This window comes from Mytilus edulis, chromosome 11, assembly GCF_963676685.1.
Source record: "Mytilus edulis chromosome 11, xbMytEdul2.2, whole genome shotgun sequence".
NCBI classification, from domain to species: domain Eukaryota; kingdom Metazoa; phylum Mollusca; class Bivalvia; order Mytilida; family Mytilidae; genus Mytilus; species Mytilus edulis.
In genome coordinates, this window is record NC_092354.1 from 40,593,048 (window position 1) to 40,881,405 (window position 288,358).

A 288,358-nucleotide genomic window follows, 5' to 3' on the forward strand; every position below is an offset into this window, starting at 1 on the left:
CACGCTCAAAATTTATATAAATTGAGTGTCTAATATGTACAGGTAACATTTGAGTTGCCCCAAAACACAAGTCGTGTTTTAACATATTACTAAATCAATATTCGTATATGTGTTACCGAAAGACCATTTTAAGCATTACTAACAATATTGGCATGTGATATGTAAGCAGCAGACTGCATTTTGTAGAATAGTATATTCTTAAATATTATCATAATTTCTCATCATGGATGAGTGTCCAAGTCCTGTGAAATGTGCGTCACCTCCAATGAAGCGCGGTCGCATGTCCATAAATTGGCAACGCTGTTTAATATGTCAAAATATTACACAAGAGACTCTCAGTATGACAACTGATAGAGGTTTTACAACCTTAATGAATGCTGTAAGGAAAAGACAAGATGATGTGTTTAGGTTGTTTTTCAGTTAGGTCAATACATTAGAGGCATTGTTGGTTTAACAAGGAAGAAGGCTACATTGATAAGATGGAATCTTACAAGGCATGTGCTTAGTCAGATAACATCGGCAATGAGAGCACGTTCGTGTCTTGTCCAGGATGATGACCAATGTCACGATGCAGCAAAACCAGCTGCAATGAAAAGGGATGAAAAACATGTACAAGACCTAATTGTTTATATAACAGAAAATATGACAAATCTATTTGACGTTGATAATCACCCCCGTCAGCTCATTTGCATTTCAACTGGTCTCTTTGCAAGTCACGACATTGAATATTCACTGTTAAAATCAGTTGAAACTGGAAGAACTAAAATGAAGCTATTTGTTGAGTCATCTCTATCAACAGACAATGCAGGTAGCTTTTACCATCCCATCAAAATATCAGGACTGAAGACCTTTGAAGATATGAACCCCAAAGTACAACTAAAATGCAAATCTGGGGAAGTTGTAAAAGGGCATTTGAATCCCAAGCTTGTGTTAAGACGTGCACTATCTATTACTAAATGTAGAGATGACGTATCTGTGGAAACTGACTTGTCCTATCCAATTTGTCCCATTCCCACTGCATTATTTCATGACGTTGGAACTATGAGGAAGACAAATAAGTCTGATCTTGCCCATGAATTGGAAAATTTAGTAGGATCAGTCCCTTACATTCCTCCATTCGACCACAGTGTTACCGTACTAATAATAGATGGCATGAACTTAGTTCAGTCATTTGATTTTAAAAGGATGTCCACATTCGGAGACTTGACCAAATCTTACATTATGCAGGTACAAACAAGGTAGTTGATTTCTTCGATCGCTATGACACTGAACATTACACAAAATCAGTAGAGCGACATAGACGATCGGCAACAACAACTACGCCAAAAGTTTATCAAATCGCTAAAGGCCGAACTGTTCCAGACTGGACAAAATTTCTATCAGGCAACAAAATCAATCAAGCTCTGATTACTTTCCTTGGTGATTATCTGAGCAGAAATTTGTCTCATATGTTCAAGGAGGAAAATAATTGGTTCTTGCCGGTGCATTTCCCAATCCAGAAATAGTGCAACAACTCTCCAATGAGCATGTAATCGCTCTCCCAGGCCTTTTCTGTTCGCACGAAGAAGCAGAAAAAAGAATCTTGCTTCATGTGATACACTCTGATAAAATCTTTCAGCAGTTGAATATAAGGGGACGAATCATAATCAAGTGTTCCGATACAGATGTGCTTGTGCTCTGTGTTAATTATTTCAAGGTTCTTGTGTCGACTGAACAAATGTGTTTTTGACGGGGTCAACTAATTCTCTAAGGGACTGTAGAAGGTACATACCAATCCATGAGTTAAGTAAATCTCTTTCACTTTTACAAGCTTACATTCTCCCTGTAGTTCATGCTTTACCTGGTTGTGAAACCACTACCGCCATATTTATTTTCGGCAAAAAGACTGTATTCAAGTTGATAAGAAAATCTCCGAGTAAGTTTACAAATCTCCAAAACTTTGACACGATTGATTTTTCCTCATCATTGTCAGTAGCCAGAGAGCTTATTTCAAGCTTGTATAACCCAAAAGACAAATTCGCTTCATCATATGTTGACCTAAACAAGTTATGTGTTAAACGTGCAACATGCAAAGACACAAGTTTGTTGCGATTGACACCAAGCGAACATGCATTCAAGGAACATGTTTTGCGGTCATGTCTTCAAACGAAAATGTGGATGTCCTCACATCTCGATCACCCTACTCATTTGTCTCCATATGAATACGGATGGAAGAAGAGTTCACCTGGCCCGCAAATTCGCTTCATCATATGTTGACCTAAACAAGTTATGTGTTAAACTTGCAACATGCAAAGACACAAGTTTGTTGCGATTGCAAGCACGTCATGATGACGTCCGATTTCCTGCAAGATTTACTATTTTCTTGCAAGGGGAAATATATATGTAGCACGTCATGTATTTGCCGAGAGCAGCAGATGTCTTCCTCTGAGCTTTGTCAATGTCAGGGTAGTGATACCTGCCAAAATATATATTGTAAAGAGGACACCGACCTCGAATATCAAATGAATGACGATGATGAAGATGAAAACGATACCAGTGACTTATAGCGAAAGAGCATTTGAGCAAAGGGCCAACATAAAGTTTAATTTGCCTCACTGTTATTCAATGTAAATATGTATATTATTATCAATTTTGTGTTTTTGTAATAACTCTACCAGTTGAAATAAATGGTTGTGTACTTAAATTCCGTATGCGATAAAAATGGTAGTTGAAAATTGTTTTTTAGAACAAAACAAAAAAAAAAAAGAAAGAAAAAAACTCCCTTGCTTTTGATCTGCGACCGAGACGTGGTTGGCAAGCTTATTAAGACAATTAATTCATAATGTATTTATATTTGTCGAACTAACAGGAGACCAAAATAACATAGATTTTTAACTGTCCTGTAAACATAGTAAATGTGCGCATTAAAGCAGTTTTACGTTGTGTTTTAATATAGTTTTATCAATATTTTGTCGGTATAAAAAACATGCTAGGCGAGACATTAAAACTTATAAAACTAGTTATATATGTTATTTATATAAAATCAATAGAATTTGTGTGTTTTCGGTGCAAAATAAATGTTACCGAGCGTTTTGCGTCAACACCTGTAAAAATTTTGATTTTCACAAAAATCCGAGATTTTTTCATTTTAACCACTTTTTTTTTATTTTTATTTCAGAAACAAAAATAAGTTAGACTATAGTTTATTAAATGATATATTTCATCTTATTTTGCAGATGAATTATTTTTTAAAACTGCATTTTTCGAACAATATCGTCAAATTATGACTTATATTTTCCCCCCTTTTTTGCCGTTTTTAGAAAATTGTGACCATTTCCCAATTTGACGACCAGGCAATTCTAATAGTACTATTAAAGACCTTTCAAATGATATATCATATAGCCTTGTGTTAGGTAGGTGCATTAAAAACCTCCGAATCCTTGTTTTGGCGCTCGCCTATAACCAATTATATTCTTAGAAATGTACAGGAGATAAGGTATTATAATTTCTAATACTATTTGTGCCTAACATAGAACCTTATTAACCTAAAATAGATGATACATATAGATTTATAGATTTGCATACTTGCACTCTCGAGCAAAACTGGGCGCACAATGACCACATCGGCATAGGTACCGTAAACAGCACGTGACCACTATATATTGTATCTTTTTGTTTTGTGATAACAATTATTTCACATAATGTCCATGTAAATAAGAAAGCTAACAAAAACGGTATACAGTACATATTAAGCATATTGAATTTCCAAGAAAAGTAGTATTCCCCACTTTTTCCAAAATACTTTATGTGCGTTTAATGAAGTGCCAATGCACTAACAATATCGACAAGTAAAAGTCTCTAGTATTTATTCTGTTGGCAGAGTAATGATAAATATCAGGTCGGAAAATAATGCAAATTTATGAAATAATGTTTTATAAAATTGATAAAGATAAAGACATTTAATTTTATGTAGTAATAAAAGAATAAAACGTTCCAAATTTCAAAGAAACATCATCACAGTAACACTGAAAAATTCATGAAAAAGCCACATTTGTTCAAATTGATTTTCGTCATAATTTAAAAATATTTCAATTCAACGTTCTAACGAGAAACTAGGGAATACTCGAACTACTTATTTGCCATATAAATATTATCTTGCAAACAATTAATTAATGATGTGAAATAGTTCTTTATCTGTAGTCTATCTGTTAAAGTCCATTAGAAAGAAAAAAAATTAAGCCAATTAGAATTTAGTGTCAAGGTAATATTATGATTCAAATAAAATTTCAGAAAGAGAAACAAGTTTCTAGATTTGATCCAGTAAGAAACTATCAATTAAAGAGTGAGGATAAATTATAAAAAGCCGGGTCTTCGCTCTCACCCAATGTGGAATTTACTGACCTCATATATATCGTATTGGGTTACTAGCACACTATGTAACTAAAATATCCGTTTTGGCAGATTTTTTTTATAATGTTTTGAAAAAAGTTGGCTTGTTCATTATAAAAAAAAACACATGCAAATATGTGTTAATGAGCTATGTTTTGTAAAAATTGATCATGAAAATGTGAGTACTTAATTTTCGCCTCGCATTTTAATATGTTTCCCTAATAAGGACTTTATAAACGTCTTTTCATGTTTACAACAATCTTTTTTTAAACAGTATTCATTCTGTAATTATTTGCGTCTGTAACTTATTTGTAAACGACATCTAACTGTTTGCGATAAACGTGTATAAGGAAATGCAGAAGAATCAAATTTATATTTAACTTTTCCCAAAAGAAGCCAATACTATTTTTAACTTGCATTGTCGCATTCAATTTCTGTATTGGTGTTTTTTCATGCCTTATTTTTATTAATTTGTAATGCGTGTCTTTGTATCTGTGATCTTGTGTTATCAAGTTTAAATACAATATTTATTTTAATGCCAGATATTGAACACTTTCAAATGCGATATGACACTTTTAAAAATTGGCTGGTAACAGGGAAACTATTTGATTTCATGTGAATTTACAGAAGAAAAATAAATGAAAAATACCTTTAAACTATTTAAAAATAGCCTGAACTTTGCAAACAGAATGTTTAGTTGATATGAAATTAGTAATGTTTCAGACTTAGATTTATTTACTAGACAACTCTCACGCAGCTAGGTTTATGCGGTTTGAAATCGATATTTGGTGATTGCATCGGAATCTTATCTTTTCGTCATTTTCGAAACTATGCGAATTCTGATTGGCTAAATCGGACGTTGGGAGAATTTGTTATGGAGTGGTGATTTTCTGAAGTAAGAAAATCATCAGTAACTAAGATTCATCAACGTCAATTGTTAGCTTGTCACGTCACACTCATTATCATCAGCTGTAGAGCATCTTGTCACAGAAATCGAGAATGGAAATCACAATGGAAAGATGGACATTGTGAGGTTAATACGATGTTAATTGTAACTCCTTATCAGTTGTACCCATTTCGTCTTATTGAATATGTTGAAACATTCATAATTCTTCTTTTTTTTTCGTTAAACGACGACGGAAACCGTTGATCTTATTAATAAATCAATAAATTTAGCTAAATGCAAACAATGCTAGGAAAAAGATTGTTATCATAAAAGACTTTATTTTATCCAGGCAAGCTAACTGTTAAATAATAATAAAATCCCTCCTCCCCTTAATTTCCCCTGGGTGTAGTGTATGCAATACACTCACATTATCCATTCTAGCTCCATATCTAAGGAAGTCAGGGGTACACACCCTATATATCAACCCCAGTCTGCCTTTCCTTAGTCTTAGTCATTTTTCATACACCATCCACACACATGAACAGTGTTGGTGTTTTATAAACAGAGAAAGACACTGTTTCAATTCAGAAATATTTTTTTTTCATTAATTTGAGCATGAATTTTATGAATATAAAACTTGGACTTGTTACACTAATTGTTTATATTTTCATAATTATTTTCTAAGTTTATGAGAAGATACCAGTCACACAAAGACAAAGAATTTATAAATCCATGGACAAACAAATTAGATATACTATATATTAGACTATTGATAAAATTTACATACAAAGTTGTCATTCTTCATTGATGTAAATATATAAGTTTCATACAAATAAAATAACTAATAGTATTTGATTTTTAAGACAATATCTCCTTCATTGCCTATGTCTTACATGGTTTAAAAACTATTGACGTGTTTATTGATTTAAAAGTTTTGACTATGCATTTTTATTTGTCTTTTGCAGATGTTTATTCACTCGATTTTTCTACTTCTTCTCAGTGACTTGACATGTAGGAAGTCAGCATAATGTAAGCATTCAAATATTATAATATTAGTGACAAATTACTTTATAGTCACATGTAGTGATATTAAAGCTAGTTAAAGGTTAATTGCTAATCAGTTTAGATTAAATAATTTGTCAAGAAAGTAAACAAATATGGCAATTATATATTTTCAAACAAACATGTAAGTTTACTATTGGTTTTACTAACAACTGCTTATAGGCTATTAGGCTTACTCACATTTGATAAGATTGAAGTTTTCTTTTTGTATTAGAATCAGAGTGAGAATATTTATTTTCCAAATATTAATAACAAGGACCATAAAGAACATATAAATCAAGTACAATGATTGAAGTAATAGATATTATGCATATATAGCAATGGAGCCTATGATTATAATGTATAAAATTATATTATTATTTTTGCAGAACTATAAGATGAATGAGAATAGTTACCATAAGTACCAGGATTATAATTTTAAACGCCAGACGCGCGTTTCGTCTACATAAGACCCATCAGTGACGCTCAGATCAAAATAGCTCAAAAGCCAAACAAATACAAAGTTGAAGAGCATTAAACAACGGCTACTTCAAATACAATTGCACATTACATAAAATGAATACCACACAAGGACTGCGCTTATCTTTCTTAGAAGATCAACAAATAAAAACCAAAACAAGGAAATTTCAGATTCCTTTACATGAGATATAAGAGAAAAGTAATTTTCAGGAAAAGACAACTGTTTACTTATACATATGTGTCTGTAAAAATGAATGAAATAAATACATAAGATAATGGCGGATCCTGACATGACGTTTTTACTCGGAGGTCTTTTAATGTCGAATAAAAGAATGTCATTTAAAGAGGCATCACGAAGAAAAGCGGTATGTTAAAATGGGTCGAAATTGCTTAAAGTATTAAATTGCTACTAAACACCTGTAGGCGAGTGATATGAGAGCCAAATTTACATTTTTAATGCACCTACCTAACACGCGGCTAAATTATATATCACTGGAAAGCTAAAAATGTGTACTTTCTAAATATCACGGTCGTCAAAAGAAATTATGGTGCATTTTTTTTTTAAATCGAGGTCAAAGGTCATGGGTGCAATTTCAATTCACGGATACTTCCAGTAGAAAAATCGAGTCAAAACAAATGCAAAAACGAAACATTTTTATAGGAATACTGTATTATTGTTGGGAAAATATATTTCAATCACAGTATTAATTAATTTTGGTTGATTTTAACGGTAACGCATGTTACGTAATGTTTTTTTCTCGGAGTCTTTGAAAATCAACCATTAAGTCACACAAATGTATCTGTAGTCGCCCTTGCATTATCTAAATCTTATAATACCTCCAGATCATTTGATGCACGTATTTACAAACATAACTGCAAATTTGATATAAATAATTCGAAACAAAATATTTGAAGCATGGGGAAAATATAACATATGACGTATTTTTAATTGTTCAGAAAAGTCCCATGATGAGCTGTACATTAAAATTGAGGAAGCGTATGGTCTCCTGTTAGTTTGAAAGCCTGCCAACCGCTTCAAGATCAGACAACCATAGGCAGATTTTTATATTATTGTAGTGCAATATGTTGAGTCTGGATCATACCGCAATTTCATTTACGTCACTAAATCAGATATGATAAGAGTACTAACTAACATTACTAAAATGAGTAAAGTGCTACTAGTATATTTATATCAACAAATTGACAATTTTAATATAAAACATCACAAGGAAAATATGATCACTCGTTGTACGTCAAACTGTGTTTGATTTTACTTTAGTCGGCCGCCGTGTATCTTGAGATATCTAATTAATCAAACAATACTTGACAAAGTAGTTTGTACTTTTTTTTTAGTGATGACGTTCGGCTACTATGGCACTAAGTATTACTTTTTTTATATCTTGTTTCACCGCTTCAAACGGAGGATAAGGTTATCTTAATATTGAACCTTTTATTTGGCTTTCTTATGTTTAAATACCGTTAGCGTATAACCTAAATGATCGAAACCTCGGACCAATGGGATGTTGGACCATTTAGGTGTGGGAATATTGCGATATCGGAATATTATAGTTTCATTTTAACTTGTAATCTCATCATTCTTATCGGTCAACATATCCATACAAAGACAACTTCCTTGGCATGGGCATATATCAGTACAGCATAGGTTTTGCTCAAAGCGGACACAAGATCTACTATATACAGATTGAATTAAAAATTGGGAATGGACATGAAGGATTTGTCAAAGAGACACCAACCCGTTTAAAAAGCAAGCAACGGCCGAAGACCACCAATGGGTCATCAATGCAGCAAGAAGCTCCCAAAACCGGAGGCGTTCTTCCGCTGGCCCCCTAAACAAAAATGTACTAGTTTGAAATGATAATGGACGTCATACTAAGCTTCTAAATATACTCAAGAAATTAAAATAAAAAATCATACAAAACTAAGAAAGGCCAGAGGCTCCTGACTTAGGACAGGCGCAAAATTTCGACGGGGTTTAACATGTTTTTTGGAAATCTCAACCCTCCCCCTATACCTAAACCAATGCGTAAACAGATCAAATCTTGTAGAAAGTTGGATGACATCATACCGGTCCGATGTTGCCTTTTAGCCAACCAAAGTCATACGGAGAACTTTTATTGTTTCTGTAGTTAGATCGACATTATCTTGGATAAAATTTTGACCCCCAGAAGAAAAATAATGCCATGTAGAATGTATGCCCCATTTTCAATTTTTCTTATCTCCTGATCAGTCAAACTTGTTAATAATTATCAAAGATGTCCATAAATTCGGTGCATTTGTAATGATAAGCCTAAATGAAAAAGAGTAAAATATTTATAGATAATATACAGTCTACTAAAGCCATACATCTAAGAACTTTGTCAATAGGAATATCGTATGCTTTATCAACTGCCGCAGATGCGCCATCATCCAAAAGACAATACAGAAATGTGTTTAAAGCAGGTGGCATAATTTCAATTGAATAATCCAGTGAAATGTTTTTAGATAATGGATATTCATCTGATTGGATTACAACTTTACCCTATATCTTCTTCCGTAAAATACTAGTAGCTGCATAAAGTGCTTGCAACCAGTTTCGCAGTCACTGCTCAGATCAAATTTTCAAATTTTGTAGCAAATATTTAGCGATGCAAGCTCGATACCAGTATAAATATTTAATAGTATAATTATCATGAGTTATTTTGCAAATCAGATCATTGTAGGGGATATATGTAGTAACACTCAATACAGCTTGAGTTTGCTCCTCAGAGGATACCTTATGAAGTTGTGTAACTTGCTTATAAGCTTTATACTTTATATTTGCAAAATATACAAACCGAGACAAATCAGAATGAGTTGTAGATCTTCTGCCCTCGTTGATATATTAGAAGAGACTGGTCGGTAGAATTGGTACAGTCATGTAGTACAAAGTCATTGTACAGACAAAACAGAAGATGATAGGTTGTGCTTACTTTTGAAATATTTATAGCTACTCTTATGATATTTTGTATTTTCAAATGGGATGTTTTCATTTTTTTCATATTCATCGACCAGTCTTCTGTAAACTTCATCTTTTCGTTTTCCCACTGCGTCAATACAACTGTATCTTCATTTAAGTGTTTAACTACATAGTTTCTATGTAGTAAATACATGACAGACTATACATCTGTGTCAATCAATGGATAGGTTTTGCTTTTTAGCATAGAAAGGGTTTCATTGTGAACTGGACTGTGAAAATTTGACACGACTCGGAAGATTTTCTACAATTTTCCGATACGATTCCTTATTTAGAAAGGGGTGAATTCTACAGAACTCAAAAACTATGTTTTACTTTGATTTGATCTTAATTTCGGACGATTTTATATCTATTTAAGCTACACTGAAGTTAAAGATAGAAAAAGAACCGTTTAAATATGATTTATCGTACTCTAATAGCACTATTAAGTACACGGAAATCGACTAATATATTCAGTAAAAAAACGATAACGAAATAGATAAGGGTTTCCGGAAACTATAGTGATTTTACCCAACATCATAAAATTACAGAAATTCGTGATTTTAAGAAATGTAGAGATAAAGTCTTGACTTTGAATGAAAAAACGATAACTGGTGAGTAATTGGTGTGTTCTAAAACGGATAGAGTGCAAAAGCATTTAATAAAAATTTAATTGTAGATCCGAAAAGGTCAGGATTATGAAAAATTTTCGTACAAAATGTCAAATATTTAGAAGGAATGCAAATGCATGCGGACTTACAGTTGTAAATATTGTTTTTCATTATTTTAAGAATCTATTTCACTTAATTATTCTGTCTAAAAGAAGAGATACGACTAATTTCCTTTGCTTGAAAAACATGTCGTAATTTTATAATTTTCAACTTATTTCTGAAATAAACGTTTATTTTACAAAAACTGCACCGTACGATTTTGTGACGACCGGGCAAAAATCAAAGTTAAATCATTATTCTTTCATTTAAAAAAGAAATTAGCCGTGTGTTAGGTGGGTGCATTAAAGTCCTTAACTAGACGTCTTTTTCAAATATTACACTCGCCTACTGTAATTCATACCTATCATAAGATCTCATATTAAATACAAGAAATGCATACTATAGAAAGAAAGAAAATCAAGACACTTGCCTTACATATATATTATCCTCATCTGTTTTCATCAGTTAAAAAAGGATTTACAACAGGGATAACATATTCTAATTACCTTTTAAATGACAATAGTTAATTTTTGTTGAAGTTGATTCACGTTCTTTTCTATTGGCTGATGAAAAAAAATTGAAACAAAGCTGAAGGCTACAAGCGTAAAATAAATGAATATAAATTAAACATTTTAACAATCTTACTTTTGTCTTATAAATACCAACCAAAGTGCCAAATACAAATAATTGTAGAATATTATAATAGCTATGATATCACAAGAAATATTCTAATTAAGTTGTATACGTTATTATTCAGGGGGGATAGCCTTCTATTATACAAGGGAGATAACTAAATATTATATAAGGGAGATATCTTTAAACTATACAAGGGAGGCAAAGTAATTTTAAGGTTCTGTGGTTCATTTTATTAGTTGTATTGTTTTTTAATATATCTGTGGTATTTTTTTGGTGTTCTGTTGTATTTAATGGTATTCTGTTTTGTTCTGTGGTAATTTGTGGTATTTTGTGGTATTCTGTGGTGTTCTTTGGTGTTTTGGGGTATTCTGTTGTATTATGTGGTATTCTGTGGTGTTCTGTGGTATTTTGTTGAATTATGTGGCGTTCTGTAGTATTTTGTGGTATTCTGTTGTATTCTGTGGTGTTCTGTGGTAAAACGACGCTCCGTCAGAGCTGTGGGAGCGTGAGGATCATAAATTTCACATTCTCTCAACTGTAGAAAGGACTAGATAAAATACCTTTACAATCAATTTTGTCATTTTACTAATATGATGTCGAACATCTAAGTTCTCTAGTCTAGTCGTCCTCCTTTTCGTCAGTTAGGGGCGACAAAAGATGAGGACTTTTAAGCCTGTGTCGTATCATTTTTCGATGATACACACTCCAATAAAACATACATTTGTATGTCTTCCTTTTCCCTTCACCGACATATTTTCACCCGTAAAGGTTATATTCAATCCGTACATAGGATTTGTTACCTTACAACTCAAAAAATGGTTGCTGCTGGTGAAGATAAAATATCAAATTGTGATAGTTTTTCCAGTTTTAAATTTTACATTTAGAAAGGAAACAGTTTTTATTCAGAGTTATCAAACAATATCATGGTCCAAAATGTCTAGTAATTGAATTATACGTCGACTAATGCAAATATCATAATTGCTATTACCATTTGTGCCTAATATCGAAGGAAACTTACTCACCTAAAATGGATTATACACGGTCTCTAAGAGGTTACTCTCAACCAATCATATTCCTAGAGATGTATAGGAAGTAATATATTATAATTGCTATTACTATTCGTGCCTAATATCGAACATTACTAACCTAATAATGATGATACACGGTCTTCACGAGGTTGCTCTCAACCAATCATATTCTTAGAAATATATAGAAGGTAAGATATTATAAATGCTATTACCATTTGTGCGATTATCTGACTGTGTATCTGAGATGGTGTTATTAATATCTGACGATAAAAGAACACATAATACGTCAGACGACAGCATTTTGTTTCAGAGCTTTTAATTCTTAGCGACATCAGAACCAGTATTCTTTTCATTATTTTACCATATGAAACTATGAAAAGTAAGAGGTAATAGTTATGTGCTGGACTTAGGCGTGTTAAGTAAATAACGGCTGATTTAGATAAATTTTATTGTTTACATGCAATGCATTACATACTAATTTAAGAATTATTAATGTTGTCATAATATAACGTTTATTCATGTTGTCAAGAGACACATACAAATCCATGAAAATGTTACGCATATTAGCTATATTAAATGATTTTATTCATTAGGACCTTATGCATCTAGTATAGGTTCGTTTGATTCAGTTTAGTTTTAGTTTTTTTTCGCGACATATTTCGATTTTTAAACGCAAAAATATAAAACAACATTTTTTGGCAGAACATGTATTTAGCACTGCCTGTCTGGTAAACCAACAATGTACAATAATTGAATTTTTTTTTAAGTACAAAACAAAGTTAATTATATATATACATAAACAGTGAAACAATAATATGAGGTGACTTCTTTTTTATTAAAAGCTACAAAAAAGGTTGTAAATCGCATAACAAAAAAAAACCCAAACAAACAAAAGACAAACCACAGTATACAAAACACAACATTAAAAACTAAAGACTGAGAAACACAAACCCCAACAGAAACCAGGGTTGATCTCAGCATCAAATCTTGCTCAATATCGTGCTCTTGATGTGGTGTTATAATTACAGCGATAGTTTCGGATATCTTTCATGTTTTGTTTTGTTATTTAGTAAAAGTTTAATGAAAAGTTGTAACTAATATTTAAGGGTGTTATGTATATAACATTATGGGGGATCTTGACCATCCGCTTTTTCTTGGAGGTCTTTTAATGTCATCTCTACTTTCTAAATCTTAAATTCTTTTATAAGGAGATATATTAATATGTTTTTTTTATTTGTATCCAAAAGAAAGTCGTGAACAATGTATTCGAAAAGCAGATTTAAAATAGGAAACGGTCGGTTGATGTTGAAAACTGGGTAACCTATTTCAAATTAAATAAAGAAAATCATAAAATATGTGATAATATGTCTATTTTGCAAATACCACTAAATTCTTTGTTTTTAGAAACGTTTTATGCTAATTGTCCTTGTAGACTTTAAAAGGAAAGATGAAACACCGTCATTGATAGTTTCCTTTAAACATCATTTTAGTAGACTTCAGCGAATATCGATATCCTTTCCATGTATACCATTCGATACCATCTGCAAATGATGAATGAGGTCCACCTAAATATGCTCCATTCAAATTTGCCCAATGACACATATTGTGCCACCACGCCCCCTTATACTTTTGTGCGCAGTCGTAGTCAGGATATCTATCGTTATCTCTATCTTTAGTGGAAAACATCATACCGTTTTGGTTTCTATCACCAGGTTTCATAAGACTATCTCCTGTACATGTAAAAGACAAGAAAAAAACACAAATGAATATAAATACTAATTAATTTGACATATACATAGTTTTCCAATGGCGTCACGCATGTACCCACAATTCATCAGTCGGCCATATTGTGAGACTATCTCCTGTACATGTAAAACACAAGAAAAAAACACAAATGAATATGAATACTAATTAATTTGACATAAACATAGTTTTCCAATGACGTCACGCATGTACCCAAAATTCATCAGTCGGCCATATTGTGAGACTATCTCCTGTGCATGTAAAAATACCAATGAATATAAATACTAATTAATTTGACATATTAACAAAAATCGTTTAAAATAAAGGCAATTCGAATGTACTTATCTCATATAACTGCGAGTAATTCTCATGTGTTTTTTGTTGTACACATTTAAATATATATATATGCGAAAGTACTTATTAGATTACAGAAATTTTTATCATAACCATTTTGGATTGCTAATAGCAAAGATTTTGTTGTTGTTGATAAAGTGTTTTGTATCAACAATAATAATACCAGAATCCTGTTGTTGAATTAAGTTTTGATATCGGAGTATAAGCGAACAATGATTTCTTCTTACTTTGCAAAAAAGTATGTTAAAATAATACAATATAATGATAAGTCACCGAGGTTGTAGGAAAAATAACACATTTTGTATGGATCATACAGAGAAAATCATCATTATGTGAAAGTAAACAAATTTAAATGTCACATTATTAAATATACCACGTCTTCTTTATTATATAAAAGATATAATTTTTAAACACTATATCAGAAGACAGCTCTTATAAATTGCTTCCAGAGTATAAAAAGATCATCGTGCATGTTTCCCGGCAATAAAATATCGTTTGTTGTAGAACCGGTCTATGATAAAGTGATATTTTGTTCATTTGAATGTCGTCTTGTGTAATAAAGGGTTTCAGCATCATTATTGAAGTTTTAATATTTAGAAAAACACGTCGATTGAACCTTTTTGTCTAGGAGAAAGAAAAACGTTAAAGCCATTCATACAGGATTCAATATTACATCACATTTAAGACATTCTGACCGAACGTTTTATTTAACTTGAGAGTAATGCCTTATAAAGTACAAAACGTACCCAGTATCATTAAAAAGTCGGAGGTTATCAATATTCAAAGTTCACAAATCGACCAGGAAGAGACAAAACAATAAAGAAAACAAAAGCTGAGATTATCCAATCAAATCCAAAACAAAAGCTTGAGATTATCCAATCAAATCCAAAACAAAAGCTGAGATTATCAAATCAAATCCAAAACAAAAGCTGAGATTATCAAATCAAATCCAAAACAAAAGCTGAGATTATCCAATCAACTCCAAAAGAAGCGAGACCGGGTTTGTCGACAGGGAAAGCATTTATATATACAACTATACATGCATCACCCCCTCACCCCTGCAAATACATACTTATAATTTCGGACTTCAAACACTTATAATTTAATGTTCACCTGCAGTTCCACTGTATGCGTCAACATTCAAAGTATAATTCGTTGTGGCATCTCCTATACTGAAGTCACTGTACTCTGCATATCTCGAATTTCCTTCAAAATCCTCAAGATAGATATAAAGTTTTTTCTTTCCAGTAGATGTAAGAAGGTGTATGTATTTATTTCCTGTTCGACAATGAAATACAATGCAATTAACAAAAACTGATCACGCATCTTAACATATTCCTACCAAGTGATATGAATTCTGGACTATTCTGTGAAAATATGTTCACGGAAACACATTGTGTGGCTTTATAAAGAAAACGTTAAAAGTTTAAACTAACGATCTTTTATGCATAACACAATAAATGAACAACAATTTTGGAAACAACAAAAAACGCTCACTATAACATTACGAGCTCATAATTTGGGACACGCCCATATAAATGTGGCGAAGCTAATCATATGTATGAGCACTCATCCCTGGTCTGACTTGGGACAGTGGTGTAGTAATATAACGAGATGTAAACATTAGCTGAATATAGGGGTTATGTAATGAGATCGGCGTGAAGCAAAGCAAAACGAGCTCCCCAATGTTCATTACCAATCGAAATTGTGGAATACCAACATTAGAAACGATTCAAGCACATGCAGTATACAATAGCTCTTTAAGTGAAGGATTTGATTAAAAATAAATTTTGACACTTAATACGTCGGATATTGAGATATGTTGATTTGTAAATGTTGTAGTTTGTGAATTGTGAATCAATAAACACACAATAGAGGGTCTGAATGGGGAGTCCTTCATTTCATTTTCTTTAATTTTTTAGATTCTCTATTCTTTGTGAATAAGCACCCCATTTTTCTCCATGCTTTATTTTTTGGTTTAACTTTCTTTTTTATCTGTTTTCTAGCCCATTATTTTGCACTTTTTGTTCATTATTCTCTATTCCGTCAACTCCTTCCAAATCCTCATATTAACTTTAAAATGGTACGAATTTCACTGCACCATATGATCATGTAGACAATTAATATTTCTACAGTGATTCGTGGGGCCAGAACCTGTGAAAATCTAAAACCTTATACAAACGTTGACGAGTATGAAATAACCGTATGCATTTTGTATGGTGTAACTAACAGTAACGTTTATGAATTACATAACATGTTTTAACAAATAAATAATTAAATTAAGTTTGTTTAATTCAACCGATTATGGGTAACCGTCCTGCAGCGTTATCGGCGTATATGTTCCTTGCCGTCAGACCGCGCTAGGCACTTATTTATCACCCATTAGAATATGTATACAGAAATTTTCAAAACAAAATAAAGAAAATACATCTATTTACTTCTTAGATAGTATTCAAAACTTATTTTGTAAGATACTTGTCATCCAGTAATTGTATAACGTCATATTGACAGAAACGACGTTGTCGTGTAGTTTGAAGGAATTTTCTTGTATTCCTTGGACAACGTAAATAAATTAAACTACGTACAACACGACCTTTATTTTTAAAGGGGTTAAACCATAAAATAATTATAAGAGTATCATGCTTAAAGCGTTTTGAAATTTTTACCAATTGAATCAAACTTGAGAAACATTTGAAAGAAATGTTGTTTAGGGTTACACATCTAGCTATATAATTACATAAACGGTACCAAGTGTTATGTGATAGGATGAATATGTCGACTAAGTGATGCTCGAGGCAAACATATTTGAAAATTAAAGGCAGATCAAATATATTATCTGAATTCTAAGAAAATTGGACTTTGGAAAGTTAATAAATATTGAAATGAAATAAAAGGTTAATGTTGTTTTTTAAGACTCTGCCGAAATTTCATAATTTTCTTACAAACAACGATGAATGGAAAGTTAAAAAAAACTAACTTTTAGGGAGATATTAAGAAGAAAATTACCCAACCAAAATTCTGATTCCAAATTTCCGAATCCAATCTCAAACTCATACCATCCCTGGTAAAAGTCGATCGTTCCATCTGTTCTCCTTTGGAAAACCTATTAATATGAATAAGTAGTAAATAAATTACAGCAACAGTATTTAAAGATAAGAATAATAAAACGATTTAGAAGACAAATTATAGTTACAGACAAATCTTGGGGAACCGCAGGAACTCACAAAATGCCCGAGGCTAGTCGTGTCGAAGGAGTAATCATCGCCTGGTATCCACGTAGCACCTACAATATGACACCACACTCGGCAAAAGTGTCACTATCAGGAATAGGACAAAGATGATAAATTCACAGTGTCAAATGAAAATTTGAGTAGTTATTCAACATACATCTGTTGGAGCAGTTTTGGTGTAAGGAAGTTTTTTGATTTAAGAAAATATAAGTATATTCCTGTCTGAAAAGATGTAGGATGTATCAAATATTATAAAATTGAGAATGGAAATGGGGAATGTGTCAAAGAGACAACAACCCGACCAAATAAAAAAACAACAGCAGAGGGTCACCAACAGGTCTTCAATGTAGCGAGAAATTCCCGCACCCGGAGGCGTCCTTCAGCTGGCCCCTAAACAAATATATACAAGTCCAGTGATAATGAACGCCATACTAATTTCCAAATTGTACACAAGAAACTAAAATTAAAATAATACAAGACTAACAAAGGCCAGAGGCTCCTGACTTGGGACAGGCGCAAAAATGCGGCGTTGTTAAACATGTTTGTGAGATCTCAACCCTCCCCCTATACCTCTAACCAATGAAGAAAAGTAAACGCATAACAATACGCACATTACAATTCAGTTTAAGAGAAGTCCGAGTCTGATGTCAGAAGATGTAACCAAAGAAAATAAACAAAATGACAATAATACATAAATAACAACAGACTACTAGCAGTTAACTGACATGCCAGCTCCAGACTTCAATTAAACTGACTGAAAGATTATGATTTCATCAATGAACATCAGGCACAATCCTTCCCGTTAGGGGTTTAGTATCATACCATCATAACATATATGAGAAGAACATAACCCGTGTCATGCCAACAACTGTTTTTAGAATAAATGTGTTTATTTCCAATGCAAAGACTTTATCAGTGACTCAATATTAACGCCAAAATATGCAATCTTTAATGACTTGACAACAGTATCGTAATTATATCCCTTCTTAATAAGTCTATTCAAAGGTTTTGTAAGTTTCTGAGGTGAATACTGACACCTTTGTGCTTTATAAAGAATATTTCCATAAAAAATTGGATGTGAAATACCTGAACGTATTAGAAGTCTGCATGTTGAGCTATATTTACGAATGATGTCTTTATACCGATGATAAAATTTAGTAAATGTTTTGACTAGTTTGTGATATCGAAAACCCTGGTGTAATAATTTTTCAGTAATACATAAATTTCTCTCGTTAAAATCTAAAACATTGTTACATACACGAGCGAATCGTACAAGTTGAGATATATAAACACCGTAAGATGGTGACAAGGGAACGTCACCATCTAAAAACGGATAATTAACGATAGGAAATGAAAAATCATCCCTTTTATCATAAATTTTAGTATTCAGCTTTCCATTAGTGATATAGATATCAAGATCGAGAAAAGAGCAGTGGTCATTGTTAGTATTAGCTTTATTTAAAGTAAGTTCAACAGGATAAATTTCATTAATATACATACTGAAGTCGTCATTATTGAGAGCCAAAATATCATCCAAATATCTAAAAGTATTATTAAATTTGTTTATCAGATGTTGTTTCGATGGGTCTTTGCTTATTTTTGTCATAAATTGTAACTCATAACAATACAAAAACAGGTACATGAATGGAATGGTTGTTGTTGAACTTCAAAGAACAAGCATTTACTGCAGTATTGAGATAATGAAGTAAGTACGAATAAAATGAGACACTAAGTAACACGTTTTATTTTTTGGCACACTAAACAATATGTCTCGGGCGAACATATTACAGATTATTGTGTTTCTGCACAGAATTCATATCTTATGTTACACCCCTCCGGCTAGATCCCCACCAGAGAACTTGAGTTCGGCCGAGCTTAGAGGGATTCATGTTGATAAATCCAGTTTTGTATGTGATTTTGTTTTGCACCTTTTTCATCTTTTCATTTGTATCATGGCGTTGCCAGTTTTTCGTCGATATATGAGTTTTGAATGTCCATAATGTATCTTCCATCTTTGTTTACTTAAGAATAAATGTCATAAAAGAATAAACCAGGAGCCTCTGGCCTTGGTTAATCTTGTATTATTTTTAATCTTAGTTTCTTGTCTATAATTTAGAGTTTAATTATCACTGAACTAGTATATATATTTATTTAGGAGCCAGCTGAAGGGCCTCCGAGTGCGGGAATTTCTCGCTGCATTAAAGACCTATTAGTGACCATCTATTGTTGTTTATTCTTTGGTCGGGTTGTTGTCACATTCCCCATTTCCATTCTCAATTTTAATATTTATAATTACAGTCCACCATATGGTGAACAAAACGACATCAGCCAATCAGAAGTTGCGTTACATCGTAAATTAAATTATTTAAGAATAAATATTAGTAATAATTACAGTCCATCCCGGTCCAGCTGTATCCATGTCACAGTAGACATCAAACTGTTCATCTGCTGGGTAAATAGTATATACCCCTGATAAACTTCCTGGGTGGATGTCACCGCAGTCACGTGGGCGTAGAACTATTGAAAAATATCTCATAATATTAATGATCCTAATATATGTCAGTTTTATATTTTCGTATAAAGATAACCATATGTTAATGTTTTTAACAACATGAATATTTTATTGTTTTGAAGACATCAAAAACTGAATCAAATTTTGCTGAGTCATAACTTTTCATGTGCTCTTATATTTGCATATATGTGAATATATTGTATTTACTCTGCATTTGCAATAACCATTCACATTTCAACATCTGTTTAAGGAGAAACATTACATTTGTGTACTTATGTGTACATTGACTAAGAACAGAAAACATTTTCAGGTCGCTTATCATTATTTCCGCCACTGTATATCGTTCTTTTCAATGTATTTTTTTTTATTATTGCTGGTAAAATATATCAACAATTCTTCAATTTGTGTTTTGACAAGAATAGGGGAATGTTCCTGAAATTATTCACATACAATATTTATTTATCGAAATATGCAATCATAATCGTCAAGTCAAAAGGAAGTGAATATAAAAAGCCTAAATCCTTCAAATAATGGTAGGTGAATTGTTCGGCTGTGCAAAGTTCTCTCTTGTTTTCATTTAATTATTATACCAAGGCTCTAACTATATACTACAGCAGAATTTATAGTAATAGAAGTACTAATAAAAAATAATGGAGAATGTGTCCATTCAAAACAGATGATGCCCCTGCTTGCATGTAACGTCAATAAGGGACATGACTGAAAAACGACTTGATCTTTGCTTTGTGTTGATAAGCATTGTGTATAGGTTCCATAGCAATTGGTTTTGGAAAACAAAGTTAAGGAACAGAAATTGATTTTGCGACGTTCGGACGTACGGATAAACAAAAGTAACACCTAATTCTCCCCCTTGTGCTGACGGAAACATAACCCGGAATGAAGTTTAAGTAAGATCATTGAAAGATTTTGAATGATTTTAATCGTTGGCTTATCAGAAAGACTGGCAACGCCTTGTATATGAGACAACAAAAACCAACAGTTTAACCGAAAATTATGTGTTTTTATTATGTATGTTAAATGTTTATACTGCGAGGTTGAAGTCAAGTTATGTGGGCAGATTTCTAATTTTTCCAAAATATAATTGTAAGAAAAAACATTTACAGAACTTAAACGATCATGTCACAATTCACCGTTACTAAATACCACCTAAAGAGATATTATTGTAATATATTTGAAAACACGAAATTCGGGATCTAAAATATGAGAAAGGGGTAATTATAATTTTAAATAATAAAAAAATGTTCATTTTAAAACAAACCTGAATAGTCTCTGTGTACCAGAAAGGTGTCTGTTTTTGAAACATCGATTAACGGAGAGAAACACAAGGTATACATCATACACATATCCGTTACTGTATCATAACTTGCGACACAAATGCTATCATCATTGAGAATCCGTCGGCTACATTCCACGAGAGACCTATCTTCTGTATATACTTCTGTAGGACTTCCAGATGATGAAATATTGATGTTGTTGTACGTCAGTAACTTTCCCTTTTGAATCTCAGCATATATCAAATAAAGCTGGCCGCAAATCACAAGTCTTATCAAAGACCAATATAGTGTGCTAAACATGTGTGTCGTCATACTATTAAATATTATTTAGCGATGAGTTACTTTTGATAAACGATTCACAATTATAACATTTTTTACCTGAAATAATAGAAGAAATATATTATCTAAAACATATTCCTTAGAATTCGTAAATTTTCACGAAAAATATTTGAAATTGAAATAAGTTCATGCATTAAATGCTTAAAGATGTTTCATAACATATAGTCTAAAATGTCCTGATCCACTCTGAACTGACAACAAAATACGTTCATAGGTTACAGTAGACAACAGAAAACAAGTGTTAAGTTATCTTACATGCTAGTTTGAACATATTATTACAAGTGGGAGGAGTAAAAGTTAACCAATCAGCCAATAAAACACAAAATATTACAAGTGAGAGGAGCAAATTCCGCCAATCAGCCAATAAAACACAAATTATGTTACAGGGTCTAGATTGGGGGTAAACAGAGAAGAGAATACAAGTCAAACAAATAAAGAATAGAGATAAATTGGCCCCAAAGTAACGAATACTTAATAACGGGGTCCACACATGTAAGGAATAGAGAAGAAGGAGCATAAAATATAAAACATATTGAAAAATGGAATAAAAAGATTAAAGAATATAGAAAAGAAGGGCCCCATCGCGTTATGGCTTGATTTTGATTGCAGTATACAACGTATAAGATAAACAGGACTTTTTATTAGTTACTTTTGGTAGGAAGTTGTTTTCAACCGATATTTCTTTTTTTCCATATTGTTTGAAAACAGAAACAGTGTGTACATAAATAGTGAAATATCAAAATGGAAATTTCAAGATTAGACACTAAATTAAACGTATCGAAATATTGATATTTATCAAGTTAGAAAAAAGACTGATCAAAATGAAAATAATTGATTGGTAACTCGCATACATGAGTTCATTGTAAAATGTCGCAAACAAAGAAAGTATTTCTTCACACAGTAATTTTATGATAACTATTGTATTTAAGTTGAGATCATATGTCCAATAGTTGTTTTACAGTGTAATGGGCTATTTTCTTGGAAGAAGGATTTGTTTGCTATAAAAGTGGAAGGTTAATATGTTTCTGTCACCTGAAGGTAAAAAAAACTCTTCCTGAAAGTGTAAAAGAGGAAAAAAAAGATACCAGAGGGACAGCCAAACTTATAAATCGAAAATAAACTGATAACGCCATTGCTAAAAATGAAAAAAGACATTTTGTCGGATAAGACAGGATACACTGTATGTATATTCTTTATGTTCATTTTATCGTGATTGGAAAATATAAAACTCAGCTGATATTTGAGGAGAGGCGAAAGGAGCCACAGGAATATTCAAACTCATAAGTCGAAATAATCTGACAACGTCTCGGATAGAAAGGTAAAGTCCGACAGACAAACAATAGTACACAAAATACAACATAGAAAACTTAAGCCTGAGCAATACGAACCCGATCAAAAACCGGGGGTGATACCAGGTGCCCCGAAAGTAATACCCTAGGCTCCACTTACACGTGTACATGCAATAAAGAGTTGGACAAAGTAGGCAATATTCATATTACATACCTCCAATTATAGAGATGGGACAGAAGGGATTCTGATCCCGAAATCGCGGGCGTAAAAACACGAAATTTTGAGGTCCCAAATTTAAAAAATAAATAAATCCCTACATCCCAAAATTCGAAAAATGAATTCCCGGATCCCGAAAGGTTCAATTTCGAAATCCCAAGCTTAAAAACACCCGATCCAGGAGTACCAATAAAAGTCCTATCCCCTCATTATACGTCTACCTTTAACATATATCAAATGTAGTGCACTGCTTATGTATTGACATTAGAATTAATGGGACTACGGGATAAAAGACTATATGAAGTGTATGGACGTAGATTGTTTTTGTTATCTATATCATGACAGGCCAAGTTTACAACTCCATATGAGTTCTGTCAAAATGACATGAGGAAAACGGACGGACTTTGCTTTTTAAAACGTTGAAATCTATTGTAGAAAAGGGAATCGTACTTTTATGAGGTTATGGAATTTTTTTTAAATTTGTATTTAACACTCAAACAAAATTGTCAAATTAATGTGTTATGTGAATTAAAATATTCAGGCAATCTTCTATTCCAATTCCAATTCAAGGATTTATTTATAAGTATATAAAGGTTGCAAATTCTATAGAACTTTAATGAAATTGTTAAAAAAATATCATCACAGAATCAACAGTTTATACTTTCAAACGCTATAACATATATATCAAGAATATCTTTTGTCCTAAGCCTAAGCAAAAAGTTGTTCATCTCATTTCAAACTTATGTTCAACTAATTGATCAGGAGTATATTATAACAAAAATGAAATCCAATAACATTGATCGCTGACCAGCTACATGTATATCAATATTATATTTTAAAACTATTTCACATTAGAACCAATACCCTAAAAGTTACTTATTTTTGGAAAATTTAATATGTCATAAATAAGATACCATCAACATATATTTGAAGACAGACATCTCAATTTCTAAATATTCTACATGGAAGCAGTGAAAAATAACAACTCGATCACTTGCTTTGTGAAATGCTATTGAAGAATAACATGGTATATGTTTGATGATACAAAAACAAAAACATAAAGGGGAGATAACTCATAAACGATCAGACGATAAAAATTAGTTTGAGTATGACATTAAAACTATAGCCAATGATCTATTTATAAATAGAAATAACACATCAAATGTATACTTCCATCTTACAAAACATATCAACTTACATAAGGCTTTAAGGATGGATTTGTGAGTGTAAAGTTTGTGTAATTTATGTTGCTTCTTAAACACGTAGTTAACTTTATCTTGTAATCTATATTAAATATAAATGCAAAACGAATGTTGGGTTACTACTCAAACAAATAAAGACACGAACATTTATTCAAGGCAGTAACTAACTAAAGTTTATTATAATTTGCTGATTACGGTTTTCCTACGAAAAAAGGGATATGATTGGTCAACAACTAACACGTTCATTCGTTGCTCTTTTCCCAAGGTCACTTGAAAATTTGTATGTTAGCTATATTTTCCTTCAAAGCTGATGTTGATCAAGAGTATATTATAACAGAACTGAAAACCAATAATATTCATCTTTTAACAGGTATATTAATAAATTAAATATAGTTCACATTAGAACCTTTACAAAAAATACCGACATTTTTTTAAACTTTAATATGACATGAATATGATACCATAATCTTCAATACGAAGACAGAAATCTTTGTTTCTAAATATTTAACAAAGGAGACATTAAAAAATAACAGATTGATCATTTGCTGCGTAAATAGATATCGAGGAATATTAAGATGGTATGTGTTTGATCGTACAAAAAAGAAAACACCTCTAGTAACGGAAAAATTCAGTCTTGAAACATTGATTGCTGAAAGTGTGACATTATACTAAAGCCAATGATCGATTAGATAACAAAGGACACATCAAACGTATAATTTCATCTTATAAAATCTATTGACTTACATGATGCTTTGAAGATGGATTTGGGAGTATACAGTTTGTATAAATTGTGTTGCACGCCGTTAATCTTATCTTGTAATTGTATATATGAGGCAGGCATAATTTGTGAAAGAGGACGAAGTCTGTATAATTTGTTTTTAAATCAAACATGTTAAAAAAAGAAACGGAAATACCGTAAGGTTGACGATTTCGGTTCTGTTGTTAGGGATTTTAGTTGTGACGTTATTTAAGTTATGACGTCATATGTAATGTAAACAAAAAAAAACGCTGCCATCTGGTAACTTTTTTCATTTGAAACAATTATTAAAAATGAATTGGTTCTGAGTTCCTTCCTATATTTTACTACACGGATAAATTTATGTATATTATTCAAAGTCTCATGCAAACAAAACCGGAAAAGGGAAGTAGATTTCTGCGCAATTGTGGGGAATTGAAAAAGTCTGAAAAACAGTTAACGATTTTGATTTTTTGAGTAGAATGAAAATTTCGGGAAAATTTCCCGTTTTTTTTCATTGCTTTTTCTACTGTAACAGGGGACTTAGTCCCCATATTACTCAAACAAATAAAGAGTGCAGTCATCAATGAAAGCAACAACAACTAAAAATGGAAACGATTTTTCAACAACTGACTAAAATGGAAATGATTGGTCAACAACTGACTAAAATGGAGATTGTTGGTCCTTGGCTGCTCTTTTCCCAAGGTAACATGCAAATGTCTTTATTTCTTCAAAGTCATGTTTATTGATGACAAATCTTTCGTTGAAGTCTTAAAGTAACTTATATGTTCTGACATCTTAATCTTTGTGTCTATGATGGTGAATAGAAATACGTTGATTTGGTTTAAGTGCAAATAACACAACTCTCCGTCCAAGTCGCAATGTGTAAAAAAGTAAACAAATATAGGTACGGCCTTCACCATAAAACTTTGGCTCACACCTATCATCAAGCTGTTACGTGTTTCAGAGGAGATTTATTTTGTTAAAATTATGGAGGACGGCTGACGGAGGCCAAGTGACGAGGTCTATGTGAACTTATAATTTTAGTTGCGTGTAATGATCAATTTGATTATGGATGTATATTGAAAAACAGATATTTGTAAAAAAAATAAGTAATTTAAGTAATGTGATTGGGTTTGTTTACTTCATTATCATCTACATACGTAAAAAAATCTCGAATTACAGTTAAGTATTTAATTTTCTAAAACATAAAACGTATCATATTTCAAACTATTTGGTTTCGGCTATGACTTGAAACTTTTCCTGTTGTCAGTACTGAGAGTAAGATTGGTGCAAACACGACTGTTTTTTAACCCCCTCTGATGTAGCTTAATTAATCTGTCACAGTTCTTTTAATTCATACCGTGTGATGTGAAAAGAAAACGTGGATCAGGATCTGCTTACCATTCCGAAGTACCTGAGATCACAGCAAGTTTTTGGAAGAAGTTCGTGTTACTTAGTCTTTAGTTTTTTTATGTTGCGTCGTGTGTACTATTATTTGTCTGTTTGTCTTTTCCCTTTTCAGCCATGCAGTTGTCAGTTAGTTTATGATCTATGAGTTTGACTGTCCCTCTGGAATCTTTCGTCCGTCTTCTGTATCAGTTTTATGATTTATTAATGTTGTAAAATTATACAAGTTTGCATAATTTTTTTTACCATTATTGTGTTGCAACTATATTCAACACAAGTATCAGAAGGAACAGGTGTCCTTACAGAAAAGTGACGTTCATTAAATTTGAATACGTTTTGATATTCCAAATACCAAGTTGACTGTCAAAGAAAATAACAAAATAATCAATTATGACAAACACAGACCACAATGCACAACTCACATTAAAAACTAAAGATTTAGCAAAACGAAACTCATCAAAAAGTTGTTGACATCAGGTGCTCCTGAAAGAAACGCAGTTCTGAGTAACACACATCTTGTTCCTCATATTAAAATTTGTTGATGAGTCATTATCTACGATTGTGTATCTCTCAATAACTCCGGAGATTGGCTGTGATATTTAAATATGTCATTCGTTAGATTTGTCCATTTCCAAGCAATAAGAAACCTTGCTTAAATGATGCATTCAGACCGTTCCAAATATTGAAAATAAAGTTCGATACCTCGTGTGAAATTTTATAACTTTTTCTGCACATTTCAAAACTCATTGCAACAACTCTTTCAGTTGTTTTATTTTAAGACAAAATACCTGTAATCAAACAAACACTAATTGTCCATATTTCTTTTTGAAATAAGCCTTATAAATTTCAGTTTACACACGATTGTAAATATAAAACAACAAAAGAACCTGATTTATTTATAAAATGTTTTAAAGCCATATCTCTATTGCTAACATCTAGTTAATTAAAAATACAGTCAATAGGTTTTGGCAATTTGTCCATCCTGAAAAATAAAATAAATCAGTATATATCTTAATGTTTAGTATCACCATTTGTAGATTGCAATTAATGAATGATGTTTAAGATAATTGAATTAAAAAAAAAAGAAAGTAAAAATTACAAAACTCTGAGGAAATTCTAAACCAAAAGTCTATTAGTAAATGGCAAACCCAAAAGTTTAAACACATCAAAATAAAAAATGAATAACAACTGTCCTAATTTGGTACAGGTATTTTCTTATGTGGAAAATGGTGGATTTAACCTGTTTTTATAGCTTATATTTAAAACGATGTGTGAACAAAATAAACAAATAGACTGAACACATATTTTATACAAACCCAACCTTGAAACAAGAATGTGCCCCATCCCCAGTATCATTTTCTATGTACAGTGGACCGTTATAATGGGGTAGAACTCTAATTTGGCATTACTATTAAAAGATAGTATCATAGGGGACATTTGTACTAAGTTTCAAGTTGATTGGACTCCAACTTCGTGGAAAACTACCTTAACCAAAAACTTTAACCTGAAGCGGGACAAACAAACAGACGAACGGGACAACAAACTGACGGACATACATACGAACAGACAAGAAAACGTAATGCCCATAAATGGGCATAAAAATCGGAATAATCAAGGTATGACAATTTCTTTTATAAAACGTCACAATGCAGGATACTATAAATAACTTACTCTGCCTGTTCCGGTTTTTCTAGGCGAAGACATGTGACATCAGGACACGTGAATATGCCCTTCTTTTTATTGCAATAGTAACAACAAAATCTTTTCAAATCTTCAACTCTCTCAGACTCTGCGCATAAATCAACTTCTCGGTCTAAATATGTACACATACAGTCTGGTATCGGATCCTTACAACCTGAAGAAATGTAACAAAGAGATTAAATACCGACAAGAATGATTTGGGAGGGTAAGGATCCCTTTAACATGTCGAACCCCACCACTTTCTTTATTTTGGTGCCTGTCCCAAGTCAGGAACTTGTAATTCAATGGTTGTCGTTTGTTGATGTGTTATTTTATTTATTTTTTTTTACCAAGAGGGCCGTTAGTTTTTCTTGTTTGAATTGTTTTACATTTGTCATTTTAAGGCTTTTATATCTGACTATTCGGTATGGGCTTTGATCATTGCTTGAGGCCGTACGGTGACCTATAGTTGATAATGTTTGAGCAATTTTGTCTTCTGTGGAGATTTGACTTATTGGCAATCATACCACATCTTCTTTCTTTATATTTGCTAAACTTTTAGATATCTATGGATATTTTGAGTAATATAGCTAATTATTTATTACGAAATATTTTGGTTAACAATGCTTTGCAAAAGACTTAAATGCGAACAAGAAATCCTAAATAATTCCTTGGCCTCTTAAATCAATTCACAAATACATACATAAATATAAATAAGAAGATGTGGTATGATTGCCAATAAGACAACTCTCAACAAGAGGCCAAAATGACACAAACAATCAACATCTGCAGGTCACTGTACGACCTTCCACAAATAAGCAAAGCCGATACCGCATACCGCATAGTCAGCTATATAAAGTTACCTTCCTGTAGTATATTTAAACGAGATAAAAACTATACCGTGTATACATGGTTTACACTAGTCGTTATGCGGTCCTTTACATCTTGTTGTTCGTTCGGTGTGAGCAAAGGTTTCGCGTTGTAGGCCGTACTTTTATTTTTTTTCACGTTTTATACATTGTGAATTATGTGGATAACTGTCTTACAAACATGATAAAGATAATACTTACGCTGCTGTGTCGACTTATATTTTAGAATGAACATACATATGAAAACTGATGTATTGTATTTTGATATTTGTAATGTGTAGGCAATCAAGACGAAATTAAGTTCGTTCATGCTTTAGTTTTATAAGTAATTTTGTTACCTGGTTCTTTCACTTACATAAAACACTAAATGAACACATATTGAATGTATTTAAATGTATGTTGTCTGGCATACATTTGTACCGTATATATATTTGAAAATGAGGCTACCACGATCAATGTAGTTGCATGTGTAAACGGACATAATAAAAGAGAGACGAAAGATACCAGAGGGAAAGTCAAACTGATATATCGAAAATAAACTGACAACGCCATGGCTAAAAAAGACAAACAGACAAATAAATGACCACAATACACAATATAGGAAACTTATGACTAAGCAATCCGAACTCTTAGGTGATCTTAGGTGCTCCGGAAGGGTAATTAAACAGATACTGAATTTATCCCTCTATAAATACCTGTTTGAACAGAGGTACTGAGTGTAGCTGTAGTTGATGTTACTACAAAAGAAAAAAAAATTAACTAAAGACTTATCAGAAAACAATTAGTTTGAATCTAAATCGTATACTCAATGTGTAACAAGCTTGATCATGCTTTGGTTTTATTTGAAGTTTTGTTGAGCGTTTTTATCTCTTGCAACAATCATTAGACACCCTTTTTATCTTGTGTAAACTTTACTGTTGGTTGTTGTTTTTTGGCGTTATTCGATATTCCGATTTTGTTTTTATATAGGCAATCACGTGTCTTTGAAAAAAGTTATTGCAGAAGTTTCTGATAAGTAACGTTACCGTTCAAACTGTTTTGAAAAAAAAAACCAAAATTATAGCCTCTGCTAATTTACCGGTTGTAGTTGTGTCTTCTAAAGAGGAATATTAGTTTTACATACTAGTAAAAGTGATTTAGTATTTCACGTATTATCAATAAATAAAGGGTATACTAGTAGTTGCATTTGAAACAACTCATTGCTTCACAATAATTTTGCAAAATCTACGGCTTATGATAAGGCATTTTGAAAACGCCAAAACAAGCACAGTGAAATCGATAAGGCAATCCAATAGACGCCAGAAACAATGAAAAGGGTATTTTTAATATGTTTCTATGTTATAAAGTAATAAACAGGATGACTAATAGCTCTATTTTAATATAAAACAATGATTATACGTGACAAAGTACCACTAGGTGTGGTTTTCTCGTTGTCGTTATATCTGCTAGAGAGATGTTAGTTGTATATAATAATCGCCATTTGAGTACCCCTGAGAGTTGCGATGGTACACTTGAATCAGTGAGCACATCTCATAAGGATAAGGAGAGATCTTTCACTAATTTATTTGAGGTCACTGATGAGTCTTTTGTCGACGAAACGCGCGTCTGGCGTAAATATGAAATTTCAATCCTGGTATCTATGAGGAGTTTATTCATATATTCCTTTACCTTGCAGCATACGGGTACACAAAACACCAAATGCACACACATTTAACGATTTTAATGTATGTTTTATGGCATTTATTTGTACCGAAAATATCTACTTGAAAACGAGGCTACCACGATCAATGAAGTTGCATTTGTAAATGGACATAATTAAACAGAAACTGAATTTATCCCTATATAAATACCTGTCTGAACAGAGGTACTGAGTGTAGCTGTAGTTGATATTACACCTACTACAAAAGATAATGAAATAACTAAAGACTTATATTAAGTTTGGATCTAAACCGTGAACTCATTGTTTAACAGCTTGAACATGCTTTAGTTTTATTTGTTTTAGTGACTGGTTCGAATTCTATTCATTGCAACATACATTCAACACCCTTGTTTTAATGTGTGGCATGAATTGGGGGGGGGGGGTGCTTTTTTTTTTGCATTATTTGTAGCAATGAAGTTGTCAGTATATGTTCGGTTTGAATATACCCTATATACTTTTCCTTTTTGTTTAGTCTATTCCCCAAAACAATTAAATGTTCCACATGCGTTAATGCGTTAATGTGTAGATTTTGTAGATTTAAAAATTCAGAGCAGACTGAATACCACCCATTACTTAACTGATATTCAAATTAAACACATCACGATGAAGATTAAAAGAAATTGAAATGCGAAGTTCATTATTGCCATAGTGCATATTATTCATGGGTTGTCGTGTGTTGATCTGTTACACATTTGTTTTTCGTTCATTGTTGTACATACAAAAGAACGTTAGTTTCCTCGTTTAACATTTGGCATTTCGGGGCCTTTTATAGCTAACTGTACGGTATCGGATTTGTTCATTGTTGAAGGCCGTGTGGTGACCTACAAATGTATATTTGTTATTTCAGTGCCATTTGAGCTCTTGTGGAAAGTTGTTTTATTTACAATTGTACCACATATTCTTTTTTATATATAGTGTGGCAATCAAGTGTCCTTGAAATAAGTTGATGCAGAAATTTTCTGACTAGCCATGTTACCGTTCTTACTATTTTGACAAAAAACAAAATTATGGCCTGTGCTGATTTAGCGCGGTTGTAGTTGTGTCTTTTAAAGAGAAACATTAGTTTTCATAATAATTACAATTCGTTTCATATAACCGCTCAGACAAATCAATTTTATGAGAATACAAGTTCTGTTAAAGAAGTGGTTTAGTATCTCTTATATTATCAATAAATGATATACTAGTAATTGCATTTGAAACAACTTATTGCTTCACAATGGTCCTCAATGCTCTTCAGTTTCGTACTTTATTTGTTCTTTTAAACATTTTTCTGATTCGAGCGTCACTGATGAGTCTTTTGTAGACGAAACGCGCGTCTGGTGTAAACATAAATTTTTAATCCTGATATCTATGATGAGTTTATTCACACTTATTTTGAATAATTTGCATTTACATTGTAATAAAGTAATAAACAGGATAACTAATAACTGAATTTTAATATAAAACAATGATCATTTGTGACACAGTACTTGTTGTGATTTTCCCGGTGTGTTATGTTTGCTAGAGAGATATTAGTAGTATATTATAATGGCCATTCGAGAACCCCCAGATTATTGAATAGACACCTCATTAAGATAAATGGAGACATGTCACTTACAGCACCTATGCAAGACACAAATTTCAATAACAATGAAAATCGTTCAGAAATAGTGTCAAACTAAGTTTGAAATATTTTGAGACCATCTACATATCTGTGTAGCATTTTGTTGAGAGAATTAATGATTTGGACTTTTTGTCATTATGTTGTGAAACACAATTAATAGACCTAGTTTGATATATGATTTTCTAACTTATTAGGCAATCAAATGGGTCTTTAAAATACGCCAAACCTTGTTTTTGTTGACAGTTTTTAGCAGTGTTCTAAGATCTCAAACTAATAACTGATAAGCAGCACATAAGAAATTTAAACAAATGCAAAATAAAGTAAAAACGTTCCAAATGGACATGCGTTTACCTTTCTACATTGGCTAGAGGTATAGGGGTAGGGTTGAGATCTCACAAACATGTTTAACCCCGCCGCATTTTTGCGCCTGTCCCAAGTGAGGAGCCTCTGGCCTTTGTTAGTCTTGTATTATTTTTAATTTTAGTTTCTTGTGTACAATTTGGAAATTAGTATGGCGTTCATTATCACTGAACTAGCATATATTTGTTGAGGGGCCAGCTGAAGGACGCCTCCGGGTGCGGGAATTTCTCGCTACATTGAAGACCTGTTGGTGACCTTCTGCTGTTGTTTTTTTCCTATGGTCGGGTTGTTGTCTCTTTGGCATATTCCCCATTTCCATTCTCAATTTTATATAAACTTTAGTTATTATTTCTATAACATTAAATAATACAGTACGTGTAATGAACTGTGCAACTACTGTATGCCCTTACAGGTAAGAAAATACATAAGTTAGTTCAAAATGCAGATATATATATATGTGTATTGGTTTTGGCAACCTAGTTATTCATTACAACACAAATGTCTTTATTCGTGAGCCTACCTGGACACAAACCACATGTTTGTTTACATAGCTTAGCAATCGAACTTATCAAACAAATCAAAGAACGAGGATTACATTTGATCCCCGGGATATCAACACATACGGCTACAAAAAAAGAGAAATTTAAATAAAACGCGATAATCATATATTATTACATTCAGAAGACTATGATCTGAAAAACAAACAACATTATCAATATAAATGTTAAAATACAACTTTTGTTTGAAAAGAATGCTAAAATCTTCAATGACCTCACAAACATGTTGCATAATGCATCGAGCTTATTTGCTTATTTTTTTCTGCAGACAAAATCGAAAATATCTTATTGAAAATCCAGCTTCTGTGATTAATTCAGGTGCATGTTAATATGATAATTAAACATATACTGATATTTCTTCTTTGGAATTTGTTTCAATATTGGATAAAGAGAGAGCCTCAATATACTGCTGAAATTTACCCCAAGGAACTTACTTTGAATAAATCAAATGTATTCGGTAATAACTGTCCTTTCCTGGATTTAGATATTTCGGTTTTAAACGGGAAACTCCACACTAAAATTTACGACAAAAGAGACGATTTTTCGTTCCCTATTGTTAATTTTCCATTTTTAGATGGGGATGTTCCTTTGGCACCATCTTACGGTGTTTATATTTCACAACTTGTTTGCTATGCCCGTGTCTGTTGTGACGTTTTTGATTTTAACGAACGCAACGTGTGTATTACTGGTAAATTATTAAACCAGGGATATCGTTACCATAAATTACTTTAAAACTTTACTAAATGTTTCCATAGATATAAAGATTTGGTTTTGAAGTTTGCTTGTACCTGTAGAAAACTTATTTCAAACGGGATAGTACATCCTCATTTTTACGGAAATGTTGTTAACCGTGCCCGGAAATTTAGAAATGATCCATGTAAACTTGTCGCTCCTTTAAATAAACTTATTCTAAAAGGTTACCTATTCAACACTGTAATAAGATCATTGAATATTGTTTTTATTGGTATAAATATTGATTTGTTATCAGTAAATTAAAAGCTAACTAAATATTCCTAGTATGCTATATACATATACATATTCATGGATCTACAATCTGTCGATACCTGTAACTTGGCATTGCACAAGGTCATGTTTTTCTCTGGCTGTTTATGACGTATTTACACTAAATCCATTGGATGTTGGATGTGTACGGATTGATGGTTTAGTCTTAGATGCATGCTTTTTTTATTAGTTGTTAGTGGCTTTGAACTAGCTGTCAGATAACTGTGAGTACTCTCAGATCTGTTCATTGCGTCTTTTTGTGTCGGGATGTATAAGTACCCGGCCACGTCCACTTATATTTTTATCCATCTGATGAGTTAAGCCTTTTTCAACTGATTTTTATAGTTCGTTCTTATGTTGTACTGTTATACCACTGTCCTAGGTTAGGGGGATGGTTGGGATCCCGTTAACATGTTTAACCCCGCCACATTATTTATGTATGTGCCTGTCCCAAGTCAGGAGCCTGTAATTTAGTGGCTGTCGTTTGTTTATGTGTTACATATTTGTTTTTCGTTCATTTTTTTTAATATAAATAAGGCCATTAGTTTTCTCGTTTGAATTGTTTTACATTGTCTTATCGGGGCCTATTAAAGCTGACTATGAGGTATGGGCTTTGCTCATTGTTGAAGGCCGTACGGTGACCTATAGTTGTTAATGTCTGTGTCATTTTGGTCTTTTGTGGATAGTTGTCTCATTGGCAATCATACCACATTTTCTTTTTTAAACTATATGACAATATGTCCTTACTGTTTTTTGTATATCAAAATATTTACTGGATACATATGTCATGTTTTCAAAAATAAGTTATCTGGCAAACATTGGTACCGATCTTTTTGATTTAAAAAGTTTGGCCTTCGAGCACTATATTAGATTGTATGTTTATTCGAATATAATTAAACACACACTATAAATACCTTGCTGCACAGACGAACTGGGTATAGCTGTAGTTGTTGTTACAGCTGCTGGAAAAGAAAACTTATATTTGAATAACTATAGGCGTATCCAAAAACGAGAATTTGTTATTAATCGTGTAATTGTTGTTTAGAATTTAAATGAAGACTTGTGTTAAATTTACTTCCAGCTGTACGCTAGTACATTCCGCACAGTAAAAGTACATTTGCTTTGATTTTTAAAACTATAAACAAATGTTGAATGATTAACATAACGAAAATGAAAACATATTATCTGTAAACTTAGGATTTTTTTTCCATTTATTTAATTGTCCATGGATTATCAAGTTTATTATAAATATATTATACTTACATGTATTTGGAGAACTTGCAACATAATAAGTACTTACCCGTAAAGTGATATATCCCACCTGAGGATAAATCTTAAGTTAGTATGCATGTCTAAATTAGTGGATACAATCATGAATAATCTATATTAATTTTCGCATAACACGGAGGGGCATTATGTTTTCTGGTCTGTGGCTCCGTTCGTTCGTTCGTCCGTTCGTTCGTCCGTTCGTTCGTTCGTCCCGCTTCAGGGTAAAGTTTTTGGTTAACTTGAAGGTAGTTTTTGATGAAATTGAAGTCCAATCAACTTGACACTTAGTACACATATTTCCTATAGTATAATCTTTCAAATTTTAATGCCAAATTAGATATTTACCAAATTTCGAAGTCCATGGAACATGGAAAAAGATAGTGCGAGTGGGACATCCGTGTACTTTGGACACATTCTTGTTAAATGTATAGTTACAGTAGTTATTGTAGGCCTATTACACCAATGATAAGTTGCACAAAAACAAAATTGACCAGTGACGATAAAAAAACATTTAAAAGAACCAAATCAAGTACTGAAAAACATTGAATCATGGGGCAGCACAACCTTTTTTTTCAAGTTCAGAGTTTTAGTATCAAAAGGGAACAGCATCTTCTTACCCTTCCGGAGCATAAAGATGTGTCTTTCCTTTCAATGAGACTGCTTTTTAACGAGTGTAAAGTAGTAGTTGAAAATGAACAATGCGGACGTTGAACATTGCGCATGTCTAAGATTTCTTATTCAATTTTAGAAATGTCGTAATGTGAACAAGACGAAGCAGAACTGGATACTTTGTCTGAATGGATTAAAGCTTTTCGATCATGCATTCAGAAGCGCATTCAGAAACTTCAATGGACTATGAGCACAAGGGTGTCTAACTTATTCAAGAACCCGGAGGTTTTGTTGCTTTATCCTCTTTACATAACAAATATGTCGTTGTTCCAGCAAATAAAACCTCCAATAATTTTGTCTTCGTATGTAAAATCTATTATTTACAAAGTATCATAAAGGAGTTTGGAATAAACAGCACAACTAGTAATCATACATGTTCCTCAACATCTTTTACAAAGGATGAAATTTTACAAAATCATAAATCTGTTCTTCTATCTTTTGGTATTTACAGTCATTATACTGTTTACTAAAACTTCACAAAAATCCGTATAAAAACAATACATAGCTTGATCATAAAGATGTTCCACTAAAAGCTGTCTAAAGTACTATTCTTTCTACAGTTAAAGATGGCCTTTAAATATATTTTGATGAGATATATTCTCCCAGTGGTGTTAATCAGATGTGGATTATCAAAAACTATACGGATTTCATTTACAGGAGTTTTCTCTTTACACAGATACTGCTCCAACAAAGTTATCATGAGGAAAGACTAAATATGACACTCCTTAAATTTTATGAACACCATAACGAATTGGTTGATTCGTACGATATGTCGATGTCTAAACTAACTAACGACATTTTTTCTTCGTCTTACATTTTTGTCTTAGATTTTGCTTTTCCATTTACATCGTCTGGTCGTTTAAGTATTGAACGTGACCTATTACTGTCTATGACTGTTTTACCGAGTGAGATTTCACATAGCTATAAGACGTGTCTATCCAGCGTTCATGTATTTAGTTACGAAGTTTTGATTGTAATTTATATCTGATATAATTTTGTATTTTATCGTAAAGGTAAATGTAGTTACTAGTAAATTCTCAATTTATCAGTATGATTTTAGTTAAAGCTAATATGTGCATAGAATTTTTTTTTTACACAGTTTAATTTGGAAGAAAGGCCAACATAGTAAGCTGCACTTTTACTACACAATTAGATATTATATTCTTGTATTTTTTATAAAGTACACCATATAACATAATTAGAAACCTTATATTGATGTATGTCCAATTTTTAGTAATTTACCTGTGACTTTACCTTGTGTGACGTTAATCCATTCGTGTTAAAGACACAAAGTTCGTAATTCTAGCTGTTTTTGTATACTGTCCTAAATCAATTTTAATTATTCGTTGTAACTCTGTGGTTAACTTGTCGAAATTTACTATTATGTTATTTATTGATGTATTTCTCTGTCTTTTGTGTTCTTGTATTTATTTTTACTGTATTCTCGTCATAAAACGTTGTCATTTTAGTGGTATAATTAACATTCCCATAAAGCGGGGAGGTTTTACAAGCCAGAAAACCAGGTTCAGGCTCTTATTATTCTTAAACTATCCTGTTCAAAGGCAGGAATATGGCAGTTGATATCTAGTAGTTCGTTTCTATGTATGTTGTATTATTGTTTGTTTTGTTGCACTTCAGTGTTCTGTTGTTTCGTTGTTTTCCTCTTATAGTTGATGTGTTTTCTTCGGTTTTAGTTTATAACCCGGATTTATTTATCCTCATCGATTTATGACTTTTGAACAGCGGTATACTACTATTGCATTTATTTTTGTATCATTCCAGTTCAAAATCGGTATGAAACAAAATTGATTTTATCATTACAAATCTATCTAAACCAAGAAATCATAATACGATCAGATCGGAACACTTACATTGATTGCACGTAAAAGGACACTGGTAAAACTTGTAGTATTCCTGAGAACATTGCGTGGTTTTAGCTGCACATGTGAGTGTAGAATTGTCACGACAGAAAGGTAATGGCGGTGGTGTGATTAACTTATAGTGTTGTACTTCTGAAAATGAGGATAATTGCAATAATATATGTAGTAAAAAGATAAAAGTCTCTTAAATAATACCAAACTAACACCGAAACCATCGTCAGCAATTGCAACTTTTACCTATCAAAATATTATGTCTTGAGCTAGAAATCATAAAGCTAGACATTTTTAGACTTTTTGTAATTACAAAGACACTTCTACGATATTTGCAATGTCTCACTACAGAGCTTGGAATTGATAAAACTACTGGTAATCCTACATGTTCTTTAACATCATTTACCAAGGATGAAATTTTACAAAATCATAAATCTGTCCTTCTTTCTTTTGGTATCAACATCAAAGAAAACGAAGAAAACTTGCCCTAATTATACTGGATACCTAAATTACACAAAACTCCATATAAAGAACGATACATAGCTGGGTCTTCAAAATGTTCGACTAACCACCTTTCTAAAGTATTGACTACTATTCTTTCTACAGTTAAAGATGGGCTGCAAAAATATTGTGAGGAGATATATCCACCAGTGGTGTTAACCAGATGTGGATTCTCAAAAATTCGAAAGATCTACTGCTTAACTTTCGATCACAATCTTTGCAATTTTGCAGCAACATAAAAACTTTTGATTTTTCTACGCTATATACTACTATTCCCCATGTTCAGTTGAAAGATCGACTTCACCATCTCATAAAATAGAGCTTTTTCTATAAAAATGGGAATCGTAGATATAAATTTCTTGTTTTGGGATACAATAATTCATATTTTGTAAAGAATCACACTGAATCTTCCAGAAAATATACTAAAGATGATATTATTAAAATGCTGGACTTTTTGATCGACAATGTATTTGTTGAGTTTGGAGGATTTATATTTCAACAGACAGTCGGTATTCCAATGGGTACTAATTGTGCACCCCTGCTGGCTGATTTGTTTTTGTATTCGTATGAAGCAGAATTCATTCAGAATCTTCTAAAAGACAAAAAGAAAAAGCACCTTGCGAAATTCTTTAATTTTACTTTCCGATATATTGATGATGTTTTATCATTGAACAACCCATACTTCAGCCAATACTTACATCTCATATATCCTAGTGAACTTGAAATTAAGGATACTACTGATACTAGAAGGACTGCTTCATACCTTGATCTTTTCCTCAATATTGACGTAGATGGACGACTTCACACGAAAATCTATGATAAACGGGACGATTTCACCTTCCCAATTATCAATTTTCCATTTCTTAGCAGTAACATACCCTCTGCCCCTTCGTATGGTGTTTACATATCACAATTGATACGTTATTCACGTGCTTGTTCACACTATACGGACTTCATATACAGGAGTGTGCTCCTTACGCAGAAACTGCTCCAACAAAGTTATGAGGAGGACAGATTAAAATTGACACTCCGTAAATTTTATGGACACCATCACGAATTGGTGGATCCATATGATGTCTCTTTAACCAAACTAGCTAAGGACATTTTTAACACATGGTAGATTGTGGTTTGTCATTATGTCGTCTAATCTTTTAATTACCAAACGTGACTTATTCCCGATTGTGACTGTTTTGCTGAATGTGAATTCGTATTACTATAAGACGTGTTTCTGTACTTGTTTATCCCAAATTCATGTATTTAGTTTACATGTTTAATGTTATATTTGTAATTCTCATTTTGTCAAATGTGTTGACGTCTTTTTATTATATTTAGGTGTTACGGATGGAAAAATTAATCACCGCCTTTATTTATTATATTTAATTTTGTACGATTAATTACGTTTGAAGTTGGATTCATAACAAACTGGACATATATATATTACAGTTATTTGCTATTAATAAGTATTGCAATATGCATTTTGTTTTAATAAATTATCAGTATTTAGTTCTAATATAATCTTAAAGCAATCCTAATTCTATCTCACTTTTGAATTATAGTTTTTTATGTGTGACGTCATGCTGTTTCTAAATTTCATAAATTCAAATGTGGCATAACGTTTGCCTTTTCGCCATCGTATGTGACGTCATTTTTTTTTAATTGCGTTGACACCTGGACTGATTCGGGTGTGTCTATGCTGTATTGAACTTGGCATCATGTATTCGGGTTTAGTTTTCTGTAATAAGTTAATACTTCAGTTTCATTATGAATATATCTTTCACATTCATTTGTTAAAATTTACTGTTTGCAATAGCATGAATCGTTCTATATAAAAGTGTTCTTATCCCGGGCATAAAAACAATGCCGTATTTGGCAAAACCTTTTCAACTGTTGATCTTCAGTGCTGTACAACTTTGTACTTTTTTCACTTTCGATCTTTTATATCTGGGCGTTATGTATTCGGGTTTAGTTTTCTGTAATTAGTTAATACTTCAGTTTCATTATGTATATCTCTTTCATATTCATTTGTTAAAATTTACTGTTTGCAATAGCATGAATTGTTCTATATAATAAGAATGTTCTTATCCCGGGCATACAAACAATGCCGTATTTGGCAAAACCTTTTCAACTTTTGATCTTCAGTGCTGTACAACTTTGTACTTTTTTCACTTTCGATCTTTTATATCTGGGCGTCACTAGTGAGTCTTGTGTGGACAAGACGCGTTTTTGGCGTATTGAATTTTAAACCTGATGCTTTTTGTTATCTACTAATCATGCTTTTCTTTGTCCAATATGGTCTCCTTTTTATTTGTATTGTAGTCCTGTAATATTATGTTGTCATTTCAATGTTATATTTAACTTTGCCATTAAAGTGCGAGGTTTGGCATGCCATAAAACCAGGTTCAACCCACCACTTTTATTCCCCTTTAAAAGTGTCCTGTACCAAGTCAGGAAGATGGCCATTGTTATAATATTGTTCGTTTCTGTGTGTGTTGCATTTTAACGTTGAGTCGTTTGTGTTTTCTCTTATTTTTGAGATAAGACGTGGCACGGTACTTGTCTATCCCAAATTCATGTATTTGGTTTTGATGTTATATTTGTTATTCTCGTGGTGTTTTGTCTGTTGCTTGGTCCGTTTCTGTGTGTGTTGCGTTTCGGTGTTGTGTCGTTGTTCTCTTATATTTAATGCGTTTCCCTCGGTTTTAGTTTGTTACCCCGATTTTGTTTTTTGTCCATGGATTTATGAGTTTTGAACAGCGGTATACTACTGTTGCCTTTATCTACGATATGGTACAAAGACACAAGGTTAAACAAATATTTACATGTATTTCGACATACTGGTAAGCAAGGTAGCCAAATATTATAGGGAGACTTTATCGAATGTTAAATAAACTTACTTCTCTGCCCACATATATCTCTGTTACAATTATTACCATCACAGCACTGTGCGCAGTATTCATCAGCTTGCTGTATGCCTACACTCACATGCGAAATTGTATTGATCCCACATTGCTAAAATAGACATGTATAAAACAATGAAGAAAAAAAAGTATTCCAACTTTTTATTTTAAATCCAGAATATATGTAAATTTTATTTTTACATGTTTTACATGTACCATGAGCACTTGATATACCATCCTTTTGTGGTGTTTTGTTGCTCAATCTTACTTTTTCTATGTTGCTTGTTGTCGGCTGTTTATTGTCTTTTTCTTCTTTCACCGTGGCGATGTCATTTTATTTCCGAATTATGAGTTTGAATTTTCCGTTTAAATCATTAGTCTCTCTTCAACGACTTCAAGTATCACAATGTATTGTCAAAGTGTCAACCCACGGCCCTGATTGGCGAAAGGGACAAGACAAAAGTTAATACCTAACCACTTGATAGACAATGTATGCAAATTATAACAGCCTTTTATAATCTTATTTTAGTAATTCACAATAAGGTAACTAAAATTGTATGTTATGCGATGGAAAATTGTGTAGTGTGTTTTAGGGAATTAATTATCTTATAATAGGAAATGGTATACGAAACCTTACCTTTTATTTATTTTTATGTTTAATATACTGCAAAAAGGAAAGAAGTAAAAATAAATAGCTTCGTAAAATTTGAAAATCAAAGAAAATTATAGATAAATCAAATACAGTCCTTCAGATGTACATAAAATATAAATCATTCGGAAATTAACGGTTTTTTTGTCTTTCATTTTGGCGTTAGGGCTTAAAACCATCTTAAACATGCAATGAAAAACAGCGTACGTGTGCAAAATAACCTCATATTTCGATATTCAATTTATGATAAAGTATGAAAACGAAAAAAGATATATTGTTACATGAATAAAGACAAGAAGATGTGGTCTGATTGCTAATTATAAAAATCTCTTTAATAGACCAAATGACGAAGAAGTTTAAAGTTTTATAGTAAACTTTTAAAAGTTTAAGAGCAAACCACATTCTGTATTGTAAGTTATGTTAGATGGTAAAATAATCCGGACATCTCATACAAATCTTTCAAGGGTTTGTGAAGAGATGTTGAATAACAATACAAACAACAAACTAAAGAAAGGGATTTACTGTAGGTCAGGGAAAAACCTTTATCTTATGTGACAACCACCTTTGGGGTTTATTAAATAAAGACACATGATAAGAAAAACGCCACACCGAATAGTAAACACATGGAAAGTAAACAGTTTCGTGAATCTTTAAAAATATAGTATTTTTGCACGTGTTGATGCAATGACGAATACTTATTTCTCGACATGTGGCACCCGTCATGTTTCTTATAAAAAGAACAGCATATGTAAATATGTCCCATTAAGAGATTTCCAGGACAAATTAAGAAGGACGAAATTATTGTAACATCGATAACAGTATAGTTTATTGTCAATCATTATAAAACAACTGAAAATGTTTACCTATTGTTTTACAGTATGTCAGGGTGGTTAAGGGTGGTTTAAAGATACCAATCTTCAGCCAACACTTACATAATTAAACAGATTTTGTGGCTTTGATATTCTTATATATTTCATCTACTCAATGTCTTTGACAAATTAAATCTTTCAGCAGGACATTGAGGCTATCATTTGTCATCTGAATAAATATAATCTACCTGTCTGTGTATACATCCAAGTCTATATCGTCTTTCCGAGTTATGAATTAGAGTCTGGGAATAACAAACCTGAAACAAATCAAACATTACATTCAACAATGTTAAATACTATAAATTCATATATTATTTCGAGTTTCTTTTTCATCATGTTGGTTGATAATGCGACTGGGTGGCTTCTTGTATATAAAAATTAAGAACGCGTATTCCTACATCTGTCACATGTTTGAACGAGAGAAAGGAGAGAATAACTATACATTTGACTAATTTAGAAACATACATGTGTTTATAGTATTCAAAAGTATTATCATCTCAAACAATATAAAAACATAATTCTTGTAGTATCAAATTATGATTAGACTTTTTGAATTTAGCTAATTATAATTTAGAAATTATGCTATAAAAGTCACAAGCATGATGATCGATTCAAAAAGGTTAAGAGGTAAAATGAAGTAGGATAAATGAGAACAGTAGCAACACTTACAGCTCATAGGACCTGAACAAATCAATTTGTGCCACATTACATCTTGAGTGAACTGACTGCACGATGTGAGCCAAGGCTCCGTGTCAAAGACCGTACTTTAAGTTGGTTTTTTTTCAAATGGTGCATGACTTCGATAGAGAGTTATCTTATTGGCACTCATACCAAATTTTCTTGTATCTATAAAGACCATATTCGTGCCCTAATTTTCACCATGATAATGCAGACATTGAGCAACTTCTGTTCCATGCACCGTGCCGAATTATTGGATGAGTAAATAACATATTATTCTGTATGTAGTTTAATCATAAGACACAAACCTCTCCATCTCTGCACTGTATGGACTCACTACATTCGTCAGGACGAACAGCATATTTGCAAGATAAACATCGTTTTCTGTTGCCTAAAGAAATCATCAATTGAATTTTCTACATCTGCGTTGAATTTGTGCATATACTTTTTTAATAATTCATTGTAATTGGATTAGAGGTTATAGGCTCATGCGCAAGATGATTGGTATATTATTAAAAGTATCAACACATGAATCGAATTAAAATAACAAAATAATGAACCTCCAGGAAAACTCAAAAAGGAAAATTCCTAATCAAATGGCAATATCAAAAGCTCAAACACATCAAACAAATAGATAACAGCTGGCATATTCCTGATGAAGAAAATGATGGACGAAGCCTGGTTTAATAGCTAGCTAAACCTCTCACGTGTATGACAGTCGCGTCAAATTCAATTGTTTTGACAAAGATGCGGGAACAAAACACACATACATAGTAGGTAAAATGAAAAAATAGGGGTTGAGCAGTCAACATTGTTTAATAATCTAAATCACTATAAAACAAACAAATTTTAAACAAAGAAGCACAAAATGGTATATAGACCAAGCGTATTAGCAAAACTTAACAAAGAACATTAGCAGAATGAAAGACAAAAAAATGTTGCACAACAGCACACTAACGGGATGTATACATGTAAGTACGGAGCCACGTCATATATATCAAATTTACACTGAACTGCATATAGGCAAAGCACGTAAGCAAACACAAAAGATAAGAATACGAGAATTATAATAGAACATTGACGGGATGTAAAAATACCAAACCGCGTCAAATGAATATGGATACAACAGACTAAACAGAAAAAGTAATATTCATAATGACAAATAAAAGAATAGTATAAAATGATAAACAACGTCAATGCCCATAAGCTATACGTCAAGACTATCGTGTACTAAATTTGAAGTTGATACCGAATATTTATCAACAAGATATTGATACTTTCCGATGAATAGTCTTAGAAAAATTACATTCTTTAAGGCATGCTAGGATAAATTTCTGCCTCTTGTTTGAAAGAAGCCATCTCAAAACTTCATCATGACTACAATTGTCACCAGAATAGTTCTAAAATATATTTTCTCTTTGTCAAATAAAAAGCTTTTTTTCAACCACTTTGACTGTTTTGAAGTGTACATACTACAACAAATCCGAAGACTTATATTGGTTTTGGATTCGTGTTATATCAATTTCGATTTTTTTTTGCAGTAACTTTTATAGAAGTACCGTTTGTAACTTATCTATTCATTCCTTTGTTACTATTTAAGTTATCACAATTCATACATTGATACAGAGAGTAATAGTGGAATATCAAGGATGGGAAGTTGTTGCTCAAAATAATTTTGTATATATAAACCAATCTCACTCAAATCCAATGTTGTGACACGCTAAACTCCGCTATCTTCATTAAAATCCGATGTTATATATGATACGCTACATTCCTAGTATCGTAGCGAAAATTACACTTGAATTTAATGAAATTGTATATCAACATACTTGCATACGGTTTATCGCAGGTTTCTAAATTGCAGTATGAAGAATTACAACATTTCGAACATTCAGTGGTATCACCTGAACGCTTCCCTATCACAGGTAGCAATCCTATTGAAATATAACATTTCTGTAAAACAAAAATATATCCATCAATCATTCCCATCAGTCCTGGGTGTGTACTATCTATTAGATTTATTAAGTTTACTCTAAAATATTTTAAGCTGGAAGAACTTTTAACATTTATTTAATTTGAAATCATTAATTTGTATAGTAGGGCCGTCAGTTGGAATTTGATCAACCAATTGTTCACAAAATATGAGTTACCGATGTCTGTGTGCATCCTATCCGGACTTTGATCTACCGATTATTCATAAAATATGACTTACCGATGTCTGTATGCATCCTAATCGGAATTTGATCAAAACATCGTCCATAAAATATGACTTACCGATGTCTGTATGCATCCTAATCGGAATTTGATCAAAACATCATCCATAGAATGTATCTTACCGATGAAAGTATGCATCCTGATCGGAATTTGATCAAAACATCGTCCATAAAATATGACTTACCGATGTCTGTATGCATCCTAATCGGAATTTGATCAAAACATCGTCCATAAAATGTGTCTTACCGATGAAAGTATGCATCCTAATCGGAATTTGATCAAAACATCGTCCATAAAATATGACATACCGATGTCTGTATGCATCCTCATCGGAATTTGATCAAAACATCGTCCATAAAATATGACATACCGATGTCTGTATGCATCCTCATCGGAATTTGATCAAAACATCGTCCATAAGATATGACTTACCGATGTCTGTATGCATCCTAATCGGAATTTGATCAAAACATCGTCCATAAAATATGACTTACCGATGTCTGTATGCATCCTCATCGAAATTTGATCAAAACATCGTCCATAAAATATGTCTTACCGATGAAAGTATGCATCCTAATCGGAATTTGATCAAAACATCGTCCATAAAATGTGTCTTACCGATGAAAGTATGCATCCTGATCGGAATTTGATCAAAACATCGTCCATAAAATATGACTTACCGATGTCTGTATGCATCCTAATCGGAATTTGATCAAAATATCGTCCATAAAATATGACTTACCGATGTCTGTATGCATCCTAATCGGAATTTGATCAAAACATCGTCCATAAAATATGACTTACCGATGTCTGTATGCATCCTCATCGGAATTTGATCAAAACATCGTCCATAAAATATGTCTTACCGATGAAAGTATGCATCCTAATCGGAATTTGATCAAAACATCGTCCATAAAATTTGTCTTACCGATGAAAGTATGCATCCTGATCGGAATTTGATCAAAACATCGTCCATAAAATATGACTTACCGATGTCTGTATGCATCCTAATCGGAATTTGATCAAAACATCGTCCATAAAATGTGTCTTACCGATGTCTGTATGCATCCTCATCGGAATTTGATCAAAACATCGTCCATAAAATATGTTTTACCGATGAAAGTATGCATCCTTATCGGAATTTGATCAAAACATCGTCCATAAAATGTGTCTTACCGATGAAAGTATGCATCCTGATCGGAATTTGATCAAAACATCGTCCATGAAATATGAGTTACCGATGTCTGTATGCATCCTAATCGGAATTTGATCAAAACATCGTCCATAAAATGTGTCTTACCGATGAAAGTATGCATCCTGATCGGAATTTGATCAAAACATCGTCCATAAAATATGACTTACCGATGTCTGTATGCATCCTAATCGGAATTGGATCAAAACATCGTCCATAAAATATGACTTACCGATGTCTGTATGCATCCTAATCGGAATTTGATCAAAATATCGTCCATAAAATATGACTTACCGATGTCTGTATGCATCCTAATCGGAATTTGATCAAAACATCGTCCATAAAATATGACTTACCGATGTCTGTATGCATCCTCATCGGAATTTGATCAAAACATCGTCCATAAAATATGTCTTACCGATGAAAGTATGCATCCTAATCGGAATTTGATCAAAACATCGTCCATAAAATTTGTCTTACCGATGAAAGTATGCATCCTGATCGGAATTTGATCAAAACATCGTCCATAAAATATGACTTACCGATGTCTGTATGCATCCTAATCGGAATTTGATCAAAACATCGTCCATAAAATGTGTCTTACCGATGTCTGTATGCATCCTCATCGGAATTTGATCAAAACATCGTCCATAAAATATGTTTTACCGATGAAAGTATGCATCCTTATCGGAATTTGATCAAAACATCGTCCATAAAATGTGTCTTACCGATGAAAGTATGCATCCTGATCGGAATTTGATCAAAACATCGTCCATGAAATATGAGTTACCGATGTCTGTATGCATCCTAATCGGAATTTGATCAAAACATCGTCCATAAAATGTGTCTTACCGATGAAAGTATGCATCCTGATCGGAATCTGATCAAAACATCGTCCATAAAATATGACTTACCGATGTCTGTATGCATCCTAATCGGAATTTGATCAAAATATCGTCCATAAAATATGTCTTACCGATGAAAGTATGCATCCTAATCGGAATTTGATCAAAACATCGTCCATAAAATTTGTCTTACCGATGAAAGTATGCATCCTGATCGGAATTTGATCAAAACATCGTCCATAAAATATGACTTACCGATGTCTGTATGCATCCTAATCGGAATTTGATCAAAACATCGTCCATAAAATGTGTCTTACCGATGTCTGTATGCATCCTCATCGGAATTTGATCAAAACATCGTCCATAAAATATGTTTTACCGATGAAAGTATGCATCCTTATCGGAATTTGATCAAAACATCGTCCATAAAATGTGTCTTACCGATGAAAGTATGCATCCTGATCGGAATTTGATCAAAACATCGTCCATGAAATATGAGTTACCGATGTCTGTATGCATCCTAATCGGAATTTGATCAAAACATCGTCCATAAAATGTGTCTTACCGATGAAAGTATGCATCCTGATCGGAATTTGATCAAAACATCGTCCATAAAATATGACTTACCGATGTCTGTATGCATCCTAATCGGAATTGGATCAAAACATCGTCCATAAAATATGACTTACCGATGTCTGTATGCATCCTAATCGGAATTTGATCAAAATATCGTCCATAAAATATGACTTACCGATGTCTGTATGCATCCTAATCGGAATTTGATCAAAACATCGTCCATAAAATATGACTTACCGATGTCTGTATGCATCCTCATCGGAATTTGATCAAAACATCGTCCATAAAATATGTCTTACCGATGAAAGTATGCATCCTAATCGGAATTTGATCAAAACATCGTCCATAAAATTTGTCTTACCGATGAAAGTATGCATCCTGATCGGAATTTGATCAAAACATCGTCCATAAAATATGACTTACCGATGTCTGTATGCATCCTAATCGGAATTTGATCAAAACATCGTCCATAAAATGTGTCTTACCGATGTCTGTATGCATCCTCATCGGAATTTGATCAAAACATCGTCCATAAAATATGTTTTACCGATGAAAGTATGCATCCTTATCGGAATTTGATCAAAACATCGTCCATAAAATGTGTCTTACCGATGAAAGTATGCATCCTGATCGGAATTTGATCAAAACATCGTCCATGAAATATGAGTTACCGATGTCTGTATGCATCCTAATCGGAATTTGATCAAAACATCGTCCATAAAATGTGTCTTACCGATGAAAGTATGCATCCTGATCGGAATTTGATCAAAACATCGTCCATAAAATATGACTTACCGATGTCTGTATGCATCCTAATCGGAATTGGATCAAAACATCGTCCATAAAATATGACTTACCGATGTCTGTATGCATCCTAATCGGAATTTGATCAAAACATCGTCCATAAAATATGACTTACCGATGTCTGTATGCAGCCTAATCGGAATTGAATCAAAACATCGTCCATAAAATATGACTTACCGATGTCTGTATGCATCCTAATCGGAATTTGATCAAAACATCGTCCATAAAATACGACTTACCGATGTCTGTATGCATCCTAATCGGAATTGGATCAAAACATCGTCCATAAAATATGACTTACCGATGTCTGTATGCATCCTAATCGGAATTTGATCAAAACATCGTCCATAAAATATGACTTACCGATGAAAGTATGCATCCTAATCGGAATTTGATCAAAACATCGTCCATAAAATATGACTTACCGATGTCTGTATGCATCCTAATCGGAATTTGATCAAAACATCGTCCATAAAATGTGTCTTAACGATGAAAGCATGCATCCTAATCGGAATTTGATCAAAACATCGTCCATAAAATATGACTTACCGATGTCTGTATTCGTCCTGACCGAAATTCGATCAAGCCATTGTCCAACAAATATGACTTACCGATGTCTTTATACAGCCTGACCGGAATTTGATCAACCCATCAGGTGTTTGCACACGTTCACCATAGCATTCCTTAATTATTAGAATAACATAATTAATATCATGGATATGTAAAATTATTTTTTGACATAAAACAGATTTTTCCTTGGTTCATATAGTAATTTACATGTTATGTAAAAATCCGGCCAAAAAATGAATCAACCAATCAAGTTTTTTGCACAAGTTCACCATAGCATTCATTAACCATTTAAATAATATGTAATACTAAATAATATGTAATATTATATAACATTATTTATTGTATAATATGCAATATTATATAATATTATTTTATTAATATGGAATATTATTTTATTAATATGTAAATAATATTTTACTAAAGTAGTATTTAATATTATTTTAGGACTTTATAAAAATTTCACATTGACTCATTTAGTTCGGCACACGTTATTAAAAAATATGTACAGTTAAACACTTTAGAATTTAAGATAAAACATTAAAATTAAATTTTAGTTACCACAAGTAATTTATACGATGTTGTTTATAAACAATGTTATGTTTATAGACATTTTGCGTGTTTTTATCTATGGTGGAGTTCGTGTTGCATAGTCTTTAATTTCCTCTGTTGTGTCTTGCTTACTATTATTTGTGTTTGTCTTTTATTATTTTTGCCATGACGTTGTTAGTTTATTTTCGATATATCAGTTTGACTGTTCCTCTTGTATCTTTCCCCTCTCGTTACGCATGTAATTTCCTCAAATGTTTGTTTCTGACCAGGATTTGTATCATTTTTATAAGATTTGAAAATATGGGAACTACTGTTGCTTAAATATACGCTGGTAAGGCACGTTTGCCATAAAGGTCAAGATTTAAAGAACTGGATTCGATTTCACAAAAACACTTACGACAAAGATTGATTGTTAGAATACTGATTTTTTCATGACTAAAGACCAATCTAAGTCATAAGTGTTTTTGTGAAAGCGACTCCTGCTTATTATTTTAAAATACATGTTATGAAATATGTTGGGCTTCGGCTTACTTAAAAAAATCATTGAAAATTTTACATGATCCTATCTATTATCCAAATCTGCGATATAATGAATCTAAATGTACTGATAACTAACCTCGTCAGGACCACACTCAGTAACTTGTCAATAATAAAGCTATGAAAAATAAAGAGAGTACATTTTTCCGCCAAAATTTCACTCACCTCGTCAGGACCACACTTAGTTACCCTAGTACAATCTCTTTGGTGGGGTAATACATCACAGTCATAGCACATTATGGCTTTAATAAAGAAAAAACATATAATAAGTTTTGGAATAAAGTAGAGAAGATATATGGAGACTTGAGACACTATTTATCTGACAATAGTATAAACATTTGCCAATCATTTAAAGTCTATTAAAGAGACTCTATTTTCTCAAAACATTTGTTTTTATATTTTTGTACAAGTATTGTTTATCTCCTGCTTAGAGATCTAGACTCAAATATACTTTGCGAAGGTTATCATGACCTTAAACTGCATAACCACTGAAGTATAATCTAAATATTATATTATGGATTAACTCATTAAACTGAGTGATTTTGAGTGAACTAATGACGTTGCACAATGTCTAGTAAATATACAAAACTTTATTTGTTTCGATAGTTCGAATTTGATAGCTTTGAATAAATTTGCCCATTAACCCTCACTTTTCTTTTTATAAATAATTTACATATACAATTATCAGCTTTTTTAAAAACTCTATTATTTTTTTTAAAAACTTGAACTTGATTAAACTATGAAAAATCAAGAGAGAACAGTTTCCCGCAAAAACTTCAATAGCTAATATCTCGAAAACAGACACATTGACCTTGTTATTTTGATCACTCTTTGAGGCTATATAGGATATGTCTGTTTGTATAGGTGGAGAAAACTTGAGTGTACGAAGCTTTAAAGTACTGACCCTCATGAGGACTACCTGCATTACTATAGTACAGTAAATTATATACCTACCTGATGCAAGGTGAAGACTTAGTATGCATGACACTGTTCCTGCCACTGCTAAAAAACAAAACATCTTAAATGTTAGGTTTTACTTTAAATGTACAATAAGATAGAATTGTTAAAAAACAAGGCTTAATTCAGCTAACATTTGAATCAGTAAAGTGGAAAAGTATATGAATTATTATATTACCGAATGCTAAAACAGTAACTGAAATGTCTGCCATTTATCTCAATAACAGATAACATATGATCTTTGTTCTTAATACATGTATACGAGTGCATGTCCTAGGTGTAGGTGGTCTGGGTCCGACATAGGCCGATTAAACTTTAAAAGTTTGACGTTAGAAAATATGTCTATATAGATTGCCCAGCTCTATTTCGGAATAATATAATTATGTTAAAGAGCCCATAATTCCAAAAATCAAGATACCTTTCGCTTAATTGTATAAATATTACTTAATCAAATGCTCGATTTGAACAATGATGTCTCATTAGTGAAGCTCGAAGCAAAAATGTTTGAACATCCAGAACATATTGAAATAGTTGAAGCTTATTAATAACAGAATGCCTATATATATTGGTTTGCAATAATACATCAAGGATTATAGTGTTGTTTGCGTTCAGACATAGCTTTGAATAAATGCACCAATTGTGAACTTGTTAATAGATAACTTATCCATTGTAGTTAATTTAACTTGAAATGTCATTATTATTTTGAGCGATTTTAAGATGAGAGATTATCTTAAAAACTATCTAGTTTTATACTGCTGAATTTGTTTGTATCTGTTTTGATCTGTCATATGTTGCCTTTGAATACAAAACAAAACTCTAATGAATATTTCATGAATGTTACCCGATACCTTTGATAACTATTTACACCACTGGGTCGATGCCACTGCTAGTGGACATTTCGTCCCCGATGGTATCACCAGCCCAGTAGTCAGCACTTCAGTGTTGAATTGAATATCAATTAAATGGTCATTTTTATACATTTCCGGTTACAAAACTTTGAACTTTTCGAAAAACTAAGGATTTTTTTATCCCAGGTATAGATTACCTTAGCCGTATTTGGCACAACTTTTTTGAACATTTTTGGTCATCAATGCTCTTAAACGTTGTACTTGTTTGGCTTCACAACTATTTTGATCCGAGCGTTATTGGTGAGTTGTATGTAGACGAAACGCGCGTCTGGCGTATTAATTAAATCCTGGTACCTTTGATAACTATTTACGTTTATTTTTCTTCTAGTACTCAAAGATGGCGTTAGGTGAAATTAAACAAATTTAGAATTAAAAAAATATCAGACTTATAGAAAACCATTAGGAAAGGAACAAAATAAGTTAGAATTATTATTATTATTAAATACGAGGTTTGGCTGGCCACAAGGAAGGAATCAACCCATTATATTTTCTTACGGTGTCCTATGCAGGGTCGGGAGTAAGGCACTTGTTATCTAATAGTTCGTATCTATGAATGATGTATTGTCGTTTGTTTTTAAGTTGCACTTCGGTGTTTCTGTTGTTTCGTTGTTTTCTCTAATGGTTGGTGTGTTTATCTTGGTTTCGGTTTGTGGCCCGAATTTGTTTTTTTCGCGATTTGTGACTTTTGAGCAGCCTTTTGTTGCCTTAGTTTATTGTAAAATATGGTCTTCAATAAATATCATGATGAGATATATTCAACCGGTGGTGTCAATCAGATGTGGATTGTCAAAAGATTTTCTGCAGAATCTTTAATCACAATTTACGCATCTTTTCGGCAACATTAAAGCATTGGATCGTTCACAGCTTTATACTGTTTAATATCATGCTCAGTTGAAGGATCGACTAAACCATCTAATTATACAGCGTTTTTGTCAATCAAAATAGGAATAGAAGAGTTTTGAGGATTCATGTTTGAACAGACATTCAAGGTATTCCAATGAGTACTAACTGTGCACTACGTATGGCCGACTTATTTTTGTACTCGTAGAAAGTAGATTTCATTCAGAGCTGTCTAAAAGAGAAAAGAAAAAGGCCCCAGCAAAATTTTTCAATAAGACTATTCAGATCTATTGATAACGCCTTCCACTGAATCGCCCATATCTTAGTCAGTACTTGCATCATTTATCCCAGTGAACCTGAAATCAAGGATACCACTGGTACTCAGGATTGCTTCATACCTTGTTTTTTTTAACTCAATATTGCTACAGATGGACGACCTCACACTAAATTCTATAAGACACGGGATGATTTCAACTTTACAATTAACAATTCCAATTTCTTAACAGTTACAAACCCTTTGCGTCGTCGTATAGTTTTACATATCTCAATTGAAACGTAAAGCTTGTGCATGTTACACAATATGAACATCAAATGCAGGAGTGTGCTGCTTACGCAGACACTGTTCGAACAGAGTTATGAGGATGATAGATTCAAAATGACTCTTCATAAATTGTATGGACACAATCACGAATTGTTTGATCTACATGTACACGATGAGTCTGTGTTTAAAATTACCAAGGACATTTTTACCACGTCTTAGATTGTCGATTTACTTTTATTTTGTTGTGGTTTCGGTTAGATAACGTTATATTAAGTATCGTTTTTAGTTCAAATAAATATAAAATAGTCTTTTAATACCGTCATTGTCGTAGTTGTTTGGACTGGTGTTGTAAAATAATTGTATGCAGTACAAGAATAACTTGTGTTACATAAGTGCGTCACTGTTTGAGATTCCGGGTGCAGCTGGTCATTGATGGAAAACGTTTATTGTTGTAATGCAGCTTCTATGGTGTATCGACTGCTATATTAGTTGTTTGTGCGTATCTCTGAGATGAATGTGTTTTTGCGCGTGTTTGTGCCTTGTTTCTTTCACGCAGGGTTTTCATTAAATACTATTCTTTTTAACCATGCGATATAAGCAGAAGGTTTATGTTTTTCCGAAAATGTCTTGTGCCAAGCCTGAATATTGCAATTGTTACCAAAATCGTTTCTATGTGTGTTGGCGTTTGTTTTTGTTGTAAGTGAGTGTTCCTGTTCTTCTTTTGTTTTCATCTCATATAGTAGATGTGTTTTCCTCGGGTGTACTTTGTAACCAATATTTGTTTCCCTACGATCGGCTTTTGAACAGCACTATACTACTGTTGCCTATAAAGGTGGAACCCTTTTCTTTCGATTTAAGATCCAAAACAATACCAATGCAAATATAATGAAGAAATCTGAGTCATTCTTGTCCCTCCATTTTTTAAAACTCAGATATCTCGAAAAGGAGCTCCATAACCTATCAATATTATTAGCTTAGTTTGTTTCTAAACTGATCGTCTTTCGACTTATAGTATCACTTTTTAAATATTTGTCTTTTAATAAATGATAAGGAGCATGATAATCACATTTCTTTTCTACATTAGAAAATGCCTGTACCAAGTCGGGAATATGACATTTGTTGTTCATTTGTTTGATGTGTTTTGTCATTTGATTTTGCCATGTGATTAGGGACTTTCCGATTGAATTTTCCTCGGAGTTCAGTATTTTTGTTATTTTACTTTCTCCTACTTTTAAGTACCATAACTCCTTATATAAGATTATTACAACTTTTTGATATTCAAATTAAAAAGATAATAACATGACCTTCAAAACGTATAAATCAAGGAAAACAACAGAACCATCAACATGGACACAAACAATGAGAAAACAGACTACACTTTACATCTCAAAGAAAAAATTGAAGATCAAACGACATGCAATAAAAAAAAAGGTTGAAACAATGTGCTTCTGAAAGAAATGCAGATCTGTTCCGAAGTTACACATATCTTGTTCCTCATATTAAAATATGTAGATGAGTCATAATCTGTGATATAAAAATGTACCATCTCATGGATTTGTCTCTTTTCAGAAGTTAAGGTGGCTCGCGGGTCTAAATCATTTTTTTTTTCTATTTAATATAGGATTTCGCTTTATTTTTCTATAAATGAACTTTATCTTATACTCAATAGAAAAATGTAATAAAAAGATGGGGTCACCGTTCATTTACGCTCACAATCTGCCTTCGAAAGAAAAATACATTTTTGTTAACGTCCCTTTTTTCTGTTGAAATAATAGGAGAAATAGCAGTAATATCGAAATAAAAAAAAGAACTAAATTACCGAAATCGCTAAAATTTTACAATTATTTAGTTATTGTACAGCTTTTTCGAAAAAAAAATAATTATAGGTCACCGATGAGTTAAAAAAGATATTTCAATTTTAATGCCAAAAAATGGCATTTTTGCACCAAAGGGAGATAATTTGGAGCTTTTTTAATGATATCTACATTTTTAAAGTCACCTGGGGCCAACAGAAATTGATTTTTTTGGAATGATTTTTGTACCATATGGTAAAGTAACAACTGCTTAATGTAATAGATAAAATTTGTAATGAAAAATAAATGTTTTTTTTTCTGAAAATCTTATACCCGCGAGCCTCCTTAATTAAGAACCTTGCTAAAATGATGCGTTTAGTCCTTTCGAAATGGTGAAGTTGATGTTCGATACCTCGCGTGAAAAGTTTGCAACTCCCCCGTCACATTGTCGACTCCATACAACAAGTCTTTGGATCCGGTTTTAAGGCAAAATACCTTTAATTAAGCATCAACTTTTTTCTATAAAACAAAAAATCAAATAAGCCTTTTTAATTTCAGCTAACACACAGTCATTAATATATATCTACAAAATAACCTGATTTATTTTTAAAATATTTCAACGCCATATCTGTATTGGAAACATCTAGTTAGTTGGATATGCAGTCAATCGGTTTGGGCATTCTGTCCACCCTGAAAATAAAACAAAATCAGTATTTAAGTTAAACGTTGGTGTACTTCATTTAGATTACAATATATGTATAATATGTTAGATAACTGCCTTGAAAAAATTAAAATAAGCAAAATACTGATCTCCTAGAAAAAATTCTACACGAAAAGTCATTAAGAAAAAAGGAAAATCAAAAGCTAAAGCACATCCAACGAATGAATAATAAATGTCATATTCCTAACTTGGTAACAACATTTTCACATATAGAAATAGTGAATCAAACCTGGTTTTATAGTTTGCTTAACATCTTGCCATGATGACAGTCGCATAAATTTCATTATATTAACAACGATGTGTGAACAAAACAAACAAAGAGACTGACCACATACTAACATCAATATAACATTTCAAAACATCTTATTAATCAAGGTATGACAAATTTTTATTTTTCATTTATAAACGGTCATAATGCAGGTTCTATAAATAACTTACTCTGCCTGTTCCGGTTTTTCTAGACGACGACAATTGACATCAGGACACGTGAATATGCCCTTCTTTTTATTGCAAAAGTAACAACAGAATCTTTTCAAATCTTCAATACTATCTGACTCTGCGCATAAATTAGCTTCTCGATCTAAATATGCGCACTGGCAATCTGGTATTGGATCTTGATCAGTACAACCTTGAAAATGTAGCAAAAAACAATTAAAATTGATCTGCTTTAAAATAGATTTTGACATTTGCTGAATACACATCTGAATTATTAAGGAATACATTCTTTGGTTTTGCATTGCGCTTCAAGTTTGTAAATAATACACTTAAAAAAATGAAATAGGGTATGCGCTCAATTACTAGTACATAGCAGATCTTGAGCTTCTGATCGAAATAAATGACAACATTGTACCTTTCGATCATATAAACGACATGCACATCAATACTTGTAAACAAAATTATGATGTGTCTTTTCCGTCGTTTAAGTTCCATAACTCCGCAATGTCATATTAGAAATTACTATAGAAAAAAACCTGAAGGATTGTTATCTCACTAGATTTAAACCATTCATCAAAGTTGCATGATAAATTCTCAAAGCACGTTTGACTTGTTTTCCAAAAACTAGAATAAAACCCCATAACTCGGAAACATAAAATCTTCAATTAAAAAAATGAAAAGTAGTTTACGTCAATAGTTGCATGTACATTGGTTGAAGCGTGTATGATTTAATGTCTTACATGCTGACCACGGACGAATGGTCGGCCGAAAAGAGGGATAACAGTATATATTATCGGTTTTTTTTTTGTCACTGGAGCACAGAGAACGAACTAAAAAGCTACACATTGTGTCGAGCAGCTGATATTTGATGATAGATATCCGAAGAAACCCCAATTATATATTTATCGTTCTGTAACTGGTCTTTTCTCCCTCCCAAGACAGTTTTACGCTTGACGAAAGATAATGCCTGCTCTCGTCTCAAAGCCGTGATACGAGAATTATGGAGCGACAGAGCAGTGATATAGGCATAGGGAAGGGCGATAAAAAACAATTGAAAAAAGTGTCACTCATCAGGTTGATGCAAAGCAGAAACATATAACGAAATACGGACCTGATGTGGCAGCGGTCCATACACCCCATAAGACTCTTAGTAAAGTGCTAGTGTACTAGCAGTTACTGACATCAACTTTGAAGCGAATAGCATCTAAAAAAGGGTCTTTACTGAGTTTGGCCATAAAATGTAATTCGTAACAGTACAAGATCAAGTCGTATATTTAAGGGGCACAATTGCTGCCCACATGAATACCCACAACACACCGACAAATTTTATTGCCGAAAGGTGGATAAAGATCAGCTTTTATCATGTCATCAAACCTTTAAAATCAAATTGATGTCGTCGCAATGTTGGCTGGAAAGGCTACAAGGCAAATTAATTTATCCCCGAAAATAACATGAATAAGTTTAATTCAAAGTATTCACTTCACTTCACGGATTCATACATATAAGTTCTCATTTCAGTCTAGCCAACCATGTTTTAATATCTTGTCTATAATGCCATTTAAGGATTTAGTAGGAATTAAAAATGTTTAGAATTTAAAATTCATACTTTAAGGTGGTATGGGTGTCTTCCTCCATCTTGGATTGTCAAAAACAGAGAACCAAAGGTCAAGATTTTCTATCAAGTTTGCAAAATTTGATGCAGAAATGCAGATATTTAATGTGAATTTTCATTTAAAAGAATAAATTTATAAGAATATAACTTAAAAATATTAATATTTTTGCAAATTATGATTATTTTTGGTTACTTAAAAAAAAAATTGAATTGGCATTTTAAGGGGAGGTAACTCTAAAACAGTGCATTTTCTGAAGGATTCTACATGGAATTTTCCTATTTTGTATTTTAGCTTGAAAAAAACGTACGGTGACCCTATCTTTTCTTTTGATATTCTCAAAGCATTGTCTGAAAGCTATCTTTTTCTTAAGTATTTTACAATTCTATCATTTTGTTTAGTTTCTAATCACAAAATGGTGTTATTTCCTGTATAATCCATACAAAATGTGTCATTTTGTCACGTCCTGTAGCTTGAGAAAATGCGCGGTGACCTATCATTTTTATTATATTTTTCAACATGTATCAATAGATACTACGTTTTGGCAAAGTATGAACAAATTCTATCATTTTTATTTTAGACTCCCATACCACCTTAAGTCAGAAGGGCACTACTTACAGAACAAATCATGCTAAAATTATTGATAGGCTATGGACCTCCTTTTTTAGATATTTGATTTTCAACATATGGCGGATAAAGATTATAGTTAGGTAATAAGGGGCAACATATTTTACCCTATATCGTCGGAAATGTTAGCACACAATTTTGATATGTAAATGAAAAAAATACCGTAACAGTGTTTACCTGGTGTTGTGGCGGCTGAAAAGCAAACAGAAAATATTAAAACTTTTTCAAGCATATGTAGTTGACAAAAAAAAATGAATTAAAACTTATACAACGACGAAAGCATTCAAATCAAAATCAATTAACATCAATGTTTGTTCCTGTCTACATTGAAATTACATTAGTCTATATTACTAGTATTAAAACATTTGACTTTTCTACACTTTATACAAGTATTCCAAATTCCAAACTCAAAAACAAATCGAAAGAGTTTGCATTGCTTTGTTTCATCAAAGGGAATGGCCAACGAAGATACAAGTATCTTGTTTTACTTTGTAAAGGATCACTCTGTTTCAAACAAAAAAAAAATTCTCTGAAACTGACATTATCAAGATGCTTGATTTTTTGATTGACATCATATTTGTTACGTTCGGGGGACGTGTTTTTCAACAGACTATCGGCATTCCAATAGGAACGAATTGTGCCCTCTGCTTGCCGACTTGTTTCTTTATTATTATGAGGCTGACTTCATACAGGAACTTCTTAGGAAGAAAGATAAGAAGTTAGCAATATCCTTTAACTCTACTTTCCACTATATAGATGATGTTCTTTCACTAAATAATTCAAAATTTGGTGACTATGTCGAACGCATCTATCCCATTGAACTAGAGATAAAGGATACAACAGATACAGTTACGTCGGCCTCATTTCTTGACTTACATCTAGAATTTGATAATGAGGGTCGATTGAAAACAAAACTTTATGACAAAAGAGATGATTTCAGCTTTCCAATTGTGAACTTTCCATTTCTAAGTAGCAACATTCCAGCAGCATCTGCATACGGTGTATATATCTCCCAATTGATACGATATTCCCTTGCTTGCATTTCCTATCATTATTTTCTTGATAGAGGGTTGTTTCTCACAAGGAAGCTATTAAATCAAGAGTTCCAAATGGTGAAGTTGAAATTATCTCTTCGTAAATTTTACGGACGTCATCACGAGTTGGTTGGCCGTTATGGAATAACCGTTTCACAAATGATATCGAATATGTTCCTTACGTCGTAACTACAAGCCGCTTCCCTTTCATAAAAGTGACCTACCGAATCAGACTATTTTCCGGATTTGTTTCTCATAAGCAACACGACGGGTGCCACATTTGGAGCAGGATCTGCTTACCCTTCCGGAGCACCCGAGATCAGCCCTAGTTTTTGGTGGGGTTCGTGTTGTTTATTCTCAAGTTTTCTATGTTGTGTCATGTGTACTATTGTTTGTCTGTTTGTCCTTTTCGTTTAACCATGGCGTTGTCAGTTTATTTTCGATTTATGAGTTTGACTGTCCTTCTGGTATCTTTCGTCCTGTTTTTACTAGTTAACTTAAAATGATACAATAAGAGAATTGTTGTCGTGTATTCTGATATGTGTAATTGTGGTCATTTGAGCTGTTTTATGTCATAATAATTAGATTACACTAAAATATGATACGATTCTGTAATTTGGATTGCCTAAAATCATATCACATATTATCTAAATATACCTATATACATTAATGTTTACCTAGTGTAGTGGTGGCTGAAAAACAAAATAGAGAAGATTCGAATTTGTTCGAGCGTACAAAGTTTTGTGACAAAATGAAATTAAAATTTATACTAAGTTAAAACATTTTACCAAAAACAACGTACAGTAAAAGAATTGCTTGACAAAAAGAATTGTTAAAAACACATCAGCAAAAAATCAGAAAAAAAAGATAATACAATCAAAAGAATAAAATCGGTAAACGACAAATTTGTCATCATAGACATTGAAATCCCATTCTAACATTGCAACTTCCTAGCTTTAAACATACTGAAATATGTTCATTTAAACTTTTGTTGTGTCATAAAAATAATTTCCTCACACTTAAATTTGATACGATTTATGAATTAATAATTTTGATTGGCCGAGGCATTCCGTAAGTTAAATTTTATTTCCGTATACAGTGCTACCGATCTATGACGCCATGTACATTCCTTACTACAGTCAAACAATACAAAGGGAGACAATCAAATTCATGGCTGCTGCATTTTATGTATATGGTTGTTAACACTTTGAAATTGCGTTGAAATTGGTACATCTTTGGAATGCAGCGAATGCGCAAATAAAGTACAGGAAGAAGATTCAGTTAAATATCCCCAACTAAACTGTATAGAAATAAGAAACATCATGATATTGTTCAAGACAGAGAATTATTAAAAATAAAACAGATTTGCAGACAAAAGACAAAACAGTAAAATTATTTGGTTTATCAAGAAGATTAAAGGGAAGTTTCTTATTCTTAATCCCATGAGAAAAAAAAAATCCATTGTATACAATAGTTGTTACCAATTTACAGAAAATGTGCTTACCAATTGTAGTGGTGGCTGAAAAAATAAACATAAAAGTTTTAATCTAGTTCAAGCATAGATAGTTGTGTAATAAATTCAAAATCTTAATAGAAATATATACAATGGGGAAAAAAAACTTACAAAATGTACATGTAAAGTGTAAGCATAATCAAACTTAACTAAAATATCACATACATGTATCGTTAATGACATTAATCGGCATGAAAATAATTCATATCATTAGTATTACATAAGCATAAGAACAAATAAGCAACAACAAAAAGAAAGAGAAGCTAAGTACTTAAATAAAATGTAATCAACAACAACTATAGTGGTATTTATTTGAATGTTTGATTTATTTAGTTATTTGAGTTTAGCATACTTCATTTATCTATATGGATAGAAACACATGCCTTACTTCAAAGAAAATTGTATCTTTATGTCTGGTTGAACAGTTTAAATTTAGTGACAAAATTTAAAGAACCAGACTATAGTATTTCATTACCCGTATAAATTCAAAAATATACAGATTTATCCCTATTTACAGTAAAAGTGTTTACCTGGTGAAGTGGTGGCTGCAAAAACCCCAGACAAAAACGTTATCATGCATACATTCTTTTGTAAACATCTATAACTTGAAACTTACAAAACTTTTACAATAGTCTTAAACATACAAAATGATAACATGACAGCAAAAGATAAAAACTAAATGACGGACAAAAAAAATCAATCAAACATTGAAAAAAAGTATTCAGCTGAAACATACTAAAATGAACAACAGGTAAAGTGCATGCACAAACAAACGAAATTATAATATCACATACATGTATATGTGATCCCTTTAATCATTTATAAACATATTTTAACGGCAACTTTTTGTTGCCCAGTTGAATGGGATCTACGTTCTGTTTCATGTATGATTGTTTGTCTTTTAGTTAAGGCATATTCAGTTTATTTATGACTTATGCGTTTGAATGTCCCTTTTTATCGGTCGCCTTTCTCTTATTCATAAGGTAGTCAATACAATTGGGATTTTTTCATGAAAAAATAATTTTACCTGCTGTACTTGAGTCTGAAAAACAAATACAACATATCTTAAAATAACCCTCAGTAGCATAGTTTTTTGAATTTTCAGACAAAAAACTAATACAAGAACATATGAAGCAAACAAATAACATAAGCATGAAAAATAAAAGAACAGCTATCTGAACCAAAAACACAAAAACAATTGTAACACAAAACGAAAATAAAACATGAGCAGAGGTCAAACTAATAGCAAGTAAGAAATGTGTGTCTGACAAAGTTCTAAGTCTAGCATCTTTGATGATAAAGAGGCAAAAAAACAGAGTGGCATTCAAACTCATACTTCGAAAAAAACACTTGACATGAAATTAAAAAAAGGCCATCATACAAACATACAAACAACAATACACAAAACAAAACATGGAATACTAAAGACTGAGAAAAAACTGTTGGTGATATCAGGTGTTCAATATAGTTCCGCTGGTTTTGCTTCACATTATAAATATAAGATGGTTAACAGTACGTGTACGTATTTTCCTTTATAATGTGTTATACATACCTGAACATAAACTACATGTTTTCTTACACAACTTTGCTATTGATGCTACAGTACAAGTGATCGGTGCGCAATTAATGCCAGGAAAATCAATGCATAGATCTTAAAAGAAAGAATGAAAAAAAAAATCATACAAAGTTATTTTACATGTAAAGAAGTTGGTGATAGAATGAATGACATTGGTACATAACAAAGGGTATATATATTTATTTTCCTATTCAAGTGTACGTTAAGTGTTCAAATTAACCAACTAATATACTAGAACTGCAATTGTAAGCATTTATATTTGTTTATTAAAATAAGATATTGTGTATACATCAATGTTTTCATTTTTTTAATTGGTCAGTAAAATACCATGATTTATTTTTTCGATTCTTTTAATACAGAACATGTGTTAACGCTCCGCTTACGACGATATATGACAACGCTCCGTTCTATTTTCTGTTGTAAAAAACGGAATTCTCTGGCTGTGTTGCAATTGTTTTTATGTCAGTAAATTGAAGCGTAAGTTATATCTGTCGTATCGAAAAATTAATACAAAAAGTAGTACAGCAGTTTGAAAAAAAAAATGGTCAACCATATCTTTTTTGACCATGGCAAAAAAGACGAAATGACGAAAACTAACATTACTCAATAGTTATCAAAGGTACCAGGATTATAATTTAGTACGCCAGACGCGCGTTTCGTCTTCATAAGACTCATCAGTGACGCCCATATCACAATATTTATAAAGCCAAACAAGTACAAAGTTGAAGAGCATTGAGGATCCAAAATTCAAAAAAGTTCTGCCAAGTACGGCTAAGGTAATATATGCCTGGGATAAGAAAAATCCTTAGTTTTTCGAAAAATTCATGGTTTGGTTAACAGGAAATTTATAATAATAGCCACATTATTGATATTCATGTCAACACCGAAGTGTTGACTACTGGCCTGGTGATACCCTTGGGGACGAAACGTACACCAGCAGTGGCATCGACCCAGTGGTTTAAATAGTTATCAAAGGTACCAGGATTATAATTTAGTACGCCAGACGTGCGTTTTGTCTACATAAGACTCATCAGTGACGCTCATATCAAAATATTTATAAAGCCAAAACACTCCATAGAAATTTGAAGACTGAGCAACACGAGTGCCTTCATATCGGGGGCGGATCTGTGATGTTACGGAAGGGTAAACTATTGTCTTCACCTTATCTTCTCAAATCAATACTCACTTGGATCAATAGTCGGTGCTACAAAATATAAAAGAATGCTAGTAGATGATAAGTAAAATTATTCATTTAGATCTATACAATCATTTCTTCTATCAATCAATAAAAAAAGCTTCTAGTAATCTATGAAGACATCTTCTATCAATTAATGGAGTTTTCTGTTCAAGTATTATACATGATTTTTGTTATTGAAGGATTCCAAAAATTTACCCCATTATTAAGAGTTTAAACAAAGTTTACAAAAGAGTGAATAAAGGTTAATAATAGACTAGATAGATAAGAAAGGGTAGAATAGATGATAGTAAGCATTTAAACGCTATCTTGTTTCTAAATACTCACTGCTAGGACCAACTGTTGTCGCTAGAAATATAAAATTATTGATAATGATTATTATTTCACAAAAATGTAGCTTTGTGTATTAACTAGGGTGCTCACTCCTTAATTTCCGAAATGATGCCTTTTTCACAACAAAAATGTATACTAATTAAATATGAAATATTACGACAAATTGTGTAAACACCTGTATGCATATTTCAATTGACTCTCTATAGTGACATAAAAACAAGGACTTAGCTCTACGGAAAATACACCAAATGTGACAGTTTTGTTTAATGTATACATGTATTTGCAAGGTGTGTATTTAATGCATGTCGCAGGACATTGTATTGAATATGTTTAAAGGCGGTTTGATTACATTATTCTTATGATTCGATGTCAAAAGCTTATAAGTATCCATTTTGTAGGTTTTTCTAATGAGGTTAGATAAGATTATTCCTGAGGCATGGTAGAGAGCCCGACATTTAAAAAAAAGTGTTATTTTCATATAATTTGTTTACTGATTTTAGGAAAATATCTATTGTGGTTATAATTAGTCGATTATTCAATACCGATTTGACTCTTGTATTACACGCTTTAAGCACAGGTGTTTCCTTTATTAAATGTAGAATAGAATAGAAAGATACGGACAGAACCATAAAAACATGTACGAAACACCTATATGCTGACACATTGTTAATTCGTGATAGGAATTGGTATATTGGTATTTCAATTTGAGTGGAATATATAATCCTATTGTAATGACTTAAGTCATGATAAGACAAAATGGCAGCTTTGCAAATTAGCATTACAAGTGTTAAGAAATTTGAAGGCGTCTTCATTAATTCAATAAAATAAAGTAACTATTGATTTTAAAACAGTTTTTTTTTGCGTAGTCGTTCTCCGGATCTATATAAAATAAATAGATATAAAATTATAAAACTTACCAGTAGTCATTGTTGCTACAGGGGCATTTGTGACTGCAAATAGATAAAAAAAAACATAATTCAAGTGTTCTAATACTTTGAACACTTATCAAATATATGTAAAAAATACATCAAGATGTTTTATAAATTCTAATAAGACAAATAATGATGTATAAGTATAAGCCTTCCAAAATGAGCAAAACTAATAAATCAAATGTCCACTTTTAATAGATATCAATCTATAAAATAAACCAATGCCAACAGTTGTTTGTTATATAGACCAGTCCTAAACGATTAACAAACTATTCAACTTCATACTGTTTTGTCCTTTCAGCTTTTTTGAATTCGAGTGTCCGACACTGATAGAAGAATAAACGCATGTCTAACGTACAAAACCATAAGCTTGGTATCTTTGAATATCTTTTATTAACTGTTTAAATGTAGGCATCTGGTAAATATATTTTCTATGTTGACTGCCGTACCCTATTTATTTTACATTTTCCCCTATTATGTCTGTTGTGTTCACACATTGTTGTATATACAAGTGAGAGGTTTAGCTAGCTATAAAACCAGTTTTAATCAGCCATTGTTTACATGAAAAATGTCTGTACCAGGTCAGGAATGTGGCAGTTGTTTTGCATTCGTTTCGTGTGCTTGAGCTTTTGATTGCGCCATTTGATTAATAGGAACTTTCCGTTCATTATTTTCCTTGAAAATTTGTATTATAAAACGAAAAAAACTAGCTTCGTAATGTATAACAAATTTGTTATTATATTTGACTGCATGTCCAAAACTGGTTGATGAAATCATATTACTTACTAATCGGTCCTGCTCCACCTGAAAATGCAAAGTAAAATATCATTCTTTTATTTACTTCGTACAAGTATGCGATGTTATTTCGACTTTGACACTCAAATAACTGTCCAGGTTGTATACATTTAGTTACTGTAGCATTGAATGTTTTTTTTTAAGTAATTCTATTTTGGTGTTAAAGCGTATACTGTAGCAAAGTTGTCATGAAGCGCGATTACATGTAAGATAAGATAGGTGTAATCAGTTTTTAACACTTTTGGAATTGTTTCTCGAGAAAATAATCAGCCAATCAAACGTTAGCATTCATCTGAAACACGCAGGTCTTGTTTACTCACGTACACATTCATTTTTGCATCATTTTCGATATATAATACAATAATAGCATTTATTTAAGAATTGAATGCTTTTTTTGTAACTTTATTGGGGTGTAAAATCGCCAGCGCTTCATTCTAAAAATGTGTGCACGGTCAACGCTTTTACAAACCAATGAAGTTACAAAAAAAAGCATTCGATACTCATAATTACATTTTTTAGCTAGGATCATGAAAGCACGATTTATATCAAGTTTTTATTTAATTTACTTGTACACTTTATTGTGTGACCTCGTGTCATCATGAATGATAAATTTTATTGTGAAATGAAGTTGATTAAGGAATGACGCGAGATTGCAGTGTAGCTAATTAGAATAACGTATAATAATAAAACACACATCTAATGTAAGTAGTGTATACTATTACATATACTTACATGTATAACGTATTATTTGATCCACCCTTCATCTTTACTTTTGATACAAAAAACACTGGAGAGATTCCGAGGGATTATTAATCATTCCACAGAACTTGCACGAAAATAGGGACATCATTTAAAATACAGCCTATCTTGTCCATCCCGAAAGTCTACAAACTTATTTTGAGAAAACATCGACAATTTCAAGTTTTTTTTATATCACCCGCACTTGACAAAGTATTAAATTGAAAAATAAACACTTTACCCCATCAATAGTTCATTGTTGGTAAACTAATAGTCGTTCATGTACCTTTGTCTTCCTAGCCCATTTAGATTGAGACAACTAAGAGAGCTTCCATTTGATTTTTTTTTTTTTGGGGGGGGGGGGGGTAGGGGGAGCTAGTTTGAGATTTAATAAAAGGCAGGACAGGAATTACAAGTTAAAAAAAAGTAGGATGAGCAATTTGTCAAAAAAGGCAGATTGTCATCTTAAGTAAAAATAAAAGTCAGGAGAACTAATGAAAAAAATGTACTGAATAGAGTGAAAAAATTAAAAAGGCAGCACAGAGATTATTGCAATATTTGTTCATCCTTGTCCCCCTTCAAAATCAAATGGTAGCTCCCTAAACCAACTTATTCAACATTTATAAAATACTTACATGTTTTACAAGTGTATGGACATTGGTAATATTTATAGTAGTCTTGTGAACATTCATTCACATGTGCTGCGCATGCGGAAGATGAATTATCACGACAGAATGATAAAGGTGGTGGCATTGTTAGTTTCGAATGTGGTATATCTGTAAAACAAAATTAATACTTTCCGTTATTTGAATAGAAAGTTAACAATTAAAAGTATTTGAATACTTCTTCAATTTTACATTTACAAAATATATTGCATGCGAGGAATCATAACGCTTATTCAAGTATTACTCACAAACTTTATTCGCAATTTTTTCGCAGTTTAAAATTAAACTGTTGAAATCAACACATATATAGATATATGAAGATGTGGAATGAGTGCCAATGAGATAACTTTCCATCCAAGTCACAATTTATAAAAGTAAACCATAATAGGTCAAAGTACGGCCTTCAACTCGGAGCCTTGGCTCAAACTGAACAGAAGGGCCCCAAATATTACTACTGTAAAACAATTCAAACGGGAAAACCAACGGTCTAATCGATACAAAAAAACGAGAAACACTTAGCTGTGTTTAGCAAAACTTTTCGTACTTTTTTTTGCCTTTTTAACATTTTTTAATTATTTTTTTTAGTTCGATTCGTGCGTCACTGATGAGTCTTTTGTAAACACAACGCGCGTCTGACGTTAATACAAAATTTAATCCTGGTATATATGATGAGATTATAATGAACCACATAAATAGACGACAACCACTGAACATCAGATTCCTGAATACATGAATTGTGAAGCAGCAATAAAACATTTTTTTTTAATATTTTTTGTCTTATAGAAAAATAGACGACCTACTGAACTATTTGATAGAAGTTAATAAAATAAAAGCTAAGTTGCGACAGGGGAATAGATATATGGTCACTCTTTGTCTTCTTCCCACCGGCGAAAAACTCTTGCCAAAGAAGGGTATATGTTGTGCTGTACGAGATATACAAGTACACAGCCACGTTCGCTCAAAGTGGGGTCGTTAAATCTGATCCCGCGTGTAGAGAAAGTGCCATATTTGCAAGGCACATTTTCCAAAATACCTTCATTTCCCGATAGCAGTAAATATTTACAGTTCCTACATCCCGGAAGGCCTCTTTTAAATGACCTACCTATTATATTAATTGTTAATTAGTGTTCGTCTTGAATATGCATGTACTTTTTGCCACTGAATGTTAGCAACTATAAAATAATCAATTAACAATACCTTGAAAATATAAGGTAATATACGTTCTGTGTATTTTTAGTGACAAAGTGTTTGTTTTATATCAAATCGTTATATACATGTACTTCGCATGCTAGTACACATAATTTGATTCTATAAATGAGTGGCTTTTAAATCGTATTACTTTTAGTGAGATAATAAACTTTCAATTGTATTTTAATATTTTATTATGTATACCTACTTTTCCCGGTACACAGCTCCCTATTACAGTTACTACCATCACAACACTGCCCACAGTAATCACTTGCTGCCCTCCGCCCAACACCACCTGACACAGGGTCAAATCTAGCGGCGCATTGCTAAAAAATGCAGTGCGTTTAAAAATAGCATTCAAAGTAAAGTATCATTCCTCGCTTTTTCTGACGTCCACATTGACCATGAGGTGTCATTACACAAGTTTATACAAACTTGTTTGATCTAGACGCCATTTATTGTAGGTTAACAAAATGTTGCTGAATTCTGGGCTTCCAATCATTAAAATATTTAATACATTCACCGTACTCAGACTACAAAATCAATCAATCAAAATATTAGATTTTGGTGTACTGAAGTTTCCTTGCGGTCATAAAAGCTTCAAGCACGAATTTTGCACTCTTAATAGAGAAAAATCTAAAGACCAAACGAGCAGATAGACATTACCACTAGCAACAAACTGAGTTCATCCACAAGAAGCAGAGTAGTGTATTTACCAAGGCACATATAGATCGCTATGCAATACAAGTATACAGAATTTCATACAACAGAATGTAAGGCAAAGAAGAAACATGAGCTCATTAAATAAAAAGCTGGATGTGGTTTCTAACACCTTGGGTTGAAGTCATAAAACTTTGCTCAGTGCTTGGAGCACAAATATCATGCTCGAAACACCAAATCCAGTATTTTGATTGGTTGATTCTCGAGTCTGAGTACAAAAATCTTGCTCGAAAGTTTTATAACCGTAAGGCCTTGACTATTATAAATTTGGCTCGTGGATATATAGCTTCTAAATATTTCCGTAAGAAGTGAATCTGGTTAAAACGTTCAAGTGATTCTACAGAGTTATTTTTCTCTTTAGTGTGCTTTATACTTACATTTTTATGTGCGCATCCAAGTCTGTATCTTTTTTCTTGATTGTGGATTATAGCTTGTGTGTAACAGACCTTGACAAAGAAAAAAGTGGATTATAGCTTGTGTGTAACAGACCTTGACAAAGAAAAAGTGGATTACAGCTTGTGTGTGACAGACCTTGACAAAGAAAAAAGTGGATTATAGCTTGTGTGTAACAGACCTTGACAAAGACAAAAGTGGATTATAGCTTCCGTGTAACAGACCTTGACAAAGAAAAAAGTGGACCATAGCTTCTGTGTAACAGATTTTGACAAAGAAATACCGATTATCATACCTTGACAGAGTTATTGTTCCAGTAAGATATCAAACTTTGCAGATTTGTTTTACATACAAAGCAGCAGATTAACATTAAGGATGTTTGCTGCAATGTTTCAAATAACAAGTTTTTCAAAACACTCAAATCAATTATTAGAATATAGTTAAAGGAGCTAACAAAGCAAAAAATAAATGTAGGGCCTGTGTGCTTTTTTTCGAGATATCAGATAATGGAAATTTGGCGGGAAATGAGTATCTCTTGATTTTCAATACATTTAATATTAGCATCTTTTTTCTTCTAAAAGATATAAAAAAAAAACAAGATTATCAATTAAGAAAAGAAAAGTAGGCTTTAGTGGGCAAAATGTGTTAGGGTACTACATGCGAAAAAACAGAAGATTCCGAATATCTGGCAAAAAAAATGAAAACAATCGAAGCGAACATCTTTAAGGAAACAGATATTATAAAGAGAACCATTTTAGAGATTCTGTGATTACCAAAATTCCAGATTGATCCATTGCGATTTTAGGAAAAGCTGCATTGAAAAGTATCACATACCATAATGCAAGTTCTTACTTTTGCGATACTAATCAAGTCGCAATATTCTCATTGATGAAAGCCTCGTTTTGGTTTCAAATGCTGGTTCTTACCTCGTCAGTATTACACTGTATAGACAGGTTACAGTCTTCGGGAGTAAGCGCATACTTGCAGGATAAACATCTCTTGCTGTTGCCTGAAATAACAATAAACTGGTTCTTGAAAAAGCGTATGTACTATAAATCCCTAGTATACTCTTCTATTCAACAGTTAGTGTTAGAACAACCGCAGGGCAGATAATTCAGAAGAAAACTGGTAGTCCCCGATATCGAAAAATTTCACATCGGATGTACAACATTTTACGTCCGACGTCCATAAACTATTAGCCTTCGGCTTTTGGGCTACTATTTAACCTTGGGCTGATATTGAATCTTTGGCTTATAATACATCTGATATGAAAAATGCCATGTAATAATATGATAATACTTACTGGTTATATGATTATCACAGGTTTCAAGATTACAGTACGAAGTATTGCAGCACTGTGAACAAGGAATTAATTCAGCTCGTTTTCCAAAAATCGGAGCTCTTACAGTACATACCTACAACAAATAAGAAAATAAAAAAATGCATGCATGTTTCATTCTAATACTTTAATTTGATTGGCCTACAGCAATCTCGCGTCATTGTAAAATTAACCTTCATTTCAAAATGAAATGTTAGATTCATGATCGAAGACGCCTACAAGCTTCCAAATTAAAGGTGAATACAGAAAAACTTAATCGAAATCTTGTTTTTAGGATCCCAGTATAAAACTTAAGTATAAGTATTGAATGTACAACTCTTTTACACCGAAATAAATTTACAAAAAGAATCATTCAATACTTGAATACTATACATATGTGTCTATTAAATTTTTTTTTTTTAAAAACGCGTAAAATGTCATGGGTCCAATATTCCCTGAGGAGTTGAAACCTTAATTTCTTAACAGTTTCAAAAGTTACAAACGGGCAATTTTAGAATGTTTTTTTTTATATAAATCATGTCAATGACTAAAAACTGACGATATCCTCGGGGACTACTAATCCACCAACTGCGGTGTCGACTCAGTACTAGACAAAAATGTAAACAACACGCTATGAATTTTATTCGTTCGAATCGGGTTTCTTCATTTATATTAATCAGGAACACAGAAGATCGTTACATTCGGAAACCTCACGAATGTGCTCGTTAGCTTGATGTCAAGTGATGAATATTGCATATACCTCCAAGACGAGAACAGACGAACAATGATTTCATACTGGTATTGTGTAAGGTAGACAATCTCCGGCGCAGAGATCACATATCCGTTCCGTTCAATACTTTGTAACACTACACTCAATATGTCATATTAGTGCAGTATTGCGGAGCATGTATGGAACGGATATGAACTCTGCGCCGGAAATTGTAAGGTAGAAACTAATGTAATGATACATGTGTAGCTTTATCAAAGCCAATTACAACCGATCTTTAGTACTCATTCATTGTACAATTTTGTAAACCAACTAATTCCCGCGAGCAATTTATCTACGCGACTTTCGCGATTAAAACATTTATTTCAATCGCAAATACGAATCGTGGAGAAAAGACAAACTAGGACTCTAAAAAATACCTACCGATTTATCTCTGCAGCCTGATCTAAATTTAGTTAAACCATCGTCTGATATTAATCTTGATCCGTAGCATTCCTATTCGTAAAATGAAAGAAGAAAAACCAAAATTACTTAAAAAAGCTATCAGAAGAGACTGAAATCAAGACAGGTGCATTTTCATTTTGTATATTCGTTTGCTATGTCTTGCATACATGTGTGTAGACTGTTCTCTTTCATTGACTTTGGCTTTGTACGGGCTTTATATAGTGTCATTAGCAATTTTGAGGAGTACAAATATATTGTGGCGTTACTTTTACTTGAATGTTAGATCAGTCCGTTCACAATATTCTAAATAAATTAATCGCAATACTCTTCATCTTTGTACCTAATTAGAAATTTTGCCATTTTATACGATCGTCGCTGATAAAACATCATTTTGTAAAAGAGACGCGCGTCTGGATTCGAATTAATAGCCTGATATCGTTGACTTTTTTTTCTTATCATACTGTATTTTTTCTGATGTTTTTTCCAGCGTTTGCTGCCAAATAACATCCGTTTTTTTTTTAATAATCCTGTGTCTGATCAATTATAGTCCATATGTCTAATATTTGAGTCAATATAAAGAAAAGGTAGATAAATAAAACGGTTTTCTCTGGCTTCCTTCACAATTGAAAACTGACTGTTGTAATGGCCAATAGTTCTGAAAGTGGCGTTAAATACTGGCCAATAGTTCTGAAAGTGGCGTTAAATACTGGCCAATAGTTCTGAAAGTGGCGTTAAATACGGGTAACAAGATCTAAATTATGGTGTTTATTGACGACTCACCTCGTTAGATCCACATTCCACAATTCTATCGCAGTCTCTTTGATGTGGCAGTAAATCACACTGATAGCATAATATACCTGAGACATAAATCACAAAATAAAATGTATATACAAATGTGTCTAGTCTCTGTACAGTGCACAAAAAGATGGTTCATTTAAAATTGACTGTGAGAGTCGTGGTGTAGTGGATAGTGCATCGGACTACTAACACAAAGGTTCCTGGTTCGATTCCCGTTTGAGATGAAAATTTCAGGAACTCAATTTTCGGCTCTTCCTCGACACCATCTGCGAGTATGGTCTTGAGGAAACGATGATAGTCCGTCGGAAAGACACCCTTGTAGATTTCGAAAAAGAGTAGGCTAATGTCGCTACAAGGCAGCAATCGCACCCGCAAAGTGGAAAGGGATTAACATAAGCTGCAAAACTTGTTTCCCAATCCACTATAAATAAATATGTTTAAACTAAAATTAACTGTTGTTGGTTGACTTTTACAGTGAAAGATAGTTGTAGTCGCGGAAGGAATATCTCTCATATGATATATGATATAATTCGGTTATAAACCAGAGTATTGACCTCTTGTACACGTTTTTGTCTGACGAAATAAAATAGTACGTCGTTTCTTTGTCACTTCAGTGAATCACATAGCTGTGGAGTCGTAGCCCTCATGTTTCACTCCTTGTGGTATTTTAAAATAACTTGTTCTCGATCAGTGATATAACAGAAGGATACGGTAAAACTTAGTTAAAGTCATAAGAAACGGGTGACTGGTGGAAAATAATGTTTATCCAATTCTTGAACCAAATGCATGTATACATCATAAACTTAATCTTCTGTGCACGAATTTATCATTTTTTACACAATGGTATCGTATAATCGTCTATTTATTGTTCTCTCTGTCTGTTATGATGTGAAAATATAGCTGCTAATTATTTGTCGTGTTTTGAAGCAGTAGTTTACCGATTACCCCCTTATAGTAAACAATCAACAAAGAATCATGGATATTGAGCACGTGTTTAACATACATGTACAAGCATGAAATAAAAAGCTTTCACAAGACTGTTATACATTGATAATATATATTAATAAAGGAACATAATAACCAGCAGGGGGAAAAACGAAGGGGTGTGTTTTGTATATTAGGAATAAGCCATTAAATATTTGGCGTTAAATGATTCTCTCTAAATGATTCATACATTGTAATGGTACCTTTTATTTAAAAAACTAGAAAAAAGAACAACGATTATATTAAATTTTTGAATATGGATTTTAAAACTATAAGACATTTTATTATAAACAGAAAAGTACGGGTAAGCAGGCAAAATAGTTCAACTACAGAGATAAACTGATGTTTTCTCCTTTTGTTTTTGAAGTTTTGCCAGATATCCATGAAGTGCCTTTTGAAATATTATAAAATCCTAACACCAATAATTCAGTGCCTCCCTCTTATCGGTCTCTCATACTTGCTATGTTATCCCCTTCCCTTTACGACAAAAGAGATGAATTTAGCTTCCCAATTGTGAACTTTCCATTTCTAAGTAGCATCCGGATTTGTTATCACATAAGCAACACGACGGGTGCCGCATGTGGAGCAGGATCTGCTTACCCTTCCGGAGCACCTGATATCACCCCTAGTTTTTGGTGGGGTTCGTGTTGTTTATTCTTTAGTTTTCTATGTTGTGTCATGTGTGCTGTTTTTTGTTTGTCTTTTTCATTTTTAGCCATGGCGTTGTCAGTTTGTTTTCGATTTACGAGTTGGACTGTCCCTTTGGTATCTTTCGTCCCTCTTTTATAGAGAAATCGTAGATCAGCGGAATATAACGACTGAATTTCGTGTTATTAGAAACTCTTTTTTTCATCCTTTAAGTTTTAAAGAAAAAAGAAGCAAACGTTAAGTGTATAAAAACTCTAGGGAAATTTATTCCCGCCAAATTTCCAATGGCTTATCTCAGAAGACAAGCAAATGGACCCTTAATATTTCTCTGCTTTTTTTCGCTCTTTTTTTAACATACCACACTACTTAACTTGCCTACATCCTCGTGCTGGTCTATAATTTGCTTACCTGCTCTTACATACTGTTGACTTAGGATACTGGCTAGTACTAAACAACCTGACATAAATTAATGGTCATATAATGAATAATAACAAATGTACTAAACTACAATTGTACTGATAATGTACTGATACTCATGTCATTTGAATACAGACTGAAACAAAATAAGAGATCTATTGCAATTAATCTCTTCGCAGACTTCTTGTCCTTCAAAATCGCGTTTGAAAATAGTTAAAAGATGAAAACGTATAATATCGAGAAAAAAAGAATCAGAAATTCATTTAATGTTCAATGTTTTACTATCAATGCCGATGAACTGGGACAAACCATGTGATCTTGATGCATATGCCATGTGACCAAATTATTTCACATTGAAAATAACATATTTTCCATATCCAAAACAAAACAATACATGCTGTATTGATCTGCAAGTAAACCAAAAAATATTTTCGCATACAGGAATAAATAACCTTAGAAAAGAAATAATGATAAACGGAAAGAAAAGGTCAGGTTAAGACGAAAAGATTTACCAAACGTTGTTAATGTGTAGGAACAGTCCACCATATTGTACCAGTATAGATAAAGGTCAGAGTTCTTATCTCTAGTTCTGACATTCTGTCATGATTTGAGGACCTTTTATTTATAAACACACCTGTATACTATAAAGCCTGTATTGAAAGTCTTGTCATACTTACTGTAATTGTACATGTAAGAGGGCCTAGATTGGGGTGTCTTCTATTCTGTTTTTATAAGATCGTATATAATAATTTTATCTTTTCTTTATTTTGCCGATTTTTTTTCTATTCTGTTATTCTCATCGAGATCCTCACATGCCTCATGTACAAAATGTAATTAGTGCGAATGTCTTCGAATTTTCAGGTCAAATGTGTCTAAGATGAACTTGGTTGTTATATTATATCAGCCCCAAACTTTTTATTTTTGTATTTTTTTATTATAAATTATTGCTTTTAACTTAAAGGCCGTTACCTGTCAAACTCATGTTAACCGATTTGACTAAAATTCTCATATTTGATTTATAACATACTAAAACGTATATCATCCAAATTACATGTACAATATAAAGTCTAGTCTAAAATTAAAAGTTAATAATGTATGCACTCGATAAAACATATAAGAATTTCGTGTGTATTAAAGCCTAGACGCCATGTAATTTACTATCGAAGAAAAGAGTAACGTCCCCTTATGGAAAGTGTCTTGAAAATTCTGCTCCGTCAAAAATGAGGAAAAAGGCCAATTTACGATGTTTTTTCATTTGGATTTTTCGATAATGTGCGACTTTTCGACTTTCATCATACTGTGAGTTTTGAGTTTTGAAATATAACTTTTTGCAAAAAGATAGACTTGATAACTATAGTATTCTCTTTGTTTACCGTCTAAATAGTAATCACATTACACAACCAAAATCTACTCACAAATTATGTAAGACTCGATAAATGTTATATACAAAGTAGTTACGCCAAAAGGTATGCGATTTAACCTTTGAACTTTATAACTGTAAATAAAGAGGTATCCAAGGGGAGAACAAAATGTCTTTTGCCGAAACAACAAAAATTCTTGCTGAAAGCCGTAAGGTCATAGAGGATGGCAATGAAAATAACACGGCAACTCTCTTAACATTAATCTTAAGTGTAGTAACATCTGTTGAACATAGTATACAAAAGATTGAATCTGGTATGGAAAGTATAGAGAAAATAAAGACAACTGTCACACTGCTATCTGCTGATCTGCGTACACATACGAAAAATTTGAAAGACTTAGAGGAAAAAAGTAATTCTCTGGAAACTAGCGTACAAGCTATGAGTGATATGTATGATCAGTGTAAAACAGAATATAAAACTTCGTCAAACCAAAAAAGCGCTCTCAACAAAAAAGTTGACTATCTTGAAAAAAAGTTGGAGCAAAGCCAAAAAAATATCTGTCAATCGTCTACAAAACAGGTACAAGACGATGAAATAATTGAACTTAAAGATAAAATATTAGACCTCCAGTGTCGAAGTATGAAGAATAACCTCACCTTCACAGGCCTTTGTCATTCAAAATTTGAAAATTGTGAAAACAAACTCCGAGGATTCTTACGTCAAGAATTAGAAGTAAATCACTTCATTGAGTTTGGAAACGTTCATCGCTTTGGTAAGCCTGGTCTTAATGGTGCTCGCCCGATCGTCGCTCGATTCATTTACCACAGCGACCTCCAATTTGTGCTTAATAACGCCAACAAGCTGAGAGGTGCCCCATTTGGCATAAGTGAACAGTTCCCTCCAGAAATTGTGAAACGTAGGAAAAAACTATACCCGGTAATGAAAGATGCTAAACAACAACAAAGGGATGTAGTTCTCGTCCGGGACCGCCTGTATATTGATGAACAACTATACAATTTACAGGAAGATGACGACTTTGAACGACATATGGAAAGTGACAGTGCTGTAAATCAAGCTCCTCCGTCACCATTGAGGTCACCGCCGAACAACAGAATAACGCCAGATAAAAGACCAACTAAAAGACGTCGTCAAAATGGTACAACGCCGAGTTAGGGATGTCAGGGAGAACCCACAAGTACAAGTCTTATTGTAGATAATTCAAACTGTTTTCATCATTATGACATTAATAAACCTGTTTTGAATGTTAACAAAACAAAATTAAAAAGTAAAATTGATGAAGTTGATCAAACCGAAAATATTGACAATCAAAATGTTATTGATAAAAATGTAATTATGTCTACAGACAGTTTCTATGATACAAATGCTTCTTTTGATATAGAAAATTTAGATATTTCAAATAATTATGGTTTAAAAAGTATATCTCCTGATATGCTCAATATTTTATCACTTAACTGTTGTGGAATTATAAAAAAACTACAATATCCTGAATTTGAAAATTTGTTAAGAAGTCATGACATTATATGCTTAGTTGAAACCAAACTTGATGATAGAGATGAAATAAAACTACCAGGTTATATATTTAAATTTAAAAATAGAAAAAAAAATTGCAAAAGTGAAATCTGGTGGAATACTACTTGGTTACAAACAGAAATATGAACACTTCATTGAAGTTATTGATACAGGTAGCAAGTTTGTTTTTTGGTTCAAGATAAGTTCTAAAATTATGAACACCGATACAGATACAGTTTTTGGAATTGTGTATATTCCACCAGAGTACACGTCTTATGCATCTTGGGATGCTTTTAGTCAGATAGAAAATGAGTTTCTGGACTTGTCATCAAGATATAAATTTGTCAGTTTGGTTGGAGATTTTAATGGTCGAACAGCATCAGAGAAAGATTTTCTTATTTTAGATTCTCATGATCCTTCAAATAATTTCTCTGATTGAATAGAAAATAGTGTGTCCATTTTGGACTTTTTAGATATTCCGAGGGAAAGAAAAAATAGAGATATTGGAAAAAATAAATATGGTTCTTTATTATTGGACTTTTGCAAGGGGAATAACTGTTTTATACTTAATGGGAGGATAAATAGTGACAAGGAAGGAAAGTTGACTTGCAGGAATGCAAGTGTTGTAGATTATTGCATTAGTAATGTGAATTTTATAAATAGATTTTGTACTTTGGAAGTAGTAGATTTTTCAAAATTATTTTCTGATGTACATTGTCCATTGTCTATTAGTGTGTACGCAACAAATGTAGACGGATGTGAGGTACCTGATTATATAGAAGAAAGTGCAGAAAGGATAAGAAAGTGGGACAGTGATAAATTGATAGAATTTCAGCAAAATATAAACCAAGGTAAAATAAAAGATCTTTTGTATAATTTGAAAAAACCAAGGGTTGATGTAAATGTCAATATACATGTTGAGAAACCATGTGAAATTTTTATAGAAAGTGCAAAAGCTACATTTGGCATTTCTCATAGTAAAAACGGGAAAACACGTCAGAAATCGTTTATGAATAAACCCTGGTTTAACCGAGAATGTAAATTTGCGAGACAAAATTATCGTAAATTTAGACGAAAATTTAAAAAAAATCGAACTACAGTAAATAGATCCAATTTGGCTGGATCTGAAAACATATACAAGAAAACTCTCGACAAAAATCATAGATTATACCGGCAAAATCTTCAAAAAAATTGAAAGAATTGAGAACCAAAAATTCTAGAGACTATTGGAAAGTACATGTACTTAACCAGGGAAAGCGTAAAAAACAACCGGATATCCCAATAGAGAAATTATTTGATTTCTTTAAGGATCTAAATGCTTCTCCGACGGATGATAATGGAGCTGATTTACCACCTCTTGATGAAGACCAGGTAAATCAGCTTAATTATGATTTGAATTTGTATATAGAAAAAGGAGAAATTTTGAAATGTATTAAAAATTTGAAAAACGATAAGTCTGGTTGTGAAGATGCTGTTATAAATGAATACATAAAAGCAACTTCAAACCAGCTTATCGATATTTATGAAACATTATTCAATTTGATATTTGATACTGGATTTGTACCAGAGAGTTGGTTAGTTGGTAATATCATACCAATATTCAAGAATAAAGGAGACCGAAATAATCCTAAAAATTTTCGGCCAATTACCATTGTCAGTTGTTTGGGTAAACTATTTACGGCTGTTCTAACCGCGCGTTTGAACAAATATTCTGACGATTTCCTAATTTTACATGAAACACAATGTGGCTTTAGGCAAGGCTATAGCACTATGGATAATTTATTTATATTACATTCTTTGTTTGAACTTCTGAAGAAAAGAAAGAAAAAACTTTATTGTGCATTTATAGACTTTGAAAAGGCTTTTGAAAAAATTTGGAGGGATGGACTTTGGCATAAACTATTGTTAAACAATGTAAATGGGAAAATGTTAAATGTGATTCAAAGTATGTACAAAAAAATTAAATCAAATATTATTTTTAATAACAGCAAGTCTGATTATTTTCCGTGTAATAATGGGGTAAGGCAAGGGGAAAATATGTCCCCTTTTTTGTTTGCAGTTTTTTTAAATGACTTGGAAATTTAAAAAAAAAAAAAAAACTGTAAGGGCCTTTTCACAGTTATAGAAGAATTAGAACATGAACTTGAAGTATTTCTCAATATCATTTTATTACTATATGCTGATGATACTGTTCTGATGTCTGAAACACCACAAGATCTTCAAATACAGTTAGATTTTTTTAATAAATACTGTAACTACTGGAAATTAAAATTAAATGTATCCAAAACCAAAATATTATGTTTTTCATATGGAAGATTACCGGACAATTTACACTTTGTTTTAGATGAACAAGAAATAGAAATCGTTCAAGAGTTTAGTTATTTGGGTATCTTATTGACAAAAACGGGAAATTATAAAAAGGCGATTAAATCACAAGTTGAAAAAGGGACAAAAGCGATGTATGAGATACTAAAAAGGGGGAAATTTCATAGCCTATCAGTTTCTTGTCAGTTAGATCTTTTTGATAGAGTAGTAAAACCTGTTCTTTTATATGGATCAGAAATATGGGGATTCAGCAACTGTGATATTGTCGAAAAGGTTCATCTAAAATTTTGTAAGTTGCTCCTAAATCTGAAATCTTCCACTCCAAACTGTATGATATACGGTGAGCTAGGACGTTTTCCTCTCTCTATTGATGTAAAATTAAGGATGATATCCTACTGGTCTAAATTAATCATGGGAAAGCAGTCAAAGTATTCATGTATTATTTATAAGCTACTGTACCACTTGTATTGTACTAAACACATAGATTTTAAATGGTTAATATGTGTTAAAAATACATTCGATGAATGTGGATTTTCTTATATATGGAACACACAGCTCTTTTTAAATGATGTATGGTTGAAATATAATATCAAAGTAAGATTATGTGATCAATTCAAACAAACATGGAACGAGACTGTTCAAAACTGTTCCAAAGCCTTGAATTATCGTATTTTTAAGAATTTATTGTGTTTTGAAGAATATTTTAATATTTTAGACGAAAAAGATTTTTTGACATTATGTAAATTTAGAATATGTAACCATAAACTTCCAGTCGAACTTGGAAGATGGTACAATATAGAAAGGGAAAAAAGAAAGTGTAATTTATGTAAGCTAGATATTGGAGATGAATTTCATTACATTATTAATTGTTCACATTTAACAGAAGAGAGAAATAAATTTATAAATCGAAATTTTAGTATAAGGCCAAATATTATAGTATTTACTGAAATTATGTCGTCTACTCATTAATTTATGTAAGTTTATACGAATTATAAACAAGCGAGTGTGTCCTCCTGAATAAGTTCTTTTTGTCTTTGTTGTTGTTGTTGTATATATTGTATATTTATGTTTATGTAGTTAATATATTGTATTATACATGCATGTCTTCTCTGTATCTATGTATTTGGTGATGAGAATAAAGATATATAAGTGACCTCTGAAGACTGCCGACGGTTATAATAACCCAATTAGACATAAACATAAATGTAAATAAATATCAATCTCGCGCAATTGAACTAGATTTGTTTGACTAGATTTGTTTGATTTCATGTTATAGCTAAACAAAATAAGAGAATAAACTTCTTTTTTTCTATATAACACTTTTTTGTGGATCGAATCATTCAATTAAATGGTTCACCTTTGATAACTTTCAATGTCGACACTAATTTTTCTTTTAATGGCTGAAAACCAGTTATACATGCGAAACCAATCTCTAGCAAATGTGTTAAATTATGAATACGGATTCAATAAGGTTTGATTATTCACTTGAAAAAATTGTCTTCTAAAATCGAATTATTATTACGTAATATTATATTAGTAATTATAGAACCGAACAAAATCATATTCTGTTTTTTTTAATATCTCGTAGTTAGTGCCCCTTGAATGGGTTGTACTTTCGTTTTATAGACAGCTGGTTTCCTGTCCTTTATCTGTTTAGATCTTGCAACCTGCATAGAGTTTTGTAATGGCGGGAAGCATTATAACTGTTATCTTTAAACAACTGATTCTCACGGAGAGCAAAAGGCATCCATTGTTAGACTTAATTGATTGATATTTAACGTCACTTTCTTTTAGCACTTCTGCTACATATTTCAGGGCGATCACTCTTTATTGGAGAGAAAAAAAACAGTTTGCCCATAGTTAGCCACCGACCTTCGGCAGGAAAACTGATAAATTAATCTTATTAAAAAGCGCCTGCCACATACGTGGTGTGAACCCACAAGCACGATTTTGACACGCTAGTTATTTAGTAGTTCGGCTACTCTAACAACTTGCCCACCGATGATCTGCAGGGGCGGATCCAGCCACTTTAAAAAAAGGGGGGTTCCCAACCCAGAGTATAAAAAGGGGGGGGGGGGGGGGTTCCAACAATATGCTCCCATTCAAATGCATTGATCGTCAAAAAAAAGGAGGGGGTTCTAACCCCCGGACCCCCCCCCCCCCCTGGATCCACCACTGCTCTGTTATTTAGATGATGACTTTAATTATTTATTTCACTGTTTATTGCGACTATACTATTGAATGATAATTTGCCGATAAGAATACGGAATCAATAAAATATTCAAAATAACAAAGTTAATTCTAGAAAATTTAAACAAAACAATACATAATTGTTTCATTTCGAATTTTTAGCGTATGTACAATGTATATGCTTGTACGGTGAACTCGACTATAACAGCTTGTTTTACCGCCTTTTTCATTTATCAAATTTATACTTAACCAGTTCGATGGTTATATTATCTACACAATTTACATGTATAAACATGATAGCAATGTTTCTAACATTTTGTCTGATATTTTGTAGATTATTGTTAATGTTAATTGAGGAGCCGTTGTGGACACTTTATTGACATTCATTTCAAATATTGCATATCATAAACTGATTGTTGTGCCATCTCAATCCTTTTCATTGGTTTATCTTATCTATTATCCAGAAATGAAAAATGTGTGCACCACATTTTTTAGATTATTTCGAATAGATTGAACAATTTGTTGTCCTTTCCTTACAATTTATTTAATCCAAAATTCAAATGTCCATATTGTTAAGGGGTAAATCAAAGAAAAAAACTGATGATGTCACGATCACATGACAACATTATGTCCATGATCTAAAAGATAAAAACCTTCAAAAGGTTCAATCAATCAGAAGACGTATTACATCCAAAATAAAAATATAACTTATTTTTGTGAGGCTGCTGACCAAATATGAAGTCATTCTCAATCTGGTCTGTAGTATTTAGAAATGTTTGACGAAAATTTAAAATTCATTCAATGTATCAACATATATTTTTAAGTATTGGCAATATGGAAGTTCGTGTCTGGAATAAACCAAAGGTGCTCACACTTTTAAATATATTACTTTCTAGCTGCTGATAAAAATATGAAGTTATTCTGTTGAGTGGTTTACAGGTATAGTGTGACGAAATTTTTTTTGGAGAAATAGACAAACGGACAGACATAGAATAAAATTCAAAACAGTGTAGCTGTGGCCATTGATTGACACATTAAAATCATCCATTGACTGGGACAATTTACGTGAACGTTTGTCTGTAACGACCACTGTTCACGACGTACCTACGATAGACATTTAAACTGTGGGGTCACCAAAGGTTTCTTAACGCCTTTAATTATAAAATAATTCGAAAAATTAATCAGGAATAACCTTTGTGTTTTGATTTATATAATTGATATAAATCAAAATATCGTGTTATTTCTGATTAATTTTTCGAATTACTTTATTTAGGTGTTGAGAACCTTTGGTGACCCCATAGTTTAAGTGTCTTTAAAAAGTACATAGTGAGCATTGGTCGTTACATACAAACGTTCACCTAAATTGTCCCAGTCAATGGATGATTTTAATGTGTCAATCAATGGCCACAGCTACACTGTTTTGAATTTCATTCTAAGTACATATTGATTACAATATGAGCCCCACTTTCAGTGTTAGAAATAGACGAACGGACAGACAGAAGTACATATTGATTACAATATGAGCCCCACTTTCAGTGTTAGAAATAGACGAACGGACAGACAGAAGTACATATTGATTACAATATGAGCCCCACTTTCAGTGTTAGAAATAGACGAACGGACAGACAGAAGTACATATTGATTACAATATGAGCCCCACTTTCAGTGTTAGAAATAGACGAACGGACAGACAGAAGTACATATTGATTACAATATGAGCCCCACTTTCAGTGTTAGAAATAGACGAACGGACAGACAGAAGTACATATTGATTACAATATGAGCCCCACTTTCAGTGTTAGAAATAGACGAACGGACAGACAGAAACACATATTGATTACAATATGAGCCCCACTTTCAGTGTTAGAAATAGACGAACGGACAGACAGAAGTACATATTGATTACAATATGAGCCCCACTTTCAGTGTTAGAAATAGACGAACGGACAGACAGAAGTACATATTGATTACAATATGAGCCCCACTTTCAGTGTTAGAAATAGACGAACGGACAGACAGAAACACATATTGATTACAATATGAGCCCCACTTTCAGTGTTAGAAATAGACGAACGGACAGACAGAAGTATGTATTGATTACAATATGAGCCCCACTTTCAGTGTTAGAAATAGACGAACGGACAGAAAGAAACACATATTGATTACAATATGATCACCACTTTCGGTGTTAGAAATAGACGAACGGACAGACAGAAGTACATATTGATTACAATATGAGCCCCACTTTCAGTGTTAGAAATAGACGAACGGACAGACACAAAAACATATTGATTACAATATGAGCCCCACTTTCAGTGTTAGAAATAGACGAACGGACAGACAGAAACACATATTGATTACAATATGAGCCCCACTTTCAGTGTTAGAAATAGACGAACGGACAGACAGAAACACATATTGATTACAATATGAGCCCCACTTTCAGTGTTAGAAATAGACGAACGGACAGACAGAAGTATGTATTGATTACAATATGAGCCCCACTTTCAGTGTTAGAAATAGACGAACGGACAGACAGAAACACATATTGATTACAATATGAGCACCACTTTCGGTGTTAGAAATAGACGAACGGACAGACAGAAGTACATATTGATTACAATATGAGCCCCACTTTCAGTGTTAGAAATAGACGAACGGACAGACAGAAAAACATATTGATTACAATATGAGCCCCACTTTCAGTGTTAGAAATAGACGAACGGACAGACAGAAACACATATTGATTACAATATGAGCCCCACTTTCAGTGTTAGAAATAGACGAACGGACAGACAGAAGCACATATTGATTACAATATGAGCCCCACTTTCAGTGTTAGAAATAGAATGTTAAATTCATTTTACTGAAAATATGTGTTGGGTATACACATGCCTAAGAAATAACAATCTATATGTATGTATTTGTGTTTATTTAAACATATAACAAAATACATAATAGAAGACAATATATGGACGGTTTCTGTTTAAAATCACAAAATTTTGGACCTTCAATAAACATCATCAAAATACTATAACATCTCAATATAAATGCGTAAAATAAACTAAACATACGTAATATATATATTTAACATCACTAAACGATATCATGTAAAGTTAACTTCCTGTATTGATATAATGTAAAGTTAAGGAGGTTTGGTATTATGTAAAGTCAACATCATATATCGATATCATGTAAAGGGAACATTATATATCGATATCATGTAAAGTTGACCTCCAGTATCGATATCATGTAAAGTTAACATCACATATCGATATCATGTAAACTTAACATCACAAATCGATATAGTATCAAGTTAACATTTTTAAATATCGCGCACAGTAAAATCACATAAATGTATCGTGTAAATCTAACATCACATATAAATATCACAGATCAGCTAATCAAATTTATAACTTTGGATAAATAGTTTAAAAATAACAAAAATATTGAACAGAAAAGGAAAAAAACCTAAAAAATATCCCAGAATCACAGTACTTGCAGCCTTAGGCGTTACTGTATGATTCATACTAGAATCCGTCAGATACGTACGTCAAATATGTGAGAGTTAACGTGACAACAGTCAGCGATCGCTCAGTAAATTAATTATAAGCACGAATCGGACGGATAAAGCATATTATAAAAATTCTTATGTAAAACGAACTCCACAGTATGACGGTAAGTTGGAAATTGATCTTTAAACACATAAGAGACAATACCGGACAAGATCACTTGTATTTTTATTAGTTTTTCTTTAAAATTTTTGATCGCTTTAAACAAGTTGTTATTTGAATTTGTGGAATTCATAAATCAAACTTATATTTCATATATTTATTAATAAGAGGAAATCACAGATGACACAAGACGGAAATGAACAACAGGAGTGCACCATGGCTATATCAACACCACCAACGCGGAAAGTTGTCTTAACACGTATATTCGAAAATAGAGGATTCAACCACGGACGAGCATCTGTCTGCCTTTTTAGAAGAGTATGAAGCATTGCTACCCACGAAAAAGCGTAGGCAGTTAAAAAGCAGAAAAGACAAACAGAAGTTAATATGTTGGACGACGATGCCACATAGAACAGTTATTTTGAGGAATAAGAGAATATTCAAATCGGAAAGTCCCTTATTAAAAGGCAAAATCAAAAAACTCAAACACATAAAACAAATAGAGAACAACCCTGGCACATATTCCTTACTTGGTACAAGCATTTTCTTATGTAGAAAATGATGGGTTCAACATGGTTTATCGGTTGCTCCCTAACATAAAACTGATACAGTTTCTAACAGTAGCTGATACAAAATCCATATATATTAACGTAATTATAACTATAACTATAAAATAAACAGTTTACGAATTTTACAATTAACATATTTCACATTTTAAAGGACAAACTGAAAGTTCATAGCAAAATCATCGTTAACAATTTGATTTTGATTTTTTTTAATCTTTCGAAAGACTGTTTCATAACTGTATCTTTTTCAACAGTTCCACTGCTTTTCATATTTTCTAGACCCTCAATGTACCGCATCTGCCACTATAATTTTCCCATATTAAAAATCTACGCATTATTGTAAGCAAAGTAATGATATCATAAATATTGCAAAATCACATGGCGATTTATCCTATAAGAATATCACTTGACAATTCATTCTATTGCAAAATCACATGAGGATTACTCCTATTAGAATATCACGCGACGATTCATTTAAAACATCACTTGAGGATTGATCCTATTGCAATATCATGTGACGAAAAATCCTACTGCAATATCACGTGACGATTAATTTTATTGCAATATCACGTGACGATGAATTTTATTGCAATATCACGTGTGTATCAATGTCTATGTTTTACACTGATCACTCAATGAATATGTTGCATTCGGAACTCCTTGTTACGTTTTTGTATTTCTTCCGTTAAGTCGTCTCTTCCACATCTCATTAAGGCGCCATTCAACGTAGAGACCTGTAAAGACATAGAAGTATGAAACATTATCAAAACAGTTGACAAAGTTACTTACGGGATGTTCGTTTTTAAAAAGTGTAATGGGAGATAATTTTGCTTTTCAGTGAAAAAAATGCAAGTATCAAAAGCGATAAGCATACTGGGCATAAAAAAAATGTAATATGACGGATTGAGCAATGTATGTGTCATTCTTTTGCTTTAGAGGTAGACAAGTACAAGTATGTGTAAGGATTCAAAGTCATGCGTCAATGCGTATTTGCAGTCTTTTTTTTTTAGTTTAACGTACTTATGAACAAGTTTTGTTAGAATATTGTATAGAAAGATTTTTTGGAAATCGGAGTTTTGAAATTGATCAGTAACACGGCTGCACGTTCTTGGCTTGTCATGTTAGCTTTTTCACTCTTGTTACATGTATAGCGTGAAAATATATTTGAAATTGTCGTTGTGCATCAAAAATCAAAAATATACTTCAATTTATCTAAGATAACTTAATCCAAAAACTAATATATTCAACGAACCTTATCAACTGCCTTTGGCATTTTCTTCAACCAGCTCATCAGCATCTCGTACCGTGCGTCCTCTTCCGTTCCGTCGCTGATTTGTATATTTCGTAATATTGCTTGCATCCGTGCACGGCTTACATTCAGTATTTGAGCAAGTCGGCGCCATTCCTCTCCCATTTCAACAGCTAAATACCTCATAAGATTTTCATTAATTGGATCAGAATCGTTTACTATGGTAACAGGTGCTTTCACTGGAACAGGCGATGACTCCAAATTGTACTGAGAAAAAAATGAAACAAATTTAATAAGATATGACTTTAAAAAATGTATACAAATATGATTTTTTTTCTGTATTTTTTTTTTTGCCATTTTTCTCTTTTCTTTTATATAATTCGTTGCTATTATTTCCTATTCTTTATATCAATTTGTAAATGTTTCTCTAGATGGGTACAATGTTTAACTATGAGAATAGCGGTTGTCACATGTGGAACAGAATCTGCATATCCTTTCGGAGCACCTGAGACCGTGTACGTTTTTTTATTAGGTTCTTCTGTTTATTCTTTGTTATGTTCTGTTTTGTATTTTGTATCTTTGGTCGTGTGTTTGTCTTTTTGATCGTTTTCCATTGTTTGACAAGGCGTTGCCAGTTTGTCTTTTTGATCGTTTTCCATTGTTTGTCAAGGCGTTGCCAGTTTGTCATGAATTTTAATATCTCTTTGATATTTTCTGCGTCTCTGTTAAATCTATACAAAGTTTCATCTTAGTACTTGAAAGACCCACTATTCGGTGCAATGACGATCTATAATAAGTTTGTATTTGCAGAAATAACATTAAGGTGGTACCTAACTTCTTCTTCTTCTGGAAGTCCACCCTATATGCAGGGTCACCGCATTTAAAAATATTGTTTATTTTTAAAATTGCGTTATTTAAAATATACACTATAGGGAGATAACTCTGTAAAGTCAGCTAAACGTTTTATTTACATTGTGTTGTAAAAGGAATATTAAGCTTCTCAATGATCAAAGTTGGTGTTTGTCAAATTGCTATATAACTAGTGTAATTTTTCTGACAAAACGGTTGGTTCAAAATTTATAAATTTTTTATATTTTTGTCAAAGGGTCAAAGTAAATACTTTGTCAAAATTTTATAAAAATTAAACGAGCCAAATTAATTTTAGTGAAAGTGTTGGGTACCACCTTAAATAGAATAGGTCACCTGATTTTGTTAGTGAACATACAGATTATTACTCCAGTAAATAGTTCAAAGTTGATAAATATCCTACCTTCGGAATATTTATTGGGATATCACATAAATGTTGTTTGATCTTTTCTGTAATGGCGGTCTGTCCAATTTCGTCTGCGACAGACATTTGTCGTTTGGCTTTCTTTTCCTTCACATCACAATAGCACCGATAAATTTGTATCTTTCCGCGATACACTCGGAAGTTCTTTTGTAAGTATTTGTCCACTTCCGAAAGGTAAACTTCCAGTTCCGAGATAATATTTGAATTGTACACAAATAAAGGTGGTCTGTTTGTAGTGTCACAAATATTCCCCCTGAATGCAATCTCGATGTGATCTCCTTCATTGAGGTTTATAACAGGACTGGGATCGGGACCTTCAATATATCCTTTTGCCGCCATTTCTTTGGAAGTTTTAACTGCTTTGTTTGCTGGAACAACACTGATAAGTGTGTCATAAGGATCATCGCTCCTAGAAATATTACATAATATAGTCACATTTACTTCATTCTTAAACTAGTGAATAAATTTTAAACAGAAATGCAACGTTGATCTTAAATACTTCAGTTTTATTTATGATCAGATAGGCATAAACAAAAAAGGTACACAAGTCCAATAGACAGATCAGAACATCAAAACATACAAAATGTAAATCTTCTAAATTTCAGATCAAGAGTCAATATGATCACTTGATATGACATATTAGGTACTCAAAGTTGGTATTTTAAATTGTAGCCAGATAAATCTCGACAACGTTATGAAACTACCAGAGTCTATCATGTACTATATTGTATTGTTTAATTGCTTAATTCTCTGTCCTGAATATTCTTGCATTCATTTTTGTACTGTATTCCTGTCATCTAATGGTGTCATTTTAGTGTTATGTCTAACATTGACATAACAGTGCGAGGTTTGGCTATCCATAAAAACCAGGTTCAGCCCACCATTTTTCTTAAAATGTCCTATACCAGTCAGGAAAATGGCCATTGTTATATTCTGTTTGTTTTACTTTTTAGTGTTGTTTATCTGTTGTGTCGTTGTTCTCCTTTTATATTTGATGTGTTTCCCTCAGTTTTAGTTTGTAACGCGGATTTGTTTTTTCAATCGATTTATGAATTTGGAACCGCAGCATGCCTTTATCTATCAAACATACTGAATTAAATTGAAAAATAAAGAATAATGGAGCGTTTTTACGTCATTGTTAGCGAATCTTGGACACACATTTATTTGCAGATTGACTGTATTATCAATAATAACATACCTTTGTTTAACAAGAACCTGTGCAAATCTCTGTGACAAGAACTCGGATATTATATTGGCCATGAGAGCAACTGTATCATCTGGTGTGTTCATACGGGTACGAAGTACCATGAAACTGGAAATATAAAAACAAAATGACGTGTTATTGTTTATCCTCCTTCAACTATGCACAAGAAATAAGGAGACGAGGGTGTTAATAACAACAGGCATGGCCTTCGATATAAATGATTCAATACTATAACCGTATTTATAATCCCTTTGAGTAAAAGCCAGAATTGTTATCTTCAACGTACACATACAGATACAGAATGGCATTTTAAGCGACTGTCATATAAGTCATTGGTTTATGTAGTTATAAAACAAGGTTTAATCCACTACTTGTACATCAGAAAATTCCCGAACCAAGTCTTTTGTTATCAATCCGATTCAGGTTTAGAGCTTTTGATTTTACCATTTCATTTTGATAAGGGGTTTTGAGTTATTTTTTACGGAGTTCGGTATTTCTGTTGCTTTACTTTTGATAGTTGCTTTCGGAATTGCTCGTCGTGACAAATGGTAAATTGAATCAAAATGCAAAAAGCAATTGCAAATTTTCTGTTATCCCATGGCGCTAGTTGTATACGAAAGACAGCGAACAAACAACATTAGTAGATGACTTTCCACCAGTGTCTATATAGGGTACATTTTTCTTACCTATCTAAGGGTTTGGTCATATCGAACTGCAGTAAATCTAACTTGATCTGATGAATATGTATGTTCTCCAGAACTGACCATTTACCATTTGATGATTGGGTCAAAAGGTAAAGTAGATCATTCTCATCATCTACAAACGGTAAAATTATGTGTAAAACGTCATAGACATTGGATGATTAGGTCAAAAGGTAAAGTAAATCGTTATTATCATCATCTACAAACGGTAAAATTATGTGTAAAACGTCATAGACATTGGATGATTGGGTCAGAAGATAATATAAATCGTTCTCATCAAACGGTAAAATTAAATGTTAAAACGTATTTATTTGTTTGTAGTGACTTCGTTGATACAGGATTGATGCTCACAAGAAAGCTATTAAACCAATAGTTCCAAGTTAAGTTGAAGTCATCCGTTCTTAAGTTTTACAGACGCCATCACGTGTTGGTTAACCGTTTTGGAATATTCATTTCACAGATTCTAACGGATAGGTTAACAATTTCGTAATTACAACCACGTACCCATTTCCTGAATGTGAAATACCAAATAAGACTCATTACCGGGTTTGTAATAAAATGAGCAACGTGATTAGTGCCACATGTGGCACAGGAATGTTAAGTGTACTATGGTCTTTTTTCTTATTAAGCCATGGTGTAGTCTGTTTATTTTCCACATACGAGTTTTAATGTCCCTTTGGTATCTTTGGCCCCTCTTTTATTTCCCTGAATAAGAATACCGATGTTCACTACACCACTACTTTTGATTTTGACCTGTACCTGTCAGATAATGGAATCCTCTTGCCTTATTTATAAGGTAGTGTCATTAAAAAAAATCCCCACTAACCCCTACTTTTGTTTATATAATTACACACATGTATTTAAAAAAATGGAAATCTTATAAAATATTTGTTTTTTCATTGTTTTTAAGGGAAAACAATGTTAAATTGTTCACAAAAGAAGATTTTTGGTATATGAAAAGGGTTCATTGAAATTACAGACGAAAAGATTAATATTGAAATTCAACGACACTTACCATCGGTATGCGCGTAATCTCCCATATACCACTTTGTTTGAACAAATTTCTTTTCCTCCAATTCATTCATAGCTTCTTCTTGTTGCTGTTGGTACTTTTTCTTCTTTTCTTCCAGTAGTCGCTTCTTCTCTTGTTCTTCGTCATACGTGACGATTACCGGTCGAGCTTGTTTCATCTTATCTTCTTTCATTTTTCTCATTTGGGCAATCTTTCTTGCCTTCGCTGGATTTGGTGGACATGGGATCGTAACCTAGAAAAAAAAGACTTTTTTAAAACTTACATGATATTAATCGGTAAACAAAAGATGAAGACTGGTGCCTATGATGAGTTTATTAAAATCATTTTTCGATGATTTTACGAAAGACGATTAAAAACTTATTCATATACACCATTAGATTGAACTAATGCAGTATTTTCAAATTTATCTTCATTTACACTTTTTTGTTACTATATTAAATTCGCAGCTTATATTTCATTATTCAATATTGTGCAATGAACTGATAAAAACTTTCCCAAGTTTGCCTTTAAGTCCTGGGGAAAGAAACAAAGCATACACAATTTGAAAACATAACACTTAGTACTTACTCACGGTTATTGATATAACACTAAGTACTCACGGTTATTGGTTTAACACTTCGTACTCACGGTTATTGGTTTGACACTTCGTGCTCACGGTTATTGGTTTGACACTTCGTGCTCATGGTAATTTATTTGACACTTCGTACTCACGGTTATTGGTTTAACACTTCGTACTCACGGTTATTGGTTTAACACTTCGTACTCACGGTTATTGGTTTGACTATGTCGGCTCCTTCTCGTGATATTTTGATGATAGTACTTGACTTAATGTAATACACTTCGTACTCACGGTTATTGGTTTGACGATGTCGGCTCCTTCCCATGATATTTTGATGATAGTACTTGACTTAATGTAATACACTTCGTACTCACGGTTATTGGTTTGACGATGTCGGCTCCTTCCCATGATATTTTGATGATAGTACTTGACTTAATGTAATACACTTCGTACTCACGGTTATTGGTTTGACGATGTCGGCTCTGTCTCATGATATTTTGATGATAGGACTTGACTTAATGTAATACACTTCGTACTCACGGTTATTAGTTTGACGATGTCGGCTCTGTCTCATGATATTTTGATGATAGTACTTGACTTAATGTAATACACTTCGTACTCACGGTTATTGGTTTGACTATGTCGGCTCCGTCCCATAATATTTTGATGATAGGACTTGACTTAATGTAATGCACTTCGTACTCACGGTTATTGGTTTAACACTTCGTACTCACGGTTATTGGTTTGACTATGTCGGCTCCTTCCCATGATATTTTGATGATAGGACTTGACTTAATGTAATGCACTTCGTACTCACGGTTATTGGTTTAACACTTCGTACTCACGGTTATTGGTTTGACTATGTCGGCTCCTTCCCATGATATTTTGATGATAGGACTTGACGTAAGGATGTGTTTACACTCTGGCTTTTTCTGTTGTAGTTCATGTATGGTGGTAGAATCAACAGGCTGGACCTAAACATAAATTTATTTTCCTTGCAATTAAGTTTCAAATCAATAAAATTATTTTTGAAATTTTGATTTGAGTGTCTTTGTTCTTACATTTTTTGTACACATTATGAAATTGAGAATGGAAATGGGGAATGTGCCAAAGAGACAACAACCCGACCATAGAAAAAAACAACAGCAGAAGGTCACCAACAGGTCTTCAATGTAGCGAGAAATTCCCGCACCTGGAGGCGTCCTTCAACTGGCCCCTAAACAAATATATACTAGTTCAGTGATAATGAACGCCATACTAATTTTCAAATTGTACACAAGAAACTAAAATTAAAATAATACAAGACTAACAAAGGCCTTATGGTCCGGATTGAGGTCCTTTCTTACATTATTCTTCGATCAATATTCTAGAATTATTTTCTGTATTCTTTATGTATGTTGCCCCTTTTTTTTTATTGTCTTTATAACTTAGCACCCCATCATTCTCGTTTCTTTATATATTTACCATATTCATTTTCTATTAATTTATTGTTTTCCTTTCATTCTCAACTTATTGTCCATTATTTATCTAGTCTGTAAATAAACTTATCATAGATACCAGGATTAAATTTAGTATATACGCCAGACGCGCCTTTCGTCAACAAAAGACTCATCAGTGACGCTTGATTCCAAAAAAGTTAAAAAAAAAAAGGCCAAATAAAGTACGAAGTTGAAGAGCATTGAGGACCAAAATTCCTAAAAGTTTTGACAAATACAGCTAAGGTAATCTATGTCTGATTAAATTTCAAATCAATAAAATTATTTTTGAAATTTTGATTTGAGTGTCTTTGTTCTTTCTTTTTTGTACACATTATGGTCCGGATTGGGGTCCTTTCTTAAATTATTCTTCAATATTTTAGATTTTTTTTAAATAAAGGCAACAGTAGTATACCGATGATCAAAACTCATAAATCGAAAGAAAAAAAACAACAAATCCGGGTCACAAACCCCATCCAGACCCTCACACACGAAATGATAATTATTCTTTGTCCTCTGCTAAACACCATTTTTTTTTTGTCAAACTAGATCAGGATATCTTTTAAAGGACCCTACCCCTTTTGAAGTTAAATGGTCGTTTCCTAAACAGCAAAACATTATAAGGTAAAGTAGAACATTCCTTCACAGTAATATTTGTCGGTCATATATTTTTCATGTTTACTTTGTCAAACTACAGCCTTTTGAAATAAGACGTATTATGCATCCTTTGTCATATGATTACTATATTTGGAACAATGTTTTCCCCGTCACTCGAAGCCACAAACGAAAAGGAAGATTACATCGAATTTTGTTTATCATTGTATATGACAAACAAGATCAAATGTTAATTTAGGTCTTTTAAGATTGCCAAATATTGGTTTGTACGTTTTGACAACATGGACTACATATATATTAAAAGCTTTAATTATGAAATACAAGTATATAAATAGCCCTATATTGAGTGTGGTTTGGGGGTGGTGGATAAAGATTTATACATGTACATAGCATCCTTAGTATTTAACTGACATTTCAAAAATATTTCTCTTTGTTCGTACTCCTTATATATGAATTAATTATACAAAAAGTATGTCCAAATAAAACAAAAGATATGTTTAAAGTTTCCATACCCATAAAGCGTTGTAAACCGAATATTTGGCAATAAGATTAATACCGCTTAATGTTATTTAGAACGACATTCTTTGCAATTGTGCATAAGATACTTTTGTAATGAAGGTTTTCCCATTTGCTTGTATTTCAATCATTTCCTAAAACGCATTTGAATTGACTGACCTTAACCTTGAAATTAGTATCTCTAAATAGTATCCCTAAATATATGATTGTTTTTCTGAAAAACGTTTATCTTGGTTGGATTTAATCTTGACATAAGTATATATCTAAATACGTACCTGTAGAAGAACATGTTCTCTTGATTTGAAGGTTTCTTTAGGTACAGTCAGAGTAACCCGCTGATCATATGATGAAGCAATTTTAGCTGATCTTTTTGAGAAAGTTATATAATCTCTCTTCAATCTTGTCATTACTGCAAACTTAGCAAAGGTTTTTAGCTCTGCTTGGGCAAATTTCGCTTCCTAAAAATAAAAACAAAATAATACATATTCTTGTTTAAATAAGATTTGAAAATGAATTTGTTTTCTTAACGGGCTAGTTCACAAGGTTCGTAACAGACGGGGAGAGCGGCAATTAAGTATATTATATTGTTGCGTATCTGAGCTCTTTTTCTTTGATGTTATTTTTTAATACTACATGCTTAACAAATAAACAACAAATAACATCACTAGCATTCTAGTGTAAACAAATTCTTTGCCTTCCTGATATCTAACCTGGTTATTATAAATTCCCTTGAAAGTTCATTACATCATATATGATGAATTACTACTGTAAAAAGGATTTATATTGCGATCAATAAATAATCAAAATAAAACAGGGTCCAATACTACAGTTCAACAAATTTTACTCAAAATCAGAACTTTCTCTTTACCTTATGATGGTCAAAGGTAACTTCTCTGGTTTCTAGATCGCTCCATCTTCCGTTAATTTCTGCTTTGATGAATGGTTCCCTTGAGTGTGCACTTGTTCGGGATAAGGTGAAAGGTACGCATATGTATACAGGGATCTAGAATAAAAATTATATCTCTGATATGATGTGTTTGAACTTATTAAATTCAAAAGGAGGAGAAAACAAAAACAACTTATCACGAAAGTATCAATAAATCAAACTGCATATGCCGTAATTTATTAATTTTTGAACTTAGGAAGCTAGATTTATATAAGATCACTGCTTTTGTTTCCTAATCCTAATTTTTAAATTACTTTTATATTTCCGCATATTTATTTACTCTAAGGTCTTATAGCTATATATTAATAATTGAATACTTGTAAATTTCGTATCTATTCTAGTAGCTATATATTTGTTATTATTTAATAACATACGTTTACACGAAGGAAATTACTACCAAAATTAGATAAAAACCCAGAAACGGACCTGAGTTCATCAATGGTTGTTATCGCTTGAGGATTAAGCTCTGGGCTGATGACTGTGGTGTGGACAATTTTCTGTATCTTGACCAACAAATTTTAATCTAGGATTGACCTTTTCACTTTTCTGTATATATATATCATTTAATATCAAGGTATTTTTCCTAGTTAAATCTTCTGTTTTACCACCCGGCGTGGGACAGGAGGAGACGAGCAATCTAACTCCCCATTACTTCTTCGATATAAATTACAGGTTTTATTCTAATTTTTTTGTTTTACTTTTAATATTTAATTAACTCTTATGTTTAACAGACAATTGAAAAGAATGTATATGCCTTGTGCATTAAACAAGAAAACAATTATAATTATACTTGGCAATGACTTTGAAAAAAGCTATAATTATACTTGTCAATGACTTTGAAAAAACCTATATCTATCCTGACAAAAATCGGTCAAATTTTCAAAACACAAAACTCTATTATTTATGCGTATACATTAATTTGAACTTGGCTGTAATGGAGAAGTTTACAACAGTTAACTATTAAGATATAAATTATCAAGATTGTATGGCACGCCACTATTTACTTAAGCTGTTGAACATGTCTTGGTTCAATCGTTAAGTAAATATTATTTGCACCTTTGTTGCATGTATAAAACGCACCTGTCATTAAGAAGTGCACGTAAGCTGATAAATGCTATCAATCAAGCAACTGTCAAAAACTAAGTGAAATTGTAAGAAAGAAAAAATCGAATTGCCACTGCATGCGCCTCTCCTACTTATTGTTTTATAACAAAGAATAGAACAGAACTTTCATTCATACATTTGTTCAATACTTATTTTTGATAAATCACTACCTCTACAAACCTTATGTAACTAATAAATAAGTAAAAGTATTGTGTTGGTACATGTATGTTGTGTTGGTACATGTATGTTGTGTTGGTACATGTATGTTGTATATTGTGTTGGTACATGTATGTTGTGTTGGTACATGTATGTTGTATATTGTGTTGGTACATGTATGTTGTGTTGGTACATGTATGTTGTGTTGGTACATGTATGTTTTGTTGGTACATGTATGTTGTTGCTGTTTTGCTGGCTTGTACCTAACATTTTTACTCTTAAGGATGTTTGCTCCTCTATTTTTTTTATTTATTGCCAGATTTTTGGAATCCTCTGGTTTTATACATGTATTGCCATTAACAAATTTTGCCTACTAACCCCCACTTTCCTTTTCATAATTTTATAACATAAAGTTCAAAAAGCCATATTTCAAAATCTTATAAAATCCTTTTTATCTTTTCATAGATTTTGAACTAAAAAAGGTGTCAAGGTTAAATGTATGAAAAGTCTAGAGAGAATTATTTCCAGCCAAATTTTCTATTGCTTATATTTCGAAAACAAACACACGGACCCTCCATTTTTTCTGCTTTTATTGTTTGTTTATTTATATACGATCAATTCATAACATTCTTTTAAAACGCTTGTTTTTTTTAAACAGAGTAGCGAACATCCTTAATAACGCAGGTGCGGTGTATGATTCCATCGTTTACATTTACGTACAAATGAATATGTATTTAATAAAAACGTAAATAATAACTTAATTACGTCTTTTTGTGATTTTTGTTTAGACGGCTTCTACCATAACATCTCGTTTTGGCTTAATAACACAGATGCGAAACATTTATGTTCATGTAATTAATAGAAAGTAAGTATACTGTGTATGTTGTGTTGTGGTTTTGATGGCTTATATCTTAAATCTTGTTTCAATTTTTTAATAACACAGCTGCGATACGATTTTATTTTACAAACTGGAGTATTCCCGGTGAGCAAACACTTTCATGGTTGTAGAATTTTATTGGAAAATATTGTATAATTTTAGAATGCATCTCGATTCATGTCATCCAATCAAAGACGAATATGCAATGCACATACATGTAATGTGAATATAATTATTTAACCACTTTAACTTACATCAAGTTTGCCGTCTTCAATCGTCGACGAAAACCTCAGTATACTGCTGACCAGTTCTTCCTGTGGGCCATAGGTCAGATTGCAATTTAGTTGACTAACTGGTTCTAACTCGACATGATCTGGAGAGAAGTGACCAGGACTGGCTCGAACAACACAGCCAACGTCGCCATTTTCAAGCACAATTCTGTTGAACAATTAAAAATACGAACTTAAAGCATTATACACGTTATATGGAGAAAAAATATTTGTGTCTCTCATATTTATCCTCTGATGTGCACATGGGGATCAAAAGATAATATGTAAAATATGCTGATGTCTAAGATAGAACTTTCTATGTTAAAGAAACCATACTGTGTTTCTCTTTTACATTAGAAAGATAGAGGCTGATCTGATTTCTTGTACATTAGAAAGATAGAGGCTGATCTGATTTCTTGTACATTAGAAAGATAGAGGCTGATCTGATTTCTTGTACATTAGAAAGATAGAGGCTGATCTGATTACTTGTACATTAGAAAGATAGAGGCTGATCTGATTACTTGTACATTAGAAAGATAGAGGCTGATCTGATTTCTTGTACATTAGAAAGATAGAGGCTGATCTGATTTCTTGTACATTAGAAAGATAGAGGCTGATCTGATTTCTTGTACATTAGAAAGATAGAGGCTGATCTGATTTCTTGTACATTAGAAAGATAGAGGCTGATCTGATTTCTTGTACATTAGAAAGATAGAGACTGATCTGATTTCTTGTACATTAGAAAGATAGAGGCTGATCTGATTTCTTGTACATTAGAAAGATAGAGGCTGATCTGATTTCTTGTACATTAGAAAGATAGAGGCTGATCTGATTACTTGTACATTAGAAAGATAGAGGCTGATCTGATTTCTTGTACATTAGAAAGATAGAGGCTGATCTGATTTCTTGTACATTAGAAAGATAGAGGCTGATCTGATTTCTTGTACATTAGAAAGATAGAGGCTGATCTGATTTCTTGTACATTAGAAAGATAGAGGCTGATCTGATTACTTGTACATTAGAAAGATAGAGGCTGATCTGATTTCTTGTACATTAGAAAGATAGAGGCTGATCTGATTTCTTGTACATTAGAAAGATAGAGGCTGATCTGATTTCTTTTACATTGATATGTAAGTGTACTTCTGAATCAACTTCAATTTGCAAATATAACTGTAGTAGACAGCTTTGTATATACATTTTCAAGACGACACTTTTGCCATAACTCTTCATAAACACAGATCCAATCATATAGAGGTAAATATCTCGGTTGCAATAACACAAAATTAACAATCTTTGAAAAGTTGTTATAATTATTCAAAAAGCCTCCCTACACGAAGGAAGCATTGCTTTCATTTAGCAATTTTGACGATATCTAAACAAATGAAATTAAAACCTTGTTTTCTTCCAGAATAAGGCCACAATTAAAAATATTTTGGTTTGCCCAAACCCTACCCAAAGGTTGAGACAGTGGGTATGTAGATAGGCATTTTCTTTTTTTTTCAAAAAGAGAAATTGAAGTATCGGGTGTTTATAAGTCTTCATGCCTATTTGATTAAAAAAAACTTCTTCAAATCAGGACAATAAAAGAATTTGAGTAGGCAGCTTTTTTCTGGGTAGGTAGCGTTTGGGCAAACAAACCTATTCTTTTTTTATGGCCTAAACAGCTACATTCATTTTATGTGTATAGTTGTTATATAATGATTTTGGTTAATAAAGATTATTAATGAATTTGCAATTCGTTTTTATACGAGGTACTTTTACTTTTATGATCATGATGAGGTTAAGGACGGAAAGTCCCGGCTTCTTTTTATAAGGTACTTTAACGTTGCCATGATGGGATACAGGACGAGAAGTCCCGACTGCATATTAAACAATCGATCATTTGTTGACTTTTACGTTGCCATGATGAAGTAAAGAACGAGAAGTCAATCGATCCTTTGTCGAGAAGATTGGTTACCTTAACATATATTAATGAACTTTTATCTTTTGGTCCATAAACTTTTTATTAACCTAATAAATGTCAAAGAATTCGGTTTCGTGACTTGACTTTTATTAGCGAATATCAAGCAATAGATTCATTCTACTCCGATAGAAACTAAATCAGATTAATGTTATAACGCATACAATGGTTGTTTAACTCTGATACAGGTCAATTGCTCGTTATCATATTTCATGTGTTTACCAGCAAAAATTATTCACTTAAAGTGGTACCAAACACTTTAACTAAAATTAATTTGGCTCCTTTAATTTTCATAAAATTTTGACAAAGTATTTACTTTGACCCTTTGGCAAAGTATAAACATTTCAAAATATTTGAACCAACCGTTTTATCAGAAAATTTACACTGGTTATATTGACAAAAATTTTGATCATTGAGAAGCTTAATATTCCCTTAACAACACAACGTAATTAAAACGTTTAGCTGATTTTACAGTTATCTTCCTGTAGTGTTAGGTACCACCTTTATTCTTCCCTTTTCACTATTAAGATTGACGACAGTGGAACAAAAATGTTTCTCTTTTATCCCCTAGCTTCAGCCTTGTTTTACTTCAATTTTAATAATCGTTGACCTTTTGGTAATCACTCATATAACTTTTGTTTTATATAGACAGCTGCACATGTAACTTTTTTTTCTCGTTCTACATAGCTATATAGCCTTTATATTAACTTTTAAAGAATATACGATTATTTTTAAATATTAGCATATGAGTAAGAAGAGATATGTGGTATTTTTCAATGACTAAGAAACCCACAAATACAAAAATTAATCAAAATCACATCTTAAGTGTTAAACAAAAGACACTTGTCGATAATGTATATCAAGCTCCTTATCTGTTTAGGCAATTAACATGTCTGGCTTAGTCATACAATATACATCTTCATTCAAGTACTGTTTGATTAATTTTAACATTTGCCGTGTAATAGGATTAATCAATTGAATTTAACGTCAATATCAGCAATATTGGCTATATCATGGCAGTTAGTTTTTAATTGTGAAAGAAGCCGGAGAGAACGAATAACCTTTGGTAAGGGAAACATATATTTTATTCCAAAAAGATTATACCCTCGTTTGGGTTTCAAACTCGCAACATCAGTGCTACTTAGATAATTGAATCATCGATGTGCCCCGTAAAACATGAAGAAATATACAAATTGGATTTTTATCGTTTTTAAGTTATAATTCTTGTTTACTTGAACTTTGTTGTTCCTGTGGGTGACGCTGATGGATACCCCAATTATCTTAATGTCATTAATGTTGTATTTATAAGAATAAACTCAATACAGATATAAAAAGTACTTACTCAAATGTAGGCCACTTTTCCCAAACTGCACTTTTCTCCACAAATCCTGATTCTTTCCTTTTCCATTCTGCTTCTTTGTCCTGTTTAGCTTGTTCTATCATTCGCTCTTCTTCCTCTTGCTTTTGAATAGCTTCTTCCATTTTTCTTGCTTCTTCCACTTTCTTCTTAGCTTCGTGATTTCTTTTTAATTCGATTTCTTCCTCAATTTGCTGTGCTTCGTCTTTTGCTTTTTGTGCGTATACTTGTGCTGCTGTAGCAGTACGTTCTGTTTCTACGGATAGTCGGATAGCTTCGGATAATTCCGCGTTCGCTCGGGCAACTTCGGCATTCAATTTTGCGAGTTTTTCCGTAAGTTCTCTCTGTTCAATGCTTTGGATTTCTTCCTCTGGAATGAAAAAAAAGGTCATAAGTCTTGTCAAATTACAACTGTTAAAATGCTCTATCAATTCATAAGTCTATTCTAAAAAAAAAACGTTATAGTTTTCTGACTGCCGGATTCTATTAACAAAATTCGTCCAACTAGCACATTAAAGCTGTAAAAACTCGTTCATTCAACATCAATGCATTTAGTGGCTTACAAAACTCATATTTTAATCAAATACATAAATTCAAATTTTAAGTAGTTTTACTTTAAAAGTTTATATCCGTCTTGATAATGATGTTTTTTTTCTAAAGTAGAAATAAAATTTTACGATACTATATTACGGTAATAGTGTTCTTTATAACAACGTCGCAACACTGAATAAAATTAAGAAATTTATTAGAAACTATATAAAATATCAGTTTCAGTAGGGTGTATAATTTATTAGTTGATTTAATTGCTATTTTGAACGTTAAATTACAGTTGAAAGTTTTACTGATGTTTAACACCGCATATATAAATAAAGATGAAAAAGAGTTTAATTCTCCAAAAGTTAAACTGACATGGCGCTATAGATATAAAATTAACATGAAAAAACAAAGATGACAGCTGTAAATGGGGAATCAGGGAGGCTGAACGTCTCAATCTTTATAACTATATAGCCACCGGGTAACCACACAAATACCCAATTAAAAAATTAGTAACAGAACTTATATATCTTTCATTAGAATAATATTTCCTTAATTCAAATCTTAGCAATATTCATCAAAAATTCAATGCAATACCCCTAATTGTGCCTCCATGGAATTTAATAACCACTTGTTTGCACTAAGTAAGCTCGGAAGTGATTGAAGAATGAAAAAAAAAGAAGCTTAAAGTTTATATAAATTAATATTGATTCTAAAAATAACATATTCATCAATTAATTTACAGAATGTTAACAAACCGAAAACCATTTGATTGCATCAAAAACATGAAATATTAATGTATAAATTAAATGTAATTTAATTCAAACGAAACTGTTATTTATGTAGTGAAGTTGCTGTTTCATTGGCGTATATTTAACAAAGCCTTTGTCTCTTATGAGGCCATTTAGTGAACATCATTCGGTACATTTGTAAATGCCTCTTATGATATCGAACATGAGTCGTTTTCTTTTGTCTTTCTTTCAAAAGTGCTTTTTACAAGTTAATGTTACATGTAACATGTATATCGAAAATATATTTGTTAGGCGTTATCGATATATCGTTGGAGGTCTGACTTCAATGAAACATGTTTTATATTGTATTAAAAAAAACTTATCATTTTAATGCAGAAATGACTTTTTTAATCAATTTTGAGAAGAGAAAAATATTGTTGCATACGTATGATGCATTGATACACTTACGAATGTTGCAGTATATAAAGATCAAAAGAAGGCGTATGCAGATCTTGGTGCAATTCGTCAATAAATCATTTTGTGAATAAATGAACTCATCATAGATACCAGGACTAAATTTTTTATATACGCCAGAGGCGCGTTTCGTCTACAAAAGACTCATCAGTGACGCTCGAATCCAAAAAAGTTTTAAAAAGGCAAAATAAAGTACTAAGTTGAAGAGTATTGAGATCCAAAATTCCTAAAAGTATTGCCAAATACAGCTAAGGTAATCCATGCCTGAGGTAGAAAAGTCTTATTATTTCAAAAAATTCAAAATTTTTAAATTATAATTGCCATGCAATCATAAGGCATGACTTTAATTATAACCGCATTCGAAAAATGTCATTTAAATGATGTAAAAATGAGAAGAAAAAAAAATTGTATTTTATGAACATATTATATATCATGTTCTTCAATTTTAATGGAATGACATCAAATTTAACTTAAAATATGAAAAAAACAAATTTACGATAAACAGATAGTTGAACATTGAAGGAAATATGCACAACACTCACATTGTTCAAGCCTTTTTGTTTTGCTCTTTCGGTAACCAGTTCCAAACAGTAATTCAGTACGAATTCCTGAACTGGTAATCCTGATATGCACAAACCAACTTAAGGTGGTACCCAACACTTAAAATAAAATCAATTTGGCTCGTTTAGTTTTCTTGAAATTTTGACAAAGTATTTACTTTGATCCTTTAAGAAAAATATAAAAATTAAAATTTTTTTGAACCAACCGTTTTATCAGAAAAATTACACTGGTCGTATAGCAGTTTGACAAACACTTATTTTGATCATTGAGAAGCTTAATATTCCCTTAACAACACAACGTAATTAAAAAGTTTAGCTGATTTTAAAGAGTTATCTCCCTGTAGTGTTAGGTACCACATTAAGTTGAGATATCCAATCGTTATACTTATTTATCATAGGAATCGAAGATTGATTGATAAATGGTTACTTAACGTCCAGTGGCAAATATATCATGCATGTCAGGACAAATCGAAGAAAACCCCTTCCGTTCGGAACAAATCTAAACTTAGGAACTTTGTGCATACGACCCTCAAATTATATAAGAAAATACGGCAAATGTAGCGTTTAACTTTAATGATCAAATCACTTATTTCATATTTGCTTATGATATGATCTTTTAAGTGGTTAGGTATTTCAGAGTTAAAAAAATCCAACTTCGGAGTGATGATAAGATAATAACTCTATTAAACATTCGATTCGAGCTTTCATGTGAACGGAAGTCATATGTACTATTGTATAGGAAAGTGTTTGACGAAAATACAATATTACTTGTACATTTATATAAAGTATAAATAGAAACGTATATCTTAGCATTTGCATAGTTATATTGTATATTTCCTTGTCATATATGGCACCGACCATACGTATCTAATGAGGAAGGACACGGATTTGTTTTATTAGGTATAAAGTCAACATCGAGTGTTATGTAAAATATTCTCGTCCAATCATTTCAATGAAGGATATCGTTAGGTCTTCTTTTAATAAATTTGAACAATGTTCGATCCGAAAAAAAAAACACAAAAAAGCAATGCCCCACTAAAGACCAATGGCGTTGGCTAACACTATCATTATTCTTATTGTTTTGACTCGTGTTCAAAAGTTAATGTTTTGAAAATTGCTAATTAATTTTTCTAAAGTAATCAAACTGAAAAATTAATCAAACTTACCTGATAATTAACTATCCAAACTTTTATGTATCCTAGTAGCACTTTTAATGATTGATATTTCTTAAAGTGGAGCGTTAAATGACCATCTCTGATAACGTTTCACTTATTTCAAGATTTACAAATATCTCTTTAAATTGGTAATAAACTTTCTCTCTAAATAGATGCGTGCTTTTAACCCTTAAATGGTAGTGACCGATATATTAAAGAACGTTGTTTACGTTAGCGTGGTTAATAAAGTCATTTATAGTTCGATGGCATGTTATAAGCGGTCATGTCTTATTGTGGCGTGGCCTGATAAGAAATGATGTGATTTTATTATTAGTTTTCAACCATTTATAAAGGTTAATTTAACCTGAGAGAGAGAAATTTCACTAGGTGATTGTTACAAATGATTAAATCAGTACGAACGATTTAATTAAAATTATGGATTCTGAGTTTCTCAGTGAATGGCATATCGACATGGAAAGAGTTGCTTCCCTTTTGATACGCAATTTAATCAAAATTGTAAAAAATGAACGGAGGCTTAACCTAATCTTTCCGTCATACATTTCGGGATAGAAAAGTTGAGATTTTTCTTTTGATTCATGGTCATAATGTTTGTCTTTTATCGTCAGTTTTCAATTATTTTTTAAATGTTTTTTTTAACGATTGGTCTATTATGGTAAACGTTCAGTGGGAAATGTTTCAGGTATATACAGTGCTATATTTTAGGAAGATTATATAAAAGTGACTGACTACACATGCGCTTCTCTTAGTATTCGGAATATTTGAAATATCATATGATAATTATAATGTGTCCACTTACAATGAAAGCGGTCAATTTCGTTTCAAATATCATATATTATTGTAAATCTTTTTTTTTAACTTAAGATCAACTTAGTAATTGTCAATAAACGTTCAGTGGTACGTATGTTAGGCAAATTCAGTGCTATTTTTGACGCTATAAATGAGACTGACTACACATGCACTTCCCTAGATATTCGGGATTCTTAAAATGATTATTCATGATGTGTCCTCTAACAATAAAAGAGGTATTTTTGTGTTTTAAATATTATATATTATTGTATATCTCTTTTGTTCTTGTGATCACTTGAGTGATTGTCGATAAACGTTCAGTTGCAAGTATGTCAGGCATATTTAGTTGTACGTTTGTCAGTGATGCCATGAAATAGACTTATTGAACATAGTGCACTGCCCTTGATATTCAGCGGAATTTTTTAAATGAATACTTACCTCTTGTTTTGTTAGGGGCAAACTTATAATCATATCTTCTTTTTGAAGGCCTTTATTTTATTGTAACTTCTTTATTTCATTGTTTGTTTAAATGATAATTGATAACGATTAATCTACCATTATCAACAAAGTGATTCCGGATAAACGTTCAGTGGCAAGTATGTCAGGCAAATCCGTACTAATTTTCAATGATGACACAAAACCAGACTATTTACTCATGCACTTTCCTATGTATAAATTAAGTAGGTACCTATATTCGATTACAATGCAAGGAAACAATTAAGGGTTTATCATAATAAATGCAAAATTGACCTAATTTATAAATGTCAGTCACAGGAGTGATTGGAATTGCAAGTTTGACATGAATGACAGCCGCAGGAGTGATTGAAAAGAAAACCAAAATACAACCATAATTATTATGTTAAAATGCAAACAGAAATTGAATAAAATATAAACGATTATTTCTATTCTTCAATTACTAATAAATATAATGTTATGTTTACACACTAAGAAGTCGTACTGACTGACTTTCTGGTTCTCACGACCTGATTATCTAACAGAAATAGAATCACTATGCATAGGTAGAAGTCATCGTTTGTATAATATGAAGAACATTCATTCCGGGGTTCGAACTTTAGTTTTAATCTTAGAACATTTCAATTAAATTTCAATTTTCGACAAGTATGGTCAATGAAATACACGCACTTTTCTTAACAATGTTAACCTTGATTTGTTATCATGTCAATGCTGTGTCTTTGTGACACATATTTCATACGTTCAAAGGAAGTTTATTTATAATTTTTACGTCATCCTTATATCTGTGTAACCTTTTACATTTTTATTTATCTAATAGAAATAGATCGAACTACTGCTCTTATATTAAACTTATCGTTTGCATAATATGTAGAACATGCATTCCGGGGTTCGAATTTTAGTTTTAATCTCAGAACATTTCAATTATACATGTATTTCAATTTTCGACAAGTATGGTCAATGGAATACACGCATTAATCTTAACTTTGATTTGTTATCATGTCAATGCTGTGTCTTTGTGACACATATTGCATACGTTCAAAGGAAGTTTACCTATCATCTTTACTTTTAACATATATTTATGTAACCCTTTACATTTTTCTTAGGTTATGCGTTAACTATGTGTTTGAATTTTAGTTCAATTTTAAACTCTGGACATTTCAATTATATTTCAATTTTTAACAATTGTGTCAATAAAATACGCGCACTTTTCCAAATGTTGATTATCTATCATGTCAATTTTGTGCTTATCAACCATATTTAACACGGTAAAACGAAGTCTATTCTTATAATTTTCAACTTATAACAGTTTGAAAAAAGGGGGGATATGTTAAAGAAAAAAATATGTTTAACTCCACAGTTATCCTTCGCAGTGATCCAATGTTATAAATGCTTATTTTAATGAAGCTTACATTTTCTTTTCATCAATCTTTATTGTTCAGAAAACAAAAGGCAGCGTTCGGAAAGTCAACTATAAAGGCTGAAGTCTATAAGGATAATAGTTAAGTAGCTTATGGAACAAACAGTCAACTTCAAATTCATTTATCATAGCAAACTTAATTTTGATTTTTTTTACCTCGATCTTCATTGTTATGCACACATAAGATAGTGTTCGAAGAGGCATTATATATAAAGGTTCAAAGCTTGATTTAAAACGGTTACCGTTGTTTCACGAATTTAATTGTTAAGTTGATAAAATAACAAACATTCAACTCCAAATTCATCATTCATGGCAAACATGATATTGAAGAACAGATTCATCCGTATTTAACGTTTAGTAGACAAAAGGCCGTGTTCGAAAAATCATCCATAAAGGTTTATTATTAGATTTGAAATGTCGTAACCTGAAATAATGAAGGAGCTTATGGAACAAACCCTCAACTCTAAATTCATCATTCATGTTAAAAACGATATTGAAATGAAAACAAATTTATATTTGTCAAATCCATCTTGAGCGTTTAGTAGACAAAAGGCAGTGTTCGAAAAGTCATCTATAAAGGTTTAAAGCTTGACCTAAAATATCGTAACCTAAAATAAACGAAGAAGCTTATGGAACAAACATTCAACTCCAAAATTATAAATCATGACAAACATGATATTGACAAACAGTTTAGCAGAAATAAGGCAGTGTTCGAAAAGGCATCTACAAAATTTTATGTATAATGTTTTAATGCTTGACCTCAAATGTCGTAACCTAAAAGGAATGAAGTAGCTGATCGAACAAACACTCAACTATAAATTTATTAATCATGGCAAACATAATATTGAAAAATAAAACGTTTTGAGTGTTGAATTTGTGATTTATATCAATATTTACATGCGAGTTCTTTAAACAAATACACGATTAAAATAGAGATCTACAGTTGAGCAAAATATTTACATAGCATTTAAAGGGGTTGCGAGTGGTTTAACTATTAAACTGACGGATTTATCTAAACCTTAAGATTCCTATAAAAGAAGTGACTATGATATAAAACGTTCACTCGTATTTACTGTTCTGTTGAAAAGCGCTTCGTTAGCATACTGTACAAAAGGAAACTTCTTTGCCCATCAAGTTTGTAAAACTTAGAAAGCGCGTTTTGTTCTGGTTAGCAAAACAAAACTGTTTTCGATGTTGAACATTTACACTTACTTGTTCAAAAAACAAAAGTTTGAAAATAAAAAGACTAAAGTACGATGTTTTTGCGTAGGAAAGTAATCGCAGGTGAACTTTTTTTTTACGGAAAATACCATCTGTTTCAATCGTATACCTATATTTATTCAATCGTGTTATCTTGATCGTAAATCCTCTTAAGGATTTTTCGAAGGCCGGTAAATATTTATTGTTTTGAAAGAGATCGAAAATAGATTTAATAATCTAACTTCTTGCTTATCGATTTGTAAATGCTCGTACAGAATAGACTGGGCGAGACGTAGAACAAGTTATCTGGTAAAGTAAAATTGGTACCGTTAACTTCCGGTTTTGGAAAAACTTAGCACGTGCGAAGTATTTGAAGACAAATAATATAGGTTTGATTCCATACTGGAAGAACAGCGAAAGATTGAAAGCGATGTTCAAACTCATTAGCGGAAAATAAACTAACAACGTCATGGCAAAGACAACTATAATACTGGAGTAATAAATTAATATATTTAGTTCATCTATTGTAGGGAAGTTTTAAACAAAGTGAACATTGTAGCGTATTACATGTGACGAGACCCGATTGGAGAATAAAACCTCGTTGTTAGTAACCCAAATTTAATCCATAGAAGTGCATGTACTAACATAATGTTTACACTTGTTAATAATTTGAACAAATCAGTACCTGGCACAAGTACATTTAACTTTTGTACCTGTTTGTATTTCTAATTATCAGATATACTGTAAATTTGTTTTGGACACACACACTATAAAATTGAATAACTAAAGCAGTTTACTTATACATTCGTTTTAAATTATACGTAATTAAAACCTGATAAAATTTGGCACGTTCCAGTAGACTTTTGACTGCAAATTTAGATTTTAATGAACGGAATTTACTATGATAAATATTGTTGTAAACTTCAGTGTATGGAAAAAAGTGTCAATGTCAAAGATTTTATTGATTCAAGATCGTCATCAAACACATAAAACAAACACGATTAATTATTATGATATTTGTATATTCAAACAGCATTTTAATTATTATAATATTTGTATATTATATAGATTCAAACACATTTTAACAATGTCTTTTTTTTAATTTCGACTGAGCGAGAAATAAGTTTCGAATACGATATGCTTACTAGACAGTACACTGAGTTAGGATAAATCTTAAACGGTTGGGAAAACTGGGGTTTTCATTACGATATATTTGTGTTTTGTTATGCATTTACATTTCTACATTGGTATAGGGGGAGGGTTGAGATCTCATAAACATGTTTAACCCCGCCGCATTTAAATTTGCGCCGGGCGCCTGTACCAAGTCAGGAGCCTCTGGCCTTTGTTAGTCTAACTTGTATTATTTTAATTTTAGTTTCTTGTGTGTAATTTGGAGTTTAGTATAGCGTTCATTATAACTGAACTAGTATATATTTGTTTAGGAATAAGCTGGAGGACGCCTCCGGTAATTTCTCGCTACATTGAAGACCTGTTGGTGACCTTCTGTTGTTGTTTTTCTATGGTCGGGTTGTTGTCTCTTTAACACATTCGACATTTCCATTCTCAATTTTAATGTTTGTAATGTTATTTTTTAGCAAATCATTTTGCGTTTTTACTATTTTTGTGCCTATTTATTATCGTTTGGGTTCATTATTCTCTATCCAGGCCATCGTTTAACCTATTTGTTTCTTCAAAAACTGTGAAACAGTATGTTGATATCTGATGTAGAACAATTCTAGTCTCGAAACGTTCTATGGTAAAACTATCAATATGATTTTTTTTTAGCGATTTATCATGTTGTCCAATACTCTTTTAATAATTGTTAACCTATAGTTTCTATTTCATAAACATTATACGGTTAATGTATTTAACTAATAGGGCAAGGTAAGGTTTCGGATTAGGTTCAATGATGGGTAAGTTAAGTATAGCTCTGATGAATTCGAACTTCTTAAGTAAAAGAAGCTTAAGGGAGTTCGCTTCTCAGTTTCAAAGTAATTAACTTTTCAAAACACTAGTTTATATAGATAGGGAATTAATAAAGGAATCCAAAGAGCAAAAAAAATATATTGGTCACCTTGCTTGTTTTCGAGATATTAGCCATTGGAATTTTGGCGGTGAATATTTTCTCTTGACTATTCATAGCTTTATCATTGACAAGTTGAGGTTCTCAAAAACTGTTGAAAAGTAATTAAAATTTTATAAGACTTTTACAGATGGCTTAGCATTATACATGTGAAAGATTGACGAAAAGAAAAATGGGGGTCACCGGGCAAATTTTTTCAAGGCATTCAAATGGAGAAAACCAGAGGATTCGGAAAATCTGACAAAAAATCTAAAACATGACAAGCCAGCTTCCTTAAAACGATGTTTAGTATATGAGGGTTAAGATAGGTTAAAAAAAATTAGAAAATATGGGACAAAACGTTCAGGATAAAGGATAAAAAAAATAAAGAATAGGGTGGAAAATGTAGAAAACAACAACCTAGAGAATAGAGAGTAATGGAGTACTTAATTATAACGAATTGTTTGGGAGTAGCGGGCAAAATGGGATGAAAATGTAGAGAATACAGATAAAAAGGCATAATAAATAAGAAATAGAGAAAATGGTATAAGAATAAAAGATATAAATAACCCCAACCAGACCCTCATATATTGATTAACCATAAAGACTTACCCGGTGATAGTTCCATCTGTCTCTTTGTAATGCTAAAATGGATGTTCTCCTTCACATGCTTCATTTTAGAACACAGTTCCTCCAGCTGTTTTTGGCTGTCCTGGGACTGTTGTTTAAACTCGTCAATTGTACCGGAAATGACGTTGACAAAGGAGATGAGGTCTTCAACTGGGAAGTCCTCATTTACATTATCAAACTTGTCTGTTTCGAATACTTCACTGTACTCTAAAATCTTATCGTTGAAAGATTTTATATTGTATTCCTCTGGAGCCTTTTCAGCCCATTTTTCTTCCGATTCTGATTTCTTGTCATCATCTTCTTTCTGTTGTACCGTTTCACTCTTATTATTTTCCAAATCAGAAGAACTCTCCTCTTTAGCCCGATCCGTATTATCATCCATTTCTACTTCCACTTCCGGTTCAGAATTATTGTTCCCATTTTGCTCATGTACTGGTATCGGTTCTTCCACGTTTTTAGTCTCTGGAGGCGGTTGAGTTTTAGCCCGTCCGTGGCCAACATGTGTAGGTTTCGTTTTGTCCATGTTTTTAGGCTTCTGAGATGTGATGCTGTAATTTCTTTGAGATCTCTGTGATGTTTCAGAGACAGTACGCTTCACAGGAGATGGCGTCGTTGACGGTCCTTTCGATCCTGGATGCGCATGTCGCTGATTGCTGGAAACAATTCGCCTTCTTTCCCCAGGCATGATTAAATATCAGCTATCGTACCTAAAATGCACAATTAAGAATTATTATTTTGTGGTAAAAGATCACTATCTGGATTTGAAGCTGCACTGAAAAAAGTAAACCATTATCCATAATATTTAAGTAATATAGACCCCATTTGTTTTCAAAAATACGTGGGCCTTTGTCCTTTGTTATTATTACATAAGTTTCATTGTCGCTGCAGAGTTTTGATAGTTATAACTTTACCACAACAGCACGTCTATTTTTTCAGTTCATTAAGCATATTTTTGTCTCATACCAATACATGTTACATCTTAAAATTTATTAAATTTAAATATTTAATAAATAAAATAACCATTTAAAACACAAAAGGATAATAATCTGTTATTCAAAAGATGTTAAGCCTATTAGGTGCACAGTGCAGAAATGTGAGAACTTTTTATTGTATCGTTTTGACAATCTGATTAAAGTACATATCACGTTTTGCTAAAAAGGAACTACATTTTTATTCTGGTAATTATAACACAAGGCAATAATGGGCCAACGGTTTCTTTTGGTATATATTTTCGTTCTCAATAAAACCATATACATATGTATAGAATAGACAATTATGTACATTTTTGCCCTGAACTTCAACTTTATACATATCTAAAAGGCTACAATCAGGGTCCAAAATGGATCTTTTTAAAAAGTCTTCATGATCCATCATGCTATGTAAATAAAGGCAACAGTAGTATACCGCTGTTCAAAACTCATAAATCCATGGAAAAAAAAACAAAATCGGGGTAACAAACTAAAACCGAGGGAAACGCATTAAATATAAGAGGAGAACAACGACATAACACCGAAACGTAACACACACAGAAACGGACCAAGCATCAGACAAAACACCACGAGAATAACAAATATAACATGAAAACCAAATACATGAATTTGGGATAGACAAGTACCGTGCCACGTCTTATCTCAATATCTCAAAAATAAGAGAAAACACAAACGACTCAACGTTAAAATGCAACACACACATAAACGAACAATAATATAACAATGGCCATCTTCCTGACTTGGTACAGGACACTTTTAAAGGGGAATAAAAGTGGTGGGTTGAACCTGGTTTTGTGGCATGCCAAACCTCGCACTTTAATGGCAAAGTTAAATATAACATTGAAATGACAACATGATATTACAGGACTACAATACAAATAAATAGAACATATTAGACAAAGAAAAACATGATTAATAGATAACAAAAAGCATCAGGTTTAAAATTCAATACGCCAAAAACGCGCCTTGTCCACACAGGACTTACAAGTGACGCCCAGATATAAAAGACAATCGTACATTGTAGACTAAAAAGTAATCATATTTTGGAGATTTCTGTCGATGCACGATGATTGTGTGCACTTTTAGCACATTAAATCATCAAGAAAACCTTAAGTAAGTAAATTAAGCTGAAAAATTTTATAAAAGAGGGACAGTCAAACTCATTGATCGAAAATAAACTGACAACGCCATGGCTAAAAATATAAGACAAAGAGACAAAATGGATAAAACGGGAAAAAGCTGACAAAAATTCTTTGGACTCTTTTTTTAATTCAGTAATGAACATAGTTGATATACGTATTCAACATTTTAAAGAACATTTTACTCTTAACAATAACCACAATAAACCTATTTCTCGTATCAAACATAAACTAAAAGAACTAGCCAAGGAATTTGTTTTTGTCCCGGCCGATAAAGCTGCTAATAATATTATAATTGTTTGACGTAAATTTTACATTGAGGTTCTACAAAAAGAAATCACCAATTCACCAACATTCCAACTGACTCTATTTTCAGAAAACGACATCTGTAACAAAGATAAACTTTTAACTACCGCTTTACAAGCAGAACCAAAAACAAAGAAAGTCCAAACTATGTATATTGCTACACAAAACACCTTACAAATATAGATTTATTTCGTCTTCAAGCCATTGTTCCACTTCTAAATTATCTATTCTTCTTACCAGTACACTTGGTACAATCAAAAACCTGATAATAATTTGTTCAAATAAGGCCTTCGAAAATAGTGGAATTAATTACTTTTGGAGTGTCAAAAACTCGTTGGAAGTACTTGATAAATTGCATGCTTATATTGGTGATTTTGAATCTGTTCAAAGTTTTGATTGTTCTACCCTATTTACCACATTGCCTCACATTATGTTAAGAAAAAATACACACACCTAAGTAAATGGGCATTTAAAAAGTCAGAATGTGAATATATATGTTCAAACTCTTTTAGGTTTTTTTTTAGTAGCAATAAACAAAAAAAACTATGTCAATTGGACATGCTTTGATATTATATCTGCCCTTGAATTTTTACTGGATAACTTTTTTGTTCGCTTTGGAGATTCTGTATATCGCCAGGTTATCGGAATTCCAATGGGGACTAACTGTGCACCACTTATTGCGGACCTGATTTTGTATTGCTATGAGTTACAATTTATGACAAAAATCAGCAAAGACCCATCGAAACAACATCTGATAAACAAATTTAATAAAACTTTTAGATATTTGGATGATATTTTGGCTCTCAATAATGACGACTTCAGTATGTATATTAATCAAATTTATCCTGTTGAACTTACTTTAAATAAAGCTAATACTAACAATGACCACTGCCCTTTTCTCGATCTTGATATCTATATCACTAATGGAAAGCTGAATACTAAAATTTATGATAAAAGGGATGATTTTTTATTTCCTATCGTCAATTATCCGTTTTTAGATGGTGACGTTCCCTTGTCACATTCTTACGGTGTTTATATATCTCAACTTGTACGATTCGCTCGTGTATGTAACAATGTTTTAGATTTTAACAAGAGAAATTTATGTATTACTGAAAAATTATTATTACACCAGGGTTTTCAATATCACACACTAGTCAAAACATTTATTAAATTTTATCATCGGTATAAAGACATCATTCGTAAATATAGCTCAACATGCAGACTTCTAATACGTTCAGGTATTTCACATCCAATTTTTTATGAAAATATTCTTTATAAAGCACAAAGGTGTCAGTATTCCCCTCTGAAACTTACAAAACCTTTGAATAGAAGGGATATAATTACGATACTGTTGTCAAGTCATTAAAGATTGCATATTTTGGAGTTAATATTGAGTCACTGATAAGGTCTTTGCATCGGAACTAAACACATTTATTCTAAAAACAGTTGTCGGCATGGCACGGGTTATGTTCTTCTCATATATGTTATGATGGTATGATACTAAACCCCTAACGGGTAGGATTGTGCCTGATGTTCATATGATGAAATCATAATCTTTCAATCAGTTTAATTAAAGTCTGGAGCTGGCATATCAGTTAACTGCTAGTAGTCTGTTGTTATTTATGTATTATTGTCATTTTGTTTATTTTCTTTGGTTACATCTTCTGACATCAGACTCGGACTTCTCTTGAACTGAATTTTAATGTGCGTATTGTTATGCGTTTACTTTTCTACATTGGTTAGAGGTAAAGGGGGAGGGTTGAGATCTCACAAACATGTTTAACCCCGCCGCATTTTTGCGCCTGTCCCAAGTCAGGAGCCTCTGGCCTTTGTTAGTCTTGTATTATTTTAATTTTAGATTCTTGTGTACAATTTGGAAATTAGTATGGCGTTCATTATCACTGGACTAGTATATATTTGTTTAGGGGCCAGCTGAAGGACGCCTCCGGGTGCGGGAATTTCTCGCTACATTAAAGACCTGTTGGTGACCCTCTGCTGTTGTTTTTTTATTTGGTCGGGTTGTTGTTTCTTTGACACATTCCCCATTTCCATTCTCAATTTTATGACGGTATGATACTAAACCCCTCACGGGAAGTATTGTGCCTGATATTCATATGATGAAGACATAATCTTTCAATCAGTTTAATTGAAGTCTGGCGATGGCATGTCAGTTAACTGCTAGTAGTCTGATGTTATTTATGTATTATTGTCATTTTGTTTATTTTCTTTGGTTACATCTTCTGACATCAGACTCGGACTTCTCTTGAACTGAATTTTAATGTGCGTATTGTTATGAGTTTACTTTTCTGCATTGGCTAGAGGTATAGGGGGAGGGTTCTCATAAACATGTTAACTTAATTTCGACTGAGCGAGAAAAATTTCGAATACGATATGCTTACTAGACAGTACACTGAGTTAGGATAAATCTTAAACGGTTCGGAAAAACTGGGGTTTTCATCACGATATATTTGTGTTTTGTTATGTGCAATTGTTTTGCATTTACCTTTTTACATTGGCTAGAGGTATAGGGGGAGGGTTGAGATCTCATAAACATGTTTAACCCGCCGCATTTTAATTTGCGCCTGTACCAAGTCAGGAGCCTTTGGCCTTTGTTTGTCTTGTATTATTTTTAATTTTAGTTTCTTGTGTACAATTTGGAGTTTAGTATGGCGTTCATTATCACTGAACTAGTATATATATTTGTTTAGGGGTCAGCTGAAGGACGCCTCCGGTTGCGGGAATTTCTCGCAGCATTGAAGACCCATTGGTGACCTTCTGCTGTTGTCTTCTCTATGGTCAGGTTGTTGTCTCTTTAACACATTCCCCATTTCCGTTCTCAATTTTATAAATAATAGTACAAAAGACACAAAAAAGAAAACTAAACTTTCGGGGAAAGTTGATAAAAATCAAACGATACAACACAAGTATTGTATAGTTGTTAATTCTAGGAGACAAAAATACGTTATGTTCAATGTATTGATTATTATATCACTTCTATGTGAACTTTGTAATTTGATAACCGAGAATGCCAACTCTTCAACAACCTCTTCTTTCTGCCTACGACAAAACCGGAAGATCTCAAAAACAGAAAGTAAAACATCGTTGTAAGATCCTTGTACTATGCGAATGGGAACAAGCATGTTGCTAGGCGAAATGTTTCCCAAAGATATTTATTTTAGTTTTTGATCATACATACTTTATTTACGAAAAGGAAAACAAATTGGTGATTTATCCTTGTTTTAAAACATTTTGATGTATTATTGAAACTATCAATGAAGATAAAAGACATCTTTTATACGTTTTACTATCAATAGTTTGAGCTTGTCGTCATCTTAATAAATAAATAAACTAGTAGATAAACATTATGCTTGCTTTTCATTTACCAGGTGAATAAATATATCATCTATGGAGATATTTTACGTTAAGCGTAATATTTGATTTTAATGGATAAAGATCATAGCTGAATTGTTGATACATTTTAAATGGTATTGCAACAATGAAGTCAAGCTTTCATACGAAGTTAAGCTTAAATTGATCACATTATTATAGCCTTTTTAGAAAGAACATTAATAAGAGCATTAAGAACTATGGTAATGTGCGATTCTACTTGATGATATGTATAAACTTGACTTTAAGATGTTAGAATATGACAGCTACACGTATTTGAACACAATATGCCTTCCTAACTTCTTTTGCGTGCAAAGGGAATACCATGAATTCAGAAAGAGGGTAAAAACTGTGACAATAACAGTAAACATCATAAAAACAACCCATAATATATAAATAGACTTATAAAAAGCATGAATAACCTTAACAGCTTATACTGGTTTGTTATTCAGCAGTACAATAGGTCCCCTCCTTGGTTAGGTTATTTGGTAATTTGAACATCTGTTTGGGTAAATTTGGGTTATTCAATGAAGCAGGGGTTGGAAAGTTTGTGTTGAAATGTCGCAACATACAGAAAGATTCTTCTGATCACTTCTACATAATAATGAGAAAAAGAAGTAGAATGGAGCAACAACAGAAATTCTCCACTATTCTGCCTAAGGGAGGATAAAATTTGTAGTATGTAGGTGCTCTTTTTCAAAAGTGTACCCGACAGTACTGTTTTTAAGAAAATTAACCAGTTCATGTTAAGGAATTTTCATAAAAGGTCTATATATGTTTCGTGTCGTTCAACTTTACATAATTATGATTTGTGTAGAATCAAAGTTCCAACGGTTCGCAAAGAACATTAATTAATTGTTTTATTGATTCGTATCCCCGAAGCGATCATCTCTCAGTTAGCCCTTTCCGTACGTTCAATTGATTTCATTTAATATAAATGTAAACGCAGTACATTTGTATAATTGAGATTTAATCGTCGATATGAAATGTAAAAGTGAATTCTACTTATTTTGATTATACAGCAATTCAATACTCGCGGAAGATATATTTAAAATGTTTAAAATTTCAATTATAAATTCTACGGATTTATATGAAATCTATCTTTTATCCTCTTTTTTATGATGTGGGGGAGAGGGCTCGGATTTTGTACTCGACACAAAATCAAAATGGAAATATCTTTGTAACTCCAGTCTCAGTGTAAAACAATTTTTGTTCTGGTATTTATCATTTTCTTAACGCTTTCCTTTTACCCCCTTTTCCTTGTTAGTTTCTAAAATCGACGGATATATACCAATACCAAAAACAACAATAACAACAACAACAAAAGAAAAACACATGGCTTTTTGTGATCTATTTTTCAACGTTTAATGTCATTTCAAGTAGCCATTTGCTAAATCTATAGACAGTATTACAATCGAAAATCAAAATTTACAATACTGTTCAAATGCTTTCAAGTACTACTTGGTCGCTAGACACAACAGACCAACTTGTACATAATAAAATATTAAAATCTATTAAAAATGTTCATTTTATAGATCTAATAAAGAGATTTAAAATGTCAGTAGGGTTTAAAAGCATTACAAATCATATTCAAAAATAGAATTTCTATGCTTCTCATCTGCAGACACTTAAATACATCATAGGCAATTCAAAACAGTGAAAGTTTTCCAGCCCAGTTTGAGACATTAATATTATACAATGACGCACTATTTCAAAAGATAATTATGAATGTTCAGCCCCTTATCTGTATCCTTTTAATATAACTTGAGTAAAGATCAAACGAGAGATTTTCATTTAATATTGAGATATATTTGATACTCTTCATTTCAACAAATTAAATTAATAAATTATCTGTGAACTTTAACATTGATCACACAGGTAGAATACTCTTGAAGAAAGAGAGACCTCATACGAGAGTATGGATGGGGTCCATCAATTTTTAATTTCTTTGATTTTTAATGCATGCTAGACCCGGATGAAAGACGACACTATGTTGGAAAGCAAGATCAGAATGTACTCGCTACTACAGGAAGCTATAGCTAGGGCAGAATTATGTTCCGTTTTCGTACACAACATTGTATAGTCAATGCTATAATTGTCTATCTGAAACTTTCACATACCCATAATGCAACATAATGATTTGGTACGTGTCATGTTAAGAGGTAACCCACATCGTTTTAACTGCTGAAACTTTCATATACCCATAATGCAACATAATGATTTGGAATAAAAGTACGTGTCATATTAAATAAGCAACCCACGACTACATCGTTTTCATGCTAAACTGTTACATTGTTAAATGGTATATAATTGCCTTCGTGACAACATCACTTTGTTATTGTATGTTAAATGAAAGATACCAGGTTACTAAAGTTAATGGTTTCACGGATCATTTTCCAAATGGGACTTTGAAGTTTGAATGTCGTTATCTGTGTTTAATTGTCATTTGAAATATTGATTTAATGTTCCGGTTTGGCTAAAACCATTTAGCAGTTTTACAAACATCAATTTTAAAATTAAGTCCAAAGTGTCGATAAGGCATTAGTGTTTTTAACGGCTTGTGGAAGTATTGAGCAATCATTGAAGAACTTCAAAACAAAACAATTATGTACACAACCATTAATCAATTACAGCAGATAAAATACTTGGATGCTAATGGGATAATCATTATTTTCTGACAAAATTTGATTTCTGTGTAAGTTTATTTGCTGCGAGTATACGTTGAATGCTATCTGACATTCTCTAAAGTCATGTGAAATTAAACACACAGTTTCTGAGGCTAAGAACTAAGACCCTCATACATCCGTACATTTGCCAGTGTGAGGATGTATCAAAATCATTCAAAACTCGTCCGTTAGAAGGGACGAAAACATTGTTTGTCGTAATAATAATAAGGTTAGCCCCTTTTCTGTCACGAAAAGCTTTATTCATTGAGGAATTTGTTCAGTATTGCATTTGTAATATTGTATTGCAAGTCTATAATTCATAATATATATCAACTCACAGCTGAATTTTCAAATGCACAAATATGACTTAACATCTAAAACATTTCACTAAAACAGATCAGTTTTGAATAATGGAGGAAACCAGAGTTCCCGGAGCGAACCATAGACCTTCAACAGGAGAACTGTCAATCATGGTGAATAAAGATTGAACTTGAATGCTCCTGAGACGTGCGGGATCGAATTCACAACCTTAGTGTTGACATGCTTGAAATGCAGAAGTTGGACTACCTAGACCACTAGCGGTGCCCTCTGTGGCGTTGAGATCAAGAACGGAATTAATAGCGCGGTTTATGTCGTTTTGATTTTATATGCCCGTGTATTGAATTGTGTCATTTTGTATTCTTTCTAATTTTCTAGAAAAAAAAACACACTCATACACTGTTAAAATTATCAAGTGTTCAAAAAGTCTAGTAGTCCACCGCCACATTTCATTGACCGACATTTACGAACTATCAAATCTACAATTTATACAACAAAATCATCTGAATTATTAATGAAATATCCTGTTCTGTTGGAATGAACAGTTAACTTGAATCGCAAAATATTTCCTTTTATTACTAAATTGAAAGCTTATGGGACATCAATATTGCAATTATGAAATAGGGCATGAAAACTTCATTTTAATAAGATTTTAAACGTAATTACTGAATATTTCATCACAAAAATAAATATTTTCGAAAATCAATCAAATATATGAAGTTCATTAATTAGATGTAATTTCATTTATCTATAAAACCGATGAATAAATAACAATATTAAAACGAACAGGTGAAACATTTTATAAATTGGAATTGAAATAGAAGTCACTGGTTCTTTCTCCATACCCTTAATTATTCACTAGTTTGCTCGTCCATCAATAATGAGGGGCATAAAAAGGGGGGAGGGGGTATCTGCACGGAAGAACGTGAAATAAAGTTGCCATTTCATGATGAACGAACAATTAAAAATTTATTGCATGTTGATCTTTTTACCGTTTCACGAAACACAGCGAATAACAAATCTTTTTCACGGCTGCACGTGAAATACAAATGGCGAAACACGTTGCACGAAAATAACCCTTTACCAACCTCAATATTCAAAACAACATTTTTTGTGTGTTTGTCATATTATAAGAAGTATAAAATATTTTTTAACCAAATAACGATTTAGGACATACAATGTAAATATGACTAAGACTAAAAGAATGCAAACTGCTTGCATTTTAATTCTAATTTTACAATTTTGTTTTTTTAAAAGAATCTCTTTTACATTTACTGAAACTACCAAAAACTTTACACCGTCCAAGTGGGTCCAAAGCGAAGAAAAACAGCTTTGTCCGAAACTAAAATTCTAGTTTATAGTCTTACCTTAATGATAGTTTCTTGTGAACAAATATTAATGGACAGACTCTGTTACAAGTATTTATAGATGTTTTGCAATAATTTAATATATTTTAGATAATAGTCAGAAATAAATGAGAAAAGTCAAATATCAGGGGTAATAACCTATTAACTCCGAGGACAACGTTTAACGTCATCGTATTATAGTAAAATCCATAGGCAAATATGTGGTGTGTTTATTTGTTTTGATTTAATGGACTTATCCTTTTAAATTTGATCTCTACCCATAGAAAGTGACCCATAGATTATTACGCATGGCTTAAAAGTGATTTAATACATGAATTAGATATAAGTAAATGATTTGTATTATAATAAGTATATTTTGACTTGATCATCTTAATTTTTAGCATACAAGTATGAACAACAAGAATGTGTCCCCAGTACACGTAAAGAATGCCCCATCCCCACTATCATTTTCCATGTTCAGTGGATAGTGAAAATGGGAGAAAATCTCTAATTTGGCATTAAAATTAGAAAGGTCATATCATAGGGAACATGTCTACTAAGTCTCAAGTTGATTGGACTTCAACTTCATTAAAAACTACCTTAACCAAAAACTTTAACCTGAAGCGGGACGAACGAACGAACGGACGCACAGACCAGAAAATATAATGCCCATAAATGGGGCATAAAAATACCGAACACCAAGGTAAATTAGCTAAAAGAGGGAATCAATAAAACTAAACAAAATCAGACTCTCGACTGTATCAAGCAACGGAAGGACTAAATATGGAACGCCATAGCTGTCTTATGTGTATTTTTTTTAATACGAAGGTACTTTTCTATTATAATACGAAGGTGCTTTTCTATTATACGAAGGTGCTTTTCTATTATACATGTACGAAGTTGCTTTTCTATTATACGATGGTGATTTTCTATTATACGAAGGTGCTTTTCTATTATACGATGGTGGTTTTCTATTATACGAAAGTGCTTTTCTATTATACGATGGTGGTTTTCTATTATACAAAGGTGCTTTTCTATTATACGAATGTCCTTTCTATTATACGATGGTGTTTTTTTTTCATTATACGAAGGTGGTTTTCTATTATACGATGGTGGTTTCCTATTACGATGTTTGTTTTCTATTATACTAAAAAAAAAGGACACATGAGACAGCTATGGCGTTCCATAACTAAAACCCAACTGTTATATATTTGTTTGAAATTCTATGAACACATTAAAAGTAAGACATATATTAGGCACACAAGCTTGTAAACAAATCACTATAAAACGTGTTTGGAAGATATTTTAGAAACAGATATCATAAGGTCATTTAAGTCATTTAAACGCAAACAAAGCAATAGCCATATTAAGGTAACAGACACAAATAACCAAAATAGACAAACAAAAGACAAAGACAACCAGATTGAACAACACCAAATATTCCTAAATAATTCAAAGTAAAAATAAAATGGACCAGTAGGATACTAGTAATCGGTACCTTTATCATTAATGACACCCTTCGTGTTGACCATGTTCTTGTTGAAAAGGTACAATAACTTGTAACGTGCATTACATTGTTCGGCATACGAAACGAAACATATCTTGAATCCAATTTTAATCCATAAATGCAACGCAACATTAATTCGTAGGACGCGATGAAAAATACCATTGAAATATCATTATCTTGATGGTTCATTTTACATTTGTTTTTAAAGTAAAATAAACGAGTTACTTTTCTCCGTGATTGAACTCAATTGAACGTAGACAACACCTGTTACAGCTTATTACAGATATATCGTTAGTAGAACGAACGTGGAAAAAAATGCCCAAGTTGAACTTTAAAGGGTACACTTTCAATGGCAAAATTAAATCAGTTGTAGTGCTATGTTTTTCAATGATTGCATACATTTCATAATTCATTGATTGATTGTTGTCTTATTTATGCCCAGTGACAGTTATTTCATGCATGTTCAGCTAGAACAAGGACACATTACCTGTCATACAACACACGGGTTCTTTAATCGGGGTCAACTGGGATGACAGTGATCGACAGTGGGAAATTTGGTTTGCAACTGCATGGGAAACAATGAAGCTTTGTACTTTTAAAAATCTAACGGTCAAGCGGACCCCTTAGAATACGGTATTTATACCAGTCAACTCTTTTGGTGAAGAAAATAAATAAGAATGTGCCTGTCTTGCCGTTTGAGGAGAGGCCAGTTCGTTTAACTCGTTCATGCTACTTTCTTTAAAAAGGGAGGTAGACGTCTCCTTCTCATTGTAAAAACTACACCCATTTTTTTCAAAGGTGGTGGTATCCAACTTTATAGAAGTCCACTTTTGTATACATTTCAAGTAAAAAAAAAATCGATAATTAATACCCCCCCCCCCCTTTTTTTAACTCTTATACAGCTTTAATGAAACTGATCGTTTTAACAAGTAAATGTCACGTTACCATTAAAGTTTTTTTTGTCTTGCTATTGTTTTCATTGAGCTAATGCATATAGAATTAGATAAATAACATTACACAACACTTAAATATCATTTTTACGAAACTCGATATATACAAGAACAAAAATTCACAGTCAACGCTTAAATCACAATCATTTTTAATTATATTTTAAGTTTTATGTTGATCTTGCAATATTGCACTTACCGTGTATAAAGAGTGCAACACCCAGAATCCTTTAGTGTGAAAAATGAAAGTTATATGATATATAATTCCTATTGTTTATACCTTTAAATTGGTCAGAGCTGCCATCAGAATAAGCACATAACAACATAACAGATTTGTTTGATTAATCTAATACTGTATGTGGCTATGTAAATTTATTTTATCAATAAAAATGAAATCGTGAAAATTGAATCATGGCATCTTGTCTTGTCAATAGCAACCCCAAAGAGGTTCACGACAGGAGATAAACAAAATACAATAGAAAAAGTCCGAATTGTCAACAATTTAATTCGAAGGTACAAAATAAAGCGGGAAAATAGGAGAGGAAGAGACAAAGTAATCGATAGAAGAAACAAGAGGATAATTTTGGAAAAAAAAATATTTATGTTACATATTTATGTGAAAAGAGATTTATTATTTGTAAAATGCAACCCCTGCGGAACCCATTATAAAAGCGAAGATCGTATAAGTAATAAATTGGTATTGTTCAATTTAATTGTGTGTTACTGTATTTCTACTTGTTGAAATTAAAAGAACCTTACAACTTCATTGTATAAATGACAATAAAAGTTTAATTCAATGCATACAATATGTCGAATTGAGTTTGCTTGTTTATGCAAATTAATATTTACTAAGTCTCGTTTTATCAATAATTAACCGACTTAATATTGAACTACATGATCAATATAGGCTGGTTCTCTCCCATGCATTATACGGGTATCTGAGACGAATAAATCTTGCAATGGTCGATCTAATTCTATATATTGCTGTGTGTTTAATTGTTCTACATTGGCTTGAGTTATAGGGCAGGTTTGTGATCTCACAAAACATGTTTTACCCCGCCGCATATTTGCACCTCTCCCAATTTAGGAGCCCTTGGGGTTTGTTAGTCTTGTGCGTTTTTTTAAAATTAATTTTAGTTCATTTATATGTTTGGTAACGTCCATTTTCACTGAACTAGAGGACATTCTGTGAAGGGGCCCATCTAAAGCCTCACTCTGGGTGCATTTTCGCGCTATGTTGAAGACCCATTGTTGACTGTTGGCTGTGTTCTGCCCATTGATCGGGTTGTTGTCTCTTTGACACATTCTCCATCTCCATTCTCAATTTTATCTTACTGAGGCTGAACAATTTTTTGATCGAAAAGAAAGGCAATGAAATTAATTTGGTAAAACTATAAATCAAGAGTTAAAATTTAATCAGAATATCGTAGAGTAGAAAGTATTTTCACATTAAAACAACATCTGGAAACCCAAAAATCTGTATAGGCTAAACAAAATTATTGAAAAAAAAAATCTACTACATTTTTACTGCATTGATAGAAAAGAAAGGGCATCCGTCCACAATACACAGAGCAGAGTTTGCACAGCCAAAAACACAACCAGCAAAGGAACAGCCATTGTATTGCTTTTTTTTTTGCTTTTTTTTTTTTATCTCAGTCATAGGAGGCTGTGGCGGATCCAGGGGATGGTGGGTTGTAGTCCGGGGAGTTGAAACCACCCTTTTTCTAGACGATCAATTCTTTTGAATGGGATAATATTCATTAGGACCCCGAGTTTGATTACACTGCAACCTTAAATCTCATTCGCAACATTGACATCACATTTTTTTTCTCACACAATTCATGATTTATTATTATATAAATTGATTTTTATTTAAAACACACGAAGCATTTTGCGTCTTGAAAACAAAATATCATTCAATCTATGTAATACATGTGTCAATTTAACCATTAACCGATATTTAAATTTTGCACTGTAATAATAGAAGTATATATCATATAACTTGAATACTTTAGATATTGATATTTTATTTATGTACTGTAAACGGTATGAATTGATTTTGAAAAGATTTAAAAGGAAAGTTTGTAACATGAGTTCAAAGATCTTTCAACTTCGCAATAAATTAAATGACAACTGTATTAAAAAAAGGGTTAAAGTTTGATTTCGCACTGTAAACACGGCCAACTTGTAAATATAGTATACGGATATAATTATATGTAAAGGGAATTATTTTCGTGTACAGTGTACGACAGAAACCCGTGTACTAATTGGTCATTAGTGTCTCTGTGGATGTATAAATACGCAGTTACGTGCAGACTTGAATGAGAATACTACGATCTATCAAACTCCGTACAGTGAACGTTTCCGTTCCGGAACTATTTTCCTTTATTCCATTAAAGTGTAGAGTAGTATGCAGATCGCAGCTGGTACTTCCGGGGAGTTTGCCGAATAACGTACCCTTTAGAACCCTTGAAACAACAACGTGGGATCCATACATTGCCTGTTGCAACATAAAAACGGTGTTGTCCAACACATTTTGAATTTAGAACAGTTTAGAAGCCTGTAACTCATTGTTAGTAACTGAATGTTGAAACCAACAAACAAGGACCCAAAACTAAACCAAGACATGGATAAAACAGAGCTATGAACGAGGAAGATTCCTGAATTCAAACTAATTTCGACATTTTGTAACACCATATTCATGTATTTTCTTACCAATGCCAAATATAAGGTAAAAACCCAAGTAAACCTTTTCCCGCCATTTCAAAAAAATCTCGAATAGGCCTGAAGTTCCATAACCTATCAAAGCTTTTAGCTTATTTTGTCCCTTAACTTAAAATAATACTCTTCGGAATTAAAATATCAATTCAACATAAAAGTCTAGACATACGCGTACCCTACATATATGTAAAAACAAATCAGAATGTACCGGACGGTTTATGTTGTAATTACATAGAAAGTGATCAGTATTCAATTGAAAACATATCGGAATAAATAAATATGTCAATGTTAACCAAGCGAGAAAAAAGACATTAAGAACCCTGTATGATCTACATACATTATCCATATTTATAGCACATCATTTCGCATACTAATATAAAATCTGCATATATCTGAAAGACAAACAGCAGATAAAACTCCCAGGTGACTTTCCAATATAGATTCTCTGCTTGTCACTTTTACGCTTGAAAAGAACGAGTCTTGTTTATATTGGTCCATTTAAAACTATGTCATGATATAGACAACTGCGACACGTTTAACTCCTCTGAGAACAGTAATAGAAATCTGAAAATAACCCTATGTCATGGTAGCTTTTATATTATTTGATAACAACTGCATGTTACAATTTTCTTATAAGGTAAAAATTCAAGTAAACCTTTTCCCGCAATTTCAAAAAAATCTCGAACAGGCCTGGAGTTCCATAACCTATCAAATAATTGCCAAAAAAAACAAAACAAAGACAGTATGGAATTCGGCGTATTTACATTTGATAACGAGATTAAAGAAAATCGGATACTTAAAATAGTACAATTTACATTTCGAATCCTTTTATAACTAACTATGCCGTATGGGGTTTACTCATTGTCGAAAGCCGTATACGGTGACCTATACAATGTAGTTGTCATTTGATCTCTTGTGGAGAGCTGTCTCATTGGAATTCATGCCACGTCTTCTTATTTTTATAACAGAAGGAGTATGGGAAACATCATCCAGAATATTAGATATTACAAGCCGTATAAAAAACTCCACGAAATTCATGGTGTAATTAGATATCGGCATCTCGTGTATACGGTTTGGCATCATAACTTGTTAGGCATACAGTTTTAAAATATGAATATGATACAACTCTAAAAGAGATAACTTTAAGAGTTGTATCATTTTCTTATCCCAGGCATAGATTATCTTAGCTGTATGTGGCACAATTTTTGAATTTTGGATCCTCAATGCTCTTCACTGAGCGTCATTGATGAGTCTTATGTAGACGAAACGCGCGTCTGGCGTACTAAATTATAATCCTGGTACCTTTGATAACTATTAACAATACACTAGTATCCCCTTTTTTTTTAATTCTGTAGGCCTTAACATTTTCTAATGTTTTAAATAAACTCAATGCCACTACTGATGGACGTTTCGTCCCCGAGGGTATCACCAGCCCAGTAGTCAGACCTTCGGTGTTGACATGAATATCAATTTATCTTTATTTACCAAAGTCATAACAACTATAGGCATACAACATATAAACTACACAAGTATACATAGATAGCAGAAGGTAATGTGTTTAACATATTACATCATGTTAGATCTTAATTTTTGTGCACGAAATATAAATTTACCCAAATTACATAATTCTTTAAGATTATTAGAACTCATTAATTGTATATATTTATACATAGAAGGTTTTCTCCAATAATATGGTTTTATAAAATAAGATCTAAGACCTTGATAAGTAGGACATTTCAAAATAAAATGCATCTCATCTTCAATGTCGTCTTTACAAAAACTACATAGTCTATTACTTCTTGGAATTGCAGAATAGCGACCACATTCTATAGCTAGATCATGACTACTAAGTCTTATTTTGGTAATACATGTCTTATAAATAACTGGTATTGGTTTACATAAATAATTATAGGGTTACTTAAAAAAAATAACTGTTTGCAAAACTCTGAATTATTCGAAATATTAAGGATGTTCTTATCCCAGTTATAGATTATCTAGCCGTATATTGCACAACTTTTTGGGGGAATTTTGAGTCCTCAATGCTCTTCAGCTTTATACATTTGTACTTGTTTGACTTTATAGCTATTTTGATCTGAGTATTACTGATGAGTCGTATATGTAGACGAAACGTGCAGTCTTGCGTATCAAATTATTTCTTTGATGTCTATTATCATTAAAATATTCTCATTCTCATTATTTTCGCCAATACGTCTTGCGTATCAAATTTTTTTTATATGTCTATTATCATCAAAATATTCTCATTCTCATTATTTTCGTCAATACGTCTTGCGTATCAAATTATTTTTTTATGTCTATCATCATCAAAATATTCTCATTCTCATTATTTTCGCCAATTCGTCTTGCGTATCAATTTTTTTTATGTCTATTATCATCAAAATATTCTCATTCTCATTATTTTCGCCAAAGAGTAATTACTACTATTTAATTCTTTGTTAAGTTGGCCCATTATGTTGTTTCTGCTGCTCATATCCTTAAACTAAGAACCTACAGAAAATTTGAAGTAAAGTATGAACTAGAAAAGTACCTTTTATTGAATTAAGATAAAAATGTTACAAAAAATATGCTAAAATAGGAATAAGTAATATTATTCTGGCTGTTGAATGCGGTAGATACAACAAACCAGCTTAAGAAAATAGAATATGTCCTTTATGCCATAAAAAGGTTCATAAATTAATAAAACTAGGATCAAAATGTTTAATGAAATTACTAGTATTAGTGTTGTCCCCAGTTTTAATTCAGTGAGTGAGGAAAACAAGTTTGATTTTATATTTTCCTGCGAAGAATGTGATATTTTACTTTCATTGTTAACTATATAAATGAAATGTATAATGAGAGAAACAATTATAATGTCAATATATGAACTATTTAATGATGGCTCAATTTATAATGTTATATATAAGCATATATTTTAATTGATAATTTTAAAGAGGAGGCCTGCTGTCAAAAATAATATTATAAGTAATATTAATAATCTATATTTTTTTTCTTTCAATGCTTCATGTTTGTAGTGTTTAATGTCTATCGTTTTGTAATTAATATACCTGTCTGTCTGTCTGTCTGTTTGTATGTTTTTGTTTTGTATTTTAGTAACAATCCTATTGTTTTGATTTTAGACTGATAAAATTCTTATTCTTATCCAGGCCTTCATTCACAGTTGACAAATCGTCAGAGGGGAACAGCAGGGTCGTTCTCAGAGCTTAACTATCCACATATAGGCCGTTTGTGTGTTACTTTAACGCCATTAAAGATCAATCTAGTTCACCGTTGAATTGACATAAAGAAGATAAAAGACATAAATTTCAACATGTAAATACAGGTCAAAGAGGAAACAAACTGTTTGTGATATCTGATATGAGGGTCATATGGGGGATTCCTCATTTCTTTTCTCTTCATAAATGTTGCCCATTATTATATATTCTTTATATTTTAAGACCCCATTCATTGGCGGATCCAGGGGAGGGGGAGGGGGGGTTGGAACCCCCTTTTTGTTGGCCGATCAATGCATTTGAATGTGAGCATATAGCTGGAAACCCCCCCCCCTTTTACTCTGGGTTGGGAACCCCCCTTTTAAAATGTCTGGATCCGCCCCTGCCATTATTCCAAAGGGACTCGGTTAGCAGATAAAAGTTCTATTTATCAGTGTTCTTTCTGACATTGCAACTAAACATGCAATGATTGTTTTGAAGTAATTTGCGTTCGATATTTATGGAGGATTCTAAATCTTCAGTACATGTATACGGATACGGAAAGTAAACTGCACATTGCTAGAAAACAAAGAAATGGCAACGTTGAAATATTTATAATGTATACACATAGATAGGAATTATATAAAAAAAAAAAAAAAGATTTCAAAAACATTGATAAACAAAAAATATCTGCTAGACGATTCCCTATGCATTATCATTCTCTATTTTTCTAACGGTTGTTTTTTTTTTCTCTATTTTTACCCTGTATTCATTCACCACTTTGTTCCTATTATTCTCTATCATGCGAACCCCACCAAGACCATCTTATTTATACAAGTTGGAAATCGGTGTTTGATTAAAAGATGAAAGAAATCTTACACAGGTGAAAAGGGTAAACAAAGCTAGCAGTTATTCTACAAAACTAAAATATGCACTTGTCACGGCGAATTGACACTTTAAATTTATAGTTTATAGGTATTTAAATTTATAGTGTTAACAAAGAACAAAGGGGGTCGGTAATGTTTTTATAAGTACTTAATGAAAAAAATATCAAATAATATATAGTGTTGTGTAAATAAATTCTACATTATTTGCATTTTATGTGTATATTTTTGGTTTATTTTTGTCAGTTTTATTATTATATATTGACTAGAATCTTTTAAGGTTGTATATGTGGGTATATTTTTCGTAGGTATGTGAAGTACTTTTTCTAAGTAACAGTCTATTACATAAAGTCCTTATTCCGAAATAAATTGAATATCAAATTGTAATAAAATCCTATAAGTACTCGAGGACAATATGATAACTTTTCTAGTCTAGCAATAAAAATAAATTAAAATTTTACAAGACAAGTCTACCTTTAAAAGTATATTAAAATGTAGTTTTACAATACTTTATAAATCTGAATTAAAGTAGTCTGTGCAAAAATTGGTTCAATGCAAAAGATAATTCGATATTTTCATCTAAAGATGTTCGCTACTCCTTGTTTTGGATTTTTTGACAGATATTCAAATCCACTGGTTTTATTCATATAGTGTCATGTTATATTTTGCCCCTTGGCTATGTGATAGGTTTATTTTTTCGCTGTAAGGGATACAAAGTTTTGTTCCATTACCGATTACGAAATTGTGGTCCGTAAGTGTCACCTCCCAGGAAATTCTAAATAATTGAATATTTGGGGGATATTTTTTGGGAGGGGACAGGGGAGTCTCATGACAATGGTTTGTAGTTTAGACGATTTAATCAAGTATTGGTCTCAGTTCAAGAATGAGCAAAATTCATATTGTAGAGTACAGTCACATATAACAGCCTTGACATGGTACATGCATGCCGTATAGGCATAGATTAAACATTTTATAACACATTATTAACTAACATCTTTTGATTGATTTCATGAGAATGCATTTATCACCATCATTATACGTGTCGGATCACGTGGTCTGATATGTTACATTGCCATTTAAGACGGAAACAGATTATATATTGGTTTAATGAAATATTAATGAGCCGGGGAGAGTAACGTGAAGTAAACATTTATTTCAAATCGTAATTTAAATTCAAATTATTTTTCCTGTTCGGCTGCTCCGTTAATGGTGTGATGTAATCCGAAAATGTCTATGAAACTTACATTTTCTAATTACTTAATTTGCATAAAAGAGCATGATATTTACAACTATTATCTACACGTAACAACACCGGTATTGCATTATTGTATTTTGCTGGTTCCTTAGATACAGTTGACAGATGTGTATTTGGTAGGTATAATGCATATGATACAGCCAAAGCCAGAGTAACATTTTCCAATTGCTTAATTTGCATAAAAAAGCAATTAGTATACAACTGTTTTCTACACGTAACAACACTGGTATTGCATTTTTGTATATCAAATAAACATTATGCTTGTTTCTTAGACACCGATGTACAATTTTTAGATTTAATGTATATGATTTTGGAAAGAAATAAATTGAGCATAAAAAGGGTGGTATCATAAACAGTTTAAAAAAATGATTTGGCTCGCCGGCAAATACTCCCTGAAACCAAGATTTAAAAAATAATTCTTCTGTTTTGTGATTATCCATTAAAAAGCGAGAGAGAGACAACACTGAACGTTACCAGGGGTGGATCCAGCCATTTTTAAAGAGAGGGTTCCCAACCCAGGATTAAGGATTGGTTCCAACCATTTGTCCCCATTCAAATGCGTTGATAGTTAAAAAGGGAGGTCCCAACCCCTGACACCTCTCCCTGGACCAGCCACTGTTTTTCTCTCCTTTCTCTGCCGACTAACCAACGATTCTTTTCCTTTTTCAGTTTTTGTAGCATGGAAATAATCGACCCTTCTAACTACCTGCTTTTTTTAATTTTTTTAATTTTATAGTTATATATTCTAGTTAGGGGCTAGTTTGAAAATCATACAAACGTAAACGACATACACAACTAAAAAAAAAGTTCGATCGTATCCATCGGCTTTGCTTTCATCCGTGTCTCATAGAGGCTTCCTAAATATATACACCATTGAAAGTGCGTTATCTAAATGCAGGATTAATAGATTGTCTGATATCTGTCATTCATAGAAAAGAATTAATAGTTTACGGTTCTGATTCAAATGGTTTAAAGTATATTTCAACTTTTTATATAGTATAGTAAAAAATCAAAGTGATTTGTTATTGTTTTTCATCAACAGAACTTAAAAAATAGAAAAGAAAAGAAATAAGATAAATAAAATTATCAGTAAATACTAAAAATATAAACAACATACCATTTATGAAATAAATACCAAACAGTAAAAAAAAGAAGCATAAAGTTAATCATGTTATAGAAAAAAATATTCATATAAAATAACAATATGAAACTCGACATACCTTGTATCCTGTTTACATGCAGCAGTTACAATAAACTTTTAACTATTGATATATACAGTGAAGGCAATACACGAATTAAATACCACAAACGATCACAGATTTCAATAACTGACGCATTGAGGCGTGACACGAGTGAAAAATGAAAGTATTTTCATACAACTTAGTTTACAATCAATCAAAGGTTTGATTTAAACGTTCTAGTGCGAATAGATATGTGGCAATGATAAGTTTATTTATAAATATTCTTTAACAAATTTTGTTACCTTTTATTATTTTTCATTGAACGTAATGTTGTAATGCATGTATTCATATACGATGTTATTAAAAATAAATAAACTGCAATATACATAAAACAATGCATTGTAGATAATTTATAAACTTCTGTATATAGATGAGGGTGTTAGTGGGGTTTACTGCATAGAAAATAATGGGCAAAAAAATAAAGAATCGAGAATAAATGGGTGCTAAAATATAAAGAATATATGCAAACATTAAAGAATGTCGGAAAATTATATTGAATACAGAAAAGAACAATGTCTAAAAAGCAGTTGACAAAAAAAATAAAGATTACAGAAATGGAGGACCCCATCCATATCCCCTGAATTATTTTTGCACAAGAAGGAGTCTGTCTACCTTTTTTTAAGGGTTGTCTCTTTTGTTTTATGTTCGTGCGCCTTTTAATATACAGTAACATCAGATCTGAGATGTGTTTTATAAGTCCGAAATGCTGGAGACGAAAATGGATGTTTTGAGAACTTGAGGTTTAATATGCCGTAAATTAAGTTAGGACTACATTGGTTAATCGCAAGTTGGTCAAGTATTGATAGTGTTACGAGGTTTTAAGAAACATCCTAATATATGGAGTTTTGTTTTTATTCCGAATGTGAATATACTCCTTGCAAATGTGTACGAATATTTACTCCCCAAAACTCATCAGCATCAGGTTTTTGGAAACTAAAGTTTCTATCTGGTACACCTTATATATTTGATTTACTGTAAAGGGTATTCATTTGGTTATGGCTCTCATCTGATGAACAGAAAAAAAAAGAAGAAATGATTCACTTCTTTATAAATATAATAATGAATTCTCTTGAATATTCCTTCATTTGTTTTGCTTGCTTAACGTCTAGTGGCAAACATTTTAGACACGAGCCTAGGCTTAGTGTTGAAGACCATACCTTGACTTATAATGATTTAGTTTTATAAATTGTGACTTGGACGGAGAGTTGTCTCATTGGCACTCATACCACATCTTCCTATATCTATATAATTTGAATGGTATTCTCGATGAAAACCAAAGTCCACACGTGAATTAATTTTTTACAACTTCTCCATTGCTAGTTTCATAGTAAAACAAGTAATATATTAGTGGCCATTTGATTTACACACACTTGTTCCATTCAATGAATGGATATTTAAACAAACTTCACAAAGTATTTCAAGCCTCGTTAATTTCACTAAATGCACTTATCAAATATCAGTTTAATTAATTTGCTCTTAAAACAACAAAGTAAAAGTAGTGATATGGTGTGTAACTTCATGACATTAAACCTTTATTCAAATTAGCAACAACTTAAAACAAAGGAAAAACACAGATCCTTTATTGCTTTCGACATATTAAAGTCGAAGTAATCAAGTTGTTAAACGATACCAACTATGAATCTGAACCAGAACAAGACCCCCCTAAAAACAAGATCTAAAACAAATATGAATTTGTGTTTTTTCTTTAAAACAAATGTGTGTAAAGGCTACAACATCGAAAACACCAACCATTGACCGAATATCGAACGACATGTGTATCTTCTATGCTCTCACATGACAGCCTATCGTATTTTAAGTTTTATTTTAAGGTTAAACGGAACAGGTCGACAGTTCCATCTTTTATCAAATTTGTTTGCAGACATTGATTCGGCTCGACAGTTCATCTTATATCGAACATCTTAATACGCGATTCTAATATGACGTCCTTAATACGCTTTGTAAACAAAGCCGTGTTCTAATGAGCACAACATATATTTACCCTGCTCGTATTTTTTAAACTTATCAAATATGATTCGGCTCGACAGTTCCATCTTTTATCAAATTTGTTTGCAGACATAGATTCGGCTCGACAGTTCATCTTATATCAATTTGTTTACAGACATTGATTCGGCTCGACAGTTCATCTTATATCAATTTGTTTGCAGACATTGATTCGGCTCGACAGTTCATCTTATATCAATTTGTTTACAGACATTGATTCGGCTCGACAGTTCATCTTATATCAATTTGTTTGCAGACATTGATTCGGCTCGACAGTTCATCTTATATCAATTTGTTTGCAGACATTGATTCGGCTCGACAGTTCATCTTATATCAAATTGTTTGCAGACATTGATTCGGCTCGACAGTTCATCTTATATCAAATTGTTTGCAGACATTGATTCGGCTCGACAGTTCATCTTATATCAATTTGTTTACAGACATTGATTCGGCTCGACAGTTCATCTTATATCAAATTGTTTGCAGACATTGATTCGGCTCGACAGTTCATCTTGTATCAAATTGTTTATAGACATTGATTCGGCTCGACAGTCCATCTTATATCAAATTGTTTACAGACATTGATTCGGCTCGACAGTTCATCTTGTATCAAATTGTTTACAGACATTGATTCGGCTCGACAGTTCATCTTGTATCAAATTGTTTGCAGACATTGATTCGGCTCGACAGTTCATCTTGTATCAAATTGTTTGCAGACATAGATTCGGCTCGACAGTTCATCTTTTATCAAATTGTTTGCAGACATTGATTCGGCTCTACAGTTCATCTTTTATCAAATTGTTTGCAGACATTGATTCGGCTCGACAGTTCATCTTTTATCAAATTGTTTGCAGACATTGATTCGGCTCGACAGTTCATCTTAACAGAATATTAAGATAGTAGTATAAATAGGTAAGAGACAACCGTAGTCACACCTGCTTCACTTATCAGTCACCAAATATGTCTTATCAAAAGTGTTTAGAAATTCTCATTATCATATTAAATACCAAAGTCAACGCCGATCTCCATTTAGAATACTATCTTAATCTGTTGTGAATAATAATATTTACAACCTTTTCTTCTATAAAGCGATAAATATTTTGATCATGTGTAATAAATAATGATCCGTAGAAGTTACTTTGATCAAAAGATATTCGGTCAAATTGAATGATCGAATTTTACTTATCCTGGTTAAATGTTTTGTGTTAAATACTTATGAACTGTATTGGTATAGGTATGGTATTTACTGCGGAACCATTGATACTGTGATACTGTTTGAAAAAAGTCGACTTTTGACTTCGGTATTTAGTTTTTCGACAGGTTACATGTACATACTGGCTGGTAAAGGATATTCTGGAACTCGGTCAAGTAAGAGCAACTCAAAGAAGTTAATTAAGCCTAACAATCTGCACATTTTTTTGTTATAAAAAGTATTCTGTGATTTTGTCGTGTAGCCTATCAAATTATTCAAAAGACAACACAAACCGTATTTTAATTAGTTCAGACAACCAATGACTAGTTTCGGACAAGCACTATTAGCTTATCTCCTATACATTTTTAGGAATGTGATTGGTTAAAAGCGCCCTCGTGGAGACCGTGTATATTTGATATTAGGTTAGTAGGGAGGCGGGGCTTATCTCATACACGGTTAGTAGTGGAGTTACGTCCCTTTATATTCCATATAAGGTAGTAGGGAGGCGGGGCTTATTTCATTAACGGTTAGTAGTGGTGTTAAGTCCCTTTTCAAAAACAAAACGGTACTGAGAAAAAAATCGTAAAGGTTTCAACAGACGAATAAATTGATGATAAAGATTGAAATAAATTCATATAACACATTTAAATCTCACAAGTTGTTATTGTTGGTATCTGTTTTTTGTAGGATCAATGGAAGTAGTTGTTTCTTAATGCTAACAGTATTGAGGACTTGCTCATTTTGATAGGTCTAAATTTCACACGTTAAGATAGTCGGTAAGACAAATTCGTTACATAGTGTGCTAGTGACCTAATACGGTATATATGGGGTCAGTAAATTCCATATGGGGTAAGAGGTACTGACCTAATACGGTATATATGGGTCAGTAAATGCCATATGGGGATTCGAGCTTCGCTATCACCCCATATAGAATATACTGACTCCAAATATACCGTATTAGGTCATTCGCTCTCACCCCATATGGAATTTACTGACCCCATATATACCGTATTAGGTCACTAGCACACTATGTAACTAATATTATACTAATACACTGAGGCTGTGGGCTTTCATTGACAATCATTATCAGTTTTTATGGTGTATAGGTCGATAGTTCTTTCTTATGTCTGTTTGTTTTGTAAACACAACGTTGTCAATATAATGGAATTTGATGGGACTGTCATACAAGTGAGAAGTTTTGCTAGCTATAAAACCAGGTTCGTTCCACAATTTTAAGCAAGTAACGAACATGATACTTGTTATTCATTTGTTTGATGTATTTGGGCTTTTGATTTTGACATTTGATTGGGGACTTTCTTTTTATAATTTCCATAGAAGTTCTTTATGTTTGCTGTTTTACTTTTCTCTCCCGCTTCCTCCCCAAAAATGACAGTTCGTCATTTACTCTATTTTCACACACAAAGTTTAAACTCGGTAAATAATTATATTACGATTCATTTATTCAAAACAAACTACGAATTAATATTGATTTTAGGTACAATAAAACTGCTTCATTGTGAAATTCATCATTGTTGATAGTTATGTAACGCCATTGTTAATGTGTCAAGTTTTACATATCTTAATTACTTCAGTGCACCAATTTAAACATCACTTGCCATTAATATTATCATAAAAGGAATCAACTTCACATCAAAAATGAAAAACTAAAGTTTGTGAAGAGACTTTCGTGACTTTTCTAATTTTATTGTAAGTTCTTATAAGGTTATAATACGTGTATATCTATAAATAAATTGAAAGTGAAACAGCTAAAGTTGGCAATAATTCGGATTTTATAAATAAAACCAATACTAATCGACCGTCACGAGAAAGCCACTAGTGCTTAAAAAGAGAGGCGAAAAATACCAGTCGAACTCGTAAATCGAAAATAAAATAGCTAAAAAATAAAAATACAGACAAGTAATAGCACAAAAGACACAACATAGAAAGCTAAAGACTAAGCAATACGAACCCCACCAAAAACTGGGGGTGATCTCAGGTGCTCTGGAAGGGTAAACAGATCCTTCAAATTGCATTAAACACTAATCATTCAATCACATTCACTAATCTAGGATTTCTTCAATTCAATGTTATTCCAAAATATATACTTTTTTTCTATCTTTAAAGACTGCTCTTAGTAATGATTTTGAAAGAGCGCTTTGAGTACATATATAGTCCAAGAAATGAGCCTGTACTTTAGTGGTTGTCGTTTGTTGATGTGTTACATATTTGTTTTCGTTAATATTTTTTTGCACTTAAATTAGGCCGTTAGTTTTCTCGTTTGAATTGTTTTACATTGTCATTTAATGGTCTTTTACAGCTGACTACGTGGTATGGGCTTTGCTCATTGTTGAAGGCCATACGGTGACCTGTAGTTGTTAATGTCATATGTGTGTCATTTGTTCACTTGTGGAGAGTTGTCTCATTGGCAATCATACCACATCTCCTTTTTATATCAATATAAAAGTGTACCGGTTGAAATGGTTTTATATAATTCACTGATAAATATATCAGCGGTAGTGAGGGTTACACCAAAATTTAATTTAATAAATGTAAATGTTTTATTTCTGTCAGATGCATTGTGTTGAAATATTTGTACAACTCTCAAACAATTATTAAGACATCAATATTTACTGACATTTCAAAATATTTTAATTTCGTATGATTAAAATTCTAATGTAATCACTTTTTATTAAAACTAATAAGAATATACATTTAAAACGTGACAACTTGCAAGTAAATAAACCATTTGTAGGTCATTTTATTTAATCAAAACAAATATAAACAAATATAAACAACATTAAAATTTAATAGAAAATGTAAACAAACATAAATTATAACTAAAATGAATATAACTAAAATCAAACAGAGCGTTCCACGCATAACTACACGGCTACTTCTGCTTTCATATCAATTTACATTTGTAGTTCTATAACTTTGAGGTACCGAAAGTGTACATAAACAATAGTACTTTGTATTTCAATACTACATGTAGGATCCCATAGTACTCGGCCTGTTTGTTCAAAACTACTTACGTTAATATTTGTTCCAAACGGACAGTTTTTCCACATGTTCAACAATGAATTGGAATTACGATTAGATTTCTTAATTTAAATGGTTTTATGCATACGGACCCTGGATTTTAACTTCTGGTTATACGTAATTTTTTTTTATACTTTTAATATGTAGTAGGTACAAACCTATTTTGTTCCAATCTCGTTCTTTTAAAATAATTGGACTGTCTGTGCGATGTTTTATCATACTTTTATAGTATTTAAGAAGTACTTTATATTTACTGTAAAGTCATAGTTCCAAAGAAGGTATACAGCTTTATTTTTTCAAATTTTAAAAACAATTGAAGTAGTGTAAATTATGGTGCTCAAATTGTACACTAGTTCATCAAAACCTCCACATTTAGCCTGCTTTTGTTTAATTCTTTACTATAGACTGAATATTCGGGGCCAAATATCTATCTTAAACGTCTTGTTGCAAATATGTCGTGCCTATTCAGGACAAGAACTCCCACTTTTCAGATTCAAAACATCATTTAATAAGTCTAGTTAATGAGGTGATACGAATAATAAACACCTTTGCAAAAATCTAAGCAACTTGGAAACTGTAACGGTTGTAATTGATTTCATAGAAGATGCGATATGATTGCGAATGAGACGAATCACTTCCAAAGACCAAATGACATAGAAGTTGACAACTAGAGGTTACCGTACGGTATCCAACAGTGGGCAAAACTCATATAACATAGTAAGCTATTAATGGTCTAGAAATGGCAATTGTCAAACCATTAAAATTATGCAAGAATTCGACATTTTCGTTACTTAACCATATACTGGTCAGCTTAGAATGTATAATTCGTGTGTTTTTTTCAATAACGTTACCAGTTCTTTGCAGTACCATCGCACACCATTTCGTAAATGTAATTATATGTTGTTCTTTTGAAGATAATTTATTGTTAAATCGATTATTCAAGTCGATATAAATAGCTGGTCCAAATGTCACTGGTTTACTACTATCTGAGATATTAATTTCATAAGAATGAACGATCAAAGATTATATTGAAAGCGAAAAAAAAAATTGTCAAATTCAAATGATAAAAATTCTTTTTTCATCCCATTTCCGTTCTCAATGTAATTGTAAAATCAACAGTCCGGGATATAGAATAGTTCTAATTTGTATTCATTGTAATGTACTGTGTCATGCAGATACTCTAGCAATTGCATTTTCCGCTCAAAACAATTTCTATAGAAAACCTTGAACAAACTGTATAACCACAGTCACACTAGGCCACGATCGTACTACGAACTCTGAAAAAATGCAAATTTTGACGATCGTAGCGCTATCTTTTACGGTCTTGGTGAGGTCTTCATGATCGTGATGATCATGGACCAACATTGATCATTCTCAAAACAATTGTGGTGGTGTCGTGGCGAAATCAGGTCGTAATAGAAGCGTAGTGGATACGCAGTTAGGTAGTGGTTAGATCGCAGAGGTCGCTGTACCATCCTAGCGAGAGCGTAGCGAAAGCGAAATTCTAGTCGGAAAGACTGTGCTACAATCTCACAGCGACGTTACTAATACCTCAGTACGACCACCATGTTCTCACCATGATCTTACCACGCATCTAATATGACTTTATCAGTTTATACCACGCTGTTCAAGACCATATTAGGTTTCTTATATGTTCATGCCGTCCTCATCACGCAATTCTTACGACTTGACCACGTTCATACTACGATCCTGTCGAGTTCTAGTCAGGTCATTGCTATTGTCACATCAAATATATAAAAGCTCTCCAGGTGTTGTTTGAATTATGTCGTGATTCAGGTTGAATTGGTCAGTATGAAATCTCATCTGAATCAGGATTCGTATCAGAGGTCCCTCAACCTCTACTTTTACCATTGCCAACACGCCAACGAGTTCTGGTAGATTTTGATGGCATGACTGTGTTGCTTCCGCGAAATCTATACGAATTAATGATAAAAAGAAGGAATGGAACAGTATTTATATGGAACAAGATATTGACGTCATTGCTGAGGGCGTAGTAAAATCGCGGTATGATCATAGTATGATCTTGGTAAGAGCGTGCTATTATCGTAATAGAAGCGTGGTAAGATCGTGTTGCAATCGGATAAATCGTGGTGTAGTCGTAGTGAGAACGTGATAAGAGAACTCAGATCATGATATTCGTAGCGAGGTCACAGAATAAGCGTTGTGAGAACGTGGTATAATCGTAGCGGCTTAATGAGGACATGGTAGCATCGTGAAAACAACTAAAACACATTTTTATGCCTCTCATACCGCGACCTCACAATGATTTGAATTCATTTTAATCGCAGTGAACGTGGTGCGATTGTGGTTTAGTGTGACTGGTGATTAAGACAATTTTAGGATATTTGATCTGATTCATTTGTGAACGATATTTATAACACTCATATTCCATTGCGCAAAGGGAAATAAGCTTGAAAAAGTCAACAGAAATAAAAATTCATTGATATGTTAACTATACACTATGTACGCTATATAGAATTTCCTTTTTACAATTTAAACACGAAAATGGTAGACTAGAGCAAGTTTTGTTCAAAACAAAAGCCGACTACGATAATACATTGGTGTAACTGAGTTCTCGATCCTTAAATCTTTTAATCTTAATTACCACGCTTGATATAATTTTGCCGATTAGTTTGTTGTTATCTATTTATAATTATCAGTATATGTATAATATTTTTTTTAACTTATGCTGAATGTCAAGATAATCATATTTTGCATAATTATCAGCACGATAATATCTTTATGTTCATCATGATAAACCTTTATGTTATCCCAGTGTCTTTAAACCATTCATTTGTTTTATTTACTTTTGTTTTACAACATGTAAAACTTACCTGTGTATTTTGTAATCGTTTTACAATCAATTATTTGAGATGTATGTCTTGTTCAAAAAAGTTTTTTTTGTCACATATTAACCCAATAAGCCGGAAAGTTTCGGAATGCACTTCCCGTGTGTTATATTAGTCTCTCTACAAAATGGAATCACGGAGGTATTTTCTGATGCAACTGTATTATATGTTCATAGGCGGATCCAGGAGTTGGGGGGGGGGGGGGTTTGGCTGGGGGGCTCGGGCCCCCCCCCCCCCTTTCGTGGGAAAAAATTGGTTGATTATATAGGGAATCATTGAAGCATTACTGGAGCGGCCCCCCCTCAGGTCAGTCAGCGGGCCTCCCCGTAGGAAAAGTTCTGGATCCGCCACTGATGTTTTTGTGAACATGACGTTCAGAGGAGATAAAATTCTACTCAATTGTATGAATTGCAATTACTCATTTTTATTTCGATTGTTTGTTGAAATCGGAAATTTATACTCTATTTTTACCCTTTTTTCAATGTGTATCTCTGACACTGTTTTCTCAATTTAGTGAAATTATTTTTTTCAGATCATATGAAATTCACTCGAATGTTTTCAAATTGTTGTGGAGATTTTTTGTCTAATATTATCGAGCTCAAAATATACAAACCATTGTGACATTTTCCATGTTTTGACCAGGGACTTTCTATACTAGTTAGTATAGAGAGTGCCTGTTTTGACATTTAAGGAATGACTGTAATATTTTTTTCTGTCTATGTAGAAATAACATCAAAAATGTGGTGCATACTGAATTACCTGCGTAGCGGGTTATTTTAAAGTGTGCACCACATTTTTAAAGCTATTTCGAATAGACAGAAAAATATTACAGTCATTTCTTATAATTCACGTCTAAATTCCATTTTTAACCGGAATACACCATGAAAAAACGTTGATGACGTAACGATCACATGACTAAATTATGTCTATGAGCTGGTAAAAAAAACCAACGTCAGCCAATCAGAAGACGTGTTACATCCAAAATTAAATTATTGTAAAGTATTTCTTTGGCAACACGTGGCCATTAAACCAATGAGAATCAACAAAAAAAAAAATGAAACAATATGTATTATGAAAGATCATGGCGAGTTTCTTGTTGTTGTGAACTGATGTTTCTTTTCCATTGCAAACACTTTCAAAATAGCTGATTAGATTATTAGAAAACACGTTACAAAATAAACCAATGAAAAACAAGAAAATGCACATATAAATGTAATATGAACGATCATGGCATATTCCTTGTTGTTACATTGTAAACTGATAAAAATTTTGCATTGCAAATTCTTCCCAAACACAGCGTTACTTTTATATCGACGGTACTTGCTACTGTATCGTATGCCCTTTCGAAATTTAAAATCTGTTAATTCTTAACAGAGAGGTTTGTTAATTAAAACACGTGTAGTAAATGACTCTGAAATATTGTGAAGTCACTAGTTTAGATAAAGTCAACAGTAGTATACCGCTGTTCGAAATTCATTAATTGATTGAGAAAAAAACGGGTTACAAACTAAGACTGAGGGAAACACATCAAATATAAGAGGAGAACTACGACACAACAGAAACACAACACTAAAATGTAACACATACAGAAACGAACTATAATATAACAATTACCATTTTCCATTTTAGCACGCAATATATACAGTTTATAACTAATGGGACAAAATTTTTAGGAAATTTTGGTCCTCAATGCTCTTCAACTTTGTACTTTATTTGGCCCTATAAACATGCTTTGATTCGAGCGTCACTGATGAGTCTTTTGGAGACGAAACGCGCGTCTGGCGTAGATATAAAATTTTAATCCTAGTATCTATGATAAGTTTATTTGCTTTGCAGGTTTTCCGTATTATTTTTATATTTTTATATTTTGGTAAAATGGCTAATTTCGATATTTTGGAAGGATTCTTTGTCTTACGTTTTTTTGTATTTTTATACTTTTCTCTTACAATATTTGTTTTTGTTAATAGAAATATTGTCAGGTCGACGAAACTGTGAGATGTCAATCAATAGACAAGAGTTTGAAGGATGTAAATATGACTCCCACTTTCCTGACGCTAGTAACAATAGTAAGAAATATTATGCATAATAAAATTATGATGACAATTATCTACATATTTATTCGTACAATAAAACAATGTATATAGATATAGGAAGATGATTTTTGATATCAGTTTCTTTAAAACATGTCACAAACGTTAAAAAAGCATGGCACGCAATCTGTACACGAGGTATCGGAATTAACGGCCCTACATGCCGTACAGACCTACCGTATAGGCAAATTGACATCCTATTGCGGCAATGATTATGTTTTGGGTTGAATTCAAGGATATTACTTGTAATCTTTGGGGTCCCAAAGGAGAAAAACAGAACTTTTTTTCTGCTGTCAGTCTTCATTTCAAAGTCATAGTTAGGCATAACACACTAAAGTAATGATTGAACATTAAAGCATTTTGAAGCAAACAAAACTAAGTTAAAGAAGACTACATATATACTGGTTTATCTAACAATGCATGTGCCAACATAAATCAATACATAATTACCAAGAAATTAGACAGCAGGACACATCCATGTATTTTTTGGTTAACGTTTTCGCATTTGTTGTTGCTACATTGTGAATAAAAACCTTCTTATCACTATACTATAGTAAACACATCTTTTATTTTCTTGTTATAGGTAAACTGTTAAGAGACACACCAAACCGACAAGACTGTGGCATGTTTAATTTTAAACATGAGGTAGGAAGACATGGAGTTGTAAAAGGAACAAAATATGACTCCTCCTTTAACTATCTTTGGCAAAGGCTGGGAAAAAGTACACGGATAATACATTTTACGGTTATCATTACTTGTACAATGAAACACAGATTGATATTAACCGTTATCAGATGTTATTACAAGGACAAATTTAATATGTGGAGAAGCTTATTCGTATTTTATAACTGATATGGATGGTTTGTACAATAATTTAGCCCATCCTTCATGGGGTGTCTACTCCAGTACTTGTCTTGAACACAGATCCGTAAATGAAGTAGAAACGTCGATGGTGATGGGTGGCCGCTATTTTATTTACATAGAAAGACAAGAAGATTTAAAAAAAATACAACTTGAAGTAATGTTTCCCTGTTCGTTTATAAGTAACATAAGTAGGACTGCGAAATGGTACATAGAAATGCCTACAAATATATCTATTCTGTTTTAGGTGAACATGTCTTTATATACGTGCATTGTCATGAAAGAAAACGTTAACAAAAGCGTAGAAGCCTCAAACGCATCTTTAAGTGATTTCCAATTGTTACGTTGCTTGCAAGAAGACGGAACTATGCAAGAGGCTTTCGAATTCAATACCAACATCAAATTTAGGTGCGAGAACTATTCACAAGTAGTTGTGTACATGTTTATTTCTTACTTCATATTCACCATAATTATAGGTGTATATATTTGCCGTAAAGCAAGATTGTGTTATGCAATTGTACTTATAGATTATTACATGGCATTTTCCATATGGCCCTGGTATCAGCCATAGACTCCCATATCAAGCCAGAGGGCTTTAGCCCGAGGGCTTGATATGGGTCATGGGCTGACACCATGGACCATATGGAAAATGACATGTTATAATCTATTTATCACATATTTTCAAGCAGGAGAAAACAAATAGCTTACAACAAATTATGTTTGATATTTCATCAAAAATCAAAAGATATTCAACGAAAAAAATAAATAAATGTATCAATGTGAGTTAAAAAAAAGTATCACAGTAGGTTAACAACGTTTTGTGAAAAGTTTCAGAAATAATTAACAATAAACATATTAATTCTAAGAATTGCAAATATTAAACGACTTTAAAGTGTTAAATTACAAATGTTAAAAAATGCTTAGGAAGAATCCTATATCGATACTCATTCCAGTGTGGCGTCATATATTTTCTAAATTCTTCATGACGTCAAAATTTTACGGGAACTTTTGGGATTTCTACTTTGTTCTTCTACAGCACATTTGTAACTTTTTAAATTTCTTTTCATTGTGTTCAACTTGTTTACAAATAGCCTTTGATTGACAGATAACCGGAAGTTAAACTCGGGGGCTTGATATGGATTTCGAGGGCTGATATCGATATCGGCCCCGAGAGCTGATAACCAACCTTGACTTCCGGCTATTATTGGCCATGCAAAAACGTACATATCAGTACAAAATATGTGATAAAAAAGTTTAAATCATTTCTGTTAGAAAATGGAAGACATAACACGATTATAGTTGTGGTAAAGGATGATGTTAGTTTTAATGGAATGCCACACGCTTTGAAGGATATATGGTACAAAACAACCTGTATCAAATGTTTAAAAGTGAATATATTAATGACGATGACAAAAACAAACACGAGAACAAATGTCTGAGAAAAATACATCAGGCAATATCTGCAGAAAGTTGATATAATATTGGAAGCCGATTGGGTAAATGATATATATATGTTCCGGACCATATAAGTATGTGGACCATACACGTATGGTTATGATCGTATGTTATTATGAATAAATGGCAAAATGTCGAACTGGGAAGATAACTTCCAAAAATATCTTAATGAACTGTTACACAAGAAGTCAACTAAAAACTGACGTAAAAGTCGACAGGATAAAGAGTCTAATAATTTGCCTGCTTCTGAAACGTTATATAATTACAATTTATTTAGCGGTGCAATACTCAGAATGTTTATACTTATACGTGTTTTTGTTTTTAAATAAAATGAATGAAGTCACAGGCAAGGACCCTAGTTTAATTTTCAAAATTGTCTAGTGATATGATGTACTTCAGTCTTGTAACGATATTGGAGATCTAGAGCTTTTTAAAAACACCTTAGACACATCGGAATGACCCAGGACCCAAGAAAAGCTATGATACCGTGTGGAAGTAAATGTCACCCCACGCATAAATGCAAGAATTCAATTAGCGATGAAAAGTAACTTTGGCATCAATATTTAATTCTATTTGAATTGTAAATAATACAATTGCATGATGTAGCAATCATTAGTTTTTATAAAGTTTTCTAATATACCAACATGGTCCAAATACTCATATGAATATGAAATGCATGAAATTAAAACAATCCGCAATATTAAGTCAATACATTAACAACACGGGTGTATGACTTCAACCAAATTTTCAAAAATATCGATACTATCAGGGCAATAATAGTGGGACCATAAGCTACCGATATCGATACGAAAGGGTCAAATAAGCTCTGATATTGATATGATGCGGACAATGAAACAGCAAAAAATATACGATAAAGACAATAGAACAAAATCGAAAGATAGGACAATGAAAAACAGACGAAAAAGCATTGACAAAAATTCAACAAAAACATTAATAGAACAAAAAACAAAAAAAGTTTGATCAAATCGAACAAAAAAAGGTATCGGAGGTGAACTAGTGACTAACTCTTCTTTTGTCATATTTTAAAATCAGTTTGTATAGGTCTACAATAACATATCGTGGCATTATTATACTTGAGAGTTCTACTGAATCGTAGGGTTTAATCAAAATATCATTTTACTATAAAATCGTTTAAGTAATCAATTGTTCAATTAAAAAAACTGTTATTCCTGTTTTTTGATTAATTGCTAAGTGGTTATCATTAGGTTCAGAAGACGTGGTATGATTGCCATTGTGATAACTATCCACAAAAAGTTTAAATAAAGAGGATGAAGTATTTATGGCAATCGTACGGTCTTCAACAATGAGAAATCCCATACCATGTGGTTGTCTATAAAAGGTCTCGACATGAAAATTATGAAAAAAATCAATTGAGAAAACTAAGGTCCAAGTTTAGAACAAAAACAGTTAACGAGAAACAAAATTGACAGACAGAAACCAACGACAACTACTGACAACAGACTCCTGACTTGGGACCGGCATAGCAAGAATATTGCACGGTTAAACATGTTTGTGATCGCTCTATCTTACCCGTTTTCTGAGAAATTGGTGTAACAATACAACGTAAGAACAACATGGGCAGCCAATAAAACATAATAAGGCGAGAAATACAAACAATATCATTTTAAAAACATTTGCTGTAAAGGTAAAGCTTGAACAACAAGTTAATTAAAAATCAAAGCGCGAAAGCGCTGTAAAGGCAGTTAATTACAGGTGGCGTGTATTTCTAGTCCAGTTATATCATTATCTGCCCTAGTACAGAGGTGGTTTGTAGTATTTAAGATGCATTTTTAAGAAATAAAAAAACTTTTCCTTATTAATATTAATAGACTATTTTTAATTATTGATTATATACGCATATTCAATGACTCCCATCCTATGAAAAGTAGTTCACAAAGATTGACTAGTCACCGTACTGTGTGTATTGCAAGAACACCAAGTAACATAATGGTAAATGTACATAGTAACATATCAACTCTTTTTTTGATGACCATACTTTTTCTAACTCCAAGCAAACTTATTTTTCAGTATAAACATGATAAAGTAATTTACCGGTAAGAATGAAAAAGGAGTTTTTAATTAAGAAAACAATGATATCTGGTGGTCATAATAGCTGTCTCATTAGGTTTAACCACTTCCCATATTTGCAATTAAGACAATAGAAGAAAATGATTCAACACAAAAACAAAACTTACTTGTAAATCTATGAAATTCTCTTTACGGTATGAGTTTTTCTCATTGTTAGAGATTGTACAGTAGTACCTGTAACTGCTTATACCCATTTCTTATGCACTTTAGTTTGATAAACTCACTAAATATCATGTTTATACTACATCTCCTTATTTTTATATGCATTACAATAACATGTACAATTGTAATGCAAATCTATATATCAAAGCAAAATGAATTGCACCACTTTCATTTATGCATCCTTTGGCAAAATACAAGTTCTGAAATTACACAATATAGATTTATTTATATAAAAATAAATTAGGTATATACTCTTAACAGGTATAAACAAGAACGTGTCCAAAGTACACGGATGTCCCATCCGCTATCATTTTCTATGTTCAGAGGACCGTGAAAATGGGATAAAATCTCTAATTTGGTATTAAGAGTACTAAGTTTCAAGTTGTTTGGACTTCAACTTCACCAAAAACTACCTCGACCAAAAACTTTAACCTGAAGCGGGACGAACGGACGCACAGACCAGAAAACAAAATATTGATTAATGGGACATAAAAAATGCACGACTGTGTCATGGTTTGCGAAATCTGTGCTGAAAACATAGGCATTGATGGTGTTGTTTGTGTAAGTCCATCTGTGAAGCTCAACATTAGCTCGTCAGTTAGTGGTGGACAGTCATAAATCCTTTCTGCAGGAGATTGACCTTTTCAGGAAAAACAATTTCACAAATCAAAACTTTCCTCTAGATTTCTCCTACAATATTCATCCATTTCAGTTCTTTTTTTCTAACGGGACACTGTCCTGATTTTTATTTTTGCAAACCATTCAGTCTCTTGCTTGCAAATGGTGCATGAAAATAGGCTGGTAATGACAGTAGACATAAGTCTCTTTAAGGTGGATTTGTGCCCTGAAAAAAGTTTTATAACATTAGCTATTTTGAAACTTGTGAAAGACTTATGCAACACACATACCTAAATAACTATAATATAGAAGAGAGCATTATTCATGTCATTGTTTTGTTCCTGTTTACATTGTCATTGATATTTTTCAAGAAAGCCTATGAGGCATAGTATACATTCCTGTCATTACATCATAAATTAACACAATTACTGCTAAAATAATTGTAGCATTCACCAAAAAATCTCAAACAGATCACATTGAATCGTAATCTCAAAAATTATGACGTCTTGAATAATTCCCCTTTTTTTTAATTCTAAAACGATAATTGCGGTTGCAAACAGACTTTGGTTTAATTGCATGGCGATTATATAAATAACAGTATATATTTCTTAAAGAACAAAAGTTTTACCATGAATAGTTTCCTGCACGTAGTCGTTTTCGGTAAAATGTGCCTTGCAAACAACAGTTGATTGAGACGTACTCCACGATTTCATCGTGACAATCTACGTATGAGCCATGGCGTTGATCCAACTTTTCCTACTTATTAAGTCATTTGGAAATGCATGTCCTCCTCTTAAATGACACTCAGGTACACAACAACAAGGACTAGGCATCGTTAATTGTCTAAATTGAAAATGTGATTGTTTTGCAGTGCAGAAACGATAGATAAGGACGGAACCGGCCGGTCTCACTAATTAGAGACAAGAAGAATTTTAGCGACAAAAAGAATATTTAGTGACGAAGCGACAATAAGAAACAAGGGACAAGCGAATCGCTATTTTCTCACGAGGCTATTCTCATTTGGTGTGATAGTGTGAAGCCACACCTATTAATGATGTTCCTATCAAAAACGACGAATTTCACTGTTAGAAAGGAAATGATATTGCATGGTTTTGATTCAATAAATTCTTTAAAAGTAAGATGAAAAATCTTTGTTTTGATTTTCAATATTTAGAGTGTGCATAAAACATATTCTTTATATTCAATAAAAACTAGACAATTCCGTTCTTCTTTACAAAAATTTAATTTTTTATCTATCAATGTAATATAAAAAAATGTTTTATAACTGCCCCTTTAATAAAAATAATGCATTTTTTTCAATATCTATTGGGAATAAGTTGTTTCAATGACATTAAATATTTATGTTTTGTCGCTAAATAGTCTTCTTGACGCTTATTGTCCCTAAATGAATGTTATTGACGCTTCTTGTCTCTAATTAGTGATACCCAGATCGGCTACAACGGCGCCACCTATTCAGGAACGATAATTTCATACTTTATATAACTGAGACCGAAATAACTAAAACGTGATACGGCTTCACGTACAGAAACATGCTTTAAATTGTATAATATGCAATATAATTCATGTTCAGTCGACTTTTAATTGTAATATCAACGACTGAAATGATTTTAAAATATCTTTAGATGGCAGATAGTACTCGAAATTGACCCGACCTCTTCCCACATGGAATTCAAATAATGATAGTTTGTAATCAGTTTGACTGCTTATAATGCAAAATACACATTAATAACAAGTTTTAAAAACGAACAATACACACTGATCGTTTCTTTATTTCCCAATGTAAATGAAAGAAACAAAACCATTTCATACCACAAAAAGTAGGAGGAGAAAATTAAACATTTCCGGATCTATTTCTGGCCAAATGAACCCCAACATAGATTTGTTAGTAAGAAAAGATGAACACGATGACTTGAAAGTCAGGCCTTAAAGCACTGCCTTTAAAAAACTACAACGACATACCAGAAGTGAACTTATGTTCCCTAGAGGCGTAACCCCTTACTTAAAAGGCACAAATATATAACCATTGAAACAGTCTAAGTATAAGTAAATCAAAAGATCATTTACAACAATTTGAAGTATTCAAAGTTGATTCAGTAGTATAAATAATTACGAAATAATGTCCAAAATGAACCCCCCCTTCCCAAACCTAAAACAACGAACTTCATTCTGTACAAATCTGTAAAAACTGTCAAAATGACTTAATCTTAAATCTTTTAACTGGCGCATATACAAAATTTTAATCCTGATATATATTTTGATTTTAATTAAAACCACTGGGTCGATTGTTTGATATGTAATGGTAAAGTCTTTAGAGTTGTTTCCCTTTGTATATTGATGCATATTTGTCGTGTGATGTTTTCTGGCACTTTGAAATAAACGTGCTATGGAAATATACGTGTTTTATATAACTTTAGCGGCATGAGGAGGCAAATATATGACCCCCCCCCCCCCCCATGTAGGTAAACAATACCACGGCTGATGGAATTGCAGTTCCCCAGAAATGTGTCACCAGCCCAGTAGTCAGCACTTTTGTGTTGACCAGAATTATCATTGATATGGTAATAATTATTATTTAATTGTTAACAAAACTTTAAATGTTTGCAATACTAGGCCTTTCTCCCTCAGAAATAGATCACCTTAGCTATATTTGGAAAACATTTTGGTCCAGAATGTTAAATTCCACGTCGTGGTTTATATTTTGTTATACTTATTTTATTCGAGCGTCACTCATGAGTCTTTTTACAGACTGAACGCGCGTTTGGTGCAAATAAAAATTTCAATCCTGGTATCTTTTTTGATTTTATTTAAAACCACTGGGTACCTGTTTTTGATAAAACGTTTAGGAGTTTTTGGTCCTCAATGCTCTTCAACTTCGTACTTTATTTGACCTATATCACCTTTTTTTAATTCGAGCGTCCCTGATGAGTGTTATGTAGACGAAACTCGCGTCTAGCGTTAAAAAAAATCAATGTATCTAAGTTTATTTGTAAAATTTAAGTATGAGGATGGGCCAGCCGAAAATGAGTTTTTGACACAAAATGTGTTTACAAAGTTGTAAATGTTTGTTAAATATCTGTTAGGTAAAGCTGTAATATGATTTACAAAAAGTATGCACCAACATTGCCATTTGTAGTTCAATAATTCATGCATATAACAACGTGTAGACATCATAACTATCCGTAATTTCTAAATTACCCTAGAAGACATTGAACTAACTGTTTATTTGTCAATAGTATTTGATTAACTTTGAAGGGCTCAGATAGCCTCATTAAAAATTCATTATTAAAATTTTTTGACGCTACTATGGCAAAGGTACCAATGACTCATAACTGATGGTGATTCTTTTTTCTGCTGTCAGACCCTACTCGTTAGACATTCTTTTAGCTGTCTACTAGAAAAGGATGCAGAGTAACTGCTTACAAATGCATAGTTTTAATTTGTAAAATTTACTTAAGGTTATATTGGCCTCATCAGTAACGGAAATCTTTAGGTTCAGACGAGTTTTAACTAATGCCGAATTATCACAAAAGGGCTATTATTATTTGTATTTTAGTTTTGAAGGCTTTCTTCATTAAAGAATAACAAATGTAATCGGCGCTATTTGAAAAAATATCAGAGAGAATGTACCTTGGTCATTTCAATCAGGAATAACACGAAACGCCCCCACAACCTCACATTTATCGTCCGGTCTATTTTGTCAATTATAAACCTTGATATATGAATTTAAATTCAGTAATGTGGCATTGTTTGCCTTATTCAGTGATGATATCATTCTCCTCTATATGATATTCTTGGCGGATGAAGCTTGTAACGAATCATGAGCAACCGGTAAAAGATTGTGTAATTATTCTTTAAAATAACCTTTTATTGACACGAATAGAATCAATTAATTCTAACAATATAAATTGTGTAAGCTTCTCCAAAGGAATTTTTATCAGTATATTTTGAGAATCAACTATAAATCTGGAGCATTCGATAACTGTAGAGGGACTTCTTGTATCTGCGACTGGAAATTGTTACCAGTCAACTAACGATTCAAATAAACATGTTCTACATGTGTCTGACAACACAAACAGTTTAAAACTAGAGGCTCCCAAGAGCCTGTGTCGCTCACCTGTTACTGTATTTACTGATGTCTGCCATCTTGGTTGGTAGCAGGTTAAAATAGATACCCTAGTAATGATTGTGGCCAAGTTTGGTTAGATTTGGTCCATTGTTTTAGAAAAGAAGATCTTTGTACAAGTTACAAAAATGTCGAAAAGTTGTTCAATATTGACTATAAAGGACAATAACTCCTTAAGGGGTTCTCTGACAATTTTGGTCATGTTGACTAATTTGTAGATCTTTCTTTGCTGAACATTATTGCTGTTTACATTTTATCTCTATCTATAATAGTATTCAAGATAATAACCAAAAACTGCAAAATTTCCTTAAAATTACCAATTTAGGGGCAGCAACCTAACAACAGGTTGTTCGATTCGACTGAAAATTTCAGGGCATATAGATCTTGACCTGATCAACAATTTTACCCCACGTCAGATTTGCTCTAAATGCTTTGGTCATCGGACACATTTTTTAAACTAGATACCTCAAGGATGATTGTGGCCAAGTTTGGTGAAATTTGGCCCAGTAGTTTCAGAGGAGAAGATTTTTGTAAAAGTTTACGGACGACGGACGATGGACGCAGGACGCCAAGTGATGAGAAAAGCTCACTTGACCTTTCAGGTCAGGTGAGCTAAAAAGCTGAACATGATATTAAAAACTTCAATTGAATTGTTTTATTCATAATATATTATTAATAACTTATGATGACTTCTACCTTCATTTGATATTATGCAGCTTCTGCTCCTTCAGTAGCCCTGAAACTGGTATCATATATTCAAAAGTATGTATGTATTTTATAAGTTGTTATTTGGATTGAGAGTTGTCTCATTGGCACTCACACCACATCTTCCTATTTCTATGCATGTTGGTAAATCAATAGAAAAATAATGCATGTTCTTTTTAATTTACCTTACTTTAAAATTCATGACCTTTTAATATCAACCTTTCGTTAAAACTGAAATAAATAAATTGATTTCATACGTCTTAAATAATGATTGACTAAACTATAAAAAGGACTACTGTTCTGTTTTATTATTTTGTTATCATCATCATGCTCTTTGATATAACTCGACCTAAATTATAGTTCCAGTTCATGATATTCGGGTTACCATTGACATCACTTCGTCCATTAATATCTGAATATTCACAACCGGAGTACCACCAACCACCCTTATACGTATGAGGACAGTTACTAGAATGGTCCCGGTCTTTTGTTGAAAATGATACACCATTAGCTCTTCCGGCAGTATCAACATTATACATGCTGTCTCCTATTTAAAATTGATTAAATTGTTATGGTTATAATGGTAATAAAATATTGATTTTTATCTCAACACTTTATGTAAGAGTCGTAAATGTTAGAACTATAAAATGATTAGCTTAATAACAACTCGATGACGAAAGATGCATAAAGAATCTAAAAACAACACGAGAATGAGCAAAATCAAAGTTTATAAAATAGATTCACTGACACAAAGAACTGGGACAATTGCTACATATCAAACTTGCTTGAACAGTTTAGTTTGAAACGTTTTTTTTTTTAGTATTATTGAAAATGCCTGTTAAAACAACAAAAATTTCAAAGTAAACATCATTATTAAGATACTAATACACCAAATGCATATTTGGACACTTTGTGTCTCATCAGTGATGTTCAAAGATAAATATTAGAAATTCAAAATATAACTAAATCGTGAGGCATTGAAAAACCCGGATTCAAACGTTAAAATCAAACAAAGTTTTTTAAAATTTAAAAATGTTTATGACCCCGTCTGGGCTATGTAAATTACGAAACTTCTAAACAGCATAAAAACTTCGTGCAAAACATAATTATATATTTTTCAATTGCATTAAATAGAAAAAGAGAATTTTGTGAAAATAAAACCAAGGTTTTTGTAGGAAATCCACAGACTTTCATATAGAGATTTTTGTTATAAAATTTTAAACATAGATTACTCACTTTTTTTTTATGATGTGCTAGCGTTTTTTGTTTACAAAAACATGAAAAAGTCTTTAATAACCTTAACAGTCCAAAAAACCTCGTGCTGAGACACTGAAGCCGAGCGCAGTCTAGAAGGTGTACTTGAATTGGTCCATATTTATATTTGTTTAACCAATATCTAAATTGATAAACTTTTTAAGGAAATCATTGTTAGCACTGCATGCAATAATCCTTTATCAAGCATCGAATTGCCAAATATGACAGTACAAGGGGAAAGGCTGTGGATTTTCTATAAAATTTCCGTATGTTTCGCATTGAATCAACACATAATCCTTAACATCAGTTTCAATGATTAGGAATGTAGACTCTTAAATGTAGAATTGTCTTTTATACCCTAAATATTTGGTTGTTTAACGTCCATTGGAAGACTCTCATGCATGTTCATGAAGAGGACATATTAGCAACTACTACAATAGATAGGTCCTGTAATAGAGGACGTCATCGATGAAGGCCGGGATAATTTGGACTGTCAAGGGGAAACGACGGTATATTTGATAGGGACAGTTATTTAGCCTTGCAACATCCAATCTACGGCTTCTAATCGGTGTGGTTGCGAACCTTAAAATCCTGAACAGTCAAAAATACGTCGCATATTAGTGAGGATTTAACTGCGGGTCGGAGGAAGATAAAAAGTAAACATCAAAATTACCGTACTCTTAGGAAAATTGACATCAATGTGTGACCAAAACAAAATCGGTAAACTCGTCTAAAATTGAGGTACCACCATCAACATAGTATTCTCATCTTAATCATTACAAAACAAATAACGATTCAAATTCAAAATGGCTCATATACACTCTATAGACAAAGTACATAAACAAAAATGTGAGACAAGAATTTAAAAATTCTCACAGCACAATAGTTTACTGAAAATAATGCACTTTAAATAATAAAATGGCGAGATGTATAAATACCAAGTTACGCCAATTGTATATTACAAAAAACGGAATAAAGATCAAACGTTACAAATATACACAGATCAATAAAAAAACATTGTAACACATAATTAAGATGATCAACAACGTGTATTCCTATTGACCTTTTAAGAAAAAGACGAGACGTTCTTTGACATCCTCCTGGTTCGTCAACTTTCTGCTTTGACACTGGTGACGTTTCATACAGTCTGAATAGCAGCTGTAAAGTCTTGTAATTTTTGTAACGTTACAGAAGACTATAAACATTTCTTTGTAACATGCCACTTTTTAGATGAGTTTTGGGGAGAAATATATAAGATACTTGAATTAGTTAAGATTGGTAGACACATTCTCACTGAAAAAAATTTAATCTGGGGATATAAAATTAATGATGAACATTATTATGAAATAAACTTTCTACTTACAGTTATTGTATTTACTATTCACAAAATACATTACTTGTCAGAATATAGAACACAAAATATCAACATATACAATGTTTTTAGGTCAGAATTTAAAATAGGATTATTATTACAAAAAAAATATATTAATATTGAAGGTAAAGGGATACTAGAAAAGATATATTCTTATATTTGACAGCATTATTGTCAGTATTGCAATATTTTATGTATTTTACAGAGCTCCTTGTACTTCAATTGTTTGATAGATGGGTTTTTTTTCAATGAGTTTTGAAAGTGAAAGTACAAATGTACTTTTTCCTTAAATCTATATACTGTAACTTTATATTATACATAAGATATGCAAATTATGCTTAATACATTATGAGAACAAGATTCTTATGTAAACCTACCTTCCGTGGCTAATTCATTTAAATTTGGCAAGCACGTGGTGAAAGTAATTATAATCCACACAAAAAATGACAAATGAATTTACCGTTATACCGGACAACAGAGAAATACATTAAACCACAAATCAAATTCGGAACACGCTTAAATAACCCGTGATTCTGTTTTTATCCCCAACATCTATCAGATAGTTACAATATATAAATATAAAGTTCATATTCAAAGTTATAATTGTAAAATTATAGAGAATCAATGTATTTAATGATAAACAATGTATAATGACAAATAATATATAAACTAACAAAATTATAAAAATACTACCTGAAGATACCCTGGTCTTAAGGTACTAACAAACAGGGATCTTTACTGAAGTACCAGTGAAGAAATCTGTTAACAGCATGTGATATATTGTTGTTGAATAAAAAAAAAAAAAAAAAAAGTAAAGTCTTGAATACCGAATTAGTTGGGACATGTTTTTTTTTTATGAAGAGGTGAAGTTAATTTATTGCTGTGTGAAATTAATAATTTCAAAATTAAAATCGTCTCATTTGTCATTTGTGATTCATGTTCTAAGATGTCCGATTAGGTCAAAGTCGAGGTATAAGTCTAAAAAGGAGACAGAGGAAGCCGTGTCTCTTGTTTCTTAAAAAAAAAACAATTCCGAAGGATATTATAATGGAGCCATATCTGAATTTTTAATTAAAAATAGAGAGAGAACATTATCAATTTATCTGACATCCCTAAACTTCAATCAAAACTGCAAAAGGATTAGTCATCGGATATTCATCAGAACTTCGTAGGGGAAAACCATGACATATGCCTAAATCAATTGATCTGGCTTCTTTAATATTTTGTTTGTTTGGTAGCTTTCTGAAAGAGCTTCGAATCATGAGAAGGTTTCGGATAGAAGAGGCGCACAGTTTGTTACCATAAGAATGTTCAAATATTCGAGCATGATGGTCGTTACTCTTTATTTAATTCTCGGAATAAGGCAAGTCAAGAGTTTTAAAAGTGTCTTTTATTATACGAATATATGTTATGATATATTTGTGAAGTTTCATGTAATATTAAAGGTAAAATATAGCAAAGTCGGTCTCACACATCAATTCAAAATTCATTTTTTTTTAAATTTCTGAAATTTCAAAACTTTCACTAAATAATAAAAACTAAAAGGGATGAACATAGGAATACCTGTAAAGTGCAAAACGGAAGAAAACGAATGGAACGAAACAAAACAAAATGGACAGTCAATGTCACAAGATAATTTATAAAATAAACCCACGAGACAAATAGTTGTAGGGGTAAATTCAGTAAATAACTATATGTCATCAGGGACTACCCATTTGGAGGAGAGCTTTTATAAAAAACTGAAGTCCTGTGCTCTTCTGAATAAACCCATCATAGATACCAGGACTAAATTTTGTATATACGCCAGACGCGCGTTTCGTTTACAGAGGACACATCAGTGAGGCTCGAATCCAAAAATATTAAAAAGGCCAAATAAAGTACAAAGTTGAAGAGCATTGAGGACCAAAATTACTAAAAGTTTTGCCAAATACCAAAAAAAAAATCTATGCCTGAGGTAGAAAAGCCATAGTATTTCAAAAATTAAAAAAATTGTAAACAGGTAATTTATAAATATAACAATTTCAATGATAATTCATGTTAGCACAAAAAAAGTGCTGACTACTGGGCCTCGGGGAAATAAATCTCTGCCAGCAGTGGCATCTGATTGGTAGATAAAGTGTATAATACATATTTGTTGATAGATGGATCAAAACTAAAGTATAAAAAATAAAAAAACAGCTGAATGTACTATTTTTTTTTTACTACAGGGTTGAAAGTCAAGGCGGTTAGTAAAGGAATTAAGTGCGAATCTATAGTGTTTGCATAAAACAACGTCATGTGAATGTCCAAAATTGCCGCATGACCCTATGTTTTTATTGTTGCAAAAGATAGCCCTACATTTGTACTTTCATGAATGATATTTGAAACCTTTTTAATTTAAAGGTAAATGAGAGATAAATTTCATTCAAGACCTAAGTTAGCAATAAAGTCAACAGGTGATTTTTTACTGAATTTACCCCCGTAGTGGTTTAATTTACCTTTATCCACGACTTCATCAGGAACGCTCAAAAGCCGAATAATTAAAGGCCAATGGTTTATAAGAACTCCAATTGTTGATCAAAAGCTAAAGAGTGTTGTTCAAAGTTGTACGTACAATAATTTCTGCCGACATAATTGCAAATAATAAAAAGTCGTAAATAATTTTTTTTCTAAAATCAAATATGAGGGAATACACAGTAGAAAAAATATATATACTCAACCCAAACATACTATTTTGCTACTGCGAGTTGATCAGTTGGTCACTCCTAAACGATAAGCGTTTGTAATACATCACAATTGTGTACATTTCATAATTATTTAACTTCATTTCTGTTTACCATATGCAGAGAACCAAATAATATTGTTTGCAGTAAACCATACCTTAAGACAATCCGCTTACCACCAGTGGTCGGAAAGGAAATTAAAAACTATTTAAAAAAACGGCAGCTTTTTGAAATTTAAAATTCTCACCTGCAGTCCCATTGTAATCTGTTACATGAAGTAAATAATTATTGCTTTCGTCCTCTAAGCGAAATGTTGAATATTCTGCAAAATACTTTCCTCCAGTCATCACTTCCAAATTCACACGTAACTTGTGCCCACCGTTTGATGATATCAAATGAATTAAGTTGTTACCTGTGACAAAAAGGAAGGCATAATCACTGTAAGTATAATTAAAGTTAATAATTAAAATATAAGCTATAATATTGTGTTTTTCTTTATTCAATTTGTCATTGGCGTAAACAACTATTAGGTATTAAATGGGATTCGTTGCTTTTTAACATGTTGTTAATCGTTCAAGGTAGTATTTTGTTGCGAATTTTCCAAACATTACCGGGTTCTAATATACGTGAACAACACGACGGGTGTCAAATATGGAGGAGAATCTGATAAGCCTTCCGGCGCATCTGAGATCACCAACAGTTGTTGTGGTTATTTTTTGGGGGAAACAGGGGGTCATGTTGCTTAGTTTTTACTTTTCTATGTTGTGTCTTGAGTACTTTTATTTGTCTGTCATTTTCTGTTTCAGCTATGGTGTTGTCACTCTATTTCAAACTATGAGTTTTAATGTCTCCTCCCTTTAAGTATTACACTCCATGCTTTTCTATCTTAAACTGGTAGCAGTTCGTCAACCTTAGCATAATACCTGTTTTTATTTTCAAGGTTTTTTTTCAAACATTTTGTTTGTTTATAAAAGTTATTCTAGTAACGTGTGTTATGCGTTTTGGAACAAACTCGTTTTTTGTTCACTACTGAACCAGGTCTTGCGAATTGATGATCCTTGGGTATTGGTGATAGCACGACATCCACTGTTAGTTATATTTCATTGATTGAAGAAAGTGTATTTAAGGTGGTACCTAACACTTTCACTAAAATTAATTTGGCTCGTTTAATTTTCTTAAATTTTTGTCAAAGTATTTACTTTGACCCTTTGACAAAAATATATGAATTTCAAAAAATTTGAACCAATGGTTTAATCAGAAAAATTACACTGGTTATATAGCAGTTTGACAAACACTTATTTTGATCATTGAGAAGCTTAATATTCCCTTATGAACACAACGTCATTAAAACGTTCTGCTGATTTTACAGAGTTATCTCCCTGTAGTGTTAGGTACCACCTTAAGGAGGTTCGCGGGTTCAAATTTTCGCGCCTTCTGCGCACAAAGTTGCGCATCATTGCCGTCACTAGGGAAGCTGTCGTAAATAACAAGCAAACTTCAAATGACACAATAAAATGATTGAATGACAAAATTTGAAGATAGATACCTATTTTCAATCATTGTTTTCAATATTTTGTTTTTTAAAATCGATTAGCATAGTCTCCGGTCGCCTTTATTTACTTCCGGCAAACAGAAGATGGCGAGATGAAGACTATGATTCATACGAAGTAAGCTGCTTTTTGTCGATACCTAGACTAGTATCAGTGAATATTGAGTCACGATATTAATTTAGGTATACCTATAATCAGCTCTACTACATATCGGCGTGTTTTTTCATCAGTAAAGAAGATAATCTGGTAAGTAATCATGCAATGATATTACAAAAACAAAAAAGTGTTTGTCATAAAAATAATAACAACAATCGTAAAATTACACCATCGTCTGCTACAAACAACCATGAGAACTCGACGAAATAAACGGGGTAAATTTTCCAAAAGCCCAAATGTAACCAAATCAAAACGTGTTCAAGAATTGGTGTTTACAAAAAACTGTAACAAGAAGAAGGAAATTACATTACCAAACTTTCCCTTTGAGTCTGATCATACATACTGTACATTTGGCAAAAGTGACTCTGACGACTTGTTTGATGAAGTTCTTCCAGTTGATTTGCTACCACTAGATCATTGTAGATATGTTTGTGAACTAGATCTGATTGCACAACAGTTAAAACACTGCACCACATGTTCCATTAATTTACACTTGCACAATTCTTTGGGTGTTAGACCATATGGAGTTACAGGAATAGTTTATGTCAAGTGTCATATATGTGAATCTGTAAATCGCATTAGGCTAGGGAAAACGCATCACTCTACAGAACACAAGAGAGGTTTAGGCACCTTTGATGTTAACACCAAATAAGCAACAGGTAATGACTATCATATGAAACATAAAAAAAGAAATATCATGTAGAACATGTAAGCTACCCCTTGTCTTAATAAAATAGGTGCATGCATAATGCAAATTTCATATCAGCAATTTAATCATGACATTTAGATTTTTGTTTCAAGAAAAACCTTTTTTTCAGATGTAAATTTTTAAAATGATTACCATTATTATGAAAAAAAAAGGAAGCCAAATTCTGAACTGACATTTGGGGAAGAGAAGGGTTCTTCTCTAAAACAAGGTACATGTATGAAACCCATGAAATTAACCATTTTGATGTTTTGATGAATTTGCCAAATTTCATCAAAACATTAATATCAGGCCTGGTCAAGAAATCCAAACGATAAAATAAAAAAGGTTACTTTCTGACTTGGTGTAATAGCAATACATATTAGGTTTAAGGTTAGACTAAATGTCAGAATTCTGGTGCACTGTTTTGTAATTTTGTAAAATTTTAATAAAGTTGAAATTTAGTCAATTGTACATGTTAATAGTTGCAGTGTGCAATTATCCTATTGAAGAATTTATCAGGTTAATAAAATTCATTTTGGGTGAGGCAAAGCCCCATTTTTTGCACACATAAATTGCTCATTGTGTAATGAATTAAACCTGATTTTCTTATACATGTATTACTTTAGGTAAATGTCAATGTAAATATATTTAAACATTTAATATAAAACTGTGAAAAACAAAAAGTATTAGGACTTTAAAACAACTCAAGAAATCTTTTTTTTTTTTATTATATTAAATTGCCAATGAGACAACTCTCCACAAGGCCAAGGGACCAAAAAGACACAGAAATTAACAATTATAGGTAACCGTACAACAATTTTCCATTTTTTATTTATAAATGGACTTAGTTTTTCTGCCAGGAAATTAAACATTAAATTCACTCTAGATCTGTGGTTAAACTTTTAAAGATTTTAATAACTTTCTTAAACTATCCTGGATTTGTACCAAATTTAAACAGAAGCTTATTTTTTTATCAAAAGATGGTACCCCGAGTAAGATTTGTAAAATAAAATCCATATAATCCTTATTTTACATTTATATATATATAAATATAGACTTAGTTTTTCTTCCAGTTAACATTACAAACTATTTCAATGTCAATGCAGTTTTTAAAAAATTATAAGATTCATAAACTATCCTGGATTTTTACCAAGTTTGGACAGAAGCTTCTAACACTCATAAAACAGTATTGAGAGGAATATTTTTATTGATTTTTTCCCTCATTTTTGTTGAGTGTGCAATTAACAGCAAAAGTAGGCGAGACCCATACGATTTTTTAAATTTTTTTAACAGTGAATTATATCTAGGATGGGAAACACATTTTTCACTTCGCATAAAAGGTTATAAAAAATTTGTGCTCAAATACAAATCATTTATGAAATCCTGAAATAAGGATTCATATTCTCACAAGTCACAAGAACTGATACAATTTGGATTATATGGTGTCAATTATATAAGAACATACATGTACTTGTAAAATAAGTCTGGTACAGTGTACATGTATATAGTTTATCTATGTAATGTACATTTATTGCCTACAATTTCTTCAGTATGCACATATATGTACTTTTGTACTTTAATTATTAATATATCACAGAAGTGTTTAAATTTTGTCTCACAAATGTATTTACAACAGGTATGCTACATGTCGGGATTGGTGAGACACAGGTTAATAATCTATTTTCTACAATGAATGTCCATTACCCTCATCACAAAACATTAAAAAGTAGAGAAAATGAAGTTGGGATTGTTATGGAAACACAAGCAACCAATTCAGAACAAAAATCCCTATTGGATGAAGCTTTTCAGTCTATGACTATTGGTGCAGGTTTGTACTTTTTAAAGCTTACAATACATAAAATAATCTAGAACCCATGAGACAATTAAGTCAGGAATATAACTCTATCTTACATGTGTTATTACAGATACTTTCAAGAGTTGTCTTCTCTTTAATCCTTAATTTTTCTAAATCTGTAATACCATATGTTTGTTACATATCTTTTTCTATTTAATTATACACAAAGTCAGAAGTAATATAAATAGAACTTTTATACATTTTAACAAAACTTATGATGTATATTCTCCTTTTGATATCACATTTCTTTGATTTTCTAGTCCACATTAACAAATGTATACATGTACTTTGTATTGTTTTTCTTTAATAAACCTAAAACTACTTGGGGTGTCTACTTAAAAGGTTAATATATGATTATGATCTCTGACAAAAATCACACATCTGCTTTTGGTATAAATAGAAAATAGGGGTCAAACTACAGTTAATGAAAATCCATTATAAATGAGTAGTCAATTTTTAACAATCCATTATTTTCCACTCTGAACTGAGTTGTCAGTCTCTTACAATAACTAACTTGGGTAAAGCACTTGATTTAGCTCTATATATCTCATCTATCTAGACACTGATAGATAGAATTTCAAGTATACTTGGTAATTTCTTAACTCACATTGATAGATCCTTATACTCAATACATTACTGACTTCTATTTTGACCACTGTTATTTCATACATACATGTACATGTATGTTGAACAAAGGGTTGTAGGTTTGATATTTGGTACTGTTTTTTTTTTTAGAGGAAAATGAGAACACAGGGACAGACACTGGATTAAAGCTTTCGACCGACACCTGCTGGCAAAAAAAAGGGTCAGGCAGGTCCTATGATAGTTTATCAGGTATGTGATGTTCAGGTGGATTGTCAGTATATATTGCCTCAGGAAGAATTTTCTTATACTTTGCCAAAAGGAAGATTTTACTGTGCTTTATTCAAGAATATGAAATGCTATTTTTAAACATGAGAAGATAGGTCTAAAGGTATGCTATAAGAAAATAAAAATTAAAAAATTGTGTCGCCGAACTTGTTTTCTTTCTATAATTTAACAAGAGTGCACATGCCGAAATGTCTTACATATCTTAAATATAGTTGACCTTTTGTATATATTATCTAAGAAACAAACTACACCATGAAAATTTTAGATGAACCATGAAAATGAGGTCATGTTCAGATAAAAATTGGCACATGACAATTATTCAATACACCAAATATAGTTGACCTATTGCATACAGTATTAAAACAACAGATCAAAACACAAAAACTTAACCATAACAAATGAACCATGAAAATGAGGTCAAGGTTCAGATGACACCTGACCTGTCAGACTGACACATATACCTTACAATCATTCCTTAAACCAAGTATAATAGACCTATTGCATACAGTATTAAAAAAGACAAAAAATGAAAATTTCAATTTCTACATAGAAAATATAAGAGTTATCTTCACTTAAATGGTCAAGTTGAAAAATTTATTTAAAGAATACAGACAATAACATGGTATCATTGTATGCTAACGCGTCGCCAGTAAACTTAATTTGCGACCATCAAATCCCCAATTGATGCTGTCGGACCTTAGAATACAATACAGTTATCTCCTAAATCTAATATTTATAAATTATTATTTAATACAAGGAGAAAAAAAATTCAGGGGTTGCAACCTTAATTGGAGGGAAAAATAAAAAAATTGTTCGCCATTCCATTCGTTGCAAAGGATGTCGCATTTGTAAAAATGCACAGAAAAAAGGAATTCCAGCCCCTAAACATAAATGTGCAAAAAACTGGACAGGATCTGCAAAAGGCATGGAACCAGATATGGTTGTTGAAATGATAAAAGATTTGGACAACAGAGGTGTTAAAATTAAGGAATTAGCTGGTGATGACGATTCTACTGGTTTCAATAGAGCAGCGAAACTACTGCCACATTCTAATATAGTCAAGAGTAGTGATAGAAATCATATAATGGTAAATGCTAGTAAAAAATTGTATTCCATTAAACTGAAGCATAAGGAACTATCAGCCATGGTTATCAACAGTTTTCTGAAGAACTATTCCTTCATGCTGGCACAGAACCAAGGGAATTCTGAAGGAATTGAAAATGGTGTCCGATGTACAATTGACCATATGTATGGACAACATACCAAATGTGACGTCAAATGGTGTGGATACCTGAAAGATCCAACTACATACAGGCACAGCAATCTACCTTATGGAAAAAATCTGTCTTCTCTAGCTCTTAAGAATGACTTAGAAAGATTATTTCTGAAAGATATAGAACAGAAATAAAAAAAATTATCCAATTTGGCAAGTTCACAATCTAATGAAAGTTTCAACTTCACCTTATCAACTAAAGCTCCAAAATATAAACACTACTCTGGATCATCAAGTTTAGGCTACAGGGTCAGTGCATCTGTATTACAGAAGAATGAAGGATACAGCTATATTTCAGAGGTATCTTTTTATTTAAAAAAACTAACAGATACTTAAAAGTCTAAAATTGTTGAGTGCATAAGTATAAATTTAAATAGACCTGAATTTTTACACACAAAGATCGTGAGGATGTATTGCTGACAAAGACATTCTTATTACATTTTTTTTGTATGTAACTTTTCTTTTTGACTGGTAACCAATCTATAAATATGTGAATATAAATCATTAAAATATATGCACAAATACAGAAAAATTGTGTTAACACGTTAGGAAGAATATCTCTTGAATAATTGCGTGAAAATATGAATGCCTTCTCAAATCCAATCTTCTAAAAAAAATTGATTTATTATTGTCCATCATGCATGTACAGCACTATTATTAGAATACCTTAGTTAGTAGAAAAGAACGATAGACAAATGGATAAAAATTATATATACATGTACCAGTAACGGTTATAAACAAATATGTATATTTAAATGTAACAATAAACCAGAGTATATTGATTTGTATCACTACAATTAATTATGATAGTTATTACAAAGAGGTTGAATTCCCTGTCATCCAATGTTCAGTACTTCATTACTTTGATCAACTTATGTCATATGATTATGACACTGATTTAACAACCAGTGAGCGACACTTTTATCAGCATGGAGTTATGTTCCTTTATAACTTTATATACAAGCATAGGTGTCATCTGTGTCCCATGGTCTCATTATCCATTTAGTTTGTTTAATAAAGCATTGTTATAATCATATTTTTATTGTTAAATTTCTTTTTTATAGGTTAATGAATCTGCTGGACTGTCCCCAGGAAACATGTCTATTAAAAGGGCAACTTTATTAGATAAGAGGAGAGCTACTAAACTACAGAAATCTAGAACTAGAAAGTTTAAAACTGAAAGAAAACGATTGAAAGAGATGAAACTTGCCAAAAACAGTGGATTGGAAATAAGAGAGGGAAAAACGTATGAGAGTGAAATAGGTAATTATGTGGTTAATAAAAATATAAATTCATACGCTTATAGATAAATTATCTTTTGAAGGGGCATTAACTGTCAAATTCATCTTCGCCAACTTGACTCATGTTTTATATAAGATTTATTAAATACTGAAATGTATATATATCCAAATTACAAAAAAATCTATTATATAGACATTTTTTTAATTTTATATAGATTGGACCATTGGCTTTTCCGTTTGAATGGTTTTACACTAGTAATTTTGGGGCCCTTTATAGCTTGTTGTTCGGTGTGAGCCAAGGCTCTGTGTTGAAGGCCGTACATTGACCTATAACGGTTTACTTTTTTTAAATTGTTATTTGGATGGAGAGTTGTCTTATTGGCACTCACAGCACAACTTCCTATATCTAATAACTGTTTAGTGTCTTTAAATATGAGCTGTATTTGTACGATGCTATGAAACAAGATATATGCGAGCTACTACACCTGTTTGACAAGCGGAGTACAAATACAGCTGATATTTAAAGACACTAAACAATTCTATATATTATTTCTCTTTTGAAACTCACAAAAACACATGTTTTGTATTTATTTTCGATTTGAAACCCCTTGAGGCCTGTGTAGTAATACGAAACAGTAATCACACATTCAGTAAAAACAGCTTCGCAAAAAAAGATTCTCAAATGGTCAAAAATAATATTATGCTCTAGGTGAATAATTATCTGTTTAAACGTTACTAACTTCAACAGTAAAAACAAATAAAACATTGTCCAATTTGAAACAGGAGTGTATGAGTTGTCCTATGCTTCAGACTCGACATTCACGAAACATGCATGCTGAAATTGACAAGGTTGTTTTTGTTACACAATCATACACATTCAAACTTTAAAATCGATAGTTGTCATTGTAGAAAAGACTGCTATTCATGTCTGTATGTTATCAGAAAATTGGTGTGATTCTTATTGCTCTAAAGAAATTTTGAAAACAAACAGAACGTATAAAAGAAATCGTAATTTGCAATTAATACGTCATTGGAATGCGACTGCAATACACATTCTGAGGTCACGCAGGTTCATACAATACTCAGTCAGGCAGTGGGCGGAGCTTTAAAGCGATATCTGTATAGTATACAGATACAGCATAGTGATATCTGTAGGGCTGTATCTGTATAGTAGAACACCCAATTGCAGGATAAAACCAACTATCAATTTATGGTCTCAATAATATGTATCAACATTTTGTGTGTATTTTTTTTCCAGATGTCATGTAATTAGGGCCCCGCCAAAGGCGGGTCGCCCTATAGTGATCAGTCCGTCCGTCCGTCCGTAACACTTTGTAATAACTTTGTGTCCGCCCCATATCTAGAGAACCATTATGATTTCATACTTTATACTTTACATGTTTATTAACCACCACCAGAGGGTGTGTCATGATGTATGTACAACTTCCTAGGTCAAAGGTCAAGGTAAAAAAACTTTGGTTTCAGTTGACAACCCTGTGTCCTGTGGTGAAGATCGTGTCCGCTCTATATCTTGAGAACCGTTATGATTTCAAAGTTTATACTTGACATGTATATGAACCAACACCAGAGGGTGTGTCATAATTTATGAACGACTGCCTAGGGCAAAGTTCAAGGTCAAAAATTTGGTTTCAGTTGACAACCCCATGTCCTATGGTAAAGATCGTGTCCGCTCTACATCTTGAGAACCGTTATCATTTCAAAGTTTATACTTGACATGTTTATAAACCAACACCAAAGGGTGTGTCATAATTTATTTACAACTTCCTAGGCCAAAGGTCAAGGTCAAAAACTTTGATTTCAGTTGACAAACCCATGTCCTATGGTAAAGATACAATTTTTTAATGCACATTATTCACAGCGGGGCCCACAGAGATGGCTCCCATCTCAATGATATCTAGTTAATCATGGAGATGACCTCTGAAGACTGCCAAGAGTCATATCAAATTCACACGTTATAAACATGAATATAATGTGGAACCTTTTTTTTATTTTGACAGGAATGACTGAACAAAATGTTGATGAGATCGAAATACCTGATCCACCTGAGATTAGAGAATTAACTGACAACATTCTTACAGCACCCATTTTGATATTTGATTTAGAAACTACTGGCCTTCGTGAGTGTTTTTTTTTTAAAGAAAGTGAAGAAGTATTTTGTAGCTCCAAAGCATCAAATAATGCTGCTTTTAGATGTCAATTTGGTTAAAGTTTAAAGTATATTAAATTTTCTATATATATATATATGTTGGCAATATATTTGCTTATCATATGATGCAGATAGTGATATAATCAAATTGAAGCTTTGGGTTAAAAATGAATAAAAAAACTAATCACATATAAAAAAGAAGATTGGTAATGAGACATCTTTTCACCAGAGACCAAATGACACAGAAATTCAAACCTATAGGTCACCGTACTGCCTTCACCAATGAGCAATGCCAGTATCGCATAGTCATGCAGCTATATAAAAGGCCCAGAAATGATAGATGTAGAACAATTAAAATAAAAAAAAAAACAACGGCATAATTTATGTACCACAACAAAAATGATTGAAATGCAAATATGTAACACAGCAACATATGACGACTTCCGAATTACAGGCTCCAGACTTGGGACAGGCACGTACATACAGATGTTGCAGGGTTGAACATGTAAGCAGGATCCCAACCATCCCTCTAATTAACCTGTGACAGTTTTGTATAAATACGAATTTCAGCATTAAGTTTTAAAGATGTACCTTTTTCTAGCAAAGATCTAATTGGCTTCTTTTATCACAAATTTTAATGCAGTATTATCATTAATTTTTTTTTTTCCAGAAAGAACCTCTGATATTATACAGATAGCAGCTTATTCCCAAAATAACAAATTCTCCAGCTATATAATGCCAAATAGAGTGATATCAAATGGGGCATCAGCGGTAACGAACATATCAGTTATTGGAAGTCAAATGTACTATAACCTACAAGCCGTACCATCAAAACTACAGAATGTGGCATTCACTGATTTTAATGATTTTGTTATGAGTTTTCCGGTCAAACCACTTCTTGTTGGCCACAACATCAAACGTTATGATTGCCATGTGATGTACAATTCCTTGAAATTTCATAATATGTGGAATGAATTTGCATCTAATATAAGTGGCTTTTTGGACACGTTGGAACTCTTTAAACTGTTATATCCAAAAAGGCCATCTTATAGTCAAACATCTTTGGTGGGTGAACTCTTAGGTGAAACCTATTCTGCTCACAATGCAGTAGATGATACAAAAGCTCTGTACAGACTGGTTCAATCTAAGGGAGATATCAAATGCAACATTCAGGCTTTAGTTTTTTCAGCAAATTATCCCAAAGAATTCAGTCACCAACAAGACAACCTTCAAACTTTCACCGATGCCTTTTTTTCTAAAGCTATTTCTAGAACCCTTGCATTGAAGGCTGCAAGATCAAATTTAAGATTAGAACATTTTAATATTGCTGTTAAAAGAAATGGATTAGATGGACTGAAGTCAGTTCTATCAGAACAAACTAATCAAGGAATTGTGAGAGTCACTACTAACAAGAAAGCTATTATAAAGATCTTTGACTTTCTTACCCGTGAAAGTTAAGTTTCAAAAGTAAACACTGTTCTAATATTAAAGATACCATGGGCATAATTCCTAAAAAATTGCTATCAAGGCTGAATTTCTAACATACATTTGACAAAAGAAGTTAAATAAATCAAGTTAAATCCCAATTCCTTGATTAAGTTTGTTCTGATAACAGTAAACTAATAGTAACTAGGCTTATAATTTAATTGTTATGACAGACGCATGTTTGCTCTACATAAGACACATCAGTGACGCTCAGTTAAAGAAAATTAGAAAGCGAAACAATCACAAAGTTGAAGATTATGAGAATTGATTTTTTTTCAAAAGTTGTGCCAAATACAACTAAGGAAATATTTGCCTGGGATAAGAAAATCCTGAGTATTTAGAATAATTTATACTTTTTCAAACAGTAAACAAAACATGACCATACAATTGATATTCATGTTAACATCAAAGTGCAGACTACTGGGCTGGGGATACTATCGGTGACAAAACGTGACTTCAGTCCATCTAATCCAATTTTTTTTTTAATATATAAGTTATATAAGCCAATAAAGCTGAAACTTGATATTTTTTTAACTTTAACTTCATTTTCATATATATTAAATCAAAAAGTAATAAAGTTTGAAAATGTTTATTAATTACAGATAATTTTTGGCTCACCTGGTCCATCATTCAAGACGGCTGCCAGCAGAGGAGTTAGTTTAACATAGGACCCTATGAGAAATGCATACAAATGACTTCTTTTAGAGAACCACAGAATGGAATGAAACCAAACATAGCATGAATGTTCCTTATGAGGTGCTGACCAAGTGTTGTTACTTTATAGCCAATCCATCATCCATGATGGCCGCCTGTGGGGGACTTAGTTTAACATAGGACCTTAAGGGAAATACATACAAATGACTTCTTTTAGAGAATCATTGAATAGAATGAAATCAAACAGCATGAATGTTCCTTATGAACCGATCATACATCCAAGATGGCTGCCAGATTGGGGACTTAGTTTAACAGAGGACCCTATGGGAAATGCATAGAAATGATTTTTATAAGGGAAGCAATGAATGGAATGAAACCAAACATAGCATGAATGCTCCTTATGAGGTGCTGACCAAGTGTTGTTACTTTGTAGCTGATCCATTATCTAAGATGGCCGCCAGCGGGGGGACTTGGTTTAACATAGAACCCTACGGGAAATGCATACCAAAATCTTCTTCTAGAGAACCATTAAATTGAATGAAACCAAACATAGCATGAATGTTCCTTTCATTAGGAGATGCTGGCCAAGTGTTGTTACTTAGTAGCCAAATTTTATCTTTGTTAATATGATTTCAAAAACCCAAGTAGAGTAAGATGAGTGATACAGGCTCTTGAGAGCCTCTAGTTTAAATTATGTCCTTTGATAAATGAGAGTGTTCTGATTATCTGATTACTATAGTGTGTTAATATATATATAACTCGTCTAAACATCAACCCAACAATGTTAGATCTGTAAATTTGTTTTTGCATATATATATATATATATATATATATATATATATATATATATATATATATATATATATATATATATATATATATATATATATATAATTTAAAAGTAAAAAACACAAAAAATCACATATATATATATATACAACTCGTCTAAACATCAACCCAACAATGTTAGATCTGTAAATTTGCTTTCGCAAATTTTTGGTTCTTCCCTCGCCGGGATTCGAACCCATGCTACTGTGATATCGTGACACCAAATCGCCTGCACTGCAGCCGTCCCGCTAGACCACACGACCACCTGGGCTCTCAATAAAAGAGCTTTCGCTGGCCGTGTGTTACCTTTCCACGTCAGTTTTAATCTAGCGGCGTACTGCAGTACATGATATATAAGGCATGGAGATGTTATTGTTACAGATCAGCTAAATTATCTATAGTAAAGGATCCTACAAATTAATGTAAGATACAGTCACAGAAAATAATTATATTTATATATATAACTCGTCTAAACATCAACCCAACAATGTTAGATCTGTATGGCCACGAAGTGCCTATATTGGCCCTGTGAAATGACAAAAAAATAAATATAAACAAGGTGGATCCCTTATAGTTAAAACATATCTACTAATATCGTTGTTTGTTATTTTTAAAAAAAATCATATTTTCATGACGTCACTAATGTGACGTAACCCCCGAAATCGAACCGGAACGCTCAAAACATCACAATTTTCGAAGAATTTCACACTTCTTAGTTAAATTTCGCATTGGCCACAGGCCTCGACCAAAGTAATTCTAATCTCATTTTAATTGTTTAACACTTTGAAATCGTTTGCAATATTTATTAGCGTGGTCGAGGCCTGTGGCCACATCGAAAAATAAACTTTTGCAAACAAGCAAATCCGGATTCGACACTGTTATTTCCGATGTACGATAGATTTTGTGGCGAAATGTCTAATGAATCTACCACGAACTTATATTAAAATAGAAACAATTTTTATAGTTCATCTTCTTTTTATAATATTTTGAATACATTCTATCATATTTTTTTTTTTGTGTGTATTGACTGTATTGGAATTACATTGCGCATGTTTGTTGCACTTACCAACAGAAATATGGATGAAGGCAGTTTTGCCGGACGGTGACATATTCGGTAATTTTTGTTTTCTCTGACATATACTGTAGACCATTATGTGAATCTTTTTTTGCAACTGAAGCATGCTTTTCTTGGAGATTACATATTGAGGTAAGTCAAAATTAATTTACAGATTTAAATAACAAACAAAATTGGAATAACAAGTTCCGTAGCTTCGTCAACTGCCGACGGATTTTTTTCCCGTAGTTACAACGTGTTTTTTTTTTTTTATTGAAACACAGGACAAATTTGTGGAAAATAAAATGACTAGTAGATAATAAATTCATTGTAAAGAACGTTATTTTAACACTTAAAAGGGATTTTGAAATGTTATGTTTAAGATTGGTCGGCTTTGCTATAAAAAAAAAATGGGGCAGCTTTAAATTAAGGCCGAATTTATTCTACGAAAACCATCTTAAAAAGATCCTAATTACTATGCTGAAGCAGTAATATATCTTTACTCATGTATGTTCAAAACAAAAAACAAAAACAAACAAAAGCAGACGACTAGCTTCAGTACCGACTTAAAATTTATATACCACTTGTTTTCCTTCTTTGGAATGTACGACGACGTGGTGTAATGGCTAGAGCGTTACTCTTTAGAGTGACATGACAAAGCTAGTAAGGGTTCGCGGCCCATTGGTATAAAAAGTTTTTTTTTTCTTCTTTTTTTTTGTATAATATCATTAAACCTAATGCATTACTTTCATTCCTGTGATTGTTTGAATGGATCCACTGATATTTTTTTTTATTTTCTAGTCTTACTGATTAATTGATAACACTATTTTGAAACGTTTCTATTCGGCATTTGATTTTTTTTTAAAAAGAAATTGTTATCCAACAAATTATTTTTATATAGAACTTGCCTTTCTGATGTGTAATAGAAATTAAACAAGTTAAGATACCTGCATATTCAGTCCCCCATAAATTATCAAATATGATATGATCTATAAATACTGTTTGTAGTGTGACTACTAGTGTCGGTGAGTTAGGACTGGGAACTAAATTGTTTTATTACTTATTGTCTGTTCAATTTTCATTCCTGAACATATATGTTTATACACAATAATTAAAAATAAGATGTGTTATAAAATTGTTGCTCTGTTAAATATTGTTGGGTTGCTGTTCATTATCACATGCATCAAATCTCTTGTTCTAAACTGCAATCGTGGTTCACGTAATAAGATTCATTTCTTTATTTCACTTCAGAATGCCTGGAAGCGGTCCAAAGTATTACCCGTGCGTTCTATGCAATAAAAGGACTAAACCACATGAAAGAAGATCAATCAATAAATCTGTAGCAAATTATTTGAAGAAGAATTTTTTGATAACATATAAACAAGAAGACAAAATATGCAATACGTGTAGGCACAAATACTATGTTCAGGAAACCAGACAATCCTCTGTTGTACAGCATATATTATCTGACGATGAAGATTATGCTCCACCAGCAAAACGTAGATCTACTGTTTTATCCAGTCCACCATCAGTATCTCTTTCAATACCTTCTACATCAAAAAGCCATTCATACTGTTTCATATGCAAAAAGCCCGGACCAAAGCTAATTGTTGTTCCATCACAAGCAAGATTTTCTGCATTTCTTAAAAAAGAGGTTATAATTCCTGCGGGATGTCGCTGTTGTCCGGGACATTTGACGGAAGATAATTTTACAGAAGATGCAATAAGTAAAATAAACTGTACCAATGATAATGTCATCCTTAACAGATCTTCAATTATGGATATTTTGAAGAAGTTAAGATACACAGCCTTACAAAATGAACAATCAAGAATTGACTTTGATACAGATAAAGTTTTATCTGACTCTGACTTTATCAATTTAACCGGTATAAATAAGGACAACTTTAATGATCTTCATTCCTACATCAAAAATGCAGTAAGAAATACACCTACACGAAGCACAAGAACTTCTCTTGGAATTTTCCTTTTTAAATTAAAATCTGGAATTTCAAATAAAGTGCTATCTACCATTTTCAACATATCAAGATCAAGTTTACGCCGAGCCATTTCATGTGTCAGACAAGCTTTAGTTAAGAATTTCGTACCTGAAAATTTGGGTTTTAAACACATCAGCCATGACGATGTCGTTAATCTGCACACACGACCACTAGCTCAGACTTTATTTGGGGAAGGAACAAACACACAGGCTATCTTAGTGCTTGATGGCACCTATATGTATATCCAAAAAAGCGGAAATTTTCATTTTCAAAGACGGTCATATAGCTTACACAAGGGACGACCGCTGGTTAAACCAATGGTAGTTGTTACTACTACAGGGTACTTTGTGACTGTTCTTGGACCATATATGGCCGACTGCTAAAATAATGATGCGGCAATCCTCAAACATATGTTTAACACAAATGTAGAAGATATCAAAGAATGGGTACAAGACGATGATATATTTGTCGTTGACAGAGGATTCAGGGACTCATTGGAGCTTCTTGATGATTTGGGGATAAAGGCACAGATGCCAAGCTTTTTAACGAAAGGCCAAAAACAGATGACAACAGATGAAGCCAATGCAAGCAGATTAGTTACTAAGGTTTGTACCCCTACAGCCAAAATACTGTAGTATAATTCTCAAAACTAATTTTGAAACTGCGTCACTTTATATAGTATCATGTTAATATATTTTTATCGCTACACAGAAAATGCTCTTATTCATACGAAGCACACCCAACTCAACATATGCCCATTGTTACTGCTAAGACTATGACTATTGTGCCACTAATAAGAATAAAGAAAAGTAACTTATAGGACTGCGTATTCTTTTGTTTTCCCCTATGAATAGTTTTTTACACATAAATATCAATTAAACAAACCAAATCGATAAAAAGGTAGCACACCTTCCATAAACGTTTTATATTCTGCACACGTGACGGTATTGTTGTTACTGTTCGCAAAAATGACAATGTATATAACATAATTGACATTGACAAACATAGTTTTAATTGCAACCGATTATAAATTTCAGACCTTATGTTTAGAGCTATTTTTCTAATGCATGTAGGTCAAAGGTTTGGTTGGATTTCTTACTTTTATCGTATAAATGTTTTACTCAAGCATTCAATAGCATTATATAAACTGAAGCCCTACCTATGTATAAATTGCAATTGTAAAACTTTATTACAATGTTTTATGCAAACAGTTATATAAACACAGCAAGCAAGCCAACCAAACCTTTAACCTACTTGTTGTAGGAAAATAGCCCTAAATTACTATTTTTCTCATTCTAGGTCCGTTGGGTAGTAGAATCTGCTAATGCAAGAATCAAGAGATGGAAGTATCTGAGCCATGTTTTACCAAATAAACAAGTTCCATATATCGGAGATTATGTTTGCATTGTATGTGGAATATCAAATAAAGATTTGCCGCCGTTGTCTCCAGGTAAACATTCTCACTAAGATAGCTCGTATTGATAACTGTGATAATTAGGTATATGTATATCATGAAATCATAAATAGTGATCAAATCGAATTTGCGATATTTTAAAGACACATTTTTTTTTTTCACTAGGAAATTGGCACTGTGAGAGCTGTCATTTTCCACTTGTATTTTTAAGAAAATGTACAAAAAAAAAAAAACTTTCTGTAAAAAGTATTAATCACTTTTCCCTAACTATTCATTAGAAAGCAAATTAACCAAACAAACAATCTAAACAAAATCTATAAGACAAATGATAAATAATACCACATGATAATATAAAACATTAATTAGTATTGTTCTTTTGCATATAGATATAGGAAGATGTGGTATGAGTGCTAATGAGACAACTCTCCATACTGCGACTAAGAGTTGGTAATTTTTGTGTCATTTGGTAAACTTGTAAATAGTTGTCTCATTGGAAATCACACCACACTTTTTTTAATATTTGATTAAAAAATTGTGAAACTATTTACTTGTATTATAATTGAAATTTACTTGTTTAAAAAGGATGTGACAATGAAGAAGCATTGGCTGCAAAAATGCTCTATCTGTCGAAAAGAGTAAATACACTGAAACAGAGGGTAGAAGAAGAAAATTTGGAGAGGCGTAAGACAATTTGGAAAGAGCCAGATAATCATACTTTAGACGATTTTCCACTTCTTGATGAAGAAGATCTGAGAAACATAACGTGCGGTGTCTATCAACTAAAACGCACTAGCTACATTCAGGAACACTTAGAAGGCAATTGTCAAATTCTTATACATAAAGAGGATGAACATTTGATACGCGTGAAACTTCAGAGCCGTCATGTTTCTTCAAAAACCTACATCTTGTGGATAGAATACACATCTGCTGAAATTACCGCATGGTAATGTAAATGCAGAGCAGGAGCACGTGTTGTGGGAGTATGTGCCCATATTGCATCAATACTCTGGTATCTTGGTTATGCAAGGCATAATCAGGATATATCTTATGGAGTCCAGAATTGGGGAGCATATCTAGAAGATGCAGCATCAATTCCACAAGCCGTAGACGAAAGTGACAGTGAGGAGAGTGTTGTTGAAGAATAGAATATTGTATCAATCCTTGTTAGGTTTCTGTCTCCTTGACTTTATCTTAGTATTCCACTTGCTAATGTATTTGAACATGGTGAACTCTATTTGAATAAATTGTAATGTTGTTGTTTTTTTTCAACTAAGCAAACTTTTTAAAAAGTTTTGAAGTAATGTATTGTTGAATATAACATATTCATCAGACATTTCATATAACTTTAAAGAAAACAAAATATAGACAAAATAATATATTTTGTATACCGATTGTAGTTATTTATAGTTTTCAATAATACATAACTTTATTGACACAGCTTACATTTATACGTTAATATAATTTATATCATTTCAATCAACTCTATAGTTAACAAGTAAATCCGTAAATGAACTTATCCGCTTTTGAAAACTAAGAGTGAGAATTTTGTCAATTCTTTTTTTATAGCTTTTTTTAAAAACAATTATTAGATAAAAAAAAACCTTTGGGAAAATATGAAACGTATCCACTGAATAATTGAGGTATATTCTTATTAGTTTTAGAGTTGTACATTGTACATATTTTCACGCGCTTAAGGTACAATTAGAGATGGTATAAATTATAAATATTTTGTGTGTCAGTGGTCGTTGGTGTATAAATAGCAGTGTTAAATGAAATTGTCGTTCATACATATTTTTATTCTGAATGCTGATTTGAGAGTAGGCATGTAAATCCTTCAGAACGAGCGTGGTGCTGATGAGTGCACGTGTGGTACATTTGTATAGTATGTGTTATATGATTATATCATATGGAATTATATGTATTGTCTATACGAATTGTTTTCATTATTCATTTTTTTCCAGGAAATAAAATGTTTTGAGTTTCATCGAAATCACGGGTTTTATATTCATATTAATGTAAGAGATGATATGACATGATTTCCAATGAGACAACAATCGTAAAACATTTTTAAAGATTTTAAATCGGCTGTACTCCGCTCGCCAAGATATTTTACAGCTTTCAATGAATGTGCCTTCTGCCAAATATAAGACTTATATGCCTTAATGTGTTTGGAAACTATATATAACTTTGAATTTGATCTATGCTATAGAAATTTGTTTGTCTGCAATTTCTATTTCGTGAATATCAAAGCCGAAAACGAGTTTTCGGTGCAATTGTACTTAATGTAATTGGAGCATTGTTTTCCACTTTAATCTGTCCGGCTTTTAGTAAGTTTCTGTTAATATATATATAAAGAACGAACTATGTGTATGAGATTCAAGAAATACTTTGCAAAATAATACTTGTGGTGAAATGATTATATTAGTATAAGAACGTCAAGAAAAACAATTTTGACGTTACGCACAAATTGTTAAAATAGGATTTCACCATGGTCTTTTCTGACGTTCAGGAAAATTATACAGACAGAGTTACAAGTCTGATGGTTATCAATTTATAAACTACCCTAGTAAGGGATCATTCTGGAGTAATTTAGTCAATTTCTAAGACAGGGCCATTTTTGACCCTTCGTGGCCCTACTCCTTTGCTTTCGCAAATTTTTGGTTCTTCCCTCGCCGGGATTCGAACCCATGCTACTGTGATATCGTGACACCAAATCGCCTGCACTGCAGCCGTCCCGCTAGACCACATGACCACCTGGGCTCTCATATATATATATATAGGTGTAAAAAATAAGTTTCACATGTGCAGATATATATATTCATTAAATAAAATAATAAAACAAGTAAAACGTTAACAGTTCCATTCTATCGATTTCATCCTTCCATTGGGACTCTTCAGGATAACTGATGTAGACATATACATACATTATTTTAAACATGTTTTAATATTTTTGGCGGACTAATGCAGAAATGTTGTTAAAATTTATGCGAAAAATCAGATCTATAAATGAATAGTTTAATTTGATTTGTAACTAGACTTTTAATTGTTTGCATTTGAGTAAACCAGGTTATTTTGCATAACTTAGTATGGAACTGTGACTTCATTATGTTGATTGAGTGGAATAGTTAGAAAATAAATTATAAGGAATGTTTCTAATTTTTTAACATTGTATACTTCATGAAGGTCAGTTAAAACTTTTTATAAACTATTGTGTAGTTTGAAAGTTTTTAGGTATGAACTAAAAGTATCTAGTATAGGTTTTATGATAAATAAACAATTTCTATGAGCAGTAAGACAATGTAAGATGTTTCAATTAAATATACTATATCCCTTTAAAATGATCTGTATCTTCTTTTTTTTGTGTGGCAAATTCAGATTTGAATATAGAGGAGTTCAATTCTTTCACATGTCTTTTATAATACATGTATATAGAAATATTCTATGATACACTTTCCGTACAAACCCTTTATTTGCTTTAAAACCCTCTGCTAGAAAAGTGGGTAGTATATATAGTACATTTTGGTATTTATGGTCCTCTTTCATTTAGTTCCAGATGTGTATTTCCAATATCTAAACCTACATTGTATTTAAAAAAAATTAACACTTAACAAAATGGAAATGCCCTGGTGTGCTTTATATTTTACATCTTAATGTTATTGTCTTTTGAGTTTGCCAGGGATACATATTGATATTAAAACTTTGGACCATGTTTGTATCGATTATTAGGCATGGCTTACAGTTTTTCTAGTTGTCAAATGTCACAATCAGTTTCAGTTTTGATATATTGTAGAGTTTCAGTTTTGATATATTGTAGAGTATCAGTTTTGAAGAGTATCAGTTTTGATATATTAGTTTCAGTTTTGATATATTTATAGATTATCGTTGATCATCTCGACGAGATTGATTTTCTCGCTTGAGCTGGTACAGCGAAAGTGAGAAAAGCAATCGAGTTGAGATGACCAATGATAATCTATTTATCGCTATTTTACCTATGACGACGTTGTCAATTTCATGTCAATTTCGTTAGCAACGCCACGTGGTCTCCTTAGTTTCTAGTGATAATTTTTCCATCTCAAGCGAGAAGCATGATATGAAAATTATCACAAAAAAAGATGAAATGAAAAATGCACAAAATAGCGATAATGTAGAGTATCAGTTCTGAGTAGATACCAATTTTGTCAATAAAACATAGATTTCAACAGTCAAAGAAATTTCACAAATTTTTCAAATAATTATCTGTTATATTTCCATATTTTATTTAGGAATCAATCAGAGAAATTATTATGGAAAAGTTTCATATAACATTTTTCTACAATTTTCCAAAGTTACCCAGTCTAGGATACAATTATATATATTCAATATTTAACTTTATATTAATTGTTTGAGCTTGTGTCTGAAAATGGAGTTAAAGAAATAAACTGTGACTTACAATTGTTGTTTGTTTATTACATTTGTTATAAGGGATGATGAGTGAATTAAAAAAAATGGAGAATGAGGGATTTCAGAACAGGTTAAAAAGCACTAGTGCACAATGAAAGATTATAGGGGTACATGAATAAAATAATTTTGTTACTTTAATGACTGCTGCAAATCGAAAAATGCCTATCAACATTTATATTGCTGTTTGTATTTATATGACCAGGAATAATTGTGGTCACATAATGATAGGGAGATGTCTGTGTACCTGTCTGAAAAACAATCATTTTTGACACAATAACTTTAGTTATTATATGTCTACATATTTTCTATTTTCTCATTGGTTAAAAGCATGGGAAATCCTTATTGATACAATTAGATATACATATATATAAATAAGGAGATGCAGTATTTTTGCCAATGAAAAATGATACGATTGCCAATCAGACCACTGAAACCAGAGACCAAACCACAAAGAGGTTTACAGCTATTGGTACTGCCTTCAAAAATGAGCAAAACCTATACCATTTAGCAAGATATAAAAGGGAATTAAATGAAAAATGTGAATCAGTTTTCACTCTAAGCGTTTGGTATTCTGTTTCCAAAATTATCTAAAATGTTCCCTACAATCCTAGGTTGACAATTAAAATATGAATGTTATGACCTTTGACCTAATGATTTGATTGTATGACATTAAATCCAATGTTGACCTGCATTGCACTACAGGATCTTATACCTTGATAAAAAATCATAATTATTTAAGTGCATATACTTCGGGCTGAAAACGGACGAAAAAAATTATATATATAAAAAAAAAAAACAAAAAAAAAAACGGTTGCCATGGTATCATACTTTTAGTGATTTATCGCTCCTAAAATGTGAACCACCCCAATTTGTTTCTTTTTTTATGAACTTCACTTGCAATTCTGTTTGAATAGTTATTTTCATGGAAATCTGTAATTTAATTCTCTTTAATTTTCCAAGAAGAAGGTAATGCAGATAATATTTTCCCTCTTTGTCTTTTCCCGCCAAAAATGAAAAATTGGATAAAGAATGTGAAATATTTTTCTAAAACCAACGGTGACCTATATTTTGTTTTACCTTAACATGTAAAACTATACTTGTGCTTGTTGGAAAACAAATTTAAACGACATCTTATATAAATTGAATCCGTTATTAAAATCTAAGTATGTCAACACACAATTTTCCCCTATTATTCCTTTGTAAAATAGCAAAATCACCTTCTTTTTTCGGTGACCTATGGAGCTCTTAAATGGACGGTGACCCCCTAATTTTATTTCATTATTTTGATCTACTTACTTAAAGGAACAAAATATCAAGTTATCAGGAATTTCTTATATAAAGTGTTTATAGCCTCTAGCCTCCTTAAACCAAGTTTGGAACGTATTTATACATCTCTGGCAGAATGTTTTCCTTATTTGAGTGATGAAGAGGAGGGTTCTTTAAGTGTCAAATTTATAAAGTGTTATTTTCTCCTTTAGAGCTTCGTTTTATATTTACCGAATTTCTTTTTTTTTTCTTCAAATTAATCGGTTGAACGTTGCTGGTGGGCTTTAAGTGCTTTACCACGGATATGATTGAAAGTTTTCGGTGATAAAATACCCCCTCCCCCCAAACAAAAACAACAAAAAAAAAAAAAAAAAAAAAATATACAAAAAAATCGAACTCCCTCATACAGCGATTACCTCTCAAAACTGTGGCTGCCCTTCATTTATTTTAAATCCATCGAAAATTTCCCACGTATTAGTAAATCCAAAAAATAGCGTTTGACGCACCAACTTTATAACTGTGTTAGTATTGATAAGCACTTTGATAATGCCGCCGACTTTAAGTATTGAAGAATATTACTGCTCAGTAGCCATCGATGTCATAAAAATGACATACAAAGGAGTAGGTTCAGTAAGACCCCTTTTTTGCCCCAAAATTAAGCAGTTTTGCAAAATTGTGAAAATGTAATCTTTTAGCTATTTTTTAAAAAGTCGAATGCTTCTGCTACATAAATATGTGCTGTTTTTGACAATACAATGCACATATATCGTGTTACAAGCATCATTAAGTCATGTTAAATTACTGAAATCTTCACAATTATAGCATTTTAGTTAAATTTTAGACGGTTTCCTTCTTAAATGAAAGTGGCCGCATTCGTGTTCATTCATAATATTGAAATGTAAGTTGTATTTGATGATAATACATAACATATATAAAGGTTGAGGATGAACACGGATGCGGCCACTTTCATTTTTGACGAAAACCATCTGAAAAGTGACGTGTTTTGGCATATTTGATAGATTTTTCATATTTTAGCTTCAATCGGAGCGTTTTTAATGACTGAATCAGTTAAAATATTTAACATAAACTAATCGAATCAATTGAAATAGACACTTAAGTGTTTAAAAAGTGTCCTAAATATCTCTTTAGATGAAACTAAAATTTGGGGCCAAAATCGGCCCTTACCGGACCTACTCCTTTCAGAAGTTTTGAGACATCAGTGTCAGTTCTTACTCATGACTAAAACTATAAGCTGGAAGTGATCACTATCTAATTTTTAAATACTTTACCTAACCACAACTCGCTATGTACATTCCCAAACCCTTCCTTGTACTCCTGCCAAGTACGATAAAAGTCTACCGAACCGTTAAATCTTCGTTGAATCACCTAAAAAATATTTGACATTTGATTTGGCAACAGTCTACTGCAACAATAGTTTAATTGCGTAAGCTTGTCCTTCTACGTATGCATAACTAACTCACCACGTGACAGTGCACTCAGTGAAAATGTGGTTTTGTAAAATCCATGAAATTGTTAGGGATTTTACAACATCAATGAAAATAGAACTATGAATTTTGTAAAATCCCTGCTTACAATTAAGTATAACTTGCTATTAGAAATGTGTTTTTCTTAATATAAAAATAGACTTATGATCACTCATGATTTTCAAATATATTTGTTTAGAAAACACTATGAGCTAGAACTAGTATATAATGATAATGACTAAAAGGCATGTAAACGGATATTTAAACCACTGTAAATTTACTTATTTTGACATAGCAAGTTTAGGTGACATTTGGTGTTACATAATTGCCTTGCTTTTCGATGCATGTCTGTATTAAATCAACCTGTACTCGGAAAATTGAACTCTTTGCGTGTAATAGACTTGTAAAAAGAAATCTTGATTGTTTCAGGGATTTTGTAAAATCACTAGTCAAAATCAGGGATTTTATGAAATCACTAATCAGTTCAGTGATTTTACAAATTCCCTGAAATTTCAGTGATTTTACAAAATCCCTGATTTCACAAATTCCCTGTAATTTGTATATAACGAGTATAGATGTTTCACGCGACCTGGTTTTATATAACTTCGAAAAAACCGGCATCAAAATCATTCAAATGATAAGTTATTGTACTGCTGATCTTAAATGTGAATATATCTTATACTTACAGTCCATCTTTTCCCAGCTTCCTTCACACAAAACACCTGCGTTGGATGTTGTTTATCTGTCGGATATATAGTAAATACGTTGTTTTGTTCAAAAGGTATATCAGCACATTCCTTTGGGACTACAAAATTATTAAAAAGAAAGAATGAGGTTCTCGATCTATAACGAAAAAGAGAACAATATTTTCCGTGTCATCGTCTTTGATTTTCTTTTTTAAAACTGAAATCTACTATCTCGTTCTACAATCTGTCAACCGTTTGCCTCTTTTATTACTGTAATTGGCAATATAAGAGAAATTGTATGATTTCATATGATGTAATTTTGTGTCTCCCTGAGGTTTACTAACCTGGTAAACATATCGTTCTATTCAAACCGTGTGGTTCAGGGCTGTAACAAATTGATAATTCGCTACAATCTTTTGAAGAAGAGCATGACTGGCCTTGTCTAAGTTTTTCTGGAAGAAAATATTACTTTTACATTCATAATTATAAACAGAATGGTGACAGTAGAAACATTGGGCTAAAATACAAAGATCAATGTACAACGCTTTATATTCAATATAATTATGGTATAATGGTAAGAATAAATAACAATATTGTTTTTTTGAAGAATTTTTAAAACAACTGGTCTGATGCTGTTCACGATATATTTTTCTGGTGGGTATCACATGTCCAGTGTTGACTGTTTCTATGCTGACACGAAAAAAAGTCGATGAGGCCTAGCTTCTATATCAAATAGTCTTGTATTTGATCTAACCTTATAATTTTTCATTCAAAGGCTACTAATTAGTGGTATGTAGATGAAAAGCGGGTCAGGTATACTATGTTATACGTCTAACATCATTATAAATATAAGTAGTATAAGTATTATTTGACATTTTGGGGATGAACGGATGAGTGTTTTTCATCCAGTGGCACGTTGAAAACAGGAATATTAAACTCCATGGTAAATTCAAAAAATGGAAAATCTGTAAAAACTGACAAATCCAAACGCTATCAATTACCTTAAATGAAAAACAACTGTCGTTTTTCTGATTTTGTACAGTCATTAAAAAAATGGCGAAAGATACCTAAGTAGCTTGCAATAGATATAAGAAGATGTAGTAAAGGTGCCAACGATACAACTCTCCATCCAAGTCACAATTCATAAAAGTGAACCATTATAGGTCAAAAAAGGGTCTTCAAAACGGAGCCTAGGCTCATACCGAACAGCAAGCTTTAAAGGGTCCCCAAAATACTAGTGTTAAACTCATATGTCGTAAACAAACTGAAACTATGGCAATTAACGAGAAAAAAAAAACCACACAAACAACAACATACAAAACACAAGATAGAAACCAAAAGACTGAACAACAATAACCCAACAAACTACCGGGCGTTATCTTTTGCGCATATAACAAATACATATGCAAGAAGAGAATATCAAATGTGATTTAAATAAAGACCTTTTCGTACTAGAACAAAACGCTGATTTCTAAAAAGTGCTAGTTCACAAGTATATAATTCAAATTAAAACGCGTCACTGTACTCAAAAACATTATTTGGCGAGTCCATCCGACATTTGAAATGCACTCAACTGAATGAAAACCATGACCTTCAGTACTGAAGAGAAAGCCTCCAAGAGTAAATTAGATGAATGATGGTGAAATTGACCAATAAAGGACGTAAATCATACTTTGTCTCATGTTTTAGACGCCATAAACTTCTTCATTCCCTCTGATTTATGTTCTGTATATGGCATTGTAAAATAACCTTTCGGTTAATAAGTCGTGTTAGTTCTAACAATAGTTGTGTACCGCTAACACAACGTTTGATCATCGTCGTTCAATTTAAACAAGATCTTACAATTTGCTTCGTTAGACTTATGATTTATTAACATGTATTTTCATTCTTTCTTTTTATTGCTATGCGTCATCCGTCATACATAAAAGGTAAGATCACTAAAACAAATTGAAGCAGATTTATTTGCTTAATTAATTTGTTTGTTAATATAATACAGACATGATCTTTCAATCAGTTTAAATGAGTTCTGGAGTTGGCATGTCAGTAACTGCTAGTATTTCTTTGTTAATTTATATATTACTGTAAGTCTTTTTATTCTATCTGTCCTATTCTGACATCAAACTTGGACTATTTCTTTATACATTGGCTCGAGGTATAGGGGGATGATTGATATCTCACAAAACAAGTTTAACCGCACCACATTTATGCGCCTCCCTCAAGCCAGAAGTCTCTGGACTAAGTCTTGTGGGTTTTTTTAATTTTATCTATATGTGATGCAGTTAAGTATAACGTTTCTTTCACACTGAACTAGTAAACATCTTTAATAATGGCCATCTGAGGACCACCTCCAGGTGCGATATTTGCTCACTGCTTTGCAGAACCATTGGTGGCCTTCGGCTGTTATCTGCTCTTTGGTCCGGTTGTTGTCTCATTGAAATATTGCCCATTTCCATTCCCAATTTTGTTATTAACCAATGCGTTAACTATTCAACCTGACCTTTTGTTAGGGGGATTGTAAATATGGAACTATGTCCAGTGCACGATGTTTTGTCGATATTGTCAACATCGCAATGTCAACTTTATAGTGTCGTTATTGTGTTTACCTTGTATCCTGTTTATATCGTTCACATCGTATATATCGCGATGTTGACAACATCGTGTCAACATCGTGTTTATACTGTATATATAAAGTCTATACCTTTCTGTTTACATCGTTCACATCGTATACATCGCGATGTTGACAATATCGTGTCAACATCATGTGTATATTGTATTTATATATAGTTTATACCTTTGTATTTACATCGTTCACATTGTATACATCGCGATGTTGACAATATCGTGTCAACATCGTGTTTATATTGTTTTTATATAGTTTATACCTTTCTCTTTACATCGTTCACATCGTATACATCTTGTCAACATCGTGTTTATACTGTCTATATAAAGTATATACCTTTCTGTTTACATCGTTCACATCGTATACATCTCGATGTTGACATTCTTTTTTTTTAGATAAGTTAAGCCGTTAGTTTTATAGTTTTCCAATTGTCATATCGGCGTCTTTTATTGTTAACTATGCGATATTAACTTTTCTCAATACTTAAGGCCATACGGTTATCTATAGATGATAATAGATGTGTCATGTAGTATGTGAGTAGTGGAAATTTGACTTATTTGCAATCATACCACCTCTCCTTTTTTATATATACCTTTCTGTTTACATTGTTCACATAGCAATGCTAACAATATTGTGTTAAAATCGTGTAAATTTTTTATACTGAGTCTATAAAAGTAAAATTGAGAAAGGAAATTGGGAATGTGTCAAAGCGACAGCAACCCGACCATAGAGCAGACAACAGCCGAAGGCCACCAATGGGTCTTTAATGTAGCGAAAAACTCCCGTACCCGTAGGCGTCCTTCAGCTGGCCCCTTAAAAAATACGTATACTAGTACAGTGATAATGAACGTCATATGAAACTCCGAATTATACACAAGAAACTAAAATTAAAAATCATACAAGACTTACAAAGGCCAGAGGCTCCTGACTTGGGACAGGCGCAAAATTGCACGTAAATTTAAACGTTCAACTAACTGCATTTGTTTGCACCTGTCCTTAGTCAGGAATCTGTTGTTCAGTAGTTGTCGTTTGTTGAATTGTTCATACGTGGTTCTGGTTTCTCGTTTTTTTTACATGCATTAGACCGTTAGATTTCCTGTTTAAGTTATAACCCGCCTTTTACGAATTAACTTATTTAATTCACGAAAAGCGTAGCTTTGAATGGATTGAATATGTTAATGAGTAAGGCGTGTCTATATATGATTTGTAACATTAATGGTCTATGACACATGTTAAAGGTTAAACCCTAACCAATGAAACTTTTCTGAACTTTTAGATACGTCAATTAAATAGTGGCGTGATACTATATATCTGATTTAAGAAAATTAATGTCAGTTGGATTTGTTTATCCGATAAAAGGTACGTTTAAAATTCAAATAATTGTTGCCGTTTGATGATTCATTTTCGATAGTCATTTATTTTTCTTGAAATACTTGAAAAAGTGTGTGTGATGGGGAGAGAAAAAAAAAGGGTGGGGATGGGTAATGCAAAAATTTATATTATGATTATATGTTCTTTCATTCCCCAAAACTTGGAAGATCGGTTAATTCAACGTTTCAGAATCTTTATATTTGCTATTCATCTAAAAAAATATTCTGATCTCCAATTTGATGATTTTTTTTTAATTCTAGTTTAAACAATATTTATTCAAAAAAAAATTCTGAATCCAGATTTTCCTCATACCTTATAGTGTTAAATATTGAAAAACAATTGATTGATAGCGTTGAAAAACTAAATAAGATTGATCGCCCTTTGTGGGAAAACAATATATATAGAGTTTATACCTTTCTGTTTACATATATATATATTGTATATACTTGTTCAATACATGAAAATAGAACTTTATATGTGTGTTTGTGTGTGTGTGTGTGTGTGTGGGGGGGGGTTCTATTCTTCTAAAAAGATATTCTGATCCCCAATTTGATGAAATCTGTTTTTTATTCTGATCAAGCAGATTTTCCCCATACCTGGTAGTGCTAAATATTGAAAAAAATAATTTGATTGATAGCGTTGAAAAACTAAATAAGATTGATCGCGCTTTGTGGGAAAACAATATATATTCCGACTGAGACAATAAAAAACCCATAGCCCCTTGAATTGAAATGGTTGCTCCCTAATTACTATCTGAAGGAGGCGGCGCTAGACTGTGCATTAACAACTTTTGAGATGGAAGTTAATGCACTGGTTTAAGCTCCTCCCATTCTTTGCTTTTCAAACGAGAAGTTCTCTACGGCGGGATTTGAGAGTGAAATAACTAAAAAATCATTCAGTTAACGCACTTTACTAAAAATAACCGAGTTAACTCACCAGTAGGTCAAAAGAAAATTTACCAGTCATGTTACAAATAGTTTTACACTAGTGTTTTTGTGCCTTTTATAGCTTGCTATTTGATAAAAACCACAACTCCCTGTTAATGACAATACTTTGACCTATACTAGTTGACTTATAAAACCTGTGACTTAAATGAAGAGTTGTCTCATTTGCACTCATACCACATCTTCTTATATGTAAACGATGTACACCCAATACTTCAACATTGTATACATCGCGATGTTAACGATGTCAACAATATATAAGAGTTTAAACAATGTTAACAAAGTAAACACGATATCGTTTGAATAGTGTAGTCATCGCGATGTCAACGATGTAAACAATATATAAGAGTTCAGACAACGTCAACATTGTTGACACGACATCGTGTTTACATTGTATACGTCGCAATGTTACCGATGTCAACGATGTAAACCATATATAAGGGTTCAAACAATGTAAACGATGTTGACACAATACATTTTCAAGATTGTATACATCGCGATGTTAACGATGTAAACGTTATATAAGGGTTGAAACAATGTAAACAATGTTGACACGATATCTTGTTAACATTGTGAATATCGCGATGTCGACAATATTGTATGAACATCCTGCACTAGACATGAATGTACATGTCCTTTCTTATTATATATATTCAGAAAAATAGTCACTTACTTGGTGCACACATTGTTCCATTCCAATAGTCGTAATCTTTGTCAAAACACGAGCAGGCTCCATTTATACAATGCAAAGATTCTTCACACTCATTAGTTATTTTGCAGGACGAATTGATTGTTCTTCCTAGCCAACATTCAATAATAACTATTTCATATATAATCATATTAAATATTTCAAAAAAAAGAAGGAAAGATTGCTTCATAACTTTTTTCATGAGATAAGTAAACTGGACGTACAATTGAATCTTAAGAAATTGTAGCATATTTTTTTTTATATTTAGATATTTGACAGGTTTCTTTTATTCAACTGACATGCATCATTTTGGTTTTGTATATCTAAACAGCGTTAATAACATGCCACTGATGTAATACAAAAATACTAAAATAATTCAAACGAACTACAAGTTATATGAAGTCAAAATATGTACTGTTCTTTGTTTATCGTAGTGTAAAAGGTAAGGTGAACTGGTGTGTTACGTCCAGTGGTGGATAGAACATATATTTTTAAGACTAAAACATGAACAAATTATAACATATTGAGGCTTGCGTGTTAAAAGACCAAAATGTACCGCCCAATCAGATGTGTAAGCTACTCCATCAGATCACGTTAATATAACGTTAAGACACCATATCTGTATTTGTACGTCTCAAATCGAATGCGGGCCTTTTTATTTAAACAACATTTAACTAGAAATATCTGTGATATGAGAATTATATTATCTCTTATGAACATTAATAGATCGATTATTTATGATAAATTGAAATGAAAGTACTGTAAAACATTATATCTGAAGTATTGATGACCTTGCAAATATTAAAATATAATTATTGTTATATAAACAACTCACTTGTAGAACAGTTTTGACCTGTCCAGTAATCAATTCGGTCGCACTTACACACTCCATGTATGCAAAACAGGGTCACAAAACACTCTTCTGACGTTTTGCAAATCGAGTTAAGCTGTTTCTCTGTAAAAAAAGTGTCGTGTACATGTATTTTGTAAAAGTGAAAATCATAACTTATGCAAATAACATGTTATTTACTGTCTCTATTTTCACATTTTTTTGTGAATATAATTAAACGTTTTCAATTGTACTTTACATTTTTAAATTACACAAATAAAGCCTTATTTATTCCTGAAATTTTGTGATTTAATTTCAATATTATAATAAAATTATCTCTGGTTCTCGAAAATCAGCAGACGAATAACAAAAATGACCTCTGAAGTCGGTATAATGGTCTACAGAAATACACGTCAAACACCTTGTCAACATTAAAAAATTCCATGCAACGCATACGATTGTCCTGTGGTTTAAAATATCCACAAGAAAGACTTAACCACGATCATTTAGAGCAGGATCAATAAACCATGAGTCAAGTCAAGTCAACAGAATAATGCCTCAATAAAGATCTATTCTTTCAGGAATCTCAGATATCAAATAAAAATATTATACTACTCTATATACATGATATAGTCTAGATATTCACCTTACAAAAATAATTTGAACTATCTACATGAGGCCAAGGACAATGAACTTATAACATGAATATTTTGTTTTATATTAGGCATCTGTAACATACACATATCCGAACTATAAGATTAAAACTGAGATTTGCATGACGTTGTACAGGACATTGTAAAAAAATGCTGCGTTGAACCTGGTTTTGTGACTAGCCAAACCTCGCGATTTTGCCATTTAATTAAGAACTTTCCGTTTTGAATTTTCCCCTGAGTTCAGAATTTTTGTATATTTTTTTACTTTTGTTTTCTTAAAAAATATTCTATTACTTTGCGCGCATCATGCTCCATCCCAGTATTCTTCTTTTGGACATTTACATATATTATCCAAACAGACGAGTGGTTTCCTGCATTCCAACGACAATTCACAAAGTTGGTTTACATCTTTGTCAATATAATGGAATATAATACGACTGTCACACAAGTGAGATGTTTTACATAAAGGCAACAGTAGTATACCGCTGTTCCAAAGTCATAAATCGATTGAGAGCAAACAAACTGGATTACAATCTTAAACCGAGGAAAACACATCAACTAATAGAGGAAAACAACGAAACAGCAGACACTGAGGTGTATCACAAAAATAGGACAATGTAACATACACATAACCGAACTATAAGATTAAAACTGAGATTTGCCTGACGTTGTACAGGACATTGTAAAAAAATGCTGCGTTGATCCTAGTTTTGTGGCTAGCCAAACCTCGCGATATTGCCATTTAATTAAGAACTTTCCGTTTTGAATTTTCCCCTGAGTTCAGAATTTTTTTTTTTTTTTTTACTTTTGTCTTCTTAAAAAATATTTTATTACTTTGCGTGCATCGTGATCCATCCCAGTATTCCTCTTTTGGACATTTACATATATTATCCAAACAGACGAGTGGTTTCCTGCATTCCAACGACAATTCACAAAGTTGGTTTACATCTTTGTCTGTATTTACAAAAAAATTAATAGATATAGATTATAAGCTTTCAATAAAAGTTCATTATCCTATCCAAAGTGTTAGATATGAAAAGACAATAATTTGAATAATATAATTTAAATAAAGACACCACGTAGTACATATCAAATTGAATTGATATTATATTTTGGAAGAGACCGAAATAAAAAAAATAGCTAACAAATCAAATGTCATTGTATTTTAATACGACCTCATTTAGATTTCTAATAAAATAACAAGACAGTATCTCATAAATTAATTGTTCCTAAATTAATTTTTTTTTTCAAATTTTAGCATTTTTCGATCAACTAGAAAACTTTCTCGACAGAAACTTTATACAGCGACAACGATCAGTTTTTTTTCCTTTCAATTTTGGCATAAAAAAAGTGGTAGCTGAGGGTGAAACAAACATTTTTTTTTCTCTCAGGGTCAAAAACAATTTTTTTTTCTTTGAAATCTGGAAACAAACTTTTTTCCGAAAAAATCCATAACGTCCCCCTCCCCCCGAAAATCTAATGGTTCCTGCCTACAACAATATAAAACCTACAAATAACAAATATCAGTGAAATAGTGAATTGACTCATTATAATAGTAATCGACCATACATTATTTGCAGAATAAGAGGTTCTGTGTTCTATCTGTAGAAAAAAAAATTAAATGACCATTATGTCTTAATAGATTTTGACTGATAGAGTTTATAGTGGGGTTCGTGCTGCTTAGTCTTTAGTTTTCTATTTTGTGTCTGGTGTACTTTTATTTGTTTGTTTGTATTTTTCCTTGTGAATTATGACGTTGTCAGTTTATTTTCGATTTACGAGTATGTCTGTCTTTCTGGTATTTTTCGTCCATTCTAGGAGTTATTTTTCGTCCAATCTAAAAGTTATTGCTTTAATAAAATAAACAATTGTTTTTATTTCTGTATTTTCAGAAAAATTTGAAAGAAACTTGATTACGACTGGTATCCGATATTAGCAAGTGACTTTATCGAACCTTTTAGAAATTCAATAGAATAATTATCTTGTGACGTCAAGTTTACCCTCTTTCAGTCTATTTTTTATTTGAAAAAACAATAATTCCCTTTACACAACGTACTGATCTAATTCAACCTAAATTGAAATTTAATGATTCTTTATTAGTTCTTGAAATGTGAACTATAATCATTTTGAAACTTTCATTGCAGCCATGACAATAAACATGATAAAAATGTGCAAGTGTATGTCAAATATACCGACCATTGTCAGTGATGGGTTTCGTATTAATGATAGAAAGAGGGAAACTATAAACAACACCAAATCATACACAAATCATTTCACCTGTCCTTTTGCTTTGGGACCAATAGTTTTGCTTTTAAATAGAAAATGCCTGATAATCAATTCAAAACTATTTTTTTCTAATTGTTTTCGCCAATATCAATAGAGCAAACTAAACTAGAGGAATATACAATAATATAATTACCATGCAGCAAGAGTAACAGTGGTGATTTAATTCAAAGACAATCAATAAAACACTTATGCTTGTAACTAAAACATACGACTTTTGCATCTGTCTGTTGACCAGTAATGATCCTTTGTATGACATTGGCATATACCGGATATACACAGCAAGTTGTTTTGGCAACCGTTTGTTGATGTACAAGAACTATTTATCGATGATTCTGCAGAATAACACCATAAAAAACAAGACACTGTATTAAAAGATATATTATGAACTTTCGAGTGTTTTTCATTGCCATAAATACGAACAGTATCTGGAAAGCTTTATGATAAAGAATGTTTATTGAAAAATAAACCGGAGCAAATGTTAAATATTCTTTATCGTTTGTAAACGTGTGCGGAGATAAATTAAAGATCAAATTTTAAACTCAATTTACCCTTTGAATTCTTAAAATACGTATAACCATACAGCATAATCAAATTAATAAACATAGGAAAGAAGACTTTCAGAAAATAAAATGTCAATTTGGTGAATCTGTTTTTAAGATTTCACAGATACAGATGATAAAATTGATTTCTTTTTTCTGCTAAATCTTAAGTTCTTACGATTATGATGTCTGCACACTAAGTCACTATTGCACAGAGAGCTTCCTCCACAGCAAGATTCACACAAAAGATGCTTTTCATCGTTTAATCGACGACCAAAAACGTTTGAATAATATCCGTTTAGACAAATCTGATCAAAAATAAAAAAAATGAGTTACAACGTTAGATATGTTGATTGATTTTTGTTTGGCAAACATTTCATATGTGTTCATAACGAGAACAAATTAACAACATAGGTATTTCCTGCAATTAGGGTCGACTAAGATAAAGAACGGGTATGTTAGATACGAAGATAGTACGCCTTACAAAACTCTCAAAGAATTGTTGCGAGGGTTCTAAATGTCAGACAGCGTGCACCCCTTACAAGAGGCTTTCGAATCAACATCCTATTCTGATTGAAAGGAGTTGCGTGCATCATTTCATTTAGACACCAAGCGGACGTCTTACTTGGGCAAGGTTCATATTCAGAAAAAATATTGCCTATTTCCATACTCCAGTCTCACTTTTTATGTCATGGAAGATACATTTGTGACCCACCTAAAGTTCATACAACTATTATGTTTGGTTAAATGTGCCATTATAATGTGATTATCTCACTGAAGTTACCTGTAACCATACTTTACGCAAGGAGAATTGTACCTTTATGACAAAAATAGAATACAAACGTTAAGGTTAAACAAAATAAATATCACTTCACCATACTCGTGTCTTTGTGTCTATTTTAAAACATTTAAAAAAATTTTGCTTCCTGTCATGTCAATTAGATAAAACAAAATTAGATCAATAGTCAATGACGCTGATGCGACACGGTTTTTGATAGAAGTATTACCTCATCAGACAAAGAAACCAATTGAGGAAGTACCACAAATCCAAACAATACTCGTTAAATCTTTGATATAAACTGATAGTTTGTAATCACTAAAAACATGTATTTAAAATGATGTTACTTAATTTAATGGTACAATTAAAAAAAAACACGTTGTCTGAACATGAATTCTTATTCCTTTTCTATGAAAGGTTTTTAAATAATCAGTCACATATCAACACATTTAATTTGTCAAACTTGTTGAATAAATAAAGGAAGTTATCCTCCAATCGACCTTTATAGTTTCCGGGTATCCTGCTTTTGTTGCTAGTGAACGGTTTTGTCAAATTACTGTTAACATCACAGTTAAACTTGAAGTCATCATTGCTTGCGGTCAGCGTTGAGGTCGTGTCGATTTTAATTAAAAAAAATTGAACGATTAGGATGGAAAAAAATGTACAAATTTCCCCATTTCCTTTCTCAATTTTAAATCTATAGTCGAAGCTCGTATTGTACCTGTTTCTTACCCTCGTTGGTATTTAAAGAACCTAAACAGTTACCGTCTATATACTAACCGTAGATCGTTTACATCCAAGGTCATATCGTACGTGATTCATCAGTGTCCTGTACTTTTGAATAAAACACACCTTCAAAAATATTATAGATATGATAAGATATGGTCTGAGTGCCAATGAGACAACTCTCCATCCAAGTCGCAGTTTGTAAAAGTAAATGCTAATTAATGTATAAAAAGATAAGTATACAAATAATAGATTTATTTAATTCTTACAAGATTTTCTTCAAAAGTCACTTTTATTAGCTCTTGTGAGGGTCGTTTGTAGAAATGATATTTATCTTTTATATTACATTTACCTTCTATTTATGGTATCAATAATGTTAAAACAAGTACATTGTGTTACCCTAAACCATCTAAACCAAATGGACAATGCAACTACGATATAAATCAATAGCCATAACCAAACTTGAATAGAGTCTATTTAAACGAAAATTAGGTTGTATAACCTAATGAGACGCTTAAAACTTGTGAAAAAACCAACAATGATAGAATTGTCTCACAGAAAATTAAAGTATCAGGTAAATGCTGAATTACATTCAAATCTATTATCTATTTAAAAAAATGCCCCTAACCCTAGAGACGCATAATCTAGCACCCAAGCGACACATTATATTTGGATGAAAATTGAGTCTTTAAACCAATCAATCTTAACAAAGAATCTTGCATTTGGTTAATGGTCACGATAGGAGTTCCTTTATATATAAATGATACTGGAAAAATTGTCAAAAGTAGTTTTTTTTAATCCTGAAACAAATGAAGCGTTCCATACGGTGAGGATGTTTAGGTCACTGTACAGTCTTGAACAATGAGCAACGCTCATACCGCATAGTCAGTTATAAAAAAAACGATAGAAAATGTAAATCAATTCAAACGAGAAAACCATACATAACATAATAAACGAAAAACCGACATTTTACACAACAACAAACGAATTACAGGCTCCGGACTTAAACGTTTAAGGTGATATGCATTTAAAAAAACACAGATGTAAACAATTCAAATATATAAATTTGGCTTTTTTGTCTTCTCTAACAAAAAGTTTCATTTCTTTTTTTTTCAATCTCAACTGGGTATACGCCTGTTTGTAAGGCAGATATGTTACAAACCCGGATCATATTTCATATATCTCCATATCCAGTATTAAGTCTTCAAAATTAAAGCTATTTTATATTCCCTTGTATGTCCAGGAAAGAAGTACTTACACGTTATGCATTTGTTATTTGTTTATACCAGTATTTTAAACCAAAACAAAGAAAAAATTATTTGACAAGGAATCTACACTTACTTCATCATTCTTGCAACTTATGGTGGTGTTACATTTGTCAACCATGTCAATTCCACTACAATACATGCAACTTAACGAAGGGGCTGTTAAAAAAAGATAAGTAGCATGAACATTCTTAATGTAACGAATTACTCTATAAAATATATATGACATTTGATAATATGTATAGGTATATGTTAAACCCGTAGCATCAACGAGTGGCTAAAATAATAACTGCCATAAATCAGAGCTGACAATATTAAAAGGTTTTTCAATTTGTTATTCTCTGCAAAAAAGTTGACACAGCGTAGTAAAATTAAATTTTTGACAAGACGTAGGAATTCATCAAATTGTGGTAGTGTATCATTTTAACTATTTAATATTGGTGTATGCCTCTCACTTAGAAATAATATATATTGTTTATGCATTTACTGTTAAGAAAGTAGGAAACATATACATTTATGAAACATATTTTTTTAAGAATATCAATATAAAATAAAGAAATGTGTTATGATATTCACTATGCCGTGTACCTTAGAAAATAAGTTGATGAAGTCATATCAGGTGGTTAGACGTCACACAATTGTAGATACTAACTCGAATATTATCCTAACTCATTTGATAACACAATCCAAACATTAAAAATGTACATATTGAAGAAAAATGTTATCTAAATATTAATCATGATGATACATTACCTTTGAAATCGTCAGTACACGTAAAATCAGAATTACACACATTTTCCATACAGCAACGATGACATATAACATGGCCAAGTCCGGTCGCTCGTTTTCCAAAGATAGTTCCCACGCTATCTTTGCGGCAAAGCTTAAAAAAGTGAACTTTCATTGAGGTTATTACTTCTTGTGCAACGGTGAATTTAACTTGAATTAAACCAGCAAACTAAAAGAACAACGAAACTTTGTCAAGCGCAAATAATGCTATACTATTGTTTTCATATAGCACTTACTTCGTGTAATTTTGTTTATGTTTAATGCTTTACCTTTATGTTTTGATGAGTGTTTGCATTTTCAAAGCATTGAAAGTTTTGTAAAAAGAGTTATAGGTGTTTTCTGAGGAGAAACATTTATCTCTATTACCAACCAGTAAATCGGAAGATTAGTTCGTGTAAAAAAGCAACCGACTAGTATGACAGAGTTTAAGCCATAAAGAATAGTTATTAATTGGTAAAAACATCATAAAATGATAAAAGAATGTAAGTCCAATAATATGTTTGATAAACACAAATTTCGATTATAGATTGTGAGAATTTAAGAAGACCAGCGTCATATGTTTAAATATATATTGCATTTTGCATAATCATAATGTTTAATTTGCCGTGTTTTATAACACAAAACTTGTAATTGCTGTTTATTTGTTAAATGCATATGTTTTCCAATGGATATGATACTGCATAATGTGGCTTTTTGAGAATTTTTACAAAACTAATCGTTTAGCCATCATATATAGTCAGGTGTAAAACGTCGGTCATTAACAAGTTTGATAAGACATCTAGGCTAGATTTTCTGTCAAATCTATTTTGTCGGTAAACCGAATTTGTCAATATATGAATGCGTTTTCCTAATGTTATATAAAAATAATAACATACTATTAGAATGTCTTGCAGAAAACTATACTTATCATATACATACCTCTGGATATGAACATCCTACGTCAAATCGAGTCTTATTATCGTCAGTTTGGTATTTTTGAGTGAAACAAACCTGTAGAAAGCATATATGATTATTTTTTTAATATATTTGAAAATGTTCCTCCGTTAACAAATAATGGTAATGAATAATGTAATAGTGCAAACAATTGGAATGCATGTCTATATTACATTATCACCCTGGTTGTAGAGTAAAGATAGTGCACACCTCTATTTGTGTTTTTTTTTCTCTTAGTCAATATATAAAAGCAGTATTGTGGGGCTAAATCAAGGCGATAGTACTTTACTAATCATGCTATTGGATAAGCAAGACAATTGACAATACCAGACAATTGTTGTTCATTATTTTCCGTCTGTTCATACTCTTACATTTTCTAATTTATGTTCAACCAGCGAACTTTCAATCATATTATTTCACATTTACTATAAGGGTTGATGTGTCCCCCTTGAAAAGTCTTTTGTTCTGTTAATGTTACAATTACATGTAACCCATTTATCCTTTCAGAGGTACATGTATGATAGGCGTATGGTTGTAAAGTATTCTGTATTCACCGATGCGGTCTTTTGATTCATGTACGGTTGTATAATATTCCATTATATTTATGTACCTTCCTTCATAACACGTTCATATTTATCAGGGAAAATAATAAGAATCAATACTAAGCATTCTATGGAGATTTGTCGATTGAACCTTAATCAAAATATATCCGTCTGTGAAGGATTTTAGTCAAGTTAGATATCTTCTATTTATATATGTTTGTACTTGATTCTAGTTTTTTGCATACATGTATAGTTTAACAAAGTAATTTGACCTCATCATCTTGACAAGTTGCAACATTGTGACAATGATCATTTGCAGCCATACCAGTACAAGAAAAACATATTCTTCCACAATCTACAAAGAAGACAAAATACTTCAACCAACTAATTCTATAATTTTCACGGTGAATTATGTTGCGTGAATTCTTGTCTTGTCGACAAAGTCAATTTTCTTTCTAGATGTTTTAATATAGGAATGTTTCTACATAATACAAAGTAAAATCACAAAAATACTGAACTCAGAGGAGAATCCAATCGGTAAGTCCAAATTCACATGGCAAAATCAAATGACAAAACACATCAAAAAACGAATGGACAAAAACTGTCATAATCCTGTCTTGGTACAGGCATTTTCAAAAGTAGAAAATGGTGGATTAAAAGCAATCACAATCTAAAATATTCAACCCGATTTATATTAACCGGAAACAATAACATGGTTTAATTTGAAAAATGATAAATTTTCAACCACTCCAATACCAGTTTTATGATTAGGAATCTAGAAACACATACATTTTTATAGTGGACACATATTAATTTAAACTGTTCCAGAGTTACTTAAATAAGGCATACTTGATGGCATTTGGTTAATCATAAAAAAATAATATTTACATCTTCGAAGAGTCGAATAAAAATGTAATCATACTGTAACTAAACCCGAATTAATGCAAAACAACTCAAACTAAAAAAGCTACTTTGAAAAAAAAGTGACACATTATTGGATTCTTGTTTTATCGGAGTTTTTTTGGCGAATATCACTAATAAATGAATCATATTCTCAACTTGCACAAGTAAGTGTGAAAAAGTGATAAATCTAAAAGTCTTACCAATTTGTGAAAGTATATTCGCAAAAAGCAACAACCGCATTAGTGAACCTATAAGTAGATTGCTAATTGTAAAAACATAATTTCAACCTGTAGTTCTAAATAATGCTTAGATCGTACTGATATCTCCTTATGGTGAGAAACTTTGTAAAAAGTTAGGTAGGTCAAATATTTATGAAGTAAAATAAAGTACAAAGCAAATTTGAAGGTCGTATATTTGTTTTTCTTTTCGAAATTGTCTGTCAGGATCTGTCAGTGCTTATCTTTTAGCAGAAAGCTGATATAAAATTAATGTATGCGGTACAATATGTTGTATTTTAACATTGGTTCATTTTACTTTTGTATATTGCATTAAATTGGTGACTTGAAGATGAACTAAGTAAACTAGTATTAGAAACAGCCGAATTCTACATAAACCAAGTTGATTATGCAATAAAGCTATTTAAATGGTAATAATATATATTATATAATGAAACAGACATACCTTAAAATTCCGAAACGACGAAGACAGTTAGTGTGATAGTAAATAGCCCTACGATTTTGACTAATCGTCGATTCCCACATACAAGTCATTGACATCGCTTACTTTAACTTCATAATTAGAAAGTGTTTTTTATTTTTCTTCATTAAACGTTTTAAAATTTCCTGAATTTGTAAGATCTAATTTGCATAAAAAGGAATATTTCATAAACCTTTAGATTTATGATTTTTTTTTATAAAATACCTACTTGTTGTCATGTTGTACATCGTGAATTCAGCACAACGTGGAATGTTCATAATATAGAATATGAGATAAGATTGTACTTGTGTCTTATCATTTTAACTTAGAATCATTTGAACCGTTTATCTTTTCTCTATGTTGTCTTAGTATGTGCAGTTTAAAGTAAATATAGTTTGCGTATGGCATTCGATACATTTCTAGACTTTACATTATTTAGACCTTGTTTTACAAATGAATAGTCTCTTATAAACTGTACCCTTGCAACAATAGAAGGGTGAATGAATCCATATTTTCATTACATAAAATTATTCTTACAAGTTATCTTATTTGTTCTTCTTTTTTTAACACTAAATATATTTGAATATGCACAAAACAGTCGCGGACTATTCACAGATTCCCGCAGATAAATCACCAAACAATATCGTTTTTTAGCTCACCTGGCCAAAAGGGTCAAGTGAGCTTTTCTCATCACTTGACGTCCGTCGTCAGTCGTCGTTAACTTTTTCAAAAATCTTCTCCTCTGAAACTACAGGGCCAAATTTAACCAAACTTGGCCACAATCATCATTTGGGTTACTAGTTTAAAAAATGTGTCCGGTGACTCGGGCAACTAACCAAGATGGGCGCCAGGCTAAAAATAAAACATAGGGGTAAAATGCAGTTTTTGGCTTATAACTCAAAAACAAAAGCATTAAGAACGGACTGCAATAAATATTGATACTCTGCAATTTTCATTCTCAAAATGGATTGTTTTGAATCATTGCAAAATGGCTAAAAATCTATGTTTTTTCGCTAAAAACCTGTGTTTTAAATTTAATGTATGATTACTTACATGTATCTTTTTAAATAACCATTTCATAAAGAGAAACAATTCGCATCTATGTTGAAAAACCTTAATTTCTTTAGTGCCAGAGAAACTGCATTCAGCTTTTCAATAATTCAGCTGAATACAATTTATCTATAAAAGAAACAAGAAAAAACAATTCCGAACTGGTTTAGTATCATCCTGCAATAAAAAGAAAAGAAATAACATGTTTGCTACAACTTTAGCATTCCCTTTTTATATATAATACACAATAAATTTATATATTAAAACTAAATTTTTAGCCTACAGAAATTTTAATTCAAAACTTTTACGGCTAAAATTTTAGCTGCCAAAAAACGATTTAATTTATGAAATTAAAATTTTAGCAATCTTCGAAATTTGAACAAGTTCTTATTATATTAAAGTTACATGATATAAAATGCTAAAGTTTTAGTTTTTTTACGAAATTGTACGATGATACAGTAAATGTAAAATATTTCACATATGAGGTGTTATGTATATTATGTCTCAGGGGCGGATTAGGGGGGACTCCTGGAACTTATGTTTGGACCCCCTTTTCCCCCTTTTGAAAATGGCTGGATCTGCCCCTGTATCTTGATTTAAGAGTACTAAGTAACACAGGTACTTATTTACATGTAGGTTTCAAAGAAACACAATAGCTGCATTTGCATATTTATGATATGGTATTATCGCTAAATGTTTGTTATCATCCTCCTTTTGTTTACTTCAAATTCATATTGTATACCAGGCAGTACTGTTTGTTATATGTTGTGTCCACATATATTATACGTCGTTTGTTTTAAAAACAATATATAAACCATTAAGATTAAGTCAAGACAAGACAAACCTAAAGAGGGATCAGTTTGGCTTTGGACAGGCGAGTGAAGATGTCCAAAATATGAATAAAAAAATAATTGAAAAAAATGTATAACAATCAACAATTGACTGAGCTGTTTGAACATACATATCAGCTATAGAACTTGTACATGAGCATATGGATCCAGTAGATACTTTGTTTACATTTTCTCATACAAATAAAAACTAGATATACAAGTCAAATATAAAGAAATACTCACGTAAAAGATTCCTGATGTTTCCTCCTGTTTTGGTATGATTCTTTCTCTAAATAAAATTCTCATTGCAATTTATAAAACAGAAAAATTTGATGTTTTTGCCATTTAACTATAAATAAAATATAAATTTGCGCCATTTTGAAGTCTTCTAAATTCTTTATCTTTCAAACGCTTTAGACAAAGGATAAATCAAGGACTTTTCAAACGTTCAGGTGAGTTCAGCATTAAGGTTCATCATAAGGAATTGAAAAATATGTCCGTGTTTACACCTCCAAAATTACTATGAGTACAGACAAACTGGTACATCCAGGAAAGTTTTAAGGCATGGCAGGAACTAGATATATAAAAGTTATATGAAGTCTACGTTTCAGAAAATTAAAAATTTACCTGGATTTTGATGTTCATTTTTTTCCAGTCTGCAGAAGATAGCAAAATAAACAAACACCCGAGTTTCATTTGATACGGTCCACTCAGTTACACAGTTTAAACCTGTTAAATAACCTATTGTTTACAGGTGTCTATTGTCCATCTATTGTCCATTTAAATCAATACTACTCACAACATTGATTATATGAGGGGAGCTTCTCAATCGTTTTCACTACTTAGTTAATGTTTGCACCTTCTGCAGGAGCGAAAAAAAATGGATAGTAACATCTAGAAAAGTTTATAATTTTCTGAAACATAAAATGCATTTAAAATTTATATATCTAGTTCCTGCCATCCCTTAAAACTGTTGCAGGTGTATAGGTTAGTCTGTACTCAGAGTAAAATTTGGGGTGTAAATACGGCCATTTTAGCCAAAAGGTTATGATGAACCTTAAAAGCGCTTTTATGTTTTGACTTTTGTCTCCTAAATGCTTGAAATGGTTTTTCAACAAAGGAAGCAATTATAATATATTTCTAATTTACTTTTAACTGCTCTGATGTTAATACTTGATTTATTTCACTTGACTGGCGGGGTTTAACCGGTTTGCTCATCATGGACCAGTCCGTATATATACAGGTGTTTTGTGTTACACTCATCAATTAGTGTTCAACTATTTGTCCCATACTAGTATCATACCGTCAGTTCTTTTATATATCCGTTTGGTGACACTGATAAGTGATTAGAATCAATAATAATTGTAACGGAAATCATCCTTATCGCACACATCTTCAAAAAGACTGTCCATATGCAAATTAAAGCGCAAGATCACAGATATAATTCCGATTTTTTTTTTAGAAACCATGCCAGCAAAAAAAAGGAGTTTTGATTCTGCAATTCCTTTAATTCCCTTCAATTGTCCAATTATAAATATTTAAATAAAAAAAAACATAATATTTCAAGTCCACCAAGTGCAGCTGACCGTCAACTATGTTGTCTTATTTTTTTGTTCTTTTGGTCGAACAGCTCTTCAACTGTTTCTGTTTTGTTTTACATCCTCGTCTTTCAAATATCAGGCTCTGAACGTAAATGATTAAGATCAACCCGGAATAGCGCTTCGGACGCATGCAATATATACCTTATTTTCATTTTTTTTACTATTGCAGATAATTTTGTTGTCAACGGTTATCGTAGTCTGACCTCAGTCACAAACTGTTTTCATAAGTGATGTAATATGAAATATATGATACAACGCAGGAGGAGGATATAAGGTAAACTTTGTTTGCAAAAGAGGGGCGAAAGATACCAGAGGGACAGATCGAAAAAAAACTGACAACGCCATGGCTAAAAAAAAAAGACAAACAGACAAATGATAGTACACATGACACAACATAGAAAAATAAAAACTTAGCAACACAACCCCACCAAAAACTGGGGGTGATCTTAGTGCTCTGGAAGGGTAAGTAGATCCTGCTCTACATGTGGCACTCGTCGTGTTGCTTATGTTATTACACACCCGGTAAATAGACTATTTCGGTAGGTCACCTTCATGCAAAGGGACGGGGATTGATGTTACCACTTAAGGAATATATCCGATATCATCTGTGAAACTTTTATTCCATAACGGCCAACCGGCTCGTAATGGCGTCTGTTAAATTTACGAAGGGATGATTTCAACTTCACCATTTGAAACTCTTGGGTTAATAGCTTCCTTGTGAGTAGCAACCCTCTACCAAGAAAATCATATATTGATAGGAAATACAAGATCGGGAAAACCGTACCAATTTGGAGATATATACTCAGTATGCAGGCGCTGCTAGAATGTTTCTACTTAGACCCTTATTGTCAATGTGTAGATGTTAGTCAAGATAAAGGCCGACTTAACTGTATCTGTTGTATCCTTTATCTCGTGTTCGATGGAATAGATGCGTTCAACATAGTCACAATAGCAATTGCAATAGTGTAGTATTTGTTAACTCGTTCAGTGATTTTTGGAAGAAAATACAGATGCTTCCGAATGTATATATAATATGCATGATTATTTATTTGTAATTCCGATTCTTCCACTTAAGCACGTTAAGCTCACTTTCTCATTCATTGGGGTAGGAAGAATGTCAACCATTAGAGAAAAGTGCGGAACAAAACAAAAACAAAAATAAGTCGACATTTCAAAATCAGAGATCAAGCGGAAGCCGCTGAAGAAGCAGCCATAAAAGCACTCCGGAGACGCATTGTTTATGAAATGTAATGCAAGTTCTACATGCTATCAATGCTAACAAACCCTCCAATTTTCGGCGAATGCTTATAATTTTGTCTTAAGGTTTGTAAACTGAGCTGATGTTTAATTCTAGTACCATATGGCTTATTCACTCGTTGAAATTATCTTTTATCTTTAGAGAACACTTGTATTGATGACAGAAATGATAGGGTTCTGATATTTTGTGTGATTTGATATGCTAGAATCTTATTCAACATTTACACTTAACCTGATCTCTGCTTTTGAATAATCTCTTTGAACTGTTTCTGAGGCTAAATGTTATTCCTGACTATACAGCTTCTATGTATGTTCAACTTGCCGTTTGTTTTCGTTGTAGTTCAGTGCTTTTGATGTTCTGTTTTCCTCTTATAATTGATTGTTCAGTTTTGACTTGTAACCCAAATTTGTTTTATTGTTTGATTAGATTTATGACTATTGAACAGCGGTATACTACTGTTGCTTTAAATACAATCAAAGAGTTTTTTCATGATGAAGGCTATACTGTAATATTCATATCCTTGTGTCTTTGGCTGGAGAGTAGACCATAGGCAATCATGAAACCTCATTACCTAACTATAAAAGTTATTCTAGGTATAGGGTTAAATGACTTTAGAAGGAGGAAAATAAGAAATAAAACTGACACGTTGAGAAACTTTAAAATACCCAATCAAGAGAATCTAAGTCCCCTGTACAACAGTAATTAGAAAAGGACATTCTTTTGTCAAATGAGCTACACAAGTAACAAAGCAACAAAGCAACAAATTCAACAAGCTAAATGAAACAAAATAATACATCAAAACAATAACAAACAATAAAAACACATAAACCTGGTTAAACTAAAACATTTTTTTTATTTGTTTTAAATAATGGCCTGTACCAAGTCAATAATTTGACAGTTGTTTATTAGTTGGCCCGTATCTATAAGCTTTCGGGCGTTTGTTTTGGCCAGGCTGTTAGCGATTGTTTTACATAGATTTTTTTCTTGGAGTTTAGTATTTCTGTTGTTCCTTTATTTTCTTTTAGCGACTGATGCGTTTCCCTTAGTTTTTGTTTGCAGCCTTGATTTGTTTCCTTTTTATCGAATTATGACTATTGAACATTGGTTGCCTATATTTGGAAATTTAATGAGAAATTGTTTTATTAATACATAAAAAAAAAACACATTTCCGTGAATCAATAGACCTTGAGACCTTTGAAAATGCTACAATAATTTTGAATGTTCATTCAAAATATGGTCTCTTCAAATCTTTTTTCCTGTTTATTATTTTTCAGTATGTTTTTTCTATCAATAAATCAATTGTGTACTAATCATTTATCATGATCTGTTGTAGTTCTCCTGGTAAATGACGGAAAGGACTATTTGTAATAGGACTATGGTAAGGTGTCACATAAGTACATTCTGAAAGCTGATTTAGTCTTTCATGTCTATATTCATTGCATCTCAAACAAATGCAAACTGGTAAAATGTGCACTAAATAATGAGCATGACAGGTTTTAAGTTCATCCAATAACCTCATAAAATCTTCTGCACCTATATGTCCCTGTGAATTTACTCCTTTGAATTAAGTAAATAAAACTCATTAATGACAGAACGATACATTGGTTTGATATAAAGTGAATGAATTGCAGCAGCAATTTTTTGCACTGAGTTTTCGGGGCAAAAGCAGTTTAAAAAAGTCTGTTAGAACTTTTCAATCAGTGGAATAAGAAGAGCTGTTCTGCCCTCTCTACATCTTTTTACTTCCCTATTGTCATTTACTAAGTGTTTTAGTAAAACGTCTAATGTAAAATTGCGATTATATTATCTATTTAAGATTCTAACCAAGTCATTTAAGAATAAGCTACCAAACCAGATACCCCCATGTGCTCCAAGAAGAAGGCTTAAAGTGACATGATGCACAGCTTTTCTGTTTACTTGAAGTATTCGAAAGCTAATAAATAGAGCAACAAAAAGTATGAAGTTAATATGTTCCGCAACGGCTATTAGAGGAGAAACGAAGAACCTAAATGTCGAAATACGCGTGACATTAAGAAATAACTTATTTTAAATAATGGAATGGACTGCTGGGACCCGCAAACCCTTTATACAGAAAGTTTATTCACCCTTGTCAGCTTGTTGATAGAGGAACAAAATAGATTTGAAGCTATATGTCCAAATCCGCATGAGTATGCCCCTAAATAAGCTTTGGAATGAGGCATATGATATTTTAGTAATAAGGGGCAGCAGTCCATTGGATTTTTCAAAATAAGCTATTTCTTAAAAGAGGGACAACAGATACCAAAGGGACAGTCAAACTCATAAATCTAAAACAAACTGACAACGCCATGGCTAAAAATGAAAAAGACAAACAGAAAAACAATAGTACACACGACACAACATAGAAAACTAAAGAATAAACAACACGAACCCCACCAAAAACTAGGGGTGATCTCAGGTGCTCCGGAAGGGTAAGCAGATCCTGCTCCACATGTGGCACCCGTCGCGTTGCTTATGCGATTACAAATCCGATAAATAGTCTAATTCGGTAGGTCATATTCATGAAAGGGAAGGGGATTGTAGTTACGACGTAAGAAACATATCCGATATCATTTGTGAAACGGTTATTCCATAACGGTCAACCAACTCGTGATGGCGTCCGTAAAATTTACGAAGGGATGATTTCAACTTCACCATTTGGAACTCTTGGTTTAATAGCTTCCTTGTGAGCAGCAAACCTCTATCAAGAAAATCATGATAGGAAATGCAAGCACGGGAATATCGTATCAATTGGGAGATATATACCCCGTATGCAGGTGCTGCTGGAATGTTGCTACTTAGAAATGGAAAGTTCACAATTGGAAAGCTGAAATCATCTCTTTTGTCGTAAAGTTTTGTTTTCAACCGACCCTCATTGTCAATTTCTAGATGTAAGTCAAGATATGAAGCCGACTTAACTGTATCTGTAGTATCCTTTATCTCTAGTTCGATTGGATAGATGCGTTCCACATAATGTTCACGCGTATTTCGACATTAGGTTTTCCGTTACTCCTCTAATAGGCGTTGCGGAGCATATCTATTTTATTCATTTGGTTCCTCTTTTGATTAGCTTTTGAATGAGGTCTAAGATATATAAGTAATAAGGGCTGAAGAGTCGCAGCAGTCCATTCCATTACTCAAAATATCTATTCCATTATTCAAAAATGGCTATTTCTTAATTTTATTTTGGCATTCATGCCATCCGTAACCCCTAATATTGTTATTCAGTCACATATTGTGTATATCCATTTTGTTCCACTATCAACAAGCTTTTAAAAAGTGTATTAACTGTTCTGTATATAGGGGCTAGATGCTCGCATCAGTCCATGCCATTACTCAAAATAAGCTATTTATTAATGTTCTGGCGTATTTCGACATTTATATTCTCCGTTACTCCTCTAATAGGCGTTGCGGAACAAATTTACTTTATACCTATATACCTTTTGTTCCTCTTTTGGTAAGTTTTCGAATGAGGTATAAAATACATCTGTAATTATGGCCCGAAGTGTCGCAGCAGTCCAATTTGTTATTCAAAGTTGGCTAATTCTGAATTTTCATGCGTATTTTGGTATTCATGACCTCTGTAACCCCTCTAATATTCATTGCGGCACATATTTATCATATCCATTTTGTTCTTCTATCAACACGTTTGCTAAGGGTGTATAAACTTTTCTAATAAAGGGACTAGTGGGTCGCATCAGTCCATTTCATTATTTAAAATAAGTTATTTCTTTTAATGTTCACGCGTATTTCGACATTTAGGTTTTCCGTGACTCCTCTAATAGGCGTTGTGGAACAAGTTTTACTATATACCTAAACGTATATACCTTTTGTTCCTCTATTAATTACCTTTCGAATGAGGTATAAAAAAATGTTTGTAATTATGGGCTGAAGAGTCGCAGCAGTCCATGCATTCTATTATTCAAAATATCCATTCAATCATTCAAAATTGGCCATTTTTGAATTTTCATGTGTAATTTTGGCATTTAGGTCCTCCGTAACCCCTTATTGTCATTGCGTCACATATTGTGTATATCCATTTTGTTCCTCTATCAACAAGCTTTCAAAAAGTGTATGACATTTTCTGTATCTAGGGGCTGATGGGTCTGTTATTTTATTTAAAATAAGTTATTTCTTAATGTTCACGCGTATTAAGCACATTTTGTTTATATCCACTTTTTTATCTCTATCAACAAGCTTTCAAAGGTAGAATAAAGTGTTCCACATATAGGGGCTGGCGGATTGTAGCAGTCCATTCCATTATTCAAAATAAGTTATTTCTTAATGTTCACGCGTATTTCGACATTTAGGTTCTCCGTTACTCCTCTAATAGGCGTTGCAGAACATATTTACTATTTACCCATTGTAACTCTATTGATGAGTTTTCGAAGTGGGTATAATATATGTATGAAAATACAGGCTTAAGGGTCGCAGCAGTCCATTTCATTATTTAGAATAGGTTATTTTTTTAAAAATGCACGCGTGTTTTGACATTTGCGTTCTCCGTGACTCCTCTAATAGGCGTTGCTGAACATATTTACTATGTACCTTATGTTCCTCTGTTGGTAAGCTTCCGAAAAAGGTATAAGACATATCTGTAATTATGTAGCGTCGCAGCAATCCGTTTTTTTATTTAAAATGTCCATTCCATTATTTAAAATTGGCTATTTCTGAATTTTCACGCGAATTTTGGTATTGATGTCCTCCATAACCCATCTAACGTCATTGTGGCACATATTGTTTTTATCCATTTTGTTCTTCTATCAACCAGCTTTCAGAAAGTGTATACAGTCTTCTGTCTAAGGCCTGGCGGGTCGCAGCAGTCCATTCCATTATTTCAAATAAGCTATTTCTGAATGTTCACGCGTATTTCGATATCTAGATTCTCCATTTACTCTTCTAATACGCGTTGCTGAAATATTTTCTATATACCTTTTGTTCTTCTATTGGAAAGCTTTCGAATAAGGTATAAGACATATCTGTAATTAGGGGCTAAAGCGTCGCAGCAATCCATTTCCTGATTTAAAATATCCATTCCAATATTTGAAATAGGATATTTCTGAATTTTCACGCGTATTTTGCCATTTTTGTCCTCCATAACACCTCCAATGGTCACTGTGGCACATATTGTTTATATCCATTTTGATCTTCTATCAACAAGCTTTCAAAAGGTGTATAAAGTGTTCTGTCCGTAAGGAATGGCGGGTCGCAGCAGTCCATTATTCAAAATAAGCTATTTTTTAATGTTCACGCGTATTTCGACATTTAGGTTCTCCGTAACTCTTCTAATAGGTGTCGTGGAACATATTTACTATATATCTTTTATTACTCTGTTGGTGAGCTTTCGAATGTGGTATAAGATATATTTGTAAACTGAAAAAAAGACTATGTATGATATTTTTTATAAATGTTTTGGTATGTAGGTCGTTTATATCGTTTATTATTATTTACAAAGAAAATTCTGTTAAAATAGTTAGGGAAATAAACTAGTTTAAGCTCCGAAATTGAAAAAAAAATAGATAAAGAGGAAAATTTCAAAGGGTGATTTTTTTTTCTTAGTATATTAATTTGAATATTTGTTGAATATCACCAAATCGACGAGTTCCGAAATACGGGATAAAGACTAAGTACTAGTGTCACAGTCATTTTTTTTTTAATTTCATTATGCACTTTTCAACTTGAATACTGAAATATAAACTATATCATTATTTATTATTCATCATTTAACGTTGAATAGTGAATAAAAAAAAAATGAACTATTTCATTATTCATTATTGAATTTTGAATAATGAAAAATGAATAATGAACGTACTTCAGCGCGGTAAATCTTGCACCTGCATTCTATGGATGTTCTCTTATTAACCTTGTAATAGTTTATCAATTATCAAAATTTATAAACCTCGAAAAATATCTCAAAATCCGTGGTAAAAGTCTTCATATGCCAGCTTTAGCTGGCACTTATGGTAGAAGCATCGTTTTGGAATAAAGAACGATTACTCTCTCTACACGACCCATCTGAAAAGTTTCGTCACTCTCATTAAATCTCGTATGATTATTTTTTTTTAATGGCGGCCGAATTTAACATTTCAACCCGATCTTGAAATAACGGGACAGATCGAAATAATTTCGATGTTAAATACGACATGAATTTTATTTGTTTGCAAAAACAAGAATTCATGCAGAAATTTTGGTAATTTGTGTAGCTCATTTAAATTTTATTGTACCACGGAAATTACCGAAGTTAGAACAACATCTGACGCCATGTTTCGTCTGCTTCAACATTCCATTATCAGTGAGGTAAAAAACAAATTACCTAAATAATCATAGGTACTTCATTTAAAAGTCACACAATCATAGTTAACGATAACATATTTAGCGTAAAAGTTCCGTCCAACCATGGGAACACAGAAAAAACCTCTGCAAGCAATACATTTCGGATTTGTTTTTTATAATGGCCATGCGGCATGCGGGGTAAACTCCGGTGCACTGGTTGACCATGACTACTTATGTTCATACCTGTAGACAGGGGGTTCAGGGGTTCAGACGAACCCCCACCCCTTGAAAACAAATAAGGACGTTTAAGTCAACGTTCTGTTCAAATTGTGACTGTTAAAGTCGAGTTTTTGAGGTCTAATAACCCCACATTATTCCCCACATCAAGGACCAGTGATAATTATACTGTTAGATGTGATCACGGTTATTCGTATAGTCAATGGCGAATCCAAAAATTTTTCATAAGGGGGCCCGCTGACGCTCCAGTCATGCTTCAGTGCTTCCCTATATAATAAAAAAAAATCCCAAGAAAAGGGGGGCCGTCCCCCCTCTGGATCCAATGGTAACCCACAGACTAATTCAAAACTTAACAAAAGTTGAAAAACATAAAACATTATTCAAATAATTCACAATCTTCTAATTTTGTACTTCCTTTGGCAAACTCTCAACAAATCTTTTCATTGATTATGTCGCACCTTATACAGTCCCAGGAGATGGAAACTGTTTTGTTTTCTCTCTCTAAGTTTAATCACAAAAGGAGACTTGAGTCTAAGTAGTACATTCAGAACTGACTACTGTATATATATATTGTATGCTTCCATATTGTCCAAATCCTCAATCCTCAATCTTAAGGCCTGTTGGCACGAATCGTCCCAATGTGCGGTTTTCCTCGACGTATTTTCTTCTCTGTGCTTTAAATTGGCATGCGCTGGTTAAGATTGGGATTGTAGAACAGCAGTATTAAATCTACCCGTTCTGTCAATGTAATGTGCCACTGTTTGTAGTTTGGCTTTTGTCTCTTCTGTGTTCTCGCCGTCCAGTCTCGTTAGCATAGTAGCTAAATTCAAGTTTCTGACCCCGACCTCTTTGGATATTTGGTGTAACATATCTTCTCGTTCGTTTTCATAGCAGGGACACCCCAGAAGGAAATGTTGAGGCGTTTCAGATGCTCCACAGTTGCATGACTCTATGGCGTTGGTTTGGCCTACTCGGTTCTTGTAGTAATTGAATTCTGTATAGCCAGTTCTTAGTTGGGCGAATATACTGAAATGTCTTTTAGTTGGGAAATCATACATAATTGAGTGTTTCGTAGTTTGTATTTTTTCATAAAGGTCCAAAATTGGATTTTATGGGAAGACGGAGTTATAATGATAACCCATGTACCATGACTTTGATAGGTATATACAGGGCATGTTACTTGGAAGTATGTGGGCTACATCCTTTAAAATTCAAGCTGCAGCAGTCGCCTGCATATTTTATGCATCAGTTTAAACCTGATCAAAACATTTTCACTCTACCAAGTACTTTATCACTATATCACTATCAGGTTCACATTTCAACCTATATATTTAGCAATACACACTTATGGTTATATAACATCACAGTACCAAAATTGTACTCAGTAACCAAATTGCACCTATTCAGCAAAAAAAAAAAACAACTGCAAAAATCTTACAAGTTTTCTTCACCATGTGAAGTTATCTTATTATCATCTTTTTAAAATGAGCAAATTAAATTTGTTACCAGCATACTTTTCTTCAAAAAATAATAGTAAAAGCATGGAATAATGTCAAATTGTTCGAAATATTTGAAGAAATAAAACAAAATCTCTGTTTATATCCCAGTTTTAAGGATTTGAAATTAACCATACATGTAATGATGTATGGAATTTGGGTACTGACCTCATAATGAAGCTCATTACAGTATCATGGATTGTTTGGATGTAATTTCAAACCCATTTTTCAATGACTCTACATGGACTCAAAATTAAATTGGTGTAACTAAATTGTAAACAATGATATATTTCGTTCTTATGTTGTACTGTTATACCACTGTCCCAGGTTAGGGGAGGGATGGGATACCGCTAACATGTTTAACCCCGCCACATTATTTATGTATGTTCCTGTCCCAAGTCAGGAGCCTGTATTTCAGTGGTTGTCGTTTGTTTATGTGTTACATATTTGTTTTTCTTTCATTTTTTTTTTACATAAATAAGGCCGTTAGTTTTCTCGTTTGAATTGTTTTACATTGTCTTATCGGGGCCTTTTATAGCTGACTATGCGGTATGGGCTTTGCTCATTGTTGAAGGCCATACGGTGACCTATAGTTGTTAATGTCTGTCATTTTGAACTTTTGTGGATAGTTGTCTCATTGGCAATCATACCACATCTTCTTTTTTATATAGTCTACAAAATAAGCACAGAATAAACTTTTGTCTGGTACATAAAAAAAGTTGTTAAAAAAAATGACAATTTAGGTCCAATTTGGGTATTCTCATGTAAGCAACTTTACAACAGAACTACAAATTTATTTTCATGACCAAAGCAAAAAAAAAAAGTACAAACCTAAAGGCAATAAAATGCTTCGCCACGCACAGCCTGATACAACCACAGATCTATATTTAGCATATAAAAAACACCATTTTTTTTGTATGTCACTTGAATTCAAACATATTTTAATTTAAGTTCCTTTAAACTTCATTATGGACTAATTTGAAAACAGGTATCAGGTGAACCCACATATTTCTATTTAGCAGAAGTCTCTAACTACATATCTCCTTAATTTCATATGACAGTAAGTCCTACAAAAATATTGAAAATGTGTACATTTAATTTTTTTTCTAGCTTCTCTCATGTGAAAGCAGTACCTTTTTGGTCACTATTTATGTGTTGCGTCTAAATAAGAATTGTAACACTTTATAGTGACTGAACAGGTTAAACAAATACTTCTCAAGAAACCGAAAAAGAAGACAACTTGAAACAGCACCAGCCATGCCAGTATATGTATGAATAAAAACTCAGATCAGAATAGCATGGACAATATGTTAGTTCTATGTCCTTGTGAATATATTGTGAGGAAATTTATCAATAATTCTGCAGATAATGCAATTTTATCAAGTGTTTTGTACATTTTCTGTTGAAATTTTCACACAATCAGTGGAACATTCAAACAGGCTAAACTAGAATTTTATTACTGAAAGTTTCAAACAATGACAAGTGTTTTATTGACCAAATAACTCATGTGTTTCTGTGAGAAAAAAAAATCATGTGCAATTTTTGGAATTAGAGGGAAAAAAGATCCTTTTGCAGCGCACTGGCGCATGTCAATTGTGAATATAATATATACTTACCAAATATATTTTCTTTATCATGATACTCACATCAACATTATCATAAAGTACATATCATAGGAAAAATGCACAAATTACAGATAAAATATTTAAATCACCCTATATTGAGTGCATCTCCTGCCAAATCAGTATTTGTTGCATCTATTTATACTAGATGAGTATAATCAATGTAAATAAGGTAATTTTTGGAAGAAAAACCCAAAATTTTGAAAAAAAATCCACCCCCAATAATGGTGTACCATAACCCCAAAATCAATTCTGATCTTCCTTTTGTGTATTGAACCTTCTAGTAAAATTTCATAGATATCCATTCACTTATACTCAAGTTATTGTCTGGAAACCAAATGTGTTTTCTTGAAAACAACTTTGACATGATTAAGCATTACTCGAAAGCAAAATTTTACATGCTTGTACTTCCCATTTCCATTCTCAATTTTATTTTGCAGTCATATAAAAACTTGAAAAGTAAGCTACATCATGTACATGTAACAAAAAAAAAGTATGCAAGAAATGTCATAAAACCGACTCTGAATTAGTTCATGAAATTGATATTGAACTCACAAACTGAAGATGATCAGAAATACAAATGTTTTTTTATTCGAGTCAGATTTTTTTTACCGAAGCCCTTCAGCCCTATCAATTAAAATTATTTAGTCAAAATTTAACACTAGTATTAAGGTTTATCATAACAAATTGGCAAATACGGCCTTTTTATCACCTAAACAACTAATGTGTACATATTACATTTGCGGTTTGGGAAGTTTTTATGTTTTTAGATATATAAAAGTTAAATTTATTTTGCATATATCTGAAAGATAAAATCATTTTTGGTGAAGATCTGGATTCAAAATATTTGTTTTGTCCTATGCTTGAACATATTTTTTATTCATCAATTTCGGGAATCAGAATATTTTTTTCAGGAAAAATACCATAACCCCTCATGCCTTTTCAAGTTCAATGTTCGTTCCCTAAACATTTTCCATCTGAACTTATAATTTATTTTAGACATAAACAATATGTTAATGTAGCCTAGATCATTTGTTCTGAACATGCATGAAATATTTGCCACTGGACGTTAAACAACCAACAACCAATCAATATATAGGACATTGTCTTAGTATAAAGCTGGCAGTTAAGGTAGCTTATTCCTCATATTATCAACTAAATCTTTTTGTTTCTTTATGAAATAGAAGATCGCTCCTATAGATGCTACGACTCCCTTTTAACACCCTAATCGATTTAGAGCTGGAACTATAGTGAATCCAATAAAGAAAATCGGAAGATGGATACCAAACGCATGTGTTTTGTTTTTATTTTGTCTGTTAGGTTACTGTCTCAGTGATAAATATTTTACATCTTTATTCAATACTTGCATAATTTTGGCATGCATATCAAGCGACGTGCACAATAAGCTTCTTTTTCAGAGAAAAGGCAATCGTATAGGTTTTAGAAAATTAGATATATACGTTTCGTTCAGAAAATATAGTGTGTAACAAATTTAAAAAGCAATTTCACTTTGCTGAATAAGCATTTAACATTTGCACACATCAACAATGCACCTATTTTCAGTTTATTTCTAATTTTTGTTCACCTTATTTGTTATGATAATTTAATGTGTCATTTTCAATAAAGAAACGGCCGTGTGGTACGCCAATTTCAAAATGATATAATTAAAATGCCTACATTGCATAGTAATACACTAATCAGTTTAGACAGACAAGTGCACGGCTTGTAGAATATGGAATTTACGAAAATGTATATTAGGTCGATGTAATTTGAATGTTACAAAATGACTAAGAATGTGTTATACGCATCCGTTAATTATACTAAATGTTGCTATCAATACGCTTTATAATTTCGAAGCGAGCTCCACATAGTTTCTCTAATAATCCGCGGTGACCCTGTCTTTTTTCATAAGATTGACTGTAATTGCTATTTAAATCAGTTTAACTATATTAATTTAACCTTGGAACAACATCTTGTGTCCTAGCTAGCTATAGCCCATAAGGCTTCGACTTTTACTTCTAGTCTAACATCCTGCAAACTACCGTAAAATAAGTTAGATCTCTAAGATTCTTCAACGGTCTATATATACACATGGAAAAAGGTATTTTGAAATTCAAAATAAAAAAAAAAACACTCTATATTGTTTTGTGATATAAGTTATTGCAATAGGACTAGTTAAACATTATTTAAATCTCACTTGAGTTTAATCGAAATAAATGTCGACTCGATAAGTTCTATTTACTGTTCCCGTAAACAGCAAAATAACTGCATTTATCCTCATTGTTTTCAACACATGACCTGGGTAAAGTCTCTTTGTTATTACTGTGCTATAATATGGATAATGCATAGTAAGAGTGTGCATAAACTACATCAGATATATTGCACAGTTCAAAATACTCTAACCTGTAGGAGCGGACCCTGGATTTTGAAAGGTGTGTACATGTAATTCCATAAAGTTCAAAAAAAAAAAAAAAAAAAAAAAAAAAAAAAAAAAAAAAAAAAAAAACATCATCGTGTGCAACGAGACTAAAAAAAAACAAAAAAAAAAACATCATCGTGTGCAACGAGACTAAAAACATTTTTGACAATTTTACGATTAAACATTGTATTTGTTTTCAATCAAAAGGTGGGATCTTAAATATTTTATGATTTTTTTTGTATTCAATGTAAATCTCAAATCAGTGTTTCAAAGTCAAACCGATAAAAAAACATTTTTTTTGGTAATTTTTGTTAAAACAGTGATGTATATCTACATGTATCTATCTGTATTCTAATTTAACTTAATATATACTTGTTTTTGTTTAGGGGCAAGCTGAAGCACGATTCCGGGTGCGGGAGTTTCTCGCTGCATTTAAGACCTATTGGTGACCTTCCTGCTGTTCTCTGCTCTTTGGTCGGGTTTTCCTTACTCATTTTTTTTTTATAGAATATCCAAATAACTTAAATCCGATTTGGATTAGTTTTTTACTCAATGGATTTTATTACGACTATTTAGATACATGTATGTATGCCTTTTAAGTGACTATTTTATGCTCGATTTTAAGGAGGATCATATTTAAGGGGGAATAAGCTGCAGATCAACCAGACTTTATAAAGATACGACATGTCTTCAATAATTAATACAGTAGAAACAAATTTAAAGATTGAAACGATTTTTTTTTCTTTCAGTTTACTTTATCTGTATAAATTTATGTAGATCTATCCTTGGTTCATCTTCCTCTAAGCATATTATTTAGCGAAAGAAATTCAATTAATTTTAACTTAATAACCCTGTCAATTTTGATTTTTTTCTTGCATATTCAAAAAGTACACCAAACCGAACTAAAACTGTAGCTCTGGAGATGTAGATTATACGTCAATAAGACAGCATACAGACGACAAACACAAGTTAAGGACATCTATAGAGGGCAACATGAAGTAGTATTCAACAATAGAGGTCTCTACACAATTTCGTCACTTATTTATATAAAAAATTGAGAATAAATTTAACAGAAGCAAAAAAAATCTACCATTAAATCGAATTCTCAAAAAATGTAAAAAAGTTAATAGTTATTAAATACTTACACACCTTTAACTACATAAGAGTGTAATTCCCCTTTCTTTAGCCTACAAGAAACTTTCATGGGAGTCCGGGATTGCGGATTATCGTCCGTATATTTCCAAAATAATCACATAAATTGAAGGCGTCATGTGTTAAAACAGTTATTGGTCAATCAAATCGGTATACAAAAATGTATATCCTTTAATCTGCACGCCCAGGATGACCATTTAACACGAACTGCTACGTTATCGGGTTAATTATGATCACCAGAGCCGTGTGGGTTAAATGATATATGCCGACTTGCTTGGTCAATAACTTTAACAAGTTTGTAAAGTTATGTGAATGAAACCATGTAATGGGTTCTCGACAACTCTTAACTGGAGTAAGACGGCGGATTATCAGCATGAGACAAGCAGGTATGTCTGTTCGACAAATTATAGTTGGTCAGCACCATACTCCACTATAAGTCGTTTTATGAATAAAAATCAGGCAACAAATTATGTTAAGCCTCGGTCACACCTTACCAGATAGCACGAACAGACGACTAACGGATGAAAGAAAAGGTGTCCGTTGACAAAATTGTTATCCATTGGGAGGCCGTTGATGTACTGACAAATAAAAATTGACGCGTAACGAATGCATAACGGACACACACCTTATATGCAACGTACCAGAAACGGAAACGTACCGGACAGAACGGATGTCGAACGTACATCCAACGGACGAGTATCGCATAAAACGGACACCTAACGAAAGCGTACCGGATAAAACGGATGGACAAGATATAGGGAAAAATTAAAGGCGACAATAATAAAACATGTAAATTGCATAAATATTCAAAATGTTTCTGTGTAACTGGTTTTGGTTTGATATTCAAAATGCCGCCAAAGGGCAGTGTCTGGTCTGAATAAGAGCTACTGTATTGTGAAGACGTGCCCTTACTCTAAGATCGATTATGAATAATAAGAATTCATGAACCTTACGAAATCTAATTGGCATTTCTGACGCGACATTTTCAATTGGCATTTATCCAGTTCAGATGCGTTCATCCGTTTTATCCGTTACACGTCCGTTAGAAGTCCGTTCCACATTCGTTCAACATCCGTTTTATCCGTTAGACGTCCGTTAGAAGTCCGTTAGTGAATTTATCTACCAGACCTCCAACAGATGTGTAACGGACACGTAACGGATACAAAACGGAAACGAAACGGACAGGTATCGTACAAAACGGACGCCTACCGGACGTTCAACGGACATTTCATCCGTTGGACGTCCGTTCAAAGTTTTGAAAATGCTCAAAATTTTCCACCGGACAGAACAGTCGTCGACGGATAAAACGTACGCTAAAGGGCATGTAACAGATATGGACGGACGTCTAACGGATAAGAACGGACGTCTAACGGACATGAACAGATTGAAAAAAAGTTATCCGTTTAGGCATCCGTTCAAGCTATCCGTTAAGGAGTGAACGAGGCTTAAAAGACCTACCGAGATCAGAAATACCCCCATATAACAACAAATAGGGAAAACCAAACCTTATGAAGGTTGGTCAGAAGGAACCATTTGTAAACAGTACAATCCCCCCTCCCCCCTAAAAAAGAGAGAGTGGTTGACATACAGGAGACTATAACAAGAACTGTTAGAAATCGACTCATAATTACTGGTTATCGTGCGAAAAGCCCATTTCTGAGACCTTTGTTTCCGAACAAAGAGTGGCCTGTATCCAACTGTGCAGAGCTCGCCAACGTTGTAAATTAGTATCTTGGAGGAAGATCCATCGGTCCAATGAAAGTCGGTTTATCTTCCTTGGCCTGATCGAGGCCCGAATTTGAATCATATCGAGCATATATGAGACATTATTGGGCGCAAAGTGCACAAAGACACCCCAGTTCAAACATTGCATGAAATAAACAATGTCCTTCATCAGGAATGGTTGAGGTTACCTCAGCAACAAATTTGTCGAATAGAAGCTGCACCAAGTATTGATCCCTTTTCGTATAAGATCAACCATACATGATGTGAACAATCATTTTAAAATTATGTTTTTTTAATGTCTGACATCGTAATGTTCGATTACAGTAAAATGTTTAAATATCATTATACCAATAATTTATCATATCATATCAAAAAAAAGGAGGCTAGTTTTCTAAGGTTAAAAAAAAAATACGGCGTTGCATTACTTTTTCCATATGTATATATTCTTTAATTTTGAAATACAAAACACATAAAAAATTCATGCTCTAGAAAGTTCCACCATGATTATATATATGAGACGGCATGTAAAAACGTGAAAAAGACACCACAGTACTGACAGTGACAAATGGGGGTTTAACGTTCAGTGGCAAATATTGTGTACAAAAATGGACGAAATCTGATAGAAAGATATAGGAAATGTGATATGATAGTCAAATTGACAACTCACAGGACTCTCATGAGTAGTCAATGTAGTTAAACACACCCGTAGAAGCAATGGGCTGTCACTATTTGACCTTCAACCAAGTACAAACCACAAACAATAAAGATTACATGCTATTAATATTCAAACACGAACAAATGCTAGTACCATGACTATGGATACAAAGGAGTAGGTCCGGTAAGGGCCGATTTTGGCCTCAATTTTCAAGTTCACCTAACGAAATATTTTAGACACTTTTTAAACATTTAAGTGACTATTTCAATTGATTCCATTAGTTTATGTGACAGATTTTAACTGATTAAGTCATTAAAAACGCTCCTATGCAAGCTTAAATATGAAAAATCTATTAAATATGCCAAAAATCGTAATTTTTCAGATGGTTTTTGTCAAAAACGAAAGTGGCTGCATCCGTGTTCATCCTCAACCTTTATATATATCATGTATTATCATCAAATACAACTTACATTTCAATATTATGAATGAACACGAATGCGGCCACTTTCATTTCAGACGGAAACCGTCTAAAATTTAACTAAAATGCTAAAATTGTGAAGATTTCAGTAAATTAGCATGACTTAATGATGCTAATACTGGGTATATGTGCATTGTATTGTCAAAATCAGCCCATATTTATGTAGCAGAATCATTCTTCTTTCCAACAAATAGCTTAACGAATACATTTTCCCAATTTTGTAAAACTGCTATATTTTGGGACCAAAAAGGGGTCTTACTGAACCTACTCCTTTATTGCACCAGATGCAATTTTCGACAAAATATGTTTATTGCAGTGTTGCTGATCTATACAATGTACTATGTATATGCATTCAGGTATCGCATCTCAAATTTATTCGTTCATAGTGTGTTAATTTACGTTTTTTGATTGAGTTAAGCCTTCCAATTCACGCCTGGTAAACCATCTAATCTCAACCAAATGGTTGAGACGGAAAAAAGTATTCTGGCACTTCCTGTTGAGCTTTTCTGGTTCAAAATATTGAAAATAAACACAGGGTAGGTCGAATTTTCGTCGATTTACTGAAAATCAATGACTTTTTTGTAAAATCGGAGAATGTCATGCCATAGATAAATCATAATTGTAACTAATATTTTGTCAAGCCTACTCTGAGCAGAAAAATAAAAAAAATATAAATGGTTGAGATATAAAGGTATTGGTTGAGTCTTTCTGTCACAATGTTGAGACTTTCTGGTTGCGCTGTACTATTCGAGTTTACCTTTTTTTATGGTTAACCTGATTCATGTTTTCTGTCTGTGGTAACATAAAATCTAAATACACTCAGATACAATTTTAAGCATTGCCGATAGAAAAATGCATGCCTTACAAATATAAATAACATTATTTTACAGTGGTTATTTATTAATATGATTTGGATGAATTCGATTCCTAACAGACATCAAAATTTATTTAATGCCGAAAATGCGTTCATTTATAAAGAAATAAAATAGTTAAAAACTAAACAATCGAACAGTACCCCTTTTCTAGGTTTATTTTATCGTACACATTATTTCAGGTAAAAGGTGGTGATAACTTAAATATGAGTAAAAGATGTCATTTTTGTCATTATAAAACTTATTACAAAATAAAAATGTGATTCGATTTTAAAATTGCTTTGTAAGTATTATAAGTGACGTCCAACTTAGTGTAATCACAGGTGTTGTATGGAAATAATTAAAACTTAGATGTTTGTTCACAACTGCATTCAGGGCAAATCCTTAATATTTGGTAATATTCAGCAACATTTATATTATAACCCGGGCCCCGTTACACTAGGCCGTGATCGCACTACGATATCTAAAAATATAATGCTATTGGCGATCGTAGTGCAGTATGGTCATGTTACGGTCTTGATGAGATCTTGGTATTCGTGTTGAGAGTAGCCAACTTTTATTAATTTAAACATGTTCAAAACAATCGTGATGCGTTCGTGGCGAAATCAGGTCGCAGTTCTGTTCTAGTCGTAGATTTTTTTAGTCTCGATTACCCAGACGCATATTTAAATATATCTACTTTGAAAAATAAAGCGGCTGAATGATCGAGACTAAGATTTTTTTTAGCCGTGGAACTGTCAGGATCAGTTCCAGGTTGAACTGTGTAAATCGATTCTAGGTATAGAACTTACCAATGACCAAATCAGTTCTTGGTTAGAACTGTTCTAGCTAGAACTGTCTTAAAAGTGTCAGGAGATAGTTCCAAATTTGTCTGCTAGAACAGTTCTCCTTCAGATTATGACAGTTAGAGGTAATCTCCATTGTATGTACATCTCCTTTGCAATTTTTTAAATGAGAATAACTTTTGATGAAATGAATGAATTTAATTATTATCCATTTCTGAATATTAATTCAGTTTTCTTTTGAAATATTTTAAAACTGGATTCGACGTAGGTAAATTGTGGGAGATAGTTAGTTTGAACTCTGGCCTGGTCAACTTAAATTCTAAAAAAAAATTGTGTGTGTCTATGCTAAGCATGCGATATCTGCTAAAAACTGTGGTCACACCTTACCATATAGCTCGAACGAACGCATAAAGGATAAACAAAAGTTTTACATCTACAAAATTTTTGCATCCGTTAGGAGTCCGCGATGTAATGACCAAATAACACGGACGTGTAATAAGCCGAAAAATGGGTTGGAAGAGGTATATAAAAAAAAATAATGTCAGAATAAAGAGCCAATAGTTTTGCCTGATCATGATTAAGAAGTTGAGCCAAAAATATTAATGATACCAAAGAAAACTAACATACCAATAATTGATTTTTCTTACGCGATTTGTTTTCAATTTGTATGTATCCGTTTTATTATCAATGTTCTTTCTGTGGTACGATTTCCAATAATACAACTCTCCAAAGGGGACCAAAATCATTAATGACACATAAAGTAACAACCAGAGGTCGCCGTACGGCCTTCAATAATAAGCAAAGCCCATACTGCATAGACAGCTATAAAAGACCCCGAAATGACAATGTAAAATAATTGTAACGAGAAAACTAACGGCCTTATTAATATATGAAAAAAAATGAACGAAAAACAAATATGTTACACATAAAAAAATAAATAAATTCTAGCCCTGGAGATGTCAATTACAACATTATTGACGTTAAAGATTCTGTGCAAAACTGCATCTCAAATGCTAGACTTAATCTCCAGCGTTAGAACTTTAATACTAGTAGTACTTAAAAACACAGCTATTTACTATTTAGACTCTATTACAACCAAAGGCCTCTTTAGAAGCAGCTGTGATAACTACATACAAGATTAAAATGACTGTTGAAATGAAACAATATACGGCAAGTTGGTGAATTTTGACAGTTGTATATGTAATTGATACTAAGCTACACAAGGTCATGTTTTTCTCTGACTGTTTATGACGTCTTTACACTAAATTCATTGGATGTTGGATGTGTACGGATTGATAGTTTAGTCTTAGATGCATGATATTTAGCTCACCTGGCCCGAAGGGCCAAGTGAGCTTTTCCCATCACTTTGCGTCCGGCGTCCGTCGTCGTCGTCGTCGTCGTCGTCCGTCGTCTGTCGTCCGTCGTCCGTCGTCGTTAACTTTTACAAAAATCTTCTCCTCTGAAACTACTAATCCAAATTGAACCAAACTTGGCCACAATCATCATTGGGGTATCTAGTTTAAAAAATGTGTGGCGTGACCCGGTCAACCAACCAAGATGGCCGCCACGGCTAAAAATAGAACATAGGGGTAAAATGCAGTTTTTGGCTTATAACTCAAAAACCAAAGCATTTAGAGGAAATCTGACGGGGTAAAAATGTTTATCAGGTCAAGATCTATCTGCCCTGAAATTTTCAGATGAATCGGTCAACCCGTTGTTGGGTTGCTGCCCCTGAATTGGTAATTTTGAGGAAATTTTGCTGTTTTTGGTTATTATCTTGAATATTATTATAGATAGAGATAAACTGTAAACAGCAATAATGTTCGGCAAAGTTAGATTTACAAATAAGTCAACATGACCGAAATAGTCAATTGACCCCTTTAGGAGTTATTGCCCTTTATAGTCAATTTTTAACCATTTTTCATAAATCTAAGTAATCTTTTACAAAAATCTTCTCCTCTGAAACTACAGGGCCAAATTAATCCAAACTTGGCCACAATCATCTTTGGGGTATCTAGTTTAAAAAATGTGTGGCGTGACCCAGTCAACCAACCAAGATGGCCGCCACGGCTAAAAATAGAACATAGGGGTAAAATGCAGTTTTTGGCTTATGAATCAAAAACCAAAGTATTTAGAGGAAATCTGACGTGGGGTAAAAATGTTCATCAGGTCAAGATCTATCTGCCCTGAAATTTTCAGATGAACCGATCAACCTGTTGTTGGGTTGCTGCCCCTGAATTGGTAATTTTGAGGAAATTTTGCTGTTTTTGGTTATTATCTTGAATATTATTATAGATAGAGATAAACTGTAAACAGCAATAATGTTCATCAAAGTAAGATTTACAAATAAGTCAACATGACCGAAATGGTCAGTTGACCCCTTTAGGAGTTATTGCCCTTTATAGTCAATTTTTAACCATTTTTCGTAAATCTTAAGTTATCGTTTACAAAAATCTTCTCCTCTGAAATTACTGGGCCAAATTAATTCAAACTTGGCCGCAATCATCTTTGATGTACCTTGTTTGAAAAATGTGTCCGATGACCTGGCCATCCAATCAAGATGGCCACCACGGCTAAAAATAGAACAGGGGTAAAATGTAGTTTTTTGCTTATAACTCTGAAACCAAATCATTTAGAGGAAATCTGACAAGGAGTTAAATTGTTTATCAAGTCAATATATATCTGCCCTGAAATATTCAAATGAATTGGACAACCAGTTGTTGGGTTGCTGCCCTCCAATTGGTAATTTTTAAAGAAATTTTGCTGTTTTTGGTTATTATCTTGACTACTATTATAGATAGCGATAAACTGTGAACAGCGATAATGTTCATCAAAGTAAGATCTACAAATAAGTCAACATGACCTAAATGGTCAATTGACCCCTTAAGGAGTTATTGCCCTTTATAGTCAATTTTTAACAATTTTCATTAATTTGGTAAATTTATGTAAATTTTTACCAAATATTTTTCTCTGTTAGTAATGGGCAAAGTTCATTATAGATATAATTGTAAGAAGCAAGAACGTTCAGTAAAGTAAGAACTTCAAACACATCACCATCACCAAAATACAATTTTGTCATGAATCCATTTGTGTCCTTTGCTTAATATGCACATAGACCAAGGTGAGCGACACAGGCTCTTTAGAGCCTCTAGTTTTATTAGTTGTTAGTGGCTTTGAACTAGCTGTCAGATAACTGCGAGTACTCTCAGATCTATTGTCTTTTTGTTGTCGGGATGTTCAAGAACCCGGCCACGTCCAATTGTATTTTTGTCCATCTGATGAGTTAAACGTTTTTCAACTGATTTTTATAGTTCGTTCTTATGTTCTTATGTTGTACTGTTATATATACCACTGTCCCAGGTAAGCGGGGATCCCGCTAACATGTTTAACCCCTCCACATTATTTATGTATGTGCCTGTCCCAAGTCTGGAGCCTGTAATTCAGTGGTTGTCGTTTGTTTATGTGTTACATATTGAATCATATTTGTTTTTCGTAATTTTTTTTTTTTATAAAGAAGGCCTTTAGTTTTCTCGTTTAAATTGTTTTGCATTGTCATATCGGGGCCTTTTATAGCTGACTATGCGGTATGGGCTTTGCTCATTGTTGAAGGCTGTACGGTGACCTATGGTTGTTAATGTCTGTGTCATGTTGGTCTCTTGTGGACAGTTGTCCCATTGGCAGTCATACCACATCTTCCTTTTTATAGTTGAAAATTTCATTCACCAGAAGATCTCAACATTGTTCCAGAATATCTCAACCGATACCAGAAAATCTCAACATGACATACTTTATAACATATTTAGCATAATGAAATTATATTAGTAAAGAAAAAGGACAAACTATAATTTTATGTTTATAATGTTTTAGAAAAATACTAATTTACTAATATATATGCTAGTTTATCAATGATATCACTGTCATTTTGTCAATAGCTGACTGCGCTGGCCACATTTACCTGCTGGAGAAAAGTCATTACGATGTAATTTTAAATCCAATTCATTTGTGTTATACACGAGACAAACTGTAATTCAAATATCTCTGGCATGACATTCTCCGATTTTACAAAAAACGCATTGATTTTCAGTAAATTGACGGAAAGTCAACCTACCCTGTGTTTATTTTGAATATTTTGAACCAGAATAGCTCAACAGGAAGTGCCAGAATACTTTTTTCCGTCTCAACATTTGGTTGAGATTAGTTGGTTTACCAGGCGTGCAATTGATATTTTATCGTGTGTTTTTCTATGTTGTGATGTTATACTATTGTCTCAGTAAAAGGGAGAAGGTTTGGTACCATTAAAACGTTTAATCCCGCTGCAAATGTTTACACCTGTCCTAAGTCATGAATCTGATGTACAGTAGTTGTCGTTTGTTGATGTAATTTATACGTGTTTCTCGTTTCTAATTTTTTTTATATAGATTAGACCGTTGGTTTTCTGGTTTGAATGGTTTAACACTTGTAACTGTGGGGCCCTTTATAGCTTGTTGTTCGGCGTGAGCCAAGGCTCCGTGTTGAAGGTCGTACCTTAACCTATAATGGTTTACTTTTATAAATTGTTATTTGGATGGAGTGTTGTCTCATTGGCACTCATACCACATCTTCCTATACCTAAATCCCGGCAGGTTTTGACAAGTCATTAGATGTGCGATATATGTATTTTGACATTCTTTACTTCAAGTATAATATCTTGTACTCTTTGAGATTATTATTTCGCACTGGAAATGTAATACTATACTTGCAAGTGCACAAAGTCGATAATATATATTTATCATGTTTTATAGTACTCGCTTTAATAATAACCAGGTCTTTTAATAACCTTATTGACAAGGGGCTTGGTTTTCGAAAATATCTTATGACTGAGCCATGTCTTGTGATAGTTGTAGGACATGCCATAGTCGTAAGATATGTTTTCAAAACTGTCCAAAGTTACGATATGTCATTAGGTCTGCATGTCTGTCAATTTGTCTGGTAAGCGCAACTCCTCCGTAACGGATGGACTGGTGTGGAAGGATGAACAGTTATAGTACAAGACATGAGGATGTGCATAAAGTAGTGCGGGATTGGGGAATGCTATTGTGAGAAGACTCACAATTCTAGTTTCAGCTTCCTTATTGTGAACATTTCATTTTCTATGGATGAAGTTCCTTTATATGAAGTAAATATCCAAGTTGATGTCATGTTATGAAGTTTACATGATTTATGTGGTAGAGGGTTGCTGCTTACAAAGAAGCTCATAAAACCTAGGGTATCAACCAGATAAAGTTGCAGTCCTCCCTTGACTTATTTACAGACCCATCACGAGTTGGTTGACCATTAGGGAATATCTGAGACACGGATATTTTCCAAGTGTTGTTACCACAATCCTCTGTAACCTTCCTCAAATATGACATCACTTCGAATGCACGAGACTTGTCAGCTGAATTAAACATGACCATCAAGACTATTGTCACATGTGGAGCAGGATCTGCTCACCCTTGCTGGGCATCTGAGACCTCTTCCAGTATTTGTTAGGTATTTGTTGATCCTTAGCTTTCTGTGTAGTGCTTTGAAGACTGGCGCTAGTCTTTTTTTATTGTTTGATTTTTTGCTATGACGTGTGTGCAATGTTAGTTTGTCTTCTGGTTATGAGTTTGATTGTCCCTTTGTTTTAATGCATAAAAGCAAATTCCAAATACTTCACATAACCATATAAGCTGATCATTATAGTTGCCTTTATAGAAACATACACTATTGATGTTCAGATAAGAAAAGGCAACCCGAAACAACGATAGAGATATGATACAGCCACACTGATTCAAAATTCAAATTATATGTATACATTCTATATAATTACAATGAATGGGCAGAATTCAGAATGACAATAAGACTAGAGGTTCTACAGAAAGAAAATTACTCATACAAGGGCTCAATTATAAGGATTTCTGCCATGATGACTGATTTATTTTTTATCTTATTGTCTTGGTCATCTTTGTGTCTTTAAATAAAATGATAATAATCCAAAAAATGTAAAATATTCATCAGCAACCATTCTTGACATATAATCTACAAATGAAAAATACAGTAAAAAGTAATCATTTATTCATATGCCAAAATTTGAAAGACAAAACAAGAAAATGTAAAACAAAACAAACACTACCTGCATGGAAAGCTTGAATGAAAAAAAAAAGATAAAAAAAGAGGAAGAAACGGAACTAAAACATTATAATTCCCTTCGTAAATGTAGATATGTTCCAGACCATATGAGTATTAAGACCGTACGCGTACGGTCCGGACCGTATACTCGTACATAAAAAGAAGTATAGATCGCATAGCTCTCACAATAAAATGATACCACCTACTCCTCACAAAGTTCGTGATTTGCTATATTCTCCAAAATTGATGTAGAAAAAAAAATAAATATAGGAGGTTCACAGTAGCATTATATGGTTAAGAAAAAAAAGGAACTTTGTCAGTCAAATGTATAGGATGTAATGTAGAAAAGATATTGCAAGGTTGTAGTTCACCATAAATGTTGCCAACATATGTACTTAGATTAATTTTGTAAATATACAAATGTGCTGTTGACGACAAACTGTTACGGTTTTACGTGTAATTTAGATTTATAAACTTTAACAATAAACTTATTCTGCTAGAATTCTAACTATCATTCACTTGGTGAGCAGGGACAGACTGAAGGGGTATTGATTATTTTTATATATATAATTAACTAGTACACTAAATTATGTAGGGGCCACCTGAGGACCACTTCCGGGTGTGGGATTTTCTCGCTGCGTTGAAGACCCATTAGTGGCTTTCGGCTATTGTCTGCTCTTTGGTCGGGTTGTTGACTCTTTGACATATTCCCCATTTCCATATGTATATTAGAAAATGTGTTTTAAAGAAGTGTTCGTCAAAAATAATTTAAATATCTAAATCATATCCTAATCATAAATCTGGTTTAAGATGAACAACATTTTATAACTAGTTGTCCAGCATACAAAAATGATAGGGTTATTTACTAATGAAAATGTGTCTGTACTTAAATATTTAGGGAGCTATATTATTACATGTCTAGATGTTAGACGAAATGTTAATTAATGAATGTAAAAACAATGATAATCGTAATGATTTTATGGTTCTGATCCTGCCTGGAACTAACTGTATTTGATTTTTATAGAATGAAGATAATATTTATGGTTCATTTTATTATATAAAAATGTTTGTCTGTTACAAATCATGATGTATTGTTCTATGTGTACATGTTATGCTGCCCATCAAGGGCCCTTGATTGGAATAATAAAATATACTTATTCTTATTCTTATCCTGAATTTGCTTTTGCTTAGAAAACCCATTTCAGAAATGTTAAAAATATTTACATTAAACATGTTAAAGCAGAAACTTAACTTTACTTACAAGGATATAGCATATATGCTGATAGAGGGGTAGCATTTAATATATATACCACTGTTATTGTAAATTAGATTTACAGACGGAAAGACAGGGATATAATATCAGATTATTACATGGCATTTTTCATATCGCATGTATTATCAGCCCTAGGTTCAATATCAGCCCAAGAGCCGCATGGCTCGAGGGCTGATATTGACCGAGGGCTGATAATACATGCGATATGAAAAATGACATGTTATGATCTTTTTATCATATGCTTCAACAGTACAGAAAAATAACAGATTCATATATTGATCCTTTTACGTGGTTCCTGAAGTTTAAAGAGTAAAAAAGTTCACGGCCGTCGGTCCCAAAATTTGATACATTCAATATGAAATCTTTCTATCATATGCCTCAACAGAGAGAGAGAAAAAAACATTTTAATATGGACGAATCAACAAAAAAATAATTCCAAAATATACACAATGATCATTGTTTGGAAAAGTCAACTTTTTAAAGAAACTTTCTAAATTATGTTTCAGAAAAACTTAAAAAATGCATTTATTACATAATTTGTTTGTTCTATTTTTAGTTTTTTTTTTTTTTTTATTATTTTAAATAATATACTTTCCAGTATTCAAATAATTGTTTTGTACACTTCTTTGTAATGTTTTTCACTGAAACGTAGCATTGAGGTGTATTTTCCGGAATTGGCCGAGTATTACCGGAATGCCATGTGATAACGTTACGGAAAGGCATGTGATAACAATCGAAGCATGTGATAAACTTTTCATATCAGCCCGCTAAGCACCAATTTGAAAAATATGGAATTTACGTCAATTTAATGCTATTATCATATGGTAAAATTTATATGTTATTTAGTCTAAGTATATGATAAAAAAAAATATGCCCCGCTGACAATTTGTCGCGGAGACATTAAAATAGAGCCGATTTAAGCCAGGGTTACACATTCACGATTTTTACTGTTGTCCATGACAGGATAATTCCGGATTCGAATTTATCCCAAGTCTGATTAAGATCCTGTGTATCGTAACTGAAAATTGAAACGTTGATGCGGCGTTCACACAGTGCCGATTATTGCTCCCGTTTGAAATCAGACATCGTTAAAAAACGAAAAGTAAAAAAGTCGGATTCCACAATGATCTGGAATATACTATTATTGCCTGAACGCTGTTGTAAACGTTCGTTACATATTCTTACGGATCGAAGAGGTCGGACAAGCACCCCAGATAGTTAGATGCGTCTCGTAACATTCGGGAAAACTCATCCGATTTTGTCTAGTCGGATTACAATCTTGATTATGTCATGACAGATTCTGCTGTATCTGATCGAAATCGTAACAATGTTCTGAGTTGTCTAGACATTGTCCTGTGGACCGGGCATGATTTGGTGAGATTTGTCATTGCTGTGTTTTGTCGGTTGAGTCCAGATTACATCCTGAATACGAACCGTCTTTGACGAAACCGTTCCGGAACAGTCCCGTTATTAATACGAAATTGGCAACAATACCCTCGTCTGAGTCCCGAAAATTACAGAACACGATACGAGTCCATACAAAGCCGTTTGAAATGCGGTCCAGAGGACTGTGATAGGATTGCGTTCCGACAGTACCTGATCATCCCAAATATAGCGACAGTTTTCTAACGGATATCTTCCGTCAGCGTCGGTTCACTGTCTGGTCACTGTCTGATGTCTGTTTGGTCGCACTCAGCTTCATAGGGACGCTGTCAGGATATATTCGGTCGTTTTTAACCATGGGAAAGATGCAAATCGGACTAAAATCGGATGGAGGACGGGATAATCGGTACAAGTTTGGATGAAAAAAACTGAATTTTGACGCTTCCAGAACAAACTGATTGTTGTCGTGATTAAATAAATGTTTTTCAAGTCTTAATAAAAGTTTAAATTTTCAACAGGACGGAAGTAAAAATCGTGAATGTTTGATCCAGCGTGTTAAGTAGACACACCTAGCTGTGGGTGTACTTGGCCGAACTCTCCGGACATATGACAGACGGAAGATTCAATGCATGAATCGTCCAAGAGATAAACACATGTTTTTCATTGTTAATAACACGATTGAAAGTAAGAAAGTTAGTAAGTTTTATTTAAGGTGGACATATATATACATAATAACAGAAAACAAATGAGCACCATTCGAGAGCTCTTCAACCGACTATCGCATGTATCGCACTCCGCAACTTTTGGTGTTACGGTTTAAATATATTCTAATGTACAGGTTTTGAAATTGCATTGCTAAAACTGGTCAGGGAATTCTTCTTGTACAGCATGTACGTCATAAAGGGTCAGTAGAACACACATGAATTTACTTTCACGGTCATCATTCGATCAATAACCAGTTACCTATTTTAGTGATTGAAAAACTATAGTTTTGATGTTATATTTTTTCTTAAAATACAAAAATGTACATCTAGTATAATATACGTGACATAAATTTTCTTTAATCGACCGTGTTGACATCTTTCTCCGCAATTTTCTTTTTAAGTAGACAATCATCCCTAAATTTTATTTGTATAAAATCAATTTCACAACAATGCAAGGCCAGCAAGTTATATGAATAGTGCACTAAAGTTTAAAATTTACCTGTCAACTACTACAATTAACTACTCTATCATTTAACAAAAGGGCAGTGGTAAGGTCTTTATTTTAATAAAAATCGTTCTAAATCTCATTCTGTAATATATTATAGACTTTATTTGTAGCATGCAAATATCAAATTAAATTTGTAAACCAGATATGGAAATGTCATTGTTCGTTTATATCTAAAGAAACACGGCACTCCAATAACAATTTACGTTGTTTGGAGAATTAACAAAGTTTAACAATGTTTCATTTGGAGATAACTTACTAGACCAACACATTTCTTATTTTAAGAGTTCAGTAATCTTAATCCAGACAAGAAGTGTAAGAAATGAAAATAGACCGAATTCTATTATGACTTTCTCTGAAAATTGAAATTTTATTTTTTTAACAAAAATTGGTAAAAAATCTAAACCAAAAAAATGTTGTTTTTTTTTATTAATACTTTCGGAAAAAAGTTTTTTTTTTGGATGAAAACACAAATTCTTACAAAAATCAAAGCACAAGACAAGACAAAACACTTGTGAATTCTTTAAATAGAATAATATGCAAACATAGTTAGTTTTTGCTCTTATCATTCTTAAAACATAGCCAATATATTGTCGCCCAAGGTTCCATTTATACAGTTCCGGGCTCTGCCAATAGCACCCACGTCTCATTAAGGTCAACTCATATTTAGATATAAAATCTAGAACAGTAGTCCGATCTGTAAATGTATCAACTGTATATCAGTGTAGGAACGGAACTGTACGGTTTTCTAATAGTTTGGTTATTTGGGAGACTGTCTAGCGGGGCTCCGACACATGAAATATAACATGTTGCTTGATGAAAACTTTGATGAACTCTTATGTTACTGTTTAACGTTTCTACTTCAAGTTTCGGTAGCTAAAACATTCAACATGTAAATTCAATCAAATGGTAAAAAAGAAATATCTATCCAAACGTTTTCCTTAGAATGGAGGAGCTCCGAGTAAAACGATCGAAACTGCCACAAAACAGCGATAAAAAATGTCAAATAAACATCGAGAAAACAATCGTTGCTACCAGAATGTTCACGTGTACCATTTCTGGTATATAGTCTTACCTGTCTGGAAGTTTCAAAACCATTATCGCAGTAGAAAACCAAATACATTAATTTTATCCATGTCGAATATTTTTGTTGAATGTACAATCGCTTGCGAATTTACTGTACACTCCTTTACTAGTTCATCAAAGTTTTAATCACGCAACTAGTTATTTTTCGAATGTCGGAGCCCCGCTTGACATGTACAGTCTCCCGAATTACCAAAATATTAGAAAACCGTACACTGTGTATATACTTTCCAATGGTTACATTTTGACTGATAGTTAGATTTTACGGCAGTATGTTTTTCCCTTGTTTTGATTATAGTCGAATTATACCAGTCCTCTTTTTGTTTCAGAATTGCAGGGCAATATAAAGTTACTGATCTTTCATGAACACAACGATTATAATTTAAATGTACATATGTAGGAAAAGTAGGAAAAGGCGATCGTCAACTGAACTTTTTTTTCAGTATTTAGGAATGATATATAAATATATATATATCAATCTGGTCTTTTTTAAAACTAGCACTAGGCCATCGGAAGCTGAATTATTAATTCAGTCTAGATGGTATAAAAAGAGCGATCGGCAACTTGAATATTTAAAAAAAAAAAATTATGACAGAATTTAAAAAGATGTAGGTAGGAAAGTGTGATCTTTAACTGTAAGTTTGTCAGTAGGGGGTTCATTTCTTAATAACATCAAATAAACTCATCATAGATACCAAGACTAAATTTAGTATATACGACAGACGCGCGTTTCGTCTACAAAAGACTCACCAGTGACGCTCTAATTCAAAAAAGTTAAAAAGGCCAAATAAATTACGAAGTTGAAGAGCATTGATCATTTTTGCATTCCACCTTTTCAGCTTTTTTTTCTTGAGGCATCTCACCGTCATATTGTGAATGATGGAAAGGGCGATCGTTATTAATCTATGTTTGTGGTTAAACCTTCGATATCAAGTTATTCTTATAACGCAGACAGAAATATTTATTTATATTTATATTTTAACCATTACTTGGCGTCCGTCGTCTCCGTTTGTCGTCGTCGTCCGTCTGGTGTAAACTATTTCAAACATCTTCTCCTCTGAAACTACTGAAACTACTGAACCAATTCCAACCAAACTTTAGCTGAATGATCCTAAGGGTATAGTACTATCTAGAATACAGTCTGGTTTTATTTTCTGTTTCGTAAAACCATGGCCGCCATGGCTAGAAATAGAACGTAGTGGTAAAATGCAATTTTTGGATTATATCTAAAAAACCAAAGCATTTAGAGCTTATCCGATTGAGGTAAAAATGTTTAATAGGCCAAGTTCTGTCAGCCCTGAAATTTTCAAATGAATCTAACAACCCATTGTTAGATTGTTGTCACTAAATTGGTAATTGTAAGGAAATTTTGCAGATTTTGGTTATTATTTTTAATATTATTAATGATAAAGATAAACTGGAAACCGCAAAAATGTTCAACAAAGTAAGATCTCCAAATAAGTTCAATGACAAAAATTGTCAATTGTCCCCTAAAGGAGTTATTGCCCTTTTGAAAAATTTCACAATTTGTTCATTTAATTTGCTTACTTTAAAAAATCTGCTACTTTGAAACTGCTGAATCAATTTCAGCCAAACTTGGGCCGAATGAGTTTCAGAGTTTCTAGTATAAATTTTATATTTTATTTCTTTGTATGTCAAGAACCATAGCAACTATGGCTAAAATGGAACATTGGGATAAAGTGCATTTCCTTGATTTTGAAGAAAATATGACAGATACAAAGATCATTTCAAAGGAAATTTTAAGCCATTGATTAATGTTCGTTAAAAAACAAAAATAATCATTGATGAAAGAATTACAGGTGAAAGATTCAGGCTCTTGAGAGCCTCTTGTTTTTTTTTTTTTGTTTTTTTTTGTCAACTTTTATTTTTCTGTTTCATAATTGTAAAAAGAAATCGTTATTTTTTTCAAGTGAAAATGACCCTAAAACTAAGTGCGCGAAGGTCGGAAAGAGCGATAGTCAACTTAAATTTTCTGAGTATGAAGTTTGTGACATAATTTTAACGGTTGTAGGTAGGAAAGAGCTATCTTAGGCTTATATTTCGTCAGTAAAAGGTTTGTAACACAATAACATCAAAAAGATCATTTTTGCAGCTTTTTTGTCTTAGTGTAATTGTTGTTTTTTTTTGCAAGTGAATATTACTTTACATGTAAGTACTTGTAGGTAGAAAACAACTTAAATGTTTCCTAGTAAGGAGTTTATGACAGGATGATAACATTATGATTATTTTGATATTCTGCCTTTTCCAACTTTTAACTTTAATACACATCATTATCTTTCTTGTGACGTTCTGCTTATAATAATGTAGACAGCGATAGTTGTATATTTTCATGTTTCTTTGTATTATTTCAACCTTTGTCTCACTCTGTGTCACAATGTGTAGTGTTCGTCAAAAGGAATGTCATTCGTATGGGAATTTATGATAGAATAACAAAATATAAATCGTGTTTTCGCATCTGCAATTTTATAGCGGTTATCATTAAATCAAATCTATAAAACTATCCTATAGTTTTTAAAAGTGATGGGCGATCATTGGTTTATGCTTGATTTGGTTTAACCGTTTCAATCTCTGTTTTATAGTTCTGTTAATAATGAACACAGTGATAGTTTGTTTGTATGTTTTTCTTTTATTTAAACCTCTTTTCGTGTTTTAATCGGAAAGAACAATTCGTTATGAGTAACTTTTTTTCGGCAAGAGAAAAATTACGTTTTAATTTTAACAACTTAAATTTATTTTAGCAATGGACATTTGACAAAATAAAATATTCAGATAATGTTTGCTATCCGCATTTGTCATCCAAATCCTTGGTGCATCACGGTCACATGTTAAGAGATAGAAAAACGCCATCCTTAACAGTGATTGATTCTTTCTCTTGTCCTATCCTGGCTTTTTAATTTCTTCTTAAAATGTGAACTGCAATAGTTCGTTTTGGTATCTTCTTATACTAATAGCACCTCTTTCTGAGACGCACACTAGTACACAGTCATAGCATGCACGGTAACTGTGCTTTATAAATGTGCAACTAAAAGACTTTGAAAAACTAAACGTGTGAGGGTAGGAAAGTGCGATCGGCAACTTAATATTTTATTATTTTAGAAATTTTCATAGAATTGAAACGGTTTAGGTAGGTAAGAACGATATATAACTTAAAGTTTGTCAGTAAGGGGTTCCTGACACAATAACAGCATGAAGATCATTTTGTAAAGTGTCACTGTAATTTTTTTGTTCGCAAGTGAAAATGGAAAATGACTTTACATTTAAATGTAGGTAGAAAAGTGGGATCGTCATCTCAATTTTTTTTAGTAAGGAGTTTATGACAGAATGGAAATGTTATACTTATTTTTGGTATTCCACCTCTTTCAACTTTTAACTTCAATACACATCATAATCGTTCTTGTGAAGTTCTGTTTATAATACTGTAGACAACGAAAGTTCGCTCTTTATTTGCAAATACTCTTTCTGAGTAGTAGTTGCATGGTCACTGCATTATTGTGCACGTGAAAGACTTTGAAAAAAATTAAACTTTCACGGAAGGTAGGAAAGTGCGATCGTCAACTGAATATTTTCTTAGTTAGGAATTTATGAAATAATGTAAACGGTTGTACGTAGGAAAGAGCGATCTTTAACTCAAGTTATTCAGTAAGGGTTTCATGACGCAATAACATAAATAAAAGGGCCGAAATATACCAACGGCTTTGAAATGGTTTTCAGTAACTGCGAGTACTCTCAGATCTGTACTTTATGTTGTTGGTATGTAGAAGTTGTCACATTGACAATCATACCACATCTTCATTTTTTATAGTTTTTATTAGGGACAGGCCGCTGACTGAGCAAAACAAAAAAAAAAGGGGGGGGGGGCAACCATGCTTCAGTCATTCCCTATAAAATCAACCAAATTTTCATACAAAAGATCCTACTTGGACCCGCCTTTGCCACGAAATAGTCCAAAATTACGAAAAACTAAGTCTATACGATGGTGCCGAAATTACATACGATAGCAAAAGATGGACATACGAAGGTTAACCGAAGACGGGTATTTAGGAGATAACTGTATTGCATTTCAAGCTTGGCCTTCGTAAAACGTAGATTTTACTGTCGCAAATTGAGTTTACCTAGCGACGCGGAGCGGAGATTGGTAAACGGATATTTGCGACAGTAAAATAATTGGCTTAAAAATGACATAAATGAACAAGTCCGCTAAACTGTTGCATCGTCTTTAGCATCTAAACAATTTGACGTCATATACATACTCTAGATGTCAAACATGAATACTAAACGTATTTTTACTTTTCATACGCTTCAAAATGGTTTCAATATTGACAAAAAGAAGATTGTGAGGCTCAAAATGTAATTATCTTGTTTATTTTTTGAGAAATTGCATACCCCAAAAAAATCGGAATTCAAAATGGTGGCTTTCTTAGTTACGGACTGGTAGAACGTGGAATCTAACCCCTTAAAATATTTGTCAACGTCCAATGAAAATTATCGTTACAAACTAATTGCATTAGAATTAAGCTTTATATCTCAGCCGAAGCCTTGACGATGAATCACGAAGGCTACACGATGGATTACGAAGGCTACACGATGGATTACGATGATGGCGCGAAAACAAACAAGATAAATAAAGGTAAAATACATGTATGTACATAATACAAGTATACAAACGATCTAAAAATGCGTTCTACCTGTTTTGAACTTTTTTATGATACGAACAGAATTTCGACAACATATCGTTTCTGTACAAGTCTGCCATGCATGGCGGGAAATCGATCTTTTTGTCTAATTCTTATAAAACTTAGTTTATTATCCCCTCGCCTACTACATGCAAGTTGCGTGTAGATAAAATTATTATGGACACTCTAGAATCAAAATGCTCAAAACTTGGTATGGTGTTACTCGTTAAGAATATCTTAAGCGCTATTGACATTAAAATTCAAAGGTCAAGGTCACAGTGGCAGTTGTAATACAAGGCAATATCACCCTTGTGGACACTCTAAAACCATAATGCTTCAAAAGATTTTTAACAACATGTGGTATATTGATCCTCCTTGTAATGATCTGAAATTTGTTACGTTCAATTTACCATTTTCTGCATGTGTCATATACAAATATAGTGTCCATATTTGTCCCCAATATGTTACATACGAGGGGATGCCAGGCTCGGCATTGCCTTGTTTGAACTGTAAAATGTGTGCACTAGTCTGAATAATCACCCATAATTATGCCGATGTTTACTGATCTATCTTAAAGGTAAGGTAATGGGTTCGTTGATCCCATTTATTCAAAAAGAGCTCTTTCCAGGAGAATATCATAATAATATAGACAAAAGGAATGATGTAGGGAAAGCAACAAATGAGGCAAAATATGACATATAGAAAACAAAATGGTTATGGAGTAAACATTCGTGTGACAACAACTCAGACGATACATAAAAAATCAGAATAATGGAGAAAAAGTTGGTCCCTATATATGTGTACCTGCAGTGTTGGTGTACGAGGCGCGTTTATGATTTTCATTATGTAACTTGATATGAAAAATTGACAAAAAATAATATTTTACTTGTAAAAGTAAATCCCGAGCCTGTAATAGCTGCTGTTCTTGTTCCATTTGAATTAATAGAAACAACGCCGTCGCCTTTCTTGTTAGAATCTCATAGAATCATATGATATGAGTTCCATGTTTTGTGAACGTCTTTCTTAACTGTCGTATTAGACTGACCAGTGCATATCACGCATGGCACTTTAAATGTATTTTAGCGCGAAAATTAACTTACATTTAGCAGGATTTATTGCCGTCGTAGTTCCATCTTGTCGCCTTCGTACTTTTATTCGATGGCAACACGACGGGATTACGAGGTCTTCACAAAGTCGTGTTGCTATCATAAGACCTTCGGGTAGCTTCGTGATTCATTCGTGTAGACATCGTAATGTCAAAACTGCTCGATAGAAACGATGGAAACACGAATGCAATACGATGTTCAAAGATGCATTCCCGGTGACATTTCGATGGTGAGGATGGTGATACGAACTCAATACGAACCCTCAACATCGGACGCACCTTCGAGGATTTTTTAACATGTTAAAAAATTTAGAACCCTTCCCGAAGTTGTCCCCGAAGGCTAGAAAAAGTGGCCGATGGTTCTACGATGGTTAAAGATGGCACTACGAATAGTCTGATCTGGATACGATTAGTCCCGATTTTGAAAATTTCCATAATCGTGTTGCCATCGGCGTAAAAATCGGGACAGTGTGACGTGGACATAAAGGCGATCACTATAGTTATGCTTGATTTAATTTCAATAATTTGGCTAACAAGGGGTTTGCAGTTTTGTTCAAAATGAAAACAGCGATAGCATGTTTTAGCTCACCTGGCTCGAAGGATCAAGTGAGTTTTTCTCAGCACTTGGCGTCCGTCGTCCTGCGTTCATCATCCTGAGTCCGTCGTCCGTCAACTTTTATTTTTTTTGTATTAAATATGTGTCCAATGATCCTGGCGACGAACCAAAATGGCCGACATGGCTAAAAATAGTACATAGGGGTAAAATGCAATTTTGGGCTATTATTTCTGAATTCAAAGCATTTTGAGCAAATCTCATTCATTAAAATATGTTCATTAAGTCACGATCTTACTGCCCTGAAATTTTCAGACAAATCAGGCAACCCATTGTTGGGTTCCTGCACCTGAATTGGTAATTTTAAGAAAACTTTGAAGTTCTTGGTTATTATCTTCAATATTATCTTAGATAAAGGTAAACTGTTAACAGCAAATAAGAATAGCAAACTATGATCAACAAATAAGTCAACTTGACCAAGTTCATAATAGATAGAGATAATTGTAAGCAGCAATATTGTTCAGTAATTAAGATCTACAAACACATCACCAACACCAAAACACAATTTTGTTATGAATCCATTTGTTTCCTTTGTTTGATATGCACATAGACCTACGTCACTAAGGTGAGCGACACAGGCTCTTTAGAGCCTCTAGTTATGTTTCCTTGTAAGAATTGTTCGTCTTCATATGTCATAATTGGTAGGGGAGTGCGGAAGATAGTAACTGTAAATAATATTTTTGGGGCAATTGAAAATGCTTTTTATAGATATGGTGCTTCATATTTATTTTGTGTTTATGTTCAACTGAACTGTTTTGTTTTATTTGTTTGTGAAACATTATCATGTTGTAAGAAATTAAAAAAGCGATCAATATTTCACATTTGTTTCTTTTTGAACCTGCCTTGTGTAACTGTACTAAGAATTAAATGTTCAACCTTAGCTGATTGAGTTTTCGAAATCAATATTTGAGGAGTGTCGTAGTTTTAAAATATTTTTGACCTGCCTTACGCAACCGTGTTTGGAAGCCAACTACAAAACCAATCCTTTGTATGTTCAATTGCATAGTGGAGCACACTTATTGTACCGTTATCGGTAGGAAACTGTTATGAAATTTCAAAAGTATCATCTTCCTTTGTTCTCTACTCTATTGTAAGGCTTAACATACAAAAATTGGAAGGTTACGATTGTGGATGTTTACACAATGCGATCTTTTAACATGGGTTTCCCGACAAAAAAGATGGCAATAGAGTTATCATTGGGGATAAAACGGAATTTTGGCTCCTGGCCATATTCTTATTTAATCTTCGAGCGCAAGGGTTCCGACATTATGGAATATCCGGGTTTCTTTGACCAATGTATTGTGACTCAATGCTCCACTGATGCTCTAAAATGACAACATTTCGACCTCCTTCTGTAAGGATCAGAACTCACAATTAATGTAGAATCATGCTTTGATTTGAACTGTGGGGCCCATGTTATTATCATATTATGAGGACAGGTAATGTTGTTCTGTGATAAAACGTTCATTGATGGTGATTCGGTCCTGAATGGTCCTGATGGGTCCTGATTCTGTGCTGATGAGTTTGTTTAGATTGTATCAGAACGGTAATTAAGCAACCGTTCTGTTGCTTAATTTTTCTCTGATACGTCGCAAATACCATGTAAGAAATATTACAATAATATTGTATTGCAAATGTCCTGCAAATTCGCCAAACGAAATTGTCCTGACGATGTGCTGGTGATTAGGTAAAACGGTTCTTGTGCTGTGCACTTATGTTCTGGTTCTGTGCCTTTATATTTTAGTGGCAAATATTTAAGATGATTGATGCAGGAAAATTGAGTAATTGATAGAAATATACCTAGCATATATTTGGTACATGTTTTATATGAGCAAAGTTGAGTCTATTTTGATTTAATATAATTTTTGAGAGGGGGTGCAAGATTTTTTTTTTTCAGGTGTTTTAGGCATTTTAAAACTTTTGTTAACTGTTATTTTGAAAATATATGTGCTGTTAACATTAGACCGTTGGTTTTCCCGTTTGAATGGTTTTACACTAGTAATGTTGGGGCCATTTATAGCTTGTTGTTCGGTGTGAGCCAAGGCTCCGTGTTGAAGGCCGTTTATTGACCTTTAATGTATTACTTTTATAAATTGTTATTTGGATGGAGAGTTGTCTCATTGGCACTCACACCACATCTTCCTATATCTGGTAACTGTAATTGACTAATAAGCTGTTATCTGTTTACTTAAAAGAGAGACGAAAGATACCAGAGGAATAGTCAAACTCATAAATCGAAAATAAACTGACAACGCCTCGCTAGAAATGAGAGAAGACAAACAGACAAACAATAGAACACATGAAACAATCTTATTAAAATAAGTTCTCATCACTTGCTCCTCGATTTTTTATACACGTCGACATATAAAAAATCGAGGAGCAAGTGATGAGAACTTATTTTAATAAGATTGCACATGAAACAACATAGAAAACTAAAAAATAAGCAACACGAACCCCACCAAAACCTAGGGATGATCTCAGGTGCTCCGGAAGAGTAAACAAATCCTGCTCCACATGTAACACCCGTCGTGTTGCTTTTGTTATTACAAATCCGGTAAATAGTCTAATTCGGTAGGTCACATTCATAAAAGGGAAGTGGGTTGTAGTTACGACGTAAGGAACATTTCCGATATCATTTGTGAAACGGTTATTCCATAACGGTCAACCAATTCGTGATGGCGTCCGTAAAATTTATGAAGGGATGATTTCAACTTCACTCTTGGTTTAATAGCTTCCTTGTGAGCAGCAACCTTCTAGCAAGGAAATCATGATAGGAAATGCAAGCACGGGAATATCGTATCAATTGGGAGGTATATTCCCCGTATGCAGGTGCTGCTGGTATGTTGCTACTTAGAAATGGAAAGTTCACAATTGGAAAGCTGAAATCATCTCTTTTGTCGTAAAGTTTTGTTTTCAAACGACCCTCATTGTCAATTTCTAGATGTTGGCATTGTTTTGAACTTTTATTATAGAGAAAAATAAATAACCCCTATTTTTTTTTAAATTTTTAAATATTTGAATTCACTGTTTTCTGTTTTTTTTTTCATTTAAGATAATTTTTAAAAACGCTGTTACATGTATCGGTTATCAAAAAGACTAACTTCCCAAGAGAGATTATAACAACAACCCTCCGACAAGACATTGTGCTATGGTCCATAATCAGTAGACAGGTCTTTCTTTTGCTATGGGAAACAAGACTGAGAGAAGCACATGAGAGAAAGCTTGCCAAGTATCAGGTAACAGACATTCAATAGAAAAATTGGAGGACATGGTTTTTTTCCAGTGGAGGTAGGCTGTAGAGGCTTTGTTTCTCAAACATTTTAGAGAGCCTTTGGAGTCCATGGGACTAACTGGACCAATAAGAAAAAGCTTGGTTGGAAAAGTTGGGAAACAGGCAGAGGAAGATTGTCGTTGACAGCGCTGAAACAGTCGGGGAGAGGGGATCCACCTGATGATGGAACCAGCTGCGCAGTGGTACCCATAGATTAAAAACTACTTAAAATATTCCGCATTCCCTTTATTATGTCTGATGTACACATATTTATGACAATAATGGTTGTAACAACAACCCTCCGATTCAAGAGCCGAATTGGAGGACATGGTATTTTCCAGTGGAGGTAGGCTGTAGAGGCTTTGTTTCTCAAACATTTTGGAGAGCCTTTGGGGTCCATAGGACTAACTGGACCAGTAAGAAGAAGCTTGGCTGGAAAAGTTGGAAAACAGACACAGGAAGATTGTCGCGGACAGCGCCGAAACAGACGGGAAGAGGGGATCCACCTGATGATGGAACCAACTGATCAGTGGACACATTGGTACCCATAGATTAAAAACTACTTAGAATATCCCACAGTCCCTTTTGATGTCTGATGTAGACATCTTTATGGCAATAATGGTTGTTAGTACAAGATTTGAAGTTCTGCAAAACAAAAAATCAAATGTTAACTTAAGTTTTGCGAAATTTGTTTGATGAGTACCGATTGAGATTTTAATTGACTTGAACATGGTTTATCTATTAATTGAAAATGCGGCATTGAACTAGCTTTCACTAGCTGCGAATACTGTGTGGTAAGTTGTCTGCTCTTTGGTCGTTTTTTTTTCTCTTTGATATACTAGTATTCACCATTTCAATTCTCACTTTTAAGTGTTGTGTTTTTACAAACCTGTAACAATAAAGGAGGAAAGAAGGAGGGGTTGGTTGGGTTGAGGTTGGGAGGGAATGTGGAGCGCTAAGAAACACGTTTATCCCTGTCACGAGGGCCCAAAACTAGTGGTTGTCGATGGTTGCCATCTGTCGGTTTTTTTTTCAAAGCTGTATTTCAATTCAGGCCTAACGTGTTCATTTTTAATCGATTACTTTTTCATAGCTTAGATTCGTTATGGTTTTTGCCCGTTGTTGAAGGTCAAATTTTGACTTACAATTGTTCACATCTCGTTACATTTTAGTCAGTTTTTTTATCAGTTATGTATGAAAAGCAAGTCTGGGTCGTTTTTTATCCTGTTGAAATGAATTGGACACAGTGTATATGTTAAGGAAGAACTTAGATGCATCAGTAGTTAGATCATCTACCCTCGTTTATCGAATTGATTTCAACCAGTCAAACGTTTATAAATGTCGCTTTACCTCAAACATCTTGTGATTGTTAGTAAGTATATTACGTAGAGAATCACCAATGTAAGGGAATTCAATATCTTAAATAAAACTATTCTAATTATATGTTTTTATCTGATATTGGACGGAAGGTGATGCCCTTTTAGTTCCTTTTAAAGTTGTTACACGATGATGACTGCTGTACCAATAATTTGACTATTTTATTTGTTGTGTCGGTTTAGATAATGCAACATTGTAAATATAACTGAATTTGATGAGACTGTCATCAAAGTGAGAGGGTTAGCGCTATAAAACAAGGTTGAATCCACCATTTTCCACATTTGAAAATGCCTGTACCAAGTCAGGAATATGACAGTTTGTGTCCATTCGTTTTTTATGTGTTTTGTTATTTGATTTTGCCATGTGATAATGGACTTTCCGAATTGATTTTCCTCTGAGTTCAGTATTTTTGTGATTTTACTTTTTATGTAATATAAGTTACGAATATTTGAAAACGTTTATGTTTCATCTGATTGAATTGAATACAATTTGGGCCGGAAATATGGGGGTTTTTGGTGTAAAAAAAAAGTGCAAAATATTTTTTGTAATTTGTGATAACGAATTATTTAATTGGTTAGAACGGATTATATTCGTGAACACAAAAATTCGTGGAATTAGAATTAGTAATGATCATTTTTTTGTAATTTATGATTTCTGATTAAAATCATTTTCACACGGGTAGGTGAGCTTTTCTCCTTACGTTGCACCTGTTGCTGTTTTTAATAAAAAAAAAAAGAGTCTTATTTGCTGAAATAATTTGACCAAATGTAACAATATCTATACGTTATACTTGTACCACAAAACACAGATCAAACTTGTAATTAAATAGCGTCACTTTTACAGTTCATAACTTCATAAGTTACGCCCTATGTTAAAGGAAACGTACTAATTCTGTCGTTTCCCTAGTCAACATTGAGTTTGCCTCAACCAATTGTTAATAAAGGAAGATATTAAACCAAGAGTTCCAAATGGTGAAGTTGAAATCATCCCTTCGTAAATTTAACGGACGCCATTGCGAGTTGGTTGACCGTTATGGAATAACCGTTTCACAAATGATATCGAATATGTTCCTTACTTCGTAACTACAATCCCCTTCCCTTTCATGAATGTGACCTACCGAATTAGACTATTTACCGGATTTGTAATAACAAAAGCAACACGACGGGTGCCACATGTGGAGCAGCATTTGCTTACTCTTCCCGAGCACCTGAGATTATCCCTAGGTTTTGGTGGGGTTCGTGTTGCTTATTTTTTAGTTTTCTATGTTGTGTCATGTGTTCTATTGTTTGTCTGTTTGTCCTCTTTTATTTTTAGCCAGGCGTTACCGGATTTGTTATAACATAAGCAACACGACGGGTGCCTGATGTGGAACAGGATCTGCTTTTCCTTCCCGAGCACCTGCGATCATGTACCTTTTGTCTAGTCAGTGAATTTTCGTAATAGGTGTATATGTACATGTATAAGGTAGCGTGCTGTACTGTGCTTCACTATCTTACTGATCGAGATATAAAATAGAGGATCAGAGGGATGAGCATGTATAACTCGCATGGTATTAAAGCAGTCACTCTACCTTCACTTCCCCTTTTCATTTCTTTCTGCATAAATGTCCTACGAGAGAAAGAGAGAAAACTTCGTAAAAATATCCCACATATGTGTTCTATCAAGTTCAATTCTATTTGGACAAGCGGTTTCAGAGCAAAATAATTTCTTTATGTAAGAAAATCGTGAACAAGAGCTTTACATTGTGACCATATTTTTATTCTAATAAGAACGGAATGCGGAGATTTTGTAAAGAACAAGACTTAGTGAAGCTTCTTGTCAAGTTTTGTTGAACTTGGCCAAGCAGTTTCAGAGATTTTCTTAATTAAGCAACCAATGAGAAACAAGAATTGACTATGACGGTATTGAATGTTGGCTGATTAAGACGAAATAAAAATGTACTTTTTAAAGAACCTCCCATAGATGTATCCAGTAAAGTTTAGTTCCATTTGTTCAAGCAATTCCAGAGGATAACATTTGTATGTCATCAAATCAGAAACAAGAATTACACATAGTGGCCATGTTTGTTGTCCAATCAGGGCGAAATGGAATAACTTTGTGAAAACATCCCATAGATGCTTCCTGTCAAGTTAATTTCAATTCCGCTTATTGGTTTTAGAAGAGAAGATTAAAACGTAAAAAGAGAACAGAAAGACAGACGGACGAATAACGAGAAACAAGAATCGCACATGCTGCCTATGTATACTGCCTTAACTGGGCGTGATGCGGAAAGTTGGTCAATAACCTCTCAATAGTGCTTCCTGTCAAGCTTCGTTTCATTTGGTCAAGGCCATGTCGGGGGAGAAGGGAATTTTTGTTATATCAACCGATCAGGGGAAAAAAGATTGCACACAGGGATCATTTTTGTAGTCCGATCGGAGCAAATGAGAAAATTTTATAAACGACCATTCAAATATGTATCCAGTCCAGTGTGATGCATTTGGTAAAGTAGTTTCAGAGGAGAAGATTTTTGAGAACTGAGTCAATCAGTAACAACGATTGTCCATCTGGACAAAATGGGCAAATTGTATGAAAGACCTCACGTAGGTGCTTCCTGCTTAGTTTATTTCCATTTTCCTTTACATGTAGTTGTTTTAGTGGAGAAGATAAAATGTTTAAAGTTAACAGATGTATGGATGACAGACGGACGGACGAATGAACGGACTCAAAGTGTTGACAAGGCGTTAAAAAAGCGGTACAAATGTATAAACGTATTCTAAAAGGTTTGATAATTTTCACAATGTCACCTTTATCTGTTCATGCCCCAAGTTAAGAATTTCATTAATGTTTGCACTCTTGAAGAATTTAATGGAACTGTACGCATGGTATAGATCTTTTGTGATCACACATTTTATTACAGCAAAACTAACGGGATGATTTCATAAACCCATCCTGTGTTTATTATTCATAATGATTCATATATATGCATTAACTTAACAATCGAGACCAGCACTGTATAAACTTTTCAACATACAACGACTAAATTATATCTGACATGTCAATTAAACTGTGTATTAGTTAACTATGAACGTCGGCTTAATCAAGTACATAAGTGTTGAAAATCGGCACACTAAATGCCTAGGAATCCCAAATTAAAAGAAATAAATCGCCATCAAAGGGACGTGTTGGTAATTATTCCATATATTGAGGATTTTGTCAAATCAGTGAAGTCGTCTGTCATTGCAGCTAAAAGGACTGATTTGAAGATATATACCTTGGATACGTAAATGTTCGAACTGAGGCTGTTGACCTTCATCGCCAAACAAGTTCCGAAAATGAAGATCGCGAGAAGGAATAGACAGAGAAAAATTTGCCCTCAGTAGCAGTATTTGATCCTGTAACGAGTTTAGTTTTAGATGCTAAAAGGAATAAGCGTGGAGTTTTGTTTAATTAAGAGGAAAATTAAGCACGATATTTCAATAATTCGTAACAGTTTCCGAGTTTTAAACTTATATCTGTGATGCATGATAATTCAAAAGGAAAAAGTTGTGAGAAACTTTTCTTGGTGTCTAAAGTTAATATACAAAAAGATGCAGAATTGGTTTGGGACTATGGAGAGACCAAGAGAGATAGGATTCTAGGGAACCCTTGGTTGACCGGATAACTCTGTCGCTTCTAAATTAAATGTAAAATGTCAATTATCAGTGGGTAAGTAGTCGAGGTATAAAATAATTCATCGATTAATTTTTATATATTCGAATTCAATATTTGGTAAAATTTGTCTAGAGACTAGGTGATAGTGGTCAGGCTAGCGCTTCGGGCACAAGCTTTAAAGTTGTGCGCACAAGTTTCAATAATTGAAAACTATACTTGAACAATGTTGAAAGAATGACTGTAATATCTTTTTTTCTTTCAAATTGAAGTGTGGATCACATGTTTGATGTTATTTCGAATAGATACAGTCATACCTTAACTAATTAAGAAAAAAAACCAATATTTAATTTCATTAAAGTTTTTCGTATATAAAATATACGTAACAGTGAGGATTAGTGAGTGACTTGATTAAATGTGAAACAATTATATGTATGTTTACAAAAGATCAGGAATTTGTATATTTATCGAAAGGTCATTTATTGTTTTACTGCATAAATTGATTGAATAGAATTATTTAAATTGGTAATAAATATCAATAAAGATAAATACATTGTATTCCAGAATTCATCTATGCAAATCACAGGAAAATAATTATTTGGTTGCGTCAATACAAATATTCAGCGATTGTTTTCAACAAACTTTAATATACTCTGTTCTAATAATAAACATTATGCAACTAGATAACAACAACACATAAAAATCAGGACAAACAGGTAAAAATGTACTAGAGCGAACATGAATAAGGGCGAACGGACCCGGATTCTGTTTTATACAATATAACAACTAATTTGATGTTATATGAGGGTCCACACCAGTCCATATGGACTAATACCTATAAAGATAAACAAGGAATGCAGGATATAACTACCGACCGAAAGCAATGTAAGTAAAAGGCAGTGGCTATTTTGCCGGCTCCGGACTATATGAAAGACATTTTATTGAAAAAAAATTATCATCGGCGCAAATGATATATGTGGCTACTAGCTGAGATTTCAATAATGTTTTAGTCTTTGAATAGATATAGGATAACCATAATTTCGTATGTCGAACAGTTCCACCACCAAAAAATAAACGAAAACTTAATTAACAATCATAACACAACAACCTTATATATACACTATTTACATAAGAATCTTTAAGTTTTTATGACTTTTTACATGGGAAGTTTACAGTTTTTTACTTTTGCTTGGGAAGTTAACGATTTGAAGACTTTTTACATACAAAGTTAAGAATGTTTATGATTGTGTACTTCAAGCAGTTTATATTATTTTGGTATACTGGTATCAAATGTAATAACATTTACAGCATAAATCACATAAATATTTTTTAGATAATTCGGATATCAGAAAAAACTAAATTTATAGTCTTTGACCTTTAATAATTGACCTTTATATCTTTAAAGTTAATATGACACTAATTTATTTACTGTGTATTATGAGAGTAAATAGATAAAACTATTTAATGTTAATTCACATATTCATTAACTGAGACTTTAAGATTTAATAAAAATAATTATACTTTTAAAAATTGTATTAAGTAGACTAGATTTTCAAATGTTTGTTTAATTATTCATTGCTGCCCCTCCCATCCTTGCACCCACTCTTCATGCATCTATTTTTTGCTTAGTCTTTCATCACCAGTTGATATAGTGCATTCTGTATGAGGAACACTGACCTTCGTGATTGGAATTTTATTTTGAGACATCAGGTCAGATGTGACTCTGTATACATTTTCTATTTTTGTATTGTCCATTAATACTTGAATTGTCATTTTATATGTGAGGTTTTCTTCACGCACATCAACATTTGCGGTTAGGATGTTCATAATTGTTTGTAAAATTGTTTGTTTTAAGACCGGCAAAATAGCAAAACTCTATATAAATCGCTTTTTTACCGAAGCCGATAAAATAGACCCTTGCTAAGAGATGGATGTCCATCAATGTCTTTATCATGTTTATCTTTTAACAGTGTGAATGTGAAAAATTGTGAGCTCTGCACATCGTCCTCAAGCAATTTTCATGTTAATGGTCATGCAGAATAAAGTAATAGAAATAGCTTCCAAGGTAGTGTGAATGATATGAGAATGAACATGTAGTTTGGTATGAACTTTAAAGTATTCTTGTACTAATCTTTGAAATGAAAGAGCTGAACATTGACTACAAATTGATATAAAAATGTGTGTACACCTAAGTAATACATGTATATTCTTAAGGGCCTCCGGAAAAAACAGTCCTACAGCTTACGATCTTAACCTCTTTAAATATGTAAGAAACTGTTATAATATACCATTTAAGCTGGGGTCACACATTCACGATTTTTACTGCCGTCCTTGACAGGACCATTCCCGATTAAAATTTGTCAAAAGTCTGATCAAGATCCTGTGAATCGTGGATGGAAATTCAAACTTTAATTAAAATTTGTAAAGAAAATAATTTAATCACGACAACAATCAGATATTGTTCAGGAAGCGTCCAGATTCAGCCGTTTTCAGCCGAATTTGTCCCGATTATCCCGTTCTAAATCCGATTCTAATCTGATTCATATCTTTGGCCAGGTAAAACAGCCCGATTCTGTCCAGACAACATCCCGAAGTTGCCGAATGCGATCCGACAGAGACCCGACAGTGACCAGACAGTGAACCGACTCCAACGGAAACAATCCGTTAGAAACCGTTCCACGTGACAGTCCCGTCCTATAGAAAAATCGTGCGACGGTAGATAATCACTTCAGCCTCAGCACTTCTACACACAGCTATAAACAGATTGTTTCCATTTAAAATAGATAATCCTTATCCAGAGATAGTAAGTTATTATGGGATTTAGTTATGATAATGTTTTTTTTATGTTAAATGTTTAGATTAATGTAAAATGTAACACGTGAAGATAGTTATGAGATTATTTGGGGTGTAAATTTGTAGATAGGTATGAGATTTAGTTATGAAATTTAATTATGAGATTTATGAGCATTTATATGTTTCTTTTAATTACATTGCTTTTCTTTTCTGTATTTTCAGTTAGATGTTTGTTGACCTGGTACGACAGTGTTCGAACGAGGTATGGTAAACTGGCTGCCCGACCCTCTGGATCAGGAGCAGAACTGACTGACCGTGAGAGGTGGATACTGGATAACCTTAAATTTCACAAGCCATATGTCCACCGTGTGAAGAAGAAGACGCCTGTAAGTGTGAGTATTATGCAAACAACTGAATTTATTTTATTCATGCAATATTATGCAAATAGCTGAATGCATTTATTCATACAAGTATTATGCAAATAGCTGAATGTATTTATTCATGCAAGTATTATGCAAATAGCTGAATGTATTTATTCATGCAAGTAATTTGCAAATAGCTGAATGTATTTATTCATGCAAGTATTATGCAAATAAATGAATGTATTCATTCAATTTTGATCAAAGCTAAAAATAAACAAATATTTAAGTTTGGATAAATTTTAAATACTATTTGATATTTCATTTTTGACATATACATAGGTATAATTCAAACATTCCATTGTTTTCAGTATTATTGCGTTCAATAATTAAATTATTAATTATGTTTGTTTCTGTACTTTCAGCTTAAAGTAAAAATTACTTCTGCTACTGATGCTACTGTAGACGACGCTTCATCCTCAATTGCAGATGAGGAATCAACGCAGGACATGCAGCACAGGCATGACGAGGACATTGCCGACATCAATATGGTACTTGATGGACTTGAAGATCCTGTAGCAACTCATACGACCATTTCCCTAGAACAGATGCCTCATTCCTCCACGGGAGGCAAGAAAAACTATAATTTCAAGAAAATGAAAACAGCGTGTGCATATTTGTAATCATTAAATAGCAAAAAATATAATCATTGATACACAAAATATTACAGCTGAGTGATTCAGGCTTTTCAAATTCAAAACCTTGTCATATCTGATTGAATAATCTCATTTACCTTAGAATACTTTTGATCTTTTAGACAGAGAATATAAATCCTTGTAACATATGCATGAAGGTCAAACTATAGATGCATAAAATAAAAGATGCTGTTAAAAAAATCAGCTGAAATTTTTTTGAAAGTTCACCTTGATAGACAAAGGTGATGTTATTCAACTGAACATTGAACTTGAATCCCTTGAACCAAATCTTATATGATACACTTCACATTACTTTTGTTAGTTTAATTGTTTAAGTTTATAAATGTCTCTTAATTGTACTACATTTGACAAAAAAAAGCTATTTCAAAAATGTTGCTATACTGATAACAAAATGGATGTCGAGTTTAATAGAGACGATTTTTACTTTAACAGTTCAGGAGTTATGATATTTGTGATATTGAAAATGCTAGGACACAAATAATTGTAAAAAAATTGCTTTGCTGTCACTCTGAAAGCCTCTTGTCTTTTTTTTGTTTCGTTTTCCAATGAGAATACCATACAACAAACTATAATTAAGACAACGTAGCGGAGCCTCTAGTTTAATTTGTTTACAAATGACATTTGCGATTTTCCTCTCAAATATTTTGTTATATATGTACTTTAGCAATATATTTGTATGCCTCAATCAATTTTGTAGTACATTCCTTTTACTCCACTTTCTTTATAACTACAGCATTCAAACCCAACTAAATGCTAGTTTAGATCCAATATATACCTGATTGTGAAGCATATGCTAATTTATTTCATAGGAGTGAAAGAAGAGACTACTACACGAAGAAAGACGAAGCATGTATGAAATTGAAGGAAGTGATGAGTATTATCATTATGGAATGGATCAGTCAAAGACTAACATTCCACACTTTAAGGGATGGACTCATCAAAGGTATACAGTTGTACATTATCAATTATCCAAGTAATAAGATATAAGATGATCAGTAAGTCACCATAACATTTTAATCAGTTTTTATTCTGTCAAAATTTATCTGGATTTGAAACTACAAAATCTCATAATTATGAATTTAAATTTGGTTTGATAATTGTTAGGTAAAAGGAAAAGATAAAACATTGAGTTATTCACCACAGCGATTGTTATGGTCTATTATATTATAGGATTAAACGCCGAAGGACTTTTGTGATATGTTTGTAAGTGACTTGGTCCAGTTTATACACCAATTAATTCCTTTAAAAGGCGTCCAATCTTTATAATTCTTTTAAATTGGAGATAGGGAATATCATTTTTTTCACACTCGTTACCTCTATTACACGTAAATTGTATTTTGATGTCATTGAATATGCCTGGCGCATGAATATATTTGTTGGTTAACGGCCTGGTGCATGCATATATTTGTTGGTTAACGCAAAAATATGTACTCAATGCAAATTGATGTCTGATAAAAATAAAACTGCAAAAACTCTTATTATCATTCAAACAAAAGTTTATGTGTAATATTTTATTAAACGATTAACTTGCAGTGAAAATAAAAAAAAAAAAATAACGTCGTTGTTATTATCACCGCCATCTTGTTTACATTGGTTACGTAAAGAAGTTCGGTGCACGTCGTCTATCGAAAAATAACCAAAGTCAACATCAACTCGACCAATCAGATCAACATATTCCCTTATATGGAAATCCTATAAGAATTATTGTACAATATTTCTACCAGATTGCAAAAACAATGTGTCAAATCAAACAATAATGATCATTTGATAAGGCATGCAAAATTTAAAAGTTATTTACATATCTGTAAGAAGTGTGATGTCTGGAAAGGGTAATTGTGTCAAAAATGATAACACTGAATTGATGTTTATAATAATTTTTATTATCAATTTTTCAATTGTTTTAAAATGTATATACAAATGGTACAAATGAGTAGATTTCAGATCAATATATTTGACAAGTTGAAGTTCCAAAATATCCATTTATGTGGCCGACATGAGCTAGTTCATTGACATTAGAATATAGTCCGATTTGCAGATTTCCAGAGGTTGAATTAGCTTCATTAATTTAAAAACAACATAGAATTTAGTATTCACTTGATATGGAGGATAAAACAAATGAACAGATTGACTATACACACCTGTCCCTTATGTTATCTTGTTTTTAGCTCTACCTTTTTTTTAGCTTATTGTTTATGTTACAATCTGGAAAAAATCAGTATTGATGCAATATTCTAAATATATATTTATAAGTACGTCTGAACCAGTGACAACTCTACAACAGATTTATCCATCGGATCACCAGCAGTGATGGTGATACATGGCTGTGTACATATTGTATATACAACTTGTCTAAATATCAACCCAACAGTGTTAGATCTGTAAATAACATCTTCATGCCCTATATATCATGTACTGTAGTACGCTAGATTAAGACTGACGTGAAAAGGTAACACCCGGCTACTGAAAGCTTCATTTTAATGAAGCCCAGGTGGTCGTGTGGTCTAGCGCACCGGTTACAGTGCAGACGATTTGGTGTCACGATATCTCAGTAGCATGGGTTCTAATCCCGACGAGAGAACAACAAACAATTTACAGATCTAACATTGTTTGGCTGATGTTTAGACGAGTTATATATATATATTTATATATATCCAGATATATGGTTGAAACCTTTACACTTAGTCTTCAACAGTAGTGATTAAGACTCTTGTTCTACAAAGGAATCTGGCTTAAGAGTTGTTTTATGTTCCATTTATGGGTATTATGTTTTCTGGTCTGTGTTTCTGTGTGTTCGTTCGTCCGTCTGTTCCGCTTCAGGTTAAATTTTTTGGTTAATGTAGTTTTTGATGAAGTTGAAGTCCCACCAACTCGATACGTAATACACATGTTCCTTATGATATTATCTTTCTACTTGTAATGCATTTTAACACTGTGTATTCAGACAAATGTCAGATAAACCAACGCAAATATTTTTGATAGTCTGATACAAAAAGATTAAATATTTGTTGGCCCATTTAGAAAAAAATATATGTTCAATGATTTCCTGTTAGATCTAGTTTGCAGACACTATAATTGCAATAACTTTAAAATGACATGTTTAAGTACACATTCATACATTCAAAAATAATTTTAATGATACTGATTAACACAAAATATTAGTGGTGAGTGATGTATGCTCTTGTGAGCCTCTTGTTATATATACCAGTAATTGCTATTAGTGCATTGTATAATAGCAAAATATTATGACCATACTCAACTTATTGCACATAACATGCTTGTAAGTTTATCTATGCACAGTCCCAAAAAATCGGAAGGTCAAATAGGATATTAAGCATGTAGCAGTACAATATAAATGTAAAAATTTCTGTTTAATTTAACTTATAGTTTTGTACTCTTGATCCTTGAATTCAAAAACATGTATATAATGCGCTGTTAGGTTTTTTGAGTCACTAGGGAAAGTAGCTTGTTTGTGATTTGATTATTTGTTGCTGGGTTGCTGTCCATAGACAAATATTCCCTTCTTCTATATATATGTAGAATATGTCTTAGTTATTGATAAGTTTGTTGTTGTTTAGGCTTATTTGTCATTCCTTTTGAAGGGACATACACATGAGGACATTGATCAACGATTTTCAGTAATTTCACACAGATTACGACGGGTTTATGCCATGACTCTTCCTCAGCTACGAAAGGAAACAGAATCAAGTTTTCATGATAAATCACACCAGAAAGTGTTAGCATGTGTACGAGATGTCAAATCATGGTTAGACACTTCTCTTCGTTAGATGTCATTCCATACCTTCCAACATCAGTTTTGGTATGTATTTTATACAGCTTAGAGTCTCTTTTATAAATAAATTAATCATATTTAAAATGTAAAAGTTCATAGCAAGAAATACTTAGCAAAAGTACACACTATTTAGAAATGATTGCACTTTTCTCACACTTATCACTTGGATAATGAAGTTTTAATAAACATTAGGAATAATCAGAAATATCTGAACTGAACCAAAAATTTTTGGAAAGGGGTTTTTGAAATTTCAAAAACTGATTTCTAATACTAATAGAGCATTTTTGATCAGATTTTCTTCAAATTAGCCGCAATAAGGGAAACAACCGACAATATCAGATAAAAAAAAATATTTAAAAAAAAAAATAAGAAATTATTGTATGCCTTGACAAAGAGTCTCAGATTGCAAGATAATAACATGTTAATCTGCTGAAAGTGATGGTTCATAGCTCAATACTTTATATAAAGATGCCATGTAAGAAGTTTCCATCTGTCACATGTGACATGACCCTGACTATAATTTCATACTTAGTGAAATGCCTAGAAAATCAACCTAATATAATAGAAGCAAACAGGATCCAGAAACGAGCAACGTTTTTTAGCTCACCTGGCCCAAAGGGCCAAGTGAGCTTTTCCCATCACTTGGCGTCCGGCGTCCGTCGTCGTCGTCGTCCGTCGTCGTCGTCGTCCGTCGTCCGTCGTCGTCCGTCGTCCGTCGTCCGTCGTCGTCCGTCGTCGTTAACTTTTACAAAAATCTTCTCCTCTGAAACTACTGGGCCAAATTAAACCAAACTTGGCCACAATCATCATTGGGGTATCTAGTTTAAAAAATGTGTGGCGTGACCCGGCCAACTAACCAAGATAGCCGCCATGGCTAAAAATAGAACATAGGGGTAAAATGCAGTTTTTGGCTTATAACTCAAAAACCAAAGCATTTAGAGCAAATCTGACGGGGTAAAATTGTTTATCAGGTCAAGATCTATCTGCCCTCAAATTTTCAGATGAATCCGACAACCCGTTATTGGGTTGCTGCCCCTGAACTGGTAATTTTAGGAAATTTTTGCTGTTTTTGGCTATTATCTTGAATATTATTATAGATAAAGATAAACTGTAAACAGCAATAATGTTCAGCAAAGTAAGATTTACAAATAAGTCAACATGACCAAAATGGTCAGTTGACCCCTTTAGGAGTTATTGACCTTTATAGTCAATTTTTAACCATTTTTCGTAAATCTTAGTAATCTTTTACAAAAATCTTCTCCTCTGAAACTACTGGGCCAAATTAATCCAAACTTGGCCACAATCATCTTTGGGATATTTAGTTTAAAAAATGTGTGGCGTGACCCGGCCAACCAACCAAGATGGCCGCCATGGCTAAAAATAGAACATAGGGGTAAAATGCAGTTTTTGGCTTATAACTCAAAAACCAAAGCATTTAGAGCAAATCTGACATGCAGTAAAAGTGTTTATCAGGTCAAGATCTACCTGTCCTGAAATTTTCAGATGAATCGGACAATCTGTTGTTGGGTTGCTGCCCCTGAATAGGTAATTTTAAGGAAATTTTGCTGTTTTTGGTTATTATCTTGAATATTAATATAGATAGAGATAAACGGTAAACAGCAATAATGTTCAGCAAAGTAAGATTTACAAATAAGTCAGCATGACCAAAATGGTCAGTTGACCCCTGAAGGAGTTATTGCCCTTTATAGTCAATTTTTAACCATTCTTTGGTAAATCTTAGTAATCTTTTACAAAAATCTTCTTCTCTGAAACTACTGGGCCAAATTAAACTAAACTTTGCCACAATCATCATTGGGGTAATTTGTTTAAAAAATGTGTGGCGTGACCTGGCCAATCAACCAAAAAGTGCTACGGCTAATAATAGAACATAGGGGTAAAATGCAGTTTTTGGCTTATAACTCAAAAACCGAAGCATTAAGAGAAAATCTGACATAGTTTAATTGTTTATCAGGTCAAGATCTATCTGCCCTGATGTTTTCACATGGATCAGACAACCCGTTGTTAGGTTACTGTCCTGAATTGGTAATTTTAAGGAAATTTTGCCGTTTTTTGTCATTATCTTGAATATTATTATAGATAGAGATAAACTGTATACAGCAATAACGTTCAGCAAAATAAGATCTACAAATAAGTTTACATGACCAAAATAGTCAATTGACCCCTTAAGGAGTTATTGCCCTTTATAGCTAATTTTTAACATTTGTCATAAATTTTTGTAAATTTGTAGAAAATATTTTCCACTGTAATTACTGGGCCAAGTTCATTATAGACAGAGATATTTGTAGCAACAAGAATGTTCAGTAAAGTAAGATCTACAAACACATCACTATCACCAAAACACAATTATGTCATGAATTTATCCGTGTCCATTATTTAATATGCACAAGACCAAGGTGAGCGACACAGGCTCTTTAGAGCCTCTAGTTTAGTTTGTTTTACTCATGTGATATTTTGTTTTTACTTTAGGCTCTTTTGTGACCGTCCTAACCATGTTACTTGGAAATATAGGAAATTCTCAACTGATTATTGGTTGCCTGAGGCTGGTCAAAACCAAATAGAATTGTTTGATTTAGATATAACAGGAGCTAACACTATTCCTCGGGTAAGTTTCAACCTATGTGGTTTTAAAAAAAAGGATGTCTATTTTTTTACTACCATTGCTTTGTATTCCGATTTTAAAGCATGAATGCATTCATGTATATAACCTTGATTTGAACCAAATAGACCAAACAGCACACATACGTATATATATAGGAAGAGATGGTATGAGTGCCAATGAGACAACTCTCTATCCAAGTCACAATTTAAAAAAGTAAACCATTGTAAGTCACGGTACGGTCTTAAACACGGTACCTCGGCTCACACCAAACAACAAGCTATAAAGGGCCTCAAAAATTACTTGTGTAAAACCATTCAAGCGGGAAAACCAACGGTCTTATCTATATATAATGCGAGAAACGAGAAACACTTATGAACCACATAAACAAACGACAACCACTGAACATCAGATTCCTGACTTAGGACATGTGCAAAACATTGCAGCTGGATTAAACGTTTTAATGGTATCAAACCTTTTCCCTTTTCTGAAACAGTAGTGTAACGTCACAACATAGAAAGACACACTATAAAATATCAATTGGAATGACTTAACTCAATCAAAAATCGGAGTGACACAAATAAGCACACAATGAACGAATAAATTTGATATGTGGTACAATGTAAATACAAAGTTAATAAAAATAAGGGATGAAGTATCAAAGTAAAAGTATAAAACTGCTGTGAAATGTTGTTTTTTTTTTTTTTTTTATAGAAAAACATTAAATTGGAAGAAAAAAAATACGTCATATAATACACAGGTAAGTGAAAATAATGCTGTTGTTAAGTATACTTCTTCTTTTGTCGATATAATCTTCCGGTTAGGAATATCAAGAAATATGTTGGACTCTTAGATGTTATAAAATAATAGCTGTACTAATGTAAAGTATGATTGAATGGTGAACACCCCCTGACAGCTTCAGCTCGTACACATTATAATCTGCGTTATACCTAACATACAATAATATTTAAGTATCAAGTATACAAACTGGAGAAGTTCTGCCTATTTATGTCAATCTATAATAACAATGCCTCCAAAAACAATTATATAAACAAATCAATCAAGCCATACAAAACTTAAAACTAAAAGCATTAGAAGGCAATAACACTAATGATATAATTTTCTTGAATAGGTATACCTATAATATGCCAACAGCACTACGATGATAGCAGGATTGAAATGGTCAGAAACGCCGTCATGAAAATGAGATGTTTTTGAATTTCCAAGAATATACATGGGGGAGGGAATTTCTTAACAATCCAACTAAATCCACTCCCAAAATAACCAGATGGCCATTGACGAATTTACTGGAAACGCACAAGATTATAGATATAACAATACAGCTGCTGCAAACAGAGGATCCTGGACCTTCATGCATTACTGAAATGTTAGAAAGTGAAGGCTTAATAAGAGAAGTATGATTTCCTTTGCATTCACTTCTTAAAAGTACATAAATCTTAGTTTCTCTATTTTTTGTGATATTTTCACATTTCTTGATTGGTGTGAAAAAAATATTTTTCCTCACTAGTGAAATATCTTAGCAAGTTAAATGACTGGTCGACATTTTATTATGATGTAAAATTTTCTTGGTTTCTTCTGAAATTTCGTATTTGTGACGTCATGTTAAAAGATGACCATGTCTGATCACGTTGTATATAAAGAACACAATTTTCTACAAATCTTTGAAATGGAAGGATAAAAATCATAAGAGAAACAGATTTCATCACTTTAAATCGTGTATGATGATATTTGTTCACTCTGAACAGTTGAATTGTGATTATTTAAAAATCTCTTCAAGCCTCACTTTTTTTAAATATTTTAAAAACTGTGACTGTATTAAGTGCATAAATATCAAATCACACTCGTTGCACTGGTGAAATCTATATTTCTGTTTCTAGATAAGGTTGTTCAAAATGCCAGAACTCAGAATATACCAAAAAGTGAAGTCACAAAACATTATCACATCTCAATTCATTGTTTAAAAATATTGAAAGAATAGTCTCACCATCAACCAAATATCAGCCTTATCAAGAATATCTTTCCACTAGAACTGGAAAAAAGTGTATAAGGAACTCTTTAGTGTACAATTCTTGCCTGATTATAATAAAACTCATATCAAAGTTAGGATTAGCAATGTCTTGGATAAGTTCAAAAATCAGTGCCGAGGATTAATAATGTTATTGAGTAATGCCTCTTGGAAACATTAAATATACTAGAAGATGCCTGCAAAATCGTGGTACAATATTGGGCAAGTGTTGAACCAAAACAGTTTTTAAATTGTGTGTACAGTATGTCGACTGAGCATGCACGAAAGCGTTTAAGAAACCAATCAATAATGGTCTCTAAATTTGAATATTTTCTTTAAAATTTGCGTTTTCTGTTAAACAGATTGTTTCAAAAACATATTTAGAAAGTACAAACATTATACATTCATTCGTTATATTGCAAATATTTCAGACCTTGTATGGTGTCAGAGGAGTTGTGGCTCAACGGAATAGGTCTCGTCCTTCAGTAGTATAGATGGAAAATTACATTTTTTGTGCTCTCTTGCCAGAGTTTTTATAAAACTTATATCATAGTTTCATATGAGCAATGTATAGATCAATTTGAAAAATCATTGCGGATAAAATATTTTCAAAAGAGTTTAAGGCATTTTCAAATTTTTTCCCAAAATGCATTGCATTTTATCTCAAACCTTCATTTCTCAGTGATATTTATGAAAACTATGTTCCTTTAACGATGGAGATTTTATTGGTTTACCATTTATTTTGTGAGATAGTAATTTTCTGGATATTCTATTTTAAGATTAAGACAAAGAAAAAAAAGAAAGAGAAAGGACTAATTCTATATTCATCTGTAACAAGTATGCAGTATTGCTTGTTTACAGTGAGATGCTTAACGTGACTTCAGCAGGATTTTCCACGGAAATCAGGATGCAAGATGTTTTACAGCTTTTATATGATATTTTTTTTTTTGAATCAATAGAGCTAATAGAAATGCATAATAAATCCTTTTATACTTAAGAAAAGAGGAACTGCAGTATACCAGATCAAAGAACAAATGAAGGCATTTAGATTTAAGAAATTATCTTTTGAATTATGTAACTATTGAATTGTGTCAACATGCTATTATTATTATTGTTGGCTTTTGGCCATTAAGAAGAAATAAGGTTAATATTGGATCGAATAGAATATAAATATAAGGCTTGTAATGATATGCATACTGTTAGCGTTCAGCTAGTATGAAGCAATTATACTCTTCATTTGCAAGAAATAAATGATATTACTATCATTGTTGGCTTTATGCCATTAAGAAGAAATAAAGTTATTATTGGATCAAATAGAATATAAATATAAGGCTTGTAATGTTATTCATATTATTTGCGTTCAGCCAGTATGAAGCAATTGCACTCTTCATTTGCAAGAAATGAATACAGGCATGATATAATCTTCATATTGGTAGCAATTAAGAGGTATAAATGAATAAAATAAAGTTAAAATTCCTCAACAATTTTCTAGAATCTAAGAGGTACTATCTTTTTTGTTTATAAAAATGTCTTCCTGTTTGTTTTTTGCCTGCAAGGTGTCTGCCTTCACTATATAATCATTACATGCTCTGCTCTGTCATATTAATATTACAATGAATTATTTGTCTATATAATGTACATTTAACCACTATTGATATACACATGTTAATGTAAGCAGAAGTCATAAGCATAAGTATATTAAACTGTATTAATTCTAGAAGTATTGTTGTTTACTTTTTGTAATTAGGTTATAAAGATTATGTATTTACAAATGTTAATTATATGATGGTCAGCTAAAAATGGTAATTACATTTGCAGGTTTTAAAAGATGCAATATCAGCAACATATATGAATTTTCCGCCATTTTGTCTAGTTATTGCAGACAAATTAGTCCAGCAGATAGGTGCAATATATGAAGGAATTGTGCACTTCGTGTTAAAAGCACCAAATTTTACTCAAACATACTTCTATCTATACTCTTCAATTTTAGATATGGAGGCAAGCTGGAAATATAGTTAACTTCCGGTAAAATCCAAAATGGCGGATGCATGTTTAAATTTCAACTTTTCTTAATTCTCTTTCAATTTTTTTAGTTTAAACTAAAAGAACTAATGTTTTACCTGATCTGAATCGTATTAGATGGGTTTCAGTGTTGCTGAAGCAGCAATTTGGATGAGTTTGGTTAACTTCCGGTCGAAATTTCATGTCAAAATTCAAGAAAAATGTTGACTTTTAATTTGCAAAAAGTGAGAAGAATGGTGTAATAGAATCAGGTATTTATTTCTTTGGAGATCATAAAAATTCAATTGATATGGTGAACACTACTGTTTCATTATATATTGGAATGAAGATAGACATACACTTCGATAAATCAAGAGTCTAAATAACAATTGAAAGATGAGCTCTTACAGATTTAAACTTATTGAGGCGTCAGATAATCGAAGACCAGGTAGTTCGTCCCAAAATGTTGAAGAGGTTGACTGGACTTTAGTTCATTAATATGCTTTGGAATTTAGTGTGACATCCATTTACTCTGAATTAGTACACCATTTGTATAGGGACCAGCTGGTGACCACATCCGGTTGCAGTAATTTCTCGCTGCATAGAACACTTATTGGTGGCATTCGGCTAGTGTCTGCTCTTTGGTCAGTTTGTTGTCTCTTTGATATATTCCCTATTTCTATTCTCAATGTTAAATGTATAATTTGTCAAAATATGACAGATGAATAGCTGCAATGCCCTACCGTGACCCTCAAAGTGTATCAATATTGGTGCCGGATATTTTACTATGGCTGGAAATCTCGTTAAATACAAAGAACTTCCATGTTTACCGTCTACAACCCATCTGTATACACAATATGATGGCAGGGGTCTTCCACGTACTACGTACAAAAACAATGCCTCAAGGCATAAGACCTGCCATCTAAACACAGAACTAAAGAGAACTAAAATAAGACATCAAAAGGATACAGATGATATGTAAAAAAAAAGACAATCGGAGCTGGAAACCCACCCGCACAGTCAATGTGTACAAATGCTTCAGTACACAACTTTATTAGAGAAGCTCAGTGCTGGGGACCTCATTGTACAAGAAACGATATATTATGTCCAATGTCTTGCTTATCTTTATCGACAGGCATCAAAAGTCTCTAGTGAAGATGAGACTTAATAAGGAAGAGACGCACGAATAAGCCATGGAATCGCATTAGCTGACATCATCAGCTACAATGAAGATTCCATAACCAAAGAATATTTAGCACCAGTATTCAAGATGTCAGGTTTTTTCTAGGCGAATAAGGAATCTAGATGTTGACATTGAAGACAGAATTCATAATTCAAGATGAAAGAATAGACTTCTTACATTTTAAAATTATGGGTTGTTTGCCTGTGAGAGAGCTTTCACGTGTTTGACTTGGATGGAGATTTGTCTCAATAGCACTCACACAACTTCTTATATCTAATGCTAGCTTATTTACCTGATATTCAGGAATAAAAACAAGGGAGAGAGAATTAACTTGTTTTCAAAGATAATATAGAACCCTCGTTTCAGAAAACAGGTGATGAAGCCTTTGACTGAAACTAAATGCAGATTTATAAAGCAGTAACAAAAATTCGCAGCGACATGTTTATTGTTACATTTTGGTTTTCCAGTGAACTGTGAGGAAAATTATGTTCCAAAATCTCTTGTAGCTCTTGTTAGTATGTTGTTGTATGGACAATATATAACAACCGACTCTCATAAGCAGGAAACACTAATAATTGCTTGGATATTTATATTTAACAGCTACAAACGAATCCTTAACGTTAACTCTCCAAAGATCCGTCATCATGCATCTAAAGAAACATATGCACTTAGAAATAATGGTTCACTGTCTGACAGAACACATGAAATAAACATGTTGTTAAGTCGGATATCAGCTTGAAAAGAAATGGCGAGACTTGCTAAAGAGTTTGAGAAGAGGGGCGAAAGATACCAGAGGGACAGTCATATATCGATTTATTGATGAAGAGAACACAACTGACCATGAGCAGAAAATAAGAGCTCAAATGTCGTTTATCCATGATGTAGGTTCTGTGGTAGAAGAGATAGGAAATCAATTTCTTGAAGACAGCAACGAACTGCTTGTTCTGTATACCAATTAAAGATATAGCTCCCTCAGCAGTTGTTTATACTATTCGTCGTTCGTTGAATAGGAAAGGGACTTTCCGATTTGATTTTCCTCTGAGTTCAGTATTTTTGTGATTTTACTTTTTAGAACTATTGACAAGATGTAACTATTATAGACAATATAAAGATTGACAGTTCAAGGAGACGTTGTCAAAGGCAAACATGCTAACCACGAAACTGATAGAGCTTCTCACGTGTAGATCAAAACAAAACAGAGCTCATTCATTTTCTGTCAAATAAACAGATGGATGAACACACTTTCGAGATGAGAATCATTGCTACAGTTGTTACAGATGTATTAGTACTTGTTTCATGTGACAACGCAGCTGATATTTATGGGTTGCTTTGGCAATGGAAACCACTTCGTATACATTTCAATTCATGAGCTTGCTAACTTTTTAGAACAAGAAAAACATATGCATTGCCTGTTTTCCATGCATTCACTGTATTCGACACTGTGGCATAGATCGCTGGTTAAGGTGAGAAAAAAAAACAGGGGATACATGAATGGTATTGAATGGTGTCACAAGAGTATACACCGTTATGAGAGACCAGGGTTGCGTCCAATATCGTAGCAGCTACGTAGTGATACGTAGATATTTGTCTACTGAACGAGTAGCTAGTCTAGCTGCTATCTATATCTATGTTGCAGCTAGGCTAGCTACACGTTCAATAGTCATACATCTACGTAGCCCTTTGTAGCCGCTACGATATTGGACGCAACCCAGGTGAGTACTCTGAATGTCGACACCACTATTACGCAATTAATCGAATGATTCGTTATGCTGATATTTGATCGAACAATATCAGAGGTCAATGATATTTAACCTTTTTTGGACAACATTGCTTTTTTTATCAAACATATGTATTTTGTCTCTAAATTATGTTTACTTGTGATATTTTTTACCGGAAGTGACAAATTTCTGAATACAATACCCCGAGGGTTTCAAAGAAATGATACATTATTTCAAACCATGAATACACAATAATATTATAGTCTACACAGCAAACTTTGGCTACCAGCTGTGAGATTTGAATAACCATTAATCAGTTATCAAATGCATTTCCGCCATTTTGATGATAAAACCGGAAGTGGATAAAATCAAGCTTGCCTCTATATCTAATTTTGTTTAGAATGGTCCAAACTATGTTTCTACCAAATTTTATGCTTTTAAAACATAGTACACAATTGTTCACCTATATGTTGGGTAACCATTTATCAGTTATCAAATGCATGTCCGCCATTTTGATGATAAAACCGGAAGTGGATCAAATCAACCTTGCCTCCATATCTAATTTTGTTTAGAATGGTCCAAACTATGTTTCTACCAAATGTTATGCTTTTAACACAAAGTGCACAATTATTCACCTATCTGCTGGACTAAATGTCAGTTTTTATAGTTTGAAAAACAAGAATTGTCCAATCAGACATTTTTTGTAATCAAAATAGATTGAAGATATAATTTTTACATATATCTACTAGCTGTTCTTTAAAGTGTACACAAAAGACTTTAATATGCTTTCATGTTTGAATTGTTTAACACTAGTAATATTGGGGCACTCAATAGCTTGCTGTTCAGTGTGAGCCAAAGCTCGGTGTTGAAGGCCGTACTTAGACATATAATTGTTTACTATTTACACATTGTGATTTGAATTGTGATTTGTCTTATTAGCACGTATACCACATCTTATTTCTGTTGACAGGTTATTCAGCAAAATTGATATTTGTATTAAATTCGTTATTATATTGGGTATTAGATTTGTATGTGGTATTAATCATGTTAATATATGAAGGGTTTGGTCTGTCTTTTAATTTGTTACTACAATAAATACATATATTGTTGCTAACCATTTAGAAACTCCATATGAGTTATTTCCTCTTCTGTATATGACATAAAGGACATATAGGTGTAACATTATAACTGTAAGACATAGATACATAGGGTCTTTCAATTTTTAAATCCATGGTCTTATCTAGGCTGGTATCTATTATGAGTTTACTTATATTTATGACTTTGGACAAAATGTACCAAAATGTTCCAATTTTTTCTTCACATATATTTTGTATCACTTCTACTGTATCTTGTTAGAAAATAATCTGGAAGTAACTTTTTCCAAAATAGATGTAGCCAATTGTCACCCCTTTTCAAGTAAAAATATAGAAACCACATATCTTTTAATCAGTGTATGGAAATATGTCTTCTGACACCTTCATTGTTTATTTTGTTTCCTTTTAATCTTTTTGATCAACAAATCCCAATTTCAAAAAGGAAGACCCAGTTCTTTCTTGTTCTGAGTTTTTGTAGGGAAGTAGTTTAAAAAATCATTATTCGAAAATTCATATTAATTAAAAAGTTATGTCATATTCAGTTAAACAAGAATGCAAATATTTTTTAGGCTAAACGAAAAATGAAATTGGTTTCGTCTATCCTGGAAAAAAATGATAAATAATGATATCCCTGAAACTCTAATTTGCATAATAGTATAATACATAGCCAACAGTATAAATAATATCCTACTTAGCCAAAATTATTATATAGAAGTAACCAATTGTTCTAACATCACATATTGTATTGTACTACTTAGAGTTTCAATGTAACTTTGTATCAAGCATGTCACTCTGTGAAAATAAAGATATAAATCTATCAAAGACTTTTCTGTAGAAGTAGTATTAAATTATGCAGCATACTTTACCTGCTTCACCAAGATGAAGTGTAAAGGTTCCGCTCCGTCTGTCTAATCGACTTATGTTTTTCACTTTTTTCAAAGTTTTCTTGGCTTCTATTAAAGGAGTATATTATATTTGGAGTTAAGCTTATGAATGGTAGTTTGTGACATTTAAGCAGTATATAAGGTCTTCCATGCAGCCACCTCTTGTTTGCCAATAGTAAAATAGAAAATAAACCTGAAGATTGTACAAGAAAAAAATTTCTTGAATTCTAAAAGGGAATAATTTTATATTTTGTCTGGAACGTGTTATGTTGAGGTGAAGGAGGTTTTTTTAGCTTTGTTAGATCTGTGGTGTTCAGTTAGTTGCCTAAGTTACTTTTCAACTTCCTACAGAAGGGCAATGGCTCATATTTCAGTTCCTAGAACTGTCTATAAAACGGCTGTGCCAGCATAGGGCAGGTTTAACTGTCACAAAAATAAATCGCAAAGAATCAACATACAAAAAATAACATGACATGCTTTTCAATAATCCGAAATACAAAGGTTTTACAAAGTTGTTTACCAAGCCACAGAGATCACCACTAGAAAGCTCTTTTTCCTTTTTAACTTGGTAGATATGTATGTGTGTTTCTGTTAGTGTCTATTCATACTATATTCCTTCAAATCTCATGGATTGCTAGAGTCGGTCTCTTTCGCAAATGTTGCCCAGTTCTGAGATGATTTGTATTTACTTATATTTGTACAGTCAAGGAGTGATTGTGTGTAAGAAAATTTGTCATTTTCTTACCACCTTAAATTGCAGCGGCGTTAGCTAACTTCTTAAAAGCTTTATATTTTAGAAGGTGGAAGACCTGGATGCTTTCTACTTTGTTTATGGATGCCTCATGCTACGAAGTTTCCGTCAGTCACGTGTCCAATGTCCTTGACCTTATTTTCATGGTTCAATGACTACTTGAAAAAAAAAGGTTAAGATTTTTTGTAATGTTAACTTCTCTCTTGCTATAAGAAATAGGATAACTATATTTGGTATGTGCGTACCTTGTAAGGTCCTCATGGCCGTCAGACAGTTTTCACTTGAACTCGACCTTATTTCATGGATCAGTGAACAAGGTTAAGTTTTGGTGGTCAAGTCCATATCTCAGATACTATAAGCAATAGGTCTTGTATATTCGGTGTATGGAAGGACTGTATTCGTTTTTAAAGCTTTCACCTACAATACGATTTTCGCAAACACTACACAACACAAAACTTGCCTTGAGACATCGTTATCGACAACATTGTTGTTCGACAACAGAGAAGTGAAATAATCGAGTTTATTATACTTTACGTTAAAATATCATACGAGGGTGTTAATTTACTCTATCAAATGGCTTAGCGGGTAATTTTGTTTAATGTCATCCACCCGGCTAGACCAATCAAAAATCGGTAATTTAAAGGACAATGAATTGAATTTACATCAACTTATTAAAGACAATGCTTAAGTTCTACGTTTTGGCTCAGATTTTATTATTTAACTGTCAATTGAAAAATAAAACATCTTATTTCACTTCTGTTGATTTTTCTGATACACGTAAGGTTGTTATGTACGTGACGTCATAGAAAATACTTTAAATTAAAATTCATCTGTAAAAGACAATAATGATAGGACATTCAGTATAATAAATGAAATAACACATAGCTGAAAGGGTAATAGAGCATACTGGTACCCCTCGAAAAAGCATTGTCAAGCTTGGCTTCACCACGTTTGACAATGTTTTCTTGGGGTAGCAATCTGTTCTATCACCCTCTAAGCTCTGTGTTATTCCTATATTATTTCACATAAAAAATCACGTTAATGAATTGCCATCATTGTAGTAACAATATTAATATATTTACAAACAAAACAATCTAAATGTAATCCAAGCATTTTAGAGACAAAATCTTTATCATAAAAGCGCTTTAATAATATAAATCACCAAAATGTTTGAAAATGTATAGATTTATTGTATATTTAAAGCGTTTGAACGACAAAGAATTATAAACATTACAAAATGGCGCAAATTTATGTGAATATATGGCTATATCACACAACATCTCTTGTTTGTGTTTTCTAAATAGAAATGGTAATATTATTTTAAAGATAGAGAAATACCAGAAGAGGAGGAGAAACTCTTAAACTTTAAGATAAGTATTTCTATATATTTGACTAGTTTTACTACTTATGATTTGAATGAAAATATGTCAACACAATATCTTTGGATGTCAGATGGCCATGCACGAGTTCTATTAGCTGTTGAATATGTACAAGCAGCTCGTCCAATAGTTTGTTGTTGTCCATTTGCAGGTATACATTCTTTCATATTTCCAAAAATAATTTTTCATGACTTTTGACTTGAAATAGGGTCCGTAGAGTAAACTTCATATAATATAAAGTGTTATATGGACATACCATATACAATACTGCCTAGTTCAGTATATGGCTTTATAGTATACAAGAGGTGGATAATACCAGAAGCATCATCAAAATTCATTTGGCTAAAAATAACTGACAATACCGTGTCGAAAAGCGTAGAATAACAAAAGGACTAACAAATAAGTCTTCTGAAACCACATAAACAATTATAGATTAAGCAATTGCAATCTACCAAAAGTTGATTAGTATAACTTGAGGATACCAATCAGCATGTTCAGCATATTAATCAATGAATGTGGAAAATGCAGTTCTTGTTCATGCAATTACATGTATACACGTACACGTGATTTGTCTAGATCAAACAATAAATCTAATCTGCGAAATCCGTTAAATTTGATTTTAATAGATAAATATTCACTTTCAATTAAAATGTTGTTGTAAAAACCAAGGATTTGTATAATACTATACAAATCCTTGTAAAAACTAAAACTTTAGCATTTTAAATCATGAAAAAACAAAATTGATGTACTTGTTAAAATTGTTTTAATGGCTAAAATTTTAGAAGAAAAAATTGAACCCAAAATTTCCTTTTTACTAAAACTTTAGCATTTTTTTTCATGTATTAACTGTTCTTGCTCAAATTGATCAAATTTATAGTTAAAACTCGAGCCGATTACATTTAATTGAGAATCTTTGAAAGCTAAAAATTTAGCCCTGAGTTTTGAATGTAAGATTTCAGAAGGCTAAAAATTTAGTTTATTGTATAAATTTAAAAGTACAATATGACTTAGAAAAAGGGAATGCTAAAATATTAGTATGTACATTATTTATTTTCTTTTGTTATTGCAGGAAGAATTTGAAGGTAGCTGAGAATTGTCTTTTTTTTCTAAGAAAAATTGAATTAAGCTGTAGTTTTTAAAAGTTTGATGCAATTTCTCTAAACAAAAAGAAATTCATTTTCCGTTATGATGCAACTTGATATAGTTGTTAAAACTCCTAGATTTCAGGCAAAAAACATAGAATTTTAGCCAATTTGCAAAGATTCAAAACAATCCATTTTGAGAATGAAAATTGCAGAGTATCAAAATTTATTGCAGTCCGTTTAAGGAGAAATCTGACATGGAGTAAAATTAATTATCAGGTCAAGATCTATCTGCCCTGAAAATTTCAGATGAATCGGACAACCCGTTGTTAGGTTGCTGCCCCTGAATTAGTAATTTTAGGGAAATTTTGCTATTTTTGGTTATAATCTTGAATTTTATTATAGATAGAGATAAACTGTAATTAGCAATAATGTTCAGCAAAGTAAGAATTACAAATAAGTCAACATGACTAAAATGGTCAGTTGACCCCTTTATGAGTTATTGCCCTTTATAGTCAATTTTTAACCATTTTTCGTAAGTCTTAGTAATCTTTTAGACAAATCTTCTCCTCTGAAACAAATGGGCCAAATTAAAACAAACTTGGCCAAAATCATCATTGGGGTATCTAGTTTTAAAAATGTGTCCAGTGACTCGGCCAACCAACCAAGATGGCCGCCATGCCTAAAACAGAACATAGCAGTTTTTGGCTTATAACTAAAAAACCAAAGCATTAAGAGCAATTCTGACAGGAGGTGAAATTGTTGATCAGGTATAAAGTTATCTGCCCTGGAATTTTCAGATGAATCGGATAACTAGTTGTTGGGTTGCTGCCCTCCAATTCGTAATTTTAAAGAAATTTTGCCGTTTTTTGTTATTATCTTGAATATTATTATAGATAGAGATAAACTGTAAACAGCAATAATGTACAGCAAAGTGAGACCTAAAAACAAGTCGACATGACCAAAACGGTCAATTGACCCGCTAAGGAGTTATTGCCCTTCATTGTCAATTTTTAACAATTTTCATAAAATTTGTAAATTTTCACTAACCTTTACCACAGCTATTTTCCAGAATATTTCCTATTGTAATTCCGCCATCTTCGTTTCTATGAGGATCATTTATTTACATACGACATTCGTCACTGTACGCAGTTTCCTGAAATGTTCCTTTCATTGATGTGATAAGGTTTCCTGCGCTTTATGCAAATTTTATGAAATTGAGCTCCACGGAAACACTTCCGGTAAAAACAATGGCTGATTCCACCATTCAAAATCGTCTATGAAAAAGTGAAGGTCAGGATTATTACAGTGCGATCACTTAAAAGGTAGGTCAGTAGTGGTTTTTCTTTTTGCGATTTATGAATGGAATGTGAAAAACTATATTTCGAGTGAACGCGATTGATAGTTTAGATTATTTTTACCGATAACCGCTACGAATTTCAGCTGACGGCGACTATAATAGATCTTTAAAAAAATGTTAAGGTGTTTGCCTCAAACATAAATTATAATATGACATGCATCACGAGACAAATTGAGGGGGAGGGGAAATTAAGGCATAGGGGTAAGGTGGCGGGCCTCAGGTGGGCATGGTACTCGGACACTTAAAACAATTCTACTCCTTATGTTGCATGGTTGATCATGGTTTCCGACCATTAATGATTAAGAATGTTTGACCCGCATGTGTGCATCCCTGGTCAGTCTGCAAAATGTCGACATAAAGTAATTTAGTCAAAAGTCAATGAAGATCGGAGTGTTTATAAACAAGTAAAATAGTGTTAACGTGTATAACTAATTCCAAGGAAGTTTCCACAGACTGCCCACATCATGTTGACAGCGAAACGTGTAAATTACCACATTTTTTAAGTAAACATGCAGCTTTCTCGTGAGACTACATTCATAATCGTGAATGAAACGAATATCTTAATCCTCGGCAGAAGGCTAAAATGATTTAAAACTAACGTACCTCAAAATATAAGCAACACAAATCTATATTAACGTGTTGTTGTCGAACTGGTGACACTGACTTCTTTCATAACAAGGTTATCAGCTGTTCGTGACAAGCTCAAAATTGACGTCGACGAAACTTTCTAGCCAATCACGTGTCGAATAGTTGAGAAAATGACGTCAGATTTAGATTGCAATGCAAACACCGAAAATCATTGCAATTTTTTTTAAACTGCATTAACCTGCCTGCGAATCACTCTGATTCAAACCAAATTTTTTTCTGAAACTGACATTATCAAGATGCTTGAATTCTTGATTGACGAAATATTTATTACGTTTGGAGGACACGTTTTTCAACAGACTATCGGAATTCAATGGGAAACAATTGTGACTTTTTTGCCGATTTGTTTCTCTTATGAGGCTGGCTTCATAAAGGAAATTCTTAGGATTGATTGATTGATTGTTGGTTGCTTTACGCCGCATTAGCACAAAAAGGCTATATCGCGGCGAGAGCTAATTCGAATATTTTTACAATTTAAAGCATATTTTTTAAATTAAGACAAAAAGTCCCTCAATATACTAAAATTCTAGACTAAAGCAAATTGATTATTTACAAATAAAAATCAATATGAGTAAAATAACGTGATAAAAATTAAAAACGACTTAAATATAATAACATTTTTATATTCTATAATAAATTCCAATTTCTTTTAAAAATGCAACAATATTTGTAAATGGAACATTATTAAATAAATCATACATATTATTGACATTGAAATGCTTCTCACGAATATCAGCAAAGTCAATACAATTAATTGAAACATGTTTAATAGTATACTTGCAGTTGCAAGGTACACATTGTGGTTCATCTTCATTTTTTAAAAGATACTCGTGTGTTATTCTAGTTTGACCAATACGACATCTAGTAATAATACACTGATCTTTTCTGCACATAAAATTATTAAAAGGTTTACCTATATTAGGTTTAATTTCATGAAATTTATTATCATCTTTTTTACTCCATTCATTTTTTAAAATATTAAACACATATTCTCTAATATTAGATTTAAAATCAGTATATGGTATATCACAGTTAGATAAAGGGTCACCCAGGGCATGCTTTGCCTCAAGGTCTACAGCTGTGTTTCCAAGGATTCCAACATGACTCGGAACCCATAGAAATATTATTTCTTTCAGAAGGATTTTCAAATTCCTCATTACATATAAAATTTGGAGAATTGTTGGGTTTTTAATTTTAGTATTTTGTATAGCTTGTAAGCATGAAAGTGAATCAGAACATATAATAAATTTGGATTTATCTGATGAAGCAATCAATTTCAAAGCCAAAATTATTGCTTCTGCTTCAGCAGTAAAGATGGATGCATCAGATGGCAAACGGAGAGTTGCAGCTCTGTCCCTGAAGACAGCAGCAGATGCAACTCTGTCGCCATCTTTTGATCCATCAGTATAGACAGTTGAAAAATCTGGATAATTGGCTTTAATTTCAGCATAGTGTTGCTGAATCAAAAGAGGATTTGTTTTATTTTTATTGTGTTCACGGAGATCAAATATCATTTTTGGTTTGGGAAGTTCCCATGGAGGACATTTGCAAATTTTAACTTGAGCAACAGATTTTAAATCAAAAGAAGCTAAATGTGGTTTTAAACGTATACCTAACGGAGGAATTTTATTTTCATGTTTTGCAAAAATATCTTCATAAATCGGATTAAAAACACAGCTGTAGGCAGGATTATCTGAATAGGCTTTTAGTTTGACAGCATATTGAAGTCCGAGCTTCAAACGTCTGTTAGAGAGTGAGTGCTCATCAGCCTCTACATACAGACTCTCAACTGGTGAGGTTTTAAATGCGCCAAGACAGAGACGCAAACCCTGGTGATGCACAGCATCAAAAATCTGTATGTAGGACTTCCTTGCAGAGCCATACACTATAGAGCCATAATCTAGTTTAGATCTAACTAGAAATCTATATAAATTAAGTAAAATGTTGCGATCAGCACCCCAGTCAGTGCTGCCGACAACTTTTTAAATATCTAAAGCTTTTAAACATCTCGATTTTACCATTTTGATATGGGGTAGAAAGGTTAACTTTTTATCGAAAATTAACCCAAGAAATTTGGTTTCATCAACCATTTTAATTGGGTTGCCGTACAAAGTGAGTTCTGGATCAAGATGCAATTTCCTTTTGTTACAAAAATGCACCCCGACCGTTTTTGACGTGGAAAATTTAAAACCATTTTCCGAGGCCCATTTTTCAATTCTTCCAAGACATAATTGTAATTGTCTTTCTATGTTATTCATATTTTTGCCTCTGTAACATATTAAAAAATCATCAACGTACAATGAACCTTCAATATTACTTTTAAAACTTCAACAAGGCTGTTGATTTTAAGACTAAATAATGTAACAGATAAAATACTGCCCTGAGGGACACCCATCTCTTGATCATACAGATCAGACATGGTCGAATTAATTCTAACATTAAATTGTCTGTTAGAGAGAAAATTAGAAATAAAATTAGGCATATTGCCTTTCAACCCCATATCAAATAGATCTTTTAAAATACCATATTTCCATGCAGTATCATAGGCCTTCTCAAGGTCGAAAAAGACCGACACCACATGTTCATTTTTCGCAAAACCATTACGGACAAATGATTCGAATCGAACAAGATGATCAAGAGTACTGCGGCCCTGTCGGAATCCACACTGGATATTGGCTAATAGACCATTGGATTCCAAGAACCAAACAAGGCGATCATTGACCATCCGTTCGAGTGTTTTACAGACACAACTGGTAAGAGCAATTGGTCGATAATTAATAGGATCCGTATGATCTTTACTTGGTTTTGGAATAGGCACGACGGTTGCAAGCTTCCAGATTGATGGTAAATCACCAGATTCCCAGATGTTATTCATGAGCTGCAAGAGAGCTTCTAGCGAGGAATCTGGCAAGTGTTTTAAGAGTTGGTAGTGAATATTATCAGGCCCACAAGCTGTATCATGGGCTTTTGACAGAGATGTTTTAAGTTCTTCAAGAGAAAATAGTTTATTATAAGTTTCACCATTTTTTGATTTAAAGTTTAATTTAATTTTTTCTTTTTGTTTTTTAACTTTTTTAAAGTCTTCCCTGTAGTTGTTACAAGAAGAAGATTTCGCAAAAGTTTCACCAAGCTTGTTGGCAATATCCTTTTCAGATGTTAATAAATCATTGCCGTCTTTCAAATGTTTTACAGTGGCTTTGGAATTTTTACCTTTTATTTTGTTTACCATATTCCAAACTTTTGTCATCGGAGTGCGAGATGTAATCCCCGAGACAAATTTTTTCCAGGATGTTCGTCGGGCTTGCCTACAAGTCCGCCGTGCCTTAGCGCGAAAAATACGGAAATTACTCAAGTTTTCCGTCGTTGGTTGTTGATTGAACCGTCTTTCAGATTTTTTACGGTCACCTATGGCTTGATCACAAGCGTCATTAAACCATGGTTTGCTGGGATGTTTCGGATTTGCCGAGGTCTTAGGAATAGTTCTGTCAGCAATTGACGTTAAAACTGTATTAAAAGTTAAAATTGGATCTTGTACAGTCTCAAACATCTTTGACTGAAGTTCCGCTTGACAGAGATTCTCAAACAAGGACCAGTCCGCCTTGTCAAGTTTCCAACGTGGTACTCTCTGTTGGGCAGAAGTAAAAAGATGTTCAAGTACTATTGGAAAGTGATCACTTCCAAATAGATCATCATGAACACACCATGAATAATCCAGAAGCAGAGAGGGATCGCAAATGGTGATATCGATAGAAGAATAAGACCCGTTTCCAGGATGAAGATACGTATTAGATCCATCATTAAAAATGCATAATCCTTCTTGAGAGACAAAGTCCTCAATGATCTTACCTTTGGCATTATGAGTCTTGCTACCCCATAATGGATTGTGAGCATTGAAGTCGCCCATAAGTATAAATGGTGAGGGTAATTGATCAGTGAGGTTTTTGAGTTTTGCTTTATCTATAATTGAATTGGGTGGAATATATATCGAACATAAAGTAATTGTTTTGTCTAATGATAAACGAATTGCAACTGCTTGCAGATCCGTGGTGAGTTGGACTGTGCTATGAATGACGTTGTCCTTCACAAAAATGGATGATCCGCCTGAAGCACGTTCATCTACTTTAGAAAATGTGCTAAACATGTTGTATCCTTTTAAAGATACATTGTCACTTTCTTTTAGATGAGTTTCTTGAAGACAAAATGCAATAGGTAAAAATGACTGAACTAAAAGTGTTAACTCGAGAAGATTTATTTTAAGACCTCGGCAATTCCATTGGATGATATTTGTCATTATTTAATAATAGAAGGGCGAATGCTGTCGAGTTTGCCAGCATTCTTATTTCGCTCACCCTGAAATTGTAATCTGTCGGGTGGCGGAACACTTTCGATTTCCATTTCAGTTTCGTCGGCAAGTGATGAAAATCTGTTGTGCGAGGAGAGTCGTCGATCTCCAGGACCACACGCAGCTGGTTTTACTCCGCCTCGACCCCTACCCCGCAACCTCGAATCAGAAGACTTCTGAGAGGATGTATTTACTGGCTTCTTTTGGACATCCTTCTTTTCTGGAGAACGAAGAGGAGATGGGGCTCTAGTAGACTTTGTACTGGACGAAGAAGTTAACTTCTTAGATGAAGGAAGACTTTTGGAGGTGTAAAAATCATCTATGTCAGTGGGAAGATCCCAGACAGATTCACCGCTCCAATTGTGTATTTCTACTGTTTCTTTTTTATTTGATTTCTTTTTCTCATTTTTTTTTGGTGATGATATTGAGCTCTGTAGGGAAGATTGAGTTGACTGAGTACTGGTTTTGGAAGATTTTGGTTTTCTTGGAATTAATATTTTATCGGTAGGTTCTGTTTCAACAGGCAGCATTGTAAAATTGTCCGCATCAATTGGCCAAGTCATGCGAGTTTGTGTATTCTCGTGACTGAATGAGCGGACAACCTTGCTGGCGTACGATGGTCTGTTTGAAACAAGGAGATCATTCGAAACAGAAGCTATCTGTTTAGCTTCTGGGTAACTGATGTTTCTTTCTGTTTTGTTTAATTTTAATAATATTTTTTTCTTTAAGGTAAGCAGGGCAGTCCCTAGACGATGAAAAATGGGATTCACCACAGTTTACGCATTTAGAAGATTCAGAGTTACAGTTTGTTCCCTCGTGTCCTTCGTCAGAACACTTGAAGCATCTCTGCTTACCACGACATTGTTTGCTTCCATGCCAAAACTTTTGACAAGTAAAGCATCGAATTGGGTTAGGGATAAACATGTCAACTCTGATTCCGAAGCAACCTAAAGTAATAGATGGAGGAGGAGTTGGAGTTCTAAAGGTCAAAAGATATGTATTTAATTTGATTATATTGCCATTCTTTTTAATTTGAAATCTAATAACATCAGTTACACCTTGGCTTGAAAGTTCCTCGCCGATTTCTTCCACGGTAAGGTCACCAAGGTATTGACTTTTGTCTCGAATGATCCCCTTACAGCTGTTCAAACTGTTATGAGGAGAGGCAGAAACAGGAAAGTTTGTTATTGTAGTCATTGTAAGTAAATTTGTTGATTGACTTTTGTTGGAACATTCAACCAACAAATTGCCAGATCTCATTTTGGAAACTTTTTTTACAGTACCAGCAACGCTTTGAATTTGTTTGTTAATTACAAAGGGCGATATTTTTGAAATTGGTTTTTCATCTGTTCCTTTTATTACAATAAATCTGGGCCAACTGTCATCTTCCCGACAGGGCTCTGAATCATCACATTTTCTTTTCTTATGTATTAAAGCTGATGTAGAGGGTTTGTTTTGTTGTGCCATATAAAAGGAGAAAGATTCACCATTCTTGTCATCCACCCACATCGGAGTGCCTACAAGGGCGATGCTGTGTTTCCGTGGCGAACCTGGATCAAGTGCTAATGCTGAAAAACGAGCTCCAAATATAATGTAGCTGGTCCTCAAAATCAGCACCTAAAATCCACTGCGGAAAGCACCAGATGTTCCAAGAAGAGTATACTCAAGCAGAGCGTATCCATCAAGCGAAAAAGAAAGCGTACCACTTGACTGACCCATGAGCCATCGCCTTCTTCAGTTATCCGAAATATAAATAGCTTAATTTAAAATACATGTGTATATTATGAAAATTGTTACAAGAAAGCTTATTGTTGAGGATTAACTGAATGGCTCGACATGACCAGCCGATTGATCGAACCGGGTCCATCCGACCTCCCGTTTAGATGATATCGAAGCCAAAGCAGCTTATTGAACTATAGTCTCGTCCGTCCGGGTATTTTCTGACCGTAAGGAGTCTGGCTATAGCCCTCATCCACAAGGATCTCGTCAACCACCGACACGGGTAGCAACCCACGGCAAACGGGTTGGAGAGCCTATTGTATTTAAAACATCGGGCATCTCGCGATGTTCGGATCACTTTAGTCTGGTCTCTATCCTTCGACCTGTCCAGCATGGGTAACCCTACCAGAAGACGAAGCTCCAGCTGTCATAGCTCTTGGGGTCACAGAGACACGCAAGCCCCCCGACCACGGCAAGGATAGCGATCCACCGGAGGGGAAATTCTTGGGAAGAAAGATAATAAGTCAGCAATATCCTTTAACTTTACGTTCCGCTATATAGATGATGTGCTCTCGCCAAATAATACAGAATTTGGTGACTATGTTGAACGAATCTATCTCATCGAACTGGAGATAAAGGATACTACAGATACAGCTAAGTCTGCCTCATATCTTGACTTACATCTAGAAATTGACAATGAGAATTGGTTGAAAACAAACTTTAAGACAAAAGAGATAATTTCAGCTTCCCAATTGTGAACTTTCCATTTCTATTTAGCAAAATTTGAGCAGCGCCTGCAGACGGAGTATATATCTCCCAATTGATAAGATATTCCCGGGCTTGTATTTCCTACCATGATTTCCTTGGTAGACGATTGCTACTCACAAGGAAGATATTAAACAAAGAGTTTCAAATGGTGAAGTTTAAATTATCCCTTGATAAATTTTACGGGAGCCATCACGAGTTGGTTGAACGTTATGGAATAACCGTTTCACAGATCATAACGCATATGTTACTTATGTCGTAATTACAATATCCTTTCCCTGTTCACGATTGTGACCTACCTAATTAGACTATTTACCAGATTTGTAATAACATAACCAACACGACGAGTGCCATAGGTTGAGCAGGATCTGCTTACCCTTCCGAAGCACCTGAGATCACCCAGATTTTTTGGTGGGGTTTGTATTGCTTAGTCTTTAGTTTTCTACGTTGTGTCTTCTGTACTATTACTTGTCTGTTTGTCTTTTTAATTTTAGCCATGGCGTAACGTTGTCAGTTTATTTTCTATCTATGAGTTTGACTCTCCCTCTGGTATGTTACGTCCCTCTTTCACATTTATTCATGGAAAAGGTTAAATCTACGATATTGGACTTTTAATATTTTAAATATATAAACACAAACATTAAAAACAAATTATAATTTGGGCCGTGTTCATATTTAGCTAACTCAGTGCAGTTTTAATTACGTTCCAAAAATCAATGTCTACATGCAGTTTAATTCTGGTATTCACTACATGCAGTCGATGAAGACATTGATTGGATTAAGTGTACACTAAACCCCGTATAGTGTATGTGGATTGCATTATGAATATTTAATGCAGGTTCAAATATTGAAAAAAAAGGATTATAGTTATATTATGGATAAAAGTTTTTACCTATTTATATGATAAAAATTATTCCAAAATTGCTCTAGTAAAATATGAAAAGCCTCGTGTACCATTTGATTTTAAGTGAAAGGGTGGATTGTTTGCCGATATCATATTCATTCTCTACCGTTTTTATAATAGTACTGTTTATTCATTAGGCGCGAAAATATTTTGACTGCTTATACAGAACTGTTTCTAGCAAAGTTCTGCTTTTTTGTTATATATTTTTCATTTTAACAGTTAGTTCGAGTTCACACTAATCATTTCCCAAATCACCTCATGGTTACTTTAGTCTTCTTTCGATCTACTTTCAAGGTAAACCCCTTGCTAAAGAGTGCCTGTGAGGAATGTAATAAGCAAAGTGTGTGATATTAAGCACGATGCCTTGATCTTACGCCGTAAATTACCTTTGCAACAACTAATTGTTTCATTGATTGTTGGTTACTAAACGTCCAGTGGCAAATAGTTCACGCATGTTTAGGACGAGAACAATTTAACAAAAAATACAATAAGTAGGTCTTGTAATTATAAAGGTCGAGGAAATTTGGACTGCCACTGGAAAAAGATGGTATATTGGATAGGGACTGAAATTTTGTCCTTCAACAGCCCACCTACGGACCCCTGAAAGAGTTGTTGCAATGGGTCTTAACGGGCAAAGATCTTGGCACATGAGGCATCGGATTAAACTTCCCTATTCTGATCGAATATGGCTGCAAACTTAATACATCCCGCAGAACCAAACGGACGCCCCACTTTTACAAATGTTTTATTGCCAACCGGAAGAAGACCAAGTGACCATATTTCTATTCCCCAGTAACCCTTGGGAAAACAACTGTTTGAAGGTTCTTTAGGTGGCCTGTTGAAAGACTAAATTTATGTCACTTTTTAATATAAGATCGTATTAAATGGGTCATATTTTGTTTAGTAAAAAAACGTTTAAAATATTAGAAATGCATATACTAATCTGAATCTACAAATGAATGTATTCCCTGGAGACGGCATTATTTCCAATCAAGAAACATAACAGAAGTCATATCATTTATAGTAATTAATTTGTAAATGCGAGTTGTACATAATGCAATGTTGACTTAAATTCCTTTGAATTCAGTTATTACTGTGGGTATCAATTTTTGTAGATTGAGAAAAAACTTGCATTTTCTTTGGCATCTGATTTCGTAGTCTTGTCATTCTCTGCATACAAAGCCTATTGAAAATATGTTCCAATGAATTCAAAGGAAATTGGTATTCAACGAATAATCATGATTCCACAAGACCTTCAGCTAAGTACCACTGACACATTTTAACTAATTCAAGATTACGTTTTGCAGGACCTGACTTTATAACTAGCTGTCGTGTGGTAGAGTGTGATAATAGTTGTTGCTTGTTACACAACAATGTCATAAGAAGTAATTGTTTTTGGGGTATTTCCCAATGATTTAATGTAAACCTAGGGGTCTTGTCGTGATACATTGTCAGAATTGCTACCTGTATGTGCAACAGTTGATAGTAACTGTTGTTGGTAATTCATAAAGTATCCAAACACCTGTTGTACATTACAATCACTATTGATTAAAATACCTACATGAACACCTGGTTGCGCAATATTTATACCGGTAGATGTAGATCGCCGTCTTGACTACTTATTATGATGTGCCTGTTTCTAATCCGAATGATTCGCCTCAGAGATCATCACCAGTTGTTAGGACTTCGGTGTACAATACTGCAACTGACTTCGAAAAATATGCATAGTTCATGAGTTTAATGTACCGGAATAACACTCGAAATTTTTCAATGATAGAATACTATCTATATTTTAATTCCGTCTGGTGGTGAAAGTTTCTTTGTTCACATTTTTTTTGTGTATTTTAGTCCTTCAATATGGTATTTCTCAATTAACATTAAAATGCCAAAAAAATGCATTTCGTTCAATTTCAGGCTTTGTTCATTAATATTTTCAATGCACACATCACCAGGGGAATACATAAATATAACAACATATTACCCGAATAAAACGTTTACACTTATATTTGGCAGTTTAGATGGAAATTTAATGCATTTTTTAAGATGTGATTCAAAAAGAGTATTTGACATTCGAGAGGACAAAATATATTATTTCGTTTATTGCATGCAAATCTTGATGGGCAAGGTCTAACGATTGTGTCAGAAACTCAAAAATATAAACATCACTTGTAACTTTTTTAGCTCACCTGGCCAGAAGGGCCAAGTGAGCTTTTCTCATCACTTTGCGTCCGTCGTCGTTAACTTTTACAAAAAATAAACCAAACTTGACCACAATCATTATTGGGGTTTCTAGTTTAAAAAATGTGTCCGATGACCCGGCCAACCAACCAAGATGGCCGCCATGACTAAACATAGAACATAGGGGTAAAATGCAGTTTTTGGCTTATAACTCAAAAACCAAAGCATTTACAGCAAATCTGACAGGGTGTAAAATTGTTTATCGGGTCAAGATCTATCTGCCCTGAAATGTTCAGATGAATCAGACAACCCGTTGGTGGGTTGCTGCCCCTGAATTGGTAATTTTAAGGAAATTTTGCGGTTTTTGGTTATTATTTTGAATATTATTATAGATAGAGATAAACTGTAAACAGCAATAATATTCAGCAAAGTAAGATTTACAAATAAGTCAACATGACCAAAATGGTCAGTTGACCTCTTTTTCTGAAATCTTAGTAATCTTTTACAAAAATCTCCTCTGAAACTACGGGGCTAAATTAATCTAAACTTGGTCACAATCATCTTTTGCGTATCTAGTTTGAAAAATGTGTCCAGTGACCTGGCCATTCAACCAAGTAGGCCGCCATGGCTAAAAATAGAACATAGGGGTAAAAGGCAGTTTTTGGCTTGTAACTCAAAAACCAAATCTGACGGGATTAAATTGTTTATCAAGTCAATATCGGACAACCGGTTGTTGGGTTGCTGCCCCTGAATTGGTAATTTTAAGGAAATTTTGCCGTTTTTTGTTATTATCTTGAATATTATTATAGATAGAGATAAACTGTTAACAGCAATAATGTACATCAAAATAAGACCTAAAAATAAGTCAACATGACCAAAATGGTCAATTGACCACCTAAGGAGTAATTATCCTTTATAGTCAATTTTTAACTATTTTCATAAAATTTGTAAATTTTTACTAACATTTTCCACTGAAACTATTGGGCCAAGTTCATTATAGATAAAGATAATTGTAAGCAGCAAGAATGTTCAGTAAAGTAAGATGTACAAACACTTCACCATCACCAAAACACAATTTTTGTCATGAATTTATCTGCTTCCTTTGTTTAATATTCACATAGACCAAGTTGAGCGACACAGGCTCTTTAGAGCCTCTTGTTTATTATGAAAATAAACTTATAACAGATACCTGGACTAATTTTGTTAATACGGCTGACGCGCGTTTCGTCTACCAAAGACTCATCAGTGACGCCCGAATCCCAAAAAATTAAAAAGGCCAAATAAAGTACGAAGTTGAAGATCATTGGGGACCAAAATTCCGAAAAGTTTTGCCAAATACAGCTACAGTATTAACTGCCAGAGGTAGAAAAGCCTTAGTATTTCAAAAATTCTAAATTTTGTAAACAGTTAATTTATAAATATAACCATATGAATGATAATTCATGTTAGCACAAAAACTGCTGACTACTGGGCTAAAACCAGCAGTGGATTCGATCCAGTGGTAGTAAATAAACTCATCATAGATACCAGAACTAAATGTTGTGTATACGCCAATCGCGCGTTTCATCTACAAAAGACTCATCAGTGACGCTCGGATCTGGAAATTTCATGTCCGTCAATCAGCTCCAGCATTTATTTTTTTTCTCCACATTGAATTTGATATTTTCGATATGATTATGTACCTTTTCTATGATTAGTTATTTTATTTTGATGTTTTTAAGTGTGCTTTTATTATATATAGTAGTTTTTGCTTGTTTTTTTTGTTGATTTTTTTTTTGTTGTTGTTGATTTTTTTTTGACTTTTTATAAAAGTCCTGTAAAATTTACTTCTTTTAGTCCCAAAGGAGAACATAGTGACAATTTGTTAACGATAACAACTATATGTGGGTCTTTAACACGGAGCATTGTCTTACACCAAACAGTAAGCTTTAAAGGGCCACACAGATGGCTAGTGTAAAACCATTCAAACAGAAAAAAATAACGGTCTAATCTATATAAAAACGAGAAACACATCAAACAAACGACAATCACTTAACACAGTACCTCAGTTTAAATCATTTTATTATTGTGTGCATGAAAAATATATATGTGAGGATATGTTACTAAATATATAAGAAGATTAGGTATGAGTGATGGTGAAACAACTCTCCATCCAAGTCACAATTTGTAAAAGAAAACCAATACAGGTCAAAGTACGGTGTTCAACATAGAGCAATCGCTCATACCGAACAACAGACCATTAAGTACCCTAACAATGACTAGTGTAAAACCATTCACAAAAGAAGACATCGGTCTAATTTACACAGAAAAATAAAATTATGAATCACTTAAACAAACGACAGTTACGAAACATTAAATTCCTGACAGATGTCAACGAATGCAGCAGGTTTAAACTATTTAATAGGTGCCATTCTTCAACCCTTATATGAATATTGTAACATCATAACAAACATGTAGACTGATACACTATACAATATCAATTGACATTGCTTAACTCATTCAAAAGACATATGAACAAAAACAAGTGGACATACACTGAAATAATGCAGAGTTCTCGAAGAAATACTACGGATCATTGCTTCTACTAATTGTGTCAGTGTGTTTCTCTGTCCTATATGTTCCCCCATTTATTTGTATTGTAGTTTTGTCATGTAATGTTGTCATTTTTAAAATGTTATATTTAACATTGCCATAAAAGCGGGAGGTTTGGAATGCCACAAAACCAGGTTCAACCCACCATTTTTTTTCTTGAAATGTCCTGTAAGAAGTCAGGTAAATGGCCAGTTTTATATTATTGTTCGTTTCTGTGTGTGTTACATTTTAATGTTGTGTTTCTGCTGTGTCGTCGATCCCTTGCTGTGTCGTTGATCCCTCTTATATTT

General features: G+C 32.6%; 9 protein-coding genes and 4 long non-coding RNA genes across 22 annotated transcripts; 6 read left to right on the forward strand and 7 right to left on the reverse strand.

Moving 5' to 3' along the window:
• Positions 1-13,582: 13,582 nt before the first annotated feature.
• LOC139494258 (ficolin-2-like) lies at positions 13,583-21,584 on the reverse strand. The gene is made up of 5 exons (XM_071282427.1): positions 21,257-21,584; positions 19,861-19,985; positions 17,245-17,341; positions 15,352-15,516; positions 13,583-13,871 (listed from the first exon to the last, which is right to left on the reverse strand). Exons 1-5 carry the CDS (start codon positions 21,582-21,584, stop codon positions 13,600-13,602), a joined length of 987 nt encoding a protein of 328 aa, XP_071138528.1. The 3' UTR covers positions 13,583-13,599.
• Positions 21,585-27,341: 5,757 nt separating this feature from the next.
• LOC139495569 (uncharacterized) lies at positions 27,342-29,753 on the reverse strand. 2 transcript variants are annotated; one of them, XR_011657398.1, is made up of 3 exons: positions 29,710-29,753; positions 28,137-28,320; positions 27,342-27,447 (listed from the first exon to the last, which is right to left on the reverse strand). It is a non-coding gene; the product is annotated as an uncharacterized lncRNA (long non-coding RNA). The 2 variants fall into 2 exon arrangements; XR_011657397.1 differs by lacking the exon at positions 29,710-29,753 and having other exon boundaries at positions 28,137-28,487.
• A 1,109-nt stretch (positions 29,754-30,862) lies between these two features.
• Positions 30,863-35,198, reverse strand: LOC139495570 (uncharacterized). The gene is made up of 3 exons (XR_011657399.1): positions 35,150-35,198; positions 33,197-33,301; positions 30,863-30,912 (listed from the first exon to the last, which is right to left on the reverse strand). It is a non-coding gene; the product is annotated as an uncharacterized lncRNA (long non-coding RNA).
• Positions 35,199-38,015: 2,817 nt separating this feature from the next.
• On the reverse strand, positions 38,016-52,102 carry LOC139494259 (uncharacterized). The gene is made up of 9 exons (XM_071282428.1): positions 52,061-52,102; positions 51,880-51,927; positions 51,091-51,167; positions 49,881-49,952; positions 45,468-45,591; positions 43,947-44,029; positions 43,149-43,217; positions 41,440-41,554; positions 38,016-38,185 (listed from the first exon to the last, which is right to left on the reverse strand). Exons 1-9 carry the CDS (start codon positions 52,092-52,094, stop codon positions 38,016-38,018), a joined length of 792 nt encoding a protein of 263 aa, XP_071138529.1. The 5' UTR covers positions 52,095-52,102.
• Positions 52,103-56,498: 4,396 nt separating this feature from the next.
• On the reverse strand, positions 56,499-76,360 carry LOC139495571 (uncharacterized). Of its 8 annotated transcripts, none has more exons than XM_071283838.1 (21): positions 76,285-76,360; positions 75,764-75,811; positions 73,706-73,782; positions 72,905-72,976; positions 71,740-71,851; positions 71,363-71,445; positions 70,421-70,489; positions 69,532-69,649; positions 68,106-68,246; positions 66,724-66,741; positions 65,926-65,958; positions 65,003-65,023; positions 64,667-64,684; positions 63,457-63,555; positions 62,932-62,946; positions 62,435-62,449; positions 61,896-61,910; positions 61,069-61,083; positions 59,535-59,549; positions 57,124-57,313; positions 56,499-56,654 (listed from the first exon to the last, which is right to left on the reverse strand). In XM_071283838.1, exons 1-21 carry the CDS (start codon positions 76,316-76,318, stop codon positions 56,612-56,614), a joined length of 1,251 nt encoding a protein of 416 aa, XP_071139939.1. In that variant the 5' UTR covers positions 76,319-76,360; the 3' UTR covers positions 56,499-56,611. The 8 variants fall into 8 exon arrangements, with proteins under 8 accessions (XP_071139939.1, XP_071139938.1, XP_071139943.1 ...); XM_071283837.1 differs by having other exon boundaries at positions 59,520-59,549; XM_071283842.1 differs by lacking the exon at positions 62,932-62,946.
• Positions 76,361-77,301: 941 nt separating this feature from the next.
• LOC139494260 (uncharacterized) lies at positions 77,302-78,306 on the forward strand. Its single transcript, XM_071282430.1, has one exon. The coding sequence runs from the start codon at positions 77,302-77,304 to the stop codon at positions 78,304-78,306; it is 1,005 nt and encodes a 334-aa protein (XP_071138531.1).
• Positions 78,307-86,093: 7,787 nt separating this feature from the next.
• On the reverse strand, positions 86,094-134,871 carry LOC139495578 (death domain-containing protein 1-like). 2 transcript variants are annotated; one of them, XM_071283854.1, is made up of 13 exons: positions 134,665-134,871; positions 112,756-113,480; positions 102,716-103,100; positions 99,399-99,582; positions 96,930-97,064; positions 96,337-96,519; positions 94,301-94,429; positions 92,879-93,128; positions 91,849-91,978; positions 91,157-91,270; positions 89,938-90,367; positions 88,671-88,934; positions 86,094-88,152 (listed from the first exon to the last, which is right to left on the reverse strand). In XM_071283854.1, exons 2-13 carry the CDS (start codon positions 113,456-113,458, stop codon positions 88,051-88,053), a joined length of 3,009 nt encoding a protein of 1,002 aa, XP_071139955.1. In that variant the 5' UTR covers positions 113,459-113,480; positions 134,665-134,871; the 3' UTR covers positions 86,094-88,050. The 2 variants fall into 2 exon arrangements, with proteins under 2 accessions (XP_071139955.1, XP_071139956.1); XM_071283855.1 differs by lacking the exon at positions 134,665-134,871 and adding an exon at positions 125,578-125,746.
• A 21,347-nt stretch (positions 134,872-156,218) lies between these two features.
• Positions 156,219-203,233, reverse strand: LOC139495582 (uncharacterized). The gene is made up of 17 exons (XM_071283858.1): positions 203,159-203,233; positions 202,434-202,481; positions 201,603-201,685; positions 200,774-200,845; positions 199,820-199,949; positions 199,143-199,225; positions 197,856-197,927; positions 196,476-196,605; positions 195,968-196,090; positions 194,307-194,426; positions 192,826-192,945; positions 191,976-192,101; positions 186,712-186,819; positions 186,368-186,486; positions 185,487-185,583; positions 161,507-161,671; positions 156,219-156,478 (listed from the first exon to the last, which is right to left on the reverse strand). The coding sequence occupies exons 1-17, from the start codon at positions 203,205-203,207 to the stop codon at positions 156,240-156,242; spliced, it is 1,884 nt and encodes a 627-aa protein (XP_071139959.1). The 5' UTR covers positions 203,208-203,233; the 3' UTR covers positions 156,219-156,239.
• Positions 165,182-173,916, forward strand: LOC139495583 (maternal protein exuperantia-like). Its single transcript, XM_071283859.1, has 6 exons — positions 165,182-165,481; positions 166,244-166,342; positions 167,152-167,951; positions 168,716-168,914; positions 170,911-171,030; positions 171,730-173,916. The coding sequence occupies exons 4-6, from the start codon at positions 168,749-168,751 to the stop codon at positions 172,515-172,517; spliced, it is 1,074 nt and encodes a 357-aa protein (XP_071139960.1). The 5' UTR covers positions 165,182-165,481; positions 166,244-166,342; positions 167,152-167,951; positions 168,716-168,748; the 3' UTR covers positions 172,518-173,916.
• Positions 176,333-177,460, forward strand: LOC139495579 (uncharacterized). The gene has a single exon (XM_071283856.1). The coding sequence runs from the start codon at positions 176,333-176,335 to the stop codon at positions 177,458-177,460; it is 1,128 nt and encodes a 375-aa protein (XP_071139957.1).
• Positions 177,488-180,473, forward strand: LOC139495580 (uncharacterized). The gene is made up of 3 exons (XM_071283857.1): positions 177,488-177,682; positions 178,377-178,527; positions 179,074-180,473. Exons 1-3 carry the CDS (start codon positions 177,488-177,490, stop codon positions 179,436-179,438), a joined length of 711 nt encoding a protein of 236 aa, XP_071139958.1. The 3' UTR covers positions 179,439-180,473.
• Positions 203,234-253,147: 49,914 nt separating the features above from the next.
• Positions 253,148-258,850, forward strand: LOC139494845 (uncharacterized). Its single transcript, XR_011657179.1, has 4 exons — positions 253,148-253,973; positions 254,186-254,355; positions 254,748-255,981; positions 258,638-258,850. It is a non-coding gene; the product is annotated as an uncharacterized lncRNA (long non-coding RNA).
• A 2,466-nt stretch (positions 258,851-261,316) lies between these two features.
• LOC139495584 (uncharacterized) lies at positions 261,317-265,353 on the forward strand. The gene is made up of 4 exons (XR_011657401.1): positions 261,317-261,451; positions 262,160-262,205; positions 262,578-262,860; positions 264,251-265,353. It is a non-coding gene; the product is annotated as an uncharacterized lncRNA (long non-coding RNA).
• Positions 265,354-288,358: the final 23,005 nt, after the last annotated feature.

Coding starts and splice junctions, on each gene's coding strand:
- LOC139494258 (XM_071282427.1), bottom strand. CDS start 21,584: ATGACGACACACATGTTTAGCACACTATATTGGTCTTTGATAAGACTT. Junction 17,342..19,860: donor CAGCTGGACCGGGATGGACT/GTAATTATTACT, acceptor TCATATTAATAG/GTTTTCCAAAGGAGAACAGA. Junction 13,872..15,351: donor CGCATACAGTGGAACTGCAG/GTGAACATTAAA, acceptor TTACATGTACAG/GAGATAGTCTTATGAAACCT.
- LOC139494259 (XM_071282428.1), bottom strand. CDS start 52,094: ATGGCAGACATTTCAGTTACTGTTTTAGCATTCG. Junction 51,928..52,060: donor AGTTACTGTTTTAGCATTCG/GTAATATAATAA, acceptor TTTGTTTTTTAG/CAGTGGCAGGAACAGTGTCA. Junction 49,953..51,090: donor CTAAGTGTGGTCCTGACGAG/GTGAGTGAAATT, acceptor CTAATAATTAAG/GAATGCTATGGTGAACGTGT.
- LOC139495571 (XM_071283837.1), bottom strand. CDS start 76,318: ATGGTGGACTGTTCCTACACATTAACAACGTTTG. Junction 75,812..76,284: donor CTACACATTAACAACGTTTG/GTAAATCTTTTC, acceptor AATTTATGTCAG/GTTGTTTAGTACTAGCCAGT. Junction 70,490..71,362: donor TACAGTGTAATACTGACGAG/GTAAGAACCAGC, acceptor TTCTTTGTCAAG/GTCTGTTACACACAAGCTAT.
- LOC139494260 (XM_071282430.1), top strand. CDS start 77,302: ATGTCTTTTGCCGAAACAACAAAAATTCTTGCTGAAAGCCGTAAGGTC.
- LOC139495578 (XM_071283854.1), bottom strand. CDS start 113,458: ATGCCTGGGGAAAGAAGGCGAATTGTTTCCAGCAATCAGCGACATGCG. Junction 91,979..92,878: donor AGATTACGCGCATACCGATG/GTAAGTGTCGTT, acceptor TACCGTTTGTAG/ATGATGAGAATGATCTACTT. Junction 90,368..91,156: donor CAGGTTCTTGTTAAACAAAG/GTATGTTATTAT, acceptor TAATATTTCTAG/GAGCGATGATCCTTATGACA.
- LOC139495583 (XM_071283859.1), top strand. CDS start 168,749: ATGTCTATTAAAAGGGCAACTTTATTAGATAAGAGGAGAGCTACTAAA. Junction 168,915..170,910: donor AACGTATGAGAGTGAAATAG/GTAATTATGTGG, acceptor TTATTTTGACAG/GAATGACTGAACAAAATGTT. Junction 171,031..171,729: donor TTTAGAAACTACTGGCCTTC/GTGAGTGTTTTT, acceptor TTTTTTTTCCAG/AAAGAACCTCTGATATTATA.
- LOC139495579 (XM_071283856.1), top strand. CDS start 176,333: ATGCCTGGAAGCGGTCCAAAGTATTACCCGTGCGTTCTATGCAATAAA.
- LOC139495580 (XM_071283857.1), top strand. CDS start 177,488: ATGTTTAACACAAATGTAGAAGATATCAAAGAATGGGTACAAGACGAT. Junction 177,683..178,376: donor CAAGCAGATTAGTTACTAAG/GTTTGTACCCCT, acceptor TTCTCATTCTAG/GTCCGTTGGGTAGTAGAATC. Junction 178,528..179,073: donor TTTGCCGCCGTTGTCTCCAG/GTAAACATTCTC, acceptor TTGTTTAAAAAG/GATGTGACAATGAAGAAGCA.
- LOC139495582 (XM_071283858.1), bottom strand. CDS start 203,207: ATGAACATTCCACGTTGTGCTGAATTCACGATGTACAACATGACAACA. Junction 196,606..197,855: donor TTGGATGTAAACGATCTACG/GTTAGTATATAG, acceptor ATTTTTGATCAG/ATTTGTCTAAACGGATATTA. Junction 186,820..191,975: donor TGGAACAATGTGTGCACCAA/GTAAGTGACTAT, acceptor ATTTTCTTCCAG/AAAAACTTAGACAAGGCCAG.